The sequence below is a fragment of the Haemaphysalis longicornis genome, unplaced genomic scaffold, assembly GCF_048455015.1.
Source record: "Haemaphysalis longicornis isolate Haplotype H1 unplaced genomic scaffold, Haemaphysalis longicornis Haplotype H1 scaffold_10, whole genome shotgun sequence".
Taxonomy (NCBI): domain Eukaryota; kingdom Metazoa; phylum Arthropoda; class Arachnida; order Ixodida; family Ixodidae; genus Haemaphysalis; species Haemaphysalis longicornis.
In genome coordinates, this window is record NW_027526204.1 from 75,387,927 (window position 1) to 75,673,076 (window position 285,150).

The 285,150-nt window shown below is 47.1% G+C and overlaps 4 protein-coding genes, 5 long non-coding RNA genes and 1 other non-coding gene across 13 annotated transcripts; 9 read left to right on the forward strand and 1 right to left on the reverse strand.

Annotated features, from left to right (window-relative positions):
- Positions 1 to 21,131: 21,131 nt before the first annotated feature.
- LOC144158796 (uncharacterized) lies at positions 21,132 to 140,075 on the forward strand. 3 transcript variants are annotated; one of them, XM_077689937.1, is made up of 19 exons: positions 21,132 to 21,705; positions 27,535 to 27,654; positions 37,453 to 37,572; positions 43,602 to 43,715; positions 47,802 to 47,915; positions 56,006 to 56,119; positions 59,032 to 59,145; positions 63,738 to 63,857; positions 64,600 to 64,719; positions 65,031 to 65,150; positions 65,458 to 65,577; positions 65,889 to 66,008; positions 66,320 to 66,439; positions 66,750 to 66,869; positions 70,526 to 70,654; positions 131,193 to 131,493; positions 133,123 to 133,308; positions 134,054 to 134,299; positions 139,689 to 140,075. In XM_077689937.1, the coding sequence occupies exons 1-19, from the start codon at positions 21,573 to 21,575 to the stop codon at positions 140,050 to 140,052; spliced, it is 2,895 nt and encodes a 964-aa protein (XP_077546063.1). In that variant the 5' UTR covers positions 21,132 to 21,572; the 3' UTR covers positions 140,053 to 140,075. The 3 variants fall into 3 exon arrangements, with proteins under 3 accessions (XP_077546063.1, XP_077546062.1, XP_077546064.1); XM_077689936.1 differs by lacking the exons at positions 131,193 to 131,493; positions 133,123 to 133,308; positions 134,054 to 134,299; positions 139,689 to 140,075 and adding exons at positions 75,413 to 75,713; positions 77,818 to 78,003; positions 78,719 to 78,964; positions 79,724 to 80,104 and having other exon boundaries at positions 21,141 to 21,705; XM_077689938.1 differs by lacking the exons at positions 43,602 to 43,715; positions 131,193 to 131,493; positions 133,123 to 133,308; positions 134,054 to 134,299; positions 139,689 to 140,075 and adding exons at positions 75,413 to 75,713; positions 77,818 to 78,003; positions 78,719 to 78,964; positions 79,724 to 80,104 and having other exon boundaries at positions 21,141 to 21,705.
- On the reverse strand, positions 69,809 to 69,881 carry Trnat-cgu (transfer RNA threonine (anticodon CGU)). Its single transcript has one exon. It is a non-coding gene; the product is annotated as a tRNA-Thr (tRNA).
- On the forward strand, positions 98,755 to 108,526 carry LOC144157801 (uncharacterized). The gene is made up of 3 exons (XR_013319865.1): positions 98,755 to 98,963; positions 104,777 to 104,890; positions 108,417 to 108,526. It is a non-coding gene; the product is annotated as an uncharacterized LOC144157801 (long non-coding RNA).
- A 17,069-nt stretch (positions 140,076 to 157,144) lies between the features above and the next one.
- Positions 157,145 to 185,957, forward strand: LOC144158794 (uncharacterized). 2 transcript variants are annotated; one of them, XM_077689932.1, is made up of 12 exons: positions 157,145 to 157,374; positions 169,887 to 170,000; positions 177,363 to 177,476; positions 179,024 to 179,080; positions 179,170 to 179,262; positions 179,858 to 179,953; positions 180,349 to 180,405; positions 180,495 to 180,587; positions 181,183 to 181,278; positions 181,674 to 181,730; positions 181,820 to 181,912; positions 185,424 to 185,956. In XM_077689932.1, the coding sequence occupies exons 1-12, from the start codon at positions 157,242 to 157,244 to the stop codon at positions 185,597 to 185,599; spliced, it is 1,179 nt and encodes a 392-aa protein (XP_077546058.1). In that variant the 5' UTR covers positions 157,145 to 157,241; the 3' UTR covers positions 185,600 to 185,956. The 2 variants fall into 2 exon arrangements, with proteins under 2 accessions (XP_077546058.1, XP_077546059.1); XM_077689933.1 differs by lacking the exons at positions 181,674 to 181,730; positions 181,820 to 181,912 and having other exon boundaries at positions 185,424 to 185,957.
- A 3,033-nt stretch (positions 185,958 to 188,990) lies between these two features.
- LOC144158798 (uncharacterized) lies at positions 188,991 to 234,597 on the forward strand. Its single transcript, XM_077689939.1, has 22 exons — positions 188,991 to 189,044; positions 189,613 to 189,708; positions 190,583 to 190,678; positions 192,897 to 192,992; positions 193,506 to 193,625; positions 197,323 to 197,376; positions 197,942 to 198,037; positions 200,109 to 200,165; positions 200,257 to 200,352; positions 202,889 to 202,984; positions 203,757 to 203,852; positions 206,675 to 206,794; positions 221,687 to 221,743; positions 221,833 to 221,925; positions 222,306 to 222,401; positions 224,171 to 224,266; positions 226,509 to 226,604; positions 228,941 to 229,036; positions 229,954 to 230,254; positions 232,350 to 232,535; positions 233,281 to 233,526; positions 234,219 to 234,597. Exons 5-22 carry the CDS (start codon positions 193,553 to 193,555, stop codon positions 234,580 to 234,582), a joined length of 2,319 nt encoding a protein of 772 aa, XP_077546065.1. The 5' UTR covers positions 188,991 to 189,044; positions 189,613 to 189,708; positions 190,583 to 190,678; positions 192,897 to 192,992; positions 193,506 to 193,552; the 3' UTR covers positions 234,583 to 234,597.
- An 8,050-nt stretch (positions 234,598 to 242,647) lies between these two features.
- LOC144159901 (uncharacterized) lies at positions 242,648 to 264,030 on the forward strand. The gene is made up of 5 exons (XM_077691556.1): positions 242,648 to 243,045; positions 262,938 to 263,030; positions 263,268 to 263,360; positions 263,599 to 263,691; positions 263,930 to 264,030. The coding sequence occupies exons 1-5, from the start codon at positions 242,886 to 242,888 to the stop codon at positions 264,028 to 264,030; spliced, it is 540 nt and encodes a 179-aa protein (XP_077547682.1). The 5' UTR covers positions 242,648 to 242,885.
- A 5,184-nt stretch (positions 264,031 to 269,214) lies between these two features.
- LOC144157802 (uncharacterized) lies at positions 269,215 to 269,970 on the forward strand. Its single transcript, XR_013319866.1, has 3 exons — positions 269,215 to 269,308; positions 269,547 to 269,639; positions 269,878 to 269,970. It is a non-coding gene; the product is annotated as an uncharacterized LOC144157802 (long non-coding RNA).
- Positions 269,971 to 273,517: 3,547 nt separating this feature from the next.
- LOC144157803 (uncharacterized) lies at positions 273,518 to 274,267 on the forward strand. The gene is made up of 3 exons (XR_013319867.1): positions 273,518 to 273,611; positions 273,850 to 273,942; positions 274,181 to 274,267. It is a non-coding gene; the product is annotated as an uncharacterized LOC144157803 (long non-coding RNA).
- Positions 274,268 to 275,172: 905 nt separating this feature from the next.
- LOC144157804 (uncharacterized) lies at positions 275,173 to 275,922 on the forward strand. The gene is made up of 3 exons (XR_013319868.1): positions 275,173 to 275,266; positions 275,505 to 275,597; positions 275,836 to 275,922. It is a non-coding gene; the product is annotated as an uncharacterized LOC144157804 (long non-coding RNA).
- A 243-nt stretch (positions 275,923 to 276,165) lies between these two features.
- LOC144157805 (uncharacterized) lies at positions 276,166 to 276,888 on the forward strand. Its single transcript, XR_013319869.1, has 3 exons — positions 276,166 to 276,259; positions 276,498 to 276,590; positions 276,829 to 276,888. It is a non-coding gene; the product is annotated as an uncharacterized LOC144157805 (long non-coding RNA).
- The last annotated feature ends 8,262 nt before the right edge of the window (positions 276,889 to 285,150 follow it).

Consider the following 285,150-nt stretch of genomic DNA (forward strand, 5'->3'; position numbering starts at 1 on the left):
AATATATATACCAAACATGGGCTCGGAAGCCGGAGCTTCAACATGAGATTTAGGTGCAATGTACTTGATACACGCCCAATTTCAACAAAGCATGCTCACCGCAATGTTTTTTTTTAATTATTTTCTCTGTGTAACGGTCATTTCTCTCCCGACATTGCGGTCACAAGCTTCTTGCAACCACTTGAGTGTTACCCCAATACTGCTAATAAGGCCATATTTGACGCTTTCTGCAAAAAACAAAAACGAAATTATTGCATCCTGTTTTTGATGTGGATGATAAAGAGCAGCCTTGGCTTTAATTTCTGAAAGTTTCAAAAAGAAATCGAAGCTGGCCTTTTGTTTAATTGGATTTCAAAAGAGACCAAAATGCGTTGCCTAGCTGCAGTGGAATGCTTTTTTGAAATTGAACAAGAGCAGAAGAATAACACCAAAAAATTTAAACTACCTAGCTTCTTTAGACGCAGGGGGAAATTTGGCAAATTAAAAAAAATTAATTTGGGATTTTTTTAGAAAAATTGTTCTGGACGCCAAACACGAATAAGTTAAATCATTTGGGAGGGTGCAAAGTCTTCATGTAAAAATAACTAGGGCTAGAGCTGTAGTCGTTTTTGTTTTGCTGTGGCAGAAGTTTCAAATTTTCCGCGAGCCTCTCTGCCGACTTTGGCGATTTTTGAGGAAGAGAAATTTTTTTCCACAAAATAACTTTAGATATGTTTACCCCTGTGCACAAGGAGCTGTATATAAAATTCTCGTCAAAATGAGAGATGTCGACGCTTGTACCAATGCCAGGTACTGTGTGATTTGGGTTTTTGTTCCTGAAGACACTGTTTTGCGATGGGGTCACGGGGTTTAATCAAACTGGTCTATAATAACGTTTACCCTAAGACACCTCCAGAATATTTTTATCAAAAAATAAATAGATTGAACATCATGCAGTTTCGTTATCGCCAATGTACGTGATATTATAGTACGTCAACAAGTCACCAAAGTGCGAACGCAAGTGGGCATGTTCCGGTAGATCACAGAACACAGTAGACTGAATAGAAATGTGCCATTCTTATTAAGTTTTCTTGTTAAAAAAGAAAACGCCAAAGCAATAAAAACGGATATAATTGCCTTATTCAGTTTTCTTGCGGCATCACCAGTCGTGAGTGATGAAACAGACTAGGTGGAGCCTGTGTGAGAATTTTTGTGAAACAAACAGTAAGGCAGGTTAATGTAAATACATGTAAATGTAAAATAAATGCACGCCAGAGCTTAACTTCTGTTGAGCACGTTGTTTTAAAGGATAAAATTCGGCTCTGACAGAATATTGACCAGATTCTGCCATTATAAATGAAGACAAAATTTGTTTTAGTTTTGATCATGGTCAAATGTATCACATTGTCATACAAGTACTGTCACAAGCTTCATGCGGATGAAAAAAACTGTTATTCTCTGTGTATAAGTATATGCCAAAACTAGGGCTGGGCGATTGGTCGATTAAGCTCCCGAGTAATCAATTAATGCTTTAGTCGCGGGCGCGCGAGTACTTTTATATCAGGCAATTTATTGAAGTCTAGTGAGCCAAGAGAGATAGGCCTGCCGCCTTCAACGGTGCGTGTGAAGCGGCGTTTTTTTGTTGTTGTTGTTATCTGCTGTTTTATGTTTGACGTACCTACCACTCTTCCCCTCCTATTAGCGGCCGTCACCCTCGACTGCAGCGTTGCTTTTGTCCAGATCGTGTTTGGCCGCCGAAGGGGGACTCCGCGCTGTGCACGCCACGAAGCTTCGAGCAGGAAATGCTTTGCTGGGGTTCGTCCTCCATAGAGAAACCACATGCTCCCGCATTGCACCGCCCACACCCGAAAAAGCGGTCGGCGCCGGCGGCTGTTGGCGCACTCTCAAGGTCCGTAAGCAGACTGTTCGGTCCCATTGTGTGCTGACCGAACCCTCGCACCCAAGATGTTTCTCAAAAGAGACCGCCTGCGTCGAACCTCGTCTCCAACCGAAAAGCTGAGATGCGCTTTCCGATAACAGCGCTGGACAGTGGGGACGCACATATGTTTAGGCGTCACTGTGAGCTTCTTTGGAGCTTTCCGTGTCGCGTGTTTTTGCCCCTAATGAATTGTCTGTCGATGGTCGGAAGCTTGGGCGAAGTTGGGCGGGAAAACAGCGCGAAAAGACGCAAACACACTGATAGTAAGAAGGACACAAATACAGCGCTGACTCAGAAGTGAAAGTACTTCCAAGGGTAGCTATAACAAGCAAAGAACCTGTTTGCGGCCGGAAAATGTCAACAAACTTGTTTACCTCCGCAACTGGATGAATTATTATTTATAGTCTAAAATGATCTGTATTCAGAAGCATCGACAGCATGACAATGAAAACAAAAATCAAAGAAAAACTTAACCCTTAATCTTTTCAGGCCCTATGCCTTTAAATGAACACACCCGAATAATGGGTAACTCATCATAAAGGGAAGCTGACTAATCGAAATAAAGTTTTTAATTGACACCCACTGACCCAGCCCTAGCGAAACTATGAGTTGTCGATTAGCTGCGATTAGCTGCTACAACCAGCTATGTGACCTGTTAGGCTATCAGCCACCATGCTGGAAAATTGAGTGGGTATTATCGGCTCCTCCAGAAGAACTGTCAGCAAGTACACTGGCACAGCGCTGTAAAGAAAGAACAGGCACTTTGAAATCCCCATTAAGCTTCATAAAACCTCGCAGGGCATTTTACCATGTAATAACATTTATGCAACAAAATGGCGTAATTATGGGGTTTGTCTGGCTTCAGACAGTGAAACTGGATAATGTTGAATGACTTGAGCTCACCTGTTAAACGACCTATTCAAATGACTCGAGCTCAGTTGAGCGAATTCGGAGAAAAGGACGGGCCCAATGTGGCCATTTCAGCGGCTGCGTCGCCGTTATAGGAGCCATTAAGAGATAGTGCAGCACCCTCACCGTTTTAGTGGTTGCCTCCGACCCATGCTGTTTTTCCTGCATTTTTGCCCTGTGGTGATATCTTATTTCTATTATCACCTCCAAAACAACGCATTTTTTTATTTTAAGCACAACGAGCTTGATTTTCAAGCCCACAAAAACACAGTTAGTTGCTTATTTCGCAGCACTACTTAATCACGCAAAGAAGGCTTGCATCAGTAGTCTAAATCAATTATTTGACTTTTGTTCGCGCCGGCACGAGTGTCATTCTGAAGACGCAATCTCTTGTGTGGAGCTGTCCTTCATGGTCCTCTATAACGTTGCAAGAACGTGCGTTATAAGAGACGGCGCCACTCTTTCTGCCACCTCGCAGTTTCTTACTGCGGCAGGGCCCGTGCTTCAGTTCAGCCGTTGTGCGATGAAAGGAAGGAGGGAGGGCGCTGGTCGATCCGTGCCGACTCTACCGAGCTGGTTATGTCAGCATAACCGGGCCTGGCCGAGCAAAGCCGCAGCTATTTTTTGATCTTAATTTGCAGCCTTTAAAAGGCTAGTCACCACTGAAGGAAGTAGGCGTTTAGCTGCCAAGCACTCTCACATGCAGTCCAAGGAGAAATGCATAAAACTGTCCTGTTTTGCCTTTAACCTTCTTCATTAATATGACTAGTTCAAAACTAGGGAAATATAGGTTGTCGAAATAAAACGCGAAGAGCCATTGCATAGTTAAACTAGGTCTCCTTCACATTTTCAAAAAAGCGAACTCTGCCCTCCCCTTTCCTCTGTCTAGACAGATGGCATGGGGGTGGGGTGCTCATTTGGAATCTTTTTTGGGGGGGTGTAGAAATCCTCTTTGGGGGATGTTGGAGGGGGGGGGGTGTATAAATCCCTGATTTTCGGGGAATGATGGCCGCACCACCTGAGGATATATCGCAACCATCCCTGTCCTTCCTAAATACCATTTATCTATTCAAGAAATTTGTGGGCTTGGACTGTATATACGTTTCTTGGGGACACATCACACTTGGCTGATTGGAATGCAATAACTCAGACATCATCAAGATTTTTAAGGAGGCCTCTGCAGTTTCATTGGAAGATATTTTATCGTCCCACTATATACATTTGAGAGCTACTGAAGTCTGTGTGTATTCATGTTTTGTCTTTCGGGGCTTGTACTCTCGGAGGGGGCTTTTTGGGCCTTTTTGCTGCCTTGAATGTCGGAGGCCGTTCCTTGCGCTGCGTTGCAGTTAGGAACGCCCGACGTCCATCTCGTCGTCAGATGTCCTGGGGGTACCCGACGAAGCGGGCCACCTGAACTTGGCACCCGATCGGGTGCCCTTCGTTTGAGCCCAGACAACACAAACACATCCTGAGCACGTCCCAAGGACGTTCTGTTGAGGACGTAATGATTTCCTCAGCACGTCTTCTTTTGATACTCATTTGGTACTAAAAAGGTCCTATTGTCCGGCCTCGGGACATCCTCAGAACATCCTCAAAAGGAAGCCAAGGATGATTAGAGTACATTCACAGGACTAATGTATGACGTCAGGACATTTTGAGAACTACTTTCTATCCATGCGTTTTTTTCTAGGTGTTATGCACAGAATGTTTGAGAAAGGAGGGGTCTGGGTTTGTACAGCCATCCCTGAGGTATTTATGCAGTTGAGTCTTTGCCAAGGCATGCCACTTTGTGCACCCTTAGAATCTCCACCGGGTACATCATTTATGCTAAAATGCGTAGCATTAATAAAAAACCAGTACTGCCCAAGCCCTCATGACGACACAAGTATGCAAAATATGCTGGCGGTGGTGATTTATTGCACAAGTAAATGCATCGTAGTGCAGTGTGAGGCGACGCGTGCTGTGATCGGCACCGAGTCCACTGGAGAGCCTAGTAGTCACTGGAGTCCGACTGCACCAAGGACCCTAGAAAAATTATACACACACAACAAATTTACAAAGCATATACACAAGAATTTTCACTGTGCACTGGGCGCCGTCATTTTTTAATGATCGATGCGCCGCCTGGCGAGCATTTCTCGGAGACTAAGGGGCAAGCAGACGATAGCGCAGCCACATGCTGTTGCTTCGTGCCGTGTCACTTATTCAGTATGTCAGCAGCGCGAAGTTTAACAATGCTTTAAGGGGAACGTTTAAAGCATCGGAGAGCTGTCAGCTTTGCCCATTAATTAATTCTGTATGTATGTATGTATGTATGTATGTATGTATGTATGTATGTATGTATGTATGTATGTATGTATGTATGTATGTATGTATGTATTGTACAAAAGAAAGAAAGGAAGGTCCACCAACAGGCGTAAATTGTCTCGCCTAAGGGCGGACACCGGAACGCGTGCTGGTGTAGGGGAGGTGGGATAGGGAGGAAAGAATACATAGGAATAGGGAATAGGGTAGAGGGCTTACATAAATATATAACACATGGGCCAGAATAAGATGGGGCATATATGCAACGTTAGGTGAAAGAAAACAAAAACAAAAAAACGAAACACTAGACATATAAATAAATATCAATATACAGGACATGAAGGTGAAGTAAACAGAAATGTACATAAATTTCAAATCGCGCGCCATCAGCCGCAAAGGGTTCGCACTACATCCGACAGATGGCGACGAGTGTACTGGCTAGTAGGAAGCCGCAGTAAAACATGCCCCTCGCGAGGGGCACGATCAAATGCAGAGTGTTTCCGGGGGCGCACGACGTTAAGTAGTTTGCGTTACGTTAATGTTGTTGCACTTGTGGCAACTGCTGACGAGAGAGGGCTCGTCAGCAGTAATTTGAATGAGTCAACGATATAAGGCGCGTATATAGCGTCCGATTCTGTGTCGGCTTTGTGGTGGAGTGGTTACAGCACAATCTACATAGCGTTCCGCCCGCAGGGTCGAGGGATCGAAACCTGGTGTCGGATAGTATTTTCTTTTTATATTGTAGGGACAACGACGGTGCGGACTACGGACGCCAACGCGGGTGACATCGTGAGTTACTGAAATGCTCTGCATTTAAAAGGACACCTGCGCACATACACACGCACACACTCCCACAAATACACACACAGGAAAGCTGCACTAGCAGCTACACTGCACTGCGACCCGGGCAGTTATGCGAAGTTGGCGTAGTGCGCTATGGAGCCGCGAGGCCCCCAGGTATGCTCCCAGGGCCTCGAGCACTTTGTCCCGCTCCCTGGCACTTCCTGGGGGCCAACGCAGTTCCAGCGGCCGCACCCCTCGGAGCACGGCCAGAAGCTCCGCTCGCCCTGCCGCAAACTTCGTACAGTACATGCGGCAGGGACTGCACGGGCGCTCGGCAGTGAGTGCAGGCGGGACTGGCCACCCGCCCCAGTCGGTGCTTCCGCTCTGCCGTCAACGAGACCCCAACGCGGAGGCGCAGGACGGCCGAGCGCAGTCGACGAGGCAGGCGTGATGCCCGCACAGGCGGCAGACCCCCTCCGACACGCAGCCGCGGGTCTGGATGCCTGGTGCGGAGGTGTCGCTGGATGAGCAGGTGGGCGTCGTCAGCTGCCTCCTGGGCCACCATATCTGAGGAAGGCAGCGCGTGTGCCCCGGCGACCAGCTCGTCCGCCCGCTCGTTTCCATCCAGCCCGATGTGGGCGGGGGACCCACTGCAGGCACAGCCGAGTGCCCCGGACCGCCATCCGCACCGCTTTCTCCCAGATGCCCCGCACCAACAGGGAGTGCGAGTCGCCGTCCGCCAGGGCCACCCGGGAGTCGCACAGCAGGGCACAGCGCTCGGGATAGGGCTCCACCTCCAGCAGCAAGTATGTATGTATGTATGTATGTATGTATGTATGTATGTATGTATGTATGTATGTATGTATGTATGTATGTATGTATGTATGTATGTATGTATGTATGTATGTATGTATGTATGTAAGTAAGTATGTATGTATGTATGTATGTATGTATGTATGTATGTATGTATGTATGTATGTATGTATGTATGTATGACACCCACCAGCTCAGCTGTGGCCGAAGATGAGGCATAGGGCAGCCGAGTCTGCCGGGTAGCCTCTCCCGACCCCTGCCGACCCCAGCTGCTGCTGCCGCACCGAGCCGTCCGTGTAAACAAGGGCGTGGCTTTCGAAGTCGCCCCAGATGACGCCCCGTGTCAGCTGCAGTTGTCCGCAGGGGGGCGTCCGCCGTTTGCTGCGTAGACCTGGGATGCCCAGCCTTACGTCAGCTGTCAGAGCAGGAGCCGGGCCACCAGTCCGCGCATCCACGGGGGCCACCACCTCCTTGTAGAGCGCGAGCATGCGTTCCATGCGCGAGCGGGGGTGGCCCCTCAGTCGCTGCAGCAGCGGGCCGCCCCCCTCGGGTCCATGCCCCCGCCTCAGCCAGCGTCTTCTCGCACTGCGAGCTCTGGGGCAGGCCGAGGCAAGCGCGGACCCCCTTGCGGTGATCCCTTTCTAGCAGCCGCCAGGTCGGTTTCCGCAAGCTCACCAGCGGCAGCGCATACATGAGGAGACCCACAGCGCAGGCGCTGTACAGCCGGAGAGCCGTCCGCTGTGAGCAACCCCTGTCCCGGGCCACCATCTTGTGCACTGCCGTGGTGGCCAGCTGCGCCCTGGCTCGGATCTCCTTTGCTGCCTGCCGGAAGTTCAGCCGGTGGTCTAGGGTGAGTCCCAGGCACCGCACCCTGGTCTTCCACTGAAGCTCCTCACCATCGATGGTCAGGCGCCGGGTCCGTGCACGGGACCCGGCCATCCTGATGTACCAGGATGGCGTCTGTCTTTGTCGCCGACAGCTGCAGGTCCACACCCGCCAGCTTGGCCCGGACTGCATCCATGGCCGCCTGCAGCTGCCACACAATGGCTCGGCACTGACCCTTGGGCCAAGCACCCACAGGGCGATGGCGTCGGCGTACACCGAAATGTACACTCGGTGTGCCCCTCCTCTGGGCAGGCAGCCTGGCAGGGCGGCCATCATCAGGTTGAAGAGGAAGGGGATGATGACGGAGTCCTGTGGGGTGCCCACGTCCACCGGCCGGGGGAACGACAGGGCGCCCCCCACCTGCACTTGCACCGTGCGGCCCGTCAGGAACGCCTCGACAAAGCCCTGTAGCTTGCCCCCAATGTTCGCCTCCTCCATGGCCAGGGAGATGTCATGACGTTGCAGCTTTTCGAAGGCGCCCTTCCCGTCCAGCAGCACCAGGGCCGCCACCTGCTTGGAGGCCATGGTGTGTTCAAGGGCCGCTACGACGTCGGCGATGGAGTCGGTGGCTACCCGGTGCCTCCGGAAGCCCGTTAGGTGCTCGGGGATGGCCTCCATCCTCCGCAGTGCCACCCGTTCGAGCAGCTTGCAGCCGCAGGATGTGAGGGCCACAGGCCAGTACGCCGTGACTGCCACAAGGCCCTTGCCTGGCTTTGGGATGGGCCGTAAGATGGCTAGCAGCCACTCTGGTGGCAGCCAGCCCGTGTCCCATATGACGTTGTAGGCGGCCAGGAGCCGGCCGAACCCCACCTCATCCATATTGCGCATCATCTGGTAGGTGAGGCCGTCCGCCCCTGGCGCCGACGTACGCTTGCAGCTGCGGAGGGCACTGCGGAGGTGAAGCACCTCCCCCGTCCCAGTAACAGTAGCAGCGGGCCCCGGTTCCGCCTGGTGTGGCGGCAGGAAGTGTGCAGCGAAGAGGTTGGCCAACTCCGCAAAGCTGGTCTGCTTGCGGATGACCATTGCAGCCAGGGGGTTGCGGTTTCTCTGGGGCTTCAGGATGGCATTGAAGATGCCCCAGAGGCGGCGGCAGCGTGGGTCGGCCTCCGAGCTAACGCATAGCTCGGCCTAGCGCTGCCGGCTCAGGGGGTTGGCGTGACGGCGGCAAGCCGCATCCACTCGCCGGTACGCCGTCCACTCCGCCCGCTCCCCCGAGCGCTGGGCCTTCCTCTCCGCATGGTTGCGCACCGCCCGCAGCAGCAGCAGCTTCAGGTCCGGCGTGGTGGCCGCCTCGGCTACTGTGCAGCTCTGCGTGGCTTGCCTGACGCGGCAAACGAGGCCCCGGAACAGCTCGGCTCCTTCCCCGAGGTCCTGCTCGGCAAGGCGGCGCCGGAACCGGTCCCAGTGGGTGGCGTGGTGCAGTGCGGCTGGCTTGGCTGTCCTGTCGGATGGAGCGATGTGCAGCGGGTAATGGTCGGATCCCCACGTGCTGGGGATCCCCTCGGATCCCTACCGCCATTGATCTCATTCTAGTGTCAGCCGGGGTTGAGGCCTCCTCCTGTCGGCCTCAACTCCGGCTGACACTAGGGTGAGATCAATGGCGGTGGCTGCGCAATTTCCACGCCGGAAGGTGCTCTCACCAGTGTTCAGCGCAGACAGGCTGAGGCGCAGCATGGCTCTCAACCCGCTAAGGCGGCCAGCCGCCCTACGTGTGCTTTGTCCTGACGAGGGTTGCCTGTGAGGCTATGTTTCGCCGCGCCGGCAGAACGAACGCCCAAACTTTATCACAAATTGGCGTTTATTTTCTTCATTCTGGGCAGGCTGCAGACATTGCATTTACTTGGTAATGTACAGAAGCTACCTGTACGGGCGTTATTAGGCCGTCGTTCGCTGCACCGACAATCAGCACAAGGTCTAAGTGCTCAGACAACAAACGTATGAAGTGCACCATGACAAAATAAGTGCCTGCATGTGCGGAGTCTATTAGCTGCACAAATTTCTTGCGTTACTCGAGTGCCGCTGCGAATGGGTCGTCGTGCTGAATCAGAAAGTCTTCTAACCTAGCAAATTTGCGAGTAAGTACGGTCGTACGCTGTTTGAAAGCGTTTTTATTCACCATCATGCTAAATCCTTATCGCACGTTTCTGTGCCCTGGAGGTATTTCTCTGTTCATTTCATCGACGGAAAGCAGATAAAAATCAACCCTACACCTATATTGCAGCTCGGGTTCGGGAAAACACTGAGCTTAAAGCAAAATAGGAGCGTAGCAGTCGCGGAACACACCTGGTCGTTCATGACTTCATGACCATCACTAAGGTTAAGTCCACGATTGCAGCCGACTTGATTTTTCCTCGCTGCGGCAACGACCTTTACTCCATCACTGCTGCTGTACGTGTGAGCTTCTTTCATTTTTTTGGAAGTGATAGCCATTGGATTTGACCTTGGAGTGGCGCACTCTGAGATGCGTCTTTCTCGTTCCAAGCAAGTGTTGCCACGATTACAACGAACGCTGAAATCTTTCTCGTTCCGAGCAAGTGCTGCTATACGGCTACGGCGAACACCGGATTTTTTTGGCTAATGTTGGCCAATCTCCATAAGTGGGTATGCCTGGCTTGATGAACGTGCACATGTGCTGCTGGGCGGTCGTCACGGAGCGCGCGCACACGAACGCTCGGCAGTTCCTTGGTTTTGTTAAAGGAGTAGTGACACCAAATTTTGACGCCTAAAAATGATATAAATGGCTTCATTTGTTTGTACAGATGCCTCACAGAAACTTTTGCAGCGGTCCGAGGCCGGAATCACATCTAAAATCGATTTTGATTGTCCCGGCCGCGAGCTTCCACAAATCGGCAGTACTAGCGAAATCGCTTTCGGCGTGAATAAACATCGGCCGGTGTGTCTGGCCGGTTCAGGATGACGTCATATAGTCGTTTTCGGAACCGGAAACGATATCCTGCGCTGCTGTTGTCGGTGGTATTCGTTTGGGCAGGAGACGTACGGGTGTAGCTGTGTGAGCAATGCTGGTAACTGGTAAACTTTGAGCACTTTGCGTGTTCGAAGTCTTTGCTCTTCAGTTCGTGGCCGGCGCATGGTGTTCCCTTGCACTGGTGCCGAAAACTGCGCGGTGCCGGCACTGCGCGGTGCGCGTCGCCGAGCTCGCCCAAGTTGTGCTATGGCAAGCTCGCGGAATGCGAAGTACTGCTCGTGGGAGCCTGTCCGAGCAAATCGACGGCGACGCCAAGATGCATTATTATCCACGCGACGACATGCAGTGCTAAACGTGGACAGAGTTCGTGCGCGGCGGCGGCCGCAAGAACTGTCGCCCAAGCCAGCGGGCTCGGCGTTGCTCGGGTCAGCTTCGCTTCACCATCTCTTACACAACTTTTCACCACACTATCATCCCGTTTTTCGCATACTGGGCTTTATTTTGGCGATAATTGCCGTTTCAGCGATCGGTGACCAAGACATCTGCCGTGGCCTGTTTTGATTCTAGCGTGCAGGTGGCGCCATCTTTCGGTCGCTCGCCACACCGCGGGGCCGGCAGTACTGGGTCGGAGCGCCGAACCTCCGCTGCCGGTCAGCGTAGGCTTACTATCGCGGCAAATATCTGAACGCCGCTTTTAAATTCAGCGCTGATAACAACCCCTCGAACAATTTTTCCCCACACTAACATCTACTTTCTCGCATGTGGAACTTCTTTTTCGCGATCAGATTGATTATAAGAGTGGCGACAAGCTGTTGCTATCACGGTCTGTGCCGGTTCGAGCCGCAGTGATATTAAAAAACGAACGACGGTGAAGACATCGCTGGCCTAATCGCCTGGCCAAATAAAGTTGCTCTGTCTGTCTTGTGGCAGCGACTCGTCCGAGTCTGACGATTCAGACGACATGTCGACTGCTCGGGCGAGTGCGGACCATATGCAATCGTAGCAGACGATGCGGCGAACGTCCCTGACGTCACGGGTGAGACCGTGACGTCAGACTGGCCCGCTTGCAGGCTGGCCTTCGAACGGCCATTTTCCCGCGCGGCGACCGAATTTGAAACTGGTTGCAATAAACGTGATATAATTAATTCTGTGTTGGCGGCTGAGGGCTTTCGGTTCAATTTTCGTAATTACTGGGCCAATAGATATTCTTTGCAGCATAAAAACTGAAAGCGAGAAATTTAGTGTCAGTACTCCTTTAACTTCTGGGCGGTCACCGCGAGGCTCGCGCTCACGTGCGGGCGCTCGGCAATTGCTTGGTATTTTTAACTGCGGACACAAAAAATTACGATTTGCTAAACAGCTTCGTTGTTAAAACCGTGGATGGTTGTCTGGTCGAGGGAAAGAAATTGTCGGAAGGGGCGCAAATGAACCTTCAGTGCGCACCCTTTTCAGGGCTCGATCATGCTCGGAGGTGTTCTTGGTTTAGCGTATGGCATAGCAAAAAGCAAGGGACGGAAGTTCTTTCTTCGCTCGGTTTACGCTGATGCCAATAAAGGTCGCAGAGCTCCCTGCCTGGTAAACATACAGGGAGCCCATTGGCCGGAGCTTGACCCCGGCTCCGAGTGCCACAGTTTGTCCTTTCTTACCCTCCACCTGTAAACACATCGCCAAGGTTGGCTACAGCTTATGTTTGGGGGCTATAGGGGTCCACGGTGTCGCCAATACGGTCACCATGATTACTCAAAGTGCCCCGTGCTGGGACAATAAGCGCGAAGTATTCTATTCCCGCTCACGACTGCCGACAGCGGACTTAGTGTAACCGATCAGCGAGCCTCCGTGTTTACAGCACGTAAAACGTTTATGGGTCTCAGTCCATCGATAAGGCAGCAAGGTTCTCTCAACAATTTTTGGAAATACCATTTTGTACAATTGATGTAGATACAGTTTTTTTGTTGTTTATTTCACCAGCATCTTCTTCTCGTCGCCTGATTCGCCAACACCCCCGAGTTCCAGAAGCGGAGGCAGGGGTTTCCCCCAGGGCCTGTTTGCCCGAACGCGATAAGTTTGGGAATAAGTTCTCAACTACGACTTCAGGGATGTCTAGGTAATAAGTCGTTTGCCCGAAACTGATGTAAACGCTCGGTTAAGGTAGCGTTTCCGTCGGGTTTTTTGGCAACCGGCTTATTTCCTGTTGCCGACTTTAACTTATTGGCGTCTTATTCGTAAGCGGGAACTTAATCGAGAACTATCTGGCATCGAATTAAGGGGGGGTGTCTCAATGGCTCGGGGAGGGGGGGGGGTTCATAAACTAGAAAAGCTGTTTTTTTATCCCACTAGTTAAATAATAGACGTCTGTTAACCAAACGCTCATCCCCGTTACGTACGTTTTTCATTTTCTATATATATATATACACCTGAGAGGCGGTGCTGTCTAATCAATCTGAAAAAACAAACGAACTTAGAGAAATTAATTTTTTACCATGCAAGGTCCATATTCAGTTTTTTTTGCGCAGTGTCTAGAGTTACGTCCGACGGAACCCAAAATTGAAAACTAGAGTTACGTCCGACGGAACTTTAAGCCAGTTTCTAGAGTTACGTCTGACGGAACCCAGAATTGAAAGCTAGAGTTACGTCCGACGGAACTTTAAGCCAGTTTCTAGGGTTACGTCCAACGGAACACAGGATTGAAAACTTCAGGTACGTCTGACGGAACTTTAGGCCAATGTTTTGAGTTACGTCCAGCGTAACGTAAAGCACAAAAAAAATTGGCCGCGTATCTGCTCCTTTTGGTTGCAAATGCCGTCAAAAGACGATAGTCTTTATCGGCTTTTGCGAAGTAAATGCCTCCCTTCGCTTTCCCGCTTACCTCTCATGTTGTTCCTCTTGCGTCGCGCTCCTCCCAAGCTAAAGACGCCAAAGGTTAGCTTAAATCATTTTACATTTCCCGCGTTCCACTGCTCCAAACCGGGTGTCTCGATGCGAACGCTGCCGTACGGCGAAGACGCGCGTTAATCGAGGCGCCCTACTTCAACGTTTATAGAACAGCGTTTCCCTACTCCACGTGCGTTGCAAGCAGAACGTGGAACCTATCTAGTGGAACCTTGCGTAACTGTTGCCGGTTGATTTCTTAAAATGGCGCCAGAAGCTATAGTGGCGCGGGCGACAGTAGGCGACGGCGGAGTGAATTCTTTTTTTGCAGTTGATGAAGTATTTAATTTCTCAAAATTCAAGCATGTTTGATTTTTTTATAAATGAACACTGCAAATATCACTTCTTTATTGATTTGTTGTCTCATATTTGGTTAATGTCTTGTTCTTCTTCAACAATGTTGACAAGTATGAACATTACACCGGACATAAACGGGTAGATTTAGCTGTGACTATATAAGACTATTGCGCAGGCGATTGTTTTGCTTTGGCCGGGTGGCTGAATCGAGTTACAGACAGACAGACGGACAGACAGACAGACATACATACAGACAGACCAAAATTTCTAGGTTTAAGTAGCCCAAGGAAGACTATCGTCTTTAAAAAACAGCTTACGGCACCAGCTACCGTGACGCTCTATAAACCTTTTTATTTTCTTCGTCCTAGGAGCTTCCATCTTCTCAGTGGGCTGTGCTAGCAGCCCTACAATTGGCGCAGTCGACAGGAAGATGAAACTGCGCATGCGGAACACAGTCCAGAACGTGCTTTGATCTTTTTAAAGATTACCTGATGAAAAGGTTTATATGTGATTGATTTCATTGTGGGGTTTAACGCGCCGACGCAACGCAGGCGATGAGGCGCGCCGTACTGGAGGGCCCCGGATTAATTTTGACCACTTGGGAATCTTTAACGTGCGCCAAAATCTCGTACATGCTCTATATGTTTAATCTATACGCAAAATTATTGAAATAGTCGCTTGTACGATAAATGACGTCAAATTCGAAAACACAAATGCTGCTGCTTTACGGCCAAGCCGATTCAGAATGAGCGCCGGCTCCCCGTCGGTCGAGTGGTCAGGAACGTGATATAAGCGCCCGCACTACTCCAGCGACGTGGGTTCGAAACCCAGCTGGGTTGATGGATTGTTTTAAATTAAAAGAGTCAAATTTTTCTGTACTAGTCCACGTACTATCGGCGTCAAATGAAACGCGAGCATGAAAATATGAACCAGAACGTGCAAAATTGAAAAATACTGTTCGTAGAGTTCATACGATGACACGCTGTTGGTATATTTGGAAATTTACTTTTTCCTAGTTTGTTTTCGGGACTAAGCCACGTGTCATTTGGGCATGCATGGAAATAAATCGCGCCAATTGTGCGTTCAGGTTCATATTTTGATGTTAGCGTTTCATTTGACGCCGATAGTACACTTCTTTCCATATCCAACACATGCAAGCGAAGGAGAAGACGGGAAATAACGTAATCCTTACGTTTTTCATTAGTAAGCCAGATCAATTAACTTACAATTTATCGACATTTATTTTTTTCTGTGAAGAAAAAAGGACTACCAGGACATCCGCTTTATTACTACCAATCAATTATTTTTATTAGGTGTAGGTTATTGATCGATTAACCTTCCGATTAATTGATTAATGCTTTAGCCGCAATTAATTGTTTTAACCGGATCATGCTCGTGAGAAAACTCACTAATATTTCATCGAGAACTCTTAGACTTTATACACGAAGTCGACTTGTTCGTGTACCTTGCCCTTAACAAGTCCTTAACAAAATGCCCTTAACAAGTCCTGTTTCCACTCGACACAAGATAGCTTTAGCAAGCAGGTTGATCGGCTTCTGACAGCGAGGTACCCACAGCAGCTATTGGCCTCGATAGCAGAAACAATGATGCAGAGGTTAAAAATAGAGGGACGAGACAGTGAAGCAGATGTAGAGACTAACAAACGTGACAAACTTACTGTTATTCCTTACATGCACCGGATAGCGCACAATTTGAAAAAGATAGGAAAAAGAGCTAGCGCAAATGTTGTGTTTTCCGCTCCCAACAAGCTTTCCTCCATGTGTTCTAGAGTAAACAAAACCAAAAGAACAGTGCAGTCTTGCTCCGTAAAGCACGACAACAGGTTTGTTGAATGTGTTAAAGGCGTCGTCTATTCCGTTCCTCTGTCTTGTGGGAAAACGTACGTAGGCCAAACTGGACGATGCTTAAATGAAAGGTTAAGGGAACACAACTATAACGTACATACGGCGATTAGTGGCCACTTAGGTGTCCACTGTCGGGATTGCCACGACTGCGCCCCAATATTTCAAAAAACGCAGGTCATCTCACGACACAAAGATAAAACAACAAGAGAAATAATTGAAGCCGCAGAAATATTGCGCAGAAAAGATAAATGTGTTAGCGTTCCTTCCTTGTCCCTCTCGCAGAAAGAGATTAATTATCTGTCCCTCAATAGTACAGCAAGTGTTTGTGGCACATGGCGTCGTTGAAGCGTGACGAGCGGCTTTTTGTATCTCCTTCTATCGTGAAATTTTCGGTTTTTCTTGTGCTTTTGACTATTAGCATATATATGTGAAAAGCCTAGGAATAAACCTCAGTTGTAAGTCAGCGCTCGTGTTTGTCACCTCCTTCTTCTTGTGTCTTGTCTGAGTTTGCGCTGTTTTCCCTTTTATAGCTTCATAACAATCTATTTCCATCCAGCAACCGAAGAAACAACAGTGCAGGCACAAAATATAGAGGCATAAATAGGAACAAATCACAGCCTCCACTTGACATAGTCAAAATTTAGGACTCACCCTTGGAAGATGAAAAATTGAAGAAAAAATTCCGCCGCTGTATCGTTGTGCTGGTACCTACAGGGTGGTCAGTTGCAAAGGGCCGCATTTCCAAATTGCAGGAGCGCAACAAAATGACATCGGCCGGGCGCTGTTTTGACGGTTCAGTAAATTCTTGTAAAACTTTTAAAAAATTATTCACATGCTATTCTATTTTATAGAATTAATAGTCGAATACTTTCACGATTTCACGCCTGTTATTGGTCAAATTTAGACGAAGAAATGACCGAAAATGTGTGGTTTTTCTTTTAACAGGTTTCTGTTTACTAACCATCACAGAAAATGTCTGTACGGCAAGTGACATTGTATGTAAAAACTGTAAATTTACAGAATTTATTTACAGTGTGGGCCAGCACTGTGTGTTAACTGCGCATTCGCATTGAAGTGATACGATCAAACGTGAATAGATGTCCCACTACAATTGCTCAGTCACATTTCGCGGGATTGTGCATTAGGGGCGCCAATGTCCCGCTACAATTGCTCAGTCACATTTCACGGGAGTGTCGATTAGGGGCGCCAATCCCTCGCCAGAATTGCTCAGTCACATTTCGCGGGAGTGTGCATTAGGGGCGCCAATGTCCCACTACGATTGCTCAGTCACATTTCACGGGAGTGTCGATTACGGGCGCCAATCTCTCGCCAGAATTGCTCAGTCACATTTCGCGGGAGTGTCGATTAGGGGCGCCAATCTCCCGCTACAATTGCTCAGTCACATTTCGCGGGAGTGTCGATTAGGGGCGCCAATCTCTCGCCAGAATTGCTCAGTCACATTTCGCGGGAGTGTCGATTAGGGGCACCAATCTCCCACTACAATTTCTCAGTCACATTTCGCGGGAGTGTCGATTAGGGGCGCCAATCTCCCACTACAATTGCTTAGTCACATTTCGAGGGGCGTGTCGATTAGGGGCGCCAATGTCCCACTACAATTGCCAGTCACATTTCGCGGGAGTGTCGATTAGGGGCGCCAATCTCTCGCCAGAATTCTTCAGTCACATTTCGCGGGAGTGTCCATTAGGGGCGCCAATCTCCCGCTACAATTGCTCAGTCACATTTCGCGGGAGTGTGCATTAGGGGCGCCAATGTCCCACTACGATTGCTCAGTCACATTTCACGGGAGTGTCGATTAGGGGCGCCAATCTCTCGCCAGAATTGCTTAGTCACATTTCGCGGGAGTGTCGATTAGGGGCGCCAATCTCCCTCTACAATTGCTCAGTCACATTTCGCGGGAGTGTCGATTAGGGGCGCCAATCTCTCGCCAGAACTGCTCAGTCACATTTCGCGGGAGTGTCGATTAGGGGCGCCAATCTCCCACTACAATTGCTCAGTCACACTTCGCGGGAGTGTCGATTAGGGGCGCCAATCTCCCACTACAATTGCTTAGTCACATTTCGAGGGGCGTGTCGATTAGGGGCGCACATGTCCCACTACAATTGCCAGTCACATTTCGCAGGAGTGTCGATTAGGGGCGCCAATCTCTCGCCAGAATTGCTCAGTCACATTTCGCGGGAGTGTCGATTAGGGGCGCCAATCTCCCACTACAATTGCTCAGTCACATTTCGCGGGAGTGTCGATAAGGGGCGCCAATCTCTCGCCAGAACTGCTCAGTCACATTTCGCGGGAGTGTCGATTAGGGGCGCCAATCTCCCACTACAATTGCTCAGTCACATTTCGCGGGAGTGTCGATTAGGGGCGCCAATCTCCCACTACAATTGCTTAGTCACATTTCGAGGGGCGTGTCGATTAGGGGCGCCAATGTCCCACTAGAATTGCCAGTCACATTTCGCGGGAGTGTCGAATAGGGGCGCCAATCTCTCGCCAGAATTCCTCAGTCAGATTTCGCGGGAGTGTCGATTAGGGGCGCCAATCTCCCGCTACAATTGCTCAGTCACATTTCGCGGGAGTGTGCATTAGGGGCGCCAATGTCCCACTACGATTGCTCAGTTACATTTCACGGGAGTGTCGATTAGGAGCGCCAATCTCCCGCTACAATTGCTCAGTCACATTTCGCGGGAGTGTCGATTAGGGGCGCCAATCTCTCGCCAGAATTGCTCAGTCACATTTCGCGGGAGTGTCGATTAGGGGCGCCAATCTCCCACTACAATTGCTTAGTCACATTTCGAGGGGCGTGTCGATTAGGGGCGCCAATGTCCCACTACAATTGCCAGTCACATTTCGCGGGAGTGTCGATTGGGGGCGCCAATCTCCCACTACAATTGCTCAGTCACATTTCGCGGGAGTGTCGATTAGGGGCGGCAATCTCCCACTACAATTGCTTAGTCACATTTCGAGGGGCGTGTCGATTAGGGGCGCCAATGTCCCACTACAATTGCCAGTCACATTTCGCGGGAGTGTCGATTAGGGGCGCCAATCTCCCGCTACAATTGCTCAGTCACATTTCGCGGCAGTTTCGATTAGGGGCGCCAATCTCTCGCCAGAATTGCTCAGTAACATTTCGCGGGAGTGTCGATTAGGGGCGCCAATCTCCCGCTACAATTGCTTAGTCACATTTCGGGGGAGTGTCGATTAGGGGCGCCAATCTCCCACCACAATTGCTCAGTCACATTTCGTGGGAGTGTCGATTAGGGGCGCCAATCTCCCACTACAATTGCTTAGTCACATTTCGAGGGGCGTGTCGATTAGGGTCGCCAATGTCCCACTACAATTGCCAGTCACATTTCGCGGGAGTGTCGATTAGGGGCGCCAATCTCCCGCTACAATTGCTCAGTCACATTTCGCGGGAGTGTGCATTAGGGGCGCCAATGTCCCACTACAATTGCTCAGTCACATTTCACGGGAGTGTCGATTAGGAGCGCCAATCTCTCGCCAGAATTGCTCAGTCACATTTCGCGGAAGTGTCGATTAGGGGCGCCAATCTCCCGCTACAATTGCTCAGTCACATTTCGCGGGAGTGTCGATTAGGGGCGCCAATCTCTCGCCAGAATTGCTCAGTCACATTTCGCGGGAGTGTCGATTAGGGGCGCCAATCTCCCACTACAATTGCTCAGTCACATTTCGCGGGAGTGTCGATTAGGGGCGCCAATCTCCCACTAGAATTGCTTAGTCACATTTCGCGGGAGTGTCGATTAGGGGCGCCAATCTCCCACTACAATTGCTCAGTCACATTTCGCGGGAGTGTCGATTAGGAGCGCCAATCTCCCACTAGAATTGCTTAGTCACATTTCGAGGGGCGTGTCCATTAGGGGCGCCAATGTCCCACTACAATTGCCAGTCACATTTCGCGGGAGTGTCGATTGGGGGCGCCAATCGCACGAAGTTTTGTGACGTCGCCGGAACGCGGCTGGGGAGTCACCATAGCTTTATATGTTTTCTTCATTATTTGGTTTATTCCTTATACGTTTTGCGATAAAATTGGTGTTAACATTATGAGGAAGAACGGCCCTTTGAGATTATTCGAACACGTAATTATTTTCAAACCTTACGCTGAGCTTAACAGCACGACCAGCGACGCCATACTTATTGCACGTCTAGCTGTGTGTGTTTGTTACTACGTTAGCCCTGATAGCGTGAGGTTAGGTTTAACACCAAGCCATCCCATACCCGCGTAGCTGGCTCACTCTGCTCAGCAGCAATCTGCGTCCTCATTCCCGACGGATGCGTTCGGGACTAATAGAAATTCGTAGGACGCCAATGGGAATTCACGAGACGCGTTTCCCGCGAGCTATAGCAACTTATCTGCAAGGTTTTCAGCACGGAGGCACTGAATGCTATGGCATTTAAGACACGCGACGTGAAATGACTGCATGATACGATTACTGGTGTTTGTTGTGGTACCGGATTTTCAGCCTGTTGAAATATATTGTTACAGGCGGCAGGGTAGGTTAAAAAACCGTTGTTGAAGGGGACATAATAAATTTACTGGTTGGTGATGACAGCCCGAGAGAGAGAAGGGGAGACAGACAGAGAGAGGGAATAAGCAGTTAATATATAACCAACATTGAAGGGTGGGGTCCTTAGTCCAGGACGGATGTGCCCCTCGCGACAGCTCGCTTTTCCAGCCGAAGCTGGTCTTCGAGGTCGGATCGCGACAGCACTCTCTCCCACTGCGCACAGGAAGGGATAAGGGGTGGTTCCAGTTATGGGGCTGGCTGCTCCCGCCCATGTGACGTGTTAACGTGTACCCGTCTCCTCGGAGAAGCGACAGAGCGGTTAGAGGCGATGACACTTGCAGTTGTCGGGTGTGAGAGCCTACTCGTCTCTACTAAGCGAATGATTCTTTCTTGCTCATTCGGGCTCTCTTTGAGCGGCGGTGACAGCCTAGGCCACGGCTGAGCACCACACAGTGCTTCTTCGTCGCCTGAGGTAGATGCACATGGCGGCACGAGCTTGGCGTCCGCTTCTTTCGCTTATCGTGGCGATATCTTCAAGTGCTTCGAACGAGGAGCGATTATATTGCTGGGATTTCCGATTATTGTCTTTCCGCGTTGTCTTAGCTGTGGGAGGCCACATGGCCGTGGTTGCGGAAGGAGGAAAAGGGACAAGGCGATAGCGATATGCCGTCTCCAATACAATGGAATGCAAGCGTCGGCGTCGTGGATACAGTGAGGTGAATCGTGAATATACTTGCACCTCTCGATATCAGCTCACCGGTCTCGCCAATTGTTCTGTCGTAATCAGCTCAGACTACGTGGAAGGGAGAAGTACCTGAATAGTGCATAGATATCTCATACCCACGGCGATTGTGTAAAACAAATCTGGGTAACAATGATGCCCCTCGAGGGGCGCGCTTATCAGCTGCTCTTTACTCAAGCTTTGATAAAACGGGTAGGTGCGCATGTTCTATATTTCATGGACTTCTGGTGCGTCCAGCCGTTTCTTCTTATTAAAGGTCGGGAAGCTTTTGTACGTCCGGAGAGGTTCTTCGCAACTTTATTTCTACGCCAGCGATAAGGGTGTCCGAACGTGCGCTACATTAGTCCACAACGGATGCCAACAATCCGAAACTTTGCATCGACAGACTGTGCCTTCTCTATTCACTTGCATGTTGCGATAGGGCGAGAAAGCGATAAAATCAGGGGCATGACGGCAATAGGACGATAAATTTCACCCATTTATTCAATTGCGAAGATAAGTATAGAACACAGGTGTTGACCTACCTGGTCGATTTCTGTGAAAGGGCTACTTCTGATTTCGACGGAGATTGGCCGGACTAGCGCGAATCCAGTATAAGAGGAGGGCAGCAGGAATAGTTTATGCGAGTAGACAGGCGGCTCTCAGAACTTGACGAGGCAGCGCCATGCGTCTGGCTGGCTGCGAAGGAATTTTGTTCTGGTGCACCGTAGTCTTGTCCTTGGAGGCATGGCTTGGATCGACCGTGACGGCGGCTGACCTTTCTCGACAACGGTTGTCGCTATATCACTGGCGCTGGGGTGAGTAAATGCACCAAGAGTGAGTTGTCCTTCCGTAATTTCTTACATCGATAGCTACTTATTGTTTAGTATACGGGGAATGCATTTTATCGGCACTTGCTCGTCGCAGCGTGTACGTGTATCCGGTACCGCAGCGAATGCGCAGCTGAATGAATTATGAAAAAGATTGATTGCCTTTGCGGGTTCGGTAACTTTGGGGATATAATCCAGGCCACCCTACGTCTGGATCAAGAATCGTGACCACTGTGCCACGATTGACTTGTTTTTCTTCTCCAGACGCGATACTTCTAAACTTCGCCGCAGCTTGGTTAGCGAATTACGAGGACAGTGTTCATACATCTATCTACAACCGGCCCATTTTTTAGTAATATTACTGGAGCGTCGATCAGTTCGTGGGTCAGCGCCTTACCACGGTAGAAAGCGCCAAACGAGCGAGAGTACACGCATGCGCAGAACGATCCCGCCAGTGCAACCATCGTCTGCTAGACTGTTCCCGCAAGCACGACACAGCCCCTTCCCCGGACAATCAGTTGGCTATCTTGATTGCCGGAAATGTGACAGTAATTTGAGTGCTTCTTGTTCACAGCAAGGCGGCTGATAACCAGAGGAAAGATCAGCGAAGTTGCATTTCCGTAAATTTCTTCCTAAAGGCTTGATAATGTGTTTGGCAGTTAAGGAATTAATAATATAATAATCATTTAGTTTTCTTTTTATCATTAAAGCATATCAATCAATCAACTTAGTCAGATAGGTATACTAGCCTTTCCGACAGTAAAGTTATTCGTACGCATCTTTATGTTGACAAAAGTGTGATCTTGATGAAACCACCGGCTCTGCAGCGTGTCCATCCAGCATGCGCGTCGATGAAAAAAAAGAAAAATGGAAGCCATCACACTCAGTGAAAGTGGATGACCAGCGTAGCTATTTAGCGCACGGAAGAGAGAAGACACGTGCTTTTCTCCTCCATTTCGCTGCTCTCATCATGAATTCAATGGAGCTTTGTTCAACGCAATTCAATTTTCCCGCATTCGCGCTCTCCCATGCGTCATCTGTTGGGACAGCGCGCTTCATTTTCTTTGTATGTTGTTGCCTGTTCGGCCTGGAACAACACGAGTGGGAGCTCTGTTCTTGTTGTGCTTTCTTTCATCTCGCACGAGCCGCAGCCTTTCTGCGCCACTTGTAACAAGTTATTTTTTTCGCTTGCCGTAGTAAAAACCGACCCAACATCCATTTGTACCTAGAAGATCGTGGGTACTCTAGATATTGCACTTACATTTTGCCTCGAACTTGCCTGAGGTTTCCTTTGCGCAAACAATAGGGGCGTGTGTGAGTAACGCCGGCAGTTTTATCGGATCGGAATGGCTGGGCCTACATATACTTCTTTTTGACGATTTGTTTCAACTTTGGACCGCAAAGTTCAATCGAGGAAGGGACGGACGGACGGAAAGAGACGGGACATACACAGCTTCGCTGTAAACTAAAAAAAAAGCTTGTCAGCTGTCTGAGATTGAATCATGCATGATGGTTACTCGGAATGGACGCGGAATGCTGATGGCGAAATCGTTGGCCATCAAGCAACCGGCGTCCGTTGGAAAGCATAGGTTTATGTAGCTCCCACGCAGTGACTAGGCGAAGCTCACAAGTCCATGCAAAAAGCTAGGAAAGGCTAAGTAAGGTCCTACGGAACTTCACGCAAGCCTTCATGCTGTCAAGGTCAATCAAGCGCCTCGTGCTGTTTCGGGGCGCCGACGGAGACAACGCAGAACAAGCTTTGTGCCCGACCGAATCGATCCGAGGCGCTGAGGGCTTTCACAGTGTAAACCTACACACAACGTAAGGCGGCATAGATCTCTCAAGGACAATAGAATTGATTTTTTGGGTCCTTGAAGCTTTCCACTCCTTGGATAAGTAGCAGCGGTGATTAAAAACCATCGCTGAATGATGTCTACGACGGTCCTAGAGAGTACTATCCTTGCTCAAGAACCCGCGGCTTCCTTAAGGCGTGGCCATGGGGGTGTTTCGGTGTCAGAATAACACCGACTGAAATTTTCTGAGCCCAGCATCCTTCCCTCCCCTACCTTTCGTTCTTGCTTTCACCAATGCCATGTACACACCGAATGGGCCCACTATAACGCGAAAACAAAAATAAGAAGGGTGTCGGTTTAATGAAGCCAAAAAAGTAATATTTTTTTGGGGCGCAAATCATCTCTTTATATTGGCCTCAAGGGCATACCGTGGCGCCACCTACGAGTGACGTCACTTGTAGGACGCCTACGCTGTCGTCTGCTAGAACACATTTCCTGTGCTTATGCGACTGCACGTTTTTTGTTGTGGCCACCGTGTGTCCCCTCCTCGCGGTTTTCATGCAAATTACAGAAGAAAGTTGTCTACAGAGCAAATATTCCGGGCAAGCAATCAAGGACTCCCTTGTTGCCGACGGCACCGCCGCTGCTGGGTACTTGCTACCATCGCCACCGACAGCTCGTACGCAGCCAGCCAATGCCAAGGACGACACAAATTGGTGCCGAGAAAAGTACACTGTTAATTCATTATGAAATGCTTGCGACGTGACATGTGCGAGGTGTGTGTGCAAAGAAAATGGACCTTGTAACAGCGACGGAAACGTGCCTCTCAGTTGTGATTTCACCACGCGTACTGCGCGCATTGTCCGGTAAATGAATGACTATGTGAGACCGGTGAGCGGATTGCTTCGTCACAGAAGCTTAAAAGTGCTGGTACGATCTGCACTTTGGCTTAAGCAGTGCCTATTTCGCCTTTATATATTTATGCCCTGATTTTATTAACGATCACTACTACTCCGTACTGCTGATATGTTTACTTTTCGCGACAACTTGTCCGCAATATACGAATGGTATTAACGCGAGTTTTCAACGCCTTCGAGAGGGCTAAGACGTGGATATGTTTATTTTTAATTAAAACATCTGCAACACGGCCTTACAATGAGCCTGAGCCTTTCTCTAGCGTCAAGTTCGAGAACTTACGACTGGTCAGAGAAGGCGTGGTTGTGTACGAGGCAAAACACGTCGTGGGGTAATGGGGAGTTGAACCAAGCGTTGGAGGCCCCCAAGAAGTTCGGGGAACCCAAAGCAACACGCTTGCATGCGGCGATTTTTAGAAAAGGGTCTTCTCCAACGGCTAGCTAGCAGCCGGTCGTCGGATGCGCGGAGTCCGATGTTGGGAACTTTAAGCTTGGCGTCGCGGCAGATATTTCATCGCCGCTATCGTTACAGTCGCGAATGACAATCCCATACACTTTTCACCACACCGTCACCCTCTTTCTCGTATGTGGAAGTTTGTATCCGTGTTGACTGTCATTTAAGCGATCGATGATCAAGCTACCTGACGCTGCCTCAGCCGATTTTTGCGCGCAGGTATCGTCACTCTTCGGCCGCTTGCCGCACCGAGCGCGAACTGGCCGGCGGCGCCGGGACCGACATCCGCGGCAGGTCGGCGTACATCGCGGCAGTTACTTGAGCATCGCTTTGAAAATCACAGCTGATTACACTACATAGCACAATTTTTCACCACACTAACATCCACTTTCGCGAATGTGGAGCTCCTTTTCCGCGATCAGAGAGATTTCAAAAACCGGCAACAAGGTGTTGCTGTCGTGACCTGCGTCGGTTCGAGCCGCCGGCGGGCAGGCACGGCGGGCGTGGGTGTGTGGGGCGTTTCTGCGAACGGTAAACGCATCATGATTTACTGCTACACTTATTTCTTACGAACGACAAGCGACATATAGAAATTTAGCTCGGTGATCGTCGTAGCGGAGCTAAATTTTGATTGGGCAAACGAGCCGCAGCTTACGCTTACACCGGGTTCGGTCCCATACGTCCGCATACACCACCACGCTCAAGTCGTTTGCGGGCAGCCTGCTATGGTTGACACGGTTATAAAGTCCCTATGAGGTCAAACAACGCTTAACGCACTGATAATTAACTTGAAACGTTGAAAGCTAACTCGAAAATAAACTTAGAAAGCCCGTACTAAACGAAATGTCTCGCGCTGCAAGCCAACTACGCAGCGAGGGAGAAGCGGGGATCCTGCAAGTGACGTCAAAACGATCGCCGCGCCGGCCTCTTCGGTGGTGGCCCTCGCGGCCAATACCTGCGGCGGAGAACATCCAGGAAATATATTTCTGGCTGTGCCGCTGTTAAGACCCACATGTCCATCAACCCAAGGAAGGTGGATTTCAGTCACATGAGGGGGCGAAGTTATTGAAACGTGCGTTGAGAAGGGTAGCTTTAGGGTTAGCAAGCGCTAAGCAGATTGAAAGCGAATCGGGAATTGTAGCTGTAGAGACAATCGATGCATACAGCGTTTGTAGACTGAAGACAATTGCCGAGAATTCTGCACAGAATATAGGAGTAACATAAATCAGACGGACAGCAAACTAGTTAGGGTAAATAAATTGATACAGATGCCTCACGGCATCTGTATCAATTATAGCTCTTGCCTACATTGATCACAAATGATTTTGGAGGCGGCCATGTGGGGTATTTATAACAGCGAAGCTATTCTTGGCCGAGGATTTCAAGGGACGAAATGTGTTTACGTGGTCCGAGCAATCCGGAGACGCCATAACATAACGAGGAAGTTAGCATGCCAGAAGTACACATGTAGAAAGCTAAAAGAATGGTTTTTCGATACAGTTAAATAGGCAAAAAGTTTCTAAACTACCACACCCGGCGGCAATGTTTGTACTTGTACCGAAGCAAAAAGAAAACAAAGCATATCTGAGGCAAGGAATCAGTACATAAGGGTTATTCGAATTGTTGTTTCAATTAAAAAAGCACGGCTTCTTGATTGTCTCAAAAACACGCCGTGAAAAAACAAAAAGCCCTCGTGTCGCCCTCTCGCGGCTTTGTTCCAAGTTGAGAAGTAACAAAAGATTCCAGTGGATCGCGCGAGCAGAGGAACACGACAAAAATGAATTCGTGCGGACGGGAATCGATCTACTGGGGTAGAGAAATTATAGGAAGCTTTTCCTTGCGACTAGGGAACGCCAGGCATCTTGCAGTTAACATGAGCGTTCTCGACGTGAAGTCAGTGCAGCCGGGCTAATTTGTTTGGGAGGATTTACGCAAGTTTATACAGAGGCGAGTACTGCCATCAAGAAGGGAAATCACACCGAACGTTCAAATAAAGGTATTTAAGGAGGTATTTTATGGGCAGTATAATCTTGGCACTGGTGCGCAGAAACGAAGCTGACAAATAAAGATGTACTGCAACGTGATACCCCAGAGTCACAGACGGTCATTAAGGTTTCCGCGGTAAGTATGCGAAGCCTATTTAACAGAGGAGGAAGGCGCTTCCAAATACAGAAGAGCATTAGCTCTACCATGATGTGAAAAGCTTGGCTTTCCAAAAGGATAAGACGACGAAGCTTATGCAACGCGACCCAGAGACTAGCAAACAACCAAACACTGTAGTAGGGCGAACGCCCATTCATTATATCATAATAATGACAGAGATAAATAACTTATCATATTCGTTGGGAGCTAGGACGTGGTGGCGCTTTTATGACCAGGGCCCCAGTCTCCGGGGCGATTGCTCTGACAATGGGTCGGCACTGCTCGTCCAGTGCCTCACTGCACCGCTTCTTTGTTCTTTGTTGAAGAAGAGGGTCTCTGAACCTTCCCTTCTGTCTATGACTGAGATGCCTCAACATATCGGGGCTCCTGCGAAAATGGCTGTTGTATATTATAGTTCCAAGGTATTAAAAAAAGAACGTGCGAACTGATGTACATTCCGAAAATGAGGCAATATTGTGTCTGATGAACTTTGCTTGTTCTTGTTCTAATTAAGAACCAGCCTGCATTCAAGAAAAAGTGGAGGAGTGCGCTAAAACTGGGCAAACGTGCGATGAGGCCACAGGAGAGTGCACCTGCGAACCTCCGAAGGTGATTGTAGAAGGCATGTGCAGAGGTAAGTGGTTGAGACGCAGCTATCCTGCAAACTCGTCCCGGGAACTGGCAATTGATTTTGTTCTTAAGTCAGCATTTCTGGGGTAATGTCAATCGAGAAGTGTGTTGGAGTGAAGCATAAATGTGAAATAGCGCGGGGAGGCTGAACCGTGCATACATGTAAGCAGCAACACTTTATAATTTTCAAGTTAAAACATACTATTTCCAATATGCTGCTATAACCCTTGAAAAATTGGTCGTATACATATATGCATAACTGGATTGATTTATTTATACAATATTTGTAGTAGTGTAATGATTTATTGTAGAGATTAGCTCCTACCCAAGAAGGAGCTGGCTACTCTAAATTTTGGAGTAACTTATACGTACAATGGTTGTCATAATACCTGACGGAATGGGTCAGCGGCTAAGGCATTTTCCTGCTCAGCTGCTTAGCCCACGTACGCGGGTTCGATTCCCGGCCGCGGCAGCCGCTCTCCTAATGGAGACGGAAAGCAAGAATACCCGTGTGTTCGAGATTTTGGCGCACGATACAGATCCAAAGGTGGTCAAATTATTCTGGAGCCCTTCACTACAGCGCGCGTCATAGCCTGTGTCGTTTCGGCGCGTTAAAAAAAGAAAGGTTGTCATAATGAACCACGAGGTTAAACGAAGCACATTGAAAGGGAAACGGCTGAAAGCTAAAATTACCTGGAAATAAATTTAGTGGTATTCTTTTTCTCCATCCTGTAATCATTTGCAAAATACAAATTTTAAGTGTAAGCAGCAAGACTTTTAGGTTTTCATTCTTAAACTGAATATTTCCAATATGCAGGCGTGACACCTGAAAAGTTGGTTATATAAATGCAAGCGTAACTGGATTGATTTATTTATACAATATTTGTAATAGCGGTCCGAGATTTCTCAAATTGGCGGTCTCTGCAGAACTGACATGCGCTACATTCATTGCGTAATCAGCTTGGGAGATACTTCGCAGAGAAATGCAAGATTTATTTCATGTGTGAGCAATGTGACAGTCATTAGCTGTTTTATGCTACTTTTGAGTTCATCGTTCTCACTCTCTTAACAACCATGGGGATGTAGTAGTAGTGTATTCAGCTGCTCAAGACTATGTGGCGAGGCCCGTTTTAAAGAAGCGAAGCCGTGATTCTTTGATATTGTACAAACTACGCTCGAGCCTAAACATCCCTGGAACATATTGTAGCAGCCTGTGTGTTATGTAATAATCAGTCACCGTCAGCTACGGTGCAATCCGAAGTTCGCGCTTTAATTGCTTATGTTGCAATCCTAATTTTTGTGGCTAATCACACGCCTTGGTGTTTCTTGTTCCCTTGCTGGTGTTCCAACGAAGCGATAAATAGTGTCTGTGGAAATTTTCATGGCATTTTTGGCATAGAACTTCGTCTGGCACCCTTTTCGTTTTTATAGATGTTTTTTCCCTGTCTCCTCCAACTACTTTAATAACTGTTTCCAGTCTTCGGTACCGCAGTATTGGGGATATGCCTACATGGAGGCCTACATGGAGGCCATATGCCTACATGGAGGCCAAAATGATCTTGGAGGAGGTCATAGGCAGTCGAAGATGTTATTGCGCGGCATTTTTAGCAGCGAAGCTGTCCTTTGTCGCAGATTTAAAGTTACGAAATGTGCTTACGTGTTCGCAGTGATGTGGAGATGGCATAACATAAGAAATAGGAGACCATACGCGAAGTACCCCTGCAGAAAAGTTAAAGAACGCTTGAACGAGACGCTTATATAGGCAAAGGATTGGTAAACTACTAAGTCTGGCAGCAATACGTACTTGTACTTCTCAATAATGTCGAGAAAAAAAAAACATTAAGCATTTTAGAGGCAAGAAAGCAGCACATAAGTAATAGTTGCATTGTTGGTTTAATAAAAAACATGGCTTCTAGATTGTTAAAAAATACGCTGTGAAAACTAACAGCGTTCGTGTCGCCCTCTCGCGGCTTTGTTCCACGTTGAGAAGTAACAAAAGATTCCAGTGGATCGCGCGAGCAGAGAGAGAGAGAGAGAGAAAACATTTATTGCCCAGTCACCGACCTAAGTCCAGGTCAGCTAAACGACGGATCCTGTGGCGTCACTGTCTTCATGGTAGTCCAGAATGTCCTTGGAGATCTTCTGTATATGAAGGCAGAGAGCCTCCTGGGCGGCCCGAACGTCTGTTCCGGGCGGGGGAGCCAGCCAAGTGTCCCACGAGGTGATGCGGGAGAGGGAGGGGGGAAGCTTCGGGGGGTGGCAGTCCCAGTAGGAGTGAGGAATAGAGGGGTATGCGCCGCAAGAAGGGCAGGTTGGGGGACCGGAGCACTTGCGAATGCGATGTAGAATGTGGTGAGATGGGAGGGAGCGGGTATGAGCCTGGCGGAGAAGAACGGTGTGGGCGCGAGTGAGTGGACGCGAGAACTGAATATTTCTAATGTGCCGGTGTGACGCCTGAAAAGTTGGTTATAAAAATTCAAGCGCAACTGGATTTATTTATTTATACAATATTTGTAATAGCGTGCCGAGATTTTTCAAATTGGCTGTCTCTGCTGAACTGACATGCGCTAAATTCATTGCGTAATCAGCTTGCGAGATACTTCGCAGAGAAATGCAAGATTTATTTCATGTGTGAGCTATGTCACCGTCATTAGCTATTTTATGCTACTTCTGAGTTCGTCGTTCTCACTCTCTTAACAACCATGGGGATTTAGTAGTAGTGTATTCAGCTGCTCAAGACTATGTGGCGAGGCCTGTTTCAAAGAAGCGAAGCCGTGCATCTTTGATATTGTACAGACTACGCTCGAGCCTAAACATCCCTGGAACATATAGTAGCAGCCTGTGTGTTATGTAATAATCATTCACCGTCAGCTACGGTGGAATCCGAAGTTCGTGCTTTAATTGCTTGTGTTGCAATCCTAATTTTTGTGCCCAATCATACGCCTTGCTGTTTCTTGTTTCGTTGCTGGTGTTCCAACGAAGCGATAAATAGTCTCTGTTGAAAGTTTCATGGCATTTTTGGCATAGAACTTCGTCTGGCACCATTTTCGTTTTTATAAATGTTTTTTCCCTGTCTCCTCCAACTAATGTAATAACCCCCTCTGTAACGCCGTAAAGGCCCTGATGGTACTCTAATAAATAAAATAAATAAACTGTTTCCATTCTTCGGTACCGCAGTATTGGGGATATGAAGAAATCGTATTCTACTATCAATTAACAAACTCATTTCGGCCACAAAAAAAGGGGGTGGTAAAGGCGCCTTAAATAGGCTTCCGAAGCATTTCAATCGCGCTATCGCTAGAGTAACCCTTCACGACAACATACACCAAAATGTTTCACCTTTGCCTAAGGCAGGGGCCGCACAAACATGCACAAAGGATCCTTTATTTCTTTCCTTGGTTGCTTACCACTTCCTCACCGCCATGCTCCCATGCTCTGACGCGCAGCATAATGCTCTGACGCAGTCTGTATGACGCACGGAGCACTGAACAGTACAGCACCGATATTGGTGGGCCCTTTTAAATGCTGCATCCAATCAGCGTTTCCAAAACGCGGATGCGGTTCCGGAGAGCGGCGCTCCGGCACCGGCGGCAAGGCGTATCTCAGTAGGGACGAATGTCGATCGTCGCCATCCTCCACACGAGCTCAGCTGAGTTTGTGGATATAGCACGTCGTTTACAAGATACGAATAACGCTGAAAGAAAAAACTGGCTCCAGTCCATGCTGGGAAGGTGGTTGGAAAGCAAAACTTTAAACGACACCCAGAACAATTGCCCATGCGACGTCTCTTGAATTCACACACACGTGGCTGTACAAAGACTGAAACCAGAGATTGTGCCAGGAGTTACCTCGAATTTGCGGGGGCGGCGTCCCGAACGCACACAGCAGCGTCGGCCACGGCCGGGCTAGATTGGCGGACCCCGCCGCTGTAGCCCGGCCGTGAGTCGGGAGAATGAAACCGGAGAGGATCGTCTTTCGAAGGGTCAGACAGCGGAACCTAGTCATCCTGATGTGCTAGATTTGGGCTGCAGCACCGTGCGACACAAGCGCAGACACCGAAACAACCCGGCATGTGAGCTTAGTGATTCCCATTTATACCGATTTACACGAGCTACTTTAGCTAGTTTGAGAATTGTGAGAAAACTGAGGGAGCTTTCATAATCGCTTTTTTTCAGAACCAGTTGCTACTCTCGCCTTTTGTAATACCTCTCAAAACACAACCCAATTGGTATTCACCAATTCAAAAAACGGAGTCCCCTTCGTTGAAAGCAGTGCGCAAAAGTTAGCGTTTGCCTAGCGGCCAGATGTCAGCATGTAATTTGTACATTTTATTTTCCCGTGATGCAAACCAATCCTTAACGTATCTTTGCCATACCACCGCTCAATTCCGTAGGGTTCGGGTTACCCTGGAGGTGCTGTCGAACAAGTTAATCAAGCCGTGTGAAGGCAGCGCGCAATGGAGGCGAAGCTACGCCAAAACAGGCGCAAAACAACCGTCGCTAAAGCAGACGACAAAGCCGTACCACCGATGCCGCCGCCCGCGAGCAGGCACTTGCGCTCGGGGAACGCTGGGTATTCGTCGCTCCATCTACTGTGTGCCCTTGATTGAAATCCTCCGCCCCCCCCCCCTACCCCTCCCCCACTCCGCGGCCCCTCTGCTGCGGTGGGAGTTTGTTGCCCGCACGCCACGACAGAACCTTTGGCTGGTAGAGCTAGGAAGCCTTGCGTCTATGCAGGTGGAAACGCCGCTATACGCGCGACCGCGGCAAGCACCTGCCTCCACGGTCGACAAGTAGCCCACTGTGCGGTGTATGTGCAATACGGCATACACAGCAGTAGCTAAAACTTGTCACAGCCCCCCAGAGCGGGACTATTGCTGAAAAGCAGTCTTAAATGTGTGAGAGGGGGTGATAGTGCAGTGAAAGATTGCGCTGGTGATCGTCGCCAGCGCGGTCTCGTAAAGCGGTGTCTGAATAACTGCGGCGATGCTAAGCCTTTTCTCCGACCTCGGAGGGAACAGTTCGCAGTGACCGCGCCGTATGGAGGAACGCTAGCGGGGCGCTAGTCGTTGGTGGCAATCTTCAAGTGCTGTCGTGAAAAAGCAAGTTGTGTTTGGAAACCCTATCTGGCCTTCAAGGCTTGTTTCCGCTATTATACAACTGATGTGCCGATGTGGGCACGGCCGAAACGAGGACCCGGCCGAATGGCAGTTCGATGCGGGCCGAACACCGACCGGTCCCGCTGAGCGGTAGCGGCTGCAGTAGGCGGAGATTGGCTGTCGTCTGCTAAAAAAAAGCATGTCATAACGCTGAGCGGAGAAAACGGCTGCGCGCAACTCCAAGCAGCCCCGTTTCTCTGGGTGATGTTGAGCCTGGCCGGTGACGTCACAGCTTCCACAGTGCTTTAGGCGCGGAGAGAGGGAAAATGGTCGAGGGCTAACGTAGGGCCCTTTTAAAGCAAAGCTTTCTACCTCTACCAGCCAACGGTTCCTTCGTGGCGTGCGGGACAAGAAACTCCCAACGCGGCTGGGAAGGCGGAGGGCGCTTTTCACTCACGGAGCACAGTAAAGATGGCGCGGAGATAGCGTTCGCCGTGCTCACTCCGGCGGGTGCGTCCATAGAGTTTCTTACAATATACACTAGAGAGGAATCTGGCTCTAGCGTCTATGCGGCTCACATTCAGGCCGTCTGTGTAGTCATGGACCACTACTACATCATGCGCTCGCCTTAGTTTCATTATTCGCTTGTATTGAAATGCTTTAGTGACCGCAAATTTAAACAAAGTATCACAAAAACGCGAAGAATAGTGTAATAGTGCAAGTGGAAAATAAAACAGGCGGTTTCGAAATAAGGGAAAAGGAAGTAAAGCGTATTTTTTCAGGAACGTTTGTGCCTGCTCTTTTGCTGGCGAAGGTGGTAGTTATGAACAATGTTAATATTTCGGGGGAAACTCATTAGAGACTCTTATTTTAATTTTACCATTATTTCAAATAATAAGCCATTTAAAGAGTTTGGAAATTTTTTGAGCGTGCCAATGAAAACGTTTCCTTCGTGGTGCACCGACCGTCAGCTACAGTTTAACAAGAAAAAAGAAAACGTGGCGTTAAACAGTCGCGGACGATGACAAGATAGGAAGGATTCAGGCGCCGGTATCTGTCTTCGTTGAAGTTCGTTTTTTTTTCGTTTTTTCGTCGGCTTCAAATTTCGCGGCGGCATATTACCCGCTCAGACTTACGTCCTTCGACTGCGGCATGACCAACGTGAGGTGCGATCACGCACTGCCTGCTGTTTCACCGAACACGGCTACCACAGAACAGGGAGGATTTCGGCTTCCTCGTAAACGTGTTAATGAATAGTGAAGAACGCAAATCCCCAAAAGCGCTTAAGAATACCTTTGTCATGCCAGGCCAAGCCAAAAGGGGGGTCTTTCCATAAACCCCCACGACGACATGGATTACCAGGCGCAGTTTCCTCTCTATTATACTTACTAAGAAACTCTATGGGTGCGTCGACAGCAGCCTCCCGCCGGGTTTGTCGTCTGCTTTAACGAAGGTGTTGGGCCTGTTTTGGCGAAGCTTCGCGTCCATTGCGCGCTTACTTCCTACGGCTTCAATAACTTGTTCGACCGCACCTCCTGGGTAACCCGGACCCAATGGAAATAATTGGCCCTACGGCAAAAATATGTTAAGGATTGGCTTGCAGGGCGGGAAAACCAAATGTAGAGACCACTTACAGAAAATAAATCTTGCAACGACAATGAGACTGATTCGTGCTGCCATTACAGCTTCAACAATCTACAGAATCTTACGGCGGCTAATAAAGGCGTTGTCTCAATGACATCGACAACAGGCCCGTAGAGTGCTACCCTTGCCAGTGAATCTGCGGTTTCAGTAAAGGTGATTCCCGCATTCCCAGGGACCCAAAGAAGGTCAACTTCAGTTATATGAGGGGGCAGAGGTGATCGAAACGTCCGTAGAAGAGGTGAGTCTTTAGGAGAAGAAAGGGCTAAGCATACAGATAGTGAATCTGTAATTATAAGTGGAGACGATACCGATATGTCAAGCTTTCGTAGTGCCAAGACAATTGCCAAGAATTCCGCATAGAATATAGCGATAAAATCCACCAGACGAACCGAAAAGTACCAATTTAGTGAAGGGGAAACTATACCTATTCCGGATTTTTCATCTCGTTGAGAAGCATCTGTATATATGATAGTAGCTTGCTGAGTTGAGGCCAAATGATCTTGTAGGATATCATTGAGCAGTCGGGAAGGTAGCATTTTAGCATTTTGGGGAAAGATGTTCCGGAAGTTGACCGTTATCGTATGACCCCTATCAAGAGATGGAAATACGTTATTGAGCGCAACCCCTAATGGAGACACCAAGCTTTGTGCTAGAGTAACTTGCGGTCGATAGGACCTGGGCCACTGGGCCGCCAGAAGCACAGCTGGCTCAGCTACAAAGATGAATTGTGCCCTGTTAACCCCCGTGCCATAGGCTCTTATGCTCTCAGGAAAGTATCCAGAGTGAGTATTCGAAATCGGTGTATCAGAGGGGGAACTCGGGCTTCCAAATAAAGTAACGCATTAGATGCGACTGCATCTCATTCACTCGCCTTGTCCCTCCATACGGCGTTATTGTCCGTCCACGCCCCTCCCCCTACACTATAAAAAAAATAATAGTTAGCGGCGTCCGGTTTCGACCCCACGACCCTGTGCGCGGAAGGCGAGGTACATGGTGCTCTTCCCACCGCGCCACAAAACCGAGACAGAATCAAATGCTACGAACGCGCCTGATATCCTTGACTCGTTTAAAATACATCAAGAAGCTACTGATACAACGCATGATTGGGCAAAGTCCCTATGAGGTCAAACAACGCTTCACGCACTGATAATTAACTTCAAACGCTGAAAACTAACAAGAAAATAAACTTAGAAAGCCCGTACTAAACCAAATGTCACGTACTGCAAGCCAACTATGCAGCGAGGTAGAAGCGGGAATACTGGAACTGACGTCAAAACGATCCGCGCGCCGGCCTCTCCAGTGGTGGCCCTCACGGCCAATACCTGCGGCGGAGAACAACCAGGAAATATATTTCTGGCTGTGCCGCTGTTAAGACCCGCATGTCCATCAACCCAAGGAAGGTGGATTTCAGTCACATGAGAGGGCGAAGTTATTGAAACGTGCGTTGAGAAGGGTAAATTTATGGTTAGCAAGCGCTAAGTAGATTGAAAGCGAATCGGGAATTGTAGCCGGAGAAACAATCGATGCATACAACGTTTGTAGACTGAAGACAATTTCCGAGAAATATGCACAGAATATAGGAGTAACATCAATCAGACGGACAGCAAACTAGTTAGGACCCATGTTAAATTGATACAGATGCCGTGAGGCATCTGTATCAATTATGCATCTGTATCAATTATAGCTCTTGGCTAAATGGATCACAAATGATTTCGGAGGCGGCCATAGGTAGTCGGGGATGTAAATATGGGGTATTTATAACAGCGAAGCTGTTTTTGGCCGAGGATTTCAAGGGACGAAATTTGTTTACGTGGTCGGAGCGACGCGGGGAGGGCATAGCATAACGCGGAAGTGAGCATGCCAGACGTACACATGCAGCAAGCAAAACGAATGCTTGAACGATACAGTTAAATAGGCAAAACGTTAATAAACTAGCACAGCTGGCGGCAATCTTTGTACTTGTACCGAAGCAAAAAGAAAACAAAGCATATCTGAGGCAAGGAATCAGTACATTAGGGATATTTGTTGTTTCAATTAAAAAAGCACGGCTTCTTGATTGTCACAAAAATACGCATTGAAAAAACAAAAAGCACTCGTGTCACCCTCTCGCGGCTGTGTCCCAAGTTCAGAAGTAACGAAGGGTTCCACTGGATCGCGCGAGCAGAGGAACGCGACAAAAATGAATTGGTGCGGACGTGAATCGATCTACTGGGGTAGAGAAATTATAGGAAGCTTTGCCTTGCGACTAGGGAACGGCAGGCACCTTGCAGTTAACATGAGAGTTCGCGACGCGAAGTCAGTGAAGCCGGGCTAATTTCTTTGGGAAGATTTACGGAAGTTTATACAGAGGCGAGTACTGCCATAAAGAAGGGAAATCACGCCGAACGTTCAAATAAAGATATTTAAGGATGTATTTTATGGGCAGTATAATCTTGGCACTGGTGCGCAAAAACGAAGCTGACAAATAAAGATGTACTGCAACGTAATACCCCAGAGTCACAGACGGCCATAAAGGTTTCCACGGGAAGTATGCGAAGCCTATTTAACAGAGGAGGAACGCGCGCTTCCAAATACAGAAGAGCATTAGCTCTACCATGCTGTGAAAACCTTGGCTTTCCAAATGGATGAGACGACGATGGTAATATAACGCGACCCAGAGACTAGCAAACAACCAAACACTGTAGTAGGACGAATGCCCATTCTGTATATCATAATAATGAGAGAGATAAATACCCTCCCATCCGTGAGGAGCTAGGACGTGGTGGCGCTTTTATGTCCAGGGCCCCAGTCTCCGGGGCGATTGCTCTGACAATGGGTCGGCACTGCTCGTCCAGTGCCTCACTGCACCACTTCTTTGTTCTTTGTTGAAGAGGATCTCTGAACCTTCCCTTCAGTCTATAACTGAGATGCCTCAACATAGCGGGGCTCCTGCCAAGCTGGCTGTTGCATATTGTCCCTAGGTATTAAAAAAAACAACGTGAGAAAAGAGAAATGGTGTACATTCCGCAAATGAGGCAATATTGTGTCTGATGAACTTTGCTTGTTCTTGTTCTAATGAAGAACCAGCCTGCACTGAAGAAAAAAAGGAAGAGTGCTATAAAACTGGGAAGACCTGCAATGAGCCCACAGGAAAGTGCACCTGCGAGCCTCCGAAGGTGATTGAAGGTGGCGTGTGCAGAGGTGAGTGGTTGTGACGCAGCTATCCTGCAAACTCGTCCCGGGTACCGCCAATTTATTTTGTTCTGAAGTCAGCATTTCTGGGGTAATGTCGAGAAGTGTGTTGGCGTGAAGCAAAGATGTGAAATAGTGCGGAGAGGCTGAACCGCGCATGCACCTCCGCATTACAGGGTTTAATTCGTGCCACCTTTAAGGCTTTGCTTTGTAAACGTGAGCGCGATAAAATTGCCTAAGGGCCCCGCTTTTCACTTCATTTTCTGGGCCGTATTACACTGGCCCCGCTGCGGAAGGTGAACGTTGCTTCAGAAACGGTGTCCTGGTACGAAATCTTTAACCTGCGCTGCCAGCATAAAAGTGTGTTGCGTGTCACCTGTACTAGCTTTCTTAAGATTTTTCTATCTTCTGAAACCCGTTAAGGTACATGTTACCATAATTCAAATACCTGCACTCCCTTTACCCGTGCGAATGTTCACATTACGAGGACGCATATTGAGTGGTTCGAAACACCGCTCTTAGTACTCATTACGACATACCCCGATATAAAACATACCATTCGAGCCCCAAAGCAGCTCGCTTGTTATCGCAATGTTAGCGTCATAAAATAAGCCTAGAGAGAGAACTAAGGATTTATTGTAGAGATTAGCTCCTACCCAAGAAGGAGCTGGCTACACCAAATGTTGGAGTAATTGAAACGTACAATGATTGACACAATGAACCAAGAGGTTATTACTAGGGAAAATAGCACATACTGATGTAATAAAGAAGCGATAAAATACCTCAGTGGTAATTTTCATAGTCTCTTCGGACAAGAACATCTTCTGACACGCTTTTAGTTTTTAGAGATACATTTTGTCTACCTGAAACTCTAACTCCTTTAATACTATTTCTATTCTTCTGTTCCCGTGATACTGGGGCTATGAAGTAATGGTATTCTACTGTCCAATAACAAGCTCATCTCCAGCAGGCAACATAGCGGGGCTGTTAGGTTGGCCGTCCGCCAGAGAATTTGTGGGGCCGCATTTAGACATTTTTATGACCTTTATTTCTGGTCGGGAATAACTGAAGATCTGCGCCAGAATCGGGAAGGAGATGGGACAACATTACTGCCTGTCCTGGCCTTTATGCTTCCCTCCTTAGAATATATGTGAGTGTGGAACATGAGTAAACGCCGCGGATCATCTTGCCGGGTGACCTACTTGCCCACATTCAGAAACTTCATGTAATTGTTCTGTAGCTACGCGGATACATTGTTTCGAAGGGTGCATTGTCCAGGACATTTAGACTGTCTGCTGACCATTGCTTTTCACTCTATAAATATTGTAGGGGAAGACATTGTAGTTGTTTTAAATTGTTACCGACCCTCGACCGAACCCTTTCGGGGCGCTGAGGGCTTTTACAGTGTGAACGTACGGAGAACTTAAAGTGGCATAAATCTCCCACAAAGAATAAAATTCATTCCTTTGGTCCTTGAAGCTTCAGAAACCTATGATACCCACCAGCGGCTATAAAACCCATTAACTGAATGTCGTCAACGACGGTCTTGGAGAGCACTATTCTTCCTAGAGAGCCCGCGCCTTCATTAACAAACTAAGGCGAAGACATGGGGTGTTTCGGTTTCAGAACTTGTCCCCAAATTTTCTGAGCCCGGCGTCCCTCCCTCCACTATCGTTCGTCCTTGTTTTCACTTATGCTATGTACACACCGATTGGATCCACTAAAAAGTAAAACAAAAATATGAAGGCAGTCTGGTTATTAAAGCCCCAAAAGGAATGACATTTTCTTGGGGCGCAGGATCTCCCTTTATATAGCGGCGGCAGATAAGACCCCCGAAATATACTTCTGGCTACGCCGCTGTTAAAATATCCGCGTGCACAGAAACCCAAAGAAAGTGCATTTCAGTCAGCTATAGGGACCGGAGTTATGGAAACGTTGCATTGTAGGAGTGTATCCTATAGAAGTGTAGCAGTGTAAGAGCTAAGCAGACTGAAATCGAATCTGAAATGGTTACCGGGGACACAATTGATGCATACAACGTTGGTAGATCGAAAACAATTGCCATGCTTTCAGCACAGAATAAAGGAGTAAACTCAGTCAGACTGACTGAAAACGACCAGTTAATTCAGGGCGGGGGAAATATGGCTATTGCAGTCTTTCCATCACGCCGTGAGGTATCTGTATCTATTAAAGCTCTTGCCTACAAGGAGGCCAAAATGATCTTGGAGGAGGTCATAGGCAGTCGAAGATTTTATTGCATGGCATTTTTAGCAGCGAAGCTCTTCTTTGTCGCAGATTAGAAGTTAGGAAATGTGCTTACGTTGTCGCAGCGATGTGGAGATGGGATAACCTAACAAAGAGGAGACCATGCGCGAAGTACCCCTGCATCAAAGTTAAAGAACTCTTGAACGAGACGCTTATATAGGCAAAAGATTGGTAAACTACTAAGTCTGGTGGGAATACTTGTACTTGTCAATATTGTCGAGAGAAAAAAAAACATTAAGCATAATTAAGGCAAGAAAGCAGCGAATCAGTAATAGTTGCATTTTTGTTTTTAATTAAAAAAACATGGATTCTCGATTGTTAAAAAAATACGCCGTGAAAAAGCAAAAAGCGCTCGTGTCACCCTCTCGCGGCTTTGTCCCAAGTTCAGAAGTAACAAAATGTTCTAGTGGATCGCGCGAGCAGAGAAACAGGACAAAAATGAATTGGTGCGAACGGGAATCGATCTACTGGGGTACAGAAATTATAGGAAGCTTTGCCTTGCGACTAGGGAACGCCAGGCACCTTGCAGTTAACATGAGTATTCACGACGTAAAGTTTGGGAAGATTGACGGAAGTTTATACAGAGGCGAGTACTGTCATCAAGAAGGGAAATCACACAGAACGTTCAAATAAAGATATTTAGGGAGGTATTTTATGGGCAGTATATTCTGGGCACTGGTGCGCAGAAACGACGCTGACAAATAAAGATGTACTGAAACGTAATACCCCAGAGTCACAGACCGTCATAAAGGTTTCCACGGTAAGTATGCGAAGCCTAGTTAACCAAGGAGGAACTCGCGCTTCCAAATACAGAAGAGCATTAGCTCTACCATGATGTGAAAAGCTTGGCTTTCCAAAAGGATAAGACGACGAAGCTTATGCAACGCGACCCAGAGACTAGCAAACAACCAAACACTGTAGTAGGGCGAACGCCCATTCATTATATCATAATAATGACAGAGATAAATAACTTATCATATTCGTTGGGAGCTAGGACGTGGTGGCGCTTTTATGACCAGGGCCCCAGTCTCCGGGGCGATTGCTCTGACAATGGGTCGGCACTGCTCGTCCAGTGCCTCACTGCACCGCTTCTTTGTTCTTTGTTGAAGAAGAGGGTCTCTGAACCTTCCCTTCTGTCTATGACTGAGATGCCTCAACATATCGGGTCTCCTTCCAAGCTGGCTGTAGTATATTGCCCCAACGTATTAAAAAAAAAACAACGTGAGAAATGGTGTACATTCGGCAATTGAGAGCAATATTGTGTCTGATGAACTTTGCTTGTTCCTGTTCTAATTGATAACCAGCCTGCACGAGAGAAAAAGTGTACGAATGCGCTAAAACTGGGCAGACGTGCATTAGGTACACAGGACACTGCGGCTGCGAAGCTCCGAAGATGATGGAACGTGGCACATGCAGAGGGGAGCGGCCATGACGCAGCTATCTTGCAAACTCGTTCCGGGTACCGCCAATTGATTTTGTTCTTAAGTTAGCATTTCTGGGGTAATGTCGAGAAGTGTGTTGGCGTGAAGCAAAGATGTGAAATAGTGCGGGGAGCCTGAAACCCGCATGCACATGGGCATTACAGAGTTTAATTCGTGCCACCTTGAAGACTTTGTTTTGTAAACGTCAGCGCAATAGAATCGCTCCCAAGGCTCTGCTGTTCACTTCAGTTTCTCGGCCGTATTACACTGCCTCCGCGGCGGAAGGTGAACGTTGCTTCAGAAACGGTGTCCTGGTACGAAATCTTTAACCTGCGCTGCCAGCATAAAAGTGTGTTGCGTGTCACCTGTACTAGGTTTCTTAAGATATTTCTATCTTCTGAAGCCCGTTAAGGTACATATTACTATAATTGACATGCCTGCACCCCCTATACCCACCGAACACATTACGAGGACGGATATTGAGTGGTTCAAAATACCGCTCTTATTACTCATTAGAACATACCACGATATAAAACATACCATTCGAGCCCCAAAGCACCTCGCTTGTTATCGCAATGTGAGCGTCATAAATTAAGCCTGGAGAGAAAACTAACGATTTATTGTAGAGAATAGCTCCTACCCAAGAAGCAGCTGGCTATACTCTGAATATTAGAGTAATTGAAACATACAATGATTGTCACAATGAACCACGAGGTTAAAACTAGGCAAAACAGCACATAAGGCAAAGAGAGAGAGACCCACGACAAGAACTAAGCTGAAGCACTGCGAGGTTAGAAGAAGTGCATTTAAAGGGCACTGGCTGAAAGCTAAAAGTACCCAGTATTAAAAATTAAAATGAATTGCTAGCGTACGCCCGCATACGCTTTCTTCGACGCATACGACGACGACGATGACGACTAGCACTATCGAAAATAAATACCGAAAATTAGCTATGTGTCCATCAACGTTCACCTACAGCTCAGGCATTGAAGTCTTTCCCTTGAGTGGAAGAGTCCTTGATCCTTTTTTGGATGATTTACGGGTGTTTATGGAGATGGGAGGGCTTCTATCACGAGGGAGAATCGCCGTATTGATTCGTAGCAAGGAATAAAGCTTCGTAGCAAGGGACTTTGCGGGCAAAGTGATGGCGGCCACTGCTGCGGAAGAACACCACTGGTTCAGAAATAAAGATGGGCTGGAATTATGTTAACCGCAAAGCGAAATGCTTCAAAGAGGTTTCCACGGTTAGTATCCGAAGCCTATTTAACCGCGGAGGAACGCGCGTTCGCAAATAAAGTACATACATTACATACAATCTTAAGTAACCCTGAGGAGCGGCTAACAGCCTGGCACCCGATAAGAACCCGACGATGAAGCTTATAAACCGCGGAACCACAGAATTATTAGCACACAGCCAAACTCTAAAAAAGGCGAAACGTATATTCGGCATATAACAAAATTACGCCCATCTTCCCGCGAGGAGAACCCTGATGTGATGCGACGCATCGGGGGGTTCAATTGGCGTTTCCATTGGTTGATTCTATATGGTTGTAACGTTGCCTTGAGCGTTTGGGGTGACGCTGGTATTGGATTGCGTCAATCCACTCGTTGAAGGGACCGTCGCTTCCATCACGTCTTCATCGGAAGAATCAAGCCAAGCACGAAGTCATCAATCGAAGTCACGCGGAGTCGAACGAGAGCGAGCGCTGACTGAACCACAGCAGCGCGCTACCCGCTTTATATTCACAGCGCCTGAAGAAGAGACAGCGGAGGAGAGTCGGGCATGCGCGCACTTGCGCGACGGGAGCGGAGAGAAGCGAGCGAAGCGCGCGCACCCAACTGTTGTTTGTGATAATGAGATGGAGTGAGATTGTTGCGCACAGCTGTCGGAGAGAACAGCGGAGGAGAGTCGCGCATGCGCAGGTGGCGTGCGGATGCCGCCGACGCAGGAGGGACATGCCTCAGAGCAAGAAATGCGTCGCATCTAATAATGAAAAAGATAAATTACTTTATTATATTCGTTGGGAGTTAGGACGTGGTGGGTGCCGTTATGGCTAGGGCTCCAGTCTTCAGGGCACCGGTGACTGATCTGGCGATTGTTCCGCACTGTTCGGCGAAGTCGGCAGTTCACAGTGCCTCACTCCATCGCTCCGTTGTTGAATAGAATTTTTGCGCCTCCTCTCCTTTGTATTACTGAGACCCCTCAAACTTTGTGGACTGCAGTCAGGCTGGCTTTTGTATTTATGCCGAAATATTTTAAAGAAACTACTTGAGGAATAACGCAGTGTTGGTAACTGAGAGTGATATTGTGTCTGATAGACTTTGCTTCTTCCTGTTCTAATTAATAACCAGCCTGCCCCATAGCAAAGGTGTACGAGTGCGCTAGAACTGGAAAAACGTGCAATAAGCTCACAGGACACTGCGTCTGCAAATTTCCGAAGGTGATGGAAGCTGGCACATGCAGAGGTAAGTGGTTGTGACGCAGCTGTCCTGCAAGCTCGTCCCGGCTGCCGCCAATTGATTTTGTTCTTCAAAGTTTCAAAGTTTATTTCAAAAAATGCAATAATGTGCGATTACATAATGTAAGTATACAAGAGGAGGTCCCAAGGTAAGAACCCGTGGGCGGGACCTCCATGCTTCTACACCATAAAGAGCGAGCATATAAAAAGACGTAGTTGGAATTCAGCAATCCATTAGCACGTAACGGTAAAAAAAATAGTGGGCGATACAGAAACACCTCAAAAGCACACAATAGCATAGTATACCTAGAATATGGGTCAATTGTGTATACTGCACAGACCAAATGAGAGAAAACCATTCAAGAAAAAGGAAAAAAAATTTTTGAAAAAATAAAGTACAATACATTTTTGTTCGAAATAATTTATACATGATTACATGCAAACAACAACAACAACAACAACAAAAAACAAGCTGCCAGAAGTGTTCTCCACAACCAAAACCGTTAGTAGTGGCATAGCTTAATTCCTTTTATTCCATTAAATGCATGCGTAAATACTTTTTAAAGAAGAACAAGGATTTCGAGTTTTTAAGGTCAATGCTTAAAGTGATCCAAAAGCTTACTGCGGAAAATGCAATACTTTGTTTTCCATAATTTGTTCGTACTTTGGGTAATAACAGATTATTTCGAGATGCAAAACGTGTATTATTACGGTTGGACATTAAATGAGAAGGGAACATGTCTAGTACAAGGTCAATATTTATTGCACAAAATAACATGATGGCAAGACTATATGTATATAATTTAGAAAGGGGAAGAATGTTCAATTGAGAAAATAAAGGCGACGACGGTGATAGACGAGGCGAGGAAGTAATGATACGCATGACCTGTTTTTGCATCTTTTCTAACGGGCTTATGTGAACATTGTATGCGCCTCCCCACGATGAAATGCAATAGTTTAAGTGACTGTGGATGAATGCAAAATATAGACAAGTGAGAGTTCGAACGTTAAAGAAATGCCTTGCCCTTAGAAGTGCCCTTACTCCATAAGCAATTTTTTTGCAGGTAGCGGCAACATGAAAATGGAATTTTAGGTGCGTGTCTATAATAATACCCAGGAAAGAAGCCTTTTCATGTAACGGAATCGGTTGAGAATTGATATTCAAGGATGAGATGGCAGGAAATTTTCTTTGAGGGGAATAGAAGGGTACGAAACAGGTTTTCGAGACGTTGATGGAAAGTTTATTTGCATGACACCACTGCTCGAGGGAGAAGAGGCCTGATCGTAAATTAGAGATAAGGGAATCGATATCCTGATGGTGTGATAAAATAGTGGTGTCATCGGCATAAAGTATACAAGTGGAATAGGAGAGGCACAGAGGGACCCGCCGCGGTGGCTCAGTGGCTAAGGCGTTGCGCTGCTGAGCACAAGGTCGCGGGTTCGATTCCCGGCCGCGGCGGCCGCTTTTCTGATGGAGGCGAAGAGCAAAAACGCCCGTGTGTACGAGATTTCGGCGCACGATAAAGATCCCCAGGTGGTCAAAATTAATCCGGAGCCCTCCACTACGGCGCGCCTCATCGCCTGCGTTGCGTCGGCGCGTTAAACCCTACAATCAATCAGAGGCACAGAGGAAGATCATTAATGTAGGTTTAAAATAACAGGGAGCCTAGAATAGAACCCTGTGGAACACCCCTGTTTGTTATTACCCTAGCGGAATTGTGAATGTTGATCGAAACAATTTGATACCTATCTTGAAGAAAACTTTTTATAATTGTTAGACCTGGACCAGTCATGCCATAATATTCCAATTTTTTAAACAAAATGCTATGATCAATGGTGTCAAAAGCTTTCGAAAAATCTATTAGGACCGCTCCCGAGATGTTACCTTCATCGATGTAAGATTTAACCTTATCAGTAAAAGTAGCAATGGCAATGTCGGTTGAGAAACCTTTTCGGAATCCAAATTGGTTGGAAGTGAGAATATTAAACCTTTTGAAATACCTAGACATCCTGACCTCTATCAGTTTTTCTAGAATCTTGTCGAAAAAAGAAAGAATGGAAATTGGCCTATAGTTGTCCGAGTTTGTAGGATCACCTTGTTTAATTACAGGAACAACCTTAGCCCCTTTTAGTTGCTGTGGAAAAATTCCGGTCTTAAATACGCAGTTAAAAATGTGGCTCAGTACGCGCGATACAAGTTTACTAATGATAACAACATTTTTGCCATGAATACCATCTAAGCCAGGGCCTGTTACTTTTAGTGTGTTAAGAATGGACTCAACTTTTTGTGGACACGTGGGGTTCAAGAAAAAAGATTGCGAACTGCGATTGAAAGGCGGAGCATAATGCGAAGACGTGGCGATAGAAACATTACGGAAGAAATTTTCGCAGAAAGCATTTGCGATTTCTGCGGGTTCGGTGATAACGGATACATTCTTGCGTAGAGTAATTACTCTGTCGGGTAGTTGGACCTTATTTAAAAATTCATTAAGTATTTTACATTTTTTCTTTACGTCATTGCCACATTCCTGTAGGCACTTTTCGTAACAGTTACGTTTAGCTCTTTTGAGTACAAGGGAAAGAATTTTACCATAATTATTTAGGCGCATTTTAAGTTTGTCATTAAAAGGTTGTCGTTTAGTTTTTTTATATAGGTTATCCTTCTTACGCAAGGAACGTAAGAGAGAAGTTGTAAGCCATGGTGCGCGCGGACTAGACTATTTTCGATTGGACTTGGAGGAGCTCATAGGTAGTCGAAGGTGTTAATGCGTGGCATTTTTAGCAGTGAAACTGTTCTTGGTCGCAGATTTTAAGTTACGAAGTGTGCTTACGTTGTCGCAGCGATGTGGAGATGGCATAACCTAACAAAGAGGAGACCATGCGCGATGTACCCTGAGCAAAATTAAACAACGCTTGAACTAGGCGCTTATATAGACAAAAGATTGGTAAACAACCAAGTCTGGTGGAAATACTTCTACTTATCAATATCGTTGAGGAAAAAAAGATCATTAAGCATATTAAAAGGAAGAAAGCAGTACATAAGTAATATTTGCATTGTTGTTTTTAATTAAAACAAACATGGTTTTTGGATTGTTAAGAAAATACGCCGTGAAAACTAACAGCGTTCGTGTCGCCCTCTCGCGGCTTTATCCGAAATTCAGAAGTAACAAAAGGTTCTAGTGGATCGCGCGAGCAGAGGAACTCGACAAAAATTAATTGATGCGAACTGGAATCGATCTACTGGCGTAGAAAAATCATAGGGAGCTTTGCCTTACGACTAGGGAACGCTAGGCACCTTGTAGTTAACGTGAGCGTTCGCGACGTGAAGTCCATGAAGCCGGACCAATTTGTTTGGGAGGATTTACGGAAGTTTATACAGAAGTGAGTACTGCCATCAAGAAGCGAAATCACACCGAACGTTCAAATAAATATAGTTAAGGAGGTATTTTTGGGCAGTATAATCTGGGCACTGGTGCGCAGAAACGACGCTGACAAATAAAGATGTACTGCAACGTAATACCCCAGAGTCACAGACCGTCATAAAGGTTTCCACGGTAAGTATGCGAAGCCTAGTTAACCAAGGAGGAACGCGCGCTTCCAAATACAGAAGAGCATTAGCTCTACCATGATGTGAAAAGTTTGGCTTTCCAAAAGGATAAGACGAAGAAGCTAATACAACACGACCCAGATACTAGCAAACAACAAAAACTGTAGTAGGGCTAACGTCCATTCTGTATATCATAATAATGAGAGAGATAAATAACTTATCATATTCGTTAGGAGCTAGGACGTGGTGGCGCGTTTATGTCCAGCGCCCCAGTCTCCTGGGCGATTTCTCTGACAATGGGTCGGCACTGCTCGTCCAGTGCCTCACTGCACCGCTTCTTTGTTCTTTGTTGAAGAGGATCTCTGAACCTTCCCTTCTGTCTATGACTGAGATGCCTCAACATAGCGGGGCTCCTGCCAAGCTGGCTGTTGTATATTATAGTTCCAAGGTATTAAAAAAAGAACGTGAGAACTGATGTACATTCCGCAAATGAGGCAATATTGTGTCTGATGAACTTTGCTTGTTCCTGTTCTAATTGACAACCAGCCTGCACGAGAGAAAAACTAAAAGAGTGCGCTGAAACTGGGCAAACGTGCGATGAGCTCACAGGAAAGTGCACCTGCAAATTTCCGAAGATGATGGAAGATGCTACATGCAGAGGTAAGCGGTTGTGACGCAGCTATCCTGCAAACTCGTCCAGAGCACCGTCAATATTTCTGGGGTAATGACGATCGAGAAGTGTGTTGGCGTGAAACAAAGATGTGGAATAGTGCGGGGAGACTGAACCGTGCATACATGTAGGCAGCAACACTTTACAATTTTCAAGTTAGAACAGACTATTTCCAATGTGCAGCTGTGAGCCTGAAAAATTGGTCATATACATATATACGCAACTGAATTGATTTATTCATACAATATTTGTAGTAGTGTAACGATTATTTTGTAGAGATTAGCTCCTACCCAAGAAGGAGCTGGCTACTCTAAATTTTGGAATAATTCATACGTACAATGGTTGTCATAATACCTGCCGCAATGGCTCAGTGGCTAAGGAATTTTGCTGCTCAGCTGCTTAGCCCACGTACGTGGATTCGATTTCCGGCCGCGGCAGCCGCTCTCCTAATGGAGACGGAAAGCAAGAATGCCCCGTGTGTTCGAGATTTTGGCGCACGATACAGGTCTAAAGGTGGTCACATTTTTCCGGAGCCCTTCACTACAGCGCGCGTCATAACCTGTGTCGTTTCGGCGCGTTAAAAAAAGAAAGGTTGTCATAATGAGCAACGACGTTAAAAGAAGTACATTGAAAGGAAGACGGCTGAAAGCTAAAGTTACCCGGAAATAAATTTAGTGTTATTCTTTTTCTACATCCTGTAATCATTGGCAAAATACCAATTTTAAGTGTAAGCAGCAAGACTTTTAGGTTTTCATTCTTAAACTGAATATTTCCAATATGCAGGTGTGACGCCTCAAAAGTTGGTTATATAAATGCAAGCGTAACTGGATTGATTTATTTATACAATATTTGTAATAGTGTGCCGAGATTTCTCATATTTGCGGTCTCTGCAGAACTGACATGCGCTTCATTCATTGCGTAATCAGCTTGCGAGATACTTCGCAGAGAAATGCAAGATTTATTTCATGTGTGAGCAATGTGACAGTCGTTAGCTATTTTATGCTACTTCTGAGTTCGTCATTCTCACTCTCTTAACAACCATGGGGATGTAGTAGTAGTGTATTAAGCTGCTCAACACTATGTGGCGAGGCCTGTTTTAAAGAAGCGAAGCCGTGCATCTTTGATATTGTACAGACTACGCTCGAGCGTAAACATCCCTGGAACATATAGTAGCAGTCTGTGTGTTATGTAATAATCATTCACCGTCAGCTACGGTGGAATCCGAAGTTCGCGCTTTAATTGCTTGTGTTGCAATCCTAATTTTTGTGGCTAACCATACGCCTCGGTGTTCCTTGTTCCGTTGCTGGTGTTCCAACGAAGCGATAAATTGTCTCTGTGGAAATTTTCATGGCATTTGTGGCATAGAACTTCGTCTGGCACCCTTTTCGTTTTTATAGATGTTTTTTCCTTGTCTCCTTCAACTACTTTAATAACTGTTGCCATTTTTCGGTACCGCAGTATTAGGGATATGAAGAAATCGTATTCTACTGTCAATTAAGAAACTCATTTTGGCCAGAAAAAAAGTGGGTGCTAAAGGCACCTTAAATAGGCTTCCGAAGACAGCCATTTCAATCGCGCAATCGCTAGAGTAACCCTTCACGACAACATACACCAAATGTTGCACTTTTGCCTAAGGCAGGGGCCGCACAAATACGCACAAAGGATCCTTTATTTGTTTCCTTGGTTGCTTACCGCTTCCTCGCCGCCATGCTCCCACGCTCTGACGCGCAGCATAATGCTCTGACGCAGTCTGTATGACGCACGGAGCACTGAACAGTACAGCGCCGATATTGGTGGGCCCTTTTAAATGCTGCATCCAATCAGCGTTCCCAGCTCTGGGGAAAACGCGGATGCGGTTCCGGAGAGCGGCGCTCCGGCACCGGCGGCAAGGCGTATCTCAGTAGGGACGAATGTCGATCGTCGCCATCCTCCACACGAGCTGAGCTGAGTTTGTAGATATAGCACGTCGTTTACAAGATACGAATAACGCTGAAAGAAAAAACTGGCTCCAATCCATGCTGGAAAGGTGGTTGGAAAGCAAAGCTTTCACGACAACCAGAACAATTGCCCATGCGACGTCTCCTGAATTCACACACGTGGCTCTACAAAGACTGAAACCAGAGATTGTGCCAGGAGTTACCTCGAATTTGCGGGGGCGGTGTCCCGAACGCACACAGCAGCGTCGGCTACGGCCGGGCTAGAGCGGCGGACGCCGCCGCTGTAGCCCGGCCGTGAGTCGGGAGAATGAAAACGGAGAGGATCGTCTTTCGAAGGGTCAGACAGCCGAACCTAGTCATCCTGATGTGCTAGATTTAGGCTGCAGCACCGCGCGACACAAGCGCAGACACCGAAATAATTCGGCATGTGAGCTTAGTGATTCCCATTTATACCGATTTACACGAGCTACTTTAGCTAGTTTGAGAATTGCGAGAAAACTGAGTGAGCTTTCATAATCGCTATTTTTCAGAGCCAGTTGCTACTCTCGCCTTTTGTAATACCTCTCAAAACACAACCCAATTGGTATTCACCAATTCAAAAAACGGAGTCCCCTTCGTTGAAAGCAGTGCGCAAAAGTTAGCGTTTGCCTAGCGGCCAGATGTCAGTATGTAATTTGTACATTTTGTTTTCCCGCGATGCAAACCAATCTTTAACGTATATTTGCCATACCACCGCTCAATTCCGTAGGGTTCGGGTTACCCTGGAGGTGCTGTCGAACAAGTTAATCAAGCTGTGTGAAGGCAGCGCGCAATGGAGGCGAAGCTACGCCAAAACATGCGCGAAACAACCGTCGCTAAAGCAGACAACAAAGCCATACCACCGATGCTGCCGCCCGCGAGCAGGCACTTGCGCGCGGAGAACGCTGGGTATTCGTCGCTCCATCTACTGTGTGCCCTTGATTGAAATCCTCCGCCCCCCCTACCCCTCCCCCACTCCGCGGCCCCTCTGCTGCGGTGGGAGTTTGTTGCCCGCACGCCACGACAGAACCTTTGGCTGGGAGAGCTAGGAAGCCTTGCGTCTATGCAGGTGGAAACGCCGCTATGCGCGCGACCGCGGCAAGCACCTGCCTCCACGAAGGAGCCCACTGTGTGGTGTATGCGCGATACGGCATACACAGCAGTAGCTAAAACTTATCACAGCCCCGCAGAGCGGGACTATTGCTGAAAAGCAGTCTTAAATGTGTGAGAGCGGGTGATAGTGCAGTGAAAGATTGCGCTGGTGATCGTCGCCAGCGCGGCCTCGTAAAGCGGTGTCTGAATAAGTGCGGCGATGCTAAGCCTTTTCTCCGACCTCGGAGGGACCAGTTCGCCATGACCGCGCCGTATGGAGGAACGCTAGCGGGGCGCTAGTCGTTGGTGGCAATCTTGAAGTGCTGACGTGAACAAGCAAGTTGTGTTTGGAAAGCCTATCTGGTCTTCAAGGCTTGTTTCCGCTATTATACAACTGATGTGCCGATGTGAGTACGGCCGAAACGAGGACCCGGCCGAATGGCAGTTCGATGCGGGCCGAACACCGACCGGTCCCGCTGAGCGGTAGCGGCTCTAGTAGGCGGAGTTTGGCTGTCGTCTGCTAAAAAAAGCGTGTCATAACGCTGAGCGGAGCCAACGGCTGCGCGCAACTCGAACCAGCCCCGTTTCTCTTGGTGATGTTGAGCCTGGCCGGTGACGTCACAGCTTCCACAGTGCTTTAGGCGCGGAGAGAGGGAAAATGGTCCATGCCTAATGTAGGGCCCTTTTAAAGCAAAGCTTTCTACCTCTACCAGCCAACAGTTCCTTCGTGGCGTGCGGGACAAGAAACTCCCAACGCGGCTGGGAAGGCGGAGGGTGCTTTTCACTCACGGAGCACAGTAAAGATGGCGCGGCGATAGCGTTCGCCGTGCTCACTCCGGCGGGTGCGTCCATAGAGTTTCTTACAATATACACTAGAGAGGAATCTGGCTATAGCGTCTATGCGGCTCACATTCAGGCCGTCTGTGTAGTCATGGACCACTACTACATCATGCGCTCGCCTTAGTTTCATTATTCGCTTGTATTTAAACAAAGTATTACAAAAACGCGAAGAATAGTGTACAATTGTGCAAGTGGAAAATAAAACAGGCGGTTTCGAAATAAGGGAAAAGGAAGTAAAGCGTATTTTTTCCGGAACGTTTGTGCCTGCTCTTTTGCTGGCCAAGGTGGTAGTTATGAACAATGTTAATATTTCGGGTGAAACTCATTAGATACTCCTATTTTATTAATTTTACCATTATTTCAAATAATAAGTCATTTAAAGAGTTCGAAAATTTTTTGAGCGTGCCTATGAAAATGTTTCCTTCGTGGTGCACCAACCGTCAGCTAGAGTTTAACAAGAAAAAAGAAAACGTGGCGTTAAACAGTCGTGGACGATGACAAGAGAGGAAGGATTCAGGCACCCGTATCTGTCTTCGTTGAAGTAGATTTTTTTTCTTTTTTTCGTCGGCTTCAAATTTCGCGGCGGCATATTACCCGCTCAGATTTACGTCCTTCGACTGCGGCATGACCAACGTCAGACTGTACGATCACGCACTGCCTGCTGTTTCACCGAACACGGCTACCACAGAACAGGGAGGATTTCGGCTTTCTCGTAAACGTGTTAATGAATAGTGAAGAACGCAAATCCCCAAAAGCGCTTAAGAATCCCTTTGTCATGCCAAGGCCAAGCCAAAAGGTGGGTCTTTCCATAAATCCCCACGACGACATGGATTACCAGGCGCAGTTTCCTCTCTATTGTACTTCTTAGAAACTCTATGGGTGCGTCGACAGCAGCCTCCCGCCGGGTTTGTCGTCTGCTTTAACGAATGTGTTGGGCCTGTTTTGGCGAAGCTTAGCGTCCGTTGCGTGCTTAGTTTGTACGGCTTCACTAACTTGTTCGACCGCACCTCCTGGGTAACCCGGACCCGACGGAAATAAGTGGCCGTACGGCAAAAATATGTTAAGGATTGGTTTTCAGGGCAGGAAAACCAAATGCAGAGACCACTTACAGAATATAAATCTTGCAAATACAATAAGACTGATTCGTGCTGCCCTTGCAGCTTCAACAATCTACGGAATTTTACGGCGGCTAATAAAGGCGTTGTGTCAATGACATCGACAACAGGCCCGGAGAGTGCTACCCTTGCCAGTGAATCTGCGGTTTCAGTAAAGGTGATTCCCGCATGCCCAGGGACCCATAGAAGGTCAACTTCAGTAATATGAGGTGGCAGAAATGATCGAAACATCCGTAGAAGAGGTGATTCTTTAGGAGAAGAAAGGGCTAAGCATACAGATAGTGAATCTATAATTATAAGTGGAGACGATACCGATATGTCAAGCTTTCGTAGTGCCAAGACAATTGCCAAGAATTCCGCATAGAATATAGGGATAAAATCCACCAGACGGACCGAAAAGTAACAATTTTAAGGAAGGGCAGACTATACCTATCCCGGATTTTTCATCTCGTTGAGAAGCATCTGTATATATGATAGTAGCTTGCTGAATTGAGGCCAAATGATCTTGTAGGATACCATTGAGCAGTCGGGGAGGTAGCATTTTAGCATTTTGGGGAAAGATGTTCCGGAAGTTGACCGTTATCGTATGACCCCTATCAAGAGATGGAAGTACAGTACGTTATTGAGCGCAACCCCTAATGGAGACACCAAGCTTTATGCTAGAGTAACTAGCGGTCGATAGGACCTGGGCCACTGGGCCGCCAGAAGCACAGCTGGCTCAGGTACAAAGATAAATTGTGCCCTGTTAACCCCCGCGCCATAGGCTCTTAGACTGTCAGGAAAGTATCCAGAGTGAGTATTCGAAATCGGTGTATCAGAGAGGGAACTCGGGCTTCCAAATAAAGTAACGCATTAGATGCGACTGCATCTCATTCACTCGCCTTGTCCCTCCATACGGCGTTATTGTCCGTCCACACCCCTCCCCCTACACAATAAAAAAATGATAGTTAGCGGCGCCTGGTTTCGATCCCACGACACTGTGGGCGGAAGGCGAGGTACATGGTGCTCTTCCCACTGCGCCACAAAACCGAGACAGAATCAAATGCTACGAACGCGCCTTATATCCTTGACTCATTCAAACTACGTCAAGGAGCTACTGATACAACGCATGATGGGGCAAAGTCCCTATGAGGTCAAACAACGCTTCACGCACTGATAATTAACTTCAAACGCTGAAAACTAACACAAAAATAAACTTAGGAAGCCCGTACTAAACGAAATGTCACGTGCTGCAAGCCAACTACGCAGCGAGGTAGAAGCGGGGATCCTGGAACTGACGTCAAAAGGATCCGCGCGCCAGCCTCTTCAGCGGTGGCCCTCGCGCCCAATACCTGCGGCGGAGAACATCCAGGAAATATATTTCTGGCGGTGCCGCTGTTAAGACCCGCATGTCCATCAACCCAAGGAAGGTGGATTTCAGTCACATGAGGGGGCCAAGTTATTGAAACGTGCGTTGAGAAGGGTAACTTTAGGGTTAGCAAGCGCTAAGCAGATTGAAAGCGAATCGGGAATTGTAGCCGGAGAAACAATCGATGCATACAACGTTTGTAGACTGAAGACAATTGCCGAGAAATATGCACAGAATATAGGAGTAACATCAATCAGACGGACAGCAAACTATTTAAGTAGTTTAGACCTAAGTTAAATTGATACAGATGCCTCACGGCATCTGTATCAATTATGCATATGTATCAATTATAGCTCTTAGCTACATGGATCACAAATGATTTTGGAGGCGGGCATAGGTAGTCGGGGATGTAAGTATGGGGTATTTATAACAGCGAAGCTGTATTTGGCGGAGGATATCTAGGGATGAAATTTGTTTACGTGGTCGGAGCGACGCGGAGAGGGCATAGCATAACACGGAAGTGAGCATGCCAGACGTACACATGCAGCAAGCAAAAAGAATGCTTGAACGATACAGTTAAATAGGCAAAACGCTAATAAACTACCACACCTGGCGGCAATCTTTGTACTTGTACCGAAGCAAAAAGAAAACAAAGCATATCTGAGGCAAGGAATCAGTAAATAAGGGATATTCGAATTGTTGTTTCAATTACAAAGCACGGCTTCTTGATTGTCACGAAAATACGCCGTGAAAAAACAAAAAGCGCTCGTGTCGCCCTCTCGCGGCTCTGTCTCAAGTTCAGAAGTAACGAAGGGTTCCACTGGATCGCGCGAGCAGAGGAACACGACAAAAATGAATTCGTGCGGACGGGAATCGATCTACTGGGGTAATTATAGGAAGCTTTGCCTTGCGACTAGGGAACGCCAGGCACCTTGCAGTTAACATGAGCGTTCGTGACGCGAAGTCAGTGAAGCCGGGCTAATTTCTTTGGGAAGATTTACGGAAGTTTATACAGAGGCGAGTACTGCCATCAAGAAGCGAAATCACACCGAACGCTCAAATGAAGATATTTAAGGAGGTATTTTATTGGCAGTATAATCTGGGCACTGGTTCGTAGAAACGAAGCTGACAAATAACGATGTACTGCATCGTAACACCCCACAGTCACAGACGGTCATAAAGGTTTTCGCGGTAAGTAAACGAAGCCCATTTAACCGAGGAGGAACGCGCGCTTCCAAATACAGAAGAGCATTAGCTCTACCATGCCGTGAAAAGCTTGGCTTTCCAAAAGGATAAGACGACGAAGCTTATGCAACGCGACCCAGAGACTAGCAAACAACCAAACCCTGTAGTAGGGCGAACGCCCATTCTGTATATCATAATAATGAGAGAGTTAAATAACTTATTATATTCGTTAGGAGCTAGGACGTTGTGGCGCTTTTATGTCCAGGGCCGCAGTCTCTGCGGCGATTGCTCTGACAATGGGTCGGCACTGATCGTACAGTGCCTCACGGCACCGCTTCTTTGTTCTTTGTTGAAGAGGATCTCTGAACATTCCCTTCTGTTTATGACTGAGATGCCTCAACATATCGGGGGTCCTGCGAAACTGGCTGTTGTATATTGTCCCAAGGTATTAAAAAAAACAACGTGAGAAATGGTGTACATTCGGCAATTGAGAGCAATATTGTGTCTGATGAACTTTGCTTGTTCCTGTTCTAATTGGTAACCAGCCTGCACGAGAGGAATGGTGGACCACTGCGCTGAAACTGGGCGAACGTGCGATGAGCTCACAGGATACTGCGTCTGCAAAGCTCCGAAGGAGATGGAAGGTGGCATATGCAGAGGTAAGTGGTTGTGACGCAGCTATCCTACAAACTCGTCCCGGGTACCGCCAATTGATTTTGTTCTTAAGTCAGCATTTCTGGGGTAATGTCGATCGAAAAGTATGTTGGCGTGAAACAAAGATGTGAAATAGCGCGGGGAGGCTGTATCGCGCATACATGTAAGCAGCAACACTTTACAATTTTCAAGTTAAAACAGACTATTTCCAATGTGCAGCTATAACCCTTGAAAAATTGGTCATGTACATATATGCGCAACTGGATTGATTTATTTATACAATATTTGTAGTAGTGTAATGATTTTTTGTAGAGATTAGCTCCTACCCAAGAAGGAGCTGGCTACTCTAAATTTTGGAGTAATTCATACGTAAAATGGTTGTCAAAATTACTTCCGCAATGGCTCAGTGGATAAGGAATTTTGCTGCTCAGCTGCTTAGCCCACGTACGCGGGTTCGATTTCCGGCCGCGGCAGCCGCTCTCCTAATGGAGACGGAAAGCAAGAATGCCAGTGGGTTCGAGATTTTGGCGCACGATACAGATCCAAAGGTGGTCAAATAATTCCGGAGCCCTTCACTACAGCGCGCGTCATAACCTGTCTCGCTTCGGCGCGTTAAAAAAAGAAAGGTCATAATGAACCACGACGTTAAAAGAAGTACATTGAAAGGCAGACGGCTGAAAGCTAAAATTACCCGGAAATAAATTTAGTGTTATTCTTTTTCTACATCCTGTAATCATTGGCAAAATAGAAATTTTAAGTGTAAGCAGCAAGACTTTTAGGTTTTCATTCTTAAACTGAATATTTCCAATATGCAGGTGTGACGCCTGAAAAGTTGGTTATATAAATGCAAGCGTAACTGGAATGATTTATTTATACAATAATTGTAATAGCGTGCCGAGATTTCTCAAATTGGTGGTCTCTGCAGAACTGACATGCGCTTCATTCATTGCGTAATCAGCTTGCGAGATACTTCGCAGAGAAATGCAAGATTTATTTCATGTGTGAGCAATGTGACAGTCGTTAGCTGTTTTATGCTACTTTTGAGTTCATCGTTCTCACTCTCTTAACAACCATGGGGATGTAGTAGTACTGTATTCAGCTGCTCAAGACTATGTGGCGAGGCCTGTTTTAAAGAAGCGAAGCCGTGATTCTTTGATATTGTACAGACTACGCTCGAGCTTAAACATCCCTGGAACATATAGTAGCAGCCTGTGTGTTATGTAATAATCATTCACGGTCAGCTACGGTGGAATCAGAAGTTCGCGCTTTAATTTCTTGTGTTGCAATCCTAATTTTTGTAGCTAATCATACGCCTTGGTGTTTCGTGTTCCGTTGCTGGTGTTCCAACGAAGCGATAAATAGTCTCTGTGGAAATTTTCATGGCATTTTTGGCATAGAACTTCGTCTGGCACCCTTTTCGTTTTTATAGATGTTTTTTCCCTGTCTCCTCCAACTACTTTAATAACTGTTTCCAGTCTTCGGTACCGCAGTATTGGGGATATGCCTACATGGAGGCCTACATGGAGGCCATATGCCTACATGGAGGCCAAAATGATCTTGGAGGAGGTCATAGGCAGTCGAAGATGTTATTGCGCGTCATTTTTACCAGCGAAGCTGTCCTTTGTCGCAGATTTCAAGTTACGAAATGTGCTTACGTGTTCGCAGTGATGTGGAGATGGCATAACATAACGAAGAGGAGACCATACGCGAAGTACCCCTGCAGCAAAGTTAAAGACCGCTTGAACGAGACGCTTATATAGGCCAAAGATTGGTAAACTACTAAGTCTGGTGGCAATACTTGTACTTGTCTATATTGTCGAGAAAAAAAAACATTCAGCATATTAGAGGGAAGAAAGCAGCACATAAGTAATAGTTGCATTTTGTTTTAACTAAAAAAACATGGATTCTCGATTGTTAAAAAAATACGCCGTGAAAACTAACAGCGTTTGTGTCGCCCTCTCACGGCTTTGTCCCAAGTTCAGAAGTAACAAAATATTCCAGTGGATCGCGCGAGCAGAGGAACACGACAAAAATGAATGGGTGCGAACGGGAATCGATCTACTGGCGTAGAGAAATTATAGGAAGCTTTGCCTTGCGACTAGGGAACGCCAGGCACCTTGCAGTTAACATGAGCGTTCGCGACGCGAAGTCAGTGCAGCCGGGCTAATTTCTTTGGGAAGATTTACGCAAGTTTATAAACAGGCGAGTACTGCCATCAAGAAGCGAAATCACACCGAACGTCCAAATAAAGATATTTAAGGAGGTATTTTATGGGCAGTATAATCTTGGCACTGGTGCGCAGAAACGAAGCTGACAAATAAAGATGTACTGCAACGTAATACCCCAGAGTCACAGACGGTTATAAAGGTTTCCACGGTAAGTATGCGAAGCCAATTTAACAGAGGAGGAACGCGCGCTTCCAAATACAGAAGAGCATTAGCTCTACCATGCTGTGAAAACCTTGGCTTTCCAAATGGATGAGACGACGAAGCTAATATAACGCGACCCAGAGACTAGCAAACAACCAAACACTGTAGTAGGGCGAACGCCCATTCTGTATATCATAATAATGAGAGAGGTAAATAACTTATCATATTCGTTAGGATCTAGGACGCGGTGGCGCTTTTTATGGCCAGAGCCCCAGACTCCGGGACGATTGCTCTGACAATGGGTCGGCTCTGCTCGTCCAGTGCGTCACTGCACCGCTTCTTTGTTCTTTGTTGAAGAGGATCTCTGAACCTTCCCTTTTGTCTATGACTGAGATGCCTCAACATATCGGGGCTCCTGCCAAGCTGGCTGTTGTATATTATAGTTCCAAGGTATTAAAAAAAGAATGTGAGAACTGATGTACATTCCGCAAATGAGGCAATATTGTGTCTGATGAACTTTGCTTGTTCCTGTTCTAATTGACAACCAGCCTGCACTGAAGAAAAAGTGGAAGAGTGCGCTGAAACTGGGCAAACGTGCGATGAGCTCACAGGAGAGTGCACCTGCAAATTTCCGAAGATGATGGAAGATGGCACATGCAGAGGTAAGCGGTTGTGACGCAGCCATCCTGCAAACTCGTCCCGGGTACCGCCAATTGATTTTGTTCTTAAGTCAGCATTTCTGGGGTAATGTCGAGAAGTGTCTTGGCGTGATGCAAAGATATGAAATAGTGCGGATAGGGTGAACCGCGCATGCACCTTTGCATTAAAGGGGTTAATTCGTGCCACCTTTAAGGCTTTGCTTTGTAAACGTGAGCGCGATAGAATCGTTCCCAAGGCTCATCTGTTCACTTCATTTTCTGGGCCGTATTACACTGGTTCCGCTGCGGAAGGTGAACGTTGCTTCTGAAACGGTGTCTTGGTAATAAATCTTTAACCTGGGCTGCCAGCATAAAAGTGTTTCACCTATACTAGCTTTCTTAAAATTTTTCCATCTTCTAAAGCCCGTTAAGGTACATCTTACCATAATTGACATACCTGCACTCCCTATACCCGTGCGAATGTTCACATTACGAGGACGCATATTGAGTGGTTCGAAATACTGCTCTTATTATTCATTAGGACATACCACTATATAAAACATACCATTCGAGCCCAAAGCACGTCGCTTGTTATCGCAATGTTATCGTCATAAAATAAGCCAAGAGAGAGAACTAACGATTTATTGTAGAGATTAGCTCCTACCCAAGAAGGAGCTGGCTACACCAAATCTCAGCGCCTTTCCTTCTTTCTATGATTGAGACCCATGAACATATGCGGGCTCCAATCTAGCTGGCTGAAGTATGTTAGCGGGAGATATTTTAAAGTAACAAGCTGAGAAATGATGAAATGTAGGTAACCGAGAATGGCGTGGTCTCTGATGCGCTTCGACTCTTCCTTTTCTGTAGAAATAGCCTGCTCGTACGCAAAGATATATGAGTGCACTGCATCTGGGAAGACTTGCAAGGAGGTAAGCGGCTGTGACGCCGCTCCTTTGGAAACTCATCCCGTGCGTCGTCGATTGATATAGGTCTTAAATCAGCATTTATGGGCAAATGCCGGGCAGTACTTTGACGTGAAGCGGTGACAGAAAATAGTGCGGGGCTGCTGAGCCACACACACATCTCAGCATTAGAGAACTTAATTCGTGCCATCTTCAGGGCTTTGTTTTGTAAACGTGAGCGTGATTAAATCCCCTCAAAGCCCCAGTTTTCACTTCAGTTTCTCGGCCGTATTACACTCGCAGTGCTGCGGAAGCTAAATGTTGCTTTAGAAACAGCGCCTTGGTACGAAATCTTTAACGTGTACTGCCAGCATAAAAGTGTGTTGTGTGTCACCTGTGCTAGTTTTCTTAAGATTTTACTATCTTCTATAGCCCATTAAGGTAAACGTTAGCATAACTGACAGAGCTACATTGCATAACACTGGGGCGAACTTTTACACTGCTAGGTTCTCTTTTGAAATGTCCCAAATACCCACTCTTATTTTTCAGTAAAACATACTACATCCAAAAACATCCCATCAGAGCCCCAAATCACCTCGCTGGTTATCGCATAGCTAGCGTTATCACAGAAACCAAGATAAAACCAATAAATTCTAGAGAACTGAGAAATATGGCCCGAAAGAATTGCCGAGCCTGGCCCTCATTCCCCGCCGTAGTAAACTGTCATGCAAGTGCGGACCACGAGGAAACACGGCTGACCATCAGATCAACCAGCCTATTTACTATTTTCTGAAATTCCCCGTAATGATTATATACACTCACGGCCCAATCCTTTCGAAGCGCGCGTTGTCCGTGCCGATTTTGACTGGCTGAAGACTATTGCTTTATTATATAAACCTTTTATAGGTAGTCGTTGTAAGCCGGTGTGAACTCGCTGGGTGCTTCGTGCTGCAACGCGTGATGATACTTTCTGAAAAGCAAGGTGCTGAAAGTGAAACGGCAAAAAAAAACCCATAAAATGTGGCTGGACAAATCCTTACCCCGGCCCCGCAGTGAACGTGCTTTGCGTTGAGAGAGAATATCCATAAATTATACTTTGTTTCACAAACAAGAGCATAGTATGGAAGAACGGTAGTTCTTTAGAAAATTGAGAGGCCGTCCACGCTGTAATGATCGATGCCAGCGGAGCATTGGCTATGGTAGTTCTTGGTATGGTGGCGTTCTACTGTAGTTCATTTATATGTAATCGTTATTGGCTCCCGTCGGCGTTCTAAACGGAGAAGTTGATCTTCAGCCAAGAGATATTCACAGCTATTCGGCGAGGTCAAATTTGGGAGGGAAACTGCGGCAGCGGCACATTATTCGGCAGCGGGTTTCTGCAGTTTTCGGCGCCCATTCGCACTTCTGTGCTCGCCGATGCTCCTTCCATTCCCGCTTTTCTCCCTCGGGTCGAACAACAAGCGTCGGTTCCATAGTAAGTTTAAGCGGCACTAGTGAATAAGGTGGTAGCGCCGTAATCGGCCGATTGCGGGAGTTGTGGAACAGGCGAAGGTGGCGGCGAGGGGTATTTTGTTTATTTCGAGTGTTTGCCCTTAGTCATATTAGAAGAATGCATTCAGAGAAACATGAACAGGTTAGTTTCGTGTATAAAATTCAGGTGTTCTACGTGAAACGGTCCATGCGGTATAAAACGTGGGAAAGTGGCATAGGCGGTGGCGAAGAGGAACGGAGAAGCGGTGTCTAATAAAGCGGCTTTACCGAGGCATAAACCGGATATCCCAGCTCTATAAACAGCTTCGCTGTAAAATCAGCGCTAAACGCAAGCACAGAGACGCAGGAAGCCCTATACGGTTTCTTGAGCGAGATTTTAGAGCCGTTTCCGATCATGCGCTGTTGCAGCCCTTGTGTCATCGAAGAGTAACTTGCTCTCGTAAATAGCCAATTTTATCCGAGTACAATTCTTTCAGCGTGTACTAATATGGCTTCCAACAATGTGTTTGGGCGAATGGGCTGCATGAGTGTACTGTGTATACATTCCGGGTTTTACGCACTATAGAACCGCAGTTGTTAGTTATCGCCTGTCCTGTGCCTTATCCTGCGCAATGTACGCTTTAGCTTTGTTTTTAGTGCCGGCTACTGTGGTTTGGCGCTACTGTGGTTTGGCGCGAACGATTTGCTCTTAACTGAGCGAGCGAGCGAGACACCAAAGGCAGAAAGAAAATGTTGGAGAAGCGGCTGGCGAAAGTGTGAAGGGGAGGGCGCTTCTCAGTGATGTCACATGGCGAAAGTGAGAGAGGGAGGCAGGGAGACATGCTGGGCCGTGGCGATGCGCAGCAGCCTGGGAGATGACGCCTCAGCAGCGCGTCCCGTACTACACTCGACGATGATGCTTTAACTGTCTTGACGAGTTCGCGTCGCGGACACATAGGCTTAATTACCATCGCTGCCATCGAGGGAACCCACGAGCGAGTGCTGCCACAGCGAACTGTAGCCCTCAGGAGCGTGTAATAAACAATGAGGGAGGAAACCCGTGGATGTGGTTCACATACTGTTCATAGCGTGGCTCATCCAAACCACGTGATATTTGAGCGGGAAGTTCAAACACGATTTGCACCAAGGGGCTCGGCGGTGGCGAAGAGCTGCGACATAACGGCAGGGTAAAGCACGCTGACATGCGTTCGCTGATCACCCAATCACTTCCTGAGGCGCAGCAGCTATTCGACGTGACCGAGAAGACCAGTTCGCGCTGCGCACAAATTTCGCATAAGCGAGTGTAGTAAAAGTCAACTGCTCTTTTGCAGGATTAATCTATACTGATTCTTCTCGTTTTTTCCTCGCAAGCAGGATAACGGAGGACGTCACAAACCATACAACAAGTACAAAAGCAGTATATAGAGCAAGGTTATACATTTAGAGGCACTTGGGGCTGACACAGCGAGTAAAAGGGAGCTGCTTTGGGGAGTCCGCTATCTAACCACACATTTATCAGAAGCGGCATCTGATTAATTGCAGTATAGCTGAAACGTTTCGTGACAAAAAGATGATACAGAGGATTACCTGTTGGTAAGATCTATATTAAAAAATAGTATTTAAACTTCATCCGGGCATTTCAAGAATACCCGTCATGCCGGTAAATGGATAAGAACCACTTCGTATCCGGCATTTTCTCGCAATAAGCTGGGTTATCAGAGGCGTACAAAATCATCACACGGAAGAAAAAATTTCTCATAGAGCTAGGCCATGACTTGACCCTCAAACCGGTAAAAATTCGTTGCAGAGATTAAAGCAGTTTTCGTCAAATTTGCTGTACAAGTGGCCATATTTTCTAAAGCAATCGTTCCCGTGGTAGTGGAACATGGCAGAGGAATGTTATGAACTTGAAATTCTAGGGACAAATCAAGCTTTCGCCATCAATATCAGTTGTCTGAAAATAGTTCGCGTTACAGTGAAAAACTCCAGCATTATCGTTTCTCAAAGAACTTTATTGATTCGGAAAGCGGCACATTGTTATGTAAAAAAACACAACCGAAATATTTCAGTTGAACCAAGCGGGGATAAAAGACTGATTAGGAGAAAAGTGAAAAGATATGATCCTATGGTATTTCTTAGTGAATAGCCATGTGCTCTAAATATACTGCCACATCGAGTTGAAATAACTGCAAAATGACAAACGCCTTTCTATGATGCACTTCGCTTTCTTCTCATGTTATGAAGAACCAGCCTGTACGATGGGAAAGAAACTGCAGTGCCATAAAAAGATGGCAAAATGCACGGAACCCGACGGAGAGTGCGTCTGCGCAGAAGGACTGAAGATGTTCAATGGCACATGCAAAGGTAATGAGAAAACCTGTGCGGGTGCTCATTTGTAGTAATTTACATTTGGCTGCCTCTTAAACAATGACACAGATACTTTACTCTGATAAACCTTTCGGAAGAGCGTGTACACCACGTTTCAGAGCTGAAACTATTCTACAACCACGCGGGGATAAAAGAATGATTAAGAGAAAAGTTAGAAGATATTACCCTGTGGTATTTCTTAGTAAACAGCCATACGCACTAAATAAACTGCCACATCGCGCTGAAATCATTGCAAAATGACAAACGCCTTTCTATGATGCACTTCGCTTTCTTCTCATGTTATGAAGAACCAGCCTGTACGATGGGAAAGAAACTGCAGTGCCATAAAAAGATGGCAAAATGCACGGAACCCGACGGCGAGTGCGTCTGCGCAGCAGGACTGAAGATGATCAATGGCACATGCAAAGGTGATGAGCAAACTTGTGCGGGTTTACATTTGTTGTTTTTTAGATTTGACTGCCTCTTTAACAATGAGACAGGTCATTTACTGTGATAAACCTTTCGGAAGAGCGTGTACACCACGTTTCAGAGCTGAAACTTTCCTACAACCACGCGGGGATAAAAGACTGATGAGCAGAAAAGTTAGAAGATATTATCCTATGGTGTTTTTTAGTAAACAGCCACGTGCTGTAAATATACTGCCACATCGCGCTGAAATCATTGCAAAATGACAAACGCCTTTCTATGATGCACTTCGCTTTCTTCTCATGTTATGAAGAACCAGCCTGTACGATGGGAAAGAAACTGCAGTGCCATAAAAAGATGGCAAAATGCACGGAACCCGACGGAGAGTGCGTCTGCGCAGCAGGACTGAAGATGATCAATGGCACATGCAAAGGTGATGAGCAAACTTGTGCGGGTTTACATTTGTTGTTTTTTAGATTTGACTGCCTCTTTTACAATGAGACAGGTCATTTACTGTGATAAACCTTTCGGAAGAGCGTGTACACCACGTTTCAGAGCTGAAACTTTCCTACAACCACGCGGGGATAAAAGACTGATGAGCAGAAAAGTTAGAAGATATTATCCTATGGTGTTTTTTAGTAAACAGCCACGTGCTGTAAATATACTGCCACATCGCGCTGAAATCATTGCAAAATGACAAACGCCTTTCTATGATGCACTTCGCTTTCTTCTCATGTTATGAAGAACCAGCCTGTACGATGGGAAAGAAACTGCAGTGCCATAAAAAGATGGCAAAATGCACGGAACCCGACGGAGAGTGCGTCTGCGCAGAAGGACTGAAGATGTTCAATGGCACATGCAAAGGTAATGAGAAAACCTGTGCGGGTGCTCATTTGTAGTAATTTACATTTGGCTGACTCTTAAACAATGACAAAGATACTTTACTGTGATACACCTTTTGGAAGAGCGTGTACACCACGTTTCAGAGCTGAAAGTATTCTACAACCACGCGGGGATAAATAACTGATTAGGAGAAAAGAAGATATTACCCTGTGGTATTTCTTAGTAAACAGCCATGCGGACTAAATAAACTGCCACATCGCGCTGAAATCATTGCGAAATGACAAACGCCTTTCTATGATGCACTTCGCTTTCTTCTCATGTTATGAAGAACCAGCCTGTACGATGGGAAAGAAACTGCAGTGCCATAAAAAGATGGCAAAATGCACGGAACCCGACGGAGAGTGCGTCTGCGCAGCAGGACTGAAGATGATCAATGGCACATGCAAAGGTGATGAGCAAACTTGTGCGGGTTTACATTTGTTGTTTTTTAGATTTGACTGCCTCTTTTACAATGAGACAGGTCATTTACTGTGATAAACCTTTCGGAAGAGCGTGTACACCACGTTTCAGAGCTGAAACTTTCCTACAACCACGCGGGGATAAAAGACTGATGAGCAGAAAAGTTAGAAGATATTATCCTATGGTGTTTTTTAGTAAACAGCCACGTGCTGTAAATATACTGCCACATCGCGCTGAAATCATTGCAAAATGACAAACGCCTTTCTATGATGCACTTCGCTTTCTTCTCATGTTATGAAGAACCAGCCTGTACGATGGGAAAGAAACTGCAGTGCCATAAAAAGATGGCAAAATGCACGGAACCCGACGGAGAGTGCGTCTGCGCAGAAGGACTGAAGATGTTCAATGGCACATGCAAAGGTAATGAGAAAACCTGTGCGGGTGCTCATTTGTAGTAATTTACATTTGGCTGCCTCTTAAACAATGACACAGATACTTTACTGTGATACACCTTTTGGAAGAGCGTGTACACCACGTTTCAGAGCTGAAACTATTCTACAAGCACGCGGGGATAAAAGAATGATTAGGAGAAAAGTTAGAAGATATTACCCTGTCGTATTTCTTAGTAAACAGCCATGCGCACTAAATAAACTGCCACATCGCGCTGAAATCATTGCGAAATGACAAACGCCTTTCTATGATGCACTTCGCTTTCTTCTCATGTTATGAAGAACCAGCCTGTACGATGGGAAAGAAACTGCAGTGCCATGAAAAGTTGGCAAAATGCACGGAACCCGACGGAGAGTGCGTCTGCGCAGAAGGACTGAAGATGTTCAATGGCACATGCAAAGGTGATGAGCAAACTTGTGCGAGAGTATACTTGTAGTAATTTACATTTGACTGCCTTTTTAACAATTAAACATGCTCTTTACTCTGATAAACCTTTCGGAAGAGCGTGTACACCACGTTTCAGAGCTGAAACTATTCTACAACCACGCGGGGAAAAAGACTGATTAAGGGAAAAGTTAGAAGATATTACCCTGTCGTATTTCTTTGTAAACAGCCATGCGCTGTAAATATACTGCCACATCGCGCTGAAATCATTGCAAAATGACAAACGCCTTTCTATGATGCACTTCGCTTTCTTCTCATGTTATGAAGAACCAGCCTGTACGATGGGAAAGAAACTGCAGTGCCATAAAAAGATGGCAAAATGCGTGCAACCCGACGGAGAGTGCGTCTGCGCAGCAGGACTGAAGATGATCCATGGCACATGCAAAGGTAATCGAAGTTACGGCACCTCCTCTGAAAATTGATGCATGTCTCCAAAGGTTGACTTAAAGTTCACGTTCAGCCGTTTTGGACATTTAACATTTTAGCAAACATTTAGCTGATTCCCAAAATGTTTGCACGAGTGTAGGAAGTAGCATTTCAAAAAAAAGGAGGCCGCCTGGTTCTTGCTGCGGCAGGAAATAAACATCCCCCTCGCGAGGGGCACGATCATATGCAGAGCATTTCCGGGGGCGCACGACGTTAAGTAGTTTGCGCTACGTTAATGTTGTTGCACTTGTTTCTGTTGGTTGTTGTATTGTAATTAAATGAGGAGACGTAATTACGTGGTCACGTGACATCATTTATTAGCAGGTGCGTATGATTATTGTGGCACAGTGGGAAGAGCACCATGTACCTCGCGTTCCGACCACAGGTAGTCAATGCGTTGTATCAGCAGCTTCTTGACGTAGTTTGAAAGAGTCAAGGATATAAGGCGCGTTCGTAGCCCTCCATTCTGTGTCGGCTGTGTGGCGCAGTGTGTAGAGCACCATGTACCTTGCGTTCCGCCCGCAGGGTCGTGGGATCGAAACCAGGCGCCGGTAAGTATTATTTTTTTATATAGTGTAGGGGGAGGGGTGCGGACTACTACGGACAACTAGAACGGGTGACATCGTGAGTTAAAGAAATGCTCTGCATTTAATATTTTGCACTATCTTTATATCTGGCTGTACAACAGAAGCGATATAAGCAATTGGCAATGTCCGCGTTGTCTGCTTTTGCCCTAGGTCATGCACTCTCATTATTTCCTGTCTGGTACAAGACAATTTAAAGGAAAGTTTCCAAATGAGTTCTTTAAACGTTGAAACCAGATCTCGAAACTAGCTCTGCTTAGGTCAGCCACAAAAAGCCTATTAGGCTCAAAATACTTTCTTTTTCTGTTACAGGCGGTAAGTGTCCTAGGCAATATTACCCTCTCTGCTTTCCGTGCCCCAGCATTCTAATCTTTTTTTCGTCGCCTCGACAGCCTTGAAGTTAACTTCCTCGGTGCTACCCTTAAATCCTAGGGCTTCTGGAAGCCGAATATTTCCCTCATGTAGATTTGGATGGATACCCTCACAATTTAACACTATGTGCCCTATAGTTTTTTTTTTCTTTCCCGCAGACCACGCATACCCTATCGTTTTGTGAATACTTCCCCACAAAGATCTTAGTTCGCATGCAACCTGCTAAGCCACAAAAAGCAAAGCACTGTTCGGGGAATTATCGTAGAAATTTTCCTTCCTGCGTTCAATTTCGCAGCCCTGTACATCTCTAACGACGTTTTAGCTTCCGTTTTTTCTCTCCATTAATTCGTTTCAACCTGCCTTGCCTCTTCTTTGGTTACCTTGGCTGTTTTGGATTCTCCACGGTTCTTTCCGCATTTCATCATTAGCCTTCTAGTCTTCCTTAACCACTGCGTGTCCTTGCTTTTCAATTATAGGTACCTAAAAACCTTAGCTGCCCACCTTCGTTGATCCATTGCTCTCAACCTCATCTCATAACTTAATTTACTCTGTGCTTCTCGAACTTCAAACGAAGCCCAGCGAATATCCCCCTGTACTGCTCCGTTAGTTGTTTTTCCATGCGCGCCTAAGGCCAAACGGCGTACCGTTCTCTGGTTCACTCCAAGGCCTGATAGAACGTCTGATTTTAAGCAGAGTACAGCATTCGCAAATGTCTGAACGGGAACCATTGCTCCTTTCCACATTCCTCTCTGTAATTCATATTTGTTACACCCCCACAGAGCTCTATGCTTCATTATAGCTGCGTTTCGTTTTCCCTTACCCTTAAGTTGTTCCTTATGAGTTCTTAAGTAGTTATCCCCTTCGTTTATCCACACTCCCAAATATTTATATTCCTTCACTCTAGGCAATCCGCCTTGCTGGATAGACACTGGGTCAGTGGTAGCGTCATGAAAAACCATTATTCCCGATTTTTCTGCGCTAAAATTTAACCCGAGGTCGGTGGCTTCCTCACCGCTAATATTTATTAGCCTTCGCATATCGGTCTGGTTATCAGGTAAAAGAACAATGTCGTCTGCATGCAACGTTCCCGGGATACGCTGTTGTACCACTTCGCCTTGCAGCATATGGGTTTTGCTGAACCCTACTTGACTTTCTGCCGGTTTCTATTCTGACCCTTCCATGTAAAGCATAAACAGTATTGGGCTCAAGGGCATCCCTGTTTCCGCCCCAATGGGTGGTGACCTGCTGGGCGCATTTCTGTCCTTCCCATGTAAGGTGCACTCTATTGTCTTTATAGATTGCTATAAGGAACTGTAATAACTCGTCATCTAATCCATGGAGTTTCAGCATCCTCCACAGCAGTTCTCTGTTTCAGTTGTCATAAGGCCCTTTAATGTAGAAGAACGTAATCCATATTGGTCTATTCTGTGCTTTCGCAATTTCAATGCACTGCGTTATCACGTAAAAATTAGCATCCCACCGCCTGTCTTGTCTAAATATATTTTGCAGTTCCCCAAGTATTTCTTTTTCTTCCATCCATGATTGAATTTCTGATTTTATCGCCTGCATTACGAATCTATACACCACTGACGTTACTGCGAGGGGTCTGTATGAATCAATACTGGCTTTGTTGCCTCTGCCTTTATATATTAAATTTATCCTACTTTCTAGCCAGTCCTCTGGTATTTGTTTGGTTTATATCACCTTATCTATTGCCCTCATAAACGGTTCCTTACTTTTAGGTCCAAGCAGGTTTATCAGTTGCATTGCTATACCGCCCGGGCCCACTGCTGTCTGGGGGGAAACCTTTTGCTCTGCTTTTTTCTAATCAAGGTTGCTCAAACCTATTTCCATTTCCGCAATCTTCTGTAGCGCTGATGTTATCGGTGCAGGCTTCCCTACCCCTACTGCCCTAAACGTCTCACGAATCGCTGGATGAAAATGCCCGCCGGGTGGGATCCGAACCCACGACCTCCAGAATACGCGTCTGGTGCGATGACCACTACGCTACTGGCGGGGCTGTTTCCCCATGTTCGAGTATTTTTGGTTGCCTACACTTGGGGGTGGTAGCCAGCGCCACTGGGACTACTCGGGGTGAAGGGGACCTTCTTTTTAACCCCCGGGCCGTGACTCGGGGGTCTACGGCATGTCGAGAGTGGTCGACCAGCGTTGAACCCTCTTAAGCTCCCATTTTTTCACCACTTTCTTTCTTTCTCAAAAAAATCTTCAGCTCTTTCAATGACCAACCACATTCTCCCTTTTGCTTTCCGAGGTTTTCTTGACTGCTAATCCTCATTTCTGTCCTAGTTCAACGAGCCCCTCATTTTTTCATTCTGATTCGCTACATGCACAGCGATGGCCTTTGTTCTAGCACTCTTGCTGGCGAAGGGAACCATAGGTGCCATACGTCTTGTTATAGGAGGCTGAGCTTCACTTTCGGGATTGTGGCTGCGCACCACTCTTTCCTAAAACAAACGTCATAGCTAACCACGAAAGCCGGAACCATATGAATGAATGAAGACTTGGAAACAAGAATTACGAACGGAATTGTTTCCGTTGCCTTCTTTATCGCTCTCATATAAAGTGAGTCGTTATGTAATTGAAACATATACCACGGGCTGTCAAAGACTATCTTCAAAGAAATTCATCTAACTGTCACAGTGGATGCCCCTGAAGCTGCCGGTTTCTTTGGAGAGGCGACTTCCACGGTGACCCAATCATCAGAGTGGCAAAGCAGCCACACCACTGACAATTCAACGGAGGTGCCTGTCATTCCTGGCCCTTGCAGTGGTACGTATAGGTTATGGGATTTCTTTCATTTCTTACTGTGGTAGTAGGAAAAAGACAAACCTATTTAGTAGGGTGCAATGTTACTGTGTGCATGTGAGTATCGTGATCCCTTCCGTTGCTGCTACCAAAAGAATAATAACTATTCGTATAATGATTAGAAAGAGTTGCACCGAGAACTTTCATCTGTAACGAGGTGGAAATACCGGCTGCCCACTGTTGCAGAAGTTTGGCTTTTCTTTCATTGATGGCGCTACAAACGTTTTTGCCGGAAGTTAGCCTGATGAGGCATAACAGCTAGAAATAGTGAAATTAACCTAACCTCCACGAACAATCTAAAAGCTAGAATAGAAAATGAACAAAAGTAAATGGTAATTGCTGTATCCCAATTGCGGTGCGGCGAATGCTGTGAGTCAGGCGCATTCAACGCCGGTCATAAAATGTTGGAGACCACTCAATACATCCAGCTCATCAGCATAAAACGGTAATATTGTGCGAGGTCTTTATTCTGAATAAATATCCACGAATGATTCATCGGAACGTGTAGATGCGAGCCCCTTCAGGTTACCGCCACATCAGTGTAGAGCCTTCATCACCCTATTGTACAGCTGAAATCAGGATTATAGCGAGGATGTGGCAGGTCATGTTAACACAATTGACTGGCGGCATCGCATCTACACTGCGTGATTTTTTGTATAGAGATGTGACGTTGCTAAACTAAGGCTCTTTGCCGAGACCCATCTACCCGCGCTCCAACCATGCAACACCCTGAAGTTGCTCAAAAATCTAGAATTGGCCGACTTGCCTTTATTCGTCACAATGGCGTAAATTGAGATAATTGGTCGTACGAAATATAAAAACCAAAAAATAAAAAAAAATAAGAAAAACTGTAAGAGTGACATTACAAAATAAAAAAAATATGAAATATGCAAAACTCTTACAAAACCCGAAGGCGAAAATAGAAGAGTTGGAAAAAGGACGACGAAAACGCGAATAAAAATTGTTTAAAGAGAGCATTCGTTCAACGGCCTCTATTTTCACAAGAAATGTAATTAGTGGAGTTAGCACATTTTATCGCCAGAATGACGTAAACGGGCAAAATTAGTCGAGCGGAGTAGTTTAAGAAACGAGATCTGGAAAATTACACATATGAATATTACAAAAATGGGCTTACAAAATAAAATATTATGCGACACATCTCACTCGCAAACGGCACACCAGAATATGAAAAGACCAGGGAACAACTACGAAAGCACGCATTAAACGCTGCGAAAACGCACCAATTCTGACTACGGCCTTGAATTTCCGTAGAAATGCTTACTTGGCCACGTTAAGACATCAATTGCTTAGTTGTTGTAAACGCACATAATTGGCAAATAGACATAAAAGTAAACTTCAAAACAAATAAATGACACAATGAATTTCGCTGCTCATAGGCAAGTCTGACTGTGAGGAACGCAAAATGCAGACAAGCTTCGTGAGAATGCGAGCGACACATCATTAGACAATGCCATGAATTTCTGCAGATATAATGAAAAAGTTACTTCAGGGTAGTAGAAACACTATTTATTCGTACTCTATTTCTAGGTTGGTTAAAGTTCTTCAATAGCGTGCGCTGCAGACTTGAATACTGGATAGGGACAGACATGTATGGTGCAGTCATTGTGAAATATTTCACAATGACTGTGCTATGCACCACCCTATCAGATGTTTGTATAAATGATGATGATGGTGATGTTATTTGTTGTTTAAGGGCACAAGGTCAACTAAGGCAAATTGCACCAAAGAAACCGTTATTTAATGAGTGGTGTAAACGTAAATACTAAAATCGGCGAGTAAAATTAGACGGGAAACGCAACAAAAAAACAATAAGGATCGCTGAAGTATAGGGCCAGGATGATTATGCGTGATATGACCTGAGCTGTAGAAATTTTATATCTGATAAAAACTTAACACATTTAAGAGAAACATCGCTTCGTCTGCTAAGAGTTCTAATGGGTGCACTGGAATGGTTCGTCTGCAGAGTTCAGGCAAATGCTTGTGTCGTGTTGTGCTAAGTGCTTGGCAGATACTTAGGATATCAGCTAGTGGCACTCCCCACACCTGCTACACAGGCGCTTTGGAGGTCCAGTGAGCAGGTGCGAGTGCGTCACATGTGTGTTGGCTAGCCGTTACCTTGCTATGGCAACTCCATTATGTCTGTTGTGTGGGTCAATAGTATATCGTCTGAATTGTAGTTCTAGCAGTCGTATTTTGTTGTCTGTGGGTTCACTCCAGTGTCAGTCAACATATGTTATACAGATGTTGACTGATGTGTGGCTTGAATTAACGATTCATAGCCGAACCCACTGAGACAGACAATGTAGTCTGCGGGTGTTTTAGAATCAACATCCAGCAGGTTGATGTTAATATCTCCTACAAGAACAACGTTCTTGTTTTCCAACGACAGTTTTTCAAATACTGCGTCAAGGCTAGCCAAAAATTCAGAAACAGATGACGACGGCGAACGATAGATGCATCCCAGAATAAAGTTTTTGCCCGCACCCTCAATAAAAGTGTCAAGTTCGATAAATAGAGATTCGCAATGAGTGATGTTTATTGCGATATTAAGTCTGCGCGAATAGAAGATTAGTTGTGAGATGAAGATAGCAGCACCCCCACGGCTACTAGATGGACGATGGCAAAACCCGGACTGATAATGTGGAAAGCCGCATAAGAGAGCATCGTCATTGCAAAGCCAATTTTCCGACAGGCAAATAAAAGAAAAGGGATGTTCTAGCGATCTAAGAAATGTGGTGATATAATCATAGTTTTTGCGGATGCTTCGTGCGTTAAAGTGAATGAGGGATCTATTTTTGCGCTGAAGAGCTAGTTTAAATTGGTCCGGTGAAACAGAGCCATACTGGCGTTGAGGACGTGATGTGCTGTAAACTACATAAGGGGGACCATTAGGCGAAGATTTTCAAGTCGGACTCTGTTGCTATGCGGAAGACCTTGCTTTCTTCGTTCCAGCGAGCCTTGATGTGACAGTTTTTTGTCCACAAGAACTGCCACTTCTTCTCTTTCTTGAGAGCAAGCGCCTTCGCGAAGAGTTTCTTGTTGGCCATTGGCAAGTGGTCGTTTATATACACTGGTCTGTCGCATTACTCAAAGAAGCCAATCTGGTTAGCACGGAATCGGGCTTTCCAGGCCCGTCGGATGAATTCATTTTTCTTATCCCGGGAGCAGAAGCTAGCTATATTGTTCTTTTCTCCAGAAAAGGCGGGAACGCGGTCAATAGTGTCAATGTCTGACGCTTCAGTGGAAGCACTCGAGTGCTTCACCCACATATTTCAAAATGGCTCCACAGTCTTCACCTTTTGTTACCGGCAAACCGTTAATTTCTATGTTCTTTAGGCGAGAGTATTGTTGAAGTTCGGCCATTCTCTTGTCGAGAGCTTGGTTGCGGGCTGGTAATATCTTATTAGCTTCGACTACTTCCGCATTCTTCGCCTTTAACGAGTCATAATCATCGCTAACAAACTCAACAGATTTTGCCAGCTTCAGCTTTGTGTCGCGTCCGGGTTTTTTTGTGAGGCACTTGACATTGCAGCGTCCTGCACTCTCTAGTGTACTTTCTAGATGGTGGCATTGATATTGCAAATTTTTGACGACACAGCTACCCGTAGTGCATCTTCGGGGCAGGAGCAGGCACCCAAAACGTGACCTGTGACTAAGAGGATTTGCATGCAACCAAAAGATTAAAATGCAACATCAGGCTAAACTGTCATATCATACATCAACGCACTGCAAAAGTTGTCTGGACATGGACGATGCGTATACGGCTGTTACTATCGTGTCTTTTCTATGGGTTTATGTGGATCGGTTAGATTGTGATGCTCTTACCATTTGAGTGAAATACAGCTAGCGCTCAGTGTTTTGGTGTAGTTCATAAAAAAATTGCGTCGCTTGTATGCCTGCCGGAGGCGACGAATCCCAATGTTCGTGTGAAAGTTTCAGCCCACACCAGAATAAACTCAACCTGAATAAACTAATTTTTTGTTCTCGCTATGGCGCACCTCGCGAATGACGCGGCAGGGGTTTCAATCGTGAACGGGTTTGGCTCCAAGCGACGTATTTCTTAATTAGGTTTTATTGTGTTCACCCTACCTTGAACTCACATAATTGCGGGATAGTATGTATGCGTGGCTAAAAAAAACGTGGTTCAAAAGTACCTACGAAATTTATAATCATCCTCAGCGTTTTACCTTGTACACAGACTGAAAGCTTCTCGCATAAACTTGCGACCACTCCTACATGTCGTGTTTCAGGCCACCAAATGCGCACGTGGGTTAGAACATGTGGTCATTGTTGTCATTACCATAAAAAAATCAACTGCTCAGAATATATGGACCGATGACCATAGTGCTAGGCGGGTGTTCATAGCTGCGCACATTACGCAGTGTCAGCGTCGCCATCATTCTTGTCAGTGTTAGTTAAGTTGAATCGCTAGAATGATCTTGATCTTTATGAGATACACTGGAAGGTACGCCGCCACTCCAATTAGTGGAGCCAGGCTGTGGAATGAAACTGGGTTGTCTCCCTCCCGGGAGACAGTTCCGCAGGCAAACAAGTATGTTTGCACTAAAATTCGTAGACATGGCCACGGCGATCCCTTTTAAATCTTCTAATTATCACACTCGTTATAGAGCGCAGCTTAAGGATTTGGATCTGCGCATGCGTTATTTGTTTCCCTTACAATTTTGTGCCTTGTTACGCCAGGAACTGGAGAATGCAGCGCAGGAGTCTGCAAACGGCCTCGATGCCTTTGCGCAAGTGATGCGCCCCCCGCTGGTGTTCGAGTGGAAGACATGCCCCAGTTTGTCTTGCTGACATTTGATGGCGCTGTCAACGCGGGCAATATGGCGTTCTACCGAGAACTTTTAAACATATCAAGCAGGAAGAACAAACAGAACGGATGCGGCATCGCAGCAACTTTTTTCACGTCGGCGGAATACCTCGACTACGAAGCCGTCAACCAGCTACACTCCTGGGGAAATGAGATCGCCTTGAAGTCTATTAGGTAAGCGTATAAATCAGCAAGGTTTATTACTAATCCTGCGGTATGGCGAAATTCTTCAGGGCAGGCAGAAGATTTACAGACAATGAAAGGGGCATCGCCGACCAAAAGTGTATTAAAAAAGAGACGCTTCGGTTCATACCGAAGGCTTGTTCAGTCTGATGAAGAGGTGAATACGGCTTCGCTATTCCAGCTGAACCGTTTTAGATGCAGAGCATCTCTTGCTGGGGCGTACGTCACTCCTGCGTGTCCCGTCCGCAGTGCCTCTCCTCCTCTCTCACTCTCTCTCGCTAACGAATAAAGCATGTGCGCGCTGCACGCGCCCTCTCCCTCTCTCCGCTCCTTTGCCAGCGATAAAGCAGCTGCGTGCTGCACGCACCTCTCTCCCACCCTCGCCAGCGAATAAAGCATGTGCCCGCTGCACTGGCTGAACGTGCCCTCCCTCCCCTCCCTGCCTCGCCAGTGAATAAAGCAGGTGCGCGCTGCGCGCGCCCGTTCAGTCTTCTCGGAGAGATCGCCCGCGCCGGTTCTGCTACGTCGTTGTATGATGAGTTTAACCGGAACCAACAGTCCCGTCAGCGTAGATGTGAAGCATCATGGGGGTGCACATTACGTTCCCATTCGTGCTCCGATAAATGAAACAACACAATGGATCCACACGGAACCCCCATGATGCTTCGCATCTCCTCAGGGGTCCTCACGGGAAGATGGTGTAATTGTTTTCTTTAATACACTTTTGGTTGGTGCTCTCCCCTTCGTTTGGCTATGAAGTTTTTGTGCTCTGCTATTGATTTCTCCGTAGTGGTTGTGGTGAAAAGACAACGAAGAGAGAAGGCGGGAGATGTGTTATGTACTATGCGACACAATGTCCTTGTGTGAGATAGAACATTGAAGAAGTAACAATTTTTGGAAGAAGGGGGTACGAAAATAATGTAAATGTACAACGCAAAAGGGGAGCATAAACAAATTGGTAATCGAAATATGGCAGAAATAAGAGTTGTTTAAAATGATTGGCTTTGTTTTAAGCACAGTATTATGACTGCATGCCTATTAGGCATGAAAATGCTTTATTCTGATGTAGTTGTTGACCATAACATTTTTTTACTCAACTGTTTGTCCGATGTGGCAGCCAACTGTAGTGTTGTTTCTCAAGCGCCTAGGGCCAGTTTGTCCACAACCCGTAAAAATTATGTGTAGATTTGGGGAAAATCTAACTGAAAAAAATCGGAGCTCTTCCACTCGGTGAAGATGGAAGCCAGCAAAATTGTAGCTATGGTGGGTGTGCGGATGACCAGTGCATCTGCACGCACTTCTTCAAACTGAACACGCACAATCCTTGAATTCCCGCTTTCCCGAGCGAACATCAAGCGTCGCGTATCTGCTTACTTCGCTGCAAATGTCGAAAGATGACAGTGTCTGCCACCCGTGTATACGTAAAGGCGTCATTAATCCTATTCCTTCCTCCCGCCCTGTTTCCCTCACCGCTACGCGAACGATAAAAACGACGAGGCTGGCTAAATTCAATTTAATTTTGCCGCCTTTCATTCTCGCGTATCATGTATTGAAACCTTTGTTTTCGTTACTGTTGGACTTAGAAGGCCACCGAACGGCGTCGCGACAACGTTGCGCCCTAGCCGGCTTTGAATTTCTAGCTTGAACTGGTGCTTCCAAACCGTGTTTTTTAGTTACTATCGCAAAACTCATGCACACATCTAGTATTTCCAACTAAAAGAACTGCGCTAGTAGCAGTCTTAAAGTGATATTTTGCCTCAAATATGCCTAATGTTGCCTTTTTGGTCAACGGTGTATGCATGTGTGAAATAATGCACTAGGTTTAGTACTTTGAAAAGGTTTTGCATATACATACTTCTCCTCTTAGGATATTTACATTTTCTAAAAGAGGCGTATGTTGTGGCGAGGAAACGACAGTATGGATGCTATCCATATACATACAGTTTCGATGGGACAAAGTGCTCACGCATTTCATTCTGGCAGAAGCGGCCCAGAAATTTCTTCCGGACCAAAATGCTTCACCCGAACACTACCCTGGCTGTGGTAAGATTTGCCCGAAGATCAATTGCGGAAGATTTGCGTTTATTGTTCGCAGCCACAGAACGGACTCGTCCTACTGGCAGACGATCAACAGCACCCAGTGGGAGCGGGAGGTCCTGGACCAGCGGGAAATGCTGACGGCTTTTGCCAGCGTGCCATTTTCCGACGTTACCGGTTTCCGGGGGCCATTCCTCAACACCGGCGGAGACCAGGGATTCCAGATGCTCCACAAGCACTTCCGGTATGTTCGTCAGGCTAAGAATAACTGGATGCAGCAGTTATACTTCTGAGCTTTAAAGTAGTTTAGTACGCGGTATCATCACGTACCAGCGCACGTCTTCAGTGGATGGCACACGGGCACTAGGGCAGTTCCAAAAAATCACCCAACTCTGTGATATCTGCTATGCAGTTGGGTATTCCTCTCGACGTAGACCACAATAATACAGCAGTAAATTGTTAAGCTTCGTTGCGTCTGTGTCCGCCCAATTATTCTGAAAGGGTGGCCGAGTAAGGAGAAGGCTAATCATGATTAAGCTATCGTAGTAGCATTGTGCAAATAGACAGAGACAGACAGTCTCCAGGCAGGTAATAGGGCTGAAACTAATGGCGTGATATCAGATACCTTTGCACGACATATTTTTTGTTTGAAAAAGTTTTGTTTGTACCTGAGAAAATACAGGAGAATTCTTTGAGGAATTTGTCTGACAAAATTACCTTTGGTAACGGTTGCAGGCGTTAAGGTCAGAGGTGAACCATGACTGAACAATCGTAGGTGAACAATCAGAAGTAACCCAATATAACAGCATCACCCAGTGCACCACATCAGGCTCCTAGCGTTCACAACAAAACTAGTTTGATTAGACAGAACCGCAGCACTCACCCTGAATTTGCTTTGTGCGAAAACTTAAAACAAATTTCGCCGCTTGTTGATGACAATCCTCGTATTGTTCATGCAGGTACGACAGCACGCTTGTCCACCAACGTGCCCGAGGAGAGCGCCCATTCTACCCGTACACCATGGACTTTGGTTTCCGACGAAGCTGCAACGTGTGGCCGTGTCCCGAGGGCTCCTACCCAGGACTCTGGGTGCTGCCCATCAACGTGCTGTTCCCGAAGCACACGGATGGAGACCTGCCATGTGCAATGGCCGACGCCTGCCTGCCGCTGCCGGTTACCGCCGAGGACACTTTTGAATACTTCAGGTACGCATGCACAATCTCTATGGAGAACCAGGTTTATGCCTTATGTGCTTTTTAGTGCATGAGCTATTTTGGGAATGAGCTGTTTTTAGAAGTCGAAACGCGGAAACGTGCGCTCACTGTGATTGTACTCGTTGACACAGGAAAAAGGAGAAACGGGACAGTTGCTGATAATAAGGCCACATTGTTCTTCTGAACCTCGTACGGATGAACCGGCGGTTTTTGCAGAATTAAGTAGTGTGTTTGACTCAAGGAAGGGCGCTAGATGATGCAAAATATGCGAGATCAGCTCTTTTCATTCAGCTTGAGAGGTCTTGGAATAATTGTAATTTGCACAGCCATACTGAGATCTTTAAAATTCGCGCGCTACCAAAGTTGTGCATCCACAACTATGGTTGTACAGGCGAAAAACATTTGCCTCAAATTGAAAGGGTGAGTAAAATATGAAATTGGGATCGACCGGTGAATTTGAAGTGTGTAGAAACGGTGAGTACAATATGACGTTAGGATCGACAGGCGAATGAAACTTCCAGTATTTCAGATGATTACTTGCTTTTTTTGTGCTAAAATTCCTAAAATTTTCGCATCCCGCCATGGAAACAAACGTCCAAGTCACAAAAATCACCGAATCCTTCGCTACGCGTGACCACGGTTGCGCATTTGCACTGCGCCTCGCTCATTTTAAAATGGGCCAAACTTACAACAACGTCCTTATAATGTAAATTCACCTGTAGAAAGCCATACAACGTTACTGTTGCGCAGGTCAAACTTCGAAGAATTCTACACCACCAACCGGGCCCCCTTCCCTGTCTTTCTCCACGAGGCGTATCTGAAACACCCCGAGCGCAAGGCCGGCTACTTGCGGTTCGTCGATTGGCTGCTGCAGAAGGATGACGTGTATTTCGTGACCGCCACCGAGGTCCTGCGTTTCATGGAGGACCCGGAGCCGCTCAGCGCTTACGCTAAGCGCCCATGCACAGGAGGGAACGTCCGTGGACCGAGCACATGTCCCAGGCCGACGACGTGCTCCTACAAGAATACGCCACCAGGAGGCGAGCGCTACATGAGGACATGCTCGCGGTGTCCCAAAAATTACCCTTGGGTGAATAACCCCTTGGGAAACTGAAATAAATGATATTTTGAGAGATCGTCTTACATTTTTATCTCACATTTAAAATAAAAAGAGTTCAGTATTCAGCGCGCGTTTTTACGTGTCACATCTGAACTGAGAAAATGTGAGTTGACATTAAAAAAGAGTAGTGCAAGCTATTGGCATAATATGAATATTGCCACGAAGCCAAACACGACGCAGTTGTCTTCAAAGAAAATAATTTTATTGGAGCGAACTTGTGCTCCCCTAACAACTCAAACAATACACAGGCGGCGAACCAGCAGACAAGAAAGCGACGTGCGTAGTTGAGCGTCGAGAGTCGAATGCCGCGGCATCTGCTCAGCGGGAATTCGTCACTCGGCGCGGGGGTTCCTGGAATAGTCGAATTGTATCCAGAACACTGTAGTTCAACCAAGATTATTCTAGGCTGCTCGCGTTAGTTCGGAACGCTCTCGCTATCAGAAGAGATAACACATGCGGCACAGAAAGAAAGAAGGGAACACGCACCTCTCTTGACACACACAACACTGATAACACAGGCAGGCGTAGCCGGGCGGCAAAGCAAAACGCAAATAAACAAACCCAATGCATGGTTCGCGGCTTTACCCCCTCTAAGAGTGCATCGTCCCGATGCTAACACAAGCGACAGTCCGAGCAAATAAAAAAAATAAAAGTTCGTCAACGTGCGTAGAAAGGTTTTAAGCGAACCACGTGGACGACTTCGGGCCGCCTGCGTCGTCGTGATGTTCCGGAATGTCACGACTCCGAAGAACGCGCTGTCTTCATCGGTGCCTTGTGGTGGTGGGTCGACGGGGGCGCGGGATAGGCAGTCGGCGTCGGAGTGTTTCCTGCCCGATTTGTAGACTATTGTAACGTGGAGCTCTTGCAGGCGCAAGCTCCACCGCCCAAGATGGCAAGAGGGGTCCTTTAAATTGGCGAGCCAACACAGCGCATGGTGGTCTGTCACAACATTGAACGGTCTGCCATACAGATATGGGCGAAATTTTGAAATGGCACATATGATAGCCAGGCACTCTTTTTCGAAGGCAGAGTAGTTTTTTTTCCTCCTTCGACAGACCACGGCTTGCACAGGCGATTACCTTTTCGCAACCGCTTTGCTTTTGGACGAGGATGGCACCCAAACCTATATCGCTGGCATCCGTGTGCATTTGCATTTCCGTTTCGGCATTTTCGTTGAAATGAGCGAGCACGGGCGGGTATAGCAGGCGTTGTTGCAGCTCGCAGAATGCTTTTTCTTGGGCGTTTTCCCAGGCGAAAGGTGTGCTATCTTTTGTCAGGCGCGTGAGTAGCTCTGCAATGCGTGCGAAGCTTGCGATGAAGCGCCAGTAGTATGCGCATAGTCCGAGAAATCTTCGCACGTTCTTTTAAAGCCAAGATTTTTACCTCTACCTTCCAAGGATTCTTTCGCGACCGTTTGTGTCAACAGAAAACTCCCGTCAACAAATAAAAGAGTTTACCGGCACCGCCAGGAATCGAACCTCGAACTAATAGAGTAACAAAGCCAGAGCCCGTTGTCTTACCGATTTAGCTACGAGCGCGGACGGTGACAGTGGAGACAAGTGGTGCACTAACCAAGCACATCTACGGGTTTTACCCCTGCATTCTTTCTGAATGCAACGAGATAGCGATTAAAGGACGCTCAGGGCAACCTATGGCATCTCACTTCTAGTACGGCAATGTGCTTAAAACATGTGGTTTCCAGTGTTCCCGTAAAAAAATCTCACCTCCTTGTCGTCCGCCTTCACGGCAAATGACACCTCAAGAAACACATTCAAATACTCCTTGATGGCCAGGCCATGACTGCAAGCCCCAGCATCAAGATCCCGAGCCAATACCTTCAGGCCAACACCAAGAGCGCCTGAAACACAGGATCAATAAAATCATACACATGATCAGCGACTTGCCACCAAGAAACGAGTCCTCAAGAAATACGATAACCTATCGATTAGTTTAAGCGTTTGTCCTCTATAGAATCACTTACGTTCACCCCCTGTCTTCTTCTCGGCAAGAACGACATAAAAATGAGTTATATTTGTTTAAGTTGTATATTTGTATATTTGTTTATTTGTATATTTGTATATTTCTTTAAGTTGTATATTTGTTTAAGTTATATATGAATTAAGTTGTTTTAAAGCAAGCCATTCGTCCTCCCATGAGTGCGTCCACAGACAGGCTGCTAACCGCGGGGCTCTACAACATGGTGGAAGAGCTGATAGAGGGCCATCTTTCTATCCAGAATCTCCGAATGAGCAGAACTTCAGCGGGCCACCATATCCTTCCGGCAATTGGCTGGGCAGCACAGAATGTCACTCGGATTGGTGCATTCCTGTGTTTTTGGCGACAAGAACTAAAGATGCTCCCTTTGCTTAGAAATATGAACCGCTCAGACAACGAGGGCCACCGACAAGCACGGGCTCAAGCGCTCAACACCACCCTCGGTGGGGATCATGCAGTTATGTATACGGATGCCTCGCAACATCGAGGGCAGCAGTACACCATCATCGTGTCTACCTCCAGAAGCAACCTCCTTGCTTGTGCCTAACTCAAAACCGAAGACATGATGGCAACAGAAGAGGCAGCCATCGCCTTGTCTCTCGCTCCACCAGTGGTTCGTAAGGTAGTCACCGATTCCCAACAAGCCTACCGGAATTACCAGTCGGGCTTGGTGTCCCGACCTGCACTGCGTGTGCTAAAAAGCGACTTCCCAAATGGCACCATTCACCTTATCTGGACAACCGCTTACGCTTCCATGGAGGGCAACGAATCCGCTCACCAACAAGCCTGCACGTTTACCCCCCGTGCTAGAGAGCTGCACGAGGACAGTCACCCGCTTGTCTCATTCTAGGACATAACCCAGCATTATCTCCTTATAAGACAGACCCTCCCTTCGCCTTACCCTGACCTTTCCATTCAACAACTACCCTACGGCTCATATAACCCGACTTCTTCCCACACTCGACACGTCTTCATCTAATGCACCCGAATCAATACGACGCCTAAAGTAAATTTTGCTCAGAAGTAGGAACACTCTGCCACATACTTGGGGTGTGCGACTTTAGCCCTGAGCACCACCCTCTCTTGCCGTCAACTACCGAAAAAGAGCAATGAGAAATGATGCTGTCCAGCCGCTCTCTGCCTACGCAGGTTCAGCTGGTGGACAGAGAACAGGCGGAGCTGACTGAATATGGGCTACAGGGAAGAAGAAACCACTCCCCTGGGCCGCACTCTGGGCCGTTCAGAAATCTGAATAGAAGTATTTCCTCCTCCTCGACCTCTTGCTCCGCCTCCTGCTCCTCCTTCTCCTTCTCTCCCGTCTCTGCCGCCGATCACGTCGCCTCCGTCCGCGATGGCAGTGACGGAGAAGTGAGATCGTGTAACACCTGGTTTGAGTTTTAATTTTATGAAAAATGTTTCCACTCATGTGCTACCCCAATACAACTCAACCAACCACCGTTCATGCATCATGCATTAATTTAACCTTATCAAGAATATATCTTTGAAGTAATGGAGGGTGCGGTTAAGTGCATTTCACTTCTCGCTAATTTCAGTATTCGCAGAGCGACGTGAGCAAATTTAAGTGACGTCGCTTGGTTAATCGTTGCGGGTGCCATTTACAGCTTTGCTTTCCAACAACATTCACAGGGTGGATTGGCGTTAATTTTTTGTCTTTCGGTCTTTGGAAGTCTGATATGGCTGATGTTTTCGCCGGGTCAGGCAGGACTCCCGCGGCGTTGACGACGTGTCCCAAAAACTTGAGTTCCTCGTAAGCGGAGCGGCACTTTTCGGGCTTCAGCGTTAACCCCGACGAGCGAATAGCCTCGAGTACAGACTCCAACCTTCAAGGTGTTTATCAAAAGTCCGGGCGAATACCATAACGTCGTCAAGGTATACGAGGCAGGTGTGCCACTTCAGGCCAGCTAGCAGTGTCCATGGCCCTTTGAAACGTTGCTGGTGCCGTGCACAGCCCAAACGGCATCACCTTGAACTCGTACAGACCATCCGGGGTTATAAATGCAGTCTTCTCTCGGTCTCCCTCATCCACTTCAATTTGCCAGTAGCCGGTTTTCAGATCCATCCATGAGAAGTACTTCGCATGGCAGAGGTGATCGAGGGCGTCGTGGATTCGTGGCAGGGGGTACACGGCCTTTTTGGGGATTTGGTTCAGTCTCCGGTAGTCAACGCAGAACCTTAAATTGCCGTCTTTTTTCTTCACGAGTACGACCGGCGCAGCCCACGGACTTTTAGATGGCTGTATAGGCCTCCTGCGCTGCCCAGGGGGCGCTGCGCAAGCGGCTTCCGGGCAGTACTTCCGGGTAGTACAAAGCTGTCCGGGTCCCATAGGAACCCGTGTTGACAGAAGCAAAATGAGCTCGACGCTCCCGAATATTTTGCGACGTGGTCACTAGCTCATCCGCGACGCGTCCAATCTATTTCAGCGATCAACTTGGCATTAGGGGAAAAAGCTTTGCAGCGCTAAACACGTTTACAGCGCCGAGGAAAGTGCCGGGGCCGTGACGGCGTCTGCTACTGGTCATACGAAGTGATATTTTACGTGAAATTTCTAGTTTAAACTAATACTCTAGTTGACAAAGACTTCTCAAAAACAGCCGATCAAAAAAAGAAGAGTGACGCAATCGGCGATGATCGCGCTTTAAAAAGCCAGCGAGTGCGGCGGACCGCAGGCTCGCCTGCTGCGGTGCGGCGCTCTTTTGCGTACCTGCACACTATGCGTGCACTTTCATTAAACAGTGCTCGGTTGCGTCGCCGTTACGAATACATGGTGCAGCGTTAGCTTGCCGTTTTGTTGCGTGTCTCAGTGACAAAATGCCGCTACCGCCAGAAGCGTGAAATCTGTTTTGCGATTCCGAAATTAGTGGCCGTAAAACAAGGTGGTCGGGCGAACTAAGAGGCCGCTCGTTTTCCTTGTTTGCTCTCACTTTACTTAATTACGCTCTTGCAGCATACATTCCCCGTTCGCACTTAATAGCCTAGAATGAGGGTCAGCAACGGCCGAGTTCCATGCAGCCGACACGGCGGAGGGCTGGACGGCAAATCGGGTGGGAGCAGGAGGGGGGCTTTGAATGCAAAGAGAAAAAAATTCAGCGAATTTCTAATAATATTTGACAATAATCTGGCAAAGTGTGAAGATGGGGGGGGGGGCAATTCAACTGGAGGACGCCTATTCTCTGTTCTTGCCTCGCTGTCTAACTCCATTTGAAGTCAAAACTGGCGTGTCGGCGTTCAGATTCGACGACCCCTGCACTAGAAAACCAACACAGTCAGTGATGATCGTATGTAAATATTCGGGGCCCGGCGCCATGTATGCGGCTGTGTTATCTTATGCTGTATTATGTGATGTTATAGAAGTACACATCTCTGCGCGCAGCGAGCGTGTAATTTGGTGCATGTTTTGCGTCCTTTAATAGCGCTTAATTTGTTTACTTGGCACTATTGCCCCACCTACTCGCTAGTATACATGTACCCTGCCGTTCGTAAGTCGTGCGGCGTAAAACGTTACGCAAGAATCATTTAGTTTGCGAAAATGCGAAACAAAATTTCCACTCGTTTCAAACGCGGTGCCAGGACAGCAGTGTCAGTTGAGTTGGCTGCGCAATTCTTGTGTTCGCTTGCATGCTCCCGCTGAAGCAACCTTTTGCATTTACCTCAGGATATAGGATGAGCAGCGTTCGGTGTTTATGCTACTCGTGAACTTTCCCTTGTCGACCGCACGCAAGAACAAAGAACTGTAACTATCGTCAAACAGTTAAACCACCCGACCCGGCGATACTTTCCCACGCCGCGACCACCGCGACAGCTCGCTCAAAAGAAAGCCGACAAATCGGCTTCTTTTAGCGGATATTATTTTGTTTATCTGGACGTCATGTACATACATGGAATAAGAGATTGTAGGTGGCAATGCCTTTCAAAGAGAGTTCATCTTAACTATGAAGCGAGTGCAGCTCAATACTCCACCTTGCGGCACGCCATTTTCTTGCACGTGAACCTTTGAGAGTGTGAAACATAGTTAAGTGGCGCGGTAAGGACGGGACAAAAGTAGAGACCACACAGGACTAGCGCTAGCTGTGGTCTCTACTTTTGTCCCGTCCTTACCGCGCTACTTAACCATGTTTCACAGTTCGAACCAACTAGCCTACATTTCCGCGTTGTCAAGTATTTTTTGAGAGCACACAACGAACTCTCACGCGATAGGTTCTCTCTGACGAGTAATTAGTAAGGGTGTTTAATATGTTACCCGAAACACCGAATGGCTTGAGGTCACTGAGGATCCGGTAACACAAAGTAATGTCATAGGCCTTCTCAATGTCGAAAAACACCGTAAGGCAAAACTGTTTATGCACGAAGGCATCCTTGATATATGATTGAAGTGCCACGAGTTGGTCGTTCGTGGAGCGCCTTGCCCGGAAGCCTGCCTGGCAGCTCTCGAGAAGACCATTGTTCTCAATAAAGTACACGAGTCTCCGCTTTATCATCCTCTCGAGAAGTTTGCACAGGCAGCTGGTCAGGGCAATGAGTCGATAGCCAGCAGGAGAGAAAGGATCTTTCCCCTCTTCGAGAGAAGCTACAACTATAGCCTCCCTTCAAGACTTTGGAATGTGCCACGAAAGCCATATCTTGTTATGTAGGTGTAGGAGTGTTTGAAGAGTGTCGGCGTGTAAGTGCTGTAGCATTGTATACGTGATGTTGTCTGGGCCTGGAGCTGAGTATTTACATCTGCTGAGAGCAGCCCTCACCTCATGAAGTGAGAGCTCGGAGTTAAAGAAATGGTGAACTTGTCGTTCTCAAATAAAGGCTTCTTTTCGGCCGATTGTTTGTGTTTCATGAAGGTGTTTGTGTAGTGTGCAGAACTGGACGCGTGTTGGAAGTGTCGCGCAAGTGCATCAGCCTGGCCTTCGAGTGTGTCCCCTGTTGTGCTCACCAGAGGCAGGGTGTGTGCTTGTTGTCCTTTGAGTTTGCGCATTCGTGTCCATACTTTTATTGCGTCTGTGTAGTAGTTTATTAATGTTATGAAAGAGCGCTAAGTATCTCGTTTTGCCTCACGGCGTACGCGCTTTCCTAACGCCTTTGCCCTGTTGAACTAAACAAGGTTGTCCGACGTGGGGTACCGACGAAGGATACCCCACGCCTTGTTCTGGGCCTCTCGCGGCCGCGAGCAGTCTCCATTTCAACACGGCCTCCTCTGCTTGCGTGGGAAATGAACTTTTCGCCGGCGTCGGTAATGTGCGCCGCGAGGAGTTGGGTTGGTTCTTCAACGTGTAGGTGTCATATGAACGTGTAGTGTAGTTTAGATGTCTCTGTAAATGTATTCCAGTTTCCTTCATTGAAACTGTTCTGGGGAGATGGACTGCTTGGGCGTTTACCTATATGTGTTAGTGAGGTGAGGAAGTGGTCACTACCATATGGGTCCGTGCCCACGCCCCATCCAAGACAGGGAAAAAGAACTGCAGAATCAACACTCAAGTAAAGATGTGAGTATGTGTTGAGTCCTAGATTATAGCATGTGGGCTGGTTTTTTGTTGAACCGGCATGCTCCCGAGGATGCTAGAAACTTCACTATCAGGTGATTTCGGGCATCCGTGCGGGAAGAGCCCCAAAGAGAGTTATGCGCATTCACGTCGCCTATGAGAATGAAATGTTTGGGTAGCTGACTTACCAGCCCCTTGCAATCTCAGCTCGAGAGCTGGAAGTCAGGAGCGATATACAGAGAGCCTATTGAAGAATATGGTTCGAATGACAACAGCCTCAAGGATGGCCTGCAAGGATTTTCGGGCAATGATGGCCGCACCACCTGAGTATATACCGCCACCATCCCTGTCCTTCCTAAATACCATGTAACTATTCAAGAAATTTGTGGGCTTTGAGTTTAAATGTGTTTTTCGGAGACACATTACACGTGGCTGATTGGAATGCAATAACTCATAGACATCATCAAGATATTTATGGAGGCCTCTGCAGTTCCATTGCATGATATTTGATGAAGGCACTCAATGCCTTTAGCTCCTGCCCCTTCAGCAGGAATTGTAACGTCTGCTGAAAAATAAAGTCTTCTTCCTCTTCTTCTTCTTCTTCATCTTCTTCATAATTTATCTTTCCATTATAGACAGTTGAGAGCTACGGAAGTGTGTGTGTATTCATGTTTTGTCTTTCCGGGCTTGTACTCTCAGAGGGAGCAATTTGGGCCTTTCTGTTGCCTTGAATGTCGGAGGTCGTTCCTTGCGCTGCATTGCAGTTAGGAACGCCCGACGTCCATCTCGTCGTCAGATGTGCTGGGGGGCCCGAAAGACCGGGCTACCTGAACTTGGCACCCGTTCGGATGCGCTTTGTTTGAGCCGCTACCGCCGAAATTGTCGGGAGCACCACAGGTGGCACGGGCGGTGCGGCGGGGGTGGAACTCGATGTGGCACCCCCATTTCTGTCTCCTCGGCAGCCTCCAGTGGAAGCAGCCAAGGTGAGGAAGGAGTGGCTGGAACGGCATCGGTCCAGACGATGACTGTTGCCACCGCAACCGTTGCTGGCTGAGCCAACGGTGTGGTGACGGAATGGGGTACCTAATGCAGCCCAGGGGAGCGGGTGTGGCGGCTGGACAAAGTCCGACCCCTGGTACTGAGTTCCTACCAAAAGCAGACGCCGCTCCACCCCCCGCCAAGCTGCGTCGGCGTACCTCCCCAAAGGGAAAGAGGCAAACCTCTTTCGCGCCTCTGGGAAGGTGATGTTCTCCATGACGTTACCATTGACAATCTTCTCCTCCTGTTTAAACTCTTCACATTTTCGTGAGTACGTCGGCCCCGGCAGGAGTTTGTACCATGCCTGAAACGCTGGAACTTGAAGCAGCGCCGCGGGTTCGGGATGTACGGGCGGACATAACAGTGTATTTAGCCTTCAATTGTGGATTCTGGAAGGATGGCTCGGTGGGAAGTCAGGATAGTGTGTTTAGTTGCTATTTGTCATCGCGACGTATGCATTTGCGCTTAACAGCTGTGACGTCCTGTTCCCTTAAGCCTTCGAAAAGGTCGACCCCGGTTTCGTGAATAATATTTAACTCAGAGATGACACCCGGAGAGCTGTTCAGGCTGAGGTGGGGTGTAATATTGATGTCCAGATATCCAATGCGGGATTGTTCCAAGAGGGTTGTTGCTTGTTGCCCTGGTGTTCACTTCAACCGGGACCTCACCTGTTCTGATTTTTAGCGTCCTATTTTTGCTAGACTCCTTCAAGGAATTTAGAAATGAGTCATACTGACTGGGAAGGAACCGGATTTGATTTGTCGACAGATTCAACAATCAAAAAAGAAAGAAAGAAAGCTCACAGCAACGCGTAAGTTTCGAAGGTAGCGAAGCTGAACGCAACCTTCATGACCATCACCAAGTTTAAGTCCACGATTGCAGCCGATTTGCTTCTTTCTCGCTGCGGCAATGACTTTTACTCCAACATTTTTGCTATAAGTGTGAGCTTCTCTAATTTTTTTGGAAGTGATAACTATTAGACTTCACCTTGGAGTGGCGTACTCTAAGATGTGTCTTTCTCGTTCCAAGCGAGTGCGGCCACGATTACGGCGAACGCTGAAATCTTTCTCGTTCCGAGCAAGGGCTGCTATGGTTACGGCGAACGCTGGATTTCTTTGGGTAATGTTGGCCAGTCTCCATAAGTGGGCATGCCTGGCTTGAGGAACGTGCGCATGGTATGCTGGGCGGTCGTCACGAAGCGCGCTCGGCATTTTCTTGGTATTTTTAACTGCGGACACGAAAAATTACGATTTGCTAAACAGCTTCGCTCTTAAAACCGGGTATGGTTGTCTGGTTGAGAGAAAGCATTTGTCGGAAGGGGCGCAAATGAACCTTCGGTGTGGACCCTTTTCAGGGCTCGATCATGCATTGGGGGTGTTTTTGGTTTATCATATGACAGAAAAAAGCAGGGGGCGGCAGTACTTTCTTCGCTCGGTTTACGCTGATGCCGATAGAGGTACCGGAGCTTCGTGCCTGGTAACCAGACAGGAAGCCCATTGGACGGAGCTTGACCACGGCTCCGACTGCCACAGTTCAGGCTTTCTTACATTCCACCTATAAACACATCGCCACGGTTGGCTACAGCTTATGTTTGGGGGTAGGAATCTGCGGTGTCGCCAATACCGTCACCATGATTACTCAAGGTGCCCCGTCCGGGGCAATGGGCGCGAGGTATTCAATTCCCGCACACGGTGGCCAACATCGGACTTAGTGTAACCGATCAGCGAGCCCCCGTGTTTACAGCACGTGAAACGTTTTGCGGTCTCAGTTGATCGCTAAGGCAGCAAGTTTCTCTCATCCCTTTTTGTGAATACCGTTTTGTACAATTAATGTAATTACAGTTTTGTTTGTTGTTTATCTCGCCATCATCTTCTTCTCGTCGCCTGATTCACCAACAACGCTGAGTTCAAGAATCGGAGGGTTCCTTCGCCACCGATAACGAACCGCAAACCTTCAGGGAGGCTTTTACTCACTTCATGCGTGGTTCCTCGGCGTACCCGCTCGGCCACCCCCAGCAAAACCCATTACCTATATGAGGCGGTTTTCAAACTCAAGTAATGGGTGTACAACTTCTCGTACGTTGCCCAACGCGATGCCGAATTAGGCGATTGCTGGCAAACAAAGACACCGCAGAAAGCAAGCAGCCGTTGTTCAGTAGTATACCCTTTGGCATAAAGGGATCATGAAGACGAAATAAAACTTTGTTCAGTTTGGAAGAACTATCTCTGGGTGACTGCTACATACCGCTATGTGCCGGCCTCAGCGTTCACGCGCTCATGTAGCCCGGGGTTCACGCGCTCACGTCGCTGGCGTGAGAGCGGGCTGCTTGTTCCGACGCCATGTTTTATCCGCAGCCAGCGGCTAGGCTCTGACTCGCTTTCTCAATAAACGGCATCGAGACTTGACACTGGTGACGATGATGACCTGTTTTGGCAACGGACGCATCGACCTACAGCGGAATGACGACGCACGGCTCCATCGAAAAGTTTTTGGGGTACGGGCTGGGCTTCGCGGTCGGAGCGGCTTCAGTTATACTTCGAAGCCAACGGCATCTCGCAGGACACTCGGAAACGTGCCGTTTTGCTGACGCTCTGCGGACCGACTCCGTACGAGACGGTAAAAGCATTGGTGGCACCCTAAAGACAGAGTGAAGTTCCTTTTGAGGAGATCGTCTCTCCCCTGCGAGACCACATCGACCCCAGGCCTTCTGAACTCTACAGTCACTGACGTTTCTAACCACGCGACCAGTTACCAGGCGAGTCGCCCACGGCTTCCACCGCCACTTTTAAGGCTTTAGCGGCGCAGTGGAACTTCGGTACACCGTTGTTGGCGATCTGGGCCTCAGGCCACAGTGCTTCCCCTTGATGTCATGTTACGTGACAGATTATTTACAATGCTTCCCCTCGATGTCATGTTACGTGACAGATTCGTTTGCGATTTGCAAGATGCCTATCAGCAACAACGTCTCTTCGCCGAAAAAGATTTGTCGTTCCAAAAGGCGTTTGACATATTTCTACGCTCTGAAAGTGCCAAGTTGCAACAGCACAGCATCAAAGGCAGCGTCGCGGAGGGGAACAAAGCCGATGCGAAGGTGCCTGGGAAGACTTCAGCGCACCTGACATCGGACAAGCCCTGCTACCACTGTGACGAGCAGCACAGCACAGATTTCTGCGCACACCGATCATCACGTTGCCGTTTTTGCTGGAAGGTGGTCATCTTGAGAAGGCGTGCATGAAGAAAAAATTACGCCCACCTCCCCTCGCGGGAACCCTGGTGTGATGCGACGCTGAGGGGGGTTCAAGCGCAAGCGGAGAGCAACCGTCGACCGAAAGGCCGCCGGAGAGCGGCACACCGGTTATATGCGCAGCGCGCCCGAAGGAGAGGAGACCGCGGAAGAGGGAGTACTGCACATGCGCCAGCGCCGGTGCGTCTGCCGCGGCTATGCCGCAACACAATCCAACACAATCCACTTTAATCCAGTCCAATCTAATCCAAACCAAGCCAAGCCAAGCCAAGCCAATCCATTGGAATCCAATCCAATGATCATCGCGAGGAGGGGCATCGGAGAGGAGAGGGGGTCAGCGGCGGAGAGCGCACCTGGTGGGGCGAGGAGAATGGGGGAGGGGCGGACGACAACAACGCCGACGACGCTGCATGGACAAGGCGAGTAAATGAGATACAGTCGCATCTAAAAGTCAAGAGACCACAGGGCTAGACCTCACAGTGGTAAGCTACACGGCGTTCCGAGCAATACCGAGCCATGTTACCAAGACCAATGATACCACCTCAATCATGTCTTGGCTGCGCCTTTGACACCAAAACACCTGGTTGAACTTCACGTTCACGGTGGGAACCTCGTTTTCGAAGTTGATTCTGGAGCATCGCACTTCACCATCAACGAAGACGCATTTTGCCGTGCTTGGCCGAAGAAGCCACCCTCCCTTCTGGTGACGCCTGTGGCTCTACGCACGCGGTCGGGGGAAGGCCTCCAAGCACTGGGAACTGCCATCGTCGAGGTGCAGTAAGGGTACGACCCAGAGCTTACCCTCAGTGATTACGAAGATGCCTGGATGCAAGCTCTTAGGCCGCAACTTGTTCGAGCTACTTGGCATCAGCATCCATGGTCAGCAGTCCCGGAGAGACGAAACCAGAGTTCCATTGCCTAATTGGGAACATCCATTGCGCCCTTGGCAGTCGCTATATATGAATTTTGTTGAACCGATCGAAGGGCGAATATTCTTTGTCACCGTCGACGCATACACCAAATGGTTGGAAGTATGGTGCGTCCCAAACGCTACAGCGGCAATACTCATCCTGGAGCTTCGTCGACTGCTTACGACTTTGGGAATTCCGGAGAGAGAGAGAGAGAAAACATCTTTATTTGTCCTGCAAACGCGACGCGGCCTCACGTCGTGTCAGCCGGCCACTCGGCTTCCCGGAGAAGCTCGTCACCGACAACGGTACTGCGTTTGTTGCAGCCGAAATGACAACCTTTTGTCAGAGGAACGGAATTCAGAAAATTACAAGTGCTCCATACCACCCGGAAACTAACGGCCAAGTGGAGCGCATGGTATATGAACTTAAGCTGGCTCTGGAGAGAGAGAAAAGTATGAACATCAACCTGCGCTTGGCCCGATTCCTTTTAAGCAGCACTCCGCTGTTAGCTCTTCAACAGGGAAAAGCCCAGCACAACTTATATTTGGTCGGGAATTCCAGACGATTCTGCGTCGTCCTGTAATATATGGAGTCTCAAACTCGCAGGGGGGAGCAGTGCTACATACCGCTATGTGCCGGGCTCGGCGTTCACGCGCTCACGTCTCTGGCGCGAGAGCAGGATGCTGGTTCCAACGCCATGCTTTAGCCGCAACCAGCGGCTGGACTCTGACTCACTTCCTCAGTAAACGGCATCAAGACTTGAAAGTAACTCAGCTCCATTCCATCCATGCCAGAACGCCTGTGTGTACGAGATTTCGGCGCACGTTAAAGATCCCCAGGTGGTCAAAATTAATCCGGAGCCCTCCACTATGGCGCGCCTCATCGCCTGCGTTGCGTCGGCGCGTTAAACCCTACAATCGATGAACTGTTCCATCCATGAAAGATATTTTTAAGTGCCGAGCACTTGAGGGCCGCACCTTGTCGTCGTAGCTCACTCGCTGGACCCGAGTAGAGCCACACGGCGTTCCGCTGTAGCCGCTGTCGTGGCGGCGTAACCCGGAGGCTTCGAAAGCCAAGCGATTTATATAGTCATAAGCGTTCGAAACTCGTGAACCGCTGCCGCTTGTCATACATCTACGCATTGTTTAGCGAAAAAAAAAACTGTAGGTACATTTGAGGCAAAATATCCGTGATTACCCGGCAGCGCCCGCGTTCATTTAATTTAGGAATGCTCTTTGGTTGGTTTTTACGATAGTAAGAAAAAAAAATTACACCATCTTCCCGTAGGGGAACCCTGAGTAGTATGCGAAGCAGCCATGGGGTCGATTCAAGTGCCCACTAGTTTTCAGTTCGTCGTTTCCGTTAGGTCGAGGTACGTAGCTACCGTTATATTTACCGTTTGGTTTTCATGGCAACTACCACACTTTTCACCTATCAGAACTACGAAATAGGAAATTGCGTTGACCCCATGGCTGTTTCGCATACTACTGGGGGTTCCCCTACGCAAAGATGGTGTAATTTTATTGGAGGGGGGTGGGGGTTGTTAGAGTGGAGAGGGATTAAAGAGAGAGAGAGAGAGACGTTGTACGTGGTATGAGTTTGTCTTTATTTAAGCATTATCATCATCATGTTCAACGTAGGTGATGTCGAGCTGTGGTTGGCGTTCCGCTTTGATTATGACCGCCTTGTGGTCTGTGTAATGTAAAGTCAAGGGCTGTTGTAGTGGGTGAACCCTAAAGTTGCTGAAGATGAGGTCGATGCACGTTCCCCGGATGGTTGTGGGCTGCTTGTAATCACGGCCCGCCGAGACTTGACGACGTACGCGGCTGCCGACGACGACAAAACGTCGAAGGCGCATGAAGCGTGCTCGTCTCATGCCGGCCCAGAAGACACCGGCGACACTGTCGCTCCAGGAGCCCTTAAAGGGGAAGCGTGCTCGTTTCGTACCGGCCCAGGAAGACACCGGCAACACTGTCGTTCCAGGAGCCATTAAAGGGTTCAGCAAGCCGAGCATGCGCAATGGGGGTGTGGACGGCGCAACAACAACGAAAAGAGAGGAACAGCCCCGACCATGAGATGCTTCGCATCTAAAAAGTGGCAGTGCAGCGCCGACACGTGCGGCAGCATAAGCAAGCACAAAAAGAACAGAACTCCCGCTGGCGCAGTTTCAGGCAGGGCGCGCGCGAGCACTGAGATGGTGGGAAATTTGAATTGCATTGGGTGGTAGCAGTGAGCGGATAACGGCGCTACAGCCCATTATGGCGAATCACTCCTTTGCACTTCCGACAAGTTCCACATTGAATGGGGCGGCTTAAATTTTGTAGAACTAAAACACGCTGCAAATATTCAAAAACTGCCAAATTTCCTGCTGCAGTGACGCAATACGTGCAGGAGGAAGGTAATGTGCACTGTAAAAAAAATTTCCTTCTGAAAAACAAATTTTGTGAACTCCACGGTCGAAAACGGCATCTGGTCAGCCGAATTTCATTCCCTCTGTACGGAACTTATAGTAACCGACGCTAGACACTGCCTAGGTATAACCACCGACAACGCGCGAAGCTGTGTTGATCCGCGGTCATCAGCGGGTAAATAGAGAGGAAAAGAAGAGCACAGCGGGCGCGTCATGCGTATAACATTCTTCAGCAAAACAAAAAAAACATTAGCAGTGGCTTAGCTCGGCTATGCCAGGATATACGTAGCGGCTGCTAAGGTTCAGCTAGTTATTCTTAGCTTTCCCGGTTGTCTAGAGTCAGCTGATTATCATACTTACTGTTGCTAAAACGATTTCCAATCCAATCCAATCCAATCCCATCCAATCCAGTCCAATCCAATCCAGTCCGGTCCGGTCCAGTCCAGTCCAGTCCAGTCCAGCCCAGTCCAGTCCAGTCTAGTCCAGTCCAGTCCAGTCCAGTCATTACTCCTCGCGCATGCCCAGCACGGCTCTTCAGGACTCACGCTAAGCGGCTATCAAGCGGCTCCGGCGCAGCGTCAGACTTGGCTAGTGCTCAACTCAAGGCGCACAGCTGAGCACGCGCCGGCGACAGCGCGTCTGCCGCTGCTATGAAGTCCCTCCTCTGGAATGCGCAGACCGGCGAATGTGCAGACGCGATTCTATACACACCCGTACTCCAGTTGGATTGGATTCAAATCCAATTCAATACAATTAAATATATTTCAATCCAATCCAAATCCAATCCAATACAACCTAAGCCAATCCAGTCCAATCCAATCCAATCCACTGCTTCTCGCGCTTGCGCAACACGGCCCTTCAAGGTCCACGCGAAACTGCTCAACCTCGACCGGTGTAGCTAACGCTACAAAAAACATGTTATGGCGAGCGTCGCAACCCAGGGACGGAACAAGGGCCTTATGACGGGAGGCGACGTATCGTTGCGCTAGGGGGCGAGCGCTTCATAACAATCTATTGCCATCCAACAATAGAAGAAACAACAGTGCAGGCACGAAATATAGAGACATAGATAGGAACAAGGCGCAGCCTCCACACGACATAGTGAAAATTTAGTACTCCCCCTTGGAAGATGAAAAATTGAAAAAAAAAGTCTGCCGCTGTATCGTTGACCTGGTACCTACAGGGCGGTCATTTGCAAAGGGCCGCATTTCAAAATTGCAGGAGCGCAACAAAATGACATCGGCCGGGCGCTGTTTTGACGATTCAGTAAATTCTTGTAAAGCTGTTAAAAAATTATTCACATTTTATTCTATTTTATGCAAATAATCGTTGAATACTTTCACGATTTCACGCCTGTTATTGGTCAAGAGGAAGAAATGACCGAAAATTTGTGTTTTTTTTAACAGGTTTCTGTTTACTAACCATCCCAGAAAATTTATGTACGCCAACAGGCACTGTATGTAAAAACTGTAAATTTACAGAATTTTTTACAGTGATTGGCCAGCACTGTGTTTTAACTGACATTCGCATTGAAGTGATACGATCAAACAGGACTAGGTGTCCCACTAGAAACTCTCAGTCACATTTAGCGGGAGTGTCGATTCGGGGCGCCAATCGCACGAAGTTTTGTGACGTTTGGTGACGTCGCCGGAACGTCGCTGAGGAGTCACCATTGCTTTATAGGTTTTCTTCATTATTTGGATTATTTCTGAGTCGTTTGCGAACAAATTGGTATTACCATTGTGAAAAAGAACAGCCTTTGTAATTATTCGAATGCGTAATTATTTTTCAAACCTAACGCTGAGCGTAAGGGCACGCCCAGCGACGCCATACTTATTGCACGTCTAGCCGTGTGTGTGTGTTTACTACGTTAGACCTGATAGCGTGGGGTTATGTTTAACACCAAGCCATCCCATACCCGCGGAGCGGGCTCCCTCTGCTGTGCAGCAATCTGCGCCCTCATTCCCGACGGATGCGTTCGCGGACAGTAGAGATTCGTGGGACACCAAAGGGAATTTATGAGCCGCGTTTCTCGCGAGCTATAGCAACTTATCTGCGATGTTTTCAGCACGAAGGCACTGAATGCTATGGGATTTAAGACACGCAACGTGAAATGACTGCATGGTATGATTGCTGGTGTTCATTGTGATATCCGTTTTTCAACCTAATGTAATATATTGTTACATGGCGGCAGGGTAGGGTAAAAAGCCGTTGTTCAAGGAGATATAATAAATTTACAGGTCGGCCATGACCGCCCGAGAGAGAGAGAGAGAGAGAGAGAGAGAGAGAGAGAGAGAGAGAGAGAGAGAGAGAGAGAGAGAGAGAGAGAGAGAATAAACGCTCATCATATAACCAACCCAGAGGTGTGGGGTCCTTAGGCCAGGACTGCCCGTTGCGACGGCTCCCCTTACCAGTCGAAGCTGGTCTTCGAAGTCCGATCTCGACAGCACTCTCTCCCACTGCCCGCAGGAAGGGGTACGTGTTGGCTCCTGTTTTGTGGTTGGCTGCTCACGCCCATGGGACCTGGTAGAGTGCACCCGTCTCCTCGCTAAAGCGACAGAGCGAGGAGTACAGGTTAGAGGCGATGAGGCGTGCACTTGTCGGGTGTGAGCACATACTCGTCTGTAATAACATGATGATTACAGATGATGACCCTGGCGGCGGTGACAGCCAGGGTCATGGCTTAGTGCCACGCCACACACTGCTTCTTCGTCGCCTGAGGTGGATGCGCATATCGTCACGAGTCTGGCGTACGCTTCTTTTGCTTATCGGTGCGATATCTTCAAGTGCGTGGAACGCGATACGATGGTATTTCTGGGATTTACAACCATTGTCTTTCCGTGTTGTCTAAGCTGGGGGAGGCCACATGGCCGTGGTTCCGGAAGGACGAAAAGGGAAAAGGTGAAGGCGATATGTTGTCTCCCATGCAATGCAATGCAAGCGTCGGCGTCGTGCATACAGTGACTTGAATCGTGAATATGCCTGCGCCTACCGATATCAACTCACCAGTCTCGCCAATTTTTCTGTCGTAATCAGCTCAGACTACGTGGGAGGGAGAAGTACCTAAATAGTGCATAGATATCTCATACCCACGGCGACTGTGCAAAACAAATCGGAGTAACAATGAGGCCCCGCGAGGGACACGCTTATCAGCTGCTCTTTACTCAAGATTTGATAAAAGGGGTGGGTGCGTACGTTCTATGTTTCATAGACTTCTTGGTGCGTCCAGACATTTCTGTTTAATAAAGGTCGAGAAGCTTTTGTACGTCCGGTGGGGTTCTTCGCAACTTTTATTCTACGCCAGCGATAAGGGCGTCCGAACGTGCGCTTCAGCCCTCCACAATGGATGCCAACAATCCGAAACTTTGCATTCACAGACTGTGCCTTCTATTTTCACTTGCATGTTGCGATATGGCGGAAACGATAACATCAGGGGCATAGCGGCAATAGGAGGAGAAGTTGTACACAGTTATTCAATGGCGAAGATAAGTGCATAACAAAGGTGTTGTCCTACAGGGTCGATTTCTCTGAAAGGGCTACTTGTGATTGCGTTGGAGATTGGCCGGGATAGCGCTAATCCAGTATAAGAGTAGGGCAGCAGGAATAGTTTGTGCAAGTAGACGGATCTCGGAACTTGTCGAGACAACGCCATGGGTCTCGCTGGCTGCGAAGGGATTTTGTTCTGGTGCACCGTAGTCTTGTCCTTGGAGGGATGGCTTGGATCTACCGCGACGGCGGCTGACCTTTCTCGACAACGGTTGCCGCTATATCGCTGGCCCTGGGGTGAGTAAATGCACTAAGAGTGAGTTGCCCTTCCGTAATTTCTTACATCGATGGCTAAGTATTGTTTAGTATACGGGAAATGCATTTTATTGGCACTTGCGTGTCGCAGCGTGTACGTGTAGCCGGTACCGCAGGGAATGCGCAGCCGAATGAATTATGAAAAAGGTTGGGTGTCTTTGCGGGTTCGGTAACTTTGGGGATATAATCCAGCCCACCCTACGTCTGGATCAAGAATCGTGACCACTGTGCCACGAGTGATGTTTTTCTTTTCCAGGCGCGATACTTCTAAACTTCGCCGCAGCTTGGCTAGCGATTTACGAGGACAGTGTAAATACGTCTATCTACAGCCGGCCCATTTTTTAGTAATATTACGGGTAATAAGTGGGTCAGCGCCTTACCACTGTAGAAAGCGCCAAACGAGCGAGAGTACACGCATGCGCAGAACGATCCCGCCAGTGCAATCATCGTCTGCTAGACTGTTCCCGCAAGCACGACACAGCCCCTTCCCCTGACAATCAGCTGGCTATCTTGATTGCCGGAAATGTGACAGTAATTTGCGTACTTCTTGTTCACAGCAAGGCGGCTGACAACCAGAGGAAAGATCAGCGAAGTTGCATTTCCGTAAATTTCTTCCTAAAGGCTTGACAATGTGTTTGGCAGTTAAGGGATTAATATTATAATAATTATTTATATCTCTTTTTATCATTAAAGCGAATCAATCAATCAACTTAGTCAGATAGGTATACTAGCTTTTCCCACAGTAATTTTATTCGTACGCATGTTTATGTTGACAAAAGTGTGAACTTGATGAAGCCACCGACTCTGCAGCGTGTCCATCCAGCATGCGCGTCGATGAAAAAAAAAAAGAAAAATAGGAGCGATCACACTCGGTGAAAGTGGATGACCAGCGTAGCTATTTACAGCATGGAAGAGAGGAGACACGAGCTTTTCTATATTTTTTTTCTTTATTACCTTTTTTTGTTACAAAGGAACATGCATCAACGCCGGATTAAAAACCCCCGCCCATGCTTTGGTTGGCTGAAAGATTTAAAATATACATCAAATGTTGGCAGCTCTTCCAATACACATAACCATTCCAGTTCAGGTTCCAGCAAACCATACACTTCAAGTAGGCTGGTTACACTGTGTGAGAAATACTTGCTCACCGTCATAGCATTCACATCACAGTGGCGCACGGCCATACGGGAGTGCTAAATTGCGTGCAACCCTAGGATCATTATCATGTCGTACGGCACTTCATCGTTTTCCACTGCCAAGAAACGTATCCCATGCGGCGTTACAAAAACATCTTTCTTTATCGTTCTCTGTAGAACATCCCAGAAAAAGATGGCGTCCCAGCACTCTATAAAAATGTGTTAAATGCTTTCAGGTTTTTGCACAAAGTGCATATTGAGGACCAGCCAAGGAAAAGCACTTTAGATGCGACGCTGAGAGGAGCATCTCTTGCCGGCGGCCCTGTCCTTCCTGTGTCGTCGTTGTCCGCTCTGCACAGCTGCGTCTCTCCTCCGCTCACCCCCTCTCCTCTCGCCGTGATAGCGCACCCTCTCCCCCAACATCTGTGGCGCGCACAGTGCGGCGTGCTCTCTCACTCCGCTGGTGGGCGGCGCTGCGCGCGGCGCGAGCGCTGTGCGCATGTGCAGCGCCCTCTCTCTCCGCGGTCTCCTCTCCTTCGGGCGCGCTGCGCATCTAAGCGGAGTGCCGCGCTCCGGCCGGTGTCTCAGTCGACGGTCGTCCGCTCTACGTTTGCTCTCTCTCTCTCACACACTACCCGACGATTGCTCACGCAATTCGAGTAATCGACCCAACGGAAACGCACAATGGAACCCCCTTCAGCGTCGCATCACACCAGGGTACCCGCGAGGGAATGTGGGCGTAATTTTTTCTGTTTCCGCTTCCCAGTACTCCTTGCTACTCGTATAGCTGTCCAACGGTACCCCTAGATACCGCGTCAGCATTACCGTCCAACTGACATTTGCAAAAACCCGCGGCGTTGACTCCCGCCCACCATGCGAAAAACCTTCACATTTTGTTCAGTTCACTGCACTGGCTGTTACCCTACAAAACTGTTTAGTTACATTGATCGCTTCTGTGATACTTCGCATATCTTCACAAAAAAGCGCCACATCATCTGCGTATGTTAAAAACTTCACTTCGCTTGAGTGAAGATGAAACCCAGTTATTTCAGCATCGTTGATAACTTTCAAACAGTAAGGCTCCAAGAAAATACAAAAAAGTAGGGGTGAAGCCGGACACCCTTGTCGGACAGAAGGCAACATTGGGATACTTTCTGTCACCTCCTTATTAATTACCAACTGCTTGAAGCATTCACGATAGGCCATGTGCACGCCTTCTATGACCACACAACCAACATTTAAATGTTCCAAAATACAAAACAATATATCATGGAACACTCTGTGGAACGCTTTGTCATAGTCGATTTGGAGCATAGCAACTTTGCGACCATACAGATCGCAACTTTCCAGTACTGTGCGGGCTACATGAATGTTTGTAGTTATGCTCCTACCCCTGATTCCGCACGTCTGGTGCGGCACAACAACACTTGTAATAGCTCTTTGTAATCTTTGTGCTATAACTTTCATGAGTATCTTGTAGTCAATGTTAGCTAGCGTTATTGGGCGATAGCCAGTGACCGACTGCCTTTTACAGCAATCGTGAGCTTTCGGTATTAGCACAGTCTGCGTACGTGAGAACGATGGAGGCAAAACACCAGTGTCGTACGCCTCGGCAAATACATGAAAAAGGAAAGGTGCTACATTGTCAGTAAAATGCTTATAAAATTCTGCGCTCAGTTCATCAGGACCTGGCGTTTTACTCTTTTTTAAATATGAAATTGCCTCTTCGATTTCTCTCAATGACACGGCTCTTCCAGTTCTTGTCTAACATCATCCTCTAAACGAGGCATTAGTGAAAGGAAATGGTCTTTAAAGTCCTGAATACTCGGTGACGCGGGGCTGAAAAGCTCGGTCTAATGCTCAACGAATGCCCGCTTTTTAATCTGCCGCTCATGGGTCAGCTCGCCTTGCCACACAATTCCTTCTATAGCATTACCTTTTTCGTATTTCTTTTCGTCACTTAAAGCCCTTTTAGGGAAGCTTCTATTGGCCTCCTCCTGTAATAAAGTCATGCATTCCCCAGCCAGAAACCTTTCTCCCCTCGCCCTCACCGTTGCTCCTAGAAATAGCTCTTTATCCAGAGCTTCGAGCTTACTTTTTATCAGTGCTATGTCTTCAATAAACACACCCGGCCTTTCACATTCAAGGACAAGTAGTTGCCTCAGATTATTTCGAAGCTTAGTTTCTTCTTCTCTTTCTAAACAAGTCAACGCTTTACCCCTCTCTATTGCACACATTTTGCTTTCTTGCTTAAACGACTCCCATCCGCTCCCCCAGTTTTCTGTTTCCATCCGTGTGTTTCTGTCAAAACTTTCTTTCACAGTCTCGTTAAACTTATCATCTTTTAAAATTTTCGCATTGAACTTCCATAAATTCCAGTCAAACTTGTTATAACCTTCTCTCCTCCCACCCTATAAAAAAGAGACCAGACAATGGTCACTGAAAGCAACATAATCAACCGCGTAGTTTTTACACGATGGCGCTAATCCATGAGAAACATAAATTCTGTCCAGCCGGGCATGGCTGGCTCCCTGGAAATGCGTGTACCGCAGGGCGTCTGCCTTTGCTGCGCAGTGAGCCACATCTGTTAAATCATGCTCATCCAGTATGTTTTGAAGTAGTTGCGCACTCGGGTCCCTGTTCCGCATTAAGCCTGCTCTGTCTTCTGGCGAGCAGACGCAAGTAAAATCACCGAGCAGAACAACGTTGTCTTTGTCCTGCAATTCGCTCGCTATCGTTTCAAAAAACACTTTTCTTTCGTTCACCTTACGAGGACGCATATTGAGTGGTTCGAAATACCGCTCTGATTACTCATTACGACATAATACGATATAAAACATACCATTCGAGCCCCAAAGCACCTTGCTTGTTATCGCAATTTTAGCGCCATAAAATAAGCCTAGAGAGAGAACTAATGATTTATTGTCGAGATTACCTCTTACCCAAGAAGGAGCTGGCTACTCTATTAAAGTAATTCAAACGTACAATGATTGTCACAATGAACCGCGAGGTTAAAACTAGGCAAAACAGCACATAAGAAGACAATGAGAGAGAGACCCACGAAAAGAACTAAGCTGAAAGGCTGCGAGGTTAGAAGAAGTACATTGAAAGGGAAACGGCTGAAAGCTAAATATACCCAGGATTAAAAATAAAACGCATTGCTAGCGTACGCACGCATTCACGATCTTTGACGCATACGACGACGACGATGACGGATAGCACTATCGAAAATACATACCGAAAATTAACAATGTGTCCATCAACGTTCGCCTACAGCTCATGCATTGAAGTCTTTAGCTTGAGTGGAAGAGTTCTTGATCCTTTTTTGGATGATTTACGGGTGCTTATCGAGAAGAGAGGGCTCCTATCACGAGGGAGAATCGCCGTATTGATTCGTAGCAAGGGATAAAGCTTCGTAGCAAGGGACTTTGCGGGCAAAGTGATGGCGGCCACTGCTGCGGAAGGACACCACTGGTTCAGAAACAAAGATGGGCTGGAATTATGTTAACCGCAAAGCGAAATGCTTCAAAGAGGTTTCTATGGTTAGTATCCGAAACCTATTTAACTGCGGAGGAACGCGCGTTCGCAAATAAAGTACATGCATTTCTTACAATATTAAGTAATCCTGAGGAGCGGCTAACAGCCTGGCAGCCGATAAGAACCCGACGACAAAGCTTATACACCGCGGAACCACAGAATTATTAGCACACAGCCAAACTCTAAAAAAGGCCAAACGTATATTCGGCAAATAACAAAATTACGCCCATCTTCCCGCGAGGGGAACCCTGACGTGATGCGACGCATCGGGGGGTTCAATTGGCGTTTCCATTGGTTGATTCTCTATGGTCGTAACGTTGCTTTCAGCGTTTGGGGTGACGCTGGTATTGAATTGCGTCAATCCACTCGTTGAAGGGACCGTCGCTTCCATCACGTCTTCATCGGAAGAATCAAGCCAAGCACGAAGTCATCAATCGAAGTCACGCGGAGTCGAACGAGAGCGAGCGCTGACTGAACCACTGCAGCGCGCTACCCGCTTTATAATCACAGCGCCTGAAGAAGAGGAGACAGTGGAGGAGAGTCGCGCATGTGCGCACTTGCACGACGGGAGCGGAGCGAAGCGAGCGAAGCGCGCGCACCCAGCTGTTGTTTATGATAATAAGACGGAGTGAGAGTGTTGCGCACAGCTGTCGGAGAGAAGAGCGGAGGAGAGTCACGCATGCGCAGGTGGTGTGCGGACGCCGCCGACGCCGACGCAGGAGGGACATGCCTTAGAGCAAGAGATGCGTCACATCTAATAATGAAAGAGATAAATTACTTTATTATATTCGTTGGGAGTTAGGACGTGGTGGGTGCCGTTATGGCTAGGGCTCCAGTCTCCAGGGCAACGGTGACTAATCTGGCGATTGTTCAGCACTGTTCGGCGAAGTCGGCAGTTCACAGTGCCTCAATCCATCGCTCCGTTGTTGAATAGAATTTTTGCGCCTTATCTCCTTTATATTACTGAGACCCCTCAAACTTTGTGGACTCCAGTCAGGCTGGCTTTTGTATTTATGCCGAGATATTTTAAAGAAACTACCCGAGGAATAACGCAGTGTTGGTAACTGATAGCCATATTGTGTCTGACAGATTTTGCTTCTTCCTGTTCTAATTAATAACCAGCCTGCCCTCAAGAAAAGGTGGACGAGTGCGCTGAAACTGGGCAGACGTGCGATGAGCTCAAAGGAGAGTGCACCTGCGAACTTCCGAAGATGATGGAAGGTGACGTATGCGTAGGTAAGCAATTGTGACGCAGGCATCCTGCAAACTCGTTCCGGGTACCGCCAATTGATTTTGTTCTTAAGTCAGCATTTCTGGGGTAATGTCGAGAAGTGTGTTGGCGTGAAGCAAAGATTAGAAATAGCGCGGAGAGGCTGAACCACGCATGCACCTCCGCATTACAGGGTTTAATTCGTGCCACCTTTAAGGCTTTGCTTTGTAAACGTGAGCGCGATAAAATTGCCTAAGGGCCCCGCTTTTCACTTCATTTTCTGGGCCGTATTACACTGGCTCTGCTGCGGAAGGTGAACGTTGCTTCAGAAACGGTGTCTTGGTAAGAAATCTTTAACCTGCGCAGCCAGCATAAAAGTGTGTTGAGTGTCCCCTATACTAGCTTCCTTAAGATTTTTCTATCTTCTAAAGCCCGTTAAGGTACATTTTACTATAATAGAGATACCTGCACTCCCTATACCCGTGCGAGTGCTCACATTACGAGGGCGCATATTGAGTGGTTCAAAATACCGCTCTTATTACTCATTAGAACATACCACGATATAAAACATACCATTCGAGCCCCAAAGCACCTCGCTTCTTATCGCAATGTTAGCGTCATAAAATAAGCCTAGAGAGGGAACTAATGATTTATTGTAGAGATTAGCTCCTACCCAAGAAGGAGCTGGATACTCTAAATATTGAAGTATTTGAAACGTACAATGATTGTCACAATGAACCAAGATGGTAGACCTAGGCAAAACAGCACATGCTGATGTAATAAAGAAGCGACAAATAGCCTCAGTGGTAATTTTCATAGTCTTTTGGGACGAGAAGTTCTTCTCACACGAATTTTAGTTTTTAGAGATAAATTTTGTCTGCCTCAAACTCCAACTCCTTTAATATTATTTCTATTCTTCTGTACCCGTGATACTGGGGCTATGAAGTAATGGTATTCTACTGTCCAATAACAAGCTCATCGCCAGCAGAAAAAAAGCGGGGCTGTTAAGTTGGCCGTCCGTCAGGGCATTTGTGGGGCCGCATTTAGACATTTTTAATTACCTTTGCGATCGGGAATAACTGAAGATCTGCACCAGAATCGGGAAGGAGATGGGACAACATTACTGCTTGTCCTGGCCTTTATCCTTCCCACCTTAGAATATATGTGAGTGTGGAACATGAGTAAACGCCGCGGACAATCTTGCCGGGTGACCTACTTACCCACATTCCGAAACTTTATGTTATTGTTCTATAGCTACGCGGATACATTGTTTCGAAGGGTGCATTGTCCAGGATATTTACACTGTATGCTGACCATTGTTTTTCACTCTATAAATATTGTAGGGGAAGACATTGTAGTTCTTTTAAATTTATACCGACCCTCGACAGAACCATTTCGGGGCGCTGAGGGCTTTTACAGTGTGAACGTACGGAGAACTTAAAGTGGCATCAATCTCCCACAAAGAATAAAACTGATTCCTCCGGTCCTTGAAGCTTCGAAAACCTATGATACCTAGCAGCGGCGATAAAACCCGTTAACTGAATGTCGTCTACTACGGTCCTGGAGAGCACTATTCTTCCTAGAGAATCTGCGGCTTCATTAACAAACCGAGGCGTAGACATGGGGTGTTTAGGTTTGAGAACACGTCCCCAAATTTTATGAGCCCAGCGTCCCTCCCTCCACTACCGTTGTTCCTTGTTATCACCTATGCTATGTACACGCCGATTGGATCCACTAAAAGCAAAAATATAAAGGCTGTCGGGTTATTAAAGCCCAAAAAGGAATGACAATTTTCTTGGGATGCAGGATCTCCCTTTATATACCGGTGGTGGATAAGACCACCGAAATATACTTCTGGCTATGCCGCTGTTAATATATCCGCGAGCACAGAAACCCAAACAAAGTGCGTTTCAGTCAGATATGGGGACCGTAGTTATTGAAACGTGCATTGTAGAAGTGTATCCTTATAGAAGTGTAGCAAAGGGTTAAGCAGACTGAAATAGAATAGGAAATGGTTACCTGGGATACAATTGATGCTTAACGTTTGTAGATCGAAAACAGTTGCAATGCTTTCAGAACAGAATGTAGGAGTAAAATCAAACAGACTGACTGAAAACCACCAGTTAATTAAGGGGGGGGGGGGAAATACGCCTATTGCAGGCTTTCCATCACGCCGTGAGAAATCTGTATCCATTAAAGCTCTTACCTTCATGGAGGCCAAAATTATCTTGGAGGAGGTCATAGGCAGTCGAAGATGTTAATGCGTGGCATTTTTAGCAGCGAATCTGTTCTCGGTCGCAGATTTCAATTTACGAAATGTACTTACGTGCTCGCAGCGATGTGGAGATGGCATAACCTAGCAAAGAGGAGACCACGCGCGAAGTACCCCTGCAGTAAAGTTAAAGAACGCTTGAATGAGACGCTTATATAGGCAATAGATTGGTAGACTACTAAGTCTGGTGGCAATACTTGTACTTGTCAATATTGTCGAGAGAAAAAAAAACATTAAGCATATTAGAGGCAAGAAAGCAGCACATAAGTAATGGTTGCATTTTGTTTTATTTAAAAAAAAACATGGCTTCTCGATTGTTAAAAAAATACGCCGTGAAAACTAACAGCGTTCGTGTCGCCCTCTCGCGGCTTTGTCCCAAGTTCAGAAGTAGCAAAATATTCCAGTGGATCGCGCGAGCAGAGGAACACGACAAAAGTGAATGGGTGGGAACGGGAATCGATCTACTGGCGTAGAAAAATCATAGGAGGATTAGCCTGGCGACTAGGGAACGCCAGGCACCTTGCAGTTAACATGACTATTCACGACGTAAAGTTTCGGAAGATTTCCGGAAGTTTATACAGAGGGCAGTACTGCTATCAAGAACCGAAATAACACCGAACGTTCAGATAAACATATTTAGGAGGTATTTTTATGGGCACTGGTGCGTAGAAACGAAGCTGACAAATAAAGACGTACTGCAACGTAATTCCCCAGAGTCACAGACGGTTATAAAGGTTTCCACGGTAAGTAGCCGAAGCCTATTTAACCAAGGAGGAACGCGCGCTTCCAAATACAGAAGAGCATTAGCTCTACCATGCTGTGAAAAGCTTGGCTTTCCAAATGGATAATACGACGAAGCTTATGCAACGAGACCCCGAGACTAGCAAACAACCAAACACTGTAGTAGGGCGAATGCCCATTCTGTATATCATAATAATGAGAGAGATAAATAACCTCCCATCCGTTAGGAGCTAGGACGTGGTGGCGCTTTTATGTCCGGGGCCCCAGACTCTGGGACGATTGCTCTGACAATGGGTCGGCACTGCTCGTCCAGTGCCTCACTGCACCGCTTCTTTGTTCTTTGTAGAAGACGATCTCTGAATCTTCCCTTCTGTCTATGACTGTGATGCCTCAACATATCGGGGCTTCTGCCAAGCTGGCTGTTGTATATTGTCCCAAGGTATTAAAGAAAACAACGTGAGAAATGGTGTACATTCGGCAATTGAGAGCAGTATTGTGTCTGATGAACTTTACTTGTTCCTGTTCTCATTGACAACCAGCCTGCTGGAGAGAAAAAGTGAAAAAGTGCGCAGAAACTGGGAAGACCTGCAATGACCTCACAGGAGACTGCGTCTGCGAACTTCCGAAGATCATGGAAGCTGAAACATGCAGAGGTAAGTGGTTGTGACGCAGGCATCCTGCAAACTCGTCCCGGGTACCGCCAATTGATTTTGTTCTTAAGTCAGCATTTCTGGGGTAATGTCGAGAAGAGTGTGCGTGATGCAAAGATGTGAAATAGTGCGGAGAGGCTGAACCGCGCATGAACCTCCGCATTACAGGGTTTAATTCGTGCCACCTTTAAGGCTTTGCTTTGTAAACGTGAGCGCGATAAAATTGCTCAAGGGCCCCGCTTTTCACTTCATTTTCTGGGCCGTATTACACTGGCTCCGCTGCGGAAGGTGAACGTTGCTTCAGTAACGGTGTCTTGGTAAGAAATATTTAAGCTGGGCTGCCAGCATAAAAGTGTGTTGCGTGTCACCTATCTTACCATAATTGAAATACCTGCATTCCCTGTACCCATGCGAATGTTCACATTACGAGGACGCATATTGAGTGGTTCGAAATACCGCTCTTATTACTCATTAGAACATACCACGATATAAAACATACATTCGAGCCCCTAAGCACCTCGCTTGTTATCGCAATGTTAGCGTCATAAAATAAGCCTAGAGAGAGAACTAAGGATTTATTGTAGAGATTAGCTCCTACCCAAGAAGGAGCTGGCTACACCAAATGTTGGAGTAATTGAAACGTACAATGATTGTCACAATGAACCAAGAGGTTAGAACTAGGCAAAACAGCTCATGCTGATGTAATAAAGAAGCGATAAAAAGCCTCAGTGGTAATTTTCATAGTCTTTTGGGACAAGAACTTCTTCTGGCAGGCTTTTCGTTTTTAGAGATACATTTTGTCTACCTCAAATTCCAAATCCTTTCTATTATTTCTATTCTTCTGTACCCGTGATACTGGGGCTAATGAAGTAATGGTATTCTACTGTTCAATAACAAGCTCATCTCCAGCAGACAACATGGCGGGGCTGTTAAGTTGGCCGTCCATAAGGAAATTTGTGGGGCCGCATTTCGACATTTTTAATAACCTCTAATTCCGATCGGGAATAACTGAAGATCTGCACCAGAATCGGGAAAGAGATGGGACAACATTACTGCCTTTCAAGGCCTTTATACTTCCCGCCTTAGAATATATGTGAGTGTGGAACATGAGGAAACGCAGCGGACCATCTTGCCAGGTGCCCTACTTACCCACGTTCCGAAACTTCATGTAATTGTTTTATAGCTACATGGATACATTGTTTCGAAGGGTGCATTGTGCAGGACATTTAGAATGTCTGCTGACCATTGCTTTTCACTCTATAAATATTGTAGGGGAAGACATTGCAGTTCTTTTAAATCGGAACCGACCCTCGACCAAACCCTTTCGGGGCGCTGAGGGCTTTCACAGTGTGAACGTACGGAGAACATAAAGTTGCATAAATCTCCCACAAAGAATAAAACTCATTCCTTCGGTCCTTGAAGCTTCGGAAACCTATCATATCTAGCAGCGGCGATAAAACCCGTTAACTGAATGTCGTCGACGACCGTCGTGGAGAACACTATTCTTCTTAGAGAACCCGTAGCTTCATTAACAAACCGAGGCGTAGACATGGGGTGTTTCGGTTTCAAAACACGTCCCCAAATTTTCTGAGCCCGGCGTCCGTCCCTCCAATACCTTCGTCCTTGTTTTCACCTATGCTATGTACACACCGATTGGATCCACTAAAAAGTAAAAACCAAAATATAAAGGCTGTCGAGTTATTAAAGCCCAAACAGGAATGACATTTTCTTGGGGCGCAGGATCTCCCTTTGTATACCGGCGGCGGGTAAGACCTCCGAAATATACTTCTGGCTGCGCCGCTGTTAATATATCCGCGTGCACAGAAACCCAAGCAAAGTGCATTTCAGTCAGATATGGGGACCGGAGTGATTGAAACGTGCATTGCAGGAATGTATCCTTATATAAGTGTAGCAGTGTAAGAGCTAAGCAGACTGAAATTGAATCTGAAATGGTTACCGGGGATACAATTGATGCATACAACGTTTGTAGATCGAAAACAATTGCCATGCTTTCAGCACCGAATATAGGAGTAAAATCAGTCAGACTGAGTGAAAACGACCAGTTAATGAAGGACGGGGGAAATATGCCTATTGCAGGCTTTCCATCACGCCGCGAGGCATCTGTATCCATTAAAGCTCTTGCCTACATGGAGGCCAAAATGATCTTGGAGGAGGTCATAGGCAGTCGAAGATGTTAATGCGTGGCATTTTTAGCAGCGAAGCTGTTCTTGGTCGCAGATTTCAAGTTACGAAATGTACTTACGTGATCGCAGCGATGTGGAGATGGCATAACCTAACAAAGGAGGGACCACGCGCGAAGTACCCCTGCAGCAAAGTTAAAGAACGTTTGAACGAGACGCTTATATAGGCAAAAGATTGGTAAACTACTAAGTCTGGTGGCAATACTTGTACTTGTCTATATTTTCGAGAAAAAAAAACATTAAGCATATTAGAGGCAAGAAAGCAGCACATAAGTAATAGTTGCATTTTGATTTAATTAAAAAAAACATGGCTTCTCGATTGTTAAAAAAATACGCCGTGAAAACTTACAGCGTCCGTGTCGCCCTCTCGCGGCTTTGTCCCAAGTTCAGATGTAACAAAAGATTCCAGTGGATCGCACGAGCAGAGAAACACGACAAAAATGAATTTGTGCGAACGGGAATCGATCTACTGGCGTAGAGAAATTATACGAAGCTTTGCCTTGCGACTAGGGAACGCCAGGCACCTTATAGTTAATGAGCATTCGCGACGTGAAGTCAGTGAAGCCGGGCTAATTTCTTTGGGAAGATTTACGGAAGTTTATACAGAAGCGAGTACTGCCATCAAGAAGCGAAATCACACCGAGCGTTCAAATAAATATAGTTAAGGAGGTAGTTTATGGACAGTATAATCTGGGCACTGGTGCGTAGAAACGAAGCTGACAAATAAAGATGTACTGCAACGTAATACCCAAGAGTCACAGACGGTCATAAAGGTTTCTGCGGTAAGTATGCGAAGCCTATTTAACAGAGGAGGAACGCGCGCTTCCAAATACAGTAGAGCATTAGCTCTACCATGCTGTGAAAAGCTTGGCTTTCCAAATGGATAAGACGGCGAAGCTAATACAACGCGACCGAGAGACTAGGAAACAACCAAACACTGTAGTAGGGCGAACGCCCATTGTGTATATCATAATAATCAGAGAGATAAATAGCTTCTTAAATTCGTTAGGAGCTAGGACGTGGTGGCGCGTTTATGTCCAGCGCCCCAGTCTCCGGTTCGATTGCTCTGACAATGGGTCGGCACAGCTCGTCCAGTGCCTCACTGCACGGCTTCTTTGTTCTTTGTTGAAGAGGGTCTTTGAACCTTCCCTTCTGTCTATGACTGAGATGCCTCAACATATCGGGGCTCCTGCCAAGCTGGCTGTTGTATATTATAGTTCCAAGGTATTAAAAAAAGAATGTGAGAACTGATGTACATTCCGCAAATGAGGCAATATTGTGTCTGATGAACTTTTCTTGTTCCTGTTCTAATTGATAACCAGCCTGCACTGAAGACAAACTGTACTGGTGCGCTCGAACTGGGCAGACGTGCGATGAGCTCACAGGAGGGTGCACCTGCGAGCCTCCGAAGGTGATGGTAGCAGGCATGTGCACAGGTAAGTGGTTGTGACGCAGCTATCCTGCAATCTCGTCCCGGGTACCCCCAATTGATTTTGTTCTTAAGTCAGCACTTCTGGGGTAATGTCGATCCAGAAGTGTGTTGGCGTGAAACAAAGATGTGAAATAGCGCGGGGAGGCTGTACCGCGCATACATGTAAGCAGCAACACTTTACAATTTTCTAGTTAAACAGACTATTTGCAATGTTCTGCTATAACCCTTGAAAAAGTGGTCATATACATATATGCGCAACTGTATTGATTTATTTATACAATATTCGAAGTAGTGTAATGATTTATTGTAGAGATTAGCCCCTACCCAAGAAGGAGCTGGCTACTCTAAATTTTGGAGTAATTCATACGTACAATGGTGGTCATAATACCTGCCGCAATGGCTCAGTGGCTAAAGCTTTTTGCTGCTCAGCTGCTTAGCCCACGTACGCGGGTTCGATTCCCGGCAGCGGCAGCCGCTCTCCTAATGCAGACGGAAAGCAAGAATGCCCCTGTGTTCGAGATTTTGGCGCACGATACAGATCCAAAGGTGGTCAAATTATTCTGGAGCCCTTCACTACACCGCGCGTCATAACCTGTGTCATTTCCGCGTGTTAAAAAAAGAAAGCTTGTCATAATGAACCACGAGGTCAAAAGAAGCCCATTGAAAGGGAAACGGTTGAAAGCTAAAATTACCCGGAAATAAATTTAGTGGTATTCTTTTTCTGCATCCCGTAATCATTGACAAAATACCAATTTTAAGTGTAAGCAGCAAGACTTTTCGGTTTTCAATCTTGAACTGAATATTTCCGATATGCAGGTGTGACGCCTGAAAGTTGGTTATATAAATTCAAGCGCAACCGGATTGATTTATTTACACAATATTTGTAATAGCGTGCCGAGATTTCTCAAATTGGCTGTCTCTGCAGAACTGACATGCGCTACATTCATTGCGTAATCAGCTTGCGAGATACTTCGCAGAGAAATGCAAGATTTATTTCATGTGTGAGCAATGCGACAGTCATTAGCTATTTTATGCTACTTCTGAGTTCGTCGTTCTCACTCTCTCAACAACCATGGGGATGTAGTAGTAGTGTATTCAGCTGCTCAAGACTATGTGGCGAGGCCTGTTTTAAAGACGCGCGGCCGTGCATCTTTGATATTGTACAGACTACGCTCGAGCCTAAACATCCCTGGAACATATAGTAGTAGCCTGTGTGTTATGTAATAATCATTTACCGTCAGCTACGGTGGAATCCGAAGTTCGCGCTTTGATTGCTTGTGTTGCAATCCTAATTTTTGTGGCTAATCATACGCCTTGGTGTTTCTTTTTCCGTTGCTGGTGTTCCAACGAAGCGATAAATAGTGTCTGTGGAAATTTTCATGGCATTTTTGGCATAGAACTTCGTCTGGCACCCTTTTCGTTTTTATAGATGTTTTTTCCCTGTCTCCTCCAACTACTGTAATAACTGTTTCCATTCTTCGGTACCGCAGTATTGGGGATATGAAGAAATCGTATTCTACTGTCAATTAACAAACTCATTTCGGCCAGAAAAAAAGCGGGTGTTAAAGGCGCCTTAAATAGGCTTCCAAAGCATTTCAATCGCCCAATCGCTAGAGTAACCCTTCACGACAACATACACCAAAATGTTGCACCTTTGCCTAAGGCAGGGGCCGCACAAACACGCACAGAGGATCCTTTATTTCTTTCCTTGGTTGCTTACCACTTCCTCGCCGCCATGCTCCGACGCTCTGACGCGCAGCATAATGCTCTGACGCAGTCTGTATGACGCAGGGAGCACTGAACAGTACAGCGCCGATATTGGTGGGCCCTTCTAAATGCTGCATCCAATCAGCGTTCCCAGCTTTGGGGAAAACGCGGATGCGGTTCCGGAGAGCGGCGCTCCGGCACCGGCGGCAAGGCGTATCTCAGTAGGGTCGAATGTCGATTGTCGCCATCCTCCACACGAGCTGAGCTGAGTTTGTAGATATAGCACGTCGTTTACAAGATACGAATAACGCTGAAAGAAAAAACTGGCTCCAATCCATGCTGGGAAGGTGGTTTGAAAGCAAAGCTTTAAACGACACCCAGAACAATTGCCCATGCGACGTCTGTTGAATTCACACACGTGGATGTACAAAGACGGAAACCAGAGATTGTGCCAGGAGTTACCTCGAATTTGCGGGGGCGGCGTCTCGAATGCACACAGCAGCGTCGGCCACGGCCGGGCTAGAGCGGCGGACGGCGCCGCTGTAGCCCGGCTGTGAGTCAGGAGAATGAAAACGGAGAGGATCGTCTTTCGAAGGGTCAGACAGCGGAACCTAGTCATGCTGATGTGGTAGATTTGGGCTGCAGCACCGCGCGACACAAGCGCAGACACCGAAACAACTCGGCATGTGAGCTTAGTGATTCCCATTTATACCGATTTACACGAGCTACTTTAGCTAGTTTGAGAATTGCGAGAAAACTGAGGGAGCTTTCATAATCGGTATTTTTCAGAACCAGTTGCTACTCTCGCCTTTTTTAATACCTTTCAAAACCCAACCCAATTGGTATTCACCAATTCAGAAAACGGAGTCCCCTTCGTTGAAAGCAGTGCTCAAAAGATAGCGTTTGTCTAGCGGCCAGATGTCTGTCTGTAATTTGTACATTTTGTTTTCTCGCCCTGCAAACTAATCGTTAACGTATGTTTGCCATACCACCACTCAATTCCGTAGGGTGCAAGGTACCCTGGAGGTGCTGTCGAACAAGTTAATCAAACCGTGTGAAGGCAGCGCGCAATGGAGGCGAAGCTACGCCAAAACAGGCGCAAAACAACCGTCGCTAAAGCAGACGGCAAAGCCGTACCGCCGATGCCGCGGTCCGCGAGCAGGCACTTGTGCGCGGGGAACACAGGATATTCGTCGCTCAATCTACTGTGTGCCCTTGATTGAAACTCCGCGGCCCCTCTGCTGCGGTGGAAGTTTTTTGCCCGCACGCCACGAACGAACTTTTGGCTGGTAGAGCTAGGAAGCCTTGCTTTAAAACACGGAGCGTCTATGCAGGTGGAAACGCCGCTATACGAGCGACCGCGGCAAGCACCTGCCTCCACGGTCGACAAGGAGCCCACTGTGCGGTGTATGCGCGATACGGCATACACAGCAGTAGCTAAAACTTCATGATTGGACCTGCGCAAAACAAACGGGGACGAGGAAGGAACGACAAGGACGTGACCGACAAGGCTGTGAAGCTAAAACTTGTCACAGCCCCCCAGAGCGGGACTATTGCTGAAAAGCAGTCTCAAATGTTTGAGAGGGGGTGATAGTGCAGTGAAAAATTGCGTTGGTGATCGTGGCCAGCGCCGCCTCGTAAAGCGGTGTCTGAATAACTGCGGCGATGCTAAGCCTTTTCTCCGACCTCGGAGGGACCAGTTCCCCGTGACCGCGCCGTATGGAGGAACGCTAGCGGGGCGCTAGTCGTTGGTGGCAATCTTCAAGTGCTGTCGTGAACAAGCAAGTTGTGTTTGGAAACCCTATCTGGCCTTCAAGGCTTGTTTCCGCTATTATACAACTGATGTGCCGATGTGGGCACGGCCGAAACGAGGACCCGGCCGAATGGCAGTTCGATGCGGGCCGAACACCGACCGGTCCCGCTGCGCGGTAGCGGCTGCAGTAGGCGGAGATTGGCTGTCGTCTGCTAAAAAAAAAGCGTGTCATAACGCTGAGCGGAGCCAACGGCTGCGCGCAACTCGAACCAGCCCCGTTTCTCTGGGTGATGTTGAGCCTTGCCGGTGACGTCACAGCTTCCACAGTGGTTTAGGAGCGGAGAGAGGGAAAATGGTCCATGCCTAATGTAGGGCCCTTTTAAAGCAAAGCTTTCTACCTCTACCAGCCAACGGTTCCTTCGTGGCGTGCGGGACAAGAAACTCCCAACGCGGCTGGGGAGGCGGAGGGGGCTTTTCACTCACGGAGCACAGTAAAGACGGCGCGGCGATAGCGTTCGCCGTGCTCACTCCGGCGGGTGCGTCCATAGAGTTTCTTACAATATACACTAGAGAGGAATCTGGCTATAGCGTCTATGCGGCTCACATTTAGGCCGTCTGTGTAGTCATGGACCACTATTACATCATGCGCTCGCCTTAGTTTCATTATTCGCTTGTATTTAAACAAAGTATTACAAAAACGCGAAGAATAGTGTGCAATTGTGCAAGTGGAAAATAAAACAGGCGGTTTCGAAATAAGGGAAAAGGAAGTAAAGCGTATTTTTTCCGGAACGTTTGTGCCTGCTCTTTTGCTGGCGAAGGTGGTAGTTATGAACAATGTTAATATTTCGGGTGAAACTCATTAGAGACTCTTATTTTATTATTTTACCATTATTTCAAATAATAAGTCATTTAAAGAGTTCGGAAATTTTTTGAGCGTGCCTATGAAAACGTTTCCTTCGTGGTGCACCGACCGTCAGCTACAGTTTAACAAGAAAAAAGAAAACGTGGCGTTAAACAGTCGTGGACGATGTCAAGATAGGAAGGATTCAGGCTCGCGTATCTGTCTTATCTTGTCTTCGTTTAAGTACGTTTTGTTTCTTTTTTTCGTCGGCTTCAAATTTCGCGGCGGCATATTACTCGCTCACACTTACGTTTACGTCCTTCGACTGCGGCAAGACCAACGTCAGGTGCGATCACGCACTGCCTGCTGTTACACCGAACGCGCCTACCACAAAACAGGAAGGATTTCGGCTTTCTCGAAGCTCGTAAACGTGTTAATGAATAGTGAAGAACGCAAATCCCCAAAAGCGCTTAAGAATCCCATTGTCTTGTCAAGGCCAAACCAAAAGGGCGGTCTTTCCATGAACCCCCACGACGACATGGATTACCAGGCGCAGTTTCCTCTCTATTATACTTACTAAGAAACTCTATGGGTGCGTCGACCGCAGCCTCCCGTCGGGTTTGTCGTCTGCTTTAACGAAGGTGTTGGGCCTGTTTTGGCGAAGCTTCGCGTCCATTGCGCGCTTACTTCCTACGGCTTCAATAACTTGTTCGACCGCACCTCCTGGGTAACCCGGACCCGACGGAAATAGGTGGCCCTACGGCAAAAATATGTTAAGGATTGGTTTTCAGGGCGGGAAAACCAAATGTAGAGACCAAATACAGAATATAAATCTTGCAACGACAATCAGACTAATTCGTGCTGCCATTGCAGCTCCAACAATCTACAGAATCTTACGGCGGCTAATAAAGGCGTTGTCTCAATGACATCGAAACAGGCACGGAGAGTGCTACCCTTGCCAGTGAATCTGCGGTTTCAGTACAGGTGATTCCCGCATTCCCAAGGACCCAAAGAAGGTCAACTTCAGTTATATGAGGGGGTAGAAGTGATCGAAACGTCCGTAGAAGAGGTGAGTTTTTAGGAGAAGAAAGGGCTAAGCCTACAGATAGTGAATCTGTAATTATAAGTGGAGACGATACTGATATGTCAAGCTTTCGTAGTGCCAAGACAATTGCCAAGAATTCCGCATAGAATATAGCGATAAAATCCACCAGACGAACCGAAAAGTACCAATTTAGTGAAGGGGAAACTATACCTATTCCGGATTTTTCATCTCGTTGAGAAGCATCTGTATATATGATAGTAGCTTAATGAATTGAGGCCAAATGATCTTGTAGGATACCATTGAGCAGTCGGGCAGGTAGCATTTCAGCATTTAGGGGAAAGATGTTCCGGAAGTTGACCGTTATCGTATGACCCCTATCAAGAGATGAAAATACGTTATTGAGCGCAACCCCTAATGGAGACACCAAGCTTTGTGCTAGAGTAACTTGCAGGTCGATAGGACCTGGGCCACTCGACCGCCAGAAGCACAGCTGGCTAGCTACAAAGATAAATTGTGCCCTGTTAACCTCCGCGCCATAGGCTCTTAGGCTCTCAGGAAAGTATCCAGAGTGAGTATTCGAAATCGGTGTATCAGAGGGGGAACTCGGGCTTCCAAATAAAGTAACGCATTAGATGCGACTGCATCTCATTCACTCGCCTTGTCCCTCCATACGGCGTTATTGTCCGTCCACACCCCTCCCCCTACACTATAAAAAAAATAATAGTTAGCGGCGCCCGGTTTCGATCCCACGACCCTGTGGGCAGAAGGCGAGGTACATGGTGCTCTTCTTACTGCGCCACAAAACCGAGACAGAATCAAATGCTACGAACGCGCCTTATATCCTTGACTCATTCAAACTACGTCAAGAAGCTACTGATACAACGCATGATTGGGCAAAGTCCCTATGAGGTCAAACAACGCTTCACGTTCACGCACTGATAATTAACTTCAAACGCTGAAAACTAACACGAAAATAAACTCACAAAGCCCGTACTAAACGAAATGTCACGTGCTGCAAGCCAACTACGCAGCGAGGAAGAAGCGGTGATCCTGCAACTGACGTCAAAAGGATCCGCGCGCCGGCCTCTCCAGTGGTGGCCCTCGCGGCCAATACCTGCGGCGGAGAACATCCAGGAAATATATTTCTGGCTGTGCCGCTGTTAAGACCCGCATGTCAATCAACCCAAGGAAGGTGGATTTCAGTCACATGAGGGGGTGAAGTTATTGAAACGTGCGTTGAGAAGGGTAGCTTTAGGGTTAGCAAGCGCTAAGCAGATTGAAAGCGAATCGGGAATTGTAGCCGGAGAAACAATCGATGCATACAACGTTTGTAGACTGAAGACAATTTCCGAGAAATATGCACAGAATATAGGAGTAACATCAATCAGACGGACAGCAAACTAGTTAGGACCTAAGTTAAATTGATACAGATGCCGTGAGGCATCTGTATCAATTGAACCTTGATTCTTCCCTCCTTAGAATATATGTGAGTGTGGAACATGAGGAAACGCCGCGGATCATCTTGCCGGGTGACCTACTTGCCCACATTCCGAAACTTCATGTAATTGTTCTATAGATACATTGTTTCGAAGGGTGCATTGTCCAGGACATTAAAAATGTCTGCTGACCATTGCTTTTAACTCTATAAGTATTGTAGGGGAAGACATTGTAGTTCTTTCAAATCGGTACCGACCCTCGACCAAACCCTTTCAGGGCGCTTAGGGCTTTCACAGTGTGAACGTACGGAGACCTTAAAGTGGCATAAATCTCCCCCAAAAAATAAAACTCTTTCCTTCGGTCCTTGAAGCTTCGGAAACCTATTGATACCTAGCAGCGGCGATAAAACCCGTTCACTGAATGTCGTCGACGACGGTTCTGGAGAGCACTATTCTTCCTAGAGAACCCGCGGGTTCATTAACAAACCGAGGCGTAGACATGTGGTGTTTCGGTTTCAGAACACGTCCCCAAATTTTCTGAGCCACGGCGTCCCTCCCTCCACTACCGTTCGTCCTTGTTTTCACCTATGCTATGTACACACCGATTGGATCCACTAAAAAGTAAAAACAAAAATATAAAGGCTATGGGGTTATTAAAGCCCAAAAAGGAATGACATTTTCTTGGGGCGCAGGATCTCCCTTTATATACCGGCGGCGGATAATACCCCGGAAATATACTTGTGGCTACGCCACTGTTAATATATCCGCGTGCGCAGAAACCCAAGCAAAGTGCAATTCAGTCAGATATGGGGACCGGAGTTATTGAAACGTGCATTGTAGGAGTGTATCCTTACAGAAGGGTAGCAGTGTAAGAGCTAAGCAGACTAAAATCGAATCTGAAATGGTTACAGGGGACATAATTGATGCGTACAACGTTTGTAGATCGAAAACAATTGCCATGCTTTCAGCACAGAATATAGGAGTAAAATCGGTCAGACTGACTGAAAACGACCAGTTAATTAAGGGCGGGGGAAATATGCCTATTGCAGGCTTTTCATCACCCCGTGAGGCATCTGTATCCATTAAAGCTCTTGCCTATATGGAGGACAAAATGATCTTGGAGGAGGTCATAGGCAGTCGAAGATGTTATTGCGTAGCATTTTGAGCAGCGAAGCTGCTCTTGGTCGCAGATTTCAATTTACGAAATGTACTTACGTGCTCGCAGCGATGTGGAGATGGCATAACCTAAGAAAGAGGAGACCACGCGCAAAGTACTCCTTCAGGAAAGTTAAACAACGCTTGAACGAGACGCTTATATAGGCAAAAGATTGGTAAACTACTAAGTCTGGTGGCAATACTTGTACTTGTCTATATTTTCGAGAAAAAAAAAACATTAAGCATATTAGAGGCAAGAAAGCAGCACATAAGTAATAGTTGCATTTTGTTTTAATTAAAAAAAACATGGCTTCTCGATTGTTAAAAAAATACGCCGTGAAAACTAACAGCGTTTGTGCCGCCCTCTCGCGGCTTTGCCCCAAGTTGAGAAGTAACAAAAGATTCCAGTGGATCGCGCGAGCGGAGGAACACGACAAAAATGAATGTGTGCGAACGGGAATGGATCTATTGGCGTAGAGAAATGATAGGAAGCTTTGCCTTGCGACTAGGGAACGCCAGGCACCTTGCAGTTAACATGAGTATTCACGACGTAAAGTTTGGGAAGATTTACGGAAGTTTATACTGAGGCGAGTACTGCCATCAAGAAGCGAAATCACACTGAACGTTCAAATAAATATAGTTAAGGAGGTATTTTATGGGCAGTGTAATCTTGGCACTGGTGCGCAGAAACGAAGCTGACAAATAAAGATGTACTGCAACGTAATACCCCAGAGTCACAGACGGTCATAAAGGTTTCTGCGGTAAGTATGCGAAGCTTATTTAACAGAGGAGGAACGCGCGCTTCCAAATACAGTAGAGCATTAGCCCTACCATGCTGTGAAAAGCTTGCCTTTACAAATGGATCAGACGACGAAGGTAATACAACGCGACCCAGAGACTAGCAAACAACCAAACACTGTAGTAGGGCGAACGCCCATTCTGTATATCATAATTATGAGAGAGATAAATAACTTATCATATTGGCCCCAGACTCCGGGACGATTGCTCTGACAATGGGTCGGCTCTGCTCGTCCAGTGCCTCACTGCACCGCTTCTTTGTTCTTTATAGAAGAGGATCTCTGAATCTTCCCTTCTGTCTATGACCGAGATGCCTCAACATGTCGGGCTCCTGCCAAGCTGGCTGTTGTATATTGTCCCAAGGTATTAAAAAAACAACGTGAGAAATGGTGAACATTCGGCAATTGATAGCAATATTGTGTCTGATCAACTTTGCTGGTTCCTGTTCTAATTGACAACCAGCCTGCACGAGAGAAAAAGTGGAAGAGTGCGCTGAAACTGGGCAGACGTGCCATGAGCTCATAGGAGAGTGCATCTGCAAATTTCCGAAGAAAATGGAAGGTGGCATGTGCAGAGGTAAGCGGTTGTGACGCAGCCATCCTGCAAACTCGTCCCGGGTACCGCCAATTGATTTTGTTCTTAAGTCAGCATTTCTGGCGTAATGTCGATCGAGAAGTGTGTTGGCGTGAAACAAAGATGTGAAATAGCGCGGGGAGGCTGAACCGCGCATACATGTAAGCAGCAACACTTTACAATTTTCAAGTAAAACAGACTATTTGCAATGTTCTGCTATAACCCTTGAAAAAGTGGTCATATACATATATGCGCAACTGTATTGATTTATTTATACAATATTTGAAGTAGTGTAATGATTTATTGTAGAGATTAGCTCCTACCCAAGAAGGAGCTGGCTACTCTAAATTTTGGAGCAATTCATACGTACAATGGTTGTCATAATACCTGCCGCAGTGGCTCAGTGGCTAAAGCATTTTGCTGCTCAGCTGCTTAGCCCACGTAGGCGGGTTCGATTCCCGGCCGCGGCAGCCGCTCTCCTAATGCAGACGGAAAGCAAGAATGTCCCTGTGTTCGAGATGTTGGCGCACGATACAGATCCAAAGGTGGTCAAATTATTCTGGAGCCCTTCACTACAGCGCGCGTCATAACCTGTGTCGTTTCCGCGTGTTAAAAAAAGAAAGGTTGTCATAATGAACCACGAGGTCAAAAGAAGCACATTGAAAGGGAAACGGTTGAAAGCTAAAATTACCCGGAAATAAATTTAGTGGTATTCTTTTTCTACATCCCGTAATCATTGGCAAAATACCAGTTTTAAGTGTAAGCAGCAAGACGTTTCGGTTTTCAATCTAGAACTGAATATTTCTAATGTGCAGGTGTGACGCCTGAAAAGTTGGTTATATAAATTCAAGCGCAACTGGATTGATTTTTTTATACAATATTTGTAATAGCGTGCCGAGATTTTTCAAATTGGCTGTCTCTGCTGAACTGACATGCGCTACATTCATTGCGTAATCAGCTTGCGAGATACTTCGCAGGGAAATGCAAGATTTATTTCATGTGTGAGCAATGTGACAGTCATTAGCTATTTTATGCTACTTCTAAGTTCGTCGTTCTCCCTCTCTTAACAACCATGGGGATGTAGTAGTAGTGTATTCAGCTGCTCAAGACTATGTGGCGAGGCCTGTTTTAAAGACGCGCGGCCGTGCATCTTTGATATTGTACAGACTACGCTCGAGCCTAAACATCCCTGGAACATATAATATCAGCCTGGGTGTTATGTAATAATCATTCACCGTCAGCTACAGTGCAAGCCGAAGTTCGTGCTTTCATTGCTTGTGCTGAAATCCAAATTTTTTGGCACATAAAATACCTATCTGTTGATTGATCCGTTACTGGTGTAATAACAAGCGATAAAAAGCCTCAGTAGTTTCATAGTCTTTTTGGACGAGAACTTCTTCTGACACGCTTTTAGTTTTTAGAGATATATTTTGTCTGCCTCAAACTGCAACTCCTTTATTATTATTTCTATTCTCCTGTACCAATGATACTGGTGCTGTGAAGTAATGGTATTCTAATTCCAATAACCAGGTCATGTCCAGCAGACAAAAAAGCGGGGCTGTTAAGTTGGCCGTCCGTCAGGAAATTTGTGGGTTCCGCAATTAGACGTTTTTAATGGCCTTTCCGATCACGAATAACTGAAGATCTGCGCCAGAATCGGGAAGGAGATGGGACAACATTACTGCCTGTCCTAGCCTTTATCCTTCCCTCCTTAGAATATATGTGAGTGTGGAACGAGGAAACGCCGCGGATTATCTTGCCAGATGACCTACTTACCCACATTCCGAAACTTCATGTAATTGTTCTATAGCTACGCGGATAAATTATTTCGAAGAGTGCATTGTGCAGGACATTTACACTGTCTGCTGACCATTGCTTTTCACTCTAGGAATATCGTAGGGGAAGACATTGTAGTTCTTTTAAATCGGTACCGACCCTCGACTGAACCCTTTCGGGGCACTGAGGGCTTTCACAGTGTGAACGTACGGAGAACATGAAGTTGCATAAATCTCCCACAAAGAATAGAACTCATTCCTTCGGTCTTTGAAGCTTCGGAAACCTATGATACCCACCAGGGGCGATAAATCCCGTTAACTGAATGTCGTCTACGGCTGTCCTGGAAACACCATTCTTCCTAGACAGCCCGCGCCTTCATTAACAAACCGAGGCGAAGACATGGGGTGTTTCGGTTTCAGAACACGTCCCCAAATTTTCTGAGCCCGGCGTCCCCCACTCCAATATCGTTCGTACTTGTTTTCACCTATGCTATGTACACAACGAATGGATCCACTAAAAAGTAAAAACAAAAATATAAAGGCTGTCGGGTTATTACAGCCCAAAAAGGAATGACATTTTCTTGGGGCGCAGGATCTCCCTTTATTTACCGGCGGCGGATAAGACCCCCGAAATATACTTCTGGCTACGCCGCTATTAATATATCCGCGTGCACAGAAACCCAAGCAAAGTGCATTTCACTGAGATATGGGGACCGGAGTTATTGAAACGTGCATTGTAGGAGTGTATCCGTATAGAAGTGTAGCAGTGTGAGAGCAAAGCAGACTGAAATCGAATCTGAAATGGTTACCGGGGACACAATTGATGCATACAACGTTTGTAGATCGAAAACAATTGCCATGCTTTCAGCACCGAATATAGGAGTAAAATCGGTCAGACTGAGTGAAAACGACCAGTTAATTAAGGGCGGGGGAAATATGCCTATTGCAGGCTTTTCATCACCCCGTGAGGCATCTGTATCCATTAAAGCTCTTGCCTATATGGAGGACAAAATGATCTTGATAGGCAGTCGAAGATGTTAATGCATCGCATTTTTAGCAGCGAAGCTGTTCTTTGTCGCAGATTTCAATTTACGAAATGTACTTACGTGCACGCAGCGATGTGGAGATGGCATAACCTAACAAAGAAAAGACCACGCGCGAATACCCCTGCAGCAAAGTTAAAGAACGCTTGAACGAGACGCTTATATAGGCCGAAGATTGGTAAACTACTACGTCTGGTGACAATACTTGTACTTGTCTATATTGTCGAGAAAAAAAACATTAAGCATATTTGAGGCAAGAAAGCAGCACATAAGTAATAGTTGCATTTTGTTTTAATTAAAAAAAACATGGCTTCTCGGTTCTTAAAAAAATACGCCGTAAAAACTAACAGCGTTCGTGTCGCCCTCTCGCGGCTTTGTCCCAAGTTCAGATGTAACAAAAGATTCTAGTGGATCGCGGGAGTAGAGGAACTCGACAAAAATGAATTGATGCGAACTGGAATCGATCTACTGGCGTAGAAAAATCATAGGAAGCTTTGCCTTGCGACTAGGGAACGCCAGGCACCTTGCAGTTAACATGGGGGTTCGCGACGCGAAGTCAGTGTAGCCGGGCTAATTTGTTTGGGAAGATTTACGGAAGTTTATACAGAGGCGAGTACTGCCATCAAGAAGCGAAATCACACCGAACGTTCAGATAAAAATATTTAGGGAGGTATTTTATGGGAAGTATAATCTGGACACTGGTGCGTAAAAACGAAGCTGACAAATAAAGACGTACTGCAACGTAATACCCCAGAGTCACAGACGGTCATAAAGGTTTCCACGGTAAGTATGCGAAGCCCATTTAATAGAGGAGGAATGCGCGCTTCCAAATACAGAAGAGCATTAGCTCTACCATGCTGTGAAATCCTTGGCTTTCCAAACGGATGAGACGACGAAGCTAATATAACGCGACCCAGAGACTACCAAACAACCAAACACTGTAGTTGAGCGAACGCCCATTCTGTATATCATAATAATGAGAGAGGTAAATAACGTATCATATTCGTTAGGAGCTAGGACTCAGTGGCCCTTTTTATGACTAGAGCCCCAGACTCCGGGACGATTGCTCTGACAATGGGTCGGCTCTGCTCGTCCAGTGCCTCACTGCACCGCTTCATTGTTCTTTCTTGAAGAGGATCTCTGAACCTTCCCTTCTGTCTATGACTGAGATGCCTCAACATATCGGGGCTCCTGCCAAGCTGGCTGTTGTATATTATAGTTCCCAGGTATTAAAAAAATAACGTGAGAACTGGTGTACATTCCGCAAATGAGGCAATATTGTGTCTGATGAAATTTGCTTGTTCCTGTTCTAATTGACAACCAGCCTGCACTGAAGAAAAAGTGGAGGAGTGCGCTAGAACTGGGCAGACGTGCGAAGAGCTCACAGGAGAGTGCACCTGCAAATTTCCGAAGAAGATGGATGGTGGCATATGCATAGGTAAGCGGTTGAGATGCAGCCATCCTGCAAACTCGTCCCGGGTACCGCCAATTGATTTTGTCCTTAAGTCAGCATTTCTGGGGTAATGTCGATCGAAAAGTATGTTGGCGTGAAACAATGATGTGAAATAGCGCGGGGAGGCTGTACCGCGCATACATGTATGCAGCAACACTTTACAATTTTCAAGTAAAACAGACTATTCCCAATGTGCTGCTATAACCCTTGAAAATTGGTCATATACATATACGCGCAACTGGATTGATTTATTTATACAATATTTTAAGTAGTGTAATTATTTATTGTAGAGATTAGCTCCTACCCAAGATGGAGCTCGCTACTCTAAATTTTGGAGTAATTCATACGTGCAATGGTTGTCATAAAAGCCGCCGCAATGGCTCAGTAGCTAAGGCATTTTGCTGCTCAGCTGCTTAGCCCACGTACGCGGGTTCGATTTTCGGCCGCGGCAACCGCTTTGCTAATGGAGACGGAAAGCAAGAATGCCCGTGTGTTCGAGATTTCGGCGCACGATACAGATCCAAAGGTGGTAAAATTAATTCGGAGCCCTTCACTACAGCGCGCCTCATAACCTGTGTCGTTTCGGCGCGCTAAAGAAAGAAAGGTTATCATAATGAACGACGAGGTTAAAAGAAGTGCATTGAAAGGGCAACGGCTGAAAGCTAAAATTACCCGGAAATATTATTAGTGTTGTTCTTTTTCTACATCCTGTAATCATTGGCAAAATACCAATTTTAAGTGTAAGCAGCAAGACTTTAGGGTTTTCAATCTAAACTGAATATTTCCAATATGCAGGTGTGACGCCTGAAAAGTTGGTTATATAAATTCAAGCCCAACTGGATTGATTTATTTATACAATATTTGTAATATCGTGCCGAGATTTCTCAAATTGGGTGTCTCTGCAGAACTGACATGCGCTACATTCATTGCGTAATCAGCTTGCGAGATACTTCGCAGAGAAATGCAAGATTTATTTCATGTGCCAGCTATGTGACAGTGATTAGCTATTTTATGCTACTTCTGAGTTCATCGTTCTCACTCTGTTAACAACCATGGGGATATAGTAGTAGTGTATTCAGCTGCTCAAGACTATGTGGCGAGGCCTGTTTTAAAGAAGCGAAGCCGTGCATCTTTGATATTGTACAGACTACGCTCGAGCCTAAACATCCCTGGAACATATAGCAGCAGCCTGTGTGTTATGTAATAATCATACACCGTCAGCTACGGTGGAATCCGAAGTTCGCGCTTTAATTGCTTGTGTTGCAATCCTAATTTTTGTGGCTAATCATACGCCTCGGTGTTTCTTGTTCCGTTGCTGGTGTTCCAACGAAACGATAAATAGTCTCCGTGGTAATTGTCATGGTATCTTTGGAAGAGAACTTCTTCTGGCACCCTTTTCGTTTTTATGGATGTTTTTTCCCTGTCTCCTCCAACTACTTTAATAACTGTTTCCATTCTTCGGTACCGCGGTATTGGGGATATGAAGAAATCGTATTCTACTGTCAATTAACAAACTCATTTCGGCCAGGAAAAAAGCGGGTGTTAAAGGGGCCCTAAATAGGCTTCCGAAGGCAGCCATTTCAATCGCGCAATCGCTAGAGTAGCCCTTCATGACAACATACACCAAATGTTGCACCTTTCCCTAAGGCAGGGGCCGCACAAACACGCACAAAGGATCCTTTATTTCTTTCCTTGGTTGCTTACCGCTTCCTCGCCGCCATGCTCCCACGCTCTGACGCGCAGCAGAATACTCTGACGCAGTCTGTATGACGCCCGGAGCACTGAACAGTACAGCACCGATATTGGTGGGCCCTTTTAAATGCTGCATCCAATCAGCATTCCCAGCTGTGGGGAAAACGCGGATGCGGTTCCGGAGAGCGGCACTCCGGCACCTCAGTAGGGACGAATGTCGATTGTCGCCGTCCTCCACACGAGCACAGCTGAGTTTGTAGATATAGCACGTCGTTTACAAGATACGAATAACGATGAAAGAAAAAAACTGGCTCCAATCCATGCTGGGAAGGTGGTTGGAAAGCAAAGCTTTAAACGACACCCAGAACAATTGCCCATGCGACGTCCCTTGAATTCACACACGTGGCTCTACAAAGACTGAAACCAGAGATTGTGCCAGGCGTTACCTCGAGTTTGCGGGGGCGGCGTCCCGAACGCACACAGCAGCGTCGGCTACGGCCGGGCTAGAGCGGCGGACGCCGCCGCTGTAGCCCGGCCGTGAGTCGGGATAATGAAAACGGAGATGATAGTCTTTCGAAGGGCCAGACAGCGGAACCTATCCATCCTGATGTGCTAGATTTGGGCTGCAGCACCGCGCGACACAAGCGCAGACACCGAAACAATTCGGCATGTGAGCTCAGTGATTGTGAGCTTAGATAAGGACATTTAGTGATTTAGTGTCCTTAGCTCAGGACATTTAGTAATGTGAGCATAGCTCGAGACATTTAGACTGTCTGCTGACCATTGCTCTTCATAGGTAAATCTTGTAGAGGTAAATACTGTTGTATTTCTTTCAAACCTGTACCCGACTTCGACCGAACCCGTTCGGGGGGTTGAGAGCTTTCACAGAGGGAACGTACGGCGAATTAAGGTGGCAGAAATCTTCTAAGGACAACAAAGTGATTCCAGCGGTTCTTGAAGCTTTGGCCTCCTACGATAACTAGCAGTTGTGATTAAACATGTTCACTGAATGAAGTTTACGATGGTCCTGAAGAGCCCTATTCTTGTTGAAGTAGTCTTCGCGACTTCGTTAAGAAGCAGATGCATAACCATGAGCGGGTTCGGGGTCCGAACACACTCCGAAATTTTCTGAGCCACCAAACCTCCCGTCCTTCCTTTCGTGCGTGTTTTCGCTATGCTATGTATACGCCGAATCAATACACTATAATCTAAAAACAAAAACATAAAGGGCGTCGATCTATTAGAGACCAAAAATGACTAAATTTTTTCTTGGGCCGCAGCATCGCTGTTTATTAACCTACGGCGGATAACACCCCCCAAAATTACGCCCACTTCCCCTCGCGGGAACCCTGGTGTGATGCGACGCTGAGGGGGGGTTCAAGAGCAAGCGGAGAGCAACAATCGACCGAAAGGCCGCCGGAGAGCGGCACACCGGTTATATGCGCAGCGCACCCGAAGGAGATGAGACCGCGGAGAGAGAGAGTACTGCACATGCGCAGCACCGCCCACCGGCGGAGTGAGAGGGCGCTGGGCCGCACACCCGCAGATGTTGAGAGAGAGTGTTCGCTCTCACCTGGGCACGCGCCGGCACCAGTGCGTCTGCCGCGGCTTTGACGCAACATAATCCAACACAATCCGCTTTAATTCAATCCAAATCCAATCCAATCCAATCCAAGCCAAGCCAAGCCAATCTAATCAAATCCAATCCAATGCTCCTCGCGAGAGAGTGTTCGCTATCGGAGAGAAGAGGGGGTGAGCGGAGGAAAGTGCGGACGCCGACGACGATGACGGACGCACGCAGGAAGGACAGGGCCGCCGACAAGAGATGCTCTGAGCGTCGCATCTAAAATAATTTATGGCTCTTGAATTTCTGTCAGATGAGGGGTTGGAGTATTCAAACGTGCACTGGAGAAGGGTATCTTTAAGGGAAGTAAGAGCTAAGCTGACTTAAAGCGAATCTTAAAGTATTGGCGGTGAGCTCGACCACGAGCGGCACTACCAAACGCGTCTCCGCGACGTCTGCTTAGGGATTCTCGCATTTGTCGTTTGCTTCATTCGGGCTCGCTCTCCCTGCTGTTTCTTGGCGCTCAGTTGACATTTGGTGCCTGTCCGCACCAGATGTTGCGTATTCGAAACTTTTCATTATGCTAAAAAACTTAAAATCGCGTACACTAGCTTAAGGTTGTGATGTAAAGTATAGTTTTTGATACTGCTCTATAACAAACATTGCCGGTGTCACCGCACTCACCGCAAGTTAGGCGTGTTACCTCTTGCATTCGGCAATTTTTCGAACAAAGAGAAGAGCCAGCTGCTAATAACTGACAACCGCAAAATTGCAAGACGAAAACAAATCCCAGGCCTTCGGGGCTGTCGGCTTTGGCAGAAGGCATTCCGATGCCCGGTAATCGTATGTGTTAAAACAGCTTTTGCAATCTTTCCGAATGCTCGATAGTATTGTATGACATTACTTTACGTTTTCATAGCATGAAAGTATGACGACATGCTAAAAAATGTAGGTTGAGTTCGAAATGCTGGTTTTTTACCATGGGTTCTACCGAGTATGGTGCTAATTGAGCAAAACGAGTCACGTATACGGTAAAAATACAGTAACACTATGTTTTTCAAGGCTGGACGGACATTTCGGCACATTTCATTGCCCACAGCCACGTCCTGCCAATCTTCAGATATGCACCATAGTAAAACTGCACTCAGGATGAGAAGGAGGAAGCGGATGAGGAAAACTGGTTAACAGTAAAATCGAGATGGTTCTCGGGCGGGCTTTTCAGTCCAGGACAAGGGAGTAAGAGTAATTTTCTTCAATTCATGGAACGTCATCCCCAGTAGGCCAGCATTTCTCATTTACGACTGCAGCGGTTGGAAAACAATAAAGAGCTGCTCGGACATATTCATCGGTTTCGATTCATTATCACTGAAAACCGGAAACGAATACTATTAATTGCGTTCGTTCCTTTGAGTATTTCGAAAGAGTTGGCAATATCATTTTACCGCCTGTATTTCTGCCGGTGAGGAAGTATAGAAATGTTTGTGTGCACAGGTTTCGGCCCACAACCGAACTCAAACTGACTAAATTAATCTCTGATGCTCCTCTATGGCGCACCTCGTGGACGACGCGGCCGGAATTTAATCGTGAACAGCTTAGGCGAGGAGTTACGTATTTTTTATTCGTGTAATATTGTGTGCGCTCTATTTTGGGCTACCTAATTGCGGGATAGAATGTATGCCTGAAAAACGTGGTTTATATATACGTCCGTAAGTTATGATCACCCTGGTCGTTTTTATGTCTGATGCAAGTTAAAAGCCTCTTGCATAGACTTCCGACCACTCCTAATTGTCGTGCTTCAGCCCATTACGTGCGCATGGGGGTTGGAACATGTGGCATTGCGGCCGTTATTATCACCAAAAATCAACTGCTGAGAACATACGGCCATAGGATATGGCGTGCATACTTAGCTGCGCACATTAGTCAGCCTTACATTCCTGCCAGCCTTATTTGTGTTCAATGTCGATCATGATTCATATCATTGTGAGATACACTGGATGTTACGCTACATCTCAAATTAGTGGAGGCACGCTGTACAATGAAACTGGGATGTACCACTCACGGGAGAGAGTTCCACAGACAAACAAGTAGTTTTGTACTAAAATGCTAATTACCGCACTCGTTATAGAGTGCAGCTTAAGGATCTTGAGTTTCGCATGCGTTGTAATTTTCCCTAAAATTTTGTGGCCTCTTACACCAGGAACTGGAGAATGCAGTGAAGAAGTCTGCAAACGGCCTCGATGCCTTTGCGCAAGTGATGCGCCCCCCGCTGGTGTTCAAGTGGAAGAGATGCCCCAGTTTGTAATGCTGACATTCGATGGTGCAGTCAACGCGGGCAATATGCCCTTCTACCGCGAACTTTTAAACATATCGAGCAGGAAGAACAAAGATAACGGATGCGGCATCGCCGCAACTTTTTTCACGTCGGCGGAGTACCTCGACTACGAAGCCGTCAACCAGCTACACTCCTGGGGAAATGAGATCGCCTTGAAGTCTATTAGGTAAGCGTTTAAAGGAGTAAGATTTAATAAAAATCTTTAGGTATGGCGAAATTATTCGTGGCAGGTAGAAATTCATAGTTGACAAAATGGCGATCGCCGGCCAAAAGTATAATAAAAAAAGAACCTTCGGTTCTTATAAAGAAGAATTGTTCAGTCTGATGAAGAGACTTCTAGAAAACAAGTGAACCGAGTGAATAAGGCTTCCATTAGGCAGCTGAACCATCTGCTCTTTATTTCACCTTTGGTTGATGTTCCTGCCTTCTTTTGACTACGATGTTTATGTGCTCCGTTAATACTTTTTCCGTAGTGGTTATGGTGAAAAGACGACAAAGAGAGAAGGCGGGAGCTGTGTATCTACTATGCGACACAACTTCCTTGTGGGAGGTAAAACTTTGAACTAGTCCCGGTTTTTTAATAAGTGGGGAACGAAAATTTTGTGAATGTTTATAGCAAAATGAAGCATTATCGAACAGATAAAAAAATATGGCAGAACGTTGAGTGGTTTAAAGGGATTGCTTTTTGTTTTAAGTTCAGTATTCTATATGCATGTATATAAGGCACGTAGCACTGAACGATTTTTCTTCTTTTTATGTAGTTGTTGACCTCAACATTTTTTGTAGACAACAGGTTGTGCCATGTGCTAGCCAATATGAGTGTTTGTCCACACTCACACTTTGGGTCAGTTTGTCCACAACCCACACAGAGTACTTGCAGATTTGGGGAACATCTAAGTAAAAAATTTTGAGCCCTTTTACTCTGTGAAGATGGAAGCAAACAAAATTGTGGCTGTGGTGGGCGTGGGAATTCCCAGTGGATTTTCGTGTATTTCTTCAGACCGAACACCGACGATCCTTGAATTCCCGTATTGCTCCTCTCAGCGACCGACAAGCCTCGCGTATCAGCTCACTTCGTTGCAAACGGCGAAAGCTGACAGTTTCTGCCAACCCTGTCCCGTAAATCTCTGTAATCCTATTCCTGTCTCCTACACCCTTTCTCTCCCCGCTACTCTAATGACAAACACGGTGGAAGTTTGCAAAAATCAATTCAATTCTTGCGCGTTTCACTATGGCGCGTCATATACTAGAATTTTTTGTTACTGTTGGACTTCGAAGGCCGGCGCTAGGTGCCGCCACAAGGTTGAGGCTCGGCAGCGAGCCCTCTTTGTATTCCTGGCTTGAAATGTGTTTTCAACACGTATTTTTCTTTGCTATCGCAAAACTGAAGCACACATCTTTTTTCAATTGAAGGAACTGTGCTAGTAGGAGTTGTAAAGTGATGTTTCACCTCAAGTATGCCTCTTGTTTACTTCTTACTCAACGGTGTTGACACGTTTGAAATATGGCACCAGGCTTATACTCTGAAAAGTTCTTGCGTATGTGAACTTCTCTTTTAATAGTATTTATATCTTTTGAAAGAGAAGTACGCAGCATCTTTCTCTATGTACGCAGTGGCGAGGCGACGATAGACTGGATGCTAGCCATACGCAGTTTCGCTGCAACGTAGTGCTCAGGCACGTAACTCTTCCACAAGCGACCTGCAAAAATTCAAGGTTTCAACTGAAAACTACCCTGGCAGTGGTGACATTTAGAAGATGATCAATTGCGGGGTATTTGCGTTCATTGTTCGCAGCGACAGAACGGAATCGTCGTACTGGCAGACCATCAACACCACCGAGTGGGAGCGGGAGGTGCTGGACCAGCGGGCCATGCTCACGGCCTTTGCCAACGTGCCAGGTTCCGATGTTACAGGTTTCAGGGGACCGTTCCTCATGACCGGCGGAGACCAGGGATTCAGCATGCTCCACAGGCGCTTCCGGTATCTTCCTTCGGCTAAGAATAGCTGAATTAAGCAGTTATACTCATGAGCTTTAAAGTGGTGGCGTACACGGTATCATCACGTAACAGCGCACGTCTTCAGAGTATGGCACACGGTCACTAGGGTAGTTCCAGAAAATCACCTAATTTTTTATTCTCTGCTATGCTGTTGAGACTTCCACCCGGTGTAGACAACATGTTAGATAACCAAATTTGTAAGGTTCATTGTGTCGCTCTCCCCATAATTCATCTGAAAGGGGGGACGAGTAAGGAGAGGGCTCATTAAGCTATCGTCTGTATGAATTGTACTAATAGAGAGACAGACAGCCTCCGGAAGATAATAATGCTTAGACTAACGGAGTGATATCAGATACCTTCACTCGACATTTCTTTGTTTTGAACAGTTTTGTGTAGCCTTTCTAGCAATACGTTTTTATGATGCTGATGTCTTCATCTGCGAAAATGCAGTAGAATTATTCGAGGAGCACTTCTGCAAAAATTACTTGTAACATTTTCTCTTAGAAACGCAAAGTGGCGTTAAGGTCAGAAGTGAACGATGATTGCGGGTCGTCAGGCAATATAACAGCATCAGCCAGTGAGCTCCAAATCAAGCGCTTAGAGTTCACAACAAAACCAGTTTTATTTGAAAGAACCGCAGCACTCAACCTGAAATTGCATTGCGCGAAAACTTAAAAAACAGGTTTGTGACCAATAGTTGATGACGACCTTCGTATTTTTTTATGCAGGTACGACAGCACACTCATCCACCAACGTTCCCGAGGAGAGCGTCCATTCTACCCGTACACCATGGACTTTGGCTTCCGACGAAGCTGCAACGTGTGGCCGTGTCCCGAGGGCTCCTACCCAGGACTGTGGGTGCTGCCCATTAACGTGCTGTTCGCGAAGCACACGGATGGAGACCTGCCATGTGCAATGGCCGACGCCTGCCTGCCGCAGCCGGTTACCGCCGAGGACACTTTTGAATACTTCAAGTACGCATGCCACTTGTCTAGGGAGAACTAAGTTTATGCCTTGTGTGCTTTTTAGTGCATGAGCTGTTTTGCCCATGAGCTGTTTGTGGAGGTAGAAACACGTAAACGTGCGCGTGCCGTGATTGTACTCGTTGCCACAGGAAAAAAGGACAAGCAGGACAGTTGCTGATAATGAAGCCACATTGTTCTTCGGAACCTCGTAGGGATAAACCGGCGGTCGGCTGTCTGTAGAATTAACTAGTGTGTGCGACTCAAGGAAGGGCACTAGATGATGCAAAATACGCGAGATGAGCCTTTTTTATCCACCTTGAGAGCCCTTGGATAACTGTAACTTGGATAAGTTGGATTTTCACAGCCATACTGAGGCCTTTTATATCCGTGGGCTACGCAAGTTGTGCATCCACAACTATGGCTCTACAGGCGAAAGAAAAGATGTGCATCAAACGCAGTAAACGTTTTTTGAAGTATGTAGAAACGGTTGAGTAAAATATGAAATTAGGATCGACACGTGTATCAGAAGTCTGGAAAAACGATGAGTACCATATGAAGTTAGGATCGACAGGTGAATTAGACTTGCAGTATTTGAAGTGATTACTTGGTGCTTTTACGCTAAAATCCCTAAAATCTGCGCACCCCGTCCTGCAAACAAATGTCCAAATCACAGAAATTACCGAATTCTTCGCTACGCGTGGCCCCGTTTCCGCAATTGCACTGCACCCCGCCCATTTTAAAAGGGAGGTTCCCGTTTGAACCCATTCCCATTTCACCCTTCCCGCTTGTTCCCTCCCGTTTCAACCCGGCGCAAAACGACCTTCCCGTTTCGCCCTTTCCCGCTTGGCCCGTTCCCTTTTGAACCCATGCCATTTCAACCTTCCCGTTTGTTCCTTCCGATTTCAACCCGGGGTGAAAGAACCTTCCCGTTTCGTATGTTCCTATTTAGCCCGTTCCCAGAATAACGCACCCAGTTTATGAAACGTTATAAAAACATTTTCATATTTTTTTACATTTGGTTACAATTCAAGTCATACCAATTAACAAATCTTTTAATATTTTAAATTAACGAAGCCTAACAAACAAATTAACAATTAACAAATTATCAAACAAATCTTTTAAATTAACAAACCAATTAACAAATTAACAACAAATTAACAAACACGTCGCTTATGAAAACGCAAACAGCGAAATACCTAAATGCACTTAATTAACTAAATGTATTTAGGTCGCGAGGGTCGCCCTGCGTCTGCCCTCGTTTGCACTTGTTCGGTCGACTGACTCTCGTCTCTAGCTTCTTTAGATCCACCCCCAAAACACCAGGCACTTAAGTTTTATTACATTAAAATGGAGCCATCATGGCCGTGTCCCGAAAGAGTGTGAGGAGGAACTACTAACACACACGATCAACTAAAGGTTTATACACAAACATATATTTTATTCACACTCTAGAGCTAACTTTAACTGATGCTTCAAGATATTCCTCAAAGGACGAGTAAATAGCTAATAAAAACCAATATTCGAAATCCCCCCCCCCAGAAAAGACAACAAATGATAAAAGCGAACTAAATAAATCAAAACTATCTGATAGTCCGTTACCAAAAATGATAAAATCAGAAAGCGCAGAAAAGCGCCGCGGAAGCACAAATAAACGATCGCAAAAATACCCTCACTTTGAAAGAAATCGTATTTGGCGGACTAACACATTTAATCGCTATAATAGCGCAAGTGTACATCAATGTCGAAAGAAACAGATGAAAACTATAAAAGATAAAAAGATGTATAAAAATAAAGTAACCCTATGTATGTGGATATATTTGCCACATCTGGCTATAAAAAACCGCAGTCATTAGAAGCGGCGAAAATTATAAACTTAGCTTTGCGTTTTATTCATGCTGTTTATCCCCGTCACTCTAGTGTACTCAATTCGCATAATAGAGCAAACCTTCAGAAACGTAAGCAGCGCAGGGTCGTCTCTAGTCTAAATTTTTTTTACTACAGTAACTTAAAATTGTCGTGGGAATACTACCTGTTCCCACGACTACCTGTTCCCACGACCTGTTGTTTCCTCGTGCAATTTCTTACTGGAATAAGTTAACTGAACGAACAGAGAACTCGGTATCGTTAGAAGAATTTTCCCCACGCACTGGAAATGTGTGTTCTGGTTGAATCGTCGTGTTTTAAAATTGGAATACATTGCGAATGCATATCGTTATTGGGACCCCTTTGTGTATGGACCTCTTTGCGTCTATTACATATTTATGTCTTTTACTTATTTGTGTTGGGCGTTTTTAAACTACGCCAACCAATACTGATGTGTTTTTATGTTCACTCCTGCATGAGCCCGACCATGCCGTAAAGTATCGGTAAATAAATACAAAATCTGCCCATTACTCACGTAGGAAATGCCTTAGTAGCCAATTCTCAGATTTCTGCACATTTTATGCCTTTTTTAAAGTTTCCCCTACGGACACCTTGGATCTATACGCCTCGAGCGCGGCCTGTAGGGGCGCCACTGAAATCCCCCTAGCGGCCCGTTTCGAAAGCAGCCGCGGGAGTCGTCGGCCCGCTCCCCACTGTCACCGTTGCTTTCGGGGCCCGTTCACGGCTGAGATATACCGTTTGTAGGCGTTGGAAATATATATTTATGTGGAGCAATCACTAGGTTGGCAAATGTGGTGTGTTTACGAGAGTGTAAATGTGTGTGACGATCTTAGTCTGGTACATTCGGTCTGTACAAGCGCAAAGTGTGCGCCACAGGTCGGCGTCGCGAAACCGGGATATGCCTATGGAGATGATTGTGATTCCACTGCTCTGAAATTTACTAACAGTGTCTCCGTAAGCATAATATCCCCAGATGGCCATGCCATGGCTATACACTACGATGTAAATCAGTTTTGTGCGCTTATATAACCTATTGGAGCGCTCATACCTTACAGCACGCCAGTTATGCTTGCCGATATCATACCTCAGATATTGATCACTACCCTGGACATAAACTTTACGAATATTCTACGAAATAAATACGATGGATAATCCAAAATTATACCCGGGATCAGCGCACCACAAAAAAATAATGCTGGGGTGTCTTGTCGTGAGCTGAGCGCCCGCAAACATTCATATATGTTACATATATCCTCCGCTAGCAGGCCGGAGAAGGGGTTCTACAGTAATGTCCGTTCGCGACTAAATGTTTCTTCGAAGCATAGTCATATGACGCACGGAGCCTGCAGAATCTAGCAGAAACAGAAATCAGAAGGCCTTATCCGATATCCCACTCTTCTAACGACACCTTTTATCAGTTTTGAACTTGTATACGGTATACCTAAAAATATGCGTTCGCCGAGGGATCAGCTGTTAGTTGAAGTCTAAAAACTAACGAGTAGCTTGTGCGTGTGATTACTGAAACGTTTTTTCCTTGATTTCGCTCCGCAATTGTACCCAACGATACGTAAGCATCCCCCTTTCCTCCCCCCTCCCCATGTCTCGCGAAATAGCAGTGCATTTCGCACACTAGTTGGTCTCGTAAGTCCTACCCGGCTTAAGTTTATACGAACGCCTTTAGCATTTCAGAAGCCGCACTGAGTTTTTGTTTTCATTGATGTACGAGCTATTTTGTTTCTTCCGGAATTGCAGACCATTAATTTTTCTGTGTTTTAATTCACTTTTCTTGGTTCTTGCTGTAAGACATGAGTGCCCATCTTTCACGACGCAGAGCCTTGGAACATACTTAATATTTTCACGTGGCTAATATTCTTATAAAAGGCACAAGTTATTATCGGGTATTGGGAAATCGCATCCCCGAAATATATTTTTCTACGACGCATATATTCGTAATGAGGCCGCATTCGTTGTCCGCGCTACAAAACAAAACACACCTCTCACTGTGCCAGTATCAGGTTTGAACGAGGCGATAATAAAATTAACTTGTGCCGAACGTATTCGGAGGTGACAGTGGTGGTATGTTTGCTACCATCGCCGACGCCCTTAACAGCGGCCAAGAAGGCGCAGAGCCGCGTTCCCGAATAGCTATTGGTGTTTGAGCACCCTACCAAGACGCAGCGGTTTTTGAAGGGATCTAAACGTACTGTTTACTTACAGACGTCACCATAACAAGTTTTTTAGCGCTTGGAAGGGCAAAAAATTCCCGCGCCTTCCCGCGAGGGGAACACGAGTAAATGCAGAGCATTGGGGATCGTTAACGCCGCGTAAAGTCGCGTTAGGGTGGGTAGTTGGGTCGTAGTTGCGTTGGTCTTGGTTTGGGGTAGAGAGAGGAGAGTAAAGTCGCGTTAGGGTGGAGCGAGCGTCAACCAAGGAAGAAAGGAGCAACGCAGTGACTGAAGCACGAGCGACCGCTAGCCGCTTTATATTTGCAGCGCGCGCAGTAGAGGGAAGGCAGTACGGGGTGGAGAGCACGCATGCGCAAGCAGCGCGCGCCCTTCCACGCCCTACCGCGCTGCTATCACGCACTTGTTACGCCGAGACCGCGACGGAGCGAACGGGCTGACTACGACGCATGCGCGCGCCAGCTGCTGTTGAGAGAGAGGAGGGAAGGAGGAGAGGCGCACCTGCTGCGGACGCGGAGCTGTGGACGCCGTCCGACGCAGGAAGAGGCGAGGCTAAGAAATGCTCTGCATTTAAAAGCGAAAGAGAACCAAAACACTGCATGAGCCCCTATGGGCCGTGCAGCGCTAATCCCGTCAACTCCGCGGAAAAGCGGCGGCAGGCGGCGCAGTGATCGCAAAGCTCGAGGCGTATAGATCTCTCGAACCCGAAGACAAAGCTACGCTCCAAACAATGAGCATACGAGTGGCTGATAAATAAATTTCTGCCGCACGTACGAACACCAACTACAGAAAAATCCAACGCGTGCATTACTCAAGATATTGGGTATCTTTCTAGTAGACTTTCGCCGCTACAAATTTTGTGTCAAAAGGGCAGTATCGGCCTAAGGCATTCAGAAACTTTTACCGGCCTGAAATATCGGTCGATTCCCGAAAATGTGGTGCATACAAGCTTTTAGTGCATGACCCGTTGCTTGTAAGCACATTTTGGGGAACAGTTTCGAAGACGGTAACGCATATTTTCAGAAATTCAAATGGGTTGGAACGATGCGGGTTCAAATGAGAAGGGCGCTTTGGGAGCGGGTTGTAACGGGAAGGGTATTTTGGGAACGGGCAGAAACAGGAAGCGGCCAACCGGGAAGGTCGTTTCGGGAACGGGCGCACACGGGACGGGTCAAGCGGGAAGGGCGTTTCGGGAATGGGTTCAAACGGGAAGGGGTCAAACGGGAATGGGTTCTTTCAGGCTACACCCTTTAAAATGGGTCAAACTTATAACAACTTCCTTCTAATCTAAATTGACACGTAGAAAGCCATACAACGTTACTGTTGCGCAGGTCAAATTTCGAGGAATTCTACACCACCAACCGGGCCCCCTTCCCTGTCTTTCTCCACGAGGCGTATCTGAAACACCCCGAGCGCAAGGCCGGCTACCTGCGGTTCGTGGATTGGCTGCTGCAGAAGGATGACGTGTATGTGGTGACCGCCTCCGAGGTCCTGCGTTTCATGGCGAACCCGGAGCCGCTAAGCGCTTACGCTATGCGCCCATGCACAAGACAGAACGTCTATGGACCGAACACCTGCCCCAGGCCAACGACGTGCTCCTACAAGAATACTCCACCAGGAGGCGAGCGCTACATGAGGACATGCTCCCGGTGTCCCAAAAATTACCCTTGGGTGAACAACCCCTTGGGAAACTGAAATAAATTATATTTTGAGAGCTCGTTTTGCATTTTTATCTGACATTTATTAAGTAAGAGTGCAGTATTCACACTAGTTCTTACTGGTCACATCTGAACTGGAAAAATATGAGTCGACATTATAAAGGCGTAGTGGCAGCTATTGGCATAATTTTCATATTTATATCTACTGTTGTACGTTTACGTCTCTTGAGGCCACAAATATGCAAAAGAAAAAGTTCCATTGTTGAATTCATGTCAGAAAAATCAGACAGTGGTTAGCACAAATTATTTATAACAAATATTGTAGTGGAACACACGAAGTAGAAAAAGAAGCCAGGGCAAAAATGTTACTCGGAGATTTAACCGTATCATCTCTCAGTATGCCGCGTGGCAGGTTTAGCCAGTTTGTTATTGCTTAGAGACAGAATGGACAGTTGAAATTGTTTCTACGGGAAAAAGATGGCAGTATATTTGTCAGAATGACTCCGCCTTCTAGGTAGAATAAAGAAATGCGTGACATGCAAGGTAATTTTGTAAGTCAGTTGGGAGTTTTCCTGCCGATAAACTAAAAAAGTAGTACATTCTTATGAGTTTATGGGGGTTACAATAATGAAATAATTATATATTGTAGTATGCTCTAGTTTGTAGTCTTTGTGTGGCAGGTAGGAAAAGAGTGTTCCACATCAGTCGACTGCTCTTGAGAAGTTGTTGGCGCTCTACTTATAACCTGGGGGTGGCGAGATGGCCCGTTGACGCCGAGCTTTTGGAGTGGCGCTAGGCGCTTGCCCTACGCGTATAATGCACTTGAACGCACTGAGTACCTGAAAAGTGTAGGAAAGAGCAGTTCCGCCCAATTGTGTTCTAAGAGCATAGCGTCGAGTGTCAAGATTAAGGGCGCCTACCTCAGCGCCACGTATCTAGGGCCGCCTGCACACCACTATGGCAAGTGTCGTCCAGTCAAGTACTTAGTGGCACTGTCCTTGAACAAAGGCAAGGCTACTATCATACCTAGCTGTGGAGCTTGTTTATTTCTACACACCTGGGACATCAGCCGACATGGCATGCACTTTATCGCAGTTATTAGGCTATGCATGTAAAACTCCCCATGTAAGACTCCCTTCAATGAGGCCCTTGAGGTACCGGTAAATGAATAAATAAAAAGGCAGGTATCGCTCGCTATTCCGTTTTAGCTTTTCCTACCGCATTCACGCTTAGCAAGCACCAAGCATCCTTTTGCAGGTGATGCTGACGCCGTGTTGCTGGTAGGGATGGAATCACAAACCAGATGCTGCTTAATTGTTCTTTGGTATGTACGCATGACCTTCTGGGATTTTTAGGTACATTGGGTAAAGGGGCAACCATCCGTCATCGCGGAAACTGGAGTTCGCGGTTCCATTCCTTGAACCCAGGATGGGTCAGTCTTGCGGATCCCACATCACAGATGGCAGCAAAGGTTTGTATAATGGCGGTTTGGCACAGTACGAAATTCAAATTTCGGGTGCACTGTATACTAATTCTAAGGACCGGGACATGAAATGAACCAAGTGCACGTTGCTTCGCTTAGTTCATCTAGTTTATTCAACGCGTTGAATATTTTAAAAAGACGCGACACGTGGTGGTATGGGCGGCCAACGAAAGAGATTACGCAAAATACCAACTTGCGCGTGTGCTCAGGAGACATCCGATATTTTCTTCCATACCATTGCGGCTACCGTATTAGAAAGTGGTATTGACGGCACGCTGACACCATCAGTGTGCCTCCTAGAGCATGTTGAAAGCTTCCGTTACCTCCTTCGCTACCTGGTCTTCAGAAGGGAACAGAGGCGTTGCTTTTTCGAGTCACGGTGCTCGTCCATACCATGCACACTGCGTAGCAAGACGGCCCGACGATTACTATTTGCAGGAACTCTTGTGCTCCCTATGGCTGTCATTGAAACAGTGCCAGCTGATTGATGTACATTATTCCAGAGGTGAATTAAGTTTTATAAGCACCGGCAACTTTTATCCAACGAACCTATTGACGTGTTTGACGCCGGAAGACTGCTGTCCTTTTTGGGTGGTTCGTTTCGGTGCGTCATCTTTCTTGCATGTCGCCATTGGCTTTCAAGGGGCTGAAATACCTCACAAGTAGTTTCTGAGCTGCATGTTGATTTAATACATGCAAAACTCTGTCCACGTACGTGAGCCCTGAAAGGGCCCCTTTTTGGCGCTAATTGATAGAGGCGAAGCCCCTCACGGGCTTGGGCTGTCGGCTTCTCCTGTCGTCGTCGTCGTCATCGTTTCATGTAGTCACGGTACTAAAACACCGCGACACTCGTTTTCCAACGCCTCGAGCTAGAACGTTTCATCTGCGTGGGCAAAAACGCGTACAACAAACATGGACCCTCGTTTTCCAACGCCTCGTGCTAGAACACGAGGCCTATATAGACACGAAGCCTATACAGCAAAGCTGTATTTCTTTGCCTCCCAACGGTTTTATCTCCACGGGCGAAAATGACAAGGCGCCAAGAACAGACTTATACACTGTATGCTTCACCTCTCCCCAGGTTTTACGTTAGTGGAAATGGTCCGGGGTTTCTTTTTGGCTTGTCAGAAAATTTCGAGGCCTCTTTATGCTATAGAAACAAGCAAGCACCTGCTTCGTGTAACAGCTAGGAATGAAGGCGATCAGTTTGTAAGCCAATCATTTCGTAGCACTATGCAGGCATGACTTCTTCACTGCTTGCGTCACGCTTCATGTAGTGAAACCTCGTTTGGTGAGCTAGGAATTGCATAAATCGAATAAAACCACGCCGTCGTCGGCTCTTGTCTTATCAGCGCCGCACGTATGATCATTTTAAAACTGCAGGTCCTGGTCTAGGTACTCAAAGCAGCCTTCATTTACATTTGTACATGTAAAATATAGGTATTTGTGCGGCTTTTAAAGATTCCCACTGCTTCTGCCTTTTTTGTTATTGCGTGCTTTACGTCACAGAAGTCATAGTGTTGGATTACTACTTGTGTGCTTCTTTTGTGAGAGATGCAGTTTTTTTTAATAGTTAGGCTCATCTGTGATACGGCAGCGCTATCTCGTTTCATGTCCAGACGAGTTGATATTCGTCGCACGTTTTTCGCCGCTCCAATTTTCTTCCGCTGATAAGTGGTCTTTGCACGTGCCTTTAGCGCCGCTTATTGGCAGTCGAATGCTATTATACATTCTGTGATCGTACCTCGTCTGTTCCGTACAGCGTATATATAACACGAGGAACCGATAACGTCACGAGCATTGTACGTGCATCAGCAAAGGTAATAGGAGGCGGAATCGCAGTCGGCTATTGAACGGCCTAGATATGTGCGCAACAAGGGTGTTTATTTATCTATCGGGTGAATTTCAGGAAAACAGCGTCCTTTGATTTCGACAGAGTTAGCCGGCTTGGCACAAATCCAGTATGAGAGCGAGGCCACAGGAATTGATTGTGCGAGCAGACAAGGTTTAAAACTTAGCGACGCAGCACCATGCGTCTCTACGGCATTGGATGGATATTATTCTGGTTGCCCGTAGAAGTGTCGTGGTACGGATGGCTTAGCGGAAGCGTAATGGCAGTCGACCTATCCCGGCCACAGTTGTCGCTCAGTCAGTGGAAAAGCGGTAAGTAAACAGAGTGGGGAGTTGCACTTTGTTACGTATGTACTGCGACAACCGTGAATAGTTTATTATGGGGGAAGCTTTTCGGCGTGTCCGTTGGCCTGTCGGAGCCGGCAGAACTTTAGATAATGATAAACAGAGGACAGATCTGCAAAACAAGATTGGTGATTTCGCCGACTCCTCTACTGTTGGAGCGATAATTAAGAACTACCGGACATTTTTCGTTTTTTCTTCGACGTGGGGCTTATAATACTGCGAATCGCTGTAAGCACCAATATTGATTGTGTCCTCAATAAACACGCACCGGAGCTGACCTGGAATCCGGCGTGGTGCACACTGCTCCACGACAGTGCAACCTGCACGGTGTGTTGATCGAGGACAAACAGCGATTCTACTCCACGACAAGCTTAATAGATAGCGACCTGCCCATGCTCGCCTGTTCGGCGGGCCGACTGCGTTAATACTTGTTCGTCTTTTAAGTTCCTTGTGGCCCCACTGCGCCGGCTGGCGCTGCATTTAATCCCGATTTTTCCGCTGTATGCGCGTTCGCCCGGCCTCCCATCGTTGTTGTTTCGTCTTTTTCTCGTTCCGTTATGATCCCTTTTTGCCGATTCACATTGAGGGAAGTGCACACCTGCTGTGGGCTCGACGGTTTTTTCAATTAAAAGTTTTTAAGGTGAAATTGTTACTTGGCTAGGCTGGCGAATGCACGCACCCGTCCAACGTCCACCGAACCCGCACGCATGCAGAAAGCGACCACAAAAAGGTGCACGCAGCTACTAACCCTTTGGTAACGCGTTCCAAGGCGTTGTACGCGTTTTATAGCGCGCGAACATCCGTAAGAATGAAACACCACAAAATGCTCTTCTATAGCCATTTGTTCTTTAACATGGATCAGAAAAAAATGAGCAAGAAGATGCTCTTTGCACTCACTGCTTCATATTGGATAAAAAACAAAAACACTCTGCGCGCGGTCAATTCCGATTGAGTTACGACGCATAGAGCGAGTATTACGGCAACACAAATAAAAAGAGCGTGCAATAAAAAATTAAAGGCATTACCATCAACGTGAAAGCTGACGGAGGTGCAGAGCAGTGATTCCCCATAATGAGCTGTAGCGCCGTTATCCGCTCACTGCTACCACCCATTTCTCGCCTTCGCAGTACTCGCGCGCCCCCTACCTGAAACTGCGCCAGCGGGAGTTCTGTTCTTTTTGGGCCTGTTTTTTCTCCCGCACGTGCCGGCGTTGCACTGCCACTTTTTTTCGCTTACTATCGTCAAAAACAACCCAACGAGCTTTCCTAACTAAATGAATGCAGGCGCTGTCGGTTAATTACGTATATTTCGCGTAAATATACTTGCATTTTTTTTGCGGTAAACAACAGGGAGATGTATGACAAGCGCCAGCGCTTCACGAGTTTCGAAGGGTTATGACTATTTAGAAAGCTCTATTTTCGAAGCCTCTGCGGTAGAAGGAGGATAAAATTCTTTATTGTGTAGCAACTTTGTATGGGGTCTTCAGGACGTGGAGTCCTCAGTCTAGGGCTCCATATGCTTTGCCAGCCGCTAATGCCCGCTGCACCAGTCGAAGCTGGTCGGAAAGGCATGAGCTAGACAGGGCGCGCCTCCAGAGCTGGGGAGAGTTGTAAGCATGCGGCTTGGGGAGAGGGTGGAAGGGGCATCCACCAACCACGTGGAAAAGAGTGCAGTCTGCTCCACAGAAGGGGCAGCTAGGGGACGTAATTTGTTCGGAGTAGTGGCAGACTCTTTTTGGGTGGGGAAAGGTATTTGTTTGCAAGACACGGTAGTGGTGTGCCTGCTTGATAGAGAGGCGTGGGTGGAGTGGGGGAACGGTGCGTCGGGCCAGGCGTAGATGCTGGGTCATTTCCGCGTATGCCAGCAGGGGAGTAAATCTCTCCGAGGCGGCGTGTTCAGTCCTCTTGCGGCATGTCATTTCTTACGCAAGGTCGCGGGCCGTCTCGTTCACTCTTACTTTCAGGTGGGCTGGAGTCCAAATGATCTGGATCTGTCGCTGCGGCGGGTGGTGGAGTAGCATTGCGCGGGGGTCTGCAGCGTGCATGCACCGTTCCTGCCTGGAAGTGCACGCAGGCTTGTTGGCTGTCCGTCACTACAGTAGTAGCCCGGGTAGAGGAAATAAAAAGCGCGATTGCCGGCCTCTTCAGCTTCAGCTGGTGAGCGTGTTTTGATAGAGGCAGTGAGAGCCGGTCCTCGTTGGACGGGGCTTACTGCCAGGACGAACGCTGGGTAGGAGGGGCATACCGCCGCGTCTGTGAAGACTGCATCAGCATCTTGACTGTACTGCCGTGAGATTGCCTCCGCGCGAGCCCTACGTCGTCCACTGTGGTGTTCAGGGACGCCCTACGACAGAATGCCGGGCTTTACTTGGGTCCGTTATCTCGCTGCGCCGCCTGATTCCGGCAGTCGCTTGATATCGAGTGTTACTTCGAGCTGCGGCGACAAGGCGAGCCCCTAAAGTGCTCCGCACTTAAAATTTTCCGCGCAGTCTTGGCGGGCCTTCAGCTTCTGTGGAGGCAGTGTTGCAGCAGCATGGATATAGTGATTCTTCAAAAAGCAGATGCAGTGGGTCTGATGCCAAGGTTCAGGTTATATAAGACTTAGGAAGGAGCTAGGCCCTGCGAAAAACTTAGCCAAAAGAAAACCTTTCGCGAAAGTTACGCTGAAAGATCCTGAGCAACATTTTTGCATAGTTCGTTCAGTGAGTATATTGTACGCGATGGTCTTTGTTGCACACAGCTGAGCTATCTGGGCAGGCGCACGGTAAAGGCAATTTTTTTTCACCAGGTTCTGATGGCTCCAGTACGGGGCAGTGGTTCAAAAAGATATCCTCAATATAACTACGGGTTTCACCGCAAGCATTAAACAAAGAAGGCTGCCATGCCAACTTCACCATTTGTTGGGCTTCTAATAGAAGCCCAGCACGAAATCGAATATTTTTGTCTAATCTTATCTTATCTTATCTTATCTTTTTATCTTCTTTATCTTTTCCGCACGATTCGATTTCGTGCACAGCCCAGCGCGAAATCGAATTGTGCGGAAAAGATAAAAAGTGCGTGAAAGTGGTTATCACCATCTTCGAATTCGGCATAAATAAATGCCTTTTCTGTCTTCCCTAACCCCTCTCCCCTTAAAAAAACTGACACATATTCCTTTCATTTTCGCAGGATTATGCACTACCTCGACGAGACTTGGGTCAATGCTATGCATACCAAGAGCACGGTGTGGGAGAACACCACTGTGTCATCCCGTGAAGACGTCTGTCGCAATGGTCTAACTACTGGGTTTCGTGCACCATGTGGCAAAGGTGGTCGGCTTATCGTCCTTCATGCTGGGAGTGAGAAGGGCTTTGTGGACAGGGCATGTCTCATTTTCCGTGCGACAAAGGGTGCTTGCACTGACAACCACAGTGAAATGAATGGCCCACCCTTTAGAAGTGGTCACAGAAGAACTGATACCCAACATTGATCCACGGAGTGTTATTTTCCTGGGCAACGCTCCGCACTAGTTTTCAGATCGAAAAGATGCGCTCGACGCCCTGGCGCAAGGTCGACATTCAGCCTTAGTTGACTGCAAAAAACATCCCGTGGTCTGATGACCAATTTCATTTATTTATTTATTACATACTGCAGGCCCATTTAAGGGCCCAAGCTGTAGGGGCATAATATCAAGGTGTACATGAAAACACATATCAGAAAACAGTTTGTTGGATGACATCAAGGTTTTCAACGTTTTAGGGTGAAAGCTGGTTCCATTCTGTTATGTTGCGAGGGGAAAAAGAGTATTTGTAGATGTTAGTTCTGGCAAAGTAGGTGGTAAATTATTGGAGATGCCTATTTCTTGACAACTGGGCTATGTATGGCTTGATGTAAGAGTCAGGTTTCAGGGATAATTTGTTGTTTTTCAGTAGAAACAGGTATTGTAGCCGTAGCATTTTTTAGGATTTGCAGCTTAGGAATTCCATGTTTCTTCAACAAGTGGGTAAGAGAGGCAGTTGCACGGCACTTAGAGAAAATAAATCGGGCAGCTTTACGCTGGATGATTTCAAGGGCATTGATGTTAACTTTTGTGTAAGGGTGCCATAACGAACATGCATACTATAATTTTGGCCTTATTATGGAAGTTAAGCGAGGAGTTTAACGTTAGCAGGAGCATGGCGCAGTTTAAAAAAAAACAAAGTTTACGAAAGGCGGATGAGCAAATATTTTTAACGTGTTTATTCCAACTAAGGTTATTGGTTAAAGATACACCTAAGTATTTATATTTGTTAACTTCTGAGAAGTATTTATATTTGTTAACTTCTGAGAGTGGACGAGCAGGAAGATGGTAGGGAAAAGAAAGGCTAATTCTTTTGTTAGTGTTTTCATGAAAACGCATTTATCTGGATTAAACTGCATCCCCATTCATTATACCATGCCATAATGTTATGCAAAGAGGAGTTAAGTAGTCGTTGATCATCATGGCTAGAAATTTTCTTAAGCAAAACACAATCATCAGAAACTGGCCTAATTTGTACAAAGTTCAGGATAACGTTAGCAAAGTCATTTATATAAATTAAAAATGTAAGGGACTTAAGACGCTTCCCTTGGGTACGACGGAGGTGGCAGGGAGTTCATCAGAATTATGACCATCAATGGTCAGAAATTGAGCGCTGTTAGAACAATATGCAAAGACCCAGTTAATAATGAAAGGTGGAAGGCCAATAGATTCGAGCTTATACAGTTGTTTGCCGTGTGGAACGAGATCTAAGAGCTTACAACGATCAATTACAATAACGTCAATTTGACGTGACTTATCAAGGACCTGGACAAAGCTATTTACCACTGATGTTAACTGAGTGACTGTAGGAAAGCCTTTGCGAAATCCCTGTTGGAAGGAAGAAAATACAGCATTGTCATTCAGGAACGTTGTTATGTAAGTAGCTAAAACCTGCTCAAGCATCTTGCAGCATGATGAAGTTAGTGGTACGGGATGATAGTTACTGAAGAATGCACTGTCACCTTTCAAGACCGGCAGCACGCGCCCTATTTTTCATTCAAATGGTAGAACGCCTGAATGGAGTGATGAACAAAAAATGATAACAAGAAAGTGAGAAAGCATCTCAGCATAACGGCGCAAGCAAGTGTTTGAGATGTTATCAGGACGTGGAGTTGCTTTTATTTTTAAATTCAATAACATCGCAAATACACCAGGTTGTGACACAATATCAGTCTGGTTTTGGGAACAGGAAGTTTTTGGTGAAATAGTTACATTTTGTGGTGAAAAACCACTGGTGAAGTAGTGGTTGAATTGTTGAGCAATCTTTTTTTTATCGGTGATAACTGCCCCGTCATTCACCATGCGGCTTAAAGGTTGTTTCTTTTTACTTAAAAAATTCAAGAACTTGTCAGGTGCGTTAGTAATAAAGTTTGGAAGAGTATGCTGAAAATATTGCCGTTTAGCAGAGACCACAGCTCGATTAAAAGCCGATTGAGTTGCCGGCACGTGCACTCGTTAACCGCTTGATTTTTCTCTTCAAGTGCAATATTTCACGCGTAAGCCAGGGATTTTTCTTCGAAGCTTTTTTTGTTCTGTTAGGAACAAAGTTATTTAGACAGTATGTGCATATCTTTTCGAATTTAGACCATAGTTCACAACTATCGGATCCAGTGAAGTTGTCAAGCGAAAGTTCCAACCAGTCGCGAACGCTTTCATCCCTGGCGCGCGAGTAATCTTTAAGAGATATAGATTTGGCAACAGTGACGTAATCGGTAACTTCAAACAAGCAAGAAAAACAAACCATTTTGTGATGAGACAATCTATGATCAACTGTAACGATAAAAGTTTCTAAAGACCGGCTTACAAACAGAAGGTGAAGTACGGAACTCGATGAACCGTGAACACGCGTGGGCTGAGTAACAACCTGTTGCAAACTGAGGCGCAACATAATATAAATACAAAAAATTGCATGCATGCCAGAGATTGGCTGGGGAACACAACAGTTCCAATCAGCACCGGGCAAGTTAAAATCACCAAGTAGAAATATTTTATCATGCTTAAATGTACTGATCTGTTCAGACAGGGCAGCCATGAAATGCGGTGGGAATCTGGAGGGCGATAAGCAGCGAACAAAAGAATAGATTGGCCTCGATAATAAAGCTTGAGCGCAATACTGTCACGATGGTCAAGTTACCGGGAAAGAAAGGCTTAAGTGTTATGCTAAACTAAAACAGGAATACCGCCTCTACTAGTTGACCTGCCGCGCCGAAAATCCTGATAGTCGGTAAAAAAAAAACGTCATTATCATCAATGTCGCCATTCAGCCAGGTTTCAGTAATCACTAAAATATGCGGATCGTGACCCAGAATAACAGCTTCTAATTGTTCAATTTTCTTTACAATACTGTGGGGATTAATGATTAAAAGTCGAAACTCTTTAACGTTGGAAGAGTTAAGTCAGGCTGTCTCTGCCGCAGCTGACTTAGTACATGACGTACCTAAGTCTATCCTGTCTTCTTTGGCCGCCGATAGGATTTGGAAGTTTAACTCTTTTGTTTGCGGTATCGTCCCATACGTACAGTTCATTGTCAATACTAAACTTGTCGTTTATTAGTGTTACTTTCTTACCGTTTACCTTGTCGTTTTTGCGCTATTCCAGAGTAGTTTTCTCTTCTGAAGGGTGGTTTTTGAATACATCTAAAAAAAAGCAAACTTCCCGCAAATTAACGGGGACCAGAACACATGAAGACAGCACAAGCGCAGACTCGCAACTAGTTTATTATTGTACACATCAAAGCCCTAAATACCCCAGCGCGCAATTGACAAGCCCCACATGAGTCACAGTTCTGGGCGCACTCAGCCGGACGAACAAAAAAACCGTAACAACAAAACCACAAAACAAAATTTGAGGCCCATGAATGGCGAAAAAACAGCAAAGATGCCTGTACTTTGTCTGTGGCTAAGTATACATTTGCCAAACGGGACGGTGCTTGTTTAACTGCATTGAACTTTTCCGATGCTTGTTTAACTGCATTGGAAAAGTGCTGTGCAGTGGCTGGGCAGTAATCTGACGACAGACCCCCGTTTGCGACGACTTAAAGGTGGCTTTCTCTGCATGACTGTCGAGGAGCAAGTGTTGTGTGCTCTCCGGGTTTACGCGACGGCTACCTTCCACCGAAGCGTGGGTGGCGACCGTGCCATCGACCGCCACCTGTCGACAGTCAGCCTGGGTGTGCGCAATATAATGACTGGAGACGTGCTTCCCTGACCTCACCTTCCTTTTAGGTGGTTCGCCGGACACGGCTTCGGTAGGTTCCAACCGCGCGCCTATCCGTCTGCGGGCGGAGCCTGCGCTTCAGTTATCGTCTGCTCGCAAAACAGTTTGAAAAGAGGCGTTGCATGATCACGCGTATCGCTTATCGACAGCGCGGCAGACAGTTTCCCTGGAGGCGTTGCGTGACAGTCATTTCTTGTGAAAACGTCCCTGGCAGGATAGCTGATACGTACATACGTATACAATCAACGGCGCGTGTCTATTGTCAGAGGCGATCTCACATTTCAACGGGTTTTGTTCAGCGTCACCGTCGTATGACAGGAAGTGTCTCATGGAAAGCGAGAAAGGAAATGATAAAGAATTAAAGTAACCGCGTTACCCCAGAGGGGTGGGTAAGCAGGAGAGGGAAGGGAGCTAAGGAAGAGAGCGGAGTGACGAAATTGAGCCCTGTGAAAAAGAAAAAAAAAACGACTGTGGAGAGTGTCGTCGAACAAGAGCGGAAGAGCAAAAGGAAATGAGCAAACAAATCCGAAAAGTTGTCGTTGGTGCTATTCCTTCCTTCGTAACACATGGCCACTTGAGGCATTGGTCCGTAATTAGGAGCTTTGAGGAGCTACTGTGCCCGGTTCGCAAAATTTATAGCACTGGGTTTGAAAAGTAAAAGTCCTCGCATAGTGCGTGCCACGCGCCCCCTGAACGTGAGGTCACGGGAGTAGGACAGGTGCACACCACCCATGGGGGACCCTGATTCTAGGGAGGCTGCGGCCTGTTCCGATCTGCTTGGGTACGTAATTCACACACTGAAACGAACAAACGAAAGAGAAGAAACTGGCGCGAACACGTTATAGCAGAAAAGAAGCCGGTGGAAGTAATCAGCGTCAAAAGACAAAAAAAAAAGCGAGGAAAAAGGCACAAGTACAATGTACCGAAAAAGAAGTTGCTAATACGTACCACCAGGCTTTACCCTTAAAAGCACGGAAGCAGACTTGAGTGCCCCCATGAAAGTTTGTGTACATAAGCGGAGGGTTTCGATAACTTAATACGAGCGGAAACGTTTTGAATGTGGCACGCATTCATCATCCGCTTTATTTTTTGCCAGGCGGCCATTGTCACATGATTGCATTGTCTGCAACCGAAGGCAAAAACTGCATCTTAGGCAAAAAAATTTGGAATAAGCTCACATGAACCCCTGGAATAAAAAAAAATGAGTAAAAGAGCGATTAAATAAAATAGTAATCACTCTCAGTAATCACTGGTGCAAGAGTGGAGCGAGAGAACGCACTGAAAGATGCGCCGCGCCCTAGGCGCGCATTCTTGGAGCGCGCTGGCCGACCGCTTACGTCACCTGAATAATCATCAAATAGCATGAATCGAATTTTAAAAGCACTTGAACTCTGAGTCGAAATATTATCATGGGCTTATTATTACCACCACAGCTCCACCTTGGCCGAGTTTCCCTCAAACTCGGGCCTTCTGGCATAGCACCCCTGACCCAGTAAAGCACGCCGCGCGGGCGCGTTATCGCCGTGGTCGGTCGAAGCCCGCGCGATTACTTTCAAATCGCACGCGACATTAAAATAGAGTTACCTATTTCGACAGGATACACATGGTATAGAAAGGAGCGCAAAGCTGTAAAAGGTCTACATGAAGTGGCTGAAACCATGTCTTTATATACGCAATCCAATTTTGGGCTGGATCAGATGATGCAAAATTCCTAAAAAACGATCAGTTCTCAGAGTAAAAGATGTGCTGGGCCTCGTTGATGGGGTCTTTAATAATTTTAAGAAGGTTAATACGCGGTCAATAACCCAAATCGGTGCAACAGTGGAGAAAAGTTGTCACTCAAGGGGTAAAACAGAGTTAGCCGCATACCAAGGCAATCGTATAGGATTACCTAAAGATAATTTCTCAACCAGATAAAAGAGATGTATGCTTTGTAGGTCTCACAGCCGGAAAATAGGACTTGGCCAAACTGCAATACCGGGCAAACGCAACGACGATAAATCATTATTAAAGTGCCTCTACGCATGCCGAATTCATTGTTGCGTTACCTAAGCAGCACGCCAGCGGCTCTTTCACCTATGTCAGCATGTTTGATACGAGAAAGCCATGCTAGCTTGTCATAAATTATCCCGAGCTATTTAATCTTCGTAACGAGAGGGGTAGATTGCTGCCGGTAGAATAGGAATGAGGATATGAGGTTGGTAACCGGAACAACTAAAACAGTGGCTAAGGCGTTGCGCTGCTGAGCACAAGGTCGCGGGTTCGATTCCCGGCCGCGGCGGCCGCTTTTCTGATGGAGGCGAAAAGCAAAAACGCCCGTGTGTACGAGATTTCGGCGCACGATAAAGATCCCCAGGTGGTCAAAATTAATCCGGAGCCCTCCACTACGGCGCGCCTCATCGCCTGCGTTGCGTCGGCGCGTTAAACCCCACAATCAATCAATCAACGAAACAACTAAAACGGCACATTTCTTTACGTTAAGCGATAAATGTGAAATGCTGAGCCTAGAATGACTAGATAGTTTGTAAACGCCTAACAAATCTGCATATCTCTATCCTAAATGTAAGTTGGCGTGCCATTTTGAATCGCATTAGAACTGAGTATATTAAAGAGAACCAGAGAAAGAACTCCCTGAGGACCTCCCTGACACTGGGATGATTGTAACCTACCTTCGGAACAAAAGAACTTTCTTTCCTGTTAAAAATGCGTAAATCCAGGACAGAATGTACCCTAAAATATTGTTATAATCACGACGTAACACCAAGATATTGCAGCAGCCCCGTGGTTCAGTGTGAACTTCCCGCCAAGTCCATAGTGGTGTACCTTCCCGTTTGGCCGTTAGGCGGTGCTCGAAAGCAAGGAAGAGGACGAGGAGTGCGCTCCGAACGAAGAGAAAGAGGAAGAAGACCGTGAAATGGTTGAGGCTAGCCAGAGCTCGTTGCTTGTGTGCACAAGTTCGCATGTTTAATAAACACAGTTTGCCTTTTAATTGTAAACATCATTACAATATTGTATATTACACTGTTGTAAGCCTCCGCTATATCCAGGGTAACGGCCCGGAGGCGCTAACGTGTTTCAGGCTAAGAGTTAGTCTAATGTGTCTCTCTATGTCAATATATATGAGCTTTCCAAATGGAATTCCCAGGTCTAAAGCCAATTTGGGCGGGGTTTAAGATAATATTGCTACTCAGAAACCGCACGAGGCGGCCATGCAGTATTCTTTCTATAGAAAGAATGGCAACATCCTAAAGCTCCTATAGGAGCTTTACGATGTTGCCAGTCAGAGAAATGCGCGTAATATGTTGTAGTTGAAAATCAAAACTTTCATTTTTATTCAAAGGTACATTTTTTTGCAAGCCTCCATTCCGTAGGTAACCAGCTATTTTTCACTGTCGTGTTAACGATATTTTGAAATATTCAGAAGATTATTCAAATAAAACATAAAAATAACACCATACTGTCATCTGACCCCAGAGCAGCCGCAGACAGCTGTGTAGAAATGCCAGCAAATTGCGGTGCTGTTACAGAAGTGAAACTGCATTTGAAAGCTTGCCGACAAAGGGAACGGCACGAAGAGAAGAAAAGTGGGATTCCAGTTCCTGTGCTACTTGTTCAAGAACTTCAATAAACTCACGTGTTGACAGAACACATAACGGAAGTGTGATTATACCACCCTGGTAGCACCTTCCGCGGATGTGAGAACTTATGTAACATACGTCTATAACGGAAGATTGGGCGAGTTGGTACACCACTAAAGGGATTACCAGCACAAAACGACGACAACAGGAAGGCGGTTACAAAGGTTATATGAGCGCTGTGTCTGTTTGTAACCTTCTTGTGTGTCGTCGTTTTGAAATGGCTATCCCTTTAATGATGCACCTTTTTCTTTGGTTTTGAGAGAGAGGAAAACTTTTCATTGTTGTATTATTACTGAGCTTCAGACACAATTTGCCTAAATGTGACGGCCACCAATTTGCAGGCGGCCCATTTGGACGGGAATTGGTCACTTAGAACTTCCTTCCAAGCCTCTGACCTGTTATTATAGGCTCGAGAGCAGTCTTAATTCCAGCATGAGCTGAAACCATATGATTTTGGAATTGATAAAGGCTGTGTCTAGAGTGCCGTCCGACGGTTTTATAAGCACTCCGCTATATCGACGTCCACCGGCGTTTTATGACAAAATTGCCGCGTCTGGCAGTACATCGCTCTAGATAACATAAAGCTAGGCAACCTAACCTAAACATAACATAAGCTAACCTAACGCATACAAAGAAATCATTTAAAACACCAAAACTAACCTAAGGCCCAAAAATTGCACTTCAAATAAATAATTAAAAAAAAAACCGAGGCAGGAGCAGGTGTCGAACCACCGACTCCGGGATCAATAAGATAAGGCGGATCCTCTACACTACAACGACAGACTCTAGGGGCTGTGCTAGCCTAGTGTTAAATATTCGAATGTCGTCGGACGGCACTCTAGCCATGCCTGCAACGATCAGCTAGAGTGCCGTCGGACGGCACTCTAGACACTGCGATTGATAAACCATGAGGTGCCCTGCGTTCCCCATAACCCCAGGGTGGAGTGCACAGCGCCTGCTAAGTTTGTTTTTTCGGGCGGCGTAGGTTCGTAGGCAAAATCCAATGAGCTTGTGTGGAACTAGAGGAATGTGAGTCCCGCATGGCGAGAAACCCAAAGTAGATGAATTTCAGTGAGATGAGGTGACAGGAGTGACCGAAATGTCCGCAGAAGGGGACTGTCTTTAGGGGAAGGAAGGGCTAAACATACAGAAAAAAGAATCTGAGATTATGATTGGAGATATAATTGATGCATACAGCTTTCGTAGTACCAGGACAATTGCCAGGAATTCTACGTAGAATATGCGGCTAAAATCAACCAGACGGACCGAAAAGGACAAGTTAAGGGAAGGGGAAAATATACCTATACCTAATTTTTCTTCTCGTTGAGAGGCATCTGTATATATTACAGCATCTGGCTGCCTGGAGGCCCAATGATCTTGGTGGAGACGATTGAGCAGTCGGGCTGGTAACAGTTTAGCATTTTTGGAGCAAATATTTTGAAAATTGATAGAAAGAGGAGAACTCCTGTCAAGATATGGAATAACCTGATTTATCGCTACACCTAACGGAGAAAGAAAGCTATGTACCAAAGTGCGTTGTGGACACAAGGATCTGGGCCATTGGTGCGCCAAAAAACGCAGCTGGTTCAGCAATAAAGATAAACTGCTCCCTGTTAACCCCAGAGGTATAAGCTCTCAGAAAGGTTTCCAGAGTAACTACCCGAAACCTATTTCCACACACACTGCTTGTTCGCCGCCTTGGATGCGCATGGCGCCACAAGCACGGTGTCCACTTCTTCTTTTTCTTATCGCGGAGATATGTTCCATTGCTTGGAACAAAAAACGATGACATTGCTGGGGTTTCCGACGATTGCTTTTCCATGTTGTCTACGAATGCAAGAACAATTTTCAAGCTGGGGCAGGCCACATGGCTGTGGTTGTGGAAGGCTGAAGAGGGAAAAAGCGATAGCGATATGTCGTTTCTCACGCAATGCAGTGCAAGCGTCGGCGTCATGCATACACTGACGTGAATCGTCAGTATACCTGGGATCACCGATATTAACTCACGATCTTGCCAATTTTTCTGTCGTAATCAGCTCAGACAACGTGGAAGGGAGAAGTACATGAATAGTGCATAGATATCTCATATCCACGGCGATTATGCCACACAAATCGGGGTAACAATGACGCCCCTCCAGGGGCGCACTTATCAGCTTCTCATTACTCAAGCTTTGATAAAAGGGGTAGGTACGTATATTCTATATTTCATAAACTTCTACCTGTTTGCAGCCATTTTTGTTTGTTCAAGGTCGATTAGCTCTTGTGCGTCCGCAAAAGTTCTTTGGAGCTTTACTTCTGCGCCAGCGATAAGAGTGTCAGTATGTGGGCTTCAGACCTCCACAGTTGGTGCCAACAATCCGAAATTTTGCATCCACTGCTTACCATGCCTTCTCCATTCATTCTCGTCTTGCCATAGAGTGGGAAATCGATAAAATCAGGCGCATGGTGGCAATAGGACGATAAGTTGAACCGAAATATTCAATGGCGAAGATAAGTGTAGAACAAAGGTGTTGACCTACGTGATCGATTTCTGTGAAAGGGCTACTTCTGATTTCGACGGAGATTGGCCGGACTAGCGCGAATACAGTATAAGAGTAGGGCAGCAGGAATAGTTTTTGCGAGTAGACGGCTCTCGGAACTTGATGAGACAACGCTATGCGTCTCGCTGGCTACCAAGGGATTTTGTTCTGGTGCACCGTAGTCCTGTCCTTGCAGGGATGGCTCGAATCAACCGCGACGGCGGCTGATCTCTCCCGACGACGGTTGTCGTTGTATTCGTGGCGCTGGGGTGAGTAAACAGGCACCACGAGTGAGTTGTCTTATATTGATTGATAATATTGCTTATATTGATAGCTACATATTGTTTACTATATGGGGATGCATTTTAGTGGCACTTGTTCGTCGCAGCGTATACAAGTAGCCGCTAGCGCAGCGAATTCGCAGCTGAATGAATTATGAAAAAGAATAATTGCCTTTGCCGATTTGGTAACTTTGTGGATCTAATCCAGCCCACTCTGCGTCTGGATCAAGAACCATGGCCACTGTGCCACGAGTGACTTGTTTTTCTTCTCCAGACGCGATTCTCGTATACTGCGCGGCAGCTTGGTTAGCGATTTACGAGGATAGTGTACATACATCTGTGTACAGCCGGAAAATTTTGTAGTAATATCACGGGAGCGTCGATCAGTTCGTGGGTCAGCACCTTATCACGGTAGAAAGCGGAAAACGAGCGAGAGTACAACGCATGCGCAGAACGATCCCGCCAGGACAACCGCCTTCTTCTAGACTGTTCCTGCAAGCACGAATCAGCCCTTCCCCTGACAATCAGCTGGCTATCTTGACTGCCGACAATGTGCCAGTAATTTGCGTGCTTCTTGTTCACGGAAATGCGGCTGACAACCGGAAAAAGGACAAGCGAAGTTGCATTTCCATAAACTTCTTCCTAAAGGCTTCACAATGTGTTTGGCAGTTAAGGGATGGATATTATAGTAATCATTTAGTTTTGTCTTTATCATTAAAGCATATCAATCAATTCATTGAGTCAGATAGGTATCAAGCTTTTCCGACAGTCATTTTGTTCGTACTCGACGTTACGTTGACAAAAGTGCGATCTTGATGAAACCATCGACTCAGCGTGTCCGTCGAGCATTCACGTTTTTCCACAGCTACGCAAGGCAATGAAAAAAAAAAATAGCAGCCATCATAATCGGTGAAAGTGGATGACCAGCGTAGCTATTCAGCGCACGGAAGAAAGGTGACACGCGGTTTTCCTCTCCCCCTCGCTTCTCTCGGGATGAATTGAGTGGAGGTTTGAGTTGCATCCGGCAAGCCACCGCACGTGCTTCCTTCGAGGGGACTGACCCGAGCTGACCGTGCTCTCCTTCTTCGTCTGCGAATCGGCTGTCACCGCAGCGCGGAAAGAAGTCGCATGCTTGGCATCGCCAGTTCACCCGCCTGCCCACACTGTCCTGCAATAGAGACCCTCGCGCATGCACTGCGCGAGTGTCCACATCATTCGCAGGCTCGATCAGCGCTATGAGCGTCGTATGTGAAACTGGGACTGTCTTCATGCACCTCATCAAACCTGGTATTCCCGGATTGTCACAAATCAAATCGCGAAAAAGCGTTCAAAGCCCTGCTGGACTTTTTAAAGGACACGGGACTCTCTGACCGGCTATGATGCCGCCAGTGCTGTCCATGCTGCGCGGCTTGTGAACCGTTATCTTATTCTCCCTTTCTATCTTCTTTCCGTCCACCCTCTTTCCCGTCTACTCCCCTCCTAGACTCAGTCTTGATTGAGGTGCCCTCAACCCGAGAGGCAACTATCGGCTGAGTCGACTTTCATTTCTCTTCTAATAAAGCAACTCTCTGTCTCTCTCAACGCAATCCAATTTCCCGCATTCGCGCTTCCCATGCATCATTCGTTGGGACAGCGTGCTTCATTTTCTTTGTATGTTGTGGCTTGTTCTGCCTGGGACAACACGAGTGAGGGCTCTGTTCTTGTAGTGCTTTCTTTTATCTCGCACGAGTCAGAGCCTTTCTGCGCCATTTTAACGCGTTATTTTTTTCACTTGCCATAGTAAAAACAAACCCAACGTCCATTCTTAACTAGAATATCGTGGGTAGTCTACGTAATGCACTTGCATTCTGCCTCGAACTTTCCTGAGGTTTCCTTTGGGCCAAACAAGGGGAGGCCTGTGAGTAAAGCCAGCAGTGTTTTCAGATCGGAATGGATCTGCCTGCGTATTCTTCCTTTTGACGATTTGTTTCAACTTTCGACCGTAAGGCTGAATCGAGGAAGGGATTGACGGACCGAAGGAAAGAGACAACGAAACATACATAGCTTCTCTGTAAAATAAAAAGCGATCATCAGCTGTCTAAGATGTAATCTTGCATGGTAATTAGTCGGAACGGACGCGGAATGCTGATGGCGAAATCGTTGGCCCATCAAGCCACCGGCGTCCGTGGGGAAGGATAAATTTATGTAGCGACCCCGCAATGTCTGGCAATAGTATAGGCGAATCTCGCAAGTCCATGCAAAAAGCTAGGGACTGCCTGGTTGGGCCCTACCGACCTTCAAGCAAGAGCTTCATGCTATCTAGGTCAAGCAAGCGCCTCGTGCCGTTTCGGGGCGCTGACGGAGACGCCGCAGACTACGCTTTGGTTCCCGACCGAATCGATTAGAGGCGGTGAGGGCTTCCACAGTGTGAACGTACAGACAACTTAAAGGAGTACTGACGCGAAATTTCTCGCTTTCAGTTTTTATGCTGTAAAGACTACCTATTGGCCCAGTAATTACGAAAATCGAACCGAAAGCCATCAGCCGCCAACACAGAAGTAATTATAGCACGTTTATTGCAACCAATCTCTAATTTGGTCGCCGCGCGGGAAAATGGCCGTTCGAAGGCCAGCCTGCAAGCGGGCCAGCCTTACGTCACGGTCTCACCCGTGACGTCAGGGGCGTTTTTCTTTCCTCCATGCGTTCGCCGCATCGTCTGCTGCGATTGCACGTGGTCCGCACTCGCCCGTGCAGTCGACATGTTGTCTGAATCGTCAGACTCGGATCAGTCGCTGCCAGCCGACAGACAGAACAACTTTATTTGGCCTGGCGATTAGGCCGGCGATGTCTTCGCCGTCGTCCGTTTTTTAATATCACTCCGGCTCGAACCGGCGCAGACCGTGATCGCAACAGCTTGTCGCCACTCTTCTAATCAATCTGATCGCGAAAAAGAAGTTCAACATGCGAGAAAGTAGATGTTAGTGTGTTGAAAAATTGTGCTAGGGGTTGTTATCAGCGCTGAATTTAAAAGTGGCGTTCAGGTATTTGCCGCGATGGTAAGCCTACGCTGACCGGTTGCGGAGGTTCGGCGCTCCGACCCAGCACTGCCGGCACCGCAGTGCGGCGAGCGGTCGAAAGATGGCGCCACCTGCGCGCTAGAATCAATGGTCATTCGCAGTTGCACAGATACCAGCGATCAAATAGTCGCCACGATACTAAGCCTAAAGTTGCCAACACCCAAGGTAACCCGTGTGACCCCAAGCCCGCTGGCTTGGGCGACAGTACTTGCGGCCGCCGCCGCGCACGAACTCAGTCCACGTTTAGCGCTGCATGTCGTCGCGTGGAAAATAATGCATCTTGGCGTCGTCGTCGATTTGCTCGGACAGGCTTCCTCGAGCAGTACTTCGCATACCGCGAGCTTGCCATAGCACAACTTTGGCGAGCTCGGCGACGCGCACCACCGCGTCGCCGCGGTGCCCGTCGACATCGCGCACCGCGCGGTGCCGGCACCGCGCAGTTTTCGGCACCAGTGCAAAAGAACACCATGCGCCGGCCACGAACTGTTGAGCAAAGACGTCGAACACGCAACGTTTACAAGCATTGCTCACACAGCTACGCCCACGTCTCCTGCCCAAACGAATACCACCGACAACAGCAGCGCAGGATATCGTTTCCAGTTCCGAAAACGACTATATGACGTCACCTTAAACCGGCCAGACACGCAGGCCGATATTTCGTCACGCCGAAAGCGATTTCGCTAGTGCTGCCGATTCGTGGAAGCTGGCGGCCTGGACAATAAAAATCGATTTTAGATGTGATTCCGGCCTCGGATCGCTGCAAAAATGTCTGTGAGGCATCTGTACAAACTACTGAAGCCAAATATATCTTTTTTTAGGCGTCAAAATTTGGTGTCAGTACTCCTTTAAGGTAGCATAATCCTCTCAAGGACAATTGATTATTTGGGTACTTGACGCTTTGGACGCCTAAGATAAGTAGCAGCGGTGATCAAATACGTTCGCTGAATGATGTCTAAGACGGTCCTAGAGAGTGCTATTTTTGCTAATGAACCCGAAACTTCATTAAAAAACAAAGGCGGAGCCATGGAGAATGTTTCGGTGTCAGGTCACCCCCTGAAATTTTCTGACCCCACCTTCCCTCCCTCCCCAACTTTTCATCCTTGTTTTTGCCCATGCTATGTACACACTGAATGGATACGCTATATATAAAGTAAACATAAAAATAAGAAGGGTGTCTATTTATAAAGCCAAAAAAGAAAGATTTTTTGTTGGGGTCCATGATCTCTTTATCCCTGCGGCGGATATCACCCCCGAAATATATTTATGGTTGCGCCCCTGTTAAGATTCCTGCATGTTCAGCAACCCAAAGAAGGCGGATTTCAGTCAGATGAGGGGCCAAGTTATTGAAACGTGCGCTGGAGAAGGGTATCTTGAGGGTTAGCGAGAGCTAAACAGATTAAAAGCGAATCTGAAAATGTAGCCGTAGACACAATCGATACATGCAACGTTTGTTGATCGAAGACAACTGCCGAGATTTCAGCACAGAGTATAGGAGCAAAATCAACCAGATGGACTGAAAACCAGTAGTTAAAGGGACCCTGCAACACTCTTCGTGCAGTGCAAGTAAACCTGCGCGACGTTTAGATTAGACTTCCAGGAACACCCGAGCCAAATATTACACGTGCACGGTAAGCGGTAAGCGAGCAAATCGCCGTGAAAGACGTGGAAAAACCAACCGCGCTCTCTTCAACTCTCCTCATTATGCACCCCTGGCATGGCCTCTGCGACGTCAATCGGGCCATGGCTGTCCTGGCTGCCCTATTGGCTGTCGCTGATCAACTTTGCGGCTAAATTCTGGCATTTCCTATGACGATCAGCCGTCGTCGGTGCTGTGTATGAAGCTCTTCTGTGCCTGAACCTGTCCGCATGCTTTTGGTGTTTCTTTTGTTTTGAGTGCGCGCGGAGTTTGAGTGACGAAATAAATATTCCACTTTGAACGAGCCCACTCGACAACAAACGTTTATTGCTCCAAAAAACGCCCTACCAGCCTGAGCGCTTGCTTGCGAGCAGGCCACCATGCCAGCTTTTTTGTCGCACCAGACCGGAAATAGACCCGTCCACGTTGCGGGAGAAAAGCACGAAACTCCTCGGCCTGTGACATATCGAAGGCCGCCAAACAGAACGCCGCGCGCCGGCCCCCTCTCCGGGAGAGAGCGCGCAGCTATAGTAAACTGGACTTCTAGTTCACTATAGCGCAGCTGTTGTCGCGTTGTCCGCGGTTGAGTTGAGAGGGAACATTTATGCGCGATTTTTCATCGCATGTAGTTTCGGTGATAGTGAACGGATTTTCATAATTCTTGCGGGGGTAAATTGCTGAGACAAAAGACTTTATTTCAAAATACATTCCGAGTAGTAGATAGTAAGTGTTGCAGGGTCCCTTTAAAGGCGGGATAAATAAATATAGCTATTCCGGTCTTTTCATCACGCCGAGGGGCATCTGCAAAAGTTTTCGCATTTGGCTCAATGGAGACCAAATGGTCTTAGAGAAGGCCATTGAGCACTCGAGGGTGTAAATGTCCGGCATTTTTAACAGCGAACCTTTTCTCGGTCGGTGCTTTCGTGGGACGAAATGTGGTTACGTGATCACAGCGATGTGGGGAGGGCATAACCTAACTAGAAGGAGAGCAAGCGCCAAGAACACTCACAGAGCAAGTTAAAAGAATGCTTGAACGAGTCGCTTCAATATGCAAAACGTTTCTAAACTACCAGATCTGGCGGCAATGTTTGTCTTCTACCGAAGCAAAAAGAAAACATGAAGCATAGATGAGGTAAGGCATCAGTACATAAGTGATATTCGCAATGTTGTTTAAAAAGAGTCATGATAGGAAAACACAAGTTTGGTTCATTCAAAAGATTGCTTCGTTAGAATCATACTGACACCACTTTTAACGTAAACTTCGCTCAAATAAGCTACATAATTAGGAAAAAAGGGAATGGCCATGCGACCCACCACCTTATTTCCCGCGACAGAGCCTATAATGTCATATCAGCCAGCTCTGCGATTGGCGGAGGCCGGCAAAAGCCAACACAAATTAGGTAGATCTTATAAGCTAGCTGAACGAGCGCTTTGCGCTTAAATTTAAGACACATTCTTTACAAAGCAATAAGAATGGTGGGACAAACAGTTGAAGTTACGAAAGCACGTGTAAACATAGAAGTACTGATGCGTACTGCTGTTGGTACTGGGCGAACTATGATTGGTTTAGCTGCACAGCACTGCGGGGCTTTGGGGTTGTCTCAGACGACACTGGCCGATTGACGCAAGCAACGGTGTCTTACGTGACGCTATTTGTCGATCGAGCACTGTCTAAGGGAACGAATATTTTCTCCCAGAACAAAAAACAGCCAGGTTTAAATACGGTCAAAAACAAATTAAAAGATTTCCACGGTATGGTGGCGCCATCTAGGTTCAGGTAACGTAAAGAAACGCGGAAACGCCACCGTAGGGTACCTGGAAACCAGCACCGCCGTACAGGATAGAGACACCCTTTGAACGGTCCCGTGCCACCGCAATTGGGTCGACGTGCTCAACGCATTGTTCTTTTCGTTTCCCACGAGATCTAGCTACACGAAAGAGATAAGATGATTCAAACTTCGCCAGTAACTGCGTTGCGGAGATAATTTCAGCGCGGTTTTGACACAATGACTTGCTTCGGCGGCGAGCGAGCGACCCAAAATGGCGGCGCCAGCGTATAGACCTCCTGCACTGCCCAGGAAGCGCTGCGCAAGCGGCTTCCGGGCAGTATTTCCGGGTAGTACGAAGCTGCGCGTGTCCCATAGGATCCCGTGTTGGCAGAAGCAAAATGATCTCAATGCTCCCAAGTATTTTGCGATATGGTCACGAGCCCATCCCCGACGAGTCCGATCTCTTCTGGCGATCAACTTGGCATTAATGTTTACAGCGCCGACGAAAGGACCGGGACGCTGACGGCGCTCTGCCACTCGCTGGTTCACCGATCGATGGTCGTATGAAGTGAAATTTGAAGTGAAACTTCTGGTTTAAACTACTTACTGCTCTAGGGGACAAGGACGTTTCAACAACAGCCGATCAAAAAAGAAGACTGAGGCAATCGGCGATGATGGCGCTTTAATAAAAGCCAGTGACTCCGGCGGACCGCTGGCTCGTCTGCCGCGGTGCGCCGCTCTTTTGCGTACCAGCGCACTATGCGTGCGCTTTCATTAAATAGTGCTCTTTTGCGTCGCCGTTACGAATACATGGTGCAGCGTTAGCTTGCCGTTTTGTTGCGTGTCTCAGTGAGAAAATGCACAACCCATGACCGTCACAAAATTTGTTTTCGATTCCGGAATTAGTGGCCGTAAAACAAAGTGGTCGGGAGGACTGAGAGGTAGCTCGCTTTCCTTGTTTGCTCTCACTTTACTTAATTACGCTCTTTCAGCACACATTCCCAGTTCGCAATTAATAGTCTAGAATGAGGGTCAGTAACGTTATGAAGTGTAGGGCCGAGTTGTATGCAGCCGACACAGCGGAGGGCTGGACGGCAAATCGGGTGGGATGGAGAGGAGGCCTTTGAATGCAAAGCGAAAAAATTCCGCAAATTGCCAATAATATTTGGCATTATTCTGGCGAAGTGTGAAGATGGGGGACAATTCAACTGGAAGTGACCAATTTTCTGTTCTTGTCTCGCTGTCTAATTCCTTTGGAGGACAAAACTGGCCTGTCGGCATTCAGATTGTTAGCGGCGAAGATAACCAACACAGTCAGTGATGATCGCATGTAAATATTCGGGGCCGCGAGTCGTGTATGCGTCTGTGCTATGTTATGCTGTGCAAATATAGAAGTACACATTTCTGCAGCAGAGGGCATTCGATTTGGTCATTGTTTTGCGTCCTTTATTAGCGCTTAATTTGTTTAATTGACGCCATGCCCCACCTACTCGCTAGTATAAATATACCCTGCCGTTCGTAAATCGTGCGGCGTAAAACGTTACGCAAGAATCATTTAGTTTGCGAAAATAATAAAAAAAAAGTTTCCACTCGTTTTCAAGGCGGTGCCAGGCCAGCAGTGTCAGCTGAGTCGGCTGCGCAATTCTTGGATTCGCTTGCATGCTCCCGCTGAAGCAACCTTTTGCAGTTACCAGCAGCGTTCCGTGTTTATGCTACTCGTGAACTTCCGTTTGTCGACCGCACGCAAGAAGAAAGAACGGTAATCATCGTCAGGAAATTAGACCACCCGACCTTGCGATACTGTCCCAAGCCGCGACGACCGCGACAGCTCGCTAAAAAGAAAGCCTATAAATCAGTTTGTTTGAGCGGATATTATTTTGTTTAGCCTCTACAACTACTTTAAGGGCTATTTCATACAGTCTGCAGTCATTCAAACGCGCCACAAAGCGATTAAACTAAGTACAACGAAGTTCCACTCTGCCTAGTAATTGAAAACGCATGGAGGCCGGCGAGGGTCGTCTGCTTTTGTACTACCCAGAGGCGTCGGCCACTAGGGGCGCTGCATGTCGCCAAAACTCCAGCGCAGGACCCTGTACGGCGGACGCGTGCATCAAGGCACTCTAGGCTGCAGAGTGGTCGGCCCCTGTGATGCCTGGGATGTCATTGCAGACCCCGAAAACAAACGATTTTGTGGGAAAATCAAAAGTTTAACCTAAAGTGATTAATTTCCCAGTGAATAAAGTATCGTTTCTATCCGGACAACCGCTGGGGGTACTATAAAACATGAAATTTTTGGAATAAAACAAACTTGCATTTTCTCTTCATGGCTCCTTTAATTAAAAAACACAGCTTCTTGATTGTCTCAAAAATACGCCGTGAAAAAACAAAAAGCGCTCGCGGCGCCCTCTCGCGGCTGTGTTAACACCAAGTTCAGAAGTAAGAAACGGTTCCAGTGGATCGCGCGATTAGTGGAACACAGCAGAAACGAATTGGCGCGAAGGGGAATTGATCTGCTGGCGTAGAGAAATTATATGAAGCTTAGCCATGCTATTAGGGAACGCCCAGCAGTTTTCTGTTAACATCAGCGTAGGCGACGTTAAGTTTGTGTAGGTGGGCTAATTTCTTTGGGAAGATTTACGGAAGTTTATCGAAATTACACCAAACGGGAAATAAAACTCGTTAAGAAGGTATTCTGCGGACCGTATAATATGGGCCGCTGGTGCGTAGAAACGAAGCTGATTGAGAATTCAAGATGGTCTGCTACCTAATAACCCCGGTGCGATGGGCTGTCTCAAAGGTTTTCACGGTAAGTATCCGAAGCCTATTTAACAGAGCAGGAACGCGCGCTTCCAAATACACTCGAGCATTAGCTCTAACCTGCGGCAAAGTGCCGGGCCCTCCAAAAGGATGAGACTACGAAGATCATACAACGCGACCCAGAGAATAGCACAGAGACGAACTCTACAATATAGAGAACACATGTGCAAATTATGTATATATGAGAGATATAAATAACTTTATTACATTCGTTAGTAGTTGGGACGTGGTGGGTGCGTTTATATCCAGGGCTTCCAGGACCGATATATACAAAAACGTACACATCGGTTAAACTGGCTGCTTTTTAAGGATAGGGTGCTGGAACGAATCTTTCTGTTAAAAATAAATCGGGTGGGAACCTGGGTATGCATCGCTAAACCAGCGGCTGAGTTTCAAAGCTTGAAGATACCCTATTCCTAGCATGAGCTAAATATCAAACCTAGAGATAAATCATTGAAGCCTGCAGAATTAGAGACTATGGGGATGATTGCGTCAGCACGCCCTCGTAGCCCTCCTACCCACAGAGGTAACCTTCTTAGAAGGTCATATTTAATAGAACTTCGATTTTCTTCGGCATTTTTAAGCTTTTGTTAAATGTTGGAAACGCACGGTCGGTGTTGGTCGCCCCTTCCATTCTCCCACATCTGCTATTATTCTATTTTTAGTGGTTTTAGTGGTTTTAGTTTTAGTGGTTTTAGCGGTGCATACTGTTTGATTACCACGTTTTATCGAATTGTTTTGTTTGTTGTATTTTACATCTGATTCTTGTTACGCCGAATTGGGTGGTCTGGCTGTTGATATGAATGAGGGCGATAGCGGTGGGAGGTGTATATGTGGGCTGTTACTTCATGCAAAATAAAGTTGGAAGTTGCGCTCTTCGTGTCCTCTCTATCTTCGTCTTGCGCAAACTTATTCCTTCGTATAACCGGGCGAACGTTCCCATTACGAGGATTTATATTCAAAAGTTCGAAATACCCGCTGTAATTTCTCAGTAGAACATACCACGCTAAAAAACTTCTCAAGAGAGCCCCAAAGCACCTCGCTAGGTATCGCATTGTTATCGTTATCAGAGAAACCAAGAAAATTCACTAATCAATTATCGCAGAGTTTACCTCCAACTTAAGACGGTGCTGGCTACTCTAAAGTTTAGGAGTTTTTATAACGTACAATGGTTGCCATAATGAACCGCGAGGTTAGGAGAAGTACACTGAAAGGGCAACAGCTGCAAGCTAAAATTACCACGCCTTAAAAATTAAAACGTATTGCTAGCATCCGCACGCATACCACTTCTTCGACGCATACGACCACGACGACGACGACGACGACGACGACGACTAACACTATGAAAAATAAATACCGAAACTTAAATATGTGTCTGTCAGCGTTCTCCTAGAGCTCCGGCATTCAAGTCTTGCGCGTTAGTGCAAGGGTTCCCCGAAAGTTTTAAGTGCGAATGCACTTCTTAAGCGAGCCTGAATCGTCCGCCGCCGTCGTCCGCATAGCAACAGCTGCGGGTGCGCGCGCTCCTCGTCTTCCTCCTCGTCTTCCCTAGCAACGGGGGGAGATGGGCGCGCGCTACTCTCCTCCTCCTCTCTCCGCTCAGTGACTGCGGGTGTTGGGCGCCTCCTCTCCACTTCGGGCGGGAGAGCTCTCGCTCGCGTAGCGGGCGTTCCGCATTCCGACGCGTGAGGGCGCTCGTGTAGCCCTCGCCGTAACGGCGGGCGCTACTCTCCTCCTCCTCTCTCCGCTCAGTGACTGCGGGTGTTGGGCGCCTCCTCTGCACTCCAAGATCACGATATCCCCCGTAATCGCACGATATCCACCGTAATCGCGCAATCAACAACCGCGCATTCGCACTTACACACTCTCCCCCTCGGGGAAGTGCGAGGGAATTTTTTTGGTAAGATTTACGGAAGATTTTCAAGACGGGAGGGTTCCTATCATGAAGGAGAATCACCGTATTGATTCATGCACCCAACAGGGAAATAAAGGCTTGTAATAGGGTGCTTTGCGACAATATGCATTGCGCCACTGGTGCGGAAAAACATCGCTGCTTCAGAAAAAATGGAAGGAAACTTGTCAATCGCAGAGTCAAATGCTTCAGAGTGGCTTCGACGGTTAGTATCGGAAATACATTTAACCGAGAAGGGTCGCGCGTTTGCAAATAAATGCAACATTAGCGGCAATTTTAAGTAATCCCAAGGAGCGGCTAAGAGCCTGGCGCTCAAGAAGAACCAGACGACGAAGCTTAAACTCTGAGGACCCAAAGCATCAATAGCTCACAGCCAAACTCTAAAAAAAGGCCGAAAGTGTATTCTGTATATAACAATAACGATAGAGATAAATTACTTTATTATATTCGTTGGGAGTTAGGAAGTGGTGGGTTTCGTTATGTCGAGGGCTCCAGTCTTCAGCGCACCGGTGGCTGATCTGGCGATTTTGCAGCGTAAGCTACACTGGCCGAGGTTGACCAGTTTCGTATGGACCTTGAAGTGCCGTACTGCGCAAGCACCAAGAGCATTGAATTGGATTGAATTGGATTGGATTGGCTTGGATTTGGATTGGATTCAAATTCAATCCAATTGGATTTCAATGCGTAGAGAATTGGGTCTGCACATTCGCCCGTATGCGTATTCCAGAGGAGTGACGTCATAGCCGCGGCAGCAGCACTCGCGCTGGCGCGTGCCCAGCTGTGCGCCTCGGTTGCGTAGTAGCCAAGTCTGGCGCTGTGCCAGAGCTGATTGATAGCCATTTCGCGTGGCTTCTGTAGAGCCGTGCTGCGCGTGCGCCAGGAGCAGTGACTGGACTGGACTGGACTGGATTGGATTGGATTGGATAGGAAATCGTTTTATCAGCAGTAAGCATGATAATCAGCTAACCCTAGACAACTAGGAAACGTAGGAATAACCAGCTGAACCTTAGCTCACGCTACGTATATCCTGGCATAGCCGAGCTAAGCCACTGCTAATTTTTTTCCCGCGTAGTCGGCGCTTTACAGTGTCTCCCTCCACCGCTTCTATGTTAAACAAAATCTCTGCGCCTTCGCTTCTGTCTGTGACCAAGACCCCTCAACACATGCGCAGTCTCCAATCAAGCTGCGTGTTGCATTTATCCCGAGACATTTTAAAGAAACAACCGCGCGACGAATGATGAACTATAGGCAAGTGGGAGCAATATATTCTCTGATGGCCATCGCTTCTTCATTTTCTTATCAATAACCAGCCTGCACGGAAGAAAAAGCGGCAGAGTGCGCTAAAACTGGGCAGACATGCACGGAGCCCACCGGAGAATGCGAATGCGAACTTCCGAAGAAGATGAAAGACGGCCGATGCACAGGTAAGCGGTCGTGATACGACTACCCTGGAAATCGAATCCAAGTACCATCAATTGATTTTGTCCTAAAGGAGTCACGCAGACAAAAAAAAAGTTTGCTTTATTCGAAAGATTGCGTGCTTTATACTGCACCCAGAGCTTGTCCGGCAGCAAATGATGACGTATTCACTGAGAAATTAATCAGTGTAGGGTAAAATTTTGATTCTCGCCCCAATTCACGTGTTTTCGTGACGTCGCATTGAAATCATAGGTGCGCGTATTCAAACTGACTTCCACTGCGTAATTCGACTCTGCAGCCTTGCTTGCGGCCGTCAGTCGTCCCAGATGGCGCTGCCATATTCAACCACGGACCGTTGCTCGCCGTTGCTTTGTTTTTGACCGTATTTGCACCAGGCTTGTTTTACTTCAGGGTAGAAAGTAATCATTTCGTGAAACAGGGGGTATGCTCGACAAACAGGGTCACGAAATACAACGTCGCTTACGCCAATCGGCCAGTGTCGTCGAAGATAGCTCCAAAGCGGCGGACTGCTGAGCAGCTGAAACACGCATAGTACGCCCAGTACCAACAGCCGTGCGCATCGGTACTTCTATGCTGCTGTGCAGCTAAAACAAGCATAGTGCGCCGAGAACCAACAGCAGTGCGCACCGGTACTTCTATCCTTACGTGTATTTTCGTAACTTTAATGGTTCACCGCACCATTTGTGCTTCTGTAAAATGAATATACATTACAGTTAGGCGCAAATAGCTCGCTCGGCAAGCTTATAAGCCCTGCCTAATTTGCGTTTGCTTTTGCCGGCCTCAGCCAATCGCACAGCTGGGAACACATGCCATGATAGGTTCTGTTGCGGGACATTTCCCGCAACAGAACCTATCATGGCATGTGTTCCCAGCTGTGCGATTGATGTGTTCCCAGCCAGATCATTATCTTATGGGTCGCATGGCCCTTCTCTTTTTTCTTAATTGTATCGCTTATTAGAGCCAAATGTGCGTTAAAAGTGGTGTCAGTATAATTATAACTAGGCAGTGTTTGGAATGAACCAAACTTTTGCTTTGTCTGCGTGGCATATTTAGGTAAGCATTTCTGGGCAAATGTCAAGCCGCGTGTTGACGCGGAGCAGACACGTGAAATAGTGCGGGGCTGTTTAACCGCGCATACACCTCAAAATTACAGGAGTTCCATCGTGCCTTCTTCAGGGCTTTGTTTTTTATACGAGAGCGCGATAAAATCGCCTGGAGGCTACACTTTTCTCTTCAGGTGGACTCGCCACGAGGTGGCCGAGCAGATTGGTCGCCCCCCGTCAATTCCTTGAGGCCTCGCTTCTTGGTGGTAACTCGCCTGATCATGCGTATGATTTTATTGATGCTGTGATTGAGGCGCTGCAAGGATACGTCACTCTTGGTGTTGGCCTGAAGATGTAGGCCCAGGATCTTGATGCTGGGGCTTCGAGTGATGGCCTGGGCATCAAGGAGTACTTGAATGTGTTCCTTGAGGTGTCGTTTGGCGTGAGGGCGGCCGACAAGGAGCTGAGATTTTTACGTGAACACTGGAAGCCAAAGGCTTTAGCATATTTGCGTACTAGAAGTGAGATGCCATGGGTTGGTGTGAGCTTCCTTTAACCCCTATCGCATGACATTCAGCGAGAATGCAGGCGTTAAATTCGCAGATGTGCTTGGTGAGTGCACCACTTGTCTTTCCCGTCTCAGGGTCGGCTCGAAGCAAAATCGGTAGGACAACGGGCTCTGGCTTTGTTACTCTATTAGTTCCAGGTTCGATTCGTGGCGGTGCCAGTAAATTCTGTTATTTGTTCGCGGGAGTGTTCTGTTGACACCAACGGTCGCGAAAGAACCCTTGGGGGGTACAGGTAGAAAGCTTTGCTTTAAAAACGATGCATAATTGATAGGAGGATGGCATCGCTTGTCGTCAGACAAACGTTGATGGCGTTTGTCTGGAAGCAAGCGTTGTTTTATTCACTGAAAAATTACGCATCTTTATACGAAAAATGTCATTCTCCCACGTTTTTGCGACGTCGAGAATGACGTATACAGAGCAGGGCCTTAAAACTAAAGATAGCTTGCCGACCAGCACTGCTACCATCTCACAGGTGGCCGTTTGGTTACCTTGTTCATCGCCCACTTTCATAGGTGGCGGTGCAACACCCCTAAAGTGCAAGTGTTTGCACTTGGCTTCTGGCAGGACTTCTATATAGGATGTATTTTTGTTAGGGTTTATACTAATCGTTTCCTACAACGTAAACTGTGACTCTACGAACATGTTCACGTAAGTGACTGTGCCGTTTATGTATGTCAGTTGGGCAGTGTTGTGTCAGACAGGTCCAAAGCGTCCAACGGTGGCCGGTGTATGTCGGCAAAGTGCCGCACTATCTGCTTTGGTGTTTACGTGTTCGTACGTAACTTTAATTGTTCTCCCTACAATTCCTACTGCTATAAAAGGATATGCCCAAAATTTAAACCCAAACAACTCGTTCGGCAATCTTATAAGCCCTTTTTATATTTGCTTTTGCCGGCCTCAGCCAATCGCGCAGCTGGGCATATGACATCATAGGTGCTGTTGCAGGTCGTGAGCTAGTCGGTCGTATGGCCATTCCCCTTTTTTTATTTATATAGCCTAATTTAGCGAAGTTTATGTTAAAAGCGGTGTTAGTATAATTTTAATGAAGCAATATTTTGAATGAACCGAACTTGTGTTTTGTCTGCATGGCACCTTTAAAGTGGCACTGGAAATCACGGTGCTAACGCCGTTATCGGCCTTTTGCGCAAGTAGTGAAAGAGGCAAAGGTGGCTGCGAAGGGCATTTTTTGTTTATTTCGAAAGTGTGCCCTGTGGCATATTAGATGAATGCATTCACAGAAACATGAACAAGTTGCTTTCGTAAACGAAGTTCAGGACGTCTCACATAAACGTCCCGTGGGGTACAAAACGTCGGAAAGATTCGTCGTCGGCGGACAGGAGGAGCAAAGAAGCGGTGTCGAATAAAGCGGGTTTGCTGAAACGTAAACCGGATATTCCAGCACTATGCAGCGCCGATGTAAATAAAGGCCTAAATGGAAGAGCATAGAGAAGAAAGCACAAAACAGTTTTTTCTGCGAGATTGCCGAGCTGTCTCTAATCATGCCGTGGTGTAGCCCTTGTGCCAGCCAAGCGTCTGTGGCCCTCGTAAAGTTCCAATTGTATCCGAGCACAATTCTTTGGGCGTGTAGTAATATGACTTCCAACAAAGTGGTTGGGCGCATACGCTGCATGAATGCACTGTGTATATATTCCGTGTTTTATGTAATACAAAAACACAGCTGTTATTTAGCGCCAGTTCTGTGCCTTATCCTGCTCAATGTACACTTTAACTCTGTTTTTAGTGCGCAGCACTTTGCATCCGGTACTGTGTTTTTCGGCGGCGATGCCCTCGTAACTGATCGAGCTAACACGTACGACATCGAAGGCAGAAAGAAAACACAGGAGCAGCTCCTGGCGAAAGTGTGAGAGTGAGGGCGCTCCTCGGCGGCGACGCATGGTGAAAGTGAGAGGGGAAGGCAGTGAGGCATGCCGGGCCGTGTCTACGCGCTGAAAGATGACACCTTAGCAGCGCGTGACGTTGTGCGTTCGACGATGACGCGTTCACTGCCTGAGACGAGTTCACGTCGCCGACACATAGGCTTCGTCGCCGTCATCGAGAGAACCCACGAGTGAACGCTGCCTCAGCGCACTGCAGCCCTCAGGAGTGCTAAAAAACGAGTGAGGCAACCGGTGGATGTGCTTCGCGGGCTCCCCGTCGCGTGGCTCATCCACACCACGTGACACTTGCGCGGGAGGTTCAAACATGATTTGCAAGAACAGGCTGGGCGGCGGCGAAGCGTTGCGCGATAAAGGCAGGGTAGTGCCCGCTGACATGCGTTCTCTGATCACGCGACCACTTCGTGAGACCCAGCAGCTATTCGCCGTGACCGAGAAGACTTCAGATCGCGCTGCGCACAGATTTCGCATCAGTAAGTATAGTAATAGTCAGCTGCTTTTTTGAAGGAATAATCTATACAGATTTTTCTAGTTTTCTCTTTGCAAGCAGTATAACTGAGGACGTGACAAACCATAAAAGAGATATAATAGTAGTACATAGAGCAAGGTTGTACATTCAGACGCACTTGGGGCAGACATAGCGAGTGAAAGAAAGCCGCTTTGCGGAGTTCGTTGTATAAACATACGTTTACCACCAACGGCACCATATTAGTTACGGCATAGCTGAATTGTTTATTGACAAAAATGATCACGCGGAAGAATATATGTTCATAAAACGTAAGTTAAAAATAGAGTTTTTAAACCCCGCCAGGGTATTTCAGAAGTCCCCGTCATGCCCGTACACGTATAAACCGCTTCATATACGGCTTTCTCGCTCAAAAAGCTGGGTTATCATAATCGTAGAAAATCATCACAGGGAGGGGGGAACTTCGCATAGAGCAAGGGGGTGACTTGAGTCTCAAAACCGTAAAAAAATACGTTGCAGAGCGTAAAGCAGTTTTCGTCGAATTCGCTGTACCAGTGGTCATATTTTCTAAACCAATCATTCCGATGTAAGTGGAACGCGGCAGAGCAATGTTATGAACTTGCAACTCTGGTGACGAAACAAGCTCTTGCCATCAATATCAGTTGACTGAAAATAGGTTGCGCTGCAGTAAATAACTCCAGCGTAATCGTTTCTCAAAGGACTGTAGTGACTCGGAAAGCGGCACATGGTTATGTAAAAAAAACGCAATAGAAATGTTTCAGTTGAATGTCAACTTTTTGTCGGCGAAATATATAACGGTAGGCAAAAAGCTAGGTGCTCTTAATTTGTTGCCGCCTTTATGTAGTACGCGCAACAGGAATTGGTACGAACCCCATAACGAAAAATCATATGGCGTAGTTGGCTGACGTGACGTATTGCCGTTCTTGTGCTATATTTAGATTGCGCTAATAATTACGGTAACTTAGGCAACAGAGTTATACGGTGATCGATTTTGAAAAAAATAATACACTTCGTTCGGGTTTCCTGGCAGTATATAACTTATTTGTCCTCTCCTTTAGCCTAAGGAAGACCAAAATTTACATTCCTGTTTTACATTTACTTCCGTTTTTTAACTGAACGTGGTCGCGCATTTTATATTCTTGGATTGGCGCTCACTGTTTATACTAAAATTAAATAAAAAACAATAAAATAGAATTTATAACCATAAGTGATTGCAATAATATAATATATTAATATTAATCATCTTCATCAGCTTACTCAGGTCCACTTCACGGCGAAGGCCTCCCCCATTGACCTTCAACCGCACCTGTCCTGCACTGTTAGAGTCCACTATTTACCCCAGAATTTTGTTATCTCATCTCTCCATCTGGTTACTGGCCTCCTACTTCTACACCGTTTTCTTTGCATCCAAGCTGTTACCCTAATCGTCTACCAGTGGTTGGTTCGTCTGAGTACATGGTCAGCCGAAGTCCATTTGTTTAACTTTATTTGAACTATGATATCTTATACTTTATAGTTCGTCCTCTGATCCAGGTAGCTCGCTTCCGGTCTGGTATAATGTAATAAATATTATTATCTTCGTGAATAAAATTTAGTTTCTATGCGGGAATGTGTCTCGCCTTTATAGTGGCGATAGTGTTTCTGAGAGTGCTGCTATCCATGAGGGAGATAAACGGACAGAGAGAGAGAAACTATAAACGTTTAATAGAGCAAATGGTGGTCGTTGAGCCGTCACTCGGTAAGGTGGGTTCGCCTCAGTCCAGGTACCATTGGGCCTTGGGTGCACGCCTGGCATGGGGGACCGAAGAGAAATTAAATTTTGTGGCGGCATTTTTATTCATATTTCCAGAACGATCTGTTCTTACTAAAACGCGGTTGCTTTGCATCTCGGCATCTTGGTGCCCCAGAGATTTATATCAAACATTTATGCAGAAAAATGCTTACGCATTGTCATTTATTCGTTGTCACTGTGCGCGCACGTGTGACCACGTCCCCGTTCCTCCAGACATCTACCATCGCGTCTGGCACTGTAATACAGAGTATAACGAAAGATAATGCGAGTACATAGTGAAGGGAGTAAATTAGAGCCAGGTGGAGGGGAGAGGGGTTAGTGCCCAGACACAAGTTTTAAATAGTAAGAAGGAGCCCACCCTTCCTTAACGACAGTAGCAGAATGAGTGTGAGTTGGGCTCGATATCTGGCAGTGGTTACAACTTAATATAAAATCATTACTTGTGGCTCCCTCATCACGCCCGCCACCTGGATCGCTGAAGAATTTACTAAGCATCTTCCGATGAACCAAACTACGTCTCTGATTATAGTGATGGTCTCACAGAATGCCTGTCGTAGCTGTCGGTAAGGTGGCCCCATCAATCCTCTTTGTACTCAGGAATCATCAACCCACCAGAACATAGACCGTGTCTAGACTCCAGCTTACCCCTCACTGGCGGGACTGAAATAAGCCCCGCCCTACCTACCCAAGTTACCGAAGATGATATGAACACTTCATCCCTTGTCACCTTCCGAAACATCGCACAGCATTACTGGGGCATGCGAAAACCCCTCCCCACGCCTAATTCTAATCCACTCAAACATAAACTAGTCTCCGCCGAATTGACACGAACACTCTCCCCCACTCCACATGGCTTCACTGACTCTATCAAACCGAATACCCCACATAATTTATTTTTTTCTCTAACCCCCCCCCCACCATCCGGTGTCCCCGCTACCCAGCCCTCCCACCTCTTTCCTCTCCTCTTCCCCTTCCGGCCCTGTGGGTGAATCTTACAAGTGCTGATCTGGTCTCACAGCAACTACTGGTATCCACGGCAGAGATCGGCAAAGTGTCACTTGGGCTCCTGGACTGAGGAACCACATCGATTTCTATCCGATACAAACTTTTCTACATCTACTAATGCTCCGTGAATTTTAATTTACAAAAGTAGAAAACATAAAAAAGCCCACAACAATGGGAGGAACAGCCAATAGGTGCGCGGTGGAGATCCTGGACAGTGAGTGCCAGGCCTGTTTGCGTTTTCGCATGTTTCCTGCAATTTGCAAAATACTTAAGGCCCGCACGGGTGGTGGGTATAGTTTCTTGCAGAAGACGATAATTACATCACACTTAATTACACCACATAATTACACCACACCGTGCTCAAAGCACGGGCGCTGTCGCACTTTTGCCTCTATTAAAAAGCCACCAACACGACCCGTATGGAACCCGCGTCTTTCGGCTCAGCAGCACAATATCTTAGCCACTGAGCCAGCGCGGCCGGTAATTGATGCACTGCGGGTAACTGAGAGGGATGTTTCCTCTGATGCATCCGTTTCCTTTTTTCTATTGAATCAGTCTGCACGAGAGAAAAAGAAGAGGATTGCGACGAATTCGGGATGACATGCGACGAGCTCACAGGAGCGTGCGTCTGCGACTCTCCAAAGCGGATGGAAAACGGCACGTGCATAGGTGAGGAGCCGGGACAGAGCTCCCGTGGAAACTAATCCCAGGTGCCGTCGATTGACATTGTTCTTAACTCATGATTTCTGAACAAACGTCACTGTGTTCACGCAAGCAGTCGTGCGAAATGGTGGTGGGCTGATTCACATATTCACCTCAGCATTAGAGATATCAGTCTGCATTCCTGCCTCATTCAGTGCTTTGTTCTGTAACTTTAAGCACTCCAAAATCTGCATGCCAAGCGTCGCTTTTTACTCCGGTTTATTGGTCGCATCGGACTTGCTGCGCCGCAGAAGCGCATTTTATTTCAGAAAGGGTCTCTTTGGAGGAAACCTTTAATATATGAATGCTGAATAAAAACAAGACGATGTGTCACCCGTCTTATCTTTCTTATCACGTCGCTTTCTTGGAAATTTTTTTCAGAGAAGTAGGGACACAAACAGGCCTCTCACCAGATAAAGATCTAGCCGACCGGGTGCAGAAAGGGGGCCTCCACCTCTATGATCCCTGAGGCCTCGTGCAGACATCTTTTAGCGACCCTTGAAGTCGTGAATAACTGAAGGCATGCACCTGTATCGTGAGGAATGTGGACGAAATCGCTACTTGCCTGGCCCTCATCTTCCCAGTATTTGACTATCATGTGACTGTAGAATACAATGAAACACTGCGGACCGTTATACGAATATGCCTATTGATCGACCTCCCTAAATTTCGTGTATTTACCCTATAGTTTTGTCGACCCATTTCTTCGAAGAGTGCATTGCCATGCCGAGTTTGAGTGTGTGCTGATCATCGATCGTTATCATAAAACTCCCGTAAATGCAAATATTGTAGTCATTTCAAACCAGGGGGAATTCGTTTTGTGCCCAGTACTGCAACACACAAGGCTTCATACTTTACGAAAAGTAATGTCCTTTCATGTAATGTCGGCCGGACAGGCCAAATCCGGACACGTGTAAGAACAGAACAGAAAAAGGTTGATTTTCACTTCAAACTACATAGCGTTAAAAAAAGGGACGGGGTAAAAACCATAGAAAGTATGAAGCCGATACAAATGGAGCATGCTATTGCGTATAACTAAAATAACCAAACCATTCAAGTGTACCGAAGGAACTATGCAGGGCATTGCGAGCGATAATCGCAGTTTTTCATCATGGGTGTGTAATATATTCGCCATCGGGTAATAAAAAAAAACCATCTGCCTTCTCTGATAGCAGAATTGCTTGCTACCGCCACTCAACTGCTACAAACCCATCCGAAGACTATTGCTTTGCCGCAACTTCCGTATGCCCTGCAAAGTCGGCCTGAACGTTCTTTACTTACGACAAAATGCGGCACTAGGCGGGAGATAGTTGTAGGTAGGATACAGTTTTGTATTATCGCGTGGGAAAACACAGCCTAAAAACCGCCGTGAGTGAGCAGCGTCAAACGATCGCTAACAAAGAGGATGCATTAGTATTCACTTGACGTCGCACAAGGAATTATTGTTGAAACATGACGACAAGTTTCTGTAGCGCCAGCGTGTTCATTTCTTTTACCTCGGATTTTAATTCCAGATCCACGATATCCTGAAACGCGGTGGTTCCAAAAAACTACGGGAAGAACTAGAGCAGGTAGGAGCACTAATTCCCCAACATTACTTCACTGAAAATACCCATAACGTCCGCAATGAAAGGCCCTGCAGCAGCAGCTTTCTTTGCAGAGATTTCCACCGTTACCAAACCGACAGAGGAGCAGAGCAGTCACAAGGCGGAACATACAACGGCGGAGAATCGTACGCCTGGAACTGCTACTGGTATGTGGGTCATCGGTTTTGTGCCAGTGTTTAGTATTGGAACAGGAAAAAAATGGACCTACGAAACTGAGTGCAGCGTCAAAGTGTGTGCGTGTGTATTGTCACCCCTTACGTAGCTGACACCGCACGGATAGCAATCAACCCAACGGGAAATATTTGCATAGAGAGGCGGCAATACCGGCTGCCCTCTGTCGCGGAAATGTTGCCTGCAACCTCGTAGTTACGTTCCGCGGTGGCCCATAGGCTACAGCGTTCTGCTGCTGAACCCAAGGACGGAGGTTCAATCCCGGCCGCAGTGGCTGCTTTTCTGATGGAGGCGGAAAGTGGGTGTGGCTGACCATGCCAACTTGCCGCGTTTTGCAGATAACGTGCATCACCTATCCATTTAAATATTTATTGAAACGTGCGAAGTTGAAATAACGACACTAGATTAGCGCCCACCCTGTGGAAAAGCTGGATAGATTGGCCATAATATGTAGAAGCCTGGTTCAGAGGGCCTGCGCTGGGCCCATCGAAATCGCCCTACATTAAAATATCAGCAAATTACCCATAGCTTCCGCAATGAAAGGCCCTGAAGCACCACTTTTCTTTCCAGTGGCGACTATCATCTGGAGAAGACCACAAGAGTGGCAAAGAAGCAGCGAAACCACAGGCAAAACAGCAGCGCCTGATACTTCCGGCACTACAAGTGGTGCGTATAGGTTATCGGCGTTGAGTGAATGTTAACTATCGAATGAGGAAAAATGTGTAGGTATGAGTAGTTGGGGGCGATGTCCCAGTGCGTGTGTGGGCATTGTTACCTCCTCGCCTTTGCCACCGCTCTGCAAAGTCGGCCTGAACGTTCTTTACTTACGACAAAATGCGGCACTAGGCGGGAGATAGTTGTAGGTAGGATACAGTTTTGTATTATCGCGTGGGAAAACACAGCCTAAAAACCACCGTGAGTGAGAAGCGTCAAACGATCGCTAACAAAGAGGATGCATTAGTATTCACTTGACGTCGCACAAGGAATTATTGTTGAAACATGACGACAAGTTTCTGTAGCGCCAGCGTGTTCATTTCTTTTACCTCGGATTTTAATTCCAGATCCACGATATCCTGAAACGCGGTGGTTCCAAAAAACTACGGGAAGAACTAGAGCAGGTAGGAGCACTAATTCCCCAACATTACTTCACTGAAAATACCCATAACGTCCGCAATGAAAGGCCCTGCAGCAGCAGCTTTCTTTACAGAGATTTCCACCGTTACCAAACCGACAGAGGAGCAGAGCAGTCACAAGGCGGAACATACAACGGCGGAGAATCGTACGCCTGGAACTGCTACTGGTATGTGGGTCATCGGTTTTGTGCCAGTGTTTAGTATTGGAACAGGAAAAAAATGGACCTACGAAACTGAGTGCAGCGTCAAAGTGTGTGCGTGTGTATTGTCACCCCTTACGTAGCTGACACCGCACGGATAGCAATCAACCCAACGGGAAATATTTGCATAGAGAGGCGGCAATACCGGCTGCCCTCTGTCGCGGAAATGTTGCCTGCAACCTCGTAGTTACGTTCCGCGGTGGCCCATAGGCTAAAGCGTTCTGCTGCTGAACCCAAGGACGGAGGTTCAATCCCGGCCGCAGTGGCTGCTTTTCTGATGGAGGCGGAAAGTGGGTGTGGCTGACCATGCCAACTTGCCGCGTTTTGCAGATAACGTGCATCACCTATCCATTTAAATATTTATTGAAACGTGCGAAGTTGAAATAACGACACTAGATTAGCGCCCACCCTGTGGAAAAGCTGGATAGATTGGCCATAATATGTAGAAGCCTGGTTCAGAGGGCCTGCGCTGGGCCCATCGAAATCGCCCTACATTATAATATCAGCAAATTACCCATAGCTTCCGCAATGAAAGGCCCTGAAGCACCACTTTTCTTTCCAGTGGCGACTATCATCTGGAGAAGACCACAAGAGTGGCAAAGAAGCAGCGAAACCACAGGCAAAACAGCAGCGCCTGATACTTCCGGCACTACAAGTGGTGCGTATAGGTTATCGGCGTTGAGTCAATGTTAACTATCGAATGAGGAAAAATGTGTAGGTATGAGTAGTTGGGGGCGATGTGCCAGTGCGTGTGTGGGCATTGTTACCTCCTCGCCTTCGCCACCACTCTGCAAAGTCGGCCTGAACGTTCTTTACTTACGACAAAATGCGGCACTATGCGGGAGATAGTTGTAGGTAGGATACAGTTTTGTATTATCGCGTGGGAAAACACAGCCTAAAAACCGCTGTGACTGAGCAGCGTCAAACGATCGTTAACAAAGAGGATGCATTAGTATTCACTTGACGTCGCACAAGGAATTATTGTTGAAACATGACGACAAGTTTCTGTAGCGCCAGCGTGTTCATTTCTTTTACCTCGGATTTTAATTCCAGATCCACGATATCCTGAAACGCGGTGGTTCCAAAAAACTACGGGAAGAACTAGAGCAGGTAGGAGCACTAATTCCCCAACATTACTTCACTGAAAATACCCATAACGTCCGCAATGAAAGGCCCTGCAGCAGCAGCTTTCTTTACAGAGATTTCCACCGTTACCAAACCGACAGAGGAGCAGAGCCGTCACAAGGCGGAACATACAACGGCGGAGAATCGTACGCCTGGAACTGCTACTGGTATGTGGGTCATCGGTTTTGTGCCAGTGTTTAGTATTGGAACAGGAAAAAAATGGACCTACGAAACTGAGTGCAGCGTCAAAGTGTGTGCGTGTGTATTGTCACCCCTTACGTAGCTGACACCGCACGGATAGCAATCAACCCAACGGGAAATATTTGCATAGAGAGGCGGCAATACCGGCTGCCCTCTGTCGCGGAAATGTTGCCTGCAACCTCGTAGTTACGTTCCGCGGTGGCCCATAGGCTAAAGCGTTCTGCTGCTGAACCCAAGGACGGAGGTTCAATCCCGGCCGCAGTGGCTGCTTTTCTGATGGAGGCGGAAAGTGAACAGAAGCGTCTGTACGATGAGGAACAGTGTAAAGAGCTGCGGGATTATGAGACACGAGGACACGCGACGATAAAGCACAACGCCGAAGACCATGCTACAGAAGCCAACCAATAGTGGTAGGTTGTATAGGCGTACGTGTACTGCCAAGCAAGAAATCCGGCGAACACATGCAAGGGAAAAGAAGTTACGTTCATGTTGTTTGGATGATAGTCTTCATCCTGTAACCCTTTTATCCTATTTGGCCTTCTCATCCCCCATCAGACGGGTGCATAAGTGCCTCTGCAGATTCATAAACTGATTTTGTACTTTACAATGCCAAATTATAGCAACGAGCAAGCGGTCGAAAACGGGACCAGAATGGTACTTTGTTGTTTGGCTCTCAAGCAAGTCATAAGTAAACATCACAATTCTTTTTCGTTAGGCGGTCCGTAGTGGCAGACTATATTCTGATTGGCGGTGGGAGCTGCCTTTGATAAGTGGAGCGACTGCTTCAAGGGATTACGATTGCTACCACTTTTAAACAGAAAACTTACTTCTACCAGTGGGAGAGATACTTCTGCGTGTACTGTTAGGCGAAGGTTTATACTATCAATACAATAATTTCGTTCAATGTGCTAATGAAAGAGGCAGAAAAACTAAAAGCACCCGCCGTAGTGGCTGAGTGGCTAAGATGTTTTGCTGCTGAGCGCAATGACGTAAGTTCCATTCTCGACCCCGGCGGCCGCTTTACTGATGGAGGCGAAAAGCAAAAAACGCCCTTGTGTTCGAGATGGCGGCGCATGTTAAAGATTCCCAGGTGGTCAAAAGTAATCCGGAGAACTTTACTACGGCACGCCTGCTCGCCTGTGTAAAGTTGGAGCATTGATACCCATAATCAATTGATCAAATCAAATTACAAAACTAGAAGTACAGTTATCTCCTGCCATCATAGGTTAGCGATGTTTGTAACAAATGTTCACGTGAAAAATTCATAGAATTTCTTTTTCACCAAACCTAGTGCTTGTGGACGTCGTTTGCTGGCGTATATGGTGGCTTATGTTTTGCTCCTTTTCGAGATGAGCGTGAAAGTTTCTCATCGAGTGAGCGATGGCGTTCACGCGGGGGCTACAAATCGCATACACTTGCATCGCCACGGCCATTCCAGCTCGGAATTGAAATGAAACTTTTGTGCGAGGTTATTTTCAGCTTTTAGAGTGCCGTAGTTCACTGCACAGCTCATAAGAAAATCACTCAGTAATTTATATTTGAACCGTCTGTACATGTATTAGCTGCAGCGTTAGGGAGAAACGTATATGCTCGCGTGAGAGTTCGGGTGTGGGGAACAAGCGAATTTCCCGCGTTTTGGAAGTAACTTGCGTGACCTTTCCCTATAAATATTTCTTGGAACGTGCTAACCTGAAATAACGACACTAGATTATCGCCCGCAATGGTAAAAGAGCTGGACAGATTGGCCATGGTATACAGAAAAAAAGTAAAATTTTTTATTATTTCATTCCGGTGGACACATTGCCACCAATCGCGATGGGTGACTAGGTGTTTATGGAATCTCCCCCGTAGGAAAACAATATTTCTAGGGAGTTGGTGACTCCACCATTGCAGGGCTTGAGCAAGGAGATAAGGGGGGGGGGGCGGCCAGGCGGGGTGGAGGTTGGAAGGGGGCTATGATCCCGCACTTCAGTTTTTAGACGCAGCGATGCTCAGCGTGGCATCAGTTTTCGAAATTATTTCCGGAATACGTCTTAGCATGGTCATATGTACCAGTCAGTATTGACCTCTGTATGTGCTATCGACTGGTCGTAATGCAAGTAATAATTTGTCCGGCTAGTATCTATAACTACAGAAAGTGTTATTCCAGAATTTCAAGAAATTAACTTTCCTGGGCATCCAAGCCAATACTTGCATACTTGTTCAGCGTGGGTGTCAAATCCTCTGAGAATCTTTGAACAGTTTTACTAGCCCCCGCTACGTCTGCGGGCAGAATCTCATAATTGTTACCGCCGAATATCTCTCAGCCAGATGTTTTAATACAAGTACTGATTTCCCACAATTGCCGTATCTTGTAGAGAGCCTGTCCGAACGTTTTTGATTTAACGAAAAAATGCGGAACTGGGCTGTAGATACGTGTATGAAGGCCGTAGTGTTGTATTATTCATGTGTACTAAATGTAAAAAGTCAAAGCCAAACCAACAAGCCGTCACTCACAAGTGAAATTAAATTCTACCAGCGCATGCCAGACATTGATGTTATGCATTGCGGCGGCGGATGTTTTATCGAATGCGCCACTTTGGTCAGATAGTGCAAGTGACGGCTAGCTAATGCACCTGTCACCTAGTTTTCCGATTGCGCGGGCTAAGATTATTACTCTGGTTTTTTTATCATTTTGTTTGTACAACAACAGGTTGCGGGAAACTTTGCCTTGAATTTACACTAGTCACAATGAGTTGCCAAATGCAAGAGGTGGTGTTCGTTTACAATGGCCCATTCGGGTTATTTTAGCCTGGCATTGATGCATCTTCCCGTTTGTCCGATATAAATCTATCTATGCAAGGATCGAATATCCTAAACCACCCCTGTGGCACACCTAACAAGGTAGGGCGGATGTTTTGTGTGACAACTTTCGCTTCGAGTTGAGCCCTTACTTTCAACGTTCAGTTTGATAGCTGCGGGTAATGCCTTCCATATTCTTGGGGCCTTAAACACCGCAGCGTATATATTTTCTTTTTGTGCAATTAAAGTGCAGTTGTGAGCGGCGCCTTGTTTGTGTATATCTTAGTGTTTTCTTCGGTGTGTTCTTGTGTCTCTTGATCACGCACCCAGACCAACTCGGCCGGTTAACTGTTTGTGGTGCAACTTATTTTTGAGTTGTTCCTTGGGAAATTGCAGCTTAAAAGTCATAGTCAGTGTGCAATTTCAAATTGTTGGAAAACAAAGAAATTCTGGTCCTATGCACTAGTATTAACTTTATGCCACCTAAGGAATTATTGTGGTAAGATAACGATGAGATTGTACAGTGACCGAATTCATTTTTCTCTTCTCGACTGGAAATTCCAGCTGCCAGATGGGTTGATTGACATTGGTTCAGAGAGCCTACGCTTGGCCCTTCTAAATTGCTTTACATTATATCATCAAATTTACCGCTAACTTTCGAAATGAAAGGCCCTGCAGCAGCATGTTCCTTTCCAGAGGCGACTTCCATCGGGAGCGAAACTCGAGAGTGGAAACGCAGCACCGAATCCGATCACGAAACAGCGGCGTCTGAGGCTACCGGCACTACAAGTGGTACGTATAGGTTATGGCCTTTAAGTCAATGGTTACTATCGGATGAGGAAAAATGTGTACGTATGAGTAATTGCGGGTGATTTTCCAATGTGTGCGTGTGCATTGTCACCTCGCCTATGCCAAATCACATGGATAATAATTAACCTGAAGGGGAAAGAGTTGCACCGAGAGCTCTCGTCCGTTACGAGGCGGCAATACCGGCTGCCCTCTATCGTGGACATGTTGCCTGCAACCTCGTAGTTACGTTCCGCGGTGGCTCATTGGCTAAAGCGTTCTGGTGCTGAACGCAAGGGTGGGGCTGGATCCCGGCCGCAGTGGCTGCTTTTCTGATGGAGGCGGAAAGTGAAGAGAAGCGTCTGTACGATGAGTAACAGTGGAAACAGCTGCGGGATTGTGAGACACGAGGACACGCGCCGATAAAGTACAGCACCGAAGACTAGGCTACTGAAGCCAACAGATAGCGGTAGGCTGCGCTGGGGAACGTGTGTTGCCGAGCAAGAATTGCAGCGAAGAGACGCAAGGGACAAGAAGTTACGCTCATGTTGTTTGGATGATAGTCCCGATACCGTTCTCTAGAAAAGACGCTTCTGCCCTTGCGTCCAAGGCTGCCTGGAGATTTCAGCGATCCATGTGGGCTGTTGCGCCGCATAATTACGCGCCGCTTCACTCCATAGACCCGCACGGGACCTTTAGGATGCCTGAAGGACTCTCCAAGCATGACGAAGCGGTTATTCACCGTGTGCGGCTAAATGTCGCTTACACCAATTACTTTCGATTCAAGACGAAACAGGCCGCTTCCCCCTTGTGCACTCTTTGTGACGTGCGCGAGGACTTGAACCACGTGCTATGTGGGTGTACGCGGTATAGAGCCGCCAGAACGTCCCTTTTAGTGTCCTTGGGTCTTCCGCTGTCTAGAGGCCTAACTCTCAGTGACGTGCTAGGCCCTTGGACGAACTGTAAACGAGCATCTCGAGCGACAAAAGCTCTACTGTCTTTCCTGCGAAGCACAGGACTTCATCAGACTTTTTAAACAGGACTCTCTTAATGAGCGCGTCATCTTCATCACAGTCATTATCATCACCTCTTCATCGATTTCATTTTTTTTATACATCTGGTGTAACAAGCTAGGCGCATTGGCCAGGCTAACCTCACCAGTATCATTAAAGACTATTCTCTCTCTCTAACGAAGTGCTAAATTGTCTCAGGGGTGATATTCATGTTTGTTTCGTACGGAAATTTCTGCTGACACGCTTTTGTTTTTTCAAGATGTAGTTTTTGTGCTTCAAACTCAATATGTTATAAGATATATTTTCATTTTCCCTTACGCATAAAATTTAGGCTATAAAATAATAGGATGTTTTTGGTCAGAAACAAGGCAATTTTGGCCCGAAAAAAGGGGCTTTCCGTGCGTCAGGAAATTTTTTGGGGCGATGTCCAGATGTATTTTGATGACCTTTAAATTGTGAATAACTGAAGATGTGCACCAGTAGGGGTGCACATCTGTGTATCGAATGGTGCTTTGTCCATGCCGATTTTGATTGACTGTTGTCTATTGCTTTTTATTATATAAATATTGTAGAAGGGGCCATGGGAGTTCTTTCAAATTGGTGTGAGTTCATGTAGTAGCTTGTGGAGCATGCGCTCGTGCATGCGCTCGTGCAGCACATGCAGCCCTTGTGTGAACCAAGCGCCCGTTGCCCTCTTAAAGGGCCGATTGTATCCGTGTACAATTTTTTCGGCTTGTAGTAATAGTACTTCCCATAAGGTGCTTGGGTGCATTCGGTACATGTATGTACTGCCTTGTTTTCGTATTAGAAGAGTTCTTGTTTTACGTAGTAGAAAACTGCAGTTGTAGAAGGTCAACAAGACAGGCGCAGACTCACATAAATTTATTACAAAAAATCTACGCACCTGTATACCTACGCGCACAGGCCCACAGTCGCAATCGTTTATTCACAAAAAAAGACTCGTTCAGAAATTCATATTATCTAAATTTAGTTGTGAGTCTGCGCCTGTCTTGTTGTCCTTCACCTGTCTCGTTCATTTGCGCAGTTTTTTCCTGCAACTATGAAACACCAACTAGCCCAATAACATGCTTTACTAAATGTCAAAAAGACCGTCACAGTGAGAGTGACAAAGTACAAAGTGTTAGGGGTTCCTTGGCGTCACTTCACCCGCGTCGGATAGAAGACACAGCTGGGCAGTGCTATCATGTTTCAAGGTCATACACTGAAGCTGCCGTTAATTCTAGAATTCAATGGGAGATACAAATACGTGCAGCCAACTTTTGCTAAGGTCAACCTAATAGTACCTCTCGAAAATGCAAGACAGCTAGGCATTCATTATTGAATTGGGGCTTGCGTACCAGCCACTGTTGCCTGCAGTGGGCTGGAAATCACGGGTTTTTCAAAGCTTGCAACAGCTGTTCCCCCAAGCGATCTGCAAAATAGTATCCATTGTTTTTGCCTTCTTACAGAACACTGCACTATTAGACACGTTATGCTCGTTTTGTTTCGTTGCAAGTATTCATCATTTTATTATTTGCATTGTACTTTGGCACTGAGGCCTGCGCTGTGTGTAATCTGTTGTTTGTGCAGTTTGTGTTAACTGGTGCGGCATGTGTAAAAGCTTGCAATGAAAAAGGGACGCCACTTCCCATCCGCCATGGACGTATAGGTGCATCTGCGTATCGGTAGGGCTGGGGTTGTACTTAACAACCACACATTCTAGTTAAGCAGCGGACAAATGGAAACGGAATATATCAGAAATCTACTATACGGAAGTGGCGGCCATGGTCGCGTACCGCAATTAATTTGAACTATAGCGACAGTCAGCGTGACACTATTTTTTGGATATAATTAAAGATGTCCCGCGTGTAGCGCTTATCACTGCCAGTCAGCATCGGCCTCCAATCATATGCGTGAGCCATCGACTTGACGTTGAAGCCGATACATATTTGGCTTTCTCGTGCGAATAACAAAAAAGACCAAACCATTCAAGTGATCCCAAGGAACTATGAAGGTCATTGCGAGTGATAACTGCAGATTTTCTTCATGGGTGTCAAGTCTATAGAGAATGGGGTAATCAAGAGAAAAAGCATCTGCCTGCTCTGATAGCAGAACTTCTTGCTACCGCCACCCAATCGCTAGACAGCCGTCCCAAGACTTTGCTTGCCGGTTTGCTTTGCCGGAACTTCCTTACGTTCCGGAAAGTCGGCATGAATGTTCTTTATTCAGGAAAAAATGCGGCACTAGGCGGGATATAGTTGTAGGTAGAACATTGTTATGCACTATACCATGGAAAAACACACACAAAAACCGTAGTGAGTGTGCAGCGTCAAACGTTCGGTAACACGGAGGATGCATTAGTATTCACTTGATGTCGCACAAGAAATAATTGTTGAAACACGACGATAAGTTTCTGTAGAACCAGCGTATTCATTTTTATTATCTCGAATTTAAATTCCAGATCCTTGGTATCCTGAATCACAGTGGTTCGAAGAAACTACGGGAAGCCCTTCGACAGGTAGGAGCACTATATTCCCAACATGAGCTCACTAAAAGTACCCATAACGTCCGCAATGAAAGCCCCTGCAGCAGCAGATTTCTTTACAAGGATTTTCCCCATTACTAAGGCACCAGAAGAGCAAAGCAGTCACAAGGGGGAACCTAGAACGGCGGGGAACCATACTTCTGAAACTCCTATTGGTATGTGGGTCATCGGTTTTTCGCCAGTATTGAGTATCGGCGGATGAAAAATATGGACCTACGAAGTAGAGTGCAGTATCAGAGCGTGTGCGTGTGTATCGTCACCCGTTACGTTACTGACACCGCACGGATAATAATAAACCCGATGGGAAAGATTTTCACCGAGAGGGGACAATACCGCCAATAGGTTTCTGTAGTGGCAGCTTATCCTCTTTTGTCATCTAGACTCGAAATTGTAGCCGCACGATGGGTTTTTAATAGTTGGTTCGAAGCGCCTTCGTGTAGCCCTTACACATGAGTCAACACCACTTGACCAACGTCATATTCAATGAAATTGCCCATAACTTGCTCAGTGAAAGGCCTTACAACTGCTGCTTTCTTTGCAGAGGTGACTTCCACCACGTTCGAACAACCAGAGCTGCCGACCACCTGGAAGACCGAACGTACACCAACTTGGCCTGACACTTCTGCCACCCATAGTGGTACGTAAACTATGAACATTTCAGCAAGTGGTCCCTGTGGTTGCTGGAAGAATATGAACGTATTAAAAAACGGCTGTGTGACTATGTGTGCGTGCGTATGTTACCCCTGCCATTGCCGCCATCGCGCGGGTAATAATCAAATTGAAGAGAAAGTGTTGCAACGGGTCCTCTGGTTCGTCACAAGGAGGCAACACTGCTTGTCCTGGGTCGCGGAGGTGTTGCATCAACGCCCTAATCAACCTCCGTGGTGTATCAGTGGGTACGACAATGTGCTGCTGAGGAAAAGGACGAGGTTTTTGTATACCTGTTGGCGATTCTATCTGTACCAACCTGTAACGGCCTCTGCATGCTGAGTCGGCTGCTCGTTGATGAAAGTACAAATTTTGCATCCTTGTGCTATAAGTGCACTGCACTCCGTTTGAACGAAACTCTTCAGGGACCATGAAATATGTTCCAATTATTAAGAATTGCGTTTAGGGTAACGACTCCCAAAAATGCTGTCCAAGGTGGTTTGGTTCAGCCTGGTGTGGCACTGCTTCACCAAGTAGGCATTCATCTTGCTTAGGCTGCACAAAAGCTCCAAGCAGACCTCTTTTTGGAAGTATCTCTGGAGTACTCATACTGCCTGGCTTGCTTGAATAGCCGATGGTGGGGTGCTCTGGTGGTCGTCATTGTTGATCTACTCTTCACTTTCACCACCGGAAATTTCTTCAGGTTCCTTTATTGTATCTGATAAACTGTCCTCACAGCAGGTAGCAATGTCGTCATCGTCCTCTCAACGTTGTCAACGCAAGTTGAGCCCAACACTATCTCAATGAAATTAACCGTAAAAGGTACACAATGAAAGGCCCTCCAGCTGCGGCTTTCTTTACAGAGGCGACGTCCACGGAAACCGAATCACCAGAGTGGGAAAGCGGCCACAAAACCGAACATGCAACTGCTGCGCCCGACACTTCTGGTACCCCAAGTGGTACGTATGGGTTATCTTCGAGCTAGTGGTCACTAATGCAGGGGAAAATATGGATGTAGGAAGGCTGGGGGCGATGACATTGTGTGCGCATGTGTATCGTCACCTCTGCCATTGTCGCCATCCGACGGATAATAATAATCCTCACGGAAAAGGGTTGCACCGAGAGCTCTCGTCTATGTGAAGTGGTAATACCGGCTGCGAATTGTTGCGGGCATGTTGCTTCAAATCTCGTAGCTACACGCCGCGGTGGCTCAGTGGCTAAAGCGTTCTGCTGCCGAGTCTAAGGACGGGGGTTGTATTGCGGCCGCAGTGGATGTTTTCCTGATGAAAGCGTAAAGCGAGGAGCAGCGTCTGTAAACGATGAGTAACAGTGGGAACAGCTGGAGGATTGTGAGAAGCGAGGACACGCACCGATGAAGCTCAACGCAGAAGAACATACTAGAGAAGCCAGCCGTAAGCGGTAGGCCGCTCAGGGCGACGTGTGTCGCCAAGCGAGAAACACGGCGAAAAGACGAAAATGTCATATTGCCGAAGCTGTAAATTTTAGAGGAGCATACGTGAAACTCGAGAGACTTCTGTGACTGACAGCAGTAATTTAAACGCCCTTCAGCAGAGGGTATGAGAGGCCGTCATCGTTGATGTATGTGACAAAAAATTGCCAATTTGCAATGGTAATTAACAAGTTGCTCTTCAAGACAGTTCACAGCTCCTAAACCGTCTTTAAGATGCAGAAAGCTCAAGCTTATAATAGGCTACTATACTCTCCACTGTTACGGTTTTGCCTGCTACCAATCTTTCCACAAAACTAGTTGTAGTTAAAACAAGGAAACAAGAGCAAGAGGAATGATTGCCGCATCGTCAGTAGAAAGTAGAATAAAATTGGGTCGGCTTGTCATCTTCGACCTTTTTTTAAAAAGATCTCAATTTCACAACACTCAGATGGTTCAGCATGTGTTTCTGGGTAAAAGAAATGATGTAGGGCAACGTGAGTTAGGGTTAAGAGATAGAATCGAGGAAGTCTTGGTTTGCTTGCATTGTTTGACTGTCAGGATACATAAGTGTACAGAAGTCTAAAAACTACGGTGTCGTATGCCAGGGCCGTCGCGGTCCCTTTTAACAGCGCAGCTGTCTAAGCTTTAGTTCGGCCGTCGAGGGTTACCAAAACCCGCAGGACAGCAAAGCACACGTGAGCGCGCGGCTCGTGAGGAACGCCCACCGTCGTTCAGGATTGCGCATCGGTATGCGCCACGGGAGGAGCTTGCAAAATTATTCCAAAGAATGCAGAGCGCAGGTGAGCGTGCGCCTCGTGAGGAACGCCAGGCGACCGGCCGCTCGACACTCTAGAATAGTCTGCCCAGCTTTCGTGTCGTGATCCCTCGCATGCTGCTCCTCTCGCCAGTTCCCTTCCATTTGCGCCTGCAGTGGGGAGCAGAGACGCCGAGGTCACGCTACAGACGCCAAATTCGCGAAGACGGTTGCCATGGGTTCTAGAGCGTGCTAACGCGGTCTACTTTGGGAGAGGTGCGAAAGACTGAGGACAAAATGATCCGCTTTTGCCAATCATTGTGGACTTTCAGCGGCAAGTTCGGAAATCCACGTGAGTGGCAACCGCTGGGTTTCCGTTGTAAAGATAGGTGCCACCAGCCCTGGTGTTCCGCCAGCGTTGCACCACTAATGCAGCTTGCTTCAATTTTTCTCTGATTATTGTCAAAATGTACGCTGCTCTGCCCGCCTCTTCAGACTATGAAGCAACTAACCGTGGCCTCAACCCTACAAATGCACTGGGCTATTGGCCGTGGAGTGCAAAAATGTGCTTCTGTAGACAAGAAAGGGTCACAGCCCCACTTTTCTCTGCAGCTGTAGACAGAAATTGAAAGCGGGTTTTGCGGGCTTCTTAACACCACTTCGGCCACGTTAGGCAAAAGAGAATCGTGCTGAAAGTACATACTTTAGAAAAGGTGGATGCTTTACTATACCCTTTGTACCGCCCAAGTAATTTCTGTTAAAGCCTGAGGAACTCTTTGTGTAGTGTTAGCGTTCTCATTTTTGTCAACGCGACTCGAAATTCCAGCTGCATGATGGGATGATTCCGGTTGGTTCAAAAAGCCTAGGGGAGGCCTTTTGCCAGGTAGCAGCACTACTTCCGCAGAGTTTTCTTCCATGAAATTACCCATAATTTCTGCCATAAAAGGCCCTGCAGCTGAAGTTTTGTTTCCAGAGGCGAGTTCCATCGCGACCGAGCTACCTGAACGGAAGAGCAGCCACCCGACCGAACATACTACACCAAGGCCTGCCACGTCTGCCCCCACTAGTGGTACGTATGCCAGTATTTATTATAAGAGTAGCAAAGATGTTAACCTATGGAGTGGATTTTAATGTAACTATGTGTGCGCGTGTCACTTCTTCCATTGTCACCACCGCACGGATAAAATTAAATTGAAGGGAGAATGAGCATTCACACGTACCGTCATCAGAACGCGGGATTAGCGGCTGCGCTCTGTCGCGGAGGTGCTGCAGCAAGCCCACAGTTACCCTCCGCGACACCTCAGTGGCTATGACGTTGTGCGCCTGGGACCAACGACGCAGGTTCGATCGAGGCCGTGGTCGCTGCTTTTCTCATGGAGGCAGAAAGTGAGGATCAGTGTCGGTACACGGTGTAACAGTAGGAACAGGTGCAGTGTTGTGAGAAGGGAGGACATGCGACGGTGAAGCACAACGCCGAAGACAGTGCATCATTCATACGAAGACTTTGGCAGGTGAATGATGCACTGTCGGTAAGTGAGAATGATGCTGCTTCTGAAGGGCTTCGCTTCTTTTTTTGTTGAAGAACCAGTCTGCGGGGAAACAATAAAAGCATGGTGCGCTGAAATTGGGATGACGTGCGAGGAGCCGACAGGGAAATGCGTGTGCGCACCAGGGAAGTTGATGATCGACGGCATCTGCAGAGGTAAGAGGCCGTGACGTAGCTCCACTGGAAACTGAAACTATGCGCTCTCGATTGATTTTGTTCTTAAGTCATAATTTCTGGGCAAATGTCAAGCTGTGCGTTTTTGTGAAGCAGAGATGTGAAATTGTGTTGGGCTGCTTAAGCGCATATACACCACAGGATGGCGGAGTTCATTCTGCTTTAGTGACACCTTCACTGCTTGGTTTCGTAACTTGAGTGGAATAAATTTGGCTTGCCAAGCCGTGCTTTCCTCTCCAGTTTTTTGGCGGCATTACAGTGGCTGTGCTGAGGAAGGGAATTTTGGCTTCAGAAACGGTATCTTGGCACGAAATATTTAATGCGTGTGGCCTGCATAAGACTAAAGCTGCGTGTCATCTCCAAACTCTTTCATAAGATGTAGCTTTCTTTTGAAGCCTTTTAAGGTAAGTCAGAGCATGATTGACGGAGGAAAACTCCTTAATATCGGGGCAGGGTTCACATTACGAGGATCTATATTGAGAAATTCTACGAATCCGCAGTTATTTCTCAAACCTTATAGGGCTAAAAAAATCTGATCAGATCCCAAAAGCCCCCTGCTGGTCATGGTAATGTTAGCGTCATGCAGAGAAATGTAAAATGATCCAGTATTTCAATTAGGCCTCCACGTAGTCCTCATCATGTCAATAATGGCAACATACAAATGCTAAGTGTAAGTAGCAATACTTTGCGCTTTCCAAGATGATGGGTACCATATTCGACGTGCGGATGTATCGCCTGGTAAAGTTGGCCATAAATATACAAGCCCAATTGATTGGTTTATTTATCAGAGAAAGGTAATTGTGCACCAAGTTTAGTTAAGTGCGCTGTGTGGATCTAAAGAACTGATATGAGGTACATTGAATGTGTAATCAGCTTGTGAGATTCATCGAAGAGAAATGGAAGATTTACTCCATGTGCAGGCAATATGTCTTGAATGAGGCATTTTATAGCAATTCACAGTTCCCTATTCTAACCCTCTTACCAACCATGTTGACGTAGTAGCTGCGCTGTGTGTTAAACTGCTAAAGACAGCTGCCAGGCGTACGTTTTGCATGTTGTAGACAGCAAGCGAAGGAGTACGTCTCGCATGTTGTAAAGATTCCGCTGTAGCATAAAAAAACCCCGAGAGATGTATAGTTGTATACTGTGTGTTAGTAATGATCTTTCGCCATCAAATAAAGCGCTAGCCGTAGCTTCCGCTTTTATCGCTTGCGTTGCAATCCTGATTGTTTGGCATGCCTTGATATTGCTGGTTGCTTTGCTGTCCTTCTAACGAAGTGCTAAATTGTCTCAGTGGTGATATTCATGGTTTTTCTGTACGAAAATGTCTGCTGACACGCTTTTGCTTTTTAAAGATGCAGTTTTTGTGCTTCAAACTCAATATGTTATAAAATATATTTCCATTTTCTCGTACGCATAAAATTTAGGCTATAAAGTAAAAGGATGTTTTTGGTCAGAAACAAGGCAATTTCGGCCCGAAAAAAAGGGGCTTTCCATGCGTCAGGAAATTTTCTGGGGCAAGGTCCTGATATATTCTGATGACGTTTAAATTGTGAATTACTGCAGATGTGCACCAGTGGAGGTGCACATCTGTGCATCGAATGGTGCTTTGTCTATGCCGATTTTGACTTACTGTTGTCTATTGCTTTTTATTATATATATATTGTAGAGGGGGCCATTGGAGTTCTTTCAAATCGGTGTGAGTTCATGTAGTCGCTTGTGGAGCATGCGGTCGTGCAGCACATGCAGCACTTGTGTGAACCAAGCTCCCATTTCCCTCTTAAAGGGCCGATTGTATCCGAGTACAATTTTTTCGGCGTGGAGTAATAGCACTTCCCACAAGGTGCTTGGGCGCATTCGGTACATGTATGTACTGCCTCTAGATTTCGTGTTTTACATAGTAGAAAACTGCAGTTGTTAGTTGGTTCCTGTCCTCTCCCTCATCCTTCGCAATGTATGATTTAGCGCAGTTTTTAGTGTCAAGGTGTCAAAGTGACAATGAGAAAGTGTCAAAAAGACATAGTTACAGGAAAAAACTGCGCAAATGAATGGGAGAGATGAAGAAGGTCAACAAGACAGGCGCAGACTCACATAAATTTATTAGAAAAAACCTACGCACCTGTATACCTACGCGCACAGGTGCACAGTCGCAATCGTTTAATTACAAAAAAGACTCGTTGAGAAATTCATATTATCTAAATTTAGCTGCGAGTCTGCGCCTGTCTTGTTGTCCTTCACCCGTCTCGTTCATTTGCGCAGTTTTTTCCTGCAACTATGAAACACCAACTAGCCCAACAACATGCTTTACTAAAAGTAAAAAAAAGATGGTGGCAGTGAGAGTGACAAAGTACAGAGTCTGACGGGTTCCTTGGCGTCACTTCACCCGCGTCAGATAGAAGACACAGCTGGGCAGTGCTATCATGTTTCAAGGTCATACACTGAAGCTGCCGTTAATTCTAGAATTAAATGGGAGATTACAAATACGTGCGGGCAACTTTTGCTAAGGTCAACCTAATAGTACCTCTCGAAAATGCAAGACAGCTAGGCATTCATTATTGAATTGGGGCTTGCGTACCAGCCACTGTTGCCTGCAGTGGGCTGGAAATCACGGGTTTTTCAAAGCTTGCAACAGCTGTTCCCCCAAGCGATCTGCAAAATAGTATCCATTGTTTTTGCCTTCTTACAGAACACTGCACTATTAGACACGTTATGCTCGTTTTGTTTCGATGCTAGGGTTCATCATTTTATTATTTGCATTGTACTTTGGCACTGACGCCTGGACTGTGCGTGACCTGTTGTTTGTGTAGTTTGTGTTAACTGGTGCGGCATGTGTAAAAGCTTGGAATGAAAAAGGGACGTCACTTCCCATCTGCCATGGACGTATAGGTGCCTCTGCGGATCGGTAGAGGTGGGGTTGTACTAAACAGCCACACATTATGGTTAAGGAGCACACAAATGGAAACGGAATATATCAGAAATCTACTATACGGAAGTGCCGGCTATGGTCAGGTCTTGCAGTTAATTTGAACTATAGCGACAGTCAGCGTGACACAACTTTTTGGATATAATTGAAGCTGTCCCGCGTGCAGCCCTTATCACTGCCAGTCAGCATCTGCCTCCGATCATATGCGTGAGCCATCGACTTGCCGTTGAAGCCGATACAAATTTGGCTTTCTCGTGCGAATAACAAAAAAGAACAAAACCATTCAAGTGATCCCAAGGAACTATGAAGGGCATTGCGAGTGATAACTGCAGATTTTCATCATGGGTGTCTAATCTATTGAGAATGGGCTAACCAAGAAAAAAAACAATCTGCCTGCTCTGATAGCAGAACTTCTTGCTACCGCCACCCAATCGCTAGACAGCCGTCCCAAGACTTTGCTTGCCGGTTTGCTTCGCCGCAACTTCCGTACGTTCCGGAAAGTCGGCCTGAACGTTCTTTACTTACGAAAAAATGCGGCACTAGGTGGGAGATAGTTGTAGGTAGGATACAGTTTTGTATTATCCCGTGGGAAAACGCAGCCTAAAAACCGCCTTGAGTGTGCAGCGTCAAACGATCGGTAACAAGGAAGATGCATTAGTATTCACTTGATGTCGCACGAGGAATTATTGTTGAAACACGACGATAAGTTTCTATAGCGCCAGCGTTCATTTTTCTTATCTCGAATTTAAATTCCAGATCCTTGGTATCCTGAATCACAGTGGTTCGAAGAAAGTACAAGCCCTTCGACAGGTAGGAGCACTATATTCCCAACATGAGCTCACTGAAAGTACCCATAACGTCCGCAATGAAAGCCCCTCCAGCAGCAGATTTCTTTACAAGGATTTTCCCCGTTGCTAAGGCACCAGAAGAGCAAAGCAGTCACAAGGCGGAACCTAGAACGGCAGGGAATCATACTTCTGAAACTCCTACTGGTATGTGGGTCATCGGTTTTGCGCCAGTATTCAGTACTGGCGGATGAAAAATATGGACCTACGAAGTAGAGTGCAGTATCAGAGTGTGTGCGTGTGTATCGTCACCCGTTACGTTACTGACACCGCACGGATAATAAACCCGATGGGAAAGATTTTCACCGAGAGGGGAAAATACCGCCAATAGGTTTTTGTAGTGGCAGCTTATCCTCTTTTGTCATCTAGACTCGAAATTGTAGCCGCACGATGGGTTTATAATGGTTGGTTCAAAGCGCCTTCGTGTAGCCCTTCGACATGAGTCAACACCACTTTACCAGCGTCCTATTTAATGAAATTGCCCATAACTTGCTCAGTGAAAGGCCTTACAACTGCTGCTTTCTTTGCAGAGGTGACTTCCACCACGTTCGAACAACCAGAGCGGCCCACCACCCGGAAGTCCGAACCTACAGCAACTTTGCCTGACACTTCTGCCACCCATAGTGGTACGTAAACTATGAACTTTTCAGAAATTGGTCCCACTGGTAGCTGGAAGAATATGAACGTATGAAAAATTACGGCTGTGCCACTAAGTGTGCGAGCGTATGTTACCGCTGGCGTTGCCGCCATCACGCTGGTAACAACCAAACTCAAGAAAAAGTGTTGGAACGGCTCCCCTCGTTCGTCACAAGGCGGCAACACCGCTGGTCTTGGGTCGCGGAGGTGTTGCACCAACGCCCAAGTCAACCGCCGCCGTTTATTAGAGGCTACGAAATTGTGCTTTCGAGGAAAAGGACGAGGTTTGTATACCTGTTGGCGATCTTATCTGTACCAGTCTGTAACGGCCTCTGGATGCACAGTCGGCTGCTCGTTGATGAACGTACAAATTTGGCGTCCTTGTGCTATATGTACTGTGCACTCCCCTTGGGCGAATCTCTTCAGGAACCGTGAAATATGTTTCATTTATTAGTAATTGCGTTTACGGTAACGACTCCCAAAAATGCTCTCCAAGGTGGTTTGGTTCAGCCTGGTATGGCAATGCTCCACCATGTAGGCATTCATCTTGCTTAGGCTGCATACATGCTCCAAGGAGACCTCTTTCTGGAAGTATCACTGGAGTACTTCTACTGCCTGGCTTGTTTCGAGAACCGACAGTGGGGTGCTCTGGTGGTTGTCATTGTTGATGGGCTCTTCACTATCACCCCCGGAGATTGCTTCGAGTTCTTTTAGTGGATCTGATAAAGTGTCCTCACAGCAGGTGGCAACGTTGTCATCGTCCTCTCAACGTCGTCAACGCCCGTTGAGAGTCATGCTCTTAGAAAGCGACGAACCAACGTTGGACGGACACAAAGGACAAAGTGATGTCCACAAACAAGAGTGCGCAGCTTTAGTAGATGTAGAGCAGGGTAGCGCGGCGCGACAACCGGACCGGATTAGATTGTGGATGGCGACAGTAACTAAGTCAATATGGCGCCCAGTTTCGGTTTCGTTTATCCGTGTTTCCGGAAAACGGTGTTCCGATTGTCGAGCACAACTTACGACTGGCTTTAAAGGAAACCAATGTCTGTTTTTTAATTCTTTTGTTTAAAAGACGTTTTTGTTTACGCGAGTTTCGCTTCGCGTGCCCGCTGTGCCGATAGTGCTTATTCCACAACACGTAAACAACTCAATTTTCTCGGAATTTGCGGGCTATGTTTGCATAGTTGTTCAGCAAGGGTACAAAATACTTGGGGAATTTCTCGATGGTGTAAAAAGGCCCGTTCGCTCTGCGGGCAGAATCTCTACTGCGACCACCAATCCAACTGATAGACTAGTGTTCTTACACAAGCACTGATTTTTCACAATTTATTTATATTCTACAAAGTCTGCCGGAATATTCTTTAGGCACGCAAAATGCGCCACTAGGCTGGGGACAGGTGTAGGTAGGCGGTAATTTTGTATCATCCTGTGGGAAAAGGCAGCCTAAAAAAATGGCCGCCATCCCGCCCTGCGAAAGTGGATGTCCAGCGAAACTGTTGTAAACAACTAACACGCTGAAGGGGGAAGGTATGAAATGTTCCTCGTCGTTTTGGCGGGATTGTCGCTAGCGCTCGGCTTCTCTGGCGGCAATGCTAGATCGTGCCTAGCCTGACGCATGCGCTCGCCCTCGAATCACGTCACCCCCTCTTTTCGAGAACCTAATTTTTACCAGGAACACATTAAGGGGGAGGGTATTATTGTTCGCAGGCGCCTTATCATCCATGATGTGGTTAAGATGCAAGTTTTGTGGTTTTTTCTTTACACGAATACTGATCTCTGTGCTATATGTCTGCCTAGCCGGACGCATGAGCTCCGCGTTTTGGTCGAGACTGCTGAGCTCTGCCTAGGTTTTTTGTTTACGACCCGAAATTATCCGTCCAACTAGGGGCTAACAGCTTCGCTGTAAAACTGTAGTGAGTTCGCAGCTTCAAATCGTTTGGTAACAAGGCGGTCACACTAGTACTCCTTTTTTTCCGGACAAGTTATCAATGTTGAAACATGACGATATATTAAAGTAGTGCTTGCCTATTTATTTATGTAATCTGTACGCAATTCCAGCTTCACTACGGAGTGATTCAGACTGGTTCAGAGAGCCTACGTCAGGCCGTTCGCCAGGTAGGAGCACTACTTGCCTAACATCATCTCAATGAAATTACCCATGAAACGTACACAATGAAAGGTTCTACAACTGCGGCTTTCTTTACAGAGGCGATGTCCACCGAACCCGAACCGCCAGAGTGGGAAAGCGGCCACAAACCCGAACATGCAACTGCGGCGCCCGACTCTTCTGGTACCCCTAGTGGTACGTATGGGTCATCTTCAAGCCACTGGGCACTAATGCAGGAGAAAAAATATGGACATAGGAAGACTGGGGGTGATGACATTGTGTGCGCGTGTGTATCGTCACCTCTGTCATTGTCGCCATCCCACGGATAATATTATTCCTCAGTGGAAAGAGTTGCACCGATAGCTCTGGCCCGTGTGAAGTGGCAATACCGGCTGCGAATTGTTGCTGTTATGTTGCTTCAAATCTCGAGTGGTGGCTCAGTGGCTAGTTCTGCTGCCGAGCCTTAGGACAGGGGTTCTATCGCAGCCGCAGTGGCTGCTTTTCTGATGGAGGCGTGAAGCGAGGAGCACTGTATGTACACGAGGAGTAATAGTGGGAGCAGCTGATTGATTGATTGTAGGGTTTAACGCGCCGACGCAACGCAGGCGATGAGGCGCGCCGTAGTGGAGGGCTCCGGATTAATTTTGACCGCCTGGGGATCTTTATCGTGCGCCGAAATCTCGTACACACGGGCGTTTTTGCTTTTCGCCTCCATCAGAAAAGCGGCCGCCGCGGCCGGGAATCGAACCCGCGACCTTGTGCTCAGCAGCGCAACGCCTAGTGGGAGCAGCTGCAGGATTCTGAGAAGCGAGGACATGCGCCCATGAAGCACAACGCCGAAGACCATGCTAGAGAAGCCAGCCGTTAGCGGTAGGCCGTTCAGGTGGACGTGTGTCGCCACGAGACAAGTACGGTGAAAAGGCAGAAATGCCATATTGCCGAAGCGATATATTGCAGAGCAGCATACGTCTAACTCGAGAGACTTCCTTGACAGGCAGCTTGAATTTCAACGCCCGTCATCAGAGGTTATGAGAGGCTATCATCGTTGATCTATGTGACAAAAAATTGCTGTTAGCAAATTTGCAAAGGTAATTAACAAGTTGTCTCTTCGAGACAGTCAACCGCTCCGAAACAGTCTTTAGGATGCAATAAGCTTAAGGAATATTTGTGATATAGTAATATTTGATATAGTATGTGTGATATAGTATATCACATATGTGTGATATGTGATATGTGATATAGTATATTTGTGATATAAGCTATAGTAGGCTGCACTGATAGGGTTTTGCCTGCAACCAATCTTTCCACAAAACTAGTTATAGTTAAAACAAGGAAAGAAGAGCCAGAGGAATAATGCGAGCATCGGCAGTAGAAAGTAAAATAAAATTGGGTGGGCTTGTCCTCTTCGACCTTTTCCCAAAAAGACATCATTTTCACACCCTTAGATGGTTCAGACTGGATTTCTGGCTAAAAGAAATGATGTAGGGCAGCGGGAGTTAGGGTTTAAAGATAGAATCAAGGAAGTCTTGGTTTGCTTGCATTGTTTGACTGTCAGGATACATATGGACACACAAGTCTAAAAATTACGCTGTCGTATGACAAGGCCGTCGCAGTACCTTTTAAAAGCGCAGCTTTCTAACCTTTAGTTCAGGTCTCGAGTGCTGCCTGAAAACGCAGAACAGCAGAGCACACGTGAGCGTCCGCTACATGAGGAGCGCTCGGCGTCTTTCAGGATTGCGTATCGGTATGCGCCACAGGAGGAGCTTGCAAAATTATTCCAAAGAAAACTAAGCGCAGGTGAGCGTACCGCCTTGTGAGGAACACCAGGCGTCCTGCAGCTCGACCCTATAAATACTCTGCCCAGCTTTCGTTTCGTGATCTCTCGCGTGCTGCTCTGCTCACCAGTTCCCGTGCGTTTGCGCCTGAAGTGGGGAGCACAGACACCGAGTTCCCGCTACAAACGCCAAATTCGCGAAGACTGTTGCCATGGCTTCTAGGGCGGGCTAACGTGGTCCACTTTAGGAGAGATGCGAAAGGCTGAGGACAAAATGATTCGCGTTTGACAGTCATAGCGGACTTTCAGCGGCAAGTTCGGAAATTCATGTGAGTGGCAACAGCCGGTTCTCCGGCGAAGACGTAGGTGCCACCAATACTGCTGTCCCTCCAGCATTGCACCAATAATGGAACTTGCGCCAATTTTGTTTCTCTGTGTATTGTCAAAATGTGCGGTGCTCTGCCCGCCTTTTCAGACTATGAAGCAAGTAGCCTCGGCCTCAACCCTAAAAATGCACTGGGCAGTAGGCCGTGGAGTGCAAAAATGTGCTTCTGTAGACAAGAAAGGGGTCTCAGCCCTACTTTACTCTAAAGCTGTAGAGACAGAAATTGTAAGCAGGTTTTGCGGGTTCCTAAATACCAGTTCGGCCACGTCAGGCAGAATTCCACCGTGCTGAAAGGACATACTTTAGAAAAGCCGGATGCTTTACTATACCCTTTGTGCCGCCCAAGTCATTTCTGTTAAAACATGAGGATAAGTTTGTGCATGGCCAACGTTCCTCAATTTTATCAACTCGACCGGAAGTTCCAGCTGCACGATGGTGTGATTCCGATTGGTTGAAAAAGCCTAGAGGAAGCCTTTTTACAGGTACCAGCACTACTTGGCCAGACTTTTCTTCAGTGAAATTACCTTTTATTTCCGCCAGGAAAGGCCCTGCAGCTGAAGCTTTCTTTCCAGAGTCGAGTTCCATCGGGACCGAGCTACCTGAGCAGAAGAGCAGCCGCCTCACCGAACATACAACAGCAAGGCCTGCCACTTCTGCCCCGACTAGTGGTACGTATGGCAGTATTTATTATGGGAGAAGGAAAAATGTGGACCCACGGAGTTGATCTCAATGTAACAGTGTGTGCGTATGTCCCCTCTTCCGTTGCCGCCGGCGCACGGGTTATAATAAACTGTAGGGAGAACGTAGCACTGACACCTGCCGTCGTCAGAATGCGGCAACAGCGGTTGCCCTCTGTCGCGGAGGTCTGCAGCAATCCCACAGTTACCCTCCGCACTAACTCAGTGGCTATGGCGCTGTGCTGGTCGGACCAAGGACGCCGGTTGAATCGAGGCCGCGGTCACTGCTTTTCTGATGTAGGCGGAAAGTAAGAAGCAGTGTGTGTACAATGAGTAAGAGTAGGAACAGCTGCAGGGTTGTGAGAAGGGAGGACATGCGCCGATGAAGCACAACGCCGAAGACCATGGTACGGAAGCCATCCGTAAGCGGTAGGCCGCGCAGGAGATCGTGTGTTTCCAAGCGCGAAATACGGCAAAAAGACGGAAATGTCATATTGCCGGAGAGATAAATTGTAGAGGAGCATGCGTGGAACTCGAGAGGCTTCTGTGACAGCAGCTTGAATTTAAAAACTTTAAACGCACTTCCGCCTCGAGTATGGGAGGCTATCACCGTTTTTCTATGTGACAAAGAAAAACTTGCTGTTAGCCAATTCGTAGAGGTGATTAACAAGTTAAAAAAGGTAATTATTCTAACATCATCTAAATGAAATTACCCATGAAACGTACACAATGAAAGGTTCTGCAACTGCGGCTTTCTTTACAGAGGCGACGTCCGGCGGACCCGACCCGCCAGAGTGGGAAAGCGGCCACAAAACCGAACATGCAACTGCGGCGCCCGACTCTTCTGGTACCCCTAGTGGTACGTATGGGTCATCTTCAAGCCACTGGGCACTAATGCAGGGGAAAAAATATGGACATAGGAAGACTGGGGGCGATGACATTGTGTGCGCGTGTGTATCGTCACCTCTGTCATTGTCGCCATCCCACGGATTATATTATTCCTCAGTGGAAAGAGTTGCACCGATAGCTCTGGCCCGTGTGAAGTGGCAATACCGGCTGCGAATTGTTGCTGTTATGTTGCTTCAAATCTCGTAGCGGTGGCTCAGTGGCTAGTTCTGCTGCCGAGCCTTAGGACAGGGGTTCTATCGCAGCCGCAGTGGCTGCTTTTCTGATGGAGGCGTGAAGCGAGGAGCACTGTATGTACACGAGGAGTAATAGTGGGAGCAGCTGCAGGATTCTGAGAAGCGAGGACATGCGCCCATGAAGCACAACGCCGAAGACCTGCTAGAGAAGCCAGCCGTTAGCGGTAGGCCGTTCAGGTGGACGTGTGTCGCCACGAGACAAGTACAGTGAAAATGCACAAATGCCATATTGCCGAAGCGATATATTGCAGAGCAGCATACGTCTAACTCGAGAGACTTCCTTGACAGGCAGCTTGAATTTCAACGCCTGTCATCAGAGGTTATGAGAGGCTATCATCGTTGATCTATGTGACAAAAAATTGCTGTTACCAAATTTGAAAAGGTAATTAACAAGTTGTCTCTTCGAGACAGTCAACCGCTCCGAAACAGTCTTTAGGATTCAATAAGCTTAAGGTTATAATCAGCTATAGTAGGCTGCACTGATAGGGTTTTGCCTGCAACCAATCTTTCCACAAAAGTAGTTATAGTTAAAACAAGGAAACAAGAACCAGAGGAATAATGCGAGCATCGGCAGTAGAAAGTAAAATAAAATTGCGTCGGCTTGTCCTCTTCGACCTTTTCCCAAAAAGACATCATTTTCACACCCTTAGATGGTTCAGAATGGATTTCTGGCTAAAATAAATGATGTAGGGCAACGGGAGTTAGGGTTAAGTGATAGAATCAAAGAAGTCTTGGTTTGCTTGCATTGTTTGACTGTCAGGATACATATGGACACACAAGTCTAAAAATTACGCTGTCGTATGACAAGGCCATCGCAGTACCTTTTAAAAGCGCAGCTGTCTAACCTTTAGTTCAGGTCTCGAGTGCTACCCGAAAACGCTGAACAGCAGATCACACGTGAGTGTGCGCCTCGTGAGGAGCGCTTGGCGTCTTTCAGGATTGCGTATCGGTTTGCGCCGCGGAAGGAGCTTGCAAAATTATTCCAAAGAACACCGAGCGCAGGTGAGCGAACCGCCTTGTGAGGAACACCAGGCGTGTGGCAGCTTGACCCTCTAGAATACTCTGCCCAGCTTTCGGGGCCCGACCTCTCGCGTGCTGCTCACCTCGCATTTCCACTGCTTTTGCGCCTAGAGTGGAGAGCAGAAACGCCAAGTTCGCGCTACAGACGCCAAATTCGCGAAGGCGGTGGCCATGTGTTCTAGATCGTGCTAACGCGGTCCACTTCGGGAGAGATGCGAAAGCCCGAGGACAACATAATCCGGGTTTGCCAGTCATAGCGGACTTTCGGCGGCAAGCTCGGGAGTTCAAGTGAGTGGCAACAGCCGGGTCTCCGGCGAAACGATAGTTGCCAGCATCCCTAGCTGCTGTTCCCCCAGCGTTGCGCCACTAGTGTAACTTGCGTGAATTTTCCTCTGTGTATAGTCAAAATGTGCGCTGCTCGGCCCTCCTCTTCAGACTATGAAGCAACTAACCTCGGCGTTAATCCTATAAACGTACTGGGCTGTTGGCCGTGGAGCGCAAAAATGTCCTTCTGTAGACAAGAAAGGGGTCACAGCCCCACTTTTCTCTGGAGCTGTAGACAGAAATTGAAAGCGGGTTTTGCGGGTTTCTTAACACCACTTCGGCCAAGTCGGGCAGAAAACAATCGTGCTGAAAGGACATACTTGAGAAAAGGCGGATGCTTTATTATTCCCTTTGTGCCTCCCAAGTTATTTCTGTTAAAGCATGAGGATGTTTGTGTAGTGCCACCGTAGTCATTTTTGTCAACGCGACTCGAGATTCCAGATGGATGATCGGCTTATTCCAGTTGGTTCAAAAAGCTTAGAGGAAGCCTTTTGACATGTATCAGCACTACTTGCGCACAGTTCTCTTCAAAGAAATTACCCATAATTGTCGCCATAAAAGGCCCTGCAGCTGAAGTTTTGTTTCTAGAGGCGAGTTCCATCGGGACCGAGCTATCTGAGCGGAAAAGCAGCCTCCTGACCGGACATACTACAGCAAGGCCTGTCAGTTCTGCCCCCACTAGTGATACGTATACCGGAATTTATTATGGAGTAGGAAAAATGTGGACCTACGCAGCGAATTGCAATTTATTTTTGTGCGTGTGTCCCCTCTTCCATTGCCGCCGCCGCACTGGTAATAATTAAACTGAAGGGAAAAGGTAGCACTGACACCTACCATCGTCAGAACTCGGCAACAGCGGCTGTCCTCTTTCGCGGAGGTGCTGCAGCAAGCCCGCAGGTACCCTCCGCGATAACTCAGTGGCTATGACGCTGTGCTCCTGAGACCAAGGAGGCCGGTTCGATCGAGGCCGCGGTCACTGCTTTTCTGATGGAGGCGGAAAGTGAGGATCAGTGTCCGTACACTGAGTAACAGTAGGAACAGCTGCGGTGTTGTGAGAAGGGTGTACATGCGACGATAAAGCACAACGCCGAGACAGTGCATCATTCATCCGAAGACTTTGTCGGATGAATGATGCACTGTCGGTAACTGAGAGTGATGGTGTTTCTGATAGTCTTTCCTTCTTTTTTTGTTGAAGAACCAGTCTGCGGGGAAGCAATAAACACATGGTGCGCTGAAATTGGGATGACCTGCCAGGAGACGACAGGGAAGTGCGTCTGTGGACCAGGGAAGTTGATGATCGACGGCATCTGCTCAGGTAAGCGGCCGTGACGTAGCTCCCCTGGAAATTGACCCTATGCGCCATGGATTGATATTGTTCTTAAGTCATCATTTCTGGGCAGATGTCAAGCTGTGCTTTTTGGTGAAGCAGAGATGTGGAATTGTGTTGGGCTGCTTAACCGCATATACACCACAGAATGGCGGAGCTCAGTCTTCATTTGTGACACCTTCAGTGCTTGGTTTTGTAAGTTAAGCGGAATAAATTTGGCTTGCCAAGCCGTGCTTTCCACACCAGTTTTTTGGCGGCATTGCAGTGGCTTCTCTGATGAAGGGAACTTTGGCTTCAGAAACGGGATCTTGCCACAAAATCTTTATGTTGTGTGGCCTGCTTAAGACTTAAGCTGTGTGTCATCTCCAATAACTTTCTTATGATGTAGCTTCCTTCTGGAGCCTGTTAAGTCTTAGCGCAGAGGACGAAAACTCAGCCTTCGCAGCCTGTGAGCTACGTTTAACAAAACGTTACCGCACACGAATGCAGTAGAAAGGTAGAATTAGTTACTGGTGCCATTAGGGTAGTTACTGGTGCCTTTGAATTTTCGACGTAGAATATGCCCGGGGTGACGCATAAGTGAATTGGTTGCACAGCGGTATTATTTTTTGTAGTCACGCATGGTTCTAAAACACAACACGTTTTCCGGTTTTATTTCGGAAAATCTCGTACTTGTTGTTTGGAACGCACGGAACGCATATTTCGTGCGTTCCGAGCAATTATAAAATCATGGGAATTGAACCGACCGAAATCCAACCGTTAGTAAACACGAAAAAAACCCCTATGTGGTTTCTTTTTTTCTCCTTTAAATGGGCGGTCTTTGACAGATAAAGTAGATGACATGGCAACACTAACCCGCCGCGGTGGCTCAGTGGCTAAGGCGTTGCGCTGCTGAGCACGAGGTCGCGGGTTCGATTCCCGGCCACGGCGGTCGCTTTTCTGATGGTGTCGAAAAGCAAAAACGCCCGTGTGTACAAGATTTCGGCGCAAGTTAAAGATCCCCAGGTGGTCGAAATTAATCCGGAGCACTCCACTACGGCGCGCCTCATCGCCTTAGTTGCATCGGCGCGTTAAACCCTACAATCAATCAATCAATCAAGATATGACAACACTACGTGAAACACTTGGCACAACTTTTAACGCGATACTATTAAAACCCCTTAAGTGCTTTGGACGAGCAGAGCTCGTCCTGCCCAAACTGTCACCAAACTGCTTTGGACGAGCAGAGCTCGTCTTAGCGGAATAGGTACTGCCCTATACTGTTCAGGACGAGAAGCGCTCGTCTGCGGCTTAGATTGCGTGCCATCCACTAGATGGCAGCATTTACTCGACGAATTAGTTTTCTCCTGCGGCAAGGCGCGCTTTTTTTTAAGAAAAGATGGCGTGCGGTGGCGCCGACCCATGCATAGCTGGCCCGTCAACTAGAAAAAGAAGCTTTTCATTTTCGTCATCTTCTTCAAGTGATGCTGATTCGGATACAGATGTTTATCTTGTCTCTGGAAGTGAAGACTGCGATGACGGTGAATTGAGCAGCTCCTCCGGTGATGACGAAGACAGCGGGGAAGCGAACATCGCGAGTGCTCGCGAGTGGATCCTGCTTTATGTGGACAATCCTCCTGTGAATCCTCATCGCTTTCCATTCTTGGCCATTCCAGGCAAGACTTTCATATTGTCATCGCCGGGTGACATTCTGGAATATATTCAGCAGTTTCTGGACGATGAACTTATATCATTTGTGGTAGACGAAACCAATCCCAAAGCGGCTAAAAAGTTGAAATGCTTTCCTCTCAGTGATCACTCCCGCCTCAAAAAATGGGTACCAGTGACAAAGGAAGAGATGTGGGTATTCCTTGCACTCCTGCTATTGCAAAGGGGCTTAGCCTACACAAGTGAAGAAAGATGTGGCATCTGCAAGTGTTCTATTTATAAAGTTTTTAATTTTGTTAGCAGCAGGTAGCTGATTTCCTATGTATTCTTCAGAAATAAACTTTATTGTGTTGATTTGACTAACTGTGGGGTACAAATATTTTTTCAACATCGACTAGCTACTTTTTAGTACAATCAGATTCGAAATCAGCAATAAAAAAAAAAATAGGCACTTTTGGTCGGAAAATACTAAAAAAAAAATAAAGCACTTAAGGGGTTAACAGAGACGTGGTATACTTCAGCATCAGAAGTGTACACGTATACTGTCCAAATGGCTCTATGGGTATTTTTTCCACAGTAGGCAGGGTAAACGTGCTGGTGTCGTTTATTGGCATGCATGCTTGCATATACAAACGTACAGAGAGACGTCCAGTCTACCATAAATGGACGTGGTTTAAGTAGTGTCATAACAATCTTTGCTCGAGTTACGATGGGTAGTTCTCCACTTGATGTGTTTATTCACTAATATCGCGAGCAACTTACTTACAGCAGATGTTGTGCATACAGATATTAGTTATCCCCTTAACTGCTCACCGAAAAAAATGCCCTTAATATGTCATGCCAACAAATTATGTGCAGAATCTTACCTCAGGAAATCAAGAAATTCACAAACAGTCTTTCGAAAAATACACATGTAGAGTCGATAGCGGTGTGAAACGCATCGCACAAAACCATGACGTTTTCACACAGGGCAAATAATAATGGTAGCGAGATTGCAGTAGATACTTGAAACCCCTACGTATATTAAAATAAAAGGCAAAAAATGATCGATTGGTACCCGTGGAAGCCAAACAGATTATTTGACTATTGTAGTCGCCTTCCTAGAGCTTATCGGTATTACGCTGTTTTCGCGCACGTGCACGTGCACTCACACGCACGCACGCACGCACGCACACGCACACGCACACGCACACACACACACACACACACACAAACACGCACACGCACGCACGCACGCACGCAGGCACGCATACACACACAAACACACACACACACGCGCGCGCACGTACGCATACACACGCACGCGCGCACGTACACACATACACACACACACACATACACACACGCACACACACACACACACATGCACGCACACACACAGACAACAGATACGTACAGCGTTCGAAACAACTTAAAAGGCAAAAAAGCATGTTTTCGCGCTGTGATATCCCGCGAAAATGCTGTAACTGGGAAAACAAATTCAGCAGGCTGGCATTAACTCTGCCCGAGATGACAGAACCCTGGTCTATGGAATTCATCTTTGAAACAAATGACCACTAAAGCTGTGTGCAAAGGCAATCGTACGTGTTAAACAACGTACGTTAAACAACTTTGTACTTGTAGGATCGAGTCAAAATACATAGACCACATATTTCCATTTTCCCGTACCCATTAAATTTAGCCTATAAAGTAATAGGATGTTTTTTGTCAGGATCAAGGCAATTTCGGTCCGAAAATAAGGAAGGGGCTTTCCGTGCATCAAGGAATTTTTTTGGGCGAGGTCCAGACATCTTTTGAAGACCTTTAAACTGTGAATAACTGAAGGTGTGCACCAGTGGGGGTGCACATCTTATCGGCAAAATTGCTTCCTGCGTGTCCCTAGCCCTCCCCTCATTAGACTATCATGTGAGTGCCGATCACGATAAAGTGCCGCGGACCATCATATGAAACGGCATATTTAACCACATTCCCAAACTTAGTGCATTGATTCTATAGCCTCGTAACTCCATTGTATCGAATTGTGCTTTGTTCATGCCGATTTTGACTGACTGCTGACCATTGCTTTTTATTATATAGATATTGTAGAGGTGGCCATTGTAGTTCCTTCAAATCGGTGGAAATTCATGTAGTGGCTCATGGAGCATGCGCTCGTGCATGCGCCCCTGCAGCACATGCAGCAGTTGTGTGAACCAAGCGTCCGTTGCCCTCCTAAAGGGCCGATTGTATCCGAGTACAATTTTTTCGGCGTGTAGTAATAGTACTTTCCACAAGGTGCTTGGGCGCATTTCGTGTATGGATGTACTGCCTCTAGGTTTCGGTTTGGTTTTACGTAGTAGAAAACCGCAGCTGTTAGTTAGTGCCTGTCCTCTGTCTCATCCTTCTCAATGTACAATTTAGCGCTGTTTTTAGTGCCAAGGTGTCAAAGTGACACTGACAAAGTGTCAATAAGACAGTGGCAGTGAGAGTGACAAATGACAAAGTGTTAGGGAATCCTTAACGTCACTTCAACCGCGTCAGATAGAAGACACAGGTGGGCCGTGCTGTCATGTTTCAAGGCCATACACTGAAGTTGCCGTTAATTCTAGATTTCAATGGGAGATGCTTATAAATACGTGCAGGGAACTTTTGCTAAGGTCAATATAATAGTACCTCTAGAAAATGTAAGACAGATAGGCATATTGAATTGGGGCTAGCGTACCAGCCACTGCTCCCTGGAGTGGGCTGGAAATCACGGCTTTTTGAAAGCTTGCAACAGCTGTTCCCCCAAGCGATTTGCAAAATAGTACCCATAGTTTTCGCATTCTTATAGAACACTGCATTATTAGACACGTTATGCTCGTTTTGTTTCGATGCTAGTGTTCATCATTTTATTGTTTGTATTGCACTTTGGCACGGAGGGCTGGGCTGTGTGTGACCTGTCATTTGTGCACTTTGCTTTAACTGGTGCGGCATGTGTAAATGCTTGCTTTGAAAAAGTGACGTCACTTCCCATCCGTGATGGACGTATACGCGCGTCTACGTATGTGTAGGGGTGTGGTTGTAATAAACAGTCCCACATTCTAGCTAAGGAGTGGAGGAATGGAAACGGAGTATATAAGAAATCTACTGTACGGATGTGGCAGCTATGGCCCCGTACTACAGTTATTTTAACTATAGCGACAGTCAGCGTGACACCATTTTTTAGATATAATTAAAGATATTCCGCGTGCAGCCCTTATCACTGCCAGTCAGTATCAGCCTCTGACAATATGCGTGAGCCATGGAATGATTATTGATGACGGTACAAAGTTGGCTTTCTATTGCGTATTACTGAGAGAACGAAACCATTGCAGTGTACCTGAGGAACGGTGCAAGGCATTTCCAGCGATAATTGCACAGTTTTTCAGTATGGGTGTCAAATCGATTGACAGTCGGGTAATCGAGATATAAAACCACCTGCCTGCACTGTCAGCAGAACTTCTTGCTACCACCATCCAACTGCTAGACTGCCGTAACTCGACTACTGCTTTGTCGAAACCCCCGTATGTTCTGGAAAGTCCGCCTGAACGTTCTTTATTTACGAAAAAATGCGCCTCCAGGCTGGATATACATGTAAGTAGGTCATAGCTTTGTATAATTCTGTGAGAAAACCACCTAAAATCTGTAGTGATTGTGCATCGTCAAATCGTTCGGAAACAAGGCGGATGCATTAGTAGTCCCTTTATGCCGGACAAGTAAGTAGTATTGAAACACAACGATAAGTTTCTGTAGTACCAACGTATTCATTGTTCTTAACTGGAATTTCAATTCCAGATCCACTTTATCCTGAATCACAGTGGTTCGAAAAAACTGCGGGAAGCCTTTCGACAGGTAGGAGGGCTAATTGCCGAACATGAGCTCACTGAAAGTACCCATAACATCCGTAATGAAAGGCCCTGCAGCAACAGATTTCTTTACAGAGATTGCCCCCGTTACCAAGCCACGAGAGGAGCAAAGCAGTCACGAGGCGATACATAGAACGGCGGAGAATCATACTTCTGGAACTCCTACTGGTATGTTGGTCATCAGATTTGTTCCAGTGTTCAATATTGGAGGAGGAAAAATATGAAATTACGAAGTAAAATGCAGTGTCAGAGTGTGTGCGTGTGTATCGTCACCCGTTACGTTGCTGAAACCGCACGGATAATAATAAAACCAAGGGAAAAGATTTTCACCGAGACGGTGCAATACCGGAAATAAATTTCTGTAGTGGCAGGTTATCCTCTTTTGTGATCTCGACTCGAAATTCCTTCCGCAAGATGGGTTAATTACGGTTGATTCAAAGCGCCTTCATAGAGCCCTTCGACATAAGTCAACACCTCTTGCACAGCGTTCTCTTCAATGAAATTGCCCATAACTTCCTCAATGAAAGGACTTGCAACTGCAGCTTTCTTTGCAGAGGTAACTTCCACCACGTCCGAACCACCAGAGCTGCCGACCACCTGGAAGACCGAACGTACACCAACTTGGCCTGACACTTCTGCCACCCATAGTGGTACGTAAACTATGAACATTTCAGCAAGTGGTCCCTCTGGTTGTTGGAAGAATATGAACGTATTAAAAAACGGCTGTGTGACTATGTGTGCGTGCGTATTTTACCCCTGCCATTGCCGCCATCGCGCGGGTAATAATCAAACTGAAGAGAAAGTGTTGCAACGGGTCCTCTGGTTCGTCACAAGGCGGGAACACCGCTGGTCCTGGGTCGCGGAGGTGTTGCATCAACGCCCTAGTCAACGTCCGCGGTGTATTAGTGGCTACTACATTGTGCTGCTGAGGAAAAGGACGAGGTTTGTATACCTGGTGGCGAACTTATCTGTACCAGCCTGTAATGGCCTCTGCATGCACAGTCGGCTGCTCGTTGATGAAAGTACAAATTTGGCGTCCTTGTGCTATAAGTACAATGCATTCCCTTGGAACAAATCTCTTCAGGACCGTAAAATATGTTTCATTCCTTAGCAATTGCGTTTAGGGTAACTACTCCCAAAAATGCTCGCCAAGGTGGTTTGGTTCAGCCTGGTATGGCAATGCTCCACCATGTAGGCATTCGTCTTGCTTAGGCTGCATACATGCTCCAAGGAGACCTCTTTCTGGAAGTATCACTGGAGTACTTCTACTGCCTGGTTTGTTTCTAGAACCGACGGTGGGTGCTCTGGTGGTTGTCATTGTTGATCTGCTCTTCACTATCACCCCTGGAGATTGCTTCGAATTCTTTTAGTGGATCTGATAAAGTGTCCTCACAGCAGGTTGCAACGTTGTCATTTGGCGTCCTTGTGCTATAAGTACAATGCATTCCCTTGGAACAAATCTCTTCACGGAGCGTGAAATATGTTTCATTCCTTAGCAATGGCGTTTAGGGTAACGACTCCCAAAAATGCTGTCCAAGGTGGTTTGGTTCAGCCCGTTATGGCACTGCTTCACCACGTTTGCATTCATCTTGCTTATGCTGTACAGATGCTCCAAGCAGACCTTTCTCTGGAAGTATCACTGGAGTACTTTTACTGCCTGCCTTACTTCTATAGCCGATGGTGGGGTGCTCTGGTGGTCGTCATTGTTGATCTGCTCTTCACTTTCATCCCCGGAGAGTTTTTTCAAGTTCCTTTAGTGGATCTGATAAAGTGTCCTCACAGCTGGTGGCAACGTCGTCATCGTCCTGTCAAAGTCGTGAACGCACGTTCAGATTCATGCACTCAGAAAGCGGCGAACCAACGTCGCACGAACACAACTGACAGAGAAGTGGTGTCCACAAGCAAGAGTGCGCAGCTGTAGTAGCTGTGGAGCCGGGTAGCGCGGAGTAGCAACCATATCAAATTAGATTGTGGATAGCAGCCATAAAGAAGTCAATATTAGGCTGAGTTTCGGTTTCGTTTATCCTTATTTGGGCAAAACGGTGTTTCGATTGTCTAGCACCACTTAGGACTGGCTTTACAGGAAACCCATTGCTCTTTTTTAATTCTTTCGTTTAAAAGACGCTTTCCTTTACACGAGTTTCGCTTCACGCGCCGCTGTACTGATTGTGCCTATTTCCGAATACGTAAAAAAAGGAACACATATTTTTTCAGAATTGCTGGCAATAGTATTTGCATTGTTGTTCAGCAGGAGTACGACATCTTTGGGGAATCTCTGAATGGTGCAAAAAGTCGCGTTCGTTGTGCGGGTAGAATAGCTTAATATCGACCACCAATGCAACTGATAGACCACTGTTCTATCAGAACCACTGCATTTTCCCATATTATTATGTTCTAGAAACTGTACCGGAATTTTCTTAGGCAGAAAAAAATGTGCCACTAGGCTGGGGACAAGTGTAGGTAAGCGGTATTTTTGTTTGATCCCGTGGGAAAATGCAGCCTAAAAACCCTAGTGAGTTCGCAGCTTCAAATCGTTCGGGAACAAGGCAGACGCACTAGTACTCCCTTTATGCCGGCTAAGTTATCATTGTTGAAACATGACGATATATTTGAGTGGTGCCAGCGTATTCATTTATATCATCTGTACGCAATTCCAGATTCACTAGGGAGTGATTCAGACTGGTTCAGAGGGCCCACATCAGGCCGTTCGGCAGGTGGGAGCACTACTTGCCCAACATTATTTCAATGAAATTATCCATAAAACGCACACAATGAATGACCCTGCAGCTGCGGCTTTCTTTACAGAGGTGACGTCCCCCACACCCGATTCGCCAGAATGGGAAAGAGGCCCCATAACCGAGCATGCAACTGCGGCACCCGACTCTTCTGGTACTCCTAGTGGTACGTATGGGTTATCTTCGAGCTAGTGGTCACGAATTCAGGGGAAAAATATGAATGTAGTAAGGCTGGGGGCGATGACACTGTGTGCGCGTGTGTATCGTCACCTCTGCCACTGTCGCCATCCCACGGATTATATTAATCGTCAGAAAAAAGAGTTGCACCGAGAGCTCTCATCCGTGTGAAGTGGCAATACCGGCTGCGAATTGTTGCGGACATGTTGCTTCAAATCTCGTAGCGGTGGCTCAGTGGCTAAAGAGCTCTGCTGTCGAGCCTTAGGACGGGGGTTCTATCGCGGCCACAGTGTCTGCTTTTCTGATGGAGGCGTAAACCGAGGAGCAGCGTCTCTACACGATGAGTAATAGTGGGAACCGCTGCAGGATTGTGAGAAGAGCGGAGATGTGCCGATGAAGCGCAACGATTAAGGCGATTCTAGAGAAGCCAGCCGTAAGCGGTAGGCCGCTCAGGGGGACGTGAGTAGCCAAGCGAGAAACATGGCGAAAAGACGCAAATGTCATATTGCCGAAGCGGTAAATTTTAGAGAAGCATACGAGAAACTCGAGAGACTACCGTGACAGACAGCTGGAATTTAAAAGCCCTTCTGCGCAGGGTGTGAAGGCTATCATCGTTGATCTATGTGACAAAATATTTGGTGTTAGCCAATTTGCAAAGGTAATTAACAAGTTCACTCTTCGGAACAGTCCACAGCTCCGAAACAATTTTTAAGGTGCAATAAGCTTAAGCTTATAATAAGCTACAGTAGACTCCACTGTTAAGGTTTCGCCTGCTACCAATCTTTCCATAAAAATAGTTATAATTAAAAGAAGGAAACAAGAACCATAGGAAAAATAGGAGCATCGGCAGTAGACAGTAAACAAAATTGGGTCGTCGTGTCCTCTTCGACCTTTTCCCCAAAAGGCATCAATTTCACAACCCTCAGGTGGTTTAGCATCTGTTTCTGGGTAAAGGTGATTATGTAGGGCAACGGGAGTTAGGGTTAGGAGATAGAATCATGGAAGTGTTGGTTTGCTTGCATGGTTTTACTGACAGCATACATATGGGCACAGAAGTTTAAAAAGTACGCTGTCGTACGCCAGGGGCGTCGCGGTTCCTTTTAACAGCGCAGCTATTGAAGCTTTAGTTCCGCCGTCGAGCTTTACAAGAAACCGCAGGACAGCAGAGCACACGTGAGCGTGCGCCTCGTGAGGAACGCCCGGCGTGGTTCAGGATTGCGCATCGGTTTACGGCATGGCAGGAGCTTCCAAATTAGTACAGAGAATACAGACCGCAGGTGAGCATGCGCCTCGTGAGGAACGCCAGGCGCCCGGCACGCCAGGCGGCCGACCCTCCTTAATACTCTGCCCACCTTTCGTGGCGCGATCTCTCGCGTGCTGCTCTCTTCTCCAGTTCACGTGAGTTAGCGCTGGAGTGGGGAGCCCAAACGCTGAGTTCGCGCTACAGACGCCAAATTCACGAAGGCGGTTGCAATGGGTTCGCAAGCGCGCTAACGCGGTCCTCTTCGGGACAGATGGGAAAGTCTGAGGACAACAAAATCCCGGTTTGCAAGTCATATCGGACATGCAGCGGCAAGTTCGGATAATCCATGTGAGGTGAAACAGCCGGGTCTCCGGCGAAACGATAGTTGCCTCCCTGCTGTACCTCCAACATTGCGCAGCTAGTGCAACTTGCACCAATTTTGTCCTGTGTATTGTCAAAACGTGCGCTGCTTTGCCCGCCTCTTCAGACTATGAAGCAACTAACCTCGGCCTCAACCCTACAAACGCACTGGACTGTTGGCCGTGGAGTGCAAAAACGTGCTTCTGTAGACAAGAAAGGGGTCACAGCCCCATTTTTCTCTGCAGCTGTAGACAGAAGTAGAAAGCGGGTTTTGCGGGCTTCTTAAAACCACTTCGGCACGCCAGGCAAAGGAAAATCGTGCTGAAAGGACACACTTTAGAAAAGGGGGATGCTTTACTATACCCTTTGTGCCGCCCAAGTCATTTCTGTTAAACCATGAGGATAAGTTTGTGTAGTGTCAGCGTACTCATTTTTGTCAACGTGACTCGAAATTCCAGCTGCATGATGAGATGATTACGGTTGGTTCAAAAAGCCTAGAGGAAGCCTTTTGCCAGGTAGCAGCACTACTTCCGCAGAGTTTTCTTCCGTGAAATTACCCATAATTTCTGGCATAAAAGGCCCTGCAGCTGAAGTTTTGTTTCCAGAGGCGAGTTCCATCGCGACCAAGCTACCTGAACGGAAGAGCAGCCACCCGACCGAACATACTACACCAAGGTCTGCCACTTCTGCCCCCACTAGTGGTACGTATGCCAGTATTTATTATAAGAGTAGCAAAGATGTTAACCTAGGGAGTGGATTTATTGTAACTATGTGTGCGTGTGTCACCTCTTCCATTGTCACCACCGCACGGATAAAATTAAATTAAAGGGAGAATGAGCACTCACACGTACCGTCATCAGAACGCGGGATTCGCGGCTGCGCTCTGTCGTGGAGGTGCTGCAGCAAGCCCACATTTACCATACGCGAATCTCAGTGGCTATGATGTGCGCCTGGGACCAACGACGTCGGTTCGATCGAGGCCGCGGTCGCTGCGTTTCTGATGGAGGCGGAAAGTGAGAATCAGTGTCCGTACACGGAGTAACAATAGGAACAGGTGCAGTGTTGTGAAAAGGGAGGACATGCGATGATGAAGCACAACGCCGAAGACAGTGCTTCATCCGAAGACTTTGGCGGTTGAATGATGCACTGTCGGTAACTGAGAGCGACTCTGCTTCTGAAGGGCTTTGCTGCTTCTTTATTGAAGGACCAGTCTGCGGGGAAACAATGAAAGCATGGTGCGCTGAAATTGGGATGACGTGCGAGGAGCCGACAGGGAAGTGCATCTGCGGACCAGGAAAGTTGATGATCGACGGAATCTGCACAGGTAAGCGGCCGTGACGTAGCTCCCCTGGAAATTGACCCTATGCGCCATCGATTAATAGTGTTCTTAAGTCATCATTTCTGGGCAAATGTCAAGCTGTGTGTTTTGGTGAAGCAGAGATGTGAAATTGTGTTGGGCTGCTTAAGCGCATATACACCACAGGATGGCGGAGCTCAGTCTTCTTTCGTAACACGTTCAGTGCTTGGTTTTGTAAATTGAGCGGAATAAATTTGGCTTGCCAAGCCGTGCTTTACACTCGAGTTTTTGGGTGGCATTACAGTGGCTGCGCTGAGCAAGGGAACATTGGCTTCGGAAATGGTATCTTGGCACGAAATCTTTAATATGTGTGGCCTGCATAGGAGTAAAGCAACCTGTTATCTCCAAACTCTTTCTTAAGGTGTAGCTTTCTTTTGAAGCCTGTTAAGGTCAGTCTTAGCTTGATTGACGGAGGAAAACTCCTCATAATCGGGGCAGGGTTCACATTACGAGTATATATATTGAGAAATTCTATAAACCCACCGTTATTGCTCAAAACCGATAAGACTAAAAATATCCCATCACATCCCGCAAGCGCACTGCAGGTCATGGAATTGTTAGCGTCATGCAGAAAAATGTAAAATGATCCAGTATTTTAATTAGACCTCCCCGTAGTCCTCATCATGTCAATAATGGCAACATACAAATGCTAAGCGTAAGTAGCAATACGTTGCGCTTTCCAAGACGATGGGTACCATATTCGACGTGCGGGTGTATCGCCTGGTAAAGCCGGCTATAAATATAGAAGCCCATTGATTGGTTTATTTATGAGAGAAAGGTAATTGTGCACCGCGATTAGTTAAGTGCGCTGTGTGGCTCTAAAGAACTGACATTAGCTACATTTATTGGGTAATCAGCTTGTGAGATTCATCGAAGAGAAATGGAAGATTTACTCCATGTGCAAGCAATATGCCTTGAATTAGGTATTTTTTAGCAATTTACAGTGAGAATATTCTAACCCGTAGTAGCTGCGCTGTGTGCTAAACTGCTTATGACAGCTGCCAGGCGTGCTCTGAGTAAGCGAAGCAGTACATCTTACATGTTGTACAGATTCCGCTGCAGCATAAACAAACCCCGAGAGATGTACAGTTCTAGCCCATGTGTTAGGTAATGATAATTCACATCCGACTAAGGTGCTAGCCGTAGCCACCGCTTTTATCCCTCGCGTTGGAATCCTCATTGTTTGGCATATCGAATGCCTTGGTATTGCTGGTTGCTTTGCTGTCGTTTTAACGAAGTGCTAAATTGTCTCAGTGGTGATATTCATGGTTTTTTCGTGCGGAAATTTCTGCTGTCACACTTTAGTTTTTAAAGATGTAGTTTTTGTGCCTCAAACTACACTTGTTTCAAAATATATTTTCATTTTTCCGTACCCATAAAATTTACGCTATAAATTAATAGGATATTTTGGTCAGTAACGAGGCAATTTTGGCCCGAAAAAAGAAAGCGGCTTTCCATCCATCAGATAATTTTTTTGCGAGTTCCAGACATCTTTTGACGACCTTTAAATTGTGAATAACTGAAGATGTGCCCCAGTATGGGTGCACATATTGTAGGCGAAATTGCTTCTTGCATGGCCCTCGCCCTCCCCTCATTAGACTCTCATGTGAGTGCGGAAGATGATAAATTATCGCGGACCACCATACGAAACGGCTTATTTACCCACATTTCCGAACTTAGTGCATTGATCCTAAAGACTCGTTGCCACATCGTCTCGAATGGTGCTTTGCCTACCCATGTGGATTTTGACTGACTGCTGACCATTGCTCTTTATTATATAAATATTGTAGATTTGGCCATTGTAGCTTTTTCAAATCGGTGGAAATTCATGTAGTGGCTCGTGGAGCATGCGCTCGTGCATGCGCTCGTGCAGCACATGCAGCACTTGTGTGAACCAAGGGTCCGTTGCCCCCTTAAAGAACCGATTGTATCCGAGTACAATTTTTTTCAGCGTGTAGTAATAGTGCTTCCCACAAGGTGCTTGGGCGCATTCGGTGCTTCGATTTACTGCCTCTAGATTTCGTGTTTAACGTAGTGGAAAACCACAGTTGTTGGTTAGTGCTTGTCCTCTGCCTTATCCTTCTCAATGTACGATTTAGCGCTGTTTTTAGTACCAAGGTGTCAAAGTGACAGTGACAAAGTGTCAAAAGAGACAGTCACAGGGACAGTGGCAAAGTACAAAGTGTTACGGGTTCCTTAACGTAACTTCACCCGCGTCGGATAGAAGACACAGCTGGGCAGTGCTGTCATGTTTCAAGGTCATACACTGTAGCTGTCGTTAATTTAAGAATTCAATGGGACATACTTATAAATACGTGCAGGGAACGTTTGCTAAGGTCAACATAATAGTACCTCTCGAAAATGTAAGAGAGGTAGGCATTCATTACTGACTTTGGTCTTGTGTGCCAGCCACTGCTCCCTGTAAAGGGGAGGAAATCACCCTTTTGCTAAGCTTGCAACCGCTGTTCCCCCAAGCGATTTGCAAAATAGTACCCATAGTTTTTGCCTTCTTACAGAACTGTGTACTATTAGACACGTTATGCTCATTTTCTTTCGATGCTAGTGTTCATCATTTTATTATTTGTATTGTAATTTGGCACTGGGGCCTGGACTGTGTGTGGCCTGTTATTTGTGCACTTTGCATTAACTTGTGCGGCATGTGTAAAGGCTTTTTATGGAACGGACGTTATTTTACCTCCGCCATGGACGTATGGGTGCCTCTGCGTATGGGTAGGGGTGGGGTTGTTATAAACAGTCACACATTCTAGCTAAGGAGTGGAGGAATGAAAACGGAGTATATAAGAAATTTACTGTACGGATGTGGCAGCTATGGCCCCGTACTGGCGATAATTTGAACTATAACGACAGTCAGCGTGACACCATTTTTTAGATATAATTCAAGATATCCCGTGTGCAGCCCTTATCACTGCCAGTGACTATCAGCCTCTGACAATATGCGTGAGCCATGGAATGATTATTGATGACGGTAGAAATTTGACTTTCTATTGCGTATTACTGAGAAAACGAAACCATTCAAGTGTACCCAAGGAACGGTGCAGGGCATTGCCAGCGATAATTGCACAGTTTTTCAGCATGGGTGTCAAATCGATTGACAGTCGGGCAATCGAGATAAAAAACCGCCTGCCTGCTCTGTCAGCAGAACTTCTTGCTACCGCCACCCAACTGCTAGACTGCCGTAACTCGACTACTGCTTTGCTAAAACTTCCGTATGTTCTGGAAAGTCCGCCTGAACGTTCTTTATTTACGAAAAAATGCGCCTCCAGGCTGGATATACATGTAAGTAGGTCATAGCTTTGTATCCTTCAGTGAGAAAACTACCTAAACTCCGTAGTGATTGTGCATCGTCAAATCGTTCGAAAACAAGGCGGATGCATTAGTAGTCCCTTTATGCCGGCCAAGTAATTAGTATTGAAACACAATGATAAGTTTCTGTAGTTCCAACGTATTCATTTTTCTTAACTGGAATTTCAATTCCAGATCCACTTTATCCTGAATCACAGTGGTTCGAAAAAACTGCGGGAAGCCTTTCGACAGGTAGGAGGGCTAATTGCCGAACATGAGCTCACTGAAAGTACCCATAACATCCGTAATGAAAGGCCCTGCAGCAACAGATATCTTTACAGAGATTTCCCCCGTTACCAAGCCACGAGAGGAGCAAAGCAGTCACGAGGCGATACATAGAACGGCGGAGAATCATACTTCTGGAACTCCTACTGGTATGTTGGTCATCAGTTTTGTTCCAGTGTTGAGTATTGGAGGAGGAAAAATATGAACCTACGAAGTAAAACGCATTGTCAGTGTGTGTGCGTGTGTATCGTCACCCGTTACGTTGCTGAAACCGCACGGATAATAATAAAACCGAGGGAAAAGATTTTCACCGAGACGGTGCAATACCGGAAATAAATTTCTGTAGTGGCAGCTTATCCTCTTTTGTGATCTCGACTCGAAATTCCTTCCGCAAGATGGGTTAGTTGATTTAAAGCGCCTTCATAGAGCCCTTCGACATAAGTCAACACCTCTTGCACCGCGTTCTCTTCAATGAAATTGCCCATAACTTCCTCAATGAAAGGCCTTGCAACTGCAGCTTACTTTGCAGAGATGACTTCCACCGCGTCCCAACCACCAGAGCGGCCGACCACCCGGAAGACCGAACCTACACCAACTTGGCCTGACACATCTGCCACCCACAGTGGTATGTAAACTATAAACGTTTCAGCCATTGGTCCCACTGGTAGATGGAAGAATATAAACGCATGAAAAATTATGGCTGTGTGTATGTGTGTGGGTGTAAGTCACCCCTGTTGTTGCCGCCATCGCGTGGGCAATAATTAAACGGAAGAGAACGCTTTGCTACCGGTCCTTTTGATAGTCACAAGGCGGGAACACCGCTGGTCCTGAGTCGCGGAGGTGTTGCATCAACGCCCTAGTCAACGTCCGCGGTGTATTAGTGGCTACTACATTGTGCTGCTGAGGAAAAGGACGAGGTTTGTATACCTGGTGGCGAACTTATCTGTACCAGCCTGTAACGGTCTCTGCTTGCACAGTCGGCTGCTCGTTGATGAAAGTACAAATTTGGCGTCCTTGTGCTATAAGTACACTGCACTCCCTTTGAAAGAAACTCTTCAGGGACCGTAAAATATGTTTCATTCCTCAGCAATTGTGTTTAGGGTGACTACTCCCAAAAATGCTGTACAAAGTGGTTTGGTTCAGCCCGTTATGGAACTGCTTCGCCACGTTTGCATTCATCTTGCTTATGCTGTACAGATGCTCCAAGCAGACCTTTCTCTGGAAGTATCACGGGAGTACTTCTACTGCCTGGCTTACTTCTATAGCCGATGGTGGGGTACTCTGGTGGTCGTCATTGTTGATCCGCTCTTCACTTTCATCCCCGGAGATTTTTTTCAAGTTGCTTTAGTAGATCTGATAAAGTGTCCTCACAGGTGGTGGCAACGTCGTCATCGTCCTGTCAACGTCGTGAACGCACGTTCAGATTCATGCACTCAGAACGCGGCGAACCAACGTCGCACGCACACAACGGACAGAGAAGTGGTGTCCACAAGCAAGAGTGCGCCGCTGTAGTAGCTTTGGAGCAGGGTAGCGCGGAGCAGCAAGCAGATCGGATTGGATTGTGGACAGCAGCCATAAAGAAGTCAATATTAGGCTCAGTTCCGGTTTCGTTTATCCTTATTTGGGCAAAACGGTGTTTCGATTGTCGAGCACCACTTCGGACTGGCTTTACAGGAAACCAAGTGCTCTTTTTTAATTTTTTCGTTTGAAATACGTTTTCTTTTACACGAGTTTCGCTGCACGCGCCTGCTGTACTGATTGTGCCTATTTCCGAATACGTAAAAAAAGGAACTCATATTTTTTCAGAATTGCCGCCAAGATTTGCATTGTTGTTTAGCAGGAGTGGGACATCCTTGGGCAATCTCTGAATGGTGTAAAAAGGCGCATTCGTTGTGCGGGTAGAATCGCTTAATATCGACCACCAATGCAACTGTTAGACCACTGCTCTCACACAAGCACTGCATTTTCCTAATTTGTTTATGTTCTAGAAATTTACCGTAATTTTCTTAGGCAGAAAAAAATGTGCCACTACGCTGGGGACAGCTGTAGGTAGGCGGTATTTTTGTATCATCCCGTTTGAAGAGGCAGCCTGAAAACCCTAGTGAGTTCGCAGCTTCAAATCGTTCAGGAACAAGGCAGACGCACTAGTACTCCCTTTATGCCGGCCAAGTTATCATAGTTGAAACATGACGATATATTTGAATAGTGCCAGCGTATTCATTTATGTCATTTGTACGCAATTCCAGCTTCACTACCGAGTGATTCAGACTGGTTCAGAGAGCCTGCGTCCGGCCGTTCGACAGGTGGGAGCACTACTTGCCCAACATTATTTCAAAGAAATTACCCATAAAACGCACACAATGAAAAACCCTGCAGCTGCGGCTTCCTTTACAGAAGCGACGGCCACCGAAACCGAACCGCGAGAGTGGGAAAGCGGCCCCAAAACCGATTATGCAACTGCGGCGCCCGACTCTTCTGGCACCTCTAGTGGTACGTATGGGTTATCTTCGAGCCAGTGGTCACTAATTCAGGGGAAAAATATGGATGTTGGAAGGCTGGGGGCGATGACAGTGTTCGCGTGTGTATCGCTACCTCTGGCATTGTCGCCATCCCACGGATAATATTATTCCTCAGGGGAAACAGTTGCACGCAAAGCTCTCGTCCGTGTGAAGTGGCAATACCGGCTGCGAATTGTTGTGGACCTGCTGCTTCAAATCTCGTAGCTGCCTGCCGCGGTGGCTCAGTGGCTAAAGCGTTCTGCTGCCGAGCTTGAGGACGCGGGTTCTATTGGGGCCGCAGTGGCTGCTTTTCTTGTTGAGGCGTAAACCTAGTAGAAGCGTCTGTACACGATGAGTAGTAGTGGGAACCGCTGCAGGATTGGGAGAAGCGAGGACATGTGCTGATGAAGCACAACGCCGAAGACCATTCTAGAGGACCCAGCAGTAAGCGGTAGGCCGCTCAGGGGGACGTGAGTAGCCAAGCGAGAAATACTGCGAAAAAACGCATATGTCATATTGCCGAGGCGGTAAATTTTAGAGGAGCATACGAGAAACTCGAGAGACGTCCGTGACAGACAGCTTGAATTTAAACGCCCTTCAGCAGAGGGTATTAAACGCTATCATCGTTGATCTATGTGACAAATAAAATTTGCTGTTAGCCAATTTGCGAAGGTAATTAACAAGTTGGCTCTTTGAAACAGTTCACCGCTCCGTAACAGTCCACAGCTCCGAAACAGTCTTTAAGATGCAATAAGCTTAAGCTTATAAGTTAAAGTAGGCTCCACTGTTAGGGTTTTACCTGCTACCAATCTTTCCACAAAAACAGTTATAATTAAAACAAGGAAATAAGAGCCACAAGAATAATTGGAGAATCTGCAGTAGAAAGTAGAATACAACTGGGTCGGGTTTACTCTTCGACCTTTTCGCAGACCGACATCATTTTCACAACCATTAAATGGTTCAGCATGGATTTTTTGCTAAAAGAAATGATGCCGGGCAACGGGAGTTAGGGTTAAGAGATAGAATCATGGAAGACTTGGTTTGCTTGCATTGTCAGCATACATATGGACACACAAGTCTAAAAATTACGCTGTCGTATGACAAGGTCATCGCAGTACCTTTTAAAAGCGCGGCTGTCTAACCTTTACTTCCGGTCTCGAGTGCTACCTGAAAACGCAGAACAGCAGAGCAAACGTGAGCGCGCGCTTCATGAGGAGCGCTCGGCGTCTTTCAGGATTGCGTATCGGTATGCGCCACAGGAGGAGCTTGCAAAATTATCCCAAAGAACACTAAGCGCAGGCGAGCGAACCGCCTTGTGAAGAACACCATGCGTCCTGCAGCTCGACCCCCTAGAATACTCTGCCCAGCTTTCGTGTCGTGATCTCTCGCGTGCTGCTCTGCTCGCCAGTTCCCTTGCGTTTGCGCCTGAAGTGGGAAGCACAGACGCCGAGTTCCCGCTAGATACGCCAAATTCTCGAAGACTGTTGCCATGGCTTCTAGGGCGGGCTAACGCGGTCCACTTTAGGAGAGATGCGAAAGGCTGAGGACAAAATGATTCTCGTTTGACAGTCATAGCGGACTTTCAGCGGCAAGTTCGGAAATCCATGTGAGTGGCAACAGCCGGGTCTCCGGCGAAGACGTAGGTGCCACCAGCACTGCTGTCCCTCCAGCGTTGCACCAATAATGAAACTTGCGTCGATTTTGTTTCTCTGTGTATTGTCAAAATGTCCGGTGCTCTGCCCGCCTCTTCAGACTATGAAGCAACTAACCTCGGCCTCAACCCTACAAATGCATTGGGCAGTAGGCCGTGGAGCGCAAAAATGTGCTTCTGTAGACACTAAAGGGGTCGCAGCCCCACTTTACTCTGTAGCTGTAGAGACAGAAATTGAAAGCAGGTTTTGCGGGTTCCTAAATACCACTTCGGCCACGTCAGGCAGAAGATAATCGTGCTGAAAGGACATACTTTAGAAAAGGCGGATGCTTTACTATACGCTTTGTGCCGCCCAAGTCATTTCTGTTAAAACATGAGGATAAGTTTGTGTATTGCCAGCGTTCCTCAATTTTGTCAACTCGACCGGTAGTTCCAGCTGCACGATGGGCTGATTTCGATTGGTTCAAAAAGCCTACGGGAAGCCTTTTTACAGGTAGCAGTAGCACTTGCCCAGACTTCTCTTGAATGTAATTAGCTTTTATTTCCGCCATATAAGATCCTGCAGCTGAAGCTTTCTTTCCAGAGGCGAGTTCCATCGTGACCGAGCTACCCGAGCGGGAGAGCAGCCGCCTCACCGAACATACTACAGCAAGGCCTGCCACTTCTGCCCCGACTAGTGGTACGTATGGCAGTATTTATTATGGGACAAGGAAAAACGCGGACTACGGAGTGAATTTCAATGTAACAGTGTGTGCGTATGTCACCTTTTCCGTTGCCGCCGCCGCACGGGTTATAATTAAACTGAAGGCAGAACATAGCACTGACACCTACCATCGTCAGAACTCGGCAACAGCGGCTGCCCGCTGTCGCGGAGGTGCTGCAGCAAGGCCGCAGTTACCCTCCGCGATATCTCAGTGGCTATGATGCTGTGGTGCTGGGACCAAGGACGCCGGTTCGATCGAGGCTTCGGTCGCTGCTTTCCTAATGGAGGAGGAAAGTGAGGAGCAGTGTCTGTACAATGAGTAACAGTAGGAACAGCTGCAGGGTTGTGAGAAGGGAGGACGTGCGTCGATGAAGCACAGCGCCGAAAGACCATGCTAGAGAAGGCAACCGTAAGCGGTAGGCCGCGCAGGGGAACGCGTGTTTTCAATCGAGAAATACGGCGAAAAGACGGAAATGTCATATTGTCGAAGCGGTAAATTTTAGAGGAGCATGCGTGAAACTCGAGAGACTTCCGTGACAGGCAGTTTGAATTTAAAGAATTTAAACGCCTTTCAGCATAGAGCTTGGGAGGCTATCATCGTTTTTCTTTACAACAAAGCAAAATTCGCTGTTAGGCAATTTGTAAATGTAATTAACAATTGGACTTAAGCGAAATTTGATGCTGTAAGAAGTCCACAACTCGGAACCATTCTTTAGGCTGCTATAAGCTTAAGTTTACGATAAGCTATAATAGACTTTACCCTTGGGATTTTCGCTGCTAGCAATCTTTCCATAAAATTGTTATAATTAAAATATGGAACCAAAAATTAGAGGAATAACTGCAGCGGCGAGAGTAGAAAGTAGAACAAAATTAGGTTGACTGGTCCTTTCCGACGTTTTCACAAAAACACATAAATTTCGCAACACTCATACGGTTTAGCATGTGTTTCCCTCTGCGTTTTTAAATCCAAATTAAAGACTTTCTTGTTAGGCCCTTCTGTTTGATTGAATTGTAAGTGTAGTATCATGCCTTGTTGTTGATGTTGTATTCATATCTCCTTTTTGACTGGATTGGAGTTGAATTCTTTGTTTTTTAGTGTTCCTGCTTCTTAGTGTAATATTTCTTCTTTGGTTTTCTTTGGCTTTTGTATTTATCTTTCTCTGTTTTATGCTGAGTGTTTATTTACTGACATTGTATTCTAGTGTTGCTTGATGATTGCTCTATTTTTTACAATCATCATGGGAGGTCCCGCCTGCGGTTCTTACCTTGGGACCTCCCAGTGCACCTTTACCCATTCACGTTTCATGTACACGCTCGATCAATAAAATTCAATTCAATTCAATTCAAAAGAAAATGACGTAGGGCAATGGGAGGTAGGGTTAGGAGATAGAATCATGGAAGTCTTGGTTTGCTTGAGTTGTTTGACTGTCAAGATACATATGGGCGCAGAAGTACAAAAATTACGCTGTCGTATGCCCGGGCTGTCGCGGTCCTTTTTAACAGCGCAGCTCTTTTAGCTTTTAGTTCTGCCGTCGAGCGCTACCAGAAAATGCAGAACAGGCGAGCACACGGGAACGTACGCCTCGTGTGGAGCGCCCGGTGACGTTCAGGACTGCGTATCGGTATGCGCCACGGGAGGAGTTAGCAAAATTATTCCAAAGAACACCGAGCGCAGGTGAGGGTGGGCCTTGTGAGGAACACCAGGCGTCTTGCAGCTCGACCGTCTAGTACATTTTTCTCAGCTCAGCTTTCTTGGCACGACCTCTCGCGTGCTGCTCTCTTCGCCAGTTCACGTGTGTTAGCATCTGCGCTGTTGTACCCGCCTCTTCAGACTATGAAGCAAGTAACCTCGGCCTCAACCCTACAAATGCACTCGGCTATTGGCGGTGGAGTGCAAAAATCTGCTTGTGCAAGCAAGGAAGGCGTTACAGCCGCAGTTTACTCTGAAGTTTTAGGGTCAGAAATTGAAAGCAGGTTTTGCCGGTTCCTAAACACCACTTCGGCCACGTAAGGCAGAAGGTCATCGCGCTGAAGGAACATAGTTTAAAAAAGGCGGATACTTTGCTATACCCTTTAGGCAACCTAAGTAACTTCTGTTAAAGCATGAGGGTAATTTGTGTATTGCCAGCGTTCCTCAATTTCGTCAACTCGACCGGAAGTTCCAGCTGCACGATGGGCTGATTCCGATTGGTTCAAAAAGCCTAGGGGAAGCCTTTTTACAGGTAGCAGCAGCAATTGCCGAGACTTCCCTTCAGTGAAATTACCTTTTATTTCCGCCATATAAGATCCTGCAGCTGAAGCTTTCTTTCCAGGGGCGAGTTCCATCGTGACCGAGCTACCTGAGCGGGAGAGCAGCCGCCTGACCGAACATACTACAGCAAGGCCTGCCACTTCTGCCCCGACTAGTGGTACGTATGGCCGTATTTATTATGGGAGAAGGAAAAACGCGGACTACGGAGTGGAGTTCAATGTAACAGTGTGTGCGTATGTCACCTTTTCCGTTGCCGCCACTGCAAGGGTAATGATTAAACTGAAGGGAGAACGTAGCACTGACACCTACCGCCATCAGAACGCGGAAACAGCGGTTTCCCTCTGTCGCGGAGGGGCTGCAGCAGTGGTTATGATGCTGTGCTGCTGGGACCAAGGACGCCGCTACGATCCATGCCACGATTGCTGCTTTTCTGATGGAGGCAGAACACAGAGAGCAGCGTCCGTACGAGGACGAACAAGGACCGAGGGGAAGGAGAAGAGCTGAGCGCCAATGCCATCTGTTTTACTTCTTTTAATCACTTTCGACCGCAGGGCTAGTTTAATCTGATCTGCCGTACTTGATATTTTCGGGTTCTTACGTTTGGTAATTAGTTCCTTTAATTTTATAGTTAGTTTCACATTTAGATCCCGCAATATTGCTTTCTACACAGCTGCTGTAGAATGACTGATTGCAGGTGTTAAGTCCTGTCTACACTGACCTCGTTGCGCTCGTCTAGAAGTGGGAATTCCTATCGAAAAGTTATCCTAAACTCGTGCGATCTGGCTCTGACTGACTCCGTGCGGGGTTTCTTAGTTTCCACGAGTTTGTGTTCGATTTCGATCATGATTTCGATCGGTATGAAATACACTGGCAGCTACGCCACGACTCAAATTACTGGAGGCACGCTGTGGTATGGAACTGGGATGTTTCCCTCACGGGAGACAGTTCCACAGACAAACAAGTAGGCTTGCACTAAAATTTTAATTACCCCAGTCATTATACAGTGCAGCTTGAGGATCCTGACTTGCGCATGCGTTAGAATTTTGCCTAAAATTCGGTGCCCTGTTACACCAGGAACTCGAGAATGCAGGGAGGAGGTCTGCAAGCCGCCTCGCTGCCTCTGCGCAAGTGATGCGCCCCCCGCTGGTGTTCGAGTGGAAGACATGCCCCAGTTCGTAATGCTGACATTCGATGGCGCTGTCAACGCGGGCAATATGGCCTTCTACCGGGAACTTTTGGACACATCAAGGAGGAAGCATAAACAGAGCGGATGCGGCATCGCAGCAACTTTTTTCACGTCGGCCGAATACCTCGACTACGAAGCCGTCAACCAGCTGCACTCCTGGGGAAATGAGATCGCCTTGAAGTCTATTAGGTAAGTGTCTAGACCATCCAGCTTTATTACATAATCTAAGGTACTGCAAAATTCTTCGTGGCAGGTAGAAATTTATAGTCAACAAAAGGGCGATCGCCGACGAAAGGTGTAATAAAAACGAGACGCTTGGGTTCGTATACCGAAGACTTGTTTAGTCTGATGAAGAGGCTTCTGAAGAAAAGGTGAACAAAGTGAATAAGGCTTCCATATGGCAGCTGAACCGTCTGTCCTTTATTTCACCTTTGGTTGACGCTCCTCTTTTCATTTGACTACTATATTTCTGTGCTGCGTTATTGATTTCTTTGTAGTGGTTGTGGCGAAAAGTTGAAAAAGAGAGAAGGTGGGAGGTTTGTTTTTTTCTATGCAACGCAACTTCCTTGTGGGAGGTAAAACTTTGAACTAGTCTCGATTTTTAACAAGAAGGGAATGAAAAGTTTGTAAATTATTATAGAAAATGAAACATTATCGAAGAGGTAAACACATATGGGAGAAATTCGATTGGTTTAAAGTGATTGGCTTTTTGTTTTAGGCACAGTGTTTTATATGCATGTATATTAAGCACGTAGCCTTCCACAATTTTTCCTATTTTTATATAGTTGTTACTTTATACTTTAACATTTTTTTGTAGGCAAGAGATGGACCCATGTGCCAAACAATATAAGTTGGTTTCAGGGCCAGTTTGTCCGCAACCCACACAAACTATGTGTAGATTTGGGGAAAATGTAATAGAAAAATTTCGAGCCCTTCCACTCTGTGAAAACAGAATCCAGGAAAATTGTAGCGGGCGTGCGAATGCCCAGTGCATCTACGCGTATTTCTGTAAACCGAATACCGACGATTCGTGACTTCCCGTTTTCTTCGTCTGAGCGAACGACAAGCAACGCGTATATGCTCACTTCCCTGCAAACGTCTAAAGATGACACTTTCCGCCGCCCCTGTCCCTTAAATCTCTGTAATCCTATTCTTGCCTCCTACACTATTTCTCTCCCCGCTACTCGAATGATAATCACGGTGGACGTTTGCTAAAGTCAATTCAATTCTTGCGCATTTCACCATGGCGTGTCATATACTCAAATTTTTTGTTACTGTTGGACTTCGAAGGTCGCCGCTAGGTTCCGCAACAAGGCTGAGGCTCGGCAGCGAGCACTTTTTGTATTAATGGCTTGAAATGTTTTTTGAACACGTATTTTTCTTTGCTATCGCGAAAATGAAGCGCACATTTTTTCACTTAACGAAACTCTTCTAGCAGGAGTTGTAAAGTGATGTTTCGCCTCAAGTATGCCTCTTGTTTACTTTTCACTCAACGGTGTTGACACGTGGGAAATATGGCACTAGGTTTATACTTTGAAAAGGTCTCGCCTATGTGAACTTCTCCTATCATCACCAGCCTATCGACGCCCAGTGCAGGGCAAAGGCCTCTCCAATTATTCTTCAAATACCCCGCTCCTGTGTTACCTGTGACCAATTTATCCACGCAAACTTCTTGATCTTATCGGCCCATCTAACTTTCTTCTTCCCCCTGCAATGCTTGCCTTCTCTAGGGATCCACTCAGTTACCCTTAATGACCAACGGTTATCTTGCCTTCGCATTACATGGCCTGCCCACGTCCATTTCTTCTTAATTATCTCTACTAATATGTCCTTAACACGTGTTTGTTGACTGACCCACTCCGCTCTCTTCTTGTCTACTAATGTTACACATATCATTTTCCGCTCCATTGCCCTCTGAGTCGTTCTCAATTTAGGTTTAACCCACTTAGTGAGCCTCTAAGTTTCTGCCCCGTGGGTGAGTACCGGTAAGATGCAGCTGTCATACACTTTCTTCTTCAGCGTCAATGGTAGGCTGCTATTCATTATTTATTTATTATTCTAGTATTTATATCTTGTGAAAGAGGAGTATGCAGTGGCGATGCGATGACAGACTGAATGCTAGCCATATACGGTTTTGCTGCAACGAAGTGCTCAGGCATGTAACTCTTCCACCAGCGACCCCCCAAAATCCTTTGTGACCAAAAGGTTTCATCCGAAAACTACATTGGCTGTGGTAAGATTTGAAGGTGATCAATTGCGGGGTATTCACGTTCATTGTTCGCAGCCACAGAACGGAATCGACTTACTGGCAGACCATCAACACCACCGAGTGGGAGCGGGAGGTGGTGGACCAGCGGGCCATGCTCACGGCCTTTGCCAACGTGCCAGGTTCCGACGTTACCGGTTTCAGGGGACCGTTCCTCATCACCGGCGGAGACCAGGGATTCCGGATGCTCCACAGGCGCTTCCGGTATCTTCCTGCGGCTAAGAATAGCTGGATTAAGCAGTTATACTTCTTAGCTTTAAAGTGGTGGCGTACCCGTTATCATCACGTAACACCGCACGTCTTCAGAGTATGGCGCACGGCACTAGGGCAGTTCCAAAAAATCACTTAATGTTCTTATATATGCTATATAGTTCAGTGCTGCTCCCGATGTAGACAACATTTTAGATAACCAAATTCGTAAGGTTCATTGTGTCGCTGTCCCCATAATTCATCTGATAGGGCCGGCGCGTAAGGAGATGGCTGATTAAGCTATCGTCTGTAGAAATTGTACTAATAGAGAGACAGACAGCCTCCGGACAAGTAATAATGCTGAAACTAATGGCGCGATATCAGATACCTTTACCAGACACTTCTTTGTTTTGAACAGTTTTGTGTAGCCTTTCTAGCAATACGTTTTTGAGATGCTGAAGTCTCCATCTGCGAACATGCAGGAGAATTATTCGAGGAGTACTTTTTGCAAAAAAAAAACTTGCAACAATTTCTCTCAGAAACGCAAAGTGGCATAAGGTCAGAAGTGAAGGATGATTGCAGGTCGTCACGCAATATAACAGCATCAGCCAGGGAGCTCCACATAAATCGCTTAGAGTTCACAACAAAACTAGTTTGATTTGGCACAACCGCAGCACTCGACCTGAAATTGCATTGCGCGAAAACTTAAAAACAAATTTGTGACCAATAGTTGATGACGACCTTCGTATTTTTTATGCAGGTACGACAGCACGCTTATCCACCAACGTGCCCGTGGAGAGCGCCCATTCTACCCGTACACCATGGACTTTGGATTCCGAAGAAGCTGCAACGTGTGGCCGTGTCCCGAGGGCTCTTACCCAGGACTCTGGGTTCTGCCCATTAACGTGCTGTTCCCGAAGCACACGGAGGGAGACCTGCCATGTGCAATGGCTGACGCCTGCCTGCCGCAGCCGGTTACCGCCGAGGACACTTTTGAATACTTCAAGTACGCATGCCCATTCTCTAGGGAGAACTAGGTTTATGCCTTATGTGCTTTTTAGTGCATGAGCTGTTTTGCTCATAAGCTGTTTGTAGAGATAGAAAAACGTAAACGTGCGCGTGCCGTGATTGTACTCGTTGCCACAGGAAAAAAGGAGAAACAGGACAGTTGCTGATAATGAGGCCACATTGTACTTCGGAACCTCGTAGGGATAAACCGGCGGTCGGCTGTCTGTAGAATTACCTAGTGTGTGGGACTCAAGGAAGGGCACAAGATGATGCAAAACACGCGAGATCAGCCTTTTTTATCCACCTTGAGGGCCCTTGGATAACTGTAAATTGGATAAGCTGGATTTGCACAGCCATACCTAGACCTTTTATATCCGAGGGCTACACAAGTTGTACATCCACAACTATGGCTGTGCAGGCGAAAAAAACGATGTGCATTAAACGCAGCAAACGTTTTTTGAAGTATGTAGAAACGGCTGAGTAAAATATGAAATTAGGATCGACACGTGAATCACCCCGTCCTGCAAACAAACGTCCAAGTCACAGAAATTACCGAATTCTTCGCTACGCGTGGCCACGTTTCCGCAATTGCACTGCACCCCGCCCATTTTAAAATGGGTCAAGCTTATAACAACGTCCTTCTAATCTAAATTGACACGTAGAAAGCCATACAACGTTACTGTTACGCAGGTCAAACTTCGAGGAATTCTACACCACAAACCGGGCCCCCTTCCCTGTCTTTCTCCACGAGGCGTATCTGAAACACCCCGAGCGCAAGGCCGGCTACCTGCGCTTCGTCGACTGGCTGCTGCAGAAGGATGACGTGTATTTGGTGACCGCCTCCGAGGTCCTGCGTTTCATGGTGAACCCGGAGCCGCTCAGCGCTTACGCTAAGCGCCCATGCAAAGGACGGAACGTCCGTAGACCGAGCACCTGTCCCAAGCCGACGACGTGCTCCTACAAGAATACTCCACCAGGAGGCGAGCGCTACATGAGGACATGCTCCCGGTGTCCCAAAAATTACCCTTGGGTAAACAACCCCTTGGGAAACTGAAATAAATTATATTTTAGAGGTAGCTTTGCATTTTTATCTGACATTTAAAAAGTAAGAGTGCAATAGTCACGCGCGTTTTTACGTGTCACATCTGAACTGGGAAAATATGAGTCGACATTATAAACGCGTTGTGCCAGCTATTGGCATAATTTGTATATTTACATCTACTGTTGTACTTCTACATCTCTTGAGGCCACAAATATGAAAAAGGAAATGTTCCTTGTATATTCATGTAAGAAAAATCAGACAGTAGTTAGCACAAATTATATATAACAAACATTGTAGTGGGACACACGAAGCAGAAAAAGAAGCCAGGGCAAAAATGTTACTCGGAGATTTAACCGTATCATCTCTCAGTATGCCGCGTGGAAGGTTTCGCCAGTTTGTTTTTGCTTACAAACAGAATGGCATTAGAAATTGTTTCTATGGGAAAAAGAAGGCAGTAAATTTGTCAGAATGACTGCGCCTCCTAGGTAGAATAAAGAAATGCGTGACTTGCAAGGTTATTTTGTAAGTCAGTTGGGAGTTTTCCTGCCGATAACATAAAAAAGTGGTACTTTCGTTTGGGTTTATGAGGGTTACAAATATAAAATATTAAATGGTTGTAGTATGTGCTAGCTTGTAGTCCTAGTGTAACAAGTAGGAAAAAAGTGTTCCGCATGAGTCGACTGCTCTTGACAGGTTGTTGGCGATCTACTTATAATCTAGAGGTGGCGAGATGGCCCGTTGACGCCGAGCTTTCGTAGTGGCACTAGGAGCTTCTCCTGCGCGTATAATGCACTTGAAGGCACATGGGTGCCTGAAAAGTGTAGGAACGAACAGTCGCACCCAATTGTGGGCTTCAGAGTTTGCATAGCGTCGAGTCCCTAGATTGAGATCCCCTACCTCAGAGGCGTCCTGCACACCCCTATGGCAATGCTCGTCCAGTCGAGCCCTTAGTGGCAATGGCCTTGAACCAAGTCAAGGCTATCATACCTAGCATTAGAGCTTGGTTATTTCTTCACACCTGGGACATCAGCCGACATGGCATGCACTTTATCGTAATTATGAATCTATGCTATTAAAGCTCCCCATGTAAGACTCCACCTAATTAAGGCCTGGAGGTACCGGTAAATGAATAAATAAATAGGCAGTCATCACTTGCGCTTGAGTTTTAGCTTTTCTAACCTCACTCACGCTTAGCAATAATCAAGCATACTTTTGCAGGCGATGTTGATGGCGTGTTGCTGGTCGGAATGGGATCACAAACCAGATGCTGCTTAATTGTTCTGTGGTATACACGAACGACCTTCAGGGCTTTTTAAGCGCATTTGGAAGACAGACAATCATTCGTCGTCGTGGAAACTGGAGTTAGCGGTTCGATTCCTTGAACCTCGGAAGGGTCGGTCTGGCAGATCCCACCTCAGAGATGGGAACAATGGTTTGTATAAGGGCTGTTTGGTGCAGTCCTAAATTCAAATTTCGGGTGCACGGCATACAAATTCTAAGTACCCGGGCATCAAAATGAACCAACTGCACGTTGCTGCGCATAGTTCATCTAGTTTATTCAAAGCATTGATTCCTCTAAAGAGACGCGCGTTGTAGTTAGTACGGGCTGTAAATGAAAGAGATAACGCAAAATATCAACTTGCGCGTGTGCTAAGAGCCATCCGATATTTTCTTCCATAGCACTGCGGCTACGTATCAGTAGGTGGTATTGACAACACGCTGACACCATCACAGTGTGCCTCAAAGGCCATGCTGAAAGCTTCCGTTATCTCCTTCACCCCCTGGTTGCAGAAGGAAACAGCGGCGTTGCTTGAAGAGTCCCGGTGCTGTTCCATACCATGCACACTGCGTAGCAAGATGGCCCGACGATTACCATTTCCTTCTTATGTCGGTCATTTAAACACCGACCACTGTCGTTATACAATACGCCAGAGGAAAACAAGGTTGTGTAAGCAACCACAACTTCTATTCCACAAATTAGTTGACGTGTTTGAGGCCGGAAGACTGCTGTCCATTTGAGTGGTTTGTTCCGGTGTGTCAACTAGTTCGGACGTCGCCTCTGGGTTCCAGGAGGCTGAAAAACAACCCAGGTATTTTCGCGGCTGCAAGGTGCTTTAATACATTGGATTGGATTGGAAAAACGTTTATTTGACCTGCAGTAAAGCGCGCGCGCTTTAGACGCGGCCTACGTCGTCTTCTTGGCGCGCCTGCAAGTGTCTCGACTCGCCTGGAAACCTCTGTTCGTGTACGTGAGCGCTAGAAGGGCCGTTATTATTGGGTCCCTTTTTAAAGCGAAGGTTTAGTGTTTTCACTGATACCGTTGTACGACACTTCGCCCTGAAGGAAAGCCAACTTTCTCTGACAATGATGATGAATGATCTTGGGTGAAGGGAAAGAAATAAGAAACGCTCCCCGTGACCGGTATCGAACAGAGGTTTGCTCGCGTTACGAAGCCGTCGTCTATCCGATCGCTCGATTTCGACATAATCGCAGCGAACGCCAAGCAGCAGGCACGGATTCCGCGGCGTACACCCCAATCCCCAACGTTAGGCCTACGGAGTGCACACCCGTGTGTTGCTGTGGGTACTCTAAAAAAGTGATGCGTACATCCAAAGTACCACACACTCGCACTTTGGGATTGACCAATTGAAGAATATATGACGAGAAAGCAAGCTTTGCTTTCAACCATCGTCATCGTTTGAAGGAGGGGTGCCCTGTTATTTTCTTTGGCTTGCCAGAAATTTTTGAGGCTCCTTTCCGCTATGGAAACAAGCACCTGCTAAGTTTAGCAGCTAGATATAAAGACGATCAGTTTGTAAGCCAAACTTTTCGTACCGCTAGGCAGGCACGACTTCTTTGCTGCCCGCGTCACGCTTGATGCGGGGGAACCTCATTTAGTGAGCTTCGAAAGGCATAATTTGATTAAAACCACACAACGGTCGCTTATTGTTCATTTCAAAACTTCAGCTTTAGGTCTAGGTGCTCAAGGCAGCTGTACTTTCCACTTTTAAATGTAAAATATAGGCCGTTGTGGGCCTTTAAAACTTTGACACTCTTTTTGGCTCCGTTATTATTGCGAACTTTACGTCATAGAAGTCATGGTATGGGATTAATACTTGTGTGCTTCTTTTGTGAAAAGTGTAGTCCTTTATTTAGCTGAGCCCTTCTGCGAACCGCCAGCGCTCTCTCGTTTCTTGTCCAGACGCATTTATATTCCTGGAAGTATTTTTGGCCGCACCAATTTTCTTCCGCTAATAAGCGGTGTTTGCACGTGCCCTTAGCGGCCCATTTTTGCAGTCGAATCCTGCTATGAATTCAGTGAAGGTACCTTGTCTATTCCGTGCAACTTGTGTCTAATACGATGAACCGATAACATCACGAGCATTGTACTCGCATTAGCACAGGCTGTCGCGCACGGAACGCCATGAAACTACATATACGGCCCCCGGCTCTCCCAACTACGTGGTGTGTTTGTGTTTCGCCTGCGGCCCCCTGCGCTCAGGCGCGTGGTGTTACGTTTCACCGGATGCTCGCTGCGTGGGGGACTCGTGAAACGGACCAGACCCGGCGGTGTGAGCGGCGAGACAGCGGGAGAGGTGGGCGCCAGTCGCCATCGAAGCCCCAACGGAGAAGCACCATTTGTGTAACGTTCCGTTCCTTAGAAAAATTAAGTTGTTTAGCTCACCTAAAGTGCATATTTTTGTTTTTCTTATCGTTATCGTCACGGGCAACACAGGCAATAGGAGGCGCCAACGCACTTAGCTATTGAACGGCCGACATATGTGCGGAACAAGGGTGTTTGTTTATCTATCGGGTGAGTTTTTGGAAAACGGCGTCATTTGATTTCGACAGACTTCGCCGGCTTGGCACAAATCCAGTATAAGAGCGAGGCCACCGGAATCGATTGTGCTAGTAGATAAGGTTTAAAACTTAGCGAGGCAGCACGATGCGTCTCTTCGGCAGGGGAAGGATATTATTGTGGTGTCGCGTAGTGGTGTCATGGTACGGATGGCTTGGGGCAAGCGTAATAGCCGTCGACCTATCGCGGCAACTGTTGTCGCCCAGTGAGTTGAAATGCGGTAAATAAAGACAGTGGGAAATTGTACTTTGTTACGTTTGTACTCCGAGAACCGTGAATAGTTTAGTATAGGAGAAGCTTTTTTCGATATGAGTCCGTCTTCCTGTCGGAGCTGCCAGAACTTTAGATAGTGATAGGCCGCGTAGATCTGCTAAACAAAATTGGTGATTTTGCTGTCTCGTCTACTCTTGGAGCTATAATTAAAAACAATCAATCGTTTCTAAATTATTTTCTGACGCGGTGTTTATACGACTGAGGATCGCTCTAAGCACTAACAGTTATAGTTCCCTCAATAAACACGCACCTCAGTGGCCCCCATAACCGACGCAGTGCGCAGGGCTCCACGAGGTGCCACCAGCATGGAGCGTTGATCGAGGACAAACTCAGCGGCTTTGCACCACGACAGGCTTTGTAGATAGCGGCCTGCCCATGCTCGCCGATTCCGCGTGCCGAATGTGGTACGGCTTTTTTTTGCTTTTAAAGACGATAGTCTTGCTTGGGCTACTTGAAAGGGAAAAATTTGGTCTGTCTGTCTGTCTGTCTGTCTGTACCTCGATTCAGCCAGCCGGCCAAAGGGAAACACAATCTGCCACATAGTTTTATACACCCACAGGTAAATCTAAACGTCTAAGTACGGTGGCAGTGTTTCTACTTGTCAACATTGTTTAACAATAACAAAAAAAATACGAAAATGGGACCCAGAAAATGAATGCATAAGTGATATTTCCAGTGTTCCTTTAAAACAAATTCATGAATGGTTTATTTTTCGATAGCAAATGAAACACTACATACACTGCAAAAAAAATCTCTCTGTCAGCTGCAGTCACCCGCGGCACTATTGCTGCTGGCGGCATTTTTATAAATCGAACGGCAACGCTTATGAAAGGTTCCACTAGATTGGTTCCACGTTCCGCTTTGGACGCACGTGGATTAGGGCAGCGTGGTGCTATAAACGTTCAAGTACGGCGCCTCGATTCACGCGCGTCTCCGCCGTACGGCAGGACTGGCATCGCGGCACCCGGTATGGAGGCCTGTAACGCGTTAAATTTAAGTTGACTTGAGCAAACCTCAAGCGTGTTTACGTTAGGGGTAGAGTGAAGGGCGAGGAACAGCATGAGAGGTGAGCGGGAAAGCGAAAAGAGGCATTCACTTGGCAAACGTCGACAAAATATTATCGTCTTTCGTCGACATTTGCAACTAAATGAGCACATGCACGGCCAATTTTTTTTACAGTTCTTTCCGGCGCCACTGCAGTGGCTGGCACGGCATTTATTCCCCATCTCTCCGCTACATACGCGTTTGCTTGGCCGGCCATGTTTTTTATTTCGTGTTTTTCTCGGTCAGTTATGCTCAGTTCTTGCCGATTCACAGTTGAGGAAGTGCACACCACCTGTGGCCTCGACAGTGTGGTCAATTAAAAGCTTTTACGGCGAAATTGTTACTTGGCTAGGATGGCGAGAGCACGCACCTGTCCGGCTTCCACCGAACGCTCACGCACACAGATTTGAACCACAATAAAAGTGTCCGCAGTTATCAACCCTTTGCTATGGACGCGTTTTATAGGGCGGGTACCTACGAAAGAATTAAACACCACAAAATATTCTTGTATAGCGTTTTCCGCGCAGGCTTGGTGGGCGGCAGCTTCTGTGGAGGCAGTGTTGCAGCAGCATGAATATAGTGATTCTTGAAAAAGGAGCCGCATTGGAACTGATGCCAAGGTTTAGGTTATATACTACTTAGGCAGGATCCAGCTTCTGCGAAAAACTTAGCCAAAAGAAAAAAATGACACCACCTTCCCGCGAGGGAACCCTGAGTTGACGCGAAGCATCTCGGAGGTTCCGAAACGTTCACGAGATCGGCTATCCAAATAACGAAAAATGAGGGAATTGGTGGCGTCCATTCAGCTCATCGGACGGCGCTGCGTGACTCAACCGAAGCAGCAACTGAGGGCGAGGCGCGCGGACCGGGTTTATTATATAGAGCAGATGGAGTGGAGAGGAGGAGTTGAGAGAGGAGACGCGCATCCGCGCTTATCGCGCAGCTGCGGTGATGAGTGGCGCGGGCGCTATCGCACAGCTGGCGTGAAGAGGGGGAGGGGAGGAGCAGCGGGGGCGCTATCGCACAGCTGGCGTGGAGAGACGGAGAGGAGGAGAAGCGCGCACGCTATCGCACAGCTGGTGGGGAGGGAGGGAGAGGTGCGGACGGACGACGGATGACGAATAGACGACGGACGACAGAGCCGACAGCAAGAGATGCTTTGCATCTAAAACGTTCGCGAAAGAATATGCTGAAAGATCCTGTGTACCATTTTTGCGTCGTTTGTTTCCGTGAATATATCGTACGCAATGGTGTTTGTTGCGCACAGCTGAGCAGCCTGGGCAGGCGCACGGTAAAGGCAGTTTGTTTTCACCAGGTTCCGATGGCTCCAGTACGGGGCAGTGGCTCAAAAAGATATCTCGACGGTAACTACTGCCTTCACCGCAAGCATTGAGCAAAATAGGCTGTCATGCCAAATTTGCCATTTTTTGGCTTGTAAGAGAGCCCGACGATGCTCCTACAAGCATTGCACGGCTGCGTTTGCGCTCCATGAGCCACTGAATGCCTAGGGCATCGGTCGCCCGGTCATCCCATGGATTCCCGGACTAGGAAACCCCTCCAACTTTAAGGCTTATTAAAGTTTCGTACTACTACTGCTACTATGGAATTAAAGACACGCAACGTGAAATGACTGCATGAAAATATTTGTGGTGTTTCATTGCGGTTTTGGATTGCTCAGCTTGATTGCTAACTGGAGACAGGTTCAGGTTAGAAAACCGTAGTTGAAGGTGATATAATTTTCTGGTCGCTCCTGACATCCCGAGTAAGAGAGGAGAGAGAGAGAGAGAAAAAAAAGTTCCTGATATAACCAACACAGAACGGTGGGGTTCCTTGTCCAGGACTGCTCTGCATGTTGCGACCACTCTCTTTCCCAGCCGAAGCTGGTCTTCGAAGTCCGATCTCGACAGCGCTCTCTCTCTCATCCCACAGGAAGGAGCACGTGTTGGCTCCAGTTTTGGGGTTGGCTGCTCACCCGTAGACTGCACCCGTGCTCCTGCCTGGTAGAGTGCACTCGTCTCCTTGCAGAAGCGACAGAGCAAGGAGTATAGGTTAGAGGCGATGAGGCGCGAATTTGTCGGGTGTGAGAGCCTACTCGTCTCTAATAAACGAATGATTCTTTCTTGCTCATTGTTGCGCTCTTTGAGCGGTGGTGACAGCTGTGGCCATGGCTGAGCTCCACAGGTTTTCTTCATCGCCTGAGGTGGAGGCGCATGGCGCAATGAGGACGGTGTCCGCTTCTTTTTCTTGTCGCGGCGATATCTTCAAGTGCTCGGAATGAAAAAAAGATGATATTGCTGGGATTTCCGGCGATTGTCTTTCCGTGTTGTCTAAGCCTGGAATAACATTTATCAAGGTAAGGGAGGCCACATGGCCGTGGTTGTGGAAGGAGGAAAACCGAACAGGCGGTAGCGAAATGCCATTTCTCACGCAATGCAATGCCAGCATCGGCGTCGTGCATGCAGTGACGTGAAACGTGACTATACCTGCGCCTACCGATATCAACTCACCGATCCCGCCAATTTTTCTATCGTAATCAGCTCAGACTACGTGGAAGGAAGACGTACCTCAATAGCGCATAGATATCTCATACCAACGGCGATTGTACAAAACAAATCGGGGTAACAATGAGGTCCCGCGAGGGGCGCGCTTATCAGCTGCTCTTTGCTCAAGCTTTCATATAAGTGCGTATGTTCTACATTTCATGAAATTCTCGGTGGTTGCAGTAATTTTTGTTTGTTAAAGGTCGAGAAGCTCTTGAACGTCCGCAAAGGTTCTGCGCAGCTTTAATTCTGTGCCAGCGATAAGAGTGTCCGAATTTGTGCTTCAGCACTCCATAATGAATGGCAACAATCCGAAACTGTGCACCCACAGACTGTGCCTTCTATATTCACTTGAATCCTGTACCAGGGCGAGATAGCGATAAAATCAGGGGCATGATGACAATAGGACGAGAAGTTGCAGCCAGTTATTCAATGGTGATGATAAGTGCAGGACAAAGGTGTTGACTTAACGGGTCAATTTCTGCGAAATAGCTTTTGATTTCGGCAGAGCTTGACAGACTGGAACGAATCCAATATACGAGCGGGGTAAGAGGATTCGTGTATGCCAGCAGACGGCTCTCAGAACTTGAGGCCACACCATGCGTCTCGTCGGCTGCGAAGGAATTTTGTTCTGGTGCGCCGTAGCCTTGTCCTTGCAGGGTTGGCTTGGATCGAACGTGAGGGCGACCCAACTTTCCGGACAACCATTGGCGACAACGTATTTCTGGAGCTGGGATGATGACATAAGCAGTGAAGAGGGTAAGTTTTTAGTCAGTTTTTTCTACGATGATAGCTGTGTATTGTTTAGAATACGGGGAATGCATTTTATTGGCCCGTGTTTGTCGCACTCGCGCAGCCGGTACCGGAGCGAATGCGCACCTGAAGGCAGATCTAAAAAAACTAAATTAAATGCTTTGGCCTGTTCCTTAGCTTCGGGGATTTACCAAAGGTCACTCTGCCTCTGTATCAAGAGTCACTTCCACTTTGCGCGAAGTAAGAATAAAAATGAGAAGAAACTCCCCACTGCGGCTGGCGCGGGTGAGCGGCCAGATAATGCTACCGTAAACATGAAAGCGGACTACGACGCTTCGCAGCCGTGACGGCAAAGTAGAGATTAGCATATCTGATGGATGAAACGATAGCGCCCACAGTTCATTGCGGGGCTGGACAGTGAAATGCCGATCATGGCCGGGCTGCGCATTTCTTCTCGGCCAACTGGTCCTGCTAGCTTAACCTACCCCAAGCTTTTGTGACGTCATCTGGCCGCCCAACGAAACGCAGTTTCCCCTCCTGTGTTGTTCTTGCTCCGTGCCGCCGTGAATGAGCCATTTCCTTTTCTTGTCTATACATCATATTTGTAAACTGCAAAACAGCTTACGAGAACAATGTACTATTATGAGCAATATGAAAGGGAACACAGGAACGCGTAGAAAACGGCATCGTCCCATTACGGCGGACAGTCGCGTTACGGCGAAGAGTGCAATACGGCTCGCAACACGGCAGAGAGTCTCACTGCGACGAAAAGTGCGTTACGGCGGAACGTCGCAACATGGCGGAAGGGGGACGGTTTCAGTCGTTCAGCCGCTCGAATGATTCGCAGATGGTTCCATGCGACATTGTCGCAGCTGTGCGTTGAGCGTGCATAATAGTGTTGACTCGTCTTTCCCGCATTTTCGTTGTGTTCGGGCACTTGTTATATTTTTAGAAGCGACTGCATCTCATTTCCTTGCCTTGTCCCTCCATACGGCGTTGTTGTCCGTCCAAACCCCTCCCCCTACACTATAAAAAAAATAATAGTTAGCGGTGCCCAGTTTCGATACCACGACCCTGTGGGCGGAACGCGAGGTACATGGTGCTCTTCAAAAAAAAAAAAAAACTGCGCCACAAAACCGAGACAGAATCAAATGCTACGAACGCGCTTTATATCCTTGACTCATTCAAACTACGTCAATATGCTACTGATACAACGCATAATGGGGAAATGATTAACACTTGCAATAAAAGAAAAGAAGCTCCCACTTACAGCAACAATGTTGGAGTAAAGGTCGTTGCGACACCGAAGCCCCAAGCATACCACTTAGAGAGATTGACCAAGATTGGCCAATAAAACATAATAATAATCATAAAACATAATAATCATACGCGTTCCCGACACGTTTCACGCAATTTCAGAATCAATTCAATAGAAACACCAAGTGAACCCCACGATGCGTCGCATCTACACTGGGTTCCCCTCGCGAGGAGGTGGGCGCGATTTTTGTGTGTTAACTGATAGCTCTCAAGCATATATATATTCCACGTTTTTGTGTTACAATAATAGCCACTATGCCATCAACTATAACCCCACGCTCAATATCCCTTAGTTGTATTCAGTGTATTTAGATCACTACTGGGAAATATACACCTTGTGGCAACCGGAACAATGCGCAGCGAGTCCGCCGCTATTGTGCGGTACACCTAGAACCATCCCAATTCCCTAGTTTGGTACAAAAAATGCCTTTAAATAGTAGCAAGAGTGGAATAAAAAAATAAGCGCCTTTCCCCTCTGTGAAGAAGGATGACTTGCAAAGCTGGACGCAATCCACGGAGCTCACGAAACAATACACCTTTGTCGTAATTTGCGATGAAGCATATTTCCTAGCCATTAGCTGAATGACCCTCTGGCGGATCCAAGCGTTGTTCTTGTAGATAAACATGAAACTGCCTGTGTCCCTCCCGCGTCGTAAGCATCTTACTGTTTGTGTAACGCCGGTTTCAGACGGTTACCGCAACTGTCGCAATGACTTATAGAATGACGTTATTTCACGTCTCAGCTAACCGAACAGCGTGACATGGCATTTTTTTTCCGTCCATAGATAATGCTATGGGCTTTGCGTCGGTAATATGAACTTAGCCTAACACACAAACCCCATTCGCTCTACCACTAAGGACTCCGGAGAGGACAGCTGCGCGTGCACGCCTCTCCTCCTCTCTCCCACTTTTCTTCCCTACAAACCTGCGCACGAATAAGGCGGCAACCGGTCATTTACGCGTGCTTAGAAGTGACATACGCCGCGACGGCGGGTTTCGGTCGTTTTAGGGAGCAGCCCATTGGCAGCCGTTACCTGGGCTTCGCGGGAGCAGCGTCTGTTTATGTCTGCGTAACCGAGTGAGCGAGCGCAGCAGTGACGAAAGAAAGAAAACGGAGAGGGAAGTCTAGCGAAGGGTGAAGTGGAGTACGACACGTGCGGCTAACACGTCATCTCTATCACACATTTTTTCACACATGTTTCATGTGTCGCCACCAAGGAGCTCCCTCCCCCTACACTTTCCTCAGACGCTGTTCCATTCTCCGCTAATCCAAACTTCTTGATGTTTGCGCGGGAGGTTCAAACACGATATGCAACAACATGCTCGCTGCTCCCTGGTGCGGTGCTAATCCGAACCACGTGAAATTAGCGCGGGAGATTTGAACACGATTTGCAACATGCTGGCCTGCCACGGCGGTGCACTGCAAGGTAGCAGCGGAGTAGCGCACGCCGTCCTACGTTCGCTGATCACGCGAACACTAACTTAGACGCAGTAGCAATGCGCCGTGACCGAAAAGACTGCACTTCCTGCTGCGCACAATTTGTAGTAATCGTCAGTGCATTTTTTTACGCCCATGCGTGCTTCAGTTTATTTTTTGCAATCATCTGATAGCCGCATACCGCCGTTAGCTGCCGCCTACGCAACTTTACAATGGGGCATCGGTGGAGGCGAGAAGGAAAATAGTTGTGAAAGAGGTGCGAACGTGGAGAGGAGGAGCCCCGGAACAGCGCTGAGTACATCGATGACACCGAAATGAAATCTGGGGGTGTTAGACATATACTGCTTTGCAGTAAGAATGAATTTGTAGCGAATAAGGTCAAAAGAGCAGGAGGGGACTATGGCTATCTTTAACTTTGTCTTTAGCCTTGCATTTAAGACAGTCCCTGAAAGCCCTGTTCTGACTAGGCGTACGTTTGCGACAGCACCATGAATTCAGATATCACTAAAAAAACAGGTGGCCTGAGCCGGAAATGGGAAGCTTGTGGGCTGAAAGTCCGTGACATGACCAGATGAAAAGAGTGGGACGGAGTTGAAGACGAACCAGCCGGCAGTACGGGGACTAACTTTGTAACTCACTTCTTTCTCTTTAGTTCCTATTAAGTAAGCCGTTGAGAACAGTAGGGCAGAATTGGTAACCTACCACGAATAAACACCGTGCCGTTAAAGAAGTAGAAATGCAGAAATTGGAGGATACTTTTACTGACTGTCCAGTTGGAGTTTTGACATTTTATACCAATGTCACATGCACACTTTCGATCCGGATTGAAGAGAAGCGCGATTGACTTTTCTACCGCGCTCGACGCACCGCCGCTGCTACACGGCACGTTTCGATCCCGTTCGGGAAGTTGCACCGGTTGCACTCACGTGCGCCAGATGGCGCTAACAATGTATTTCGCTACCGGCGTATGGTAACTTTGCGCCGTCTCGTCGTAGTTATACAGAACTATATAAATGTTACAGCACACTTATTTGGGTAAAGTTATTTGATACAATTTGTGGTGTTAGTTGAAGTTGTCACCTTCTTTGCCAGTATTCAGTGGGGACGAGAGTATCACCGATTTCATCTGATCGTGCTTTGAAACTTCAATTGCGATCGGGAAACCAGGATTGAGTTCGACCGGGATCGGGCTCGATCGCGAGTTGTAGCGCCCGTTTGACAGGGTATTACGCACAAGCTTTGACTTAATTGATTTTGGGGTGTAACCCGCTGAAGCAACACATGGTCTATGAGGCACGCCGTACCTGCAGCTCCGTATTAATTTTGACCACCTGGGGATCTTTGCCTTGCATCGAAATCTCAACCACACGGGCTTTTCGCATTTTGCCTCAATCCAAAAAGCGGCCGCCGCAGTGGGCAATAGGAGTGAGGGAGAGGCTGTCTCCCTGTCTGGCTCCGCCCCCGCTGGTGCTCCTCGGTTTGGCTCGGGTTTCTCTTAGAGGTTCGCTTTGCTGTTCTTGGTTTTTGTACTCTTCCGGTGGGCTCTTGGTGATTTATTACAGCAACTTTCAGCCCTAACGCACGTTTAGCCGCACCACCACCTTCAGCCGTAAAAAAATAAACATGCGAAACACGCAAAAAAAGAAAAAAAGTGCCCGAAATCAATGAAAATGCGGGAAAGACGCGTCAACATATATATTCAGGCTCTTGCACGTAACGAACAGCTGCGACAATGTTGCATAGAACTAGATTCAAATTATTTGAACGGCTGAACGGCTGAAACCGTCCCCCATCCGCCGTGTTGCGGCGTTCAGCCATAACGCACTTTTCGCCGTAGTGAGACTCTCCGCCGTGTTGCGACGCTCAGTCATAATACACTCTTCGCCGTAACGCGACTGTGCGCCGTAGCGAGATAGAACCGTAGAAAGCACCCTCAGACCCAGCTATGAGTGATACGCAGCGGCCACCGTCGGAAACAATGTGGTAAGGGGGACGCTCTTCTAAGAACTGTTCCCATTCCCGCCGTGCGTCTTATCGGCTGTCGGACAATAACATATTATCGGCGAAATGAAATGACGTAAGCTGCTGCTTTGTAGAAATGCCAGCGTGGTGATGTGTCAACAGTTAGTGGAAGAGCGCCCTCCTTTCTCCCTTTGTAGTGTTCCTGTGTATAGCTCCCCTCGGGGAGCAGAGTTGCGCGCATACAGGAAAGGTATGGCGTCTATCCGCCATCTTGAGCTCCAGGTCGTGCGCGAAAGCCACCCGTCTCGCATGCAGGAGCTGCCGCCGGGCCGCCGCGCCAGCGGAAGCGGCGAGGAGGAGTGTCGAGGATTCCCGTAGACGAAAACTGGCGCACGATTCTCGGCTGCTTATCAGCTGGCCGGCCACCGCTGCCGCTGCTTCCGCAACCCCAGATGCCCAATTGAGCAGAACTGACAGAACACGGGGTCTTGTGCGCAGCACTGAAAGCGGGCTTTCCTGTCGAACTGGAACCCGCGGCATGTGGCAATCGGACGCGTAACTCTTGCGCTACGCCGATATACAGGAACTCTACCCCTTTGGGTTTCACAGCGCCATTGCCCGTATCGCTGCGAGTCTGTTTCTATGTTGTGTGCCACGCGTTCCTGTGTTCCCTTTCATATTGCTCGTAATAGTACATGCAACTATGTACATATAAGGGTGCGTCCAATATTAGACACAGGGACTTAAGTAAAAACAAAACTAAATACCATAAATACTCAATAAACGTCTGGAGTGGGGCCAGTTGGTTCATTACGAACAGAAGAAAAACAGCCCGAAAAAAACGAGCACAAAGAGTCAAGGGGAGAAAATTGGGGCAGCTTCCATTATAGTTGCGAAAAGCTGGAGAAAGAGCGCAGCTGGGAGTCGACCTACCTTCCCCTCACACTGACTGCGAATCCCACAAAGGAGGGCGCAGCCGGACCCCAGCAGTGCAAAGCCATTTTGGACGCACTGAAAAGTAAGGGCCGATAAAGTATGTTCAGTGATTTATTCAGTACCAATTGTCGTCATCCCTTCCGCCGTCGACTTTCGACTGCACAGCCATGTACGGCAAATCCGTCTGTAGCGCGTCCTCGCCTCGGTAGACCTTCACTTCTTCGTCCGCTGGTCCCGTGGCCGTGTCTACGCATGGATTGTGAAGGGATAACTCGAAAGATTCGTCATCATCGCATTCGGTGCGGCGGACCCGTTGCGCGCCGGTCGCTACACGACCACGATGAAGTAGACGGGAGCTCGTGATATGGCGCAAGCGCAAGCGCACACCTGTATGACGCTGGGCGGTCGGCGACGCTGGGGGCTTTGTGTCTACGTCGGACAGATTTGCGCAGGAGTAAACAGCTCTGCTGTTAAGAAGGAAGAAAAAAACATGTACAAAGAAGCATCCCGCACGGTTTACGTAGTGCGGCACTGAACTCCAGCGCTGTCGTCAAGCGCTACCACGCATGAGGAAGACGACGATATCGATGAACATGACGATGACTGCTACTAGCACAGTGCAAGCAACGACCTAACATGTAACTAAACAGTTTCAAACTTGTACAAATGCGTGGTGATGTGTCCTTCAGTTCTCACGTATACAGAGATCCTGCGGCTTCGCTATGGTTCAAGCCTTGCGCGACTTATTGCAAGCTTCGCCTGTTGAGCTCGTGGAAGTCTAGAGTGCTTAGGATGACTGCAGCCATTACTCGCCAGGAAGAAGACGACCTCTTCGATGCTTATGACGACGATTACTAGCACCGCAACTATGCAAATAAACCATGACACTCAAAATTGAGCATGGGTTCGGCAATGCGCAGCTACAAAAGCTTTACCATTCGGGTCTTGCGTGTGAGTGCATGCTCCCATGATTTTAAATGCAGAGCATTTAAGTAACTCACGATGTCACCCGCGTTGGTGTCCGTAGTCCGCATCGCTCCCCGTCGGTCTGGCATTGGATTGGATTCGATTGGATTGGATTGGCTTGGATTGGCTTGGCTTGGATTGGATTGGTTTGGATTTGGATTGGATTGGATTAAAGTGGATTGTGTTGTATTGTGTTGCGTCATAGCCGCTCCACGTTGCGTCATAGCCGCGGCAGGGGGTTCACGGCCCGTTTCACCATCGACTTCATCGACAATGTCTACGCGGGAAGAGAAGGCGGCGCGGCGGCGTGCTGCGGATGCTGAGCGCAAGCGCCACAAGCGAGCCGCCGACGCCGAACTTCGCCAGCGAGAAGCCGAAGCCATTCGTGAACGTCGGGAGGCGATGCGGGAGGGAAAACAAGCACAAAAAGAACAGAACTCCTGCTGGCGCAGTTTCAGGCAGCGGGCGCGCGAGCACTGCGAAGGCGGGAAATTTGAAATGCGTCGGGTGGTAGCAGTGAGCGGATAACGGCGCTACAGCCCATTATGGCGAATCAGTGCTCTGCATTTCCAACAGTTTTCACGTACAGTGGAACGGCTGTACCTTTTAAATGCGAATGCATTTATTAGCCAGGGGTTGTCTTGTTCCGTTGGCTGGCGTGCGCCTGCATTCCTCGAGAGCGAGCGCACGTGAGCGCGCACCTCGTAGTTCTGCCTTCGTCGTCGTCGTCGTCGTAAATGCGAATGCATTTCTTAGTCGGGGGTTGTCGTGCTCCGTCGACGTGCGCCCGCAGGTGTTATCTCTCCGCGCCCCTCCTCGCCCCTAGCAACAGCTGTGGCGCGCCTAGCAACCGGAGCAGATGGTAGCTCGGGCGGGAGTAGCGGAGGGCAAGGGGAGAGGAGGAGCTCGCTCGGGCGTGTGAGGGTGCTCGCATCGCGGAGCTCGGGCGGAGTAGCGGAGAGTGAGTGGAGAGGAGGAGCGTGCTCGGGCGTGTGAGGGCGCTCGCATCGCGGAGCTCGGTGGGAGAGAGAGCTCGCGCGCGGGGCGGGCGTGTTGCGCGGGTCTCTCTCTCCTCTCCGCGTACCCTCTCTCCGCTCGCTGCGCTCGGAATACGTATATAAATGCAGTGGAGCGCTCGCCTCCCTGCGTTACTGCTTGCCGCAGACACTCATCGGTGCACCCAATGTATTCGCATTTCCGCACGATCCCCTTCGGGGAGGGGGGGGAGTTTTTTTTTGTTACGTTCGTGTTCGGGGACTCGCCGCTCACCGCGAGGCACGCGCTCGCGAGCACTAGGCATTTTGTCGTTCCCCGGGGTTTCTGCCAGTTTTTTTTTGCGCGTGCCGAGGACGCTCCGCGTCGCCGCAAGTAACGCGCTCACGAGCACTCGGCATTACCAATACCACCCTCAATGTGTGTATGCCCAGACATTACTTTCACCTCTTAATATTAGCATTCCGTCCGTTATGCAGATGTCCTGGGAAGATCTCCCTGTTCCCCTAACCTTTAATAACATTTTTCCTAACAATGCGAAAAGACTACCTTCCCGTCTACTAACCGGTTTGTTGAACGACTATCTGTCTAGCTTGGATACATACGTGGTTGTAGCGACTGATGCGTCTCAACTTGAGGAGAGAGCGGGTGTGGGTATTTTCAGTCCACAACTCAACTGGTCGCTTTCGATTCGCCTACCGGACTTCACCCCAATATTCTATGCTGAGTTTATGGCAATAGTCATAGCATTAAAAAACTTACCTCCCCAGATATTAAATGTCGTAATTGTGTCTAATTCATTAACTGTTTGCTCCGCTTTGATTTCCCCAAAAATTCTGCTCTTCTTCGCACATTTGGTTTTTTAGTTCCTTCCCACTTAAGAGAAATCCGCTTGATATGGGTGCCTGGGCATAAGGGTTTATATCTGAATGAAGAAGCAGACTCTTTAGCGAGGTCAGCACTAGACGGCCCTCCGATCGACGTCTGTCCATTTCCCTCCATACTGACCGGAGCAGGGATCCGACGGCATCAACATCTGGCGAGGAGGCAGGAGGATGCCATCACCTCCCTCGATGATTACGCCCATTTGGCATATGCGCGGGACTCCCGATGTTGCGAATCTCGCCAATGTGAGGTTACTTTAACTAGCTTACGTTGTAGAGTTCCGCAGTTCAACTTCTACATGCACCGCGCTGGGCTCACCTCCTCTCGTCATTGTGCTCTTTGTGATGAACCCGAAACCCTAGAGCATTTTTTCTTACATTGCCGCGGCTTCTCTTCAATGAGAAGAAAATACCTCCTGGAGCCAATTCACAACCTTGGACTTACCGTTTCAATGCCGGTCTTACTGTCGTTCAGTGCCATTTCGCTTGGGTTTCCCCACAGGAATTTGGTTACGACCGTCCACACCTACATCTCAGAGACCAGGCGCCTACCCTGTTAGCCGCTCTTCTTGTACACAGACGAAATAAGAGCGTATTGCAAAATCCCGCATAGCCTTTTCTTGCAAATTCCTGCATAGTGCACACTTTCATTCCTGTATTTGTTGTGCAATTATTCTGATCAACATTTTTTTTTTCTCCAAACTTTAGTCTCCTAAATCGGGCACATTAGCCCCAATATATCTCCCGATCCTGGCCAATCCCCCAAGTGGGTATGCGCCACAAAAAAAGGAACATCAACAACAACAACAATTATTGGCATTTAGTCCGGCAACGGTGAGCTTACGGCCGGTAACAAGTGCTTCGCTGTTAAAAAATAGAAGTATTGCAGCACGCGGGAAAACTGTGAACCATATGACACCGCTGCGAAGGACGAAAAGTGCGTTCGTATGCCATGGTTGGCCTTAACAGAGGAAGTTAGGTAAAAATGGAGTGTAGAGTCGGCGGGATTTATCTGCGTCGATTTACTGGTTAATACTGGGTTCTTTTGATTGAGACTGAAACCGACCGTTGGACTGCACCAAAACACGTTTGCTCGTAATTCGCCATTGAGCATACTTTCAACTAAAAAGCTTATTGAGACTTGTAAGGTTAGTGTTTTATTCTTGAGGGTAAACATGGGGCTGTGTGTACCCTCCCGTAGAACTCAATGTATTTACGGCAGGCGGGGATTTTTAACATTTACAATTTAACTGTAAACTACGTAATTAGGAATAGTAGATGAAACTCGGCACAAAGTTAGAGAAGCGTCAGAGGCTAATTTGCATATAACTTGTTTCGGAATTGTTTCGATGAAACAAGAGTTACAGACAGTTTCTGTAACCATACTCGCTCCGTAAGTAAACGGCCATGTATTTAAAGCAGTAAGAAAATTTCTAACCTTTGCAACTGCACTGTGATGTAATTATTGTTGAGATATAAATGAAACTTGGTGCAATGATAGAGAAATCTTAGCGGCCAATTTTAGTGTAATGTTTTCAAGATACCTACATCCGATTTGGGGTTGTAGGATATTTTATACCAGCTATGGGGCGAGCTCGTGCGATTCTTTATCGGGGGACTTTCGTTGACGCACGGTGAATGGGAATACCGACTGTAAAACCAATATGATGATACCGACAATATTAAAAGATGATACCGACGAAAAGATGATACCGACTTATATATGTTTCTGAGAAATATATGACAAAATGACAGTTTTTAAACACCACCAGGGCATTTCAGAAATCCACGTCATCCCCGTGCAAGTAAAAGCACCAGTTCATAACCGGATTCCTCGTTCAAAAAGCTGAACGGTCAGACCCCTAGAAAAACCATTATAAAACAGGTGAAATTTCGCGTGGAGCAAGAACGTGACACGAGTCTTAAAACTGTAAAAATTCGTTGCCGACTATAAGACAGTTTTTGCAGAATTTCCCTTAGGAAGTGCTGATGCATTTAAAGAGGTAGTGTCTATTGCTGTAGAACCTGGTAGAGCAACGGGCTACGCTTGAAACTTTGCTTGCAAAGCTAGCTTTTTCCATCAATATTATTTGTACTAAAATATTTTACGTTAAATTAAATAACTCCAGGGTAATCCCTACGGAATCAATAGCTATGATTCGGAAAGCTGCACCTGGTTATGTGAAAAAAAATCACGTTCGAAATATTATTTCAGTTTATTGTCGGGGAAATCTATAGCAGTAGCAAACAAGCTAAATGCTCTTAATTAGGGGCCGTGTCTAGGAAGTACGCGAAACGGGCACTTGGTATGAAACTCATAAAGAAAAATCATGTAGCATAGTTTGCTGAGGTGAAGTATTGCCATTCACGGAGTAAATTTAGACTGCGCAAATATTCGGGCTTTCTTAAGCAACAGAGTTCGGTGATAATTTCATTTAAAAAGCCTTACAATTTGTGCTAATTTTCTGACAGTATTTAACCAGCTTGACCCCTGCTCTTCCTTTCGGAGCACCAAAATTTACATTGGTGTGCTATATTTACCTGCGTTCTTCTGACTGAAGCTGGCCCGAAGTTCTATCTTCTTCTATTACCTCCCACTGCGTGAACTTAAATTCCGGTGAATAATATTTTGGTTATCTGTGACGAGTCCCGGCGACAAAATTATATAGCATGCATGCTGAGGTCAAATTTTGCCGTTTTAGCTGTATATTTATATTGCGTAATAACTGGGCTTACTGAGGCAGCAGACTTATGCCGTAATTGATTTTGAAAAATTTACCATTTGGTAATTTTCTGACAGTACTTCATTTATTTTCGCCCTGCTCTTAGCTTAGAACACTAAAATTTACACTGCTTTGTTATATTTACCCGCAGTTTCGTGACCGAACACGGCCCCAACGTTTCTCCTCTATTGGCTCTGGCTCTGTAAATACAAATCTCGGTAAACAAAAGTTAGGTTATATGCAGAAATGGGCCCTCCCATTCCCAATGATCGTATTAGTTCCAGGCGACGCTGCTATTTTAGAAAAAGGTCATTTTTGGGATGAAGTTTTATTCAGATTTTATAAACAACTTTTTGCAAATAAAATCGTGCATGTTTAGCATCGCGTCCTCTAGGCGCGTCAGGGGTTTGCATCCGAGTTTTCTGCGTGAAAATATGACCATATTTTTGCATATCCGTCGCCATTGTGTGCATATGTGACCGCGTTCCCATTCCTCTTAACACCTACAATCTCGTCTGCCACTGCAATACATAATATAGCAAAAGATTGCGCGAACACCAAATGAATGGAGGAAATTAGAGCTAGGTGTAGGTGAAGTAGTTTATTCTTCAGAACCAGGGTTTAAGTTTGGAGGACCAGCCCAGCTTTCTGTAACAACAGTAGCAGCATAAATTAGTTGGTGTAGATATCTGGCAGTGGTCCCTACGAAGATAAGATGCTTACGTGCGGCTACCTCGTGACTCTCTCAACCAGGGTCACTGAAGAATTCGCTATAGCTCTGGCAATGACCCAAACTCCAGCTACGATCATAGTCATGGAATCCGAGGATGCCCGTCGTAGTGGTCGGCAAGATGTCCCCGACAGTGTTCCACGAACCCAGCCATCATCACCCCAACCGGAACATAACATTATCTGAACTGCATCTCGCTACTCACTTCCAGGCAACAACTATCCCAACCAGCAGGCTTGCGCCCTTTCTTCTCAGTCTACTGACGACGACATGGACACTCCAACCATAGTCACCTTCAGACACATCACACAGCGTTACCGCGCCATTAAACAGTGTCTTCCGCCCTTTCATCCCAATCTACTCAGACCCAAAAATCTACTCTCTGTTCACTGGACATAAACACTTTCCCCCACTCCACCTGGCCACTACGCTTCTACAAACGCAGTACCCAGTATAATGTAAGTTTTGTTTTCAACCAGACACCCTAACCCACATCATATCATCGGTAGTGCTCACAACCCAGCCCTTCACCTCTTTCGTCTCCTCTTCCCCTTCCTAAGCTGTGGATGAAACTGATGACCATTGCTGGCCTGGACGCCCAGCGACGACCAAGTTCACTCCGATATAAACTTTTATAGAACTACTACTTCCCAAGTTTTAATCTACAAATGTACGGAACACCAAAAAACACCCAAGAAACAAGAGGTAGCACAGAAAATAGGGGGGCACTAGGCAGTCTGGACAATTCACGTCCTGTTAGCCTCTCTAAATATTTCATACAATCTACAAAATACTTTGTGCGTGAACGGACGCGGGAAGTGGTTTCTTTCACAAGATGAAAATTGCGCCCCACTCGCTAACTCTCTATTGCTATACATGTATTCATCAGCGTTTGGCTTCGTTAAAGAGCGCGACCTTGGTCGTCGGAGTGTCCTGAAGAACCTACGACAGTAAGAGTCTCCACAGCGCTCGCGGCCTCAGCAAGGGTGACAAATTTGAGTAAGGCCAGACAGACGGATAATTGTTTAGACAAAATCAGCGTCATGGCGTTGTGGTTTTTGCATCGCTTAGTGGAGCGAATAAGAGCAGAAATGTTCGTGCTCTATGTTCGTGCGCAATAATTTGCTACGCCTTGCATGTCCTCCTGTTCCTTTCTCGTACAACATGCAAAAGAATGTGAACTTACCAAATGGGGGACCTCTTTTTAAACAAATCCTGAAGTTCAGCAAGTGGACACACTTTGTAACCAGCCTCGGCCCGATTGCGCTGCAGCAAACGCGTCGCTTCGTTGCGCCTCCACTAGTCGGATCGAGGGCCAATGCCTCAGAAAGTTAGTGCCTGTGTTTCACATCGCTGGCTGGTAGCAGAGTGCGTTATCAGATAATGTTTGTGCAGCCTTGGGCTGTGCCGGATTGAGCAGCAGCAACCTACGTTACAGTATTTGTGTTGGTCAGGGTTGACCATACTACAGTGTAACTCTCGTGGCCTCAAGCGTAAAAGAAATCTGCTCACAAAATATTTGGAAACACTAAAGAAGAAACCACAAATTATACTCGTGTGAGAAACACGGGGGAATTGGGACTCTCCGGTTACGAAACTTTCTCCTAGAACAGTATCGTACAAAAGACGAGTAAAGGCAATCGGGAGGAAAAAAGCGCCCCCCCCCAATGTGTGTCACACTGGGCCACAAATCACTGGCAGCCATTAAGCATGATTCAACTCATAACAACAACTACAGACAAGAGCCTGTCACGGTAGAAGTACACCCGGGATTTTCAGATCGCCATGCACCCCTAGTTAACGCTTATTGGCTTCCAGGCGGATCGCATGACAGCCCCAAGAATTGGCTTCATGGGTTGCTTACAGAAGCATAGAGACAAAGACGTAGTCATTGCAAGAGATTTTAACAGCCCGCACGTAGCATGGGGCTACACCTCAACATAAAAATCCAAGCTAATCTTACATGCCCTGAAAAAGCCCCGAATGGCCCTTGCGAATGACCTAATGCTGCCCACCAGATCCGGGAACAGTGTACAGAGGGACGCTAATCCCGGAGGGACTCTTACAAGGGACAAGGATAAATCTTACGGAGCAATATCTTAGGTCTGGCCTGTCTGGGACTGGCCAGAACTAGACGCACAATGAAAAAGATCCAGATGGCCATGGGGCTTTCAGACAAAGACTACGCTAAGAAGTTCCGCCTAACAATACACCCTCACAGCTTCAAGCGAGGAACACTAGGTGATACATTCCCGGTCCCGGCGAATCACTGGTGAAGGTATCAACGCACCGTTCTCCAGGCGAGAATTGGACGACTGCCTAAGTAAGATAAAGAAAAACACGGCACCGGGAAAGGACCGAATAACATATAAACTCATCAAACATTTCCCAGGAAACGCCACAAATGAACTACTTCAATACATAAACAAAGCGTGGATATTCAGCGTACTTCCTAAAGAATTGAAAGAGACAATAATGACACCCATTCCAAAACCAGGTAAACCACCCAATCGCCTAGAGCATCTCCGCCCAGTACCATTAACCTTATGCTGCGGCAAAATTTGCGGAGATGATGATTCTAGAGCGCGTGACGTGGGTGATAAACATCAAGGCAGTGCTGCACCAAGACATGACGCGATTTAGGCGGCACGTGTCGACTCAAGACTGCATCGTCCACCTCAAGCACGATGTTTACGACTCCCCTAGCATCGCGCAGCTAAGGACAATTGTAGCGCTCGATATCTGCAAGGCATCCGACAATGCAAGTCATAAAACCATCTTGGAAAAGCTCCAAAGCATCTAATGCGGTGAGCGATCATATAATTACATACAGAACATTTCAAGCGACACAACCACGAAGGTTCTTGTAGACTGCTCCCTGGTAGGCCCTTTCGAACCAAGTAAAGGAGTACGGCAAGGCAATGTTCTTTCCCCAACTCTTTTAAATGCAGAGCATTTAGGTAACTCACGATGTCACCCGCGTTGGCGTCCGTAGTCCGCATCGCTCCCCGTCGGTCTGGCATTGGATTGGATTCGATTGGATTGGATTGGCTTGGATTGGATTGGCTTGGATTGGATTGGATTGGTTTGGATTTGGATTGGATTGGATTAAAGTGGATTGTGTTGGATTGTGTTGCGGCATAGCCGCTCCACGTTGCGTCATAGCCGCGGCAGGGGGTTCACGGCACGTTTCACGTTTCACCATCGACTTCATCGACAATGTCTACGCGGGAAGAGAAGGCGGCGCGGCGGCGTGCTGCGGATGCTGAGCGCAAGCGCCACAAGCGAGCCGCCGACGCCGAACTTCGCCAGCGAGAAGCCGAAGCCATTCGTGAACGTCGGGAGGCGATGCGGGAGGGAAAACAAGCACAAAAAGAACAGAACTCCTGCTGGCGCAGTTTCAGGCAGGGGGCGCGCGAGCACTGCGAAGGCGGGAAATTTGAAATGCGTCGGGTGGTAGCAGTGAGCGGATAACGGCGCTACAGCCCATTATGGCGAATCAGTGCTCTGCATTTCCAACAGTTTTCACGTACAGTGGAACGGCTGTACCTTTTAAATGCGAATGCATTTATTAGCCGGGGGTTGTCTTGCTCCGTTGGCTGGCGTGCGCCTGCATTCCTCGAGCGCGAGCGCACGTGAGCGCGCGCCTCGTAGTTCTGCCTTCGTCGTCGTCGTCGCCGTAAATGCGAATGCATTTCTTAGTCGGGGGTTGTCGTGCTCCGTCGACGTGCGCCCGCAGGTGTTATCTCTCCGCGCTCCTCCTCGCCCCTACCAACAGCTGTGGCGCGCCTAGCAACCGGAGCAGATGGTAGCTCGGGCGGGAGTAGCGGAGGACAAGGGGAGAGGAGGAGCGCGCTCGGGCGTGTGAGGGTGCTCGCATCGCGGAGCTCGGGCGGAGTAGCGGAGAGTGAGTGGAGAGGAGGAGCGTGCTCGGGCGTGTGAGGGCGCTCGCATCGCGGAGCTCGGCGGAAGAGAGAGCTCGCGCGCGGGGCGGGCGTGTTGCGCGGGTCTCTCTCTCCTCTCCGCGTACCATCTCTCCGCTCGCTGCGCTCGGAAAACGTATATAAATGCAGTGGAGCGCTCGCCTCTCTCCGTTACTGCTTGCCGCAGACACTCATCGGTGCACCGAATGCATTCGCATTTCCGCACGATCCCCTTCGGGGAGGGGGGGGGAGATTTTAACATAGTCCCCAAAGACCTGCCCGTCAAACTAGACTCCAACGCCGACGTTCACTTCAATATATAAACAGGTGATATGCCTTTGTGATGCTGTCGAGGCTCCCCCAGGCACCAGGAGCACCAACTACAGCAAGCGAAAGATGTCGTCACTGCATACATGAAAGACGTTGGTCTCAGCCGCTCCCCCTCTAAGACCGAATACATCATCGTGGAGGATGGTCCAGCCGGACGCTCTTACCATGGTCGCAATTTGATCAAATTAACACTAGACGGAACAACCATAGCAAGGAAAGAATAAATTCCAGTGCGCGGCTTTTGGCTTCACCGACAAGGCAAAGCGCACACTTTGGTAAAAAAATCACCACTCATTTCAATCAGATCACACACATGATGGAACGGATTTTAAAGAAGCGACATTGAGTAAAAGAGCATAAACTACTTCAAATTTCCGGGCCTTCATCATTCCCCGCATCATGTACGCAGCCCTTTACATGCGGCTGACATGCACTCAGGTGGAAAAATTAGAAACGGAACAGCACAAACCTATTCGTGTTGCCCTGGGACTCCCAAATTACGCCGCACTCCATAAGATTCGACGAATGGCACTTCAAACTCAAATATCACTCCGCATAGAACACCAACAAAGAAGCCCAAGAGTCACGGCTGTGCGCCTCTGGACAGGGACGAGCGATACTTTGTTCACTAGGGGCAAAAATCAAGCCACCAGAAAGCTACATTACAGATTACTCTCCTGCGAAAACCTGCCGAGGCTGACTGCACATCCTATTCCCCGCCACATAAGTGTAGAAAATGACGAAGAGCGCAGAGTCCACAGAGCGCGTGCCACCCGCGATTTAGTGGCGCAGACAATATACCTGCGTTACACTCCGGTATACACCGATGCTGCCGTATCCGACGGTGGTATGGTTGCTACCACCGCGTACTACAGGAACGGACAAAGTACTCGTCGCTTCCTGGGAATTTGTAATCCTGGTCATGCAGAAGCGTTAGCCATAGCAGATGCCATCCCGAACTTCACCGGCCGACGCAAACTACTCATACTGACTGACAGCCAGGATGCGATCAGCCTCTTCTGCCACAACAAAATAGCTACGCACATACGCAACATCCTCGAAGTGCACCTAACCTCCCAACCAGAGCTTTTGGTTGAAGGCCGCTGGATTCCAGGCCACCAAGGAATACCAGGAAATGTGGTGGATCACCAACTCACGCGCGAAACTCTTCCGCGATGTTGAGCCTACAATTGCGCTCCCAGAGGAATACGACTGCTACACTAGCCGCGTCGAAGAAAGAAAAGCCAGGCATCAAAAGTTGGTTGAGCTGCCCACAGATGAAGACATACACTGCGTTCCCCCATCTCTTGGCCGCGATCGAAGAAACGTTGCATTTGCCGAGCTCAAGTAGGTGTCCTACGCACCCCGCATATCATCGACTACATAGAAAATAAACCTGGCCACCCTAGCTGCCCACGCTGCGGTCACGGATACCCCAACAACCAGCGCTACATGTGGGACTGCGTAGAGATTATACAGACAAGGAACATATACACAGACTCCCTTTCCTCTTCTCTTGGCACTTGGACGCAATAGCCTGACCCTCCAGAGGACTCCCAAAACCTGTTCAAGCTCACTCTCCGCAAGCCCACGAAAAGCACCGGCCTGTACCCACCCTTAGTCAGACGCATGACCACCTCCTCATTAAGACTGACAGAAGAGGAGAACTGGGAGGCCCTCTTGCAACAAATTGAAGCAGTTCATGGGGGCGTCTGGTAACAGAAGGTGCTGCTGTTACCAGACGCACCCATGAACTGGGGGCGCAGAGCAACGCAGCAACGCCCAGCAATGCAGATGCGTTTATAGAAGGACAAATAATTTTTGTTTCTTTCTCTCTCTGTATTTGTGTTCATCTACCTCCATATTTTTGTGCCGGTGAATGGAGCGTTTACATTTCTGTAATTAAATGGGCATTTCTATTCTCCTTTCACCCTTTCGCACCGAGTGACACGTCGGTGTTGAATTTTGGGCAGACATCTAGGCTTTCCCTTCCATAAAGATCTTTCTCTCTGTAATTTTTGCGGAGGTGGCAAACGCTGAGAAACTGCAAGTTTCATGGCACGTTAGAAAGAAAGGCCCAATTTGGCCTACGTTGCATCGCGAGCAGTGCGTGGTCGAACTGTTTTGTAGGCAGCCGTGAATGGCCCTTTATTCTTTCGGTTTAATTATTTCTTCACTGTTAACGCTGAAGTTGGCAGCAAACCTGCCTGGGCTCACGAATCGTATGGCTGAGCTTCATACAACTCCTCAAAGCGAGGAGGTCGATTTCCACAATCTAAATGCACGTTCCCACTTGCGACTCTCGAACATCGCGCGACAGACTGCGATGCGTGTCGCGCGATGAGGCGGTGTTGACACTTACGACCCGCTGTTCCCGCCTTGAAGGTGTTATCTCTTACCGTTTTCACCTACCTAAAAATCCCCGCAGGAACCGTACCCTTTGTTAGAAATCGACAGGGGATAGCGGTGGGGTCGTACTTTACAGTGACACAATGTAGCCAAAGAGCAAACGAATGTAAACGAATTATATCAGAAGTCTACTACGTGCAAGTGGCGGCTATGGCTCGCACTACAGTTCTTTTGCACTAGCGCCACTCAGCGGGTGATAATTTTTTGGAAGTGGTTCGAGGTACACCTCGCACCGCCCTTATAACTATTAGCAAGTATTTGCGTCTTACCAGAAGTGGGAGCCATACAGTGTACGTTGATGCCCATACCATTCCGGCTCCCAGTTGCGTATATATAGAGAATCGTAACAAATGGAGAGTATATAAGGAACTATGTGGGGAATTGCAAGCAATAATTGCACAGTTTTGCTATGGGTGTCATATTGTTTCAGAACATGGCAATTGAGTAAATATCATACGCTCGCTCGGTTGCCAGCCCGTTTTGCAAGCGCCATCCCAACTGTTAGGCAGCCGTCCCTAGACTACTTCTTTACCGCAACTTGTGTATCTTCTAGAAAGTTCGCCTAATCATTTTTATTTACGAAAAAATGCGCAACTAGGCTCCATATAGGTATAAGTAGGCCATGGTTTTGTATCATGCCGTAGGAAAACGGGGCTTAAAAACCATAGTTAGTGCGCAGCTGTAAATTTTTTCGGAAAAAGGCGATTGCAGTAGACATTTTATGCCACCAAAATATTTATTTTTGAAACATGATGCTAAGGTTCTTTAGTTCAAGCTTGGACTTTTTCATATCTCGACTCGAGATCCCAGGTGCACGAGGGGTTGATTCAGATTGATTCAAAACGTCTTCGTCGAGCATTTTGGCACGTGGGAGCACTACTAGCCCAACATTCTCTTCAATAAAATTACCCGCAACTTCCAAAATGAAAGGACCGGCAACTGCAGCTTTTTTGCAAAGGAGCTCTATACCACCGAACTATCAGAGAGGCCAAGTAGCCATGCGACCGAACCTACACTAAAGAAGCCTAACACAGCTGCCGCCCCAAGAAGTATGTAAGCTATGGTCTTCGAGCAGGTAGTCACTACGGCAGCAGAAACAATGTGAACGTATGAAAAAAGGGGCGATGTCAAAATGTGTACGTGTGTATGGTTACACCTGCCATTGCCGCCATCACAAGGATAATAATCAAACTGCATGCGGGAGCACTACTTGCCCAACATTTCCTAGAATGAAATTACCCGCGACTTCCACAATGAAAGGACCTACAACTGTAGATTTCTTTGCAGGGGAGCTTTACATCACGGAAGGACCACAGTGGCCAAGTAGCCATGCGACCGAACGTACAAAAACGTGGCCTGACAATACCGCCGCAACTAAGGGTACGTAAGCAATGGTCTTCGAGCAGGTAGTCACAACGGCAGCAGGAAAAGTATGAACGCAAGAAAAATTGGGGCGATGTCACAATGTGTACGTGTGAATGGTTACCTCTGCCGTTGCCGCCATCGCACGGAGAATTATTAAATGCATGTGGAATCACTATTTCTCACCATTTCCTACAATGAGATGATCGGCAACTTCCACAATGAGAGGACCTACAACTGCAGCTTTCTTTGCAGAGGAGATTTACACCACCGAACGACCACAGTGGACAAGGAGCCAGACGACCGAACCTGAACCAAAATGGCCTGACGTTTCCACCGCATCTCGGGGTACGTAAGCTATGGTCTTTTAGCAGGCAGTCACTATGGTAGCAGGAAGAATATGAACGTATGAAAAATACGGGAGACGTCACAATGCGTGCGTGTGTATCGTTACCATTGCCGTTGCCGCCATCGCACCAATAAGTATTAAACTTCATGTAGGAGCACTACTTGTCCAACAATCTATACAATAAATAAGCCGCAACTTGCACAATGAAAGGGACTGCAACTGAAGCTTTCTTTGCAGAGGAGCTTCCCACCACCGAACGACCACAGTGGACAAGGAGCCAGACGACCGAACCTGAACAAAAATGGCCGGACATTTCCACCGCCTCTCGGGGTACGTAAGCTATGGTCTTTTAGCAGGCAGTCAGTATGGCAGCAGGAAGAATATGAAAGTATGAAAAATACGGGAGACGTCACAATGCGTGCGTGTGTATCGTTACCACTGCCGTTGCCGCCATCGCAACAATAATTATTAAACTGCATGTAGGAGCACTACTTGTCCAACAATCTATTCAATAAATTAGCCGCAACTTCCACAATGAAAGGGACTGCAACTGAAGCTTTCTTTGCAGAGGAGCTTCCCACCACCGAACGACCCCAGCGGACAAGGAGCCAGACGACCGAACCTGAAGCAAAATGGCCTGACATTTCCACCGCCTCTCGGGGTACGTAAGCTATGGTCTTTTAGCAGGCAGTCACTATGGTAGCAGGAATAATGTCAACGTATGAAAAGTACGGGACGTCACAATGCGTGCGTGTGTATCGTTACCACTGCCGTTGCCGCCATCGCACCAATAATTATTAAACTGCATGTAGGAGCACTACTTGTCCAACAATCTATACAATAAATTAGCCGCAACTTCCACAATGAAAGGGACTGCAACTGAAGCTTTCTTTGCAGAGGAGCTTCCCACCACCGAACGACCACAGTGGACAAGGATCCAGACGACCAAACCTGAAGCAAAATGGCCTGACATTTTCAACGCCTCTCGGGGTACGTAAGCTATGGTCTTTTAGCAGGCAGTCATTATGGCAGCAGGAAGAATATTAACGTGTGAAAAATACGGGAGACGTCACAATGCGTGCGTGTGTATCGTTACCACTGCCGTTGCCGCCATCGCACCAATATATATTAAACAGCATGTAGGAGCACTACTTGTCCAACAATCTATACAATAAATTAGCCGCAACTTCCACAATGAAAGGGACTGCAACTGAAGCTTTCTTTGCAGAGGAGCTTCCCACCACAGAACGACCACAGTGGACAAGGATCCAGACGACCAAACCTGAACCAAAATGGCCTGACATTTCCACCGCCTCTCGGGGTACGTAAGCTATGGTCTTTTAGCAGGCAGTCATTATGGCAGCAGGAAGAATATTAACGTATGAAAAATACGGGAGACGTCACAATGCGTGCGTGTGTATCGTTACCACTGCCGTTGCCGCCATCGCACCAATAATTATTAAACTGCATGTAGGAGCACTACTTGTCCAACAATCTATACAATAAATTAGCCGCAACTTCCACAATGAAAGGGACTGCAACTGAAGCTTTCTTTGCAGAGGAGCTTCCCACCACCGAACGACCACAGTGGACAAGGATCCAGACGACCAAACCTGAACCAAAATGGCCTGACATTTCCCCCGCCTCTCGGGGTACGTAAGCTATGGTCTTTTAGCAGGCAGTCATTATGGCAGCAGGAAGAATATTAACGTATGAAAAATACGGGAGACGTCAAAATGCGTGCGTGTGTATCGTTACCACTGCCGTTGCCACCATCGCACCAATAATTATTAAACTGCATGTAGGAGCACTACTTGTCCAACAATCTATTCAATAAATTAGCCGCAACTTCCACAATGAAAGGGACTGCAACTGAAGCTTTCTTTGCAGAGGAGCTTCCCACCACCGAACGACCCCAGTGGACAAGGAGCCAGACGACCGAACCTGAACCAAAATGGCCTGACATTTCCACCGCCTCTCGGGGTACGTAAGCTATGGTCTTTTAGCAGGCAGTCACTATGGTAGCAGGAATAATGTAAACGTATGAAAAGTACGGGAGACGTCACAATGCGTGCGTGTGTATCGTTACCACTGCCGTTGCCGCCATCGCACCAATAATTATTAAACAGCATGTAGGAGCACTACTTGTCCAACAATCTATACAATAAATTAGCCGCAACTTCCACAATGAAAGGGACTGCAACTGAAGCTTTCTTTGCAGAGGAGCTTCCCACCACCGAACGACCACAGTGGACAAGGATCCAGACGACCAAACCTGAACCAAAATGGCCTGACATTTTCAACGCCTCTCGGGGTACGTAAGCTATGGTCTTTTAGCAGGCAGTCATTATGGCAGCAGGAAGAATATTAACGTGTGAAAAATACGGGAGACGTCACAATGCGTGCGTGTGTATCGTTACCACTGCCGTTGCCGCCATCGCACCAATAATTATTAAACAGCATGTAGGAGCACTACTTGTCCAACAATCTATACAATAAATTAGCCGCAACTTCCACAATGAAAGGGACTGCAACTGAAGCTTTCTTTGCAGAGGAGCTTCCCACCACCGAACGACCACAGTGGACAAGGATCCAGACGACCAAACCTGAAGCAAAATGGCCTGACATTTTCAACGCCTCTCGGGGTACGTAAGCTATGGTCTTTTAGCAGGCAGTCATTATGGCAGCAGGAAGAATATTAACGTGTGAAAAATACGGGAGACGTCACAATGCGTGCGTGTGTATCGTTACCACTGCCGTTGCCGCCATAGCACCAATAATTATTAAACAGCATGTAGGAGCACTACTTGTCCAACAATCTATACAATAAATTAGCCGCAACTTCCACAATGAAAGGGACTGCAACTGAAGCTTTCTTTGCAGAGGAGCTTCCCACCACAGAACGACCACAGTGGACAAGGATCCAGACGACCAAACCTGAACCAAAATGGCCTGACATTTCCACCGCCTCTCGGGGTACGTAAGCTATGGTCTTTTAGCAGGCAGTCATTATGGCAGCAGGAAGAATATTAACGTATGAAAAATACGGGAGACGTCACAATGCGTGCGTGTGTATCGTTACCACTGCCGTTGCCGCCATCGCACCAATAATTATTAAACAGCATGTAGGAGCACTACTTGTCCAACAATCTATACAATAAATTAGCCGCAACTTCCACAATGAAAGGGACTGCAACTGAAGCTTTCTTTGCAGAGGAGCTTCCCACCACCGAACGACCCCAGTGGACAAGGAGCCAGACGACCGAACCTGAACCAAAATGGCCTGACATTTCCACCGCCTCTCGGGGTACGTAAGCTATGGTCTTTTAGCAGGCAGTCACTATGGTAGCAGGAATAATGTCAACGTATGAAAAGTACGGGACGTCACAATGCGTGCGTGTGTATCGTTACCACTGCCGTTGCCGCCATCGCACCAATAATTATTAAACTGCATGTAGGAGCACTACTTGTCCAACAATCTATACAATAAATTAGCCGCAACTTCCACAATGAAAGGGACTGCAACTGAAGCTTTCTTTGCAGAGGAGCTTCCCACCACCGAACGACCACAGTGGACAAGGATCCAGACGACCAAAACTGAACCAAAATGGCCTGACATTTCCCCCGCCTCTCGGGGTACGTAAGCTATGGTCTTTTAGCAGGCAGTCATTATGGCAGGAGGAAGAATATTAACGTATGAAAAATACGGGAGACGTCACAATGCGTGCGTGTGTATCGTTACCACTGCCGTTGCCGCCATCGCAACAATAATTATTAAACTGCATGTAGGAGCACTACTTGTCCAACAATCTATTCAATAAATTAGCCGCAACTTCCACAATGAAAGGGACTGCAACTGAAGCTTTCTTTGCAGAGGAGCTTCCCACCACCGAACGACACCAGTGGACAAGGAGCCAGACGACCGAACCTGAACCAAAATGGCCTGACATTTCCACCGCCTCTCGGGGTACGTAAGCTATGGTCTTTTAGCAGGCAGTCACTATGGTAGCAGGAATAATGTCAACGTATGAAAAGTACGGGACGTCACAATGCGTGCGTGTGTATTGTTACCACTGCCGTTGCCGCCATCGCACCAATAATTATTAAACTGCATGTAGGAGCACTACTTGTCCAACAATCTATACAATAAATTAGCCGCAACTTCCACAATGAAAGGGACTGCAACTGAAGCTTTCTTTGCAGAGGAGCTTCCCACCACCGAACGACCACAGTGGACAAGGAGCCAGACGACCGAACCTGAACCAAAATGGCCTGACATTTCCACCGCCTCTCGGGGTACGTAAGCTATGGTCTTTTAGCAGGCAGTCACTATGGTAGCAGGAATAATGTCAACGTATGAAAAGTACGGGACGTCACAATGCGTGCGTGTGTATCGTTACCACTGCCGTTGCCGCCATCGCACCAATAATTATTAAACTGCATGTAGGAGCACTACTTGTCCAAATATCTATACAATAAATTAGCCGCAACTTCCACAATGAAAGGGACTGCAACTGAAGCTTTCTTTGCAGAGGAGCTTCCCACCACCGAACGACCACAGTGGACAAGGATCCAGACGACCAAAACTGAACCAAAATGGCCTGACATTTCCCCCGCCTCTCGGGGTACGTAAGCTATGGTCTTTTAGCAGGCAGTCATTATGGCAGCAGGAAGAATATTAACGTATGAAAAATACGGGAGACGTCACAATGCGTGCGTGTGTATCGTTACCACTGCCGTTGCCGCCATCGCAACAATAATTATTAAACTGCATGTAGGAGCCCTACTTGTCCAACAATCTATTCAATAAATTAGCCGCAACTTCCACAATGAAAGGGACTGCAACTGAAGCTTTCTTTGCAGAGGAGCTTCCCACCACCGAACGACCCCAGTGGACAAGGAGCCAGACGACCGAACCTGAACCAAAATGGCCTGACATTTCCACCGCCTCTCGGGGTACGTAAGCTATGGTCTTTTAGCAGGCAGTCACTATGGTAGCAGGAATAATGTCAACGTATGAAAAGTACGGGACGTCACAATGCGTGCGTGTGTATCGTTACCACTGCCGTTGCCGCCATCGCACCAATAATTATTAAACTGCATGTAGGAGCACTACTTGTCCAACAATCTATACAATAAATTAGCCGCAACTTCCACAATGAAAGGGACTGCAACTGAAGCTTTCTTTGCAGAGGAGCTTCCCACCACCGAACGACCACAGTGGACAAGGATCCAGACGACCAAAACTGAACCAAAATGGCCTGACATTTCCCCCGCCTCTCGGGGTACGTAAGCTATGGTCTTTTAGCAGGCAGTCACTATGGTAGCAGGAATAATGTAAACGTATGAAAAGTACGGGAGACGTCAAAATGCGTGCATGTGTATCGTTACCACTGCCGTTGCCGCCATCGCACCAATAATTATTAAACTGCATGTAGGAGCACTACTTGTCCAACAATCTATACAATAAATTAGCCGCAACTTCCACAATGAAAGGGACTGCTACTGAAGCTTTCTTTGCAGAGGAGCTTCCCACCACCGAACGACCACAGTGGACAAGGATCCAGACGACCAAACCTGAACCAAAATGGCCTGACATTTCCACCGCCTCTCGGGGTACGTAAGCTATGGTCTTTTAGCAGGCAGTCATTATGGCAGCAGGAAGAATATTAACGTATGAAAAATACGGGAGACGTCAAAATGCGTGCGTGTGTATCGTTACCACTGCCGTTGCCGCCATCGCACCAATAATTCTTAAACTGCATGTAGGAGCACTACTTGTCCAACAATCTATTCAATAAATTAGCCGCAACTTCCACAATGAAAGGGACTGCAACTGAAGCTTTCTTTGCAGAGGAGCTTCCCACCACCGAACGACCCCAGTGGACAAGGAGCCAGACGACCGAACCTGAACCAAAATGGCCTGACATTTCCACCGCCTCTCGGGGTACGTAAGCTATGGTCTTTTAGCAGGCAGTCACTATGGTAGCAGGAATAATGTAAACGTATGAAAAGTACGGGAGACGTCACAATGCGTGCGTGTGTATCGTTACCACTGCCGTTGCCGCCATCGCACCAATAATTATTAAACAGCATGTAGGAGCACTACTTGTCCAACAATCTATACAATAAATTAGCCGCAACTTCCACAATGAAAGGGACTGCAACTGAAGCTTTCTTTGCAGAGGAGCTTCCCACCACCGAACGACCGCAGTGGACAAGGATCCAGACGACCAAACCTGAACCAAAATGGCCTGACATTTTCACCGCCTCTCGGGGTACGTAAGCTATGGTCTTTTAGCAGGCAGTCATTATGGCAGCAGGAAGAATATTAACGTATGAAAAATACGGGAGACGTCACAATGCGTGCGTGTGTATCGTTACCACTGCCGTTGCCGCCATCGCACCAATAATTTTTAAACTGCATGTAGGAGCACTACTTGTCCAACAATCTATACAATAAATTAGCCGCAACTTCCACAATGAAAGGGACTGCTACTGAAGCTTTCTTTGCAGAGGAGCTTCCCACCACCGAACGACCACAGTGGACAAGGATCCAGACGACCAAACCTGAACCAAAATGGCCTGACATTTTCACCGCCTCTCGGGGTACGTAAGCTATGGTCTTTTAGCAGGCAGTCACTATGGTAGCAGGAATAATGTAAACGTATGAAAAGTACGGGAGACGTCAAAATGCGTGCATGTGTATCGTTACCACTGCCGTTGCCGCCATCGCACCAATAATTATTAAACTGCATGTAGGAGCACTACTTGTCCAACAATCTATACAATAAATTAGCCGCAACTTCCACAATGAAAGGGACTGCAACTGAAGCTTTCTTTGCAGAGGAGCTTCCCACCACCGAACGACCGCAGTGGACAAGGATCCAGACGACCAAACCTGAACCAAAATGGCCTGACATTTTCACCGCCTCTCGGGGTACGTAAGCTATGGTCTTTTAGCAGGCAGTCACTATGGTAGCAGGAATAATGTAAACGTATGAAAAGTACGGGAGACGTCAAAATGCGTGCATGTGTATCGTTACCACTGCCGTTGCCGCCATCGCACCAATAATTATTAAACTGCATGTAGGAGCACTACTTGTCCAACAATCTATACAATAAATTAGCCGCAACTTCCACAATGAAAGGGACTGCTACTGAAGCTTTCTTTGCAGAGGAGCTTCCCACCACCGAACGACCACAGTGGACAAGGATCCAGACGACCAAACCTGAACCAAAATGGCCTGACATTTCCACCGCCTCTCGGGGTACGTAAGCTATGGTCTTTTAGCAGGCAGTCATTATGGCAGCAGGAAGAATATTAACGTATGAAAAATACGGGAGACGTCAAAATGCGTGCGTGTGTATCGTTACCACTGCCGTTGCCGCCATCGCACCAATAATTATTAAACTGCATGTAGGAGCACTAGTTGTCCAACAATCTATTCAATAAATTAGCCGCAACTTCCACAATGAAAGGGACTGCAACTGAAGCTTTCTTTGCAGAGGAGCTTCCCACCACCGAACGACCCCAGTGGACAAGGAGCCAGACGACCGAACCTGAACCAAAATGGCCTGACATTTCCACCGCCTCTCGGGGTACGTAAGCTATGGTCTTTTAGCAGGCAGTCACTATGGTAGCAGGAATAATGTAAACGTATGAAAAGTACGGGAGACGTCACAATGCGTGCGTGTGTATCGTTACCACTGCCGTTGCCGCCATCGCACCAATAATTATTAAACAGCATGTAGGAGCACTACTTGTCCAACAATCTATACAATAAATTAGCCGCAACTTCCACAATGAAAGGGACTGCAACTGAAGCTTTCTTTGCAGAGGAGCTTCCCACCACCGAACGACCACAGTGGACAAGGATCCAGACGACCAAACCTGAACCAAAATGGCCTGACATTTCCACCGCCTCTCGGGGTACGTAAGCTATGGTCTTTTAGCAGGCAGTCATTATGGCAGCAGGAAGAATATTAACGTATGAAAAATACGGGAGACGTCAAAATGCGTGCGTGTGTATCGTTACCACTGCCGTTGCCGCCATCGCACCAATAATTATTAAACTGCATGTAGGAGCACTACTTGTCCAACAATCTATTCAATAAATTAGCCGCAACTTCCACAATGAAAGGGACTGCAACTGAAGCTTTCTTTGCAGAGGAGCTTCCCACCACCGAACGACCCCAGTGGACAAGGAGCCAGACGACCGAACCTGAACCAAAATGGCCTGACATTTCCACCGCCTCTCGGGGTACGTAAGCTATGGTCTTTTAGCAGGCAGTCATTATGGCAGCAGGAAGAATATTAACGTATGAAAAATATGGGAGACGTCACAATGCGTGCGTGTGTATCGTTACCACTGCCGTTGCCGCCATCGCACCAATAATTATTAAACTGCATGTAGGAGCACTACTTGTCCAACAATCTATACAATAAATTAGCCGCAACTTCCACAATGAAAGGGACTGCAACTGAAGCTTTCTTTGCAGAGGAGCTTCCCACCACCGAACGACCACAGTGGACAAGGAGTCAGACGACCAAACCTGAACCAAAATGGCCTGATATTTCCCCCGCCTCGCGGGGTACGTAAGCTATGGTCTTTTAGCAGGCAGTCATTATGGCAGCAGGAAGAATATTAACGTATGAAAAATACGGGAGACGTCACAATGCGTGCGTGTGTATCGTTACCACTGCCGTTGCCGCCATCGCACCAATAATTATTAAACTGCATGTAGGAGCACTACTTGTCCAACAATCTATACAATAAATTAGCCGCAACTTCCCCAAAGAAAGGGACTGCAACTGAAGCTTTCTTTGCAGAGGAGCTTCCCACCACCGAACGACCACAGTGGACAAGGATCCAGACGACCAAAACTGAACGAAAATGGCCTGACATTTCCCCCGCCTCTCGGGGTACGTAAGCTATGGTCTTTTAGCAGGCAGTCATTATGGCAGGAGGAAGAATATTAACGTATGAAAAATACGGGAGACGTCACAATGCGTGCGTGTGTATCGTTACCACTGCCGTTGCCGCCATCGCACCAATAATTATTAAACTGCATGTAGGAGCACTACTTGTCCAACAATCTATACAATAAATTAGCCGCAACTTCCAATATGAAAGGGACTGCAACTGAAGCTTTCTTTGCAGAGGAGCTTCCCACCACCGAACGACCACAGTGGACAAGGATCCAGACGACCAAACCTGAAGCAAAATGGCCTGACATTTTCAACGCCTCTCGGGGTACGTAAGCTATGGTCTTTTAGCAGGCAGTCATTATGGCAGCAGGAAGAATATTAACGTATGAAAAATACGGGAGACGTCACAATGCGTGCGTGTGTATCGTTACCACTGCCGTTGCCGCCATCGCACCAATAATTATTAAACTGCATGTAGGAGCACTACTTGTCCAACAATCTATACAATAAATTAGCCGCAACTTCCACAAAGAAAGGGACTGCAACTGAAGCTTTCTTTGCAGAGGAGCTTCCCACCACCGAACGACCACAGTGGACAAGGATCCAGACGACCAAAACTGAACCAAAATGGCCTGACATTTCCCCCGCCTCTCGGGGTACGTAAGCTATGGTCTTTTAGCAGGCAGTCACTATGGTAGCAGGAATAATGTAAACGTATGAAAAGTACGGGAGACGTCAACATGCGTGCATGTGTATCGTTACCACTGCCGTTGCCGCCATCGCACCAATAATTATTAAACTGCATGTAGGAGCACTACTTGTCCAACAATCTATACAATAAATTAGCCGCAACTTCCACAATGAAAGGGACTGCTACTGAAGCTTTCTTTGCAGAGGAGCTTCCCACCACCGAACGACCACAGTGGACAAGGATCCAGACGACCAAACCTGAACCAAAATGGCCTGACATTTCCACCGCCTCTCGGGGTACGTAAGCTATGGTCTTTTAGCAGGCAGTCATTATGGCAGCAGGAAGAATATTAACGTATGAAAAATACGGGAGACGTCAAAATGCGTGCGTGTGTATCGTTACCACTGCCGTTGCCGCCATCGCACCAATAATTATTAAACTGCATGTAGGAGCACTACTTGTCCAACAATCTATTCAATAAATTAGCCGCAACTTCCACAATGAAAGGGACTGCAACTGAAGCTTTCTTTGCAGAGGAGCTTCCCACCACCGAACGACCCCAGTGGACAAGGAGCCAGACGACCGAACCTGAACCAAAATGGCCTGACATTTCCACCGCCTCTCGGGGTACGTAAGCTATGGTCTTTTAGCAGGCAGTCACTATGGTAGCAGGAATAATGTAAACGTATGAAAAGTACGGGAGACGTCACAATGCGTGCGTGTGTATCGTTACCACTGCCGTTGCCGCCATCGCACCAATAATTATTAAACAGCATGTAGGAGCACTACTTGTCCAACAATCTATACAATAAATTAGCCGCAACTTCCACAATGAAAGGGACTGCAACTGAAGCTTTCTTTGCAGAGGAGCTTCCCACCACCGAACGACCGCAGTGGACAAGGATCCAGACGACCAAACCTGAACCAAAATGGCCTGACATTTTCACCGCCTCTCGGGGTACGTAAGCTATGGTCTTTTAGCAGGCAGTCATTATGGCAGCAGGAAGAATATTAACGTATGAAAAATACGGGAGACGTCACAATGCGTGCGTGTGTATCGTTACCACTGCCGTTGCCGCCATCGCACCAATAATTTTTAAACTGCATGTAGGAGCACTACTTGTCCAACAATCTATACAATAAATTAGCCGCAACTTCCACAATGAAAGGGACTGCTACTGAAGCTTTCTTTGCAGAGGAGCTTCCCACCACCGAACGACCACAGTGGACAAGGATCCAGACGACCAAACCTGAACCAAAATGGCCTGACATTTTCACCGCCTCTCGGGGTACGTAAGCTATGGTCTTTTAGCAGGCAGTCACTATGGTAGCAGGAATAATGTAAACGTATGAAAAGTACGGGAGACGTCAAAATGCGTGCATGTGTATCGTTACCACTGCCGTTGCCGCCATCGCACCAATAATTATTAAACTGCATGTAGGAGCACTACTTGTCCAACAATCTATACAATAAATTAGCCGCAACTTCCACAATGAAAGGGACTGCAACTGAAGCTTTCTTTGCAGAGGAGCTTCCCACCACCGAACGACCGCAGTGGACAAGGATCCAGACGACCAAACCTGAACCAAAATGGCCTGACATTTTCACCGCCTCTCGGGGTACGTAAGCTATGGTCTTTTAGCAGGCAGTCACTATGGTAGCAGGAATAATGTAAACGTATGAAAAGTACGGGAGACGTCAAAATGCGTGCATGTGTATCGTTACCACTGCCGTTGCCGCCATCGCACCAATAATTATTAAACTGCATGTAGGAGCACTACTTGTCCAACAATCTATACAATAAATTAGCCGCAACTTCCACAATGAAAGGGACTGCTACTGAAGCTTTCTTTGCAGAGGAGCTTCCCACCACCGAACGACCACAGTGGACAAGGATCCAGACGACCAAACCTGAACCAAAATGGCCTGACATTTCCACCGCCTCTCGGGGTACGTAAGCTATGGTCTTTTAGCAGGCAGTCATTATGGCAGCAGGAAGAATATTAACGTATGAAAAATACGGGAGACGTCAAAATGCGTGCGTGTGTATCGTTACCACTGCCGTTGCCGCCATCGCACCAATAATTATTAAACTGCATGTAGGAGCACTAGTTGTCCAACAATCTATTCAATAAATTAGCCGCAACTTCCACAATGAAAGGGACTGCAACTGAAGCTTTCTTTGCAGAGGAGCTTCCCACCACCGAACGACCCCAGTGGACAAGGAGCCAGACGACCGAACCTGAACCAAAATGGCCTGACATTTCCACCGCCTCTCGGGGTACGTAAGCTATGGTCTTTTAGCAGGCAGTCACTATGGTAGCAGGAATAATGTAAACGTATGAAAAGTACGGGAGACGTCACAATGCGTGCGTGTGTATCGTTACCACTGCCGTTGCCGCCATCGCACCAATAATTATTAAACAGCATGTAGGAGCACTACTTGTCCAACAATCTATACAATAAATTAGCCGCAACTTCCACAATGAAAGGGACTGCAACTGAAGCTTTCTTTGCAGAGGAGCTTCCCACCACCGAACGACCGCAGTGGACAAGGATCCAGACGACCAAACCTGAACCAAAATGGCCTGACATTTTCACCGCCTCTCGGGGTACGTAAGCTATGGTCTTTTAGCAGGCAGTCACTATGGTAGCAGGAATAATGTAAACGTATGAAAAGTACGGGAGACGTCAAAATGCGTGCATGTGTATCGTTACCACTGCCGTTGCCGCCATCGCACCAATAATTATTAAACTGCATGTAGGAGCACTACTTGTCCAACAATCTATACAATAAATTAGCCGCAACTTCCACAATGAAAGGGACTGCTACTGAAGCTTTCTTTGCAGAGGAGCTTCCCACCACCGAACGACCACAGTGGACAAGGATCCAGACGACCAAAACTGAACCAAAATGGCCTGACATTTCCCCCGCCTCTCGGGGTACGTAAGCTATGGTCTTTTAGCAAGCAGTCATTATGGCAGCAGGAAGAATATTAACGTATGAAAAATACGGGAGACGTCAAAATGCGTGCGTGTGTATCGTTAACACTGCCGTTGCCGCCATCGCACCAATAATTATTAAACTGCATGTAGGAGCACTACTTGTCCAACAATCTATTCAATAAATTAGCCGCAACTTCCACAATGAAAGGGACTGCAACTGAAGCTTTCTTTGCAGAGGAGCTTCCCACCACCGAACGACCCCAGTGGACAAGGAGCCAGACGACCGAACCTGAACCAAAATGGCCTGACATTTCCACCGCCTCTCGGGGTACGTAAGCTATGGTCTTTTAGCAGGCAGTCACTATGGTAGCAGGAATAATGTAAACGTATGAAAAGTACGGGAGACGTCACAATGCGTGCGTGTGTATCGTTACCACTGCCGTTGCCGCCATCGCACCAATAATTATTAAACAGCATGTAGGAGCACTACTTGTCCAACAATCTATACAATAAATTAGCCGCAACTTCCACAATGAAAGGGACTGCAACTGAAGCTTTCTTTGCAGAGGAGCTTCCCACCACCGAACGACCGCAGTGGACAAGGATCCAGACGACCAAACCTGAACCAAAATGGCCTGACATTTTCACCGCCTCTCGGGGTACGTAAGCTATGGTCTTTTAGCAGGCAGTCATTATGGCAGCAGGAAGAATATTAACGTATGAAAAATACGGGAGACGTCACAATGCGTGCGTGTGTATCGTTACCACTGCCGTTGCCGCCATCGCACCAATAATTATTAAACTGCATGTAGGAGCACTACTTGTCCAACAATCTATACAATAAATTAGCCGCAACTTCCACAATGAAAGGGACTGCTACTGAAGCTTTCTTTGCAGAGGAGCTTCCCACCACCGAACGACCACAGTGGACAAGGATCCAGACGACCAAACCTGAACCAAAATGGCCTGACATTTCCACCGCCTCTCGGGGTACGTAAGCTATGGTCTTTTAGCAGGCAGTCATTATGGCAGCAGGAAGAATATTAACGTATGAAAAATACGGGAGACGTCACAATGCGTGCGTGTGTATCGTTACCACTGCCGTTGCCGCCATCGCACCAATAATTATTAAACTGCATGTAGGAGCACTACTTGTCCAACAATCTATTCAATAAATTAGCCGCAACTTCCACAATGAAAGGGACTGCAACTGAAGCTTTCTTTGCAGAGGAGCTTCCCACCACCGAACGACCCCAGTGGACAAGGAGCCAGACGACCGAACCTGAACCAAAATGGCCTGACATTTCCACCGCCTCTCGGAGTACGTAAGCTATGGTCTTTTAGCAGGCAGTCACTATGGTAGCAGGAATAATGTAAACGTATGAAAAGTACGGGAGACGTCACAATGCGTGCGTGTGTATCGTTACCACTGCCGTTGCCGCCATCGCACCAATAATTATTAAACAGCATGTAGGAGCACTACTTGTCCAACAATCTATACAATAAATTAGCCGCAACTTCCACAATGAAAGGGACTGCAACTGAAGCTTTCTTTGCAGAGGAGCTTCCCACCACCGAACGACCACAGTGGACAAGGATCCAGACGACCAAACCTGAACCAAAATGGCCTGACATTTCCCCCGCCTCTCGGGGTACGTAAGCTATTGTCTTTTAGCAGGCAGTCATTATGGCAGCAGGAAGAATATAACGTATGAAAAATACGGGAGACGTCACAATGCGTGCGTGTGTATCGTTACCACTGCCGTTGCCGCCATCGCACCAATAATTATTAAACTGCATGTAGGAGCACTACTTGTCCAACAATCTATACAATAAATTAGCCGCAACTTCCACAAAGAAAGGGACTGCAACTGAAGCTTTCTTTGCAGAGGAGCTTCCCACCACCGAACGACCACAGTGGACAAGGATCCAGACGACCAAAACTGAACCAAAATGGCCTGACATTTCCCCCGCCTCTCGGGGTACGTAAGCTATGGTCTTTTAGCAGGCAGTCATTATGGCAGGAGGAAGAATATTAACGTATGAAAAATACGGGAGACGTCACAATGCGTGCGTGTGTATCGTTACCACTGCCGTTGCCGCCATCGCACCAATAATTATTAAACTGCATGTAGGAGCACTACTTGTCCAACAATCTATACAATAAATTAGCCGCAACTTCCACAATGAATGGGACTGCAAATGAAGCTTTCTTTGCAGAGGAGCTTCCCACCACCGAACGACCCCAGTGGACAAAGATCCAGACGACCAAACCTGAACCAAAATGGCCTGACATTTCCCCCGCCTCTCGGGGTACGTAAGCTATGGTCTTTTAGCAGGCAGTCATTATGGCAGGAGGAAGAATAACGTATGAAAAATACGGGAGACGTCACAATGCGTGCGTGTGTATCGTTACCGCTGCCGTTGCCGCCATCGCACCAATAATTATTAAACTGCATGTAGGAGCACTACTTGTCCAACAATCTATACAATAAATTAGCCGAAACTTCCACAATGAAAGGGACTGCAACTGAAGCTTTCTTTGCAGAGGAGCTTCCCACCACCGAACGACCACAGTGGACAAGGATCCAGACGACCAAACCTGAACCAAAATGGCCTGACATTTCCCCCGCCTCTCGGGGTACGTAAGCTATTGTCTTTTAGCAGGCAGTCATTATGGCAGCAGGAAGAATATAACGTATGAAAAATACGGGAGACGTCACAATGCGTGCGTGTGTATCGTTACCACTGCCGTTGCCGCCATCGCACCAATAATTATTAAACTGCATGTAGGAGCACTACTTGTCCAACAATCTATACAATAAATTAGCCGCAACTTCCACAAAGAAAGGGACTGCAACTGAAGCTTTCTTTGCAGAGGAGCTTCCCACCACCGAACGACCACAGTGGACAAGGATCCAGACGACCAAAACTGAACCAAAATGGCCTGACATTTCCCCCGCCTCTCGGGGTACGTAAGCTATGGTCTTTTAGCAGGCAGTCATTATGGCAGGAGGAAGAATATTAACGTATGAAAAATACGGGAGACGTCACAATGCGTGCGTGTGTATCGTTACCACTGCCGTTGCCGCCATCGCACCAATAATTATTAAACTGCATGTAGGAGCACTACTTGTCCAACAATCTATACAATAAATTAGCCGCAACTTCCACAATGAATGGGACTGCAAATGAAGCTTTCTTTGCAGAGGAGCTTCCCACCACCGAACGACCCCAGTGGACAAAGATCCAGACGACCAAACCTGAACCAAAATGGCCTGACATTTCCCCCGCCTCTCGGGGTACGTAAGCTATGGTCTTTTAGCAGGCAGTCATTATGGCAGGAGGAAGAATAACGTATGAAAAATACGGGAGACGTCACAATGCGTGCGTGTGTATCGTTACCGCTGCCGTTGCCGCCATCGCACCAATAATTATTAAACTGCATGTAGGAGCACTACTTGTCCAACAATCTATACAATAAATTAGCCGAAACTTCCACAATGAAAGGGACTGCAACTGAAGCTTTCTTTGCAGAGGAGCTTCCCACCACCGAACGACTCCAGTGGACAAGGATCCAGACGACCAAACCTGAACCAAAATGGCCTGACATTTCCCCCGCCTCTCGGGGTACCTAAGCTATGGTCTTTTAGCAGGCAGTCATTATGGCAGGAGGAAGAATATTAACGTATGAAAAATACGGGAGACGTCACAATGCGTGCGTCTGTATCGTTACCACTGCCGTTGCCGCAATCGCACCAATAATTATTAAACTGCATGTAGGAGCACTACTTGTCCAACAATCTATACAATAAATTAGCCGCAACTTCCACATTTAAAGGGACTGCAACTGAAGCTTTCTTTGCAGAGGAGCTTCCCACCACCGAACGACCACAGTGGACAAGGATCCAGACGACCAAACCTGAACCAAAATGGCCTGACATTTCCCCCGCCTCTCGGGGTACGTAAGCTATGGTCTTTTAGCAGGCAGTCATTATGGCAGGAGGAAGAATATTAACGTATGAAAATACGGGAGACGTCACAATGCGTGCGTGTGTATCGTTACCGCTGCCGTTGCCGCCATCGCACCAATATTTATTAAACTGCATGTAGGAGCACTACTTGTCCAACAATCTATAGAATAAATAAGCCGCAACTTCCACAATGAAAGGGACTGCAACTGAAGCTTTCTTTGCAGAGGAGCTTCCCACCACCGAACGACCCCAGTGGACAAGGATCCAGACGACCAAACCTGAACCAAAATGGCCTGACATTTCCCCCGCCTCTCGGGGTACGGAAGCTATGGTCTTTTAGCAGGCAGTCATTATGGCAGCAGGAAGAATATTAACGTATGAAAAATACGGGAGACGTCACAATGCTTGCGTGTGTATCGTTACCACTGCCGTTGCCGCCATCGCACCAATAATTATTAAACTGCATGTAGGAGCACTACTTGTCCAACAATCTATACAATAAATTAGCCGCAACTTCCACATCGAAAGGGACTGCAACTGAAGCTTTCTTTGCAGAGGAGCTTCCCACCACCAAACGACCCCAGTGGACAAGGATCCAGACGACCAAACCTGAACCAAAATGGCCTGACATTTCCACCGCCTCTCGGGGTACGTAAGCTATGGTCTTTTAGCAGGCAGTCATTATGGCAGGAGGGAGAATATTAACGTATGAAAAATACGGGAGACGTCACAATGCGTGCGTGTGTATCGTTACCACTGCCGTTGCCGCCATCGCACCAATAATTATTAAACTGCATGTAGGAGCACTACTTGTCCAACAATCTATACAATAAATTAGCCGCAACTTCCACAATGAAAGGGACTGCAACTGAAGCTTTCTTTGCAGAGGAGCTTCCCACCACCGAACGACTCCAGTGGACAAGGATCCAGACGACCAAACCTGAACCAAAATGGCCTGACATTTCCCCCGCCTCTCGGGGTACGTAAGCTATGGTCTTTTAGCAGGCAGTCATTATGGCAGGAGGAAGAATATTAACGTATGAAAAATACGGGAGACGTCACAATGCGTGCGTGTGTATCGTTACCACTGCCGTTGCCGCCATCGCACCAATAATTATTAAACTGCATGTAGGAGCACTACTTGTCCAACAATCTATACAATAAATTAGCCGCAACTTCCACATTGAAAGGGACTGCAACTGAAGCTTTCTTTGCAGAGGAGCTTCCCACCACCGAACGACCACAGTGGACAAGGATCCAGAAGACCAAACCTGAACCAAAATGGCCTGACATTTCCCCCGACTCTCGGGGTACGTAAGCTATGGTCTTTTAGCAGGCAGTCATTATGGCAGGAGGAAGAATATTAACGTATGAAAATACGGGAGACGCCACAATGCGTGCGTGTGTATCGTTACCGCTGCCGTTGCCGCCATCGCACCAATATTTATTAAACTGCATGTAGGAGCACTACTTGTCCAACAATCTATACAATAAATTAGCCGCAACTTCCACAATGAAAGGGACTGCAACTGAAGCTTTCTTTGCAGAGGAGCTTCCCACCACCGAACGACCCCAGTGGACAAGGATCCAGACGACCAAACCTGAACCAAAATGGCCTGACATTTCCCCCGCCTCTCGGGGTACGTAAGCTATGGTCTTTTAGCAGGCAGTCATTATGGCAGCAGGAAGAATATTAACGTATGAAAAATACGGGAGACGTCACAATGCGTGCGTGTGTATCGTTACCACTGCCGTTGCCGCCATCGCACCAATAATTATTAAACTGCATGTAGGAGCACTACTTGTCCAACAATCTATACAAATAATTAGCCGCAACTTCCACAATGAAGGGACTGCAACTGAAGCTTTCTTTGCAGAGGAGCTTCCCACCACCGAACGACCACAGTGGACAAGGAGCCAGACGACCGAACCTGAACCAAAATGGCCTGACATTTCCACCGCCTCTCGGGGTACGTAAGCTATGGTCTTTTAGCAGGCAGTCAGTATGGCAGGAGGAAGAATATTAACGTATGAAAAATACAGGAGACGTCACAATGCGTGCGTGTGTATCGTTACCACTGCCGTTGCCGCCATCGCACCAATAATTATTAAACTGCATGTAGGAGCACTACTTTTCCAACAATCTATTCAATAAATTAGCCGCAACTTCCACAATGAAAGGGACTGCAACTGAAGCTTTCTTTGCAGAGGAGCTTCCCACCACCGAACGACCACAGTGGACAATGAGCCAGACGACCGAACCTGAACCAAAATGGCCTGACATTTCCACCGCCTCTCGGGGTACGTAAGCTATGGTCTTTTAGCAGGCAGTCACTATGTTAGCATCAATAATGTAAACGTATGAAAAATACGGGAGACGTCACAATGTGTGCGTGTGTATCGTCGTTACCACTGCCGTTGCCGCCATCGCACCAATATTTATTAAACTGCATGTAGGAGCACTACTTGTCCAACTTTCTATACAATAAATTAGCCGCAACTTCCACAATGAAAGGGACTGCAACTCAAGCTTTCTTTGCAGAGGAGCTTCCCACCACCGAACGACCACAGTGGCCAAGGAGCCAGACGAGCGAACCTGAACCAAAATGGCCTGACATTTCCACTGCCTCTCGGGGTACGTAAGCTATGGTCTTTTAGCAGGCAGTCAGTATGGCAGCAGGAAGATTATGAACGTATTAAAAATACGGGAGACGTCACAATGCGTGCGTGTGTACCGTTACCACTGCCGTTGCCGCCATCGCACCAATAATTATTAAACTGCATGTAGGAGCACTACTTGTCCAACAATCTATACAATAAATTAGCCGCAACTTCCACAATGAAAGGGACTGCAACTGAAGCTTTCTTTGCAGAGGAGCTTCCCACCACCGAACGACCACAGTGGCAAAGGAGCCAGACGAGCGAACCTGAACAAAAATGGCCTGACATTTCCACCGCCTCTCGGGGTACGTAAGCTATGGTCTTTTAGCAGGCAGTCAGTATGGCAGCAGGAAGATTATGAACGTATTAAAAATACGGGAGACGTCACAATGCGTGCGTGTGTACCGTTACCACTGCCGTTGCCGCCATCGCACCAATAATTATTAAACTGCATGTAAGAGCACTACTTGTCCAACAATCTATACAATAAATTAGCCGCAACTTCCACAATGAAAGGGACTGCAACTCAAGCTTTCTTTGCAGAGGAGCTTCCCACCACCGAACGACCACAGTGGCCAAGGAGCCAGACGAGCGAACCTGAACCAAAATGGCCTGACATTTCCACCGCCTCTCGGGGTACGTAAGCTATGGTCTTTTAGCAGGCAGTCAGTATGGCAGCAGGAAGATTATGAACGTATTAAAAATACGGGAGACGTCACAATGCGTGCGTGTGTACCGTTACCACTGCCGTTGCCGCCATCGCACCAATAATTATTAAACTGCATGTAGGAGCACTACTTGTCCAACAATCTATACAATAAATTAGCCGCAACTTCCACAATGAAAGGGACTGCAACTGAAGCTTTCTTTGCAGAGGAGCTTCCCATCACCGAAAGACAACAGTGGCCAAGGAGCCAGACGAGCGAACCTGAACCAAAATGGCCTAACATTTCCACCGCCTCTCGGGGTACGTAAGCTATGGTCTTTTAGCAGGCAGTCACTATGGCAGCAGGAAGAATATGAACGTATGAAAAATACGGGAGACGTCACAATGCGTGCGTGTGTATCGTTACCACTGCCGTTGCCGCCATCGCACCAATAATTATTAAACTGCATGTAGGAGCACTACTTGTCCAACAATCGATACAATAAATTAGCCGCAACTTCCACAATGGAAGGAACTGCAACTGAAGCTTTCTTTGCAGAGGAGCTTCCCACCACCGAACGACCAATGTGGCAAAGGAGCCAGACGAGCGAACCTGAACAAAAATGGCCTGACATTTACACCGCCTCTCGGGGTACGTAAGCTATGGTCTTTTAGCAGGCAGTCACTATGGCAGCAGGAAGAATATTGTCACGAAGCCAAGGACGACGCAGTTGTCTTGAAGGAAAAACAAGTTTTTTTGGAGCGAACTTGTGCTCCCCTACAACTCAAAAGAATACAGAGGCGGCGAAGCAGCGATCAACAAAGTGACTTGCGTCGGCGAGCGTCGCAGAATCGAATGCCCCGGCGTCTGCTCTGCAGGCTTTTTATCTTTTGGCGTGCGTGGTTCTCGAACCGTCGATTTGCAACGAGAACATTGTAGATCCAAGAAGATTATTCCAGGCTGTTCACGTTAGATCGGAATGCTCTCCCTATCAGAACAGATAACTTATGCGGCAAAGAAAGAAAGAATGGAACACGCGCTTCCCTTGGCTGAGAGATAACACAGACAGGCGCAGCGGGGCGGTAAAAGCAAAACACAAACAAACAAACCCAATGCATGGTTCGCGGCATTACCCCCCCTCTAAGATGCATCGACCCGATGCTAACATAAGCGACAGTCCGAACAAACAAAAATTAAAGTTCGTCAACGTCCGTAGAAAGGTTTTAATCGAACCACGTGGACGACTTCGGGCCGCGTGTGTCGTCGTGATGTGCCGGAGTCACCATCGGGGATCACTTTGTAGGTGAGTTGGCCAACACGTCGTAGAATCTTGTAGGGTCCGAAATACCGTCGCAGAAGTTTTTCACTCAGTCCGCGTCGTCGGATGGGAGTCCAAACCCACACACGATCCCCTGGGTGGTACTCGGCGGCTCGGCGTCGGAGGTTGTAGCGGCCGGCATCCACCAGCTGCTGGTCCCGTATACGAACTCGAGCGAGCTGGCCGGCCTCATCCACACGCTGAAGGCATCCTTGGACGTCGACGTTCAGGTCGTCGTCTTATACGTGCGGCAGCATGGTGTCAAGCATTGTAGTCGGTCGTCTTCCGTAGACGAGCTCGAACGGTGCCATCTGCGTGGTTTCTTGGATAGCCGTGTTGTACGCAAACGTGACATACGGGAGCACTTCGTCCCAAGTCTTATGTTCAACGTCGACGTACATGGACAGCATATCCGCAATCGTCTTGTTCAAACGTTCCGTTAGTCCGTTCGTTTGTGGGTGGTACGCCGTCGTTCTTCGGTGATCCGTGTTGCTGTAGCGCAAAAGTCCTTGCATGAGCTCCGCAGTAAAGGCCGTTCCGCGGTCCGTGATGAGGACTTCAGGGGCTCCATGTCGCAGCACAACTTGTCTTATGAAAAACTTGGCGACTTCTTGTGCAG

Excerpts from the sequence above, each read along its gene's own strand:
- LOC144158796 (XM_077689937.1), top strand. The coding sequence starts at position 21,573 with ATGCGTCTGGCTGGCTGCGAAGGAATTTTGTTCTGGTGCACCGTAGTC. Across the intron at positions 64,720-65,030 it reads GATCAATGGCACATGCAAAG|AACCAGCCTGTACGATGGGA; the intron begins GTGATGAGCAAA and ends CATGTTATGAAG. Across the intron at positions 65,578-65,888 it reads GATCAATGGCACATGCAAAG|AACCAGCCTGTACGATGGGA; the intron begins GTGATGAGCAAA and ends CATGTTATGAAG.
- LOC144158794 (XM_077689932.1), top strand. The coding sequence starts at position 157,242 with ATGCGTCTCGCTGGCTACCAAGGGATTTTGTTCTGGTGCACCGTAGTC. Across the intron at positions 179,263-179,857 it reads TACGCCTGGAACTGCTACTG|TGGCGACTATCATCTGGAGA; the intron begins GTATGTGGGTCA and ends TTTTCTTTCCAG. Across the intron at positions 181,279-181,673 it reads TACTTCCGGCACTACAAGTG|ATCCACGATATCCTGAAACG; the intron begins GTGCGTATAGGT and ends TTTTAATTCCAG.
- LOC144158798 (XM_077689939.1), top strand. The coding sequence starts at position 193,553 with ATGACGTGCGAGGAGCCGACAGGGAAATGCGTGTGCGCACCAGGGAAG. Across the intron at positions 202,985-203,756 it reads CACTTCTGCCCCGACTAGTG|AGGCGACGTCCGGCGGACCC; the intron begins GTACGTATGGCA and ends CTTTCTTTACAG. Across the intron at positions 233,527-234,218 it reads GACACTTTTGAATACTTCAA|GTCAAACTTCGAGGAATTCT; the intron begins GTACGCATGCCC and ends ACTGTTACGCAG.
- LOC144159901 (XM_077691556.1), top strand. The coding sequence starts at position 242,886 with ATGCGTCTCGTCGGCTGCGAAGGAATTTTGTTCTGGTGCGCCGTAGCC. Across the intron at positions 243,046-262,937 it reads TGACATAAGCAGTGAAGAGG|GGGAGCTTTACATCACGGAA; the intron begins GTAAGTTTTTAG and ends ATTTCTTTGCAG. Across the intron at positions 263,692-263,929 it reads CATTTCCACCGCCTCTCGGG|AGGAGCTTCCCACCACCGAA; the intron begins GTACGTAAGCTA and ends CTTTCTTTGCAG.